Raw genomic sequence first — 288,358 nt, forward strand, 5'->3', positions numbered from 1 at the left:
GTACATTAACGCACGTAAACATGCACTAATACATGTACTACTACTATTACGGATAAACGATTCTCCTGTAAAATATTCAATTCACAACTTAAACATGCTACCGACGTTTGATCAGGTCTTAATACACATGGCACTTTATTTCGTTTGTTTTGATAAACTGGACAAATGGTTTTAAAAACAGGAATGGCCGTGGTCATATTTCTTTCATATCAGGTCGTACTTTTTTCTTTTTTTTAAAAACACTTTGGGGAAATTTGTTTCAAATTTTGTGCAAGTGGGTTCATGTAATACGGCAGTGTTATATTCGAGTCCATCACAAGTCTGTGGAAGTCCCTGAAAATCCATCACAAGTCATTCGGTCAGTCTTAAGCCAATTCAAAAGCTATTCAAATGGGCTAGCTGTGACCAAAGCATACCTTTGTTATTGTTCACCCTGTTACTTATGACTGGCCATGTGAAGGCCGGGGACTTGTGACTGGACTTGAGAAGGGACTTGTTACTGGACTTGTGAATGGACTTGTAACTGGACTTGTGAATGGACATGTGATACAACACTGTAATACGGTGGTTGTCTAATAATTTTTCAGTTATCAGGTTATCACCGTGTACTTTATTTGCATGGATTTTGCTAAAATAAATGATGTTCTCCATGAGTAAAGTGATCGAGTGCGTATGCACTTAGGTGGTGCACAAGGGCGTGGGAGTGAAAATTGTGAATATACTCTTGTATCGTGTCCACTAGGATCACGCTTGGTGTCGTGCTGTTTTCAGAACTCCTTTTGAACAAAAGCAGAAAAAAATGTGTAAATGAAGTGAGAGGAAAACAATCATTGAAACAAGAACAAATCTTAACATTACAATCCAAAATCATTATTAAATGCTGTGCCCCAGTATTGCATTCAGTATGGAGGTTCATGTCTTCATTATGTGGTGGAGACAGCATGAATGCAATGATGGAAGACACCAAAGAAGCATATGTTCAGTTCTTCGAAAACAAAAACAAAAAAACAAGACTGGACAAACCGCATTCATTTTCTGGTTACATGTATATTCAACTCCATTGAGAGCAAATAGTTCTGCATATTATGACTTACACCTAGATTGCCCAGTTACCACTGCATACTAGAGGAAGGACTGCTTCCTTTTCCAAATAGTGAAATCTGGTTTGGCCTTGCTGGGACGAAGACCGGAAGGTCAGACAGAGACAGTTTGTGGAGAGGGTTTGTTGGGTTCTGTTCCTCACCACAGAAAGGAAGACTGCGCTGTGGTGTATGTTGTGCATTTCATTGTCATTTTGGAAATGAGTCATTGATCACATCTTTAAAGTTAATTATTGTATCTAAATTATGGGTTTGGAAACTTGAAAGGTTGTCAAACCGGCCTCACTATCGGTAATCGGTTTTTAATTGGTTTTTCAGGGCAGAAGGGGTAGAGTTTTTAATGAATAATTAAAATGCATGTACATGGCAGCCCTTGAAAAGATTATATATGTATATCAGTGTTACGTGAACAGGGTGCAGTTGTTAGCTTCAACGTCCAGTAACCTTTCCCTCCCGGAGCTTATAGCCACAGCAGTGGCGTAGCCACGTATTCCCGGTGCCCCTCCCCCAGGTGCCCCCCCCCCCAACTGAGGAATGGATATTGAACAAGGCTAACAAAATCTTGCCCCCCCCCAAAAAAAAAAACACCACTGAAAACTGGTGCCCCCATGTGCCCCTTTGTCCCCCCCCCAGTAAAATCCTAGCTACGCCACTGAGCCACAGGCTGATTGTCTGGGAAACACTCAATCTTTCAGTTGAACAAATTTTGGACCTTCTGCTCATACGCTCGCTCAAACACTCACTTATTTCTAAGCCATTATGATCCAACCTGTTTAGACATCTACCTCGTCAGTTTCAAGCAGCTTTGATGATTGATTTCAAATTTTGGCATCAAAATCCTGGGTTTGGCTTCTTCATCAGATCGTGGTTCTCGAGGGCCGTCCATGCTTTTTCAATTATTTTTGAGTGAGTGTACAAACCAGGCACTTGGAGAGGGAGTTGGTTGCTATGAATGCCTTTATCATATATGAAAATAATAAACATACTACTAAGCACAGAAAGTTGTTTTCCTTTCAAGTTTATACACTCACGGAGAGACAGGGGTGCCAGAAAAAGTACTTAGCAAGTTGAATTGAAAAATTACCCCTTAACAGTCGGAGAATAAAATGTCTGTTTGTCAACAAATGATGGTAAATCCAATCTACAGTAACATTAAGTTTCAAGAAAACCCGCTTTATCGTGTATTATTTCGCAATACATGTCTGAGGTAAATCTGTGAGATTTAAGCATTTTTGAAATCTAACCAGGCAATAACTTTCTATCGGGCCTTCTCAGTATTCCATGGTCTTGGTCAAAACATTCTCCTGAAATCACCGACAATCTGCTCGGCCCTCAACATCCCCCTAGCTCCTTCAGACAGCAAGACACCGAACAGGGACATGGGCAACACTATCTGGACAAGCCACCCGCAGAAAAAGGATACTCTTGTGCTGGGAAAGACAGGACACTACTTCGGATGTCAAAAAGGAAACCGGGACAGGTAGGACAAAGATGCAACGGATAGTGAGTGGAAGGGAGGAGAAGAGATGATAGAGGATCCCAGTGGATGATATTCGGTGGAAGGAGCAAACGTTGACAATTGGGAATAACATCTTTTGGACATTTTGGAAGACTTAAAACAATTTATTAAACATAGCAGGATGCATGTACGTTTGTATCTGCAATGGGGACACGTGTAGGTCTGCAAGAAGAGGTAAGACGTGAAGCAAATATGACATGTTGCGGAAAGTTAAGGGATTGCTGTAAAGGCGAATGATTGTTGTTACACAGAACTGGAGGTATATAGGAAAAAGAGACATAACAGGGATTAAAGAGATACACAGATTCCACACTGCAGCAATATATTGTTCCCGACTGTGTAATCCCTAGACCTACAAACATCGCCTCTCGGCATTGTCAAGAGTTTTTGTAAGTGATTACGGCGATAATAAATCCATCTGTTGGCAGTTGGATATTGAATATCTACCAAAACTCAAGCGAAGAGGTACCCCAAGCCAGTCGGTCGTAGATGTATATCGGTGAGGTGCCCCCTACACTACCTTGAACAGCACTGATTACTCTACCATGCCAGGGGTTTCTTATGGATGTGAGCTGTACACGTCAGTCGAAGGTGATTCCATCAGGAAAAATGATTAGCTCCATCATTCTTGTTTTCACTCTGTACGTTGGACAATGGAGAAAAAAGTGTAAAAATGTGCCACATTTGCCATTGTTACATTCTTTCTTGGATTGTGTAATCTCATTGGTCTGGAATAGTTACATGACCATCTGTAAAAACAAGTGTTTACCTCATTTGTTCTACTGTCCATACTAACTACCTTGTCATGTTGCACCGCGTTGGAGCAGTTGAATTGTTTAAATGCCAGGTGAATGAACTCTACAACCATTGTATCATGCCCAGCATGAAAGCTCGCAGTAATCTGATGGCTCCACTGTGAAAGTAATTCATTCATACATACACGTACTTTGTCAAGTAAGCCAAGAGAAAAACTAAGATGTTTAGTATCCAGGTTTATGAGAACAAATTTTAAGTTGGCCAAAATAATATTTAAATTCTAACAACCCAATAAAAGACAGAAAAAGGAAAGACCAAAGAATTGCGTGTATTTGAAGCGTTTCGTATAGTTTGGTTACTAAGTTCGTAGAATGTTTCACAAGAATTTTAGAAAACCAGCCTTCTCGAGTCCACGGTCATGGGTGTAGTTTGCTGCTGTAGCCAATAAATTGGATGTAGCCAAATGAAAGCATGTTTAGAGATATCTCAGTTGACTGCATGATATGGAAAGTGACCATCTAGTCTGAGATTGGAGCTTGTATAGATGTGTTTTATTAGCATTTGATGCTAAACATGGTGCTGCCCTCATCTACCCTGTTGTTATTTGCTCAAAGAAACTAATTTTGATGACCGTGACACTGATCAGAAGCCAGCTGTCACTTCACTGGAAATCGAACCAACTTCATGCGCAAGGGCGGATCCAGAATATTTTTTTTCATTTAACCTTTAATGGCCTTTTTGGTGGGTAAGGCTAAATTTGAGGCTTGTGTCATTTTATATTATTTTCTACGATTTCCTGGGTCTTTTTTGTTGGGGGGCTGGTCTGACTTGGCACCCCCCATCCCGATCCGCCCTTGTACACATACATGGTTTTAAATAAGGCTTTCATTCAATTTTCAAGTAAATGAAAATAAACAAAACGTTCATGTAAAATCAAAGGTTGAACAACGATTCCTGCCATCTGGGATATGATTATGAAGTTGCTCAAGATTGTTGAGGTATAAGGGCAATATTTCATGACCCTGAGCCCATGGGGGACACAACACAGTAAACACACCTGCTAGAGTCCTTGAGTACTGCATGTGGAACACATCTTGTTCTTGTGATCAAGCAGCTTTTCCAGTGAATTGGGCTGCTTTCATAAGCAAATATCTTAAGTTACTTGGCAACGATCTAGGCCTGGTTCATAGGTGCGAATACACAATGATAAAAAAAATAATCATATGAAAAGCACCGTAGCTACACCAAGTGCCAGCTTCATGGAGCTACTTTCTGAGTGTTTGAATGATCTACCGCGTGCATGATTAAACTCTTCTTCTTCGTATCAAAACTATTTGAAAACTTTAAGTTTGAACTATTTTGAGCTATAAGTGAACCGTAAAGTACACTCTTAAACGTACCGGGCTTTTCCAGACAGGTGAGGGTGCAGTTACTGGTGGGATGTACATGTATGTACTCCAGGAAGACACTGTCCGGTGTTCTTGTTTTCCTGTTCAAAAAAATAGGCCTATTAGACCTACAATTGCTCTTTTAAATTATTTCTGAGACCTTGTTGCTTACTGGCTTTTACACAATAACTTTGGGAAGCAAATGGAAATCTTTGATAGCGAAGTATAAACATCAAGCAAGTTTTCGTGCATAAATCAATGTAACATTGAGGCTCTGTGCCTTGGATTACGTCACAGTTTCTAAAAAATATGCAAAGTCATATCACCTTTTTAGAAGTCCCCAAAATAGAGATAAACATAGCAAAGCAAAAATTGAAAATAAGGTCAATTAAACACAAAGGTGAGATTTCAAATTTCAAACCAAAACATTTCTATTACATGTCCCTTTAAGGATATGTTGTGGCACTGAACCACAGTCGCACTGACTGGTAGAACAGCTTCCATGTTCCACGCCATGTCGCCGTAACACTCATGCATACATTTCACAATTCATTGAAAGGAAATTAACCTGTGAAAACGCGATTTCACAGTCGTATTCAACTAGCTAATCGTTTGTCACTGTTATTCTACTATAGGCGTTGCGAGAGGTTATTCCTGGGAAGAAAAAAGCAAAATGAAAAAGGACGAAAGACGAGAATAGGGGAAACAAATAAGAGAAAAGAGGGAAAAGATCTATATTTTCGTTAAAATGCCTCAGAGTTGACTTCCACTGTTTCGTAACTCTGTTACCGTTGAGTGCTTCGCGCCCCGCCCTCCGATAATATTCCTTGGGAAAATCCCAACAACTTAAAAAAGCCTCAATATCAGTGACACCAGAAAGGCATCAACACTGTGGTACTGACACCGAAGCTCACAAAGATCAACGCAAACTTAGCACAATTATGCCGGTAGTGCTGCGTAACAGTAAAACACGCAAACTACAAACTCACTGAAAACCTGTTTATGATGATGGTCATGAGTATGCCACACAACCATTTACGAATTAACCTGTGTACTCTCAGTAGAAAACGTAAATAAGTTTTTAGGCGTCATGCTTCGAAAAATCGACATCAGGCAAAACAATAAATCTAGATTTACAAAACTGGCAACAAAATGCGCAAAGGCGTCGCTCCCTATAGGTCTTCAGGGGAAAATGTTTGGGATATCGCTAAAAATGTACAGGGGCGAGGTTCTCCCAGCTCTATATTAGGATAGCGCCGTCATCCATCCATACTATTCCCCTATTAGGAAATTTCCATTCAAATGACACTCAGGGAAGCCCCCTTACTCATCGAGACGTTAATGTCAAGCAAGGTCGAGGCTTCCTATACGTTGTTCACTCATCCCTCTGCCTGGAACTTGAAAGTCTCACAGCCAGACCGAAAATGAAACCACTTTTACAGGGGAAATCACGTACCGTTTACTCTAACACGAATTGGCCAGAGAGTGAATTGGTGACAGCGCCTTGGAACTCTGTTCACAATTAATCATGTACAATTTCAACTGTTGTAGTTTCCAATAATGGCTGTTTAAAGGGCGAATGTTGAAATAAAGAGGATTGTTATTGAAAGCTGATCATGGCAGACTTGTAACTTGTAACGAGTCGCTATTTGTGACTCGATTCAAGTCATTGCAACGTATAGTGACTCAAGGTGACTCGAGTCGGGTCACTGTAACGTATATATGAGACCCAGTAGAGTCGCGTCCTTAGGCAAAAAGTTGACTTGAGTCAAACATTTAGCTCAAGTCAATTCGGGTCCTAAATATTTGAACAAAATAGGGAAATCACTGTTACAATTATATTTTTCTTTTTGCATATTTAGATTTACCTCTGATTTCTACATGCAGTCACAGCACATTTTACTCTTTATGCAATAGCAAACGACACGAACATCATAAACTGGAGCTGTACGTCATTGTAAATACTGAGTGACCCTTTTCTTGAAACTCTGTTCCAGAGGTAGGTCTATGCTCTATAACAGATCTATATTTGGACTGTCGACCGGAGGAAATGGGGAATTTGGCAGAAGGGAGATAACACGTTTTGTTTTATAAAATCCCGGTGCTGCATAATTGAGTTGGCCTATATGCATTACAAGTCCCCGCAAGTTCATCACAAGTCATTCAGTCTTAAGCCAAGTCACATACTGTTCAAAATGAATTGTAACAAAAGGATTCCTGATTCCTTATGCACATTACTGGTACAGTGTGAAAGGACTTTTGATGGACTTGACTCCAGCACAAAATGTTGAGGCACAAAGTAGAACGTATTTCGTACCTCAGTGTGCAAACCGGACACGAAATGTTGCTGTTGTAGAAATCTGCTGTCATTCGACGTCCCGGATTTCTGTAATTCGCAAAGAGTGCTGAAGGACAGAAAATCACATCTGTGTTGATTATATTAAACAGTTCCAGATTCTCGGGCCTGTGGTTTTTGTCTGTGCTTAAACAATTCATATCTCAGAGTTTGTGTATAACTATAGCTTATCTGTCCACATTAATCAAAGTAGACAAAATGCCAAAAGCAAAGACGAATCCCACACGTAGGCCTTATGGATGTAGAAGGCCAACCAAATTGCTCCACATTATACACTGTACACGTCAGTACTTGTATCGACTTGATAATGGTTCCACAGCAACAAAGTTGCGGAATTCTCTGAGCTTCCACAATTCAAAAAGGGCACAAGTCTTAGCCGTCGAAGTGACCGTCGCTCTTAAACTTAACACTGCTTCTGTTCCCTATAATAGGCGTATTGGGCTTTGCTCGTTCACCCTTGCATGGTTGTGTGGAAATTTTCTGGTACGTCTTTAACTGGCCGTTTCGTTATCGTGCAGGCATGCCGAGTGGCTACCAGGAAAACCATATTTGGAGACAGTGAGCGCTGAAACCTGAGTGAGTCAAGTTCATCGGTCGTTTGACTGACTAACGTTTTTTTACCGGTTACTAACAGCGCCCCTTTGCTGGTTACCGCTGAACCGACACCAGTTCCTCGCGGGAAGTCAATTGTTCTCAGTTAATTTAAACATCTTCCCTTCAACCCCTTCCAAGTCCCACCCCCCTCACTTTCCTGGTACCATGCTGGTTCAGTACACCCGTCTACACTGCACGCGACACCCACAAGGCAGCAGTAATTAGCGTCATCAGCAACGGGGACCCTTATTCGCTGAAGGAGGAAGTCCCAACCACCCACGCGAGCGTATTTGACCTCCTACAAAAAGAGTTGCCAAGCTCGAAAGGTGACCTATTGACGGCAAGAGGAGCTCGGAGTGAGTGCAGCCTGCTCAAAAGTTACGGGTACTCACAGCTTCTACTATTTACCAGTGCAGATTGTAGCCTTAAAGTGAACAGGTTGCTGCCAACGGACTAAAGGCCCTAACCACCGGTGTCCGCTGTCATCCAAGTTTTGCTGGAGAGATTTTTCACAGGGGCCCGCCAGTATGCGCACAATACATCTGCTTGGACTTACCATTGTCATAACATTGTTTCTTTTAACAGAGGTAAGCCTCTCAATCTAAAACTAATTAATAAATGGAATATGACTTGGAGTTCTCTTATAGAACTTAACTCAAACTGTTCTCTTATCTAATAACTAAACTTCTTTTCCTTTTGGGCAATTTCAGATCATGAAACTTTGGTTTGAGATCGGTAGATGCAAATACATATGCACATTGAATTACATGACGTGAATCTGGCTGTTTCATGCTGTATGTACGTTACCCGCCATGCCCGCCGAGCTAGTACTATAGGCCCTATATAGCTGACAGAAGTTGTCAATCATACTTGATTGTTATATATAGGCCTAATGTAAATATTCGCAGTTTGGTGGGGTCAGCCATCGGTAATAATAGTAGTTCTTGGCAACGGGTTTCATAAAATAAAACATTATTTCCCTTCAGGAGGAAGATGGTAACCATAGTAAATCATCATTATGACATCCAACATAGTTTCGAGGCCAAACCAAGAATTCCTCGTGCTAAGTTAAGGAGTACGCTATTTACGAGACTAGAGCTTGCAAAGATGTACACTCTCCAATATTCTAATTCCTACGAATGGTAAAAAAAACATTGTATTTTGTGCAGTGCCTTGCAGAATTACAAATAGTATACCGATTGTTCGTGCACAGTTGTATTTGCATCGGGCATAATACACGACAGACTAGTAATACATGTAGTTGCAGGAACAACCACATTGGTATAACTGAGGGGGACAGACACCCCAGGCCTGTGCCGCCCCCCCCCTCAGAAAATAAAGGAAAAATCTGCTGGTGGTCAGTGTTTTTAACAGTGACCGAAACTACTTAGTGCTTCACATCAGAAAACGAAGTCCCTAAGTGCCCCCAACAGAATGTACCCCAGTTAGGCCTACGCCGCAGAAAAATCATAAGTTTGCTTCGGCGTCTCATCGAAAAAAAAATCGACCATGACCTGAAGAGTGTGGAGTCAATCCGGAATCACTGATGTCATAATATTACCGGTTTTAGGGATGGGACACCGGGAGTACAATGAATCGGTCACATCCGGCCCGCTGCACATGGCTCACGTGTATAGCAACACAACATCCCTAATCCCCATTTCTTGAACCGCATACAATGTAGTTCTAGCCAATAATCCCTGTCTGAATCCGACTTGGTACACATCTTCCACGATCTGGGGAAAAAAATTAAATGGGTGATAAAGAACTTGCTAAACGACGTTTTTCTGCGTCCCGAAACAAAAAAAATGAATTTCTCAAGAAAATTGTGCTTCGGCAGGTAACTAAAAAAAGTAACTTAGTAATTTTTACATGTTCTGTAAACAAAGGAGCCAATCGGGCGGGGCAGGATTTTAATCAAGACATTGTCAGACCTGCCAACCTTGCCGTACTCTTTCGTGAGGTCAGGCATTACCGGTATTTAAATGAGCCTTCAGTTGATTGAAAATTTTAATCTATTGTGTGGTAATGCCTGATGTGAGGAAGGAGTACGGCATGTTGGCAGGTCTGCATTGTAATGCATGCACTTTCTTTTTTGTGATACACGCACGGACCTTTGCTTTCATGCGTTCAGGCCCACGGTGAGTGAGACTGTACTGGTTGCTGTCCCTTGGAGACATTTTCATTGCGTGGGGTCTTTCAGCTTCATCAACCCCCATCATCCATGCTGGGTCCGTGCACTCAGGTTGCTGGCACTTGAGCCCTGAAAATAAATAGTTACAACGACTGTTAACAGAAAGTTAAGTCATGTTTATTGGTTAGGACCTTTGTTTACAGCTCCCTATATGGCTCGGAGGCTTACTGGGGGCCAACTGGGGACTTAGGCCTACTTAAAGCAAAGCTGAGGTAACACCGCTTTGAAACCGCCGAGGTTTCACAGGGGTTCCTTGTTCCATGGTTTATTCTAGATCAACATCGAGAAAGAACTTGGGAACGAATTGCACGAGGTGAAAACTGAGAGTCTGCCCTCGGAGGCTTTGGTTACAACACTGACCCTCTATATACTAAGTAAAAGGTCCGTGGTTACAAGGATAATAGCAAAAGAACACGTCCCAAATTGGCATTTTAACGAGGCGGCGCTTAATTTGTTGGGTCTTTGGCGCAGTAGCGTAACTTTTCTTATGTCAAATTTTATTGTGCTCATTGTGCACACCCAGGATTTGTCCTAAAGGTAGGGGGCCTCGGACTTGAATTTACTGCCCCCCCCAAAAAAACCACCTCATGATGCTCAAGCCCCCGCCCCCGGTTGCGCCACAGAGCTTTAGGATTGTGATGCACAGCTATAATACTATTAATAGCTAGTAGTTGAAGATGTATAGGTGTGTATCGTATCTTCCTTTTTCAGAAAATAAAATATCAAAAGGAAAAATTCTTGGAGGACTCAAGCCCCCGAACACCCCCTCCCCTTGGGTGCACTGTACTGGTCTGCAAATTGCGCAAGAAATTATGGGGTGTAATAAGCGCTAATTTTAGTTGCGTAAGTTGTGCGGAACAAATCGAATATGAATGAGTTGACTATCGGTTTACTTAAGCAGGCTCATCATGAGAAAATTTCGTACACATTTGTTTTTTGTAGGTTGGCCTAATGAAACCCTTTTTGGCTGTGAGAGACGATTTTCAAAGAGTTCTGCTTGGTTCCGACAAAGGCGGAACTTTGTTCAAACTGACAGGCAAAACTAATTTCACGAGAAATTTAACGACTTCTGTAGTAACACAAAGGAACAAGCGTCGTTAAAGCTGTGATTGTATTGTGAAACGTTGCGCAGGTACACTGAGGTAAGCAACTGATTTTATGCCGGAAACACACCCTCACACATTGCACAGCTCTTGCAAGTTGTGCCGTCCAGCCTCTGTGGTATGAGGCTTACGCCGCAGGTTCTAATCAAAGGGTTTCATGAAATCAGCTGACATTTAGAAAAGATGCGACTCTAAACATTGGTTTCATATCCTGGTTTGATGCACCGGCATTTAAACACCGGTACATGAAGAGCAGAATGGATCGATTTTGAGCAGTGACTTCCGATGCCATTGCAGGATCCAAGAATAAAGTTGTGGTTTGGAAAAAGGCCCGCGCTTGCTGCATTTGCCCTCGCGAAATGGCTCTTTTTTAGTCTGGCGCCCAAAATACTGCTTATAGGACGCTGGCAAATTACTTGTGGAGTCGAGGTGTCACTTGAGTCAGGCGGTATTTTTAACATGAAGTGCAGCTGGTCAGTGATCGCTAAGGATGCAGACAGCAACAGAGAAGATAAAATTTTAGGTATATTTATTTGACTTTGACGTATCTGCCCGTCATTTCTCCACTCTTTTTAAGGGAACAAGTGATGTAAACATGGGCTGTGTTTAACTGGAAAGAGTTCCGTGTACGGACGCCGCTGGACACCCTGTGCACAAAACCCTACGAGACTGGTCTATAAACACCACGCAGCTAGGCCTACATGCAAACTTAATAAGTGTTCTCTGTTAAGGCATGGGAAATTATAAATTTGGGGAAGGGAGAGCTTCATTTTAACTGTTGAATTCACCTTGGGAGATCACTGTGACGTCATGCTCAATAACTGAAGGGTAAATGTAAAAAACGGCTACGGTTTTGAGTTTTGAGGGGAAACTGTACGTGATATAACATGTGCCACATGGTGGATTCAAATTTGCATGGTTAGTTTATCTCTAATCGGTAAGAAAGTCAAATTTTCTCACAATTTACAATTTGAAATTTCCCAAAAATAGGGTTAGCGCAATAAAGACAGTGTTGCCTTTGTTTTTTTGGGGGGACTTACCAGTTTTGCAAGATTGAAATCTCAGAAAAGGGGTCCCCAAGTATACAATCAAAGTAGGCCTAAATGACTTTGTATTTTCCCTCGTAAATTGAACTTTTCTGGACATATTTTTGCTTTCTGACGGCTGATAGATCATTGTAGGAAATAATCAGTGGTGTTCGTATATGGAACTCCTTCCTTTTCACTTTACCACTTTCACTGGTTTTCACCACAAGACATGCCAGAACAGTACGACAACTTGTGACTGTAAACTGGTAGCAACAACTTTACTATATAAAAATGGCGGCGGTGTGAAGTTATTTACTTACTCCTCACTTGACGTCTGACTATCAATGTTGAGCAAATACATGTAACTGTTTGATATGTTCAAAATTGTTTGACATTCAGGATGCACACCCCTAAAAGTGATGGTGTGCAAAAAGAACCAAAAAAACTGTGCCATCTACATTTCAGGGCTTGTTTGACCCTAAAGAATCCCATTCCTCGGGTTGCAAGATACTGTTGCTGATCGAGGAGAACGGTGACATCAGATTCAATGTAATCTCAAGGCAGGGCATGGGGTTCGGGTATTTTGTTTCAATTTGAGAAAACTATGGTGCGATGCATTCACTTTCTTACTCTGGTTTGCAAGCGAAGAACTCCAACAAGACTTTCTTTAAAGCCATTTCGACTGTGGAAAACCACCTTGCCCTGGTTGAAAGGGAGGCAGTGGGGTCACTTAAGTGTACAGAAGCACTTTGAAAAAAACAGAAGTTTAGAGCTGGGCGTGGGATTGATGTACAGGTATATTATTTCGGTGGACTGAAAAAGTTTTGATGAAAATGGCAAGTATATGTATATAAAACTAACCTTTATGTTTCCTGTAATAATTACACTGCAATAAAAATCGTTGCTAACATTTCAGGGCTTGTTTGACCCCAGAAAACTTGTTACCCTTGATTGCCTCTGGGGAGAGAGTTGTTTATGTGTACATCATTGTGAAGTGGCAAGTAAAATGGGGTACATGTGAGTGGATGTGCATGGTTGCAGAGTGTGTTTTTTGGTCCCTTTTGCACTCCATCGCTTTTAGGGATACATGTGCATCCTGAATGTTAAACGGTTAATTATTCAGCGTTTGAATATCAAAAAGTTTCTTGTTCAACATTGACTGTGGAATGTCAAACGAAGAACTACATGTAACTTTACATCAGTAAAAATGACAACCATTCTATGGCAACTGAGAATATTGGGCCAAATATTTGATTTCTTGGTTGTTATAATACTAACTTACCAAAACAGGGTAATGAAAATGAAGGTTAAGTTTACTGCAAAAAAATGGGGGGGGCTGAGAGAAAATCGGGTGCATCAGAAATTGGCATTGTGTGAAAGAAGAAACAAGAAGGCCCCTTTGTAAAGATTGTGCATTTTTATAAGATGGCGGATGAACATTCATGACTCTGTCATCTCAAGAAAAAGTATACAAGAATGTTGCCTCCTGCCTCCTTTGTTTTTTCCATCATGTTACATCATGGTAATTCATGGAGGAAATGCTGATAAGACATGAATCTGGGACTGAGACAACTTTCCAATTTTGTTAGGAAATTATGCTTAGAAAATTTAGTTGACTTCTCATACTAGACTTGGTACACAACTGCTTCAGTGGAGTCATAAAAATTCTTTCCAAAAGATGGCCCTATTGAAGGGTTTGAACATGCTTACACATCTGTATATTTAATTAGAAACAAACTGTCAAAATATGTTGCAAATTAAAGCTGCATTTTTAATTGGTTATGTGAGGGAAATGGAATAATGGATTTATAAGGTCCAGAAGCAAAATCTTATTCTTTGACTGCTATATCTTGTTAGTGCGGTGATGTATCAGTGGGGAAAAAAGGGTAATTCTGAAGTGCATGTTTCTCATTTCTTGATGGAAACACAGGTTGATCATGTCATCAGTAAAGATCTGGGACTCAGATCACGAAGCAAGATAAAAGAGAAGAAATTACACGCCCCCAAAAGAGGTATGGTGTACCCTCATCAGCTAGGTACATGTACTCTGTGTGGCAGGCAGGTTTGGGTGCAGCTCCTGGATGAGGTGTTATGGCAAACACTGTACTTACATGTACCTTGTCTTACTACTGACCATTGCAATGTTTAGATTAAGTCCATCTCATTCAAGCCATTTTATTTGAATGAAATCTGGTACACTGAGTTGTCTAATTGCACATTAACATGATTTGAATTCCCCAGACTGAAGACACTGTTGCTATACCTTATGATTTGTGGCAAACTTTTACAGAGCGCCTGGTATTTGTGGAATGGACTGGTTCCTTTGCACCCTTCATATCCATTGAAAACAGTATATTGGTCCAAGGCCTTTCTTATGTAACTAAGCAAAAAGCTTGCCTCGAATCATGAGGTATAGCAACAGCATCTTTAGTTAGGGAGAAGTCAAACTGTTATGTTCATGTGAATTTGAAGAGTGCGACAGATTTTATTCAAATTTAACTTGCAAAAGACTTATCCCCAAGTTGAGGTATTAACTGTGACGAAGACATTCCTGTGGCATTCTTCCCAGATTGCTTGTGAATGAACTTAACTACTAGAGAAAAATATCACAGTGTTGTAGAACACTGTGATATTCTTTCTCCAGAGGATTTTCTTGCTGAAATATTTTTGAAAGATGATATAAGGTCTTAGTTACTCTGTCGTCTGATTCCAAATGATAACTAAGACCAAGCTTGGTGACAGAAATGCAATGATGCTGCATGAACTCGTGATAATGCTGATTTTGAGGGCTTTTCACAGTATTTTTGTCTATTAGCCCTGACATGAACACAAATGATGAACACACATGACACAGGTCTACCTTGAACGGACCTTGGCTGACAAGGCCGATATACCTAGATGATTTTCTAGTTTCTGCATCAGTAGACTCAAACCTTGGTGAATGGCAGATTGATCTGGGTGACACTGTGCATTCTTGACACTGAAAGGGGTAAAGTCATTAAAATCTCAGGACAACCCAGTTCAGTGCAGGAATTCTGAAAAACTAACCGTGATGGGGTCCCTTGCTTGAGACAATTAGGCTCAAGTTGTCATTGTTTTTGGTTCATTATTATCGGTTAGATGTTGCCGGTGATCATTTTATTAAAAACAAATCATTACCCCCCTTCCCCTAAACACACAACCACACCCTCCATCTTCACTACCTGCATTGTGAGGACAGCATTTATTCTCATATCCACACAAGAAATAGCAAGCTTGTACACAAGTTGTTGATGGCCTCGAGCACTATATTTTTCTTATGGCTTTAAGTCCTTTTTGTAATTTCGTGGCACATACATGTAGTGGACAAGACGTTGTACATCAGAGACAGAGAGAAGAGGGATGCTAGCAATAGCAATGAAGACGATGATGGGGAAAGACTGTCTGGTGTAGAAGGCTACTTACAGCAGTATGGGAAACCAAGAGTGCCAAACACCAATAAAAACACAGGAGGTAATGGAGAAACAAGTGAGCCCTCTTTGATTAGCGGTGATGGTTTTCCACACTCATTTATCCATTCCCTTTTTCAGGGTCAGTTCAAGGCAATATGTTTGCATTCATGAAGCAAGAATTGTTTCTGATGTCATAATCACAAATTGAATCAATGCTTGTGTAAACAATGAAGGTGCACCAAAACACTTGACCAGTGATGACCAACTGAAACAGTTTCAACTGGCAGAAAGAACACACTCCCATTTAGAAACAGTTTTTTTCTAACTCTAACAAGATGTGGATTTTTGCACAAAAGAAAGGGTTTATAGTGGAAAAAAAGGGAGGAACAAGTCCCCTTGGGACTGACACGATCATCTAAAAGTGCACAAGCGTATGGGATGTAACTTCAGATGGGCATTTGGTGTTCAGCTTTTCTTTTTTGTCTCTAGGTAGTGGGTTTGTATGTGGCACAAACACAGTAAAGGGAGCTTGTACATTACTGGTACCATGCATCATGCTAACAGTGGTAACCTGATAATTTAAATGTTTTTGCCAAGTCTCAACCACTCTTCAACTAGGTTCTTCATGTGTACCGGCATGGAAAAAACCTACCGCCTTTTGGACCCTTTTAGTGAAAAGAAACACTTATATCTTGTTTTTATTGTTGAAACACATAGTAATGCGCATGAAGACAAGTTGAGCTGAATGTCCACTGCATATTTCCGTTAAAGTTGAGGCACACGCACATTTTTCGCAAGTCACAAGTTCTGTTTATTGAAGCATGTGACAGATACAACCCCTGGCCACAAATATGATGTCACTGTTGTAATGGCTTCTAATTTCTCATCACCAAATTAGTGTATGAATAAATTCAATGAAGAAACAAGGAATTAGTTGAAAGGACGAGTGAAACAGACAGTGAAAAGAAGTGGTATGGAAGTAGTATACAAATATTGACTGCTTTGAGTGGTATAGTAAAGCCAGCCTACCGAGGTGATCCATGGAATATTCTATTTTCCCGAGGAGAAGTGGAGGGGAAATAGAATGCTTCATGGAACACCAAGGATTAAAGCAAGCAATATTTGTTTTATAACATCTCATCCACAGATTCTGCACATTTTAAGATAAAAAACAATAGTAAAACACCAAAGAGCATTTCGTTTGTGTTCCATTTAACAAATTGTGTGTTAGAGTGGGTGTGCGGACAACATAAACTACATGACATACCAGTCCTGACTATTTGCATCTTCATCCTTATAATCTATCCAATTTGTAGCTAGTACTTACGGTAGCCTGGCTCAACGGGTTGGAGTGTGACAGATAAACAGGATAAGGGTTTATGCTTTGAGCTGAAATACAGGCCTGGGTACTATTCATGGTTTCGTTGCTATGTATATAATTCTTTGGTTGCCATGGGTATAGTTCTTTTTCAGAGCAAGGCTGCATGTGTATAGTCTTTTTTGGAGTGGTGATACAAAAAAGTTGCCACATGACGCACTTTTAGCCAATCAAGATACAGAATCTGTGGGTGAGGTGTTCTTAAAGGAAATACAAGTGAGTAACATAGATTGTATGAGAGTGCTAGTTATAAATCATGATTTGTTGAAACTTTTTTCTTCTTTCTTTTTTTCATTTGGTTGACATCAGGGTCACCAGCAGTGGAAACAGAATACAGCATCAGGTTAATAAGTATATTGCGTTGTTGTCTTTGCCAACATAAATGTACATGTAGTTGTGAACTAGAACGCGATTTTCAAGTACAAAATACTGGCATTTCTCACCTTTACTAACTCTGATCCTTCCAAATTCCCTTGGTGCAATAACCTGTGGCATACAGTTTGGTACTGAAGAACAGAACAGCATGCCTTATGTGAAAAGCTGGGTTCAACAGTTCTGAATCCATCAACTTAAATGAAGCCAGGTTTCAGACAGAAACTTCTGGGTCAAATGATGTGAGAAACTCAAGTCAGTGCACACTTGTACTTGAAGTTTGTTTAAAATATTGGATAACTGAACAAAAAGGGTTTTATTGCAAATCTTACACTTCTTTACCATTCATTTAACATATGTACACCCGGCTTCTGGGAGAAGACATGGAAGAAATATTCAGTTTTTGAGATGAGAGAAAAACTCCAGTTAGCATATAGGGACTGAAAATTCAATTTGCATTTTGACCAAGGTGGAATTCAAATCTGGGTCACACTCCCAAAGTCAAATAATTGAAGTTATTATTTGTATTCAGAGCAGTCATAGGTTTCCACAGTGGGAGATTTCCTTTCTCCGCATCTCAACACTCCAGAGTTTCTGTTCCTTTTCCAGACTTGTCGATGGTGGGACCGAATATGAAGGAAGAGTTGAGGTCAAAAGAGATGCCAACAGCAGATGGGGGCTTGTGTGTGATGATTACTGGGGGATGGAAGATGCAAGAGTTGTTTGTAGACAACTTGGCTATGGGTAAGGCCTATGTGTTGCTTACTGAGCCTATGTTAGGGACTCAAAGATATATTACGTGGCCAATTCAGATGCCCAATTCGGTTCTTAAAGGTAGTATACACCATTCTCATTTGCTGTAATTTTCAGAATTTGCCATTTTGTGGCTTTGTTATTATCTTTGGGTATCATTCCATTCATTTCAATTGGTGCGTTCACTGCTTTAAGAAATATCAAGGACAATGGCAGATGTAACACCAAAAGCAAAGCTCATGTAATTTGCCTTGCAAAAAGTCCATTTGTTCCTGAGTACCTACATAATGTACAGGCTAGGTGTATATGCAGATCAAAGCTCATAGATGGCCCCCCTCCCAAAATAGCATTTTTTTCATGACTTGGAGTAAAGGTCGACAAATTTACTTTCAAGTTTATGTCTCTTCCTTCAACAATGATACACTTCTATTATTAAACTTTACTGTAAAATATCATTTTTTTAAAGGTAATTTAGCAGTCCTTTTTTTTCAAGATTGGCGTATACTACTTTTAAAAGTTTTACAATCAGAAACCTTGCAAATCCTGACATAGGGAAACATGGTCTCAACTGAATAATCTCTGATAAAAATTACAAAAGCTGCTCTCTTTGGACAATATCTTTCCATCAAATTATGGTTGATAATATTTTTCATAACCATGTAGTCTAAAGAAGTTTCAGTAAAAAGCACAATAAAACCCTTACTTTTGGTTTTAAGATTTTGGAGGAAATTATGTTTCCATGATTGATGTGTATATGCAAAACTTACATAAAAAGTACCCCCAGTGTTAATGGCAGTATTGAAGTCACATCACAAGACCAGTCACAAGTGTTACGGTTACTAGTGGCAAAGAAATGATTTGTTGCAATTAATTTGCAACAAACATTTTCCATTTCTCAGAGATGGCGCAGAGATGGGGGGTCCCTGTGACAACCTGTCTCCTCTTAACGTACAATATTGTAACATTTTTCAGGGAACCTGTTGAAGCTGTGTCCAATGCTTTCAGTCGTTTTGGGGGTAACCCCGGCAAGAAACAGTTCCTGATGGATGACATCCAATGTCAAGGATCAGAGGATGCCCTGCAGCTGTGTCAGTTTGACGGCTGGGGGATCTCCAACTGTATTGTTGAGAGGGAGGCTGCTGGTATCGTCTGCAGCCCACCAAGTATGGACCCAGACTCTAATCCAGGTAATAGCCTCAATATTCAAACGTTTGTTAAAAGCTCCAGTGGTGCTGTGTAGGGGTGTGTATGTGTGTGGCTTTACTTTTGAATTGAATTGCAAAGTTATAGCAATGACATCAGGCAGTAGTCAATGGCTCATGTTAGTTACTGGATGAGACTTATGTTGTCCAATTCACATGCCAATCACTGTTGCCTTAATGTAGGGTGTATGCACTTTGCCAAGTATCCCAAAAGTCCTATTTTATATTTTGCTCTTTTAAAGGTCTGTCTTTAGAGAGTGACAAAATTGCAACTGATGTCTCTTGTGGCATTTAAATTTCAAGCTGAAAATTGTGTTTTGCACTTAACTTTTTTTCAAATCTCAGTAGGGCTGTGCCAAATATTTGAATACTTGATCGATTGTAGAATATTCTGAGTTTGAATATTCAAATGCAAAATTCATGAAAAGGAAGGGAGAATTTTCTTTTGTTTTAAATGAGAAAGATTGCACCATGGAGGCTTGTTTCATGCAGATTCTAATAAAAAGCAACAGAAATCTTACGACGACTCAAAAAGTAAATTATTCATTAGCCCTAACTGTCCCAAATCCTCTCATTTCAGTATTATTTTACATACACCTTGGGGGATTAATGCTAAAAATTTAAAAGGAATAGAAATTTTCAACAGAGCAAGAAGCATTGTTCATCTCTTAAATCTTCCTAAATTGTGGCTGGAGATACTCCTAGACATGAGAGGCAATTATAGTGATTATAAAGTACAATTGTGTGCATTATTGCAACTGATTTTGTATATAGTTTAATCATGAACAATCTGCCAGTTGGTAAGACTGAATATTCGGATATTTGATCGAACTGAAGGTCAAATCTTCCAATAGTGAATTGTTGGAATTGACCCAGCCCTAAATCTTAGCCTTGTTTCTAACACCAGCTCGGGTGTCAGATTTTAATGTGGACCCAGTCTTCAGTTTGAGACCCTTCATGCTGTAAGCACTATACGCTACTGTACAAGTATCCATTTGGCTAATACGAGGGGAAGGTTTGGTTCCCACAGACAGTAAATTGTTGAAACTGGTCCTGTTGCTTAAGATGAAGCCATAGAGACTGAGCCAAGATGTGGGACAAAAAGCGATAGTTTGAATAGCCAGTGTTTGTTGTTAAATGTGTAATATATTTGGATACTCCGCTTGCTGTGCCAGAAACAGAATTATTGTTGGCCTACTTGGGAAGTGCTGGTCACCTCATCAATATGTGGCCTGCAAGTAATGCTGCATCAAATACATGTATGAAGCCATTTAAAGTGTCATTGGGATTTGACTCATGGGAAGACCAAAGTTTCAATTTGGAACTGCCTGATGTTTAATATCACTACGTACATCTAACAAAAGAAGTACAGTGCAGTAACAATGGACGGTCATTGTTAGTGCACTGAGTTTCTTTTGTTAGATGTTTGTAGTGTATATGAGCCCCCACAGCCTCCTCCCCAGTCTGTTGTGTATTCTAGCCCATTGATCCCTTCCAGTAGGCAAAGTTGCTGAAATCAGTACAGGGAAAGAGGTTGGCGTCTCAGACATATCAGACTGGCTTCAGCCCATTGTACGATCCATGAGTCCGCAAGGTAATTGTAATATCATCTGTTTGGTTCCAAGAAATATTTTGCTTAGGTTGTGCTCATCTGCATGGCTTGACTCTTCTTAAGCCGTACTCTGAGAGCTTGAAGTGAAGCTTTGCCCTGTCTCCTGGGTTTTGAGCAACAACTGGATCATAGTCGGCATGGGAGGGAATCCGACTTGAATCAAACAAAAGAAATTGCACTGAAATTCTTTTAAGTTTAAATGTGCTCAACTTTTACAAGTACGGTGTATGTGTAGCAAAACCTCGCCATGATATCATTTATTTGCAGTTCCATGAGCCTTTTTTTAGCCATAAACTCACACCAAAGATGCTTCTCTGTCTTGTTTTTACCAATGAATATAGTACAAACAGAATGTGTTGGTAACTTCAAGCCTAAAGGCATTTTCACTTGGCTCCATAAATCCTCAAAAATCTAACATGCAGGAACCTCATGCTTCATTCTCCACACTGTCTTTCAGGCAGCCTTAACTTCTGTATAAATTAATGTAGACTGAACTCTGCCTCTGTGCATCAAAAATCTTTCTAAAACTCCTAGTGGATTTGAAGGAGCAAGGAGTGCTTTGTTTGGAAATTGGAGTTTTACTTTATGTTGTCAGTGTCACTTTTTCCAAAGAATAAGAGCTTACATGTATTACAAAAATGAACCCAAACATATCAACAAATTCAGTTATTCATTGTTTTTTGGGTGATGTTCTACCCAAACTTACTACTGATTTTACAAATACATGTGTGATTGTTGGGAGTAAATTAGGGGCCTTTTTGGTTGATCTAAATTATGTGAAATGGGTTTGTATACTGATTTTTTTTGAGAGAGAGAGACTATGATGCAAAAGGTTTAATTGTCTCCAAGAAATTTGAAAATTTGCTTGGCAGGGAGATCAAACAATTTGATTCCTTTTTTCTTGGTCAGATTATATGTGAATAATGCAAGTACATGTACATATACCAGTAGTTCAAGAATGTCTCTGAGATTTTTTTTTTAATTTGTATGACACGTTAACGAAATGGTTGACATCCCCATAGCAATTGAAGATTTTTTGCTGAAGGATATGTTTGTGGAATTTTTAGTGCGCACAGTTAAAGTTGAAATTTTGAAAAAAGATTCAGGGGTGTACTGCCGGGTACTTATGAGGCATCCAAGTACATTTCTGCTTGTGTGTTCTGCACATAAGCATCACATGTAAATGCTGAATTGCAGGATGTTACATACAAGATGTTGACCATGATGAAGTGCCTCTGTGTATCTTTCTTGACCTAAGCATGATTTGGGAATATTCTGCATTGAACAATTTTGCTTTGGTCTGGAGGTAGCCTACCTCTGTCCTTAATAGTTTCTTTTATTCTGCAAATGTTTCGCCATTCTGCTACTGACTTCACTTGCAAGTTTTTCATTTGAGAATTCTTCTTTAATACAAAGATTTGAGCCGTAAGTTGAATTTATAAAAGAAATCCCCCCCCCCGAAAAAATTGTACTGTTCCTTTAATTTTTTGTTTTGTCAAGCCAAAGCTTTGCTAGTTGCTTCACTTAACAATGAAAGCACCTTCGTTCAATTTTCATTTCTTTATCCTAACATGTAATCTCAATTTGAAGTTTAATTTTTCAAAGTCTCATCATATTCCAAGTGATTGTTTTATGTATTGCCTAAATGTGGGTTTTTATTTACTATAAATGCAGTAGTGTAACGAATGATAAATAGAATATCTACCAGAGCCTATCCCTTTTACCCTCAGAACTTAAATGAGAAAAGAGAGTTCTGTATTTGCAATGCAATTCTCTATTTGCATTTTAACAAATGCATTTAGTAACCTTCCAGAAAATGATTGCCCACCCCTTCGAATCACTCCTTAGAAACACTTATGCTTTGATGTCGAAGGATTTAGAGCTTTTTTTCCTCTTTGGGTTGGGCATCTTAGCACGGGAATGCTACAATCTCCCTGAAGGCCAGGACTATCGAGGAAGGGTCTCCCAGACGAGGGGAGGCATCCAGTGCCAGTCCTGGGGGGTCCAATACCCCCATGAGCACACGGTCACCCCTCAGGCCAATGCCCACCGGGGCATTGGCATGCACAACTACTGCCGAAACCCAGACGATGACTCTCATCCCTGGTGCTACACCACCAGCAGCCAGAAGCGATGGGACTACTGCGATGTAGGAAGACCAGCAGAGCAGAAATGCAGAAATCCCGGTAGAACAAAATAATAGTGGCAGGAAAAAACTTGACCTGTACAAGCATGACAATTCATTGGAGCACAAAGAGAAATGTGAATATGTAGCAATAGTTAGCATTATTAACTTACAGTTTACATCCGTATTACCACACCTCATACATATTCATAATTAAGAGACAAATTCTGATTGGCCCATTTGTGATCATGTGTCAGTCACTAATTTGCTGTTACTGGGCACACACACAAAGAACCGTGCATCAATCAAATATGCTAGTAAGTATCCTCAGGAACAGTTCAGTGGAATTGCCGTTCAGATAAAGTATGCACACGCAAGCATTGCGCACATATTATCCTTAATGCATGTTATTTCATTGTGGTTACGCTGCCTTTCCCTTGTAATTGTAACTGAATATGCATGAGGTGTGGTAAAGTAAATGTAACGTGGCATGTTTCAGTTGTATTGTTGATATTAGCTCCCCTCAGTGTTGGAAGTTGACAAAGTAAGTTTCTCAACTTCCAATACCTTGGGGACAGTGGTGTATCCAGGCCTTGGGTCCAGGGGGACAAAATGCAATTTTTTTCCTCAAATGACTGTCCATTGTTGTTGTCAAGGAAAAAATCTTCAACCCCCCCCCAAAAGTGGGTATACCTTACCATTTTTAAAATAATGGCACTTCCAATCCCCATAAAATGGCAACCCATTCTCACCCACCCGTTCCCCCACCTTACGCTGGATACACCATTGCTTGGGGACTTAAAATTTGTTAACCATTAATTAGACAATTAGTAACAACAGCACTGTCATGCTTGCATTCATGTAATGTTATGCATAATTTGTAACCTTTAGTCTTTTTTATTTTTGTCATGACTTAAAATTTTGTCCTGCATGCATTTATTTTTAGTAGTGATTAGTTTTTGAAGGTTTTGTGCAATGTAGTTTTTGTACCACCACCCTTAAAATGCACCTCTGTGTTTCAGTGAACCTAATCATCAGGAGTTTCTTTCAGCTATTTGTAATACAGTGTGCAAAAATGAAAAGACACATGCTAGGAGGATAAATGTGCAAAATGTCTATGTACTGTGTCTGGTATCATGTCATCTTGTTTGTCTGATTTTTAACCACATTCTTTTTGTTTTGGAATAAAGATTTCCCTTGTGTTGGCTGCTTCTTTGTTTATTTACATTTTTAATTGGCATGAAAGGTCTTTTTGTTCCATGTATTAATTGCATTCATTTTGTTTCTTATTGTGTTTTTCCAAACTTGCCTGTATGAGTGACCCAGGGAATGAAAAGTTTGAAAAGAGTGTGTGAGGATGTTTTTATTGTTCTCAGGAGTTCTGAAAAAAGAATAGAAGCACAGAAGGGCAAGAACCAATAATGACTTTTCATTGCTGTATTAAGTTAGTACCTAATTGCATGTAGTATCAGTGAGTAAATCATTTGCTAAAGATTCTGAATCGAAGCCTATCTTGCGGCAGTGAGATAGTCATTGCTTTTTACTTATTTAGTTTCACTTATTCTCTCCACAGCAAGAAACTAATAAGAAAAAGTTTTTGTTGGTTGTGATTTCTATTTGCTTCCTAAAATAAAGAGCGTGCTGCATTGTAGTTTGAAGGGCGGAATGACATTGTGAAGGGATATATAATGAAGACATATTCAGTGCTACAGTTCATTGAAAGCACCTCATAAATGAGAGCAAAACCTTTCAGAATTGACAGAAATTGAAAACTAAGTTGACTTGTCGGCCTTGATGGTAATCAAACATTACTCCTGTCCTGGAGGAAGAAGTTGAGGAAACTCCTACACCATCCCACACCCACCTTCCAGCCAGTTTTACTTCACAAAATGAAGTAAAATGTTTGTTGGGGATAATTTTGTGGAAGTACCAAGCATCAGAACCCAAAACATGCAGTGCATTTTGCTGTGCGTGGAATTGGTAGTGAAAAAATCAGTTGGAAGTTTTTTAAGCGAATGATGTAAAAATTTTTCTGCTGTGTGATTTTTTGTCTTCAGATTCCCCGGAATGTTACACTGACCAACAGGGTTCTGACTACCGTGGATTTGTGTCAACGACTGCCTCAGGCAAAACCTGCCAGAAGTGGACCGTCCAGGAGCCCCACGTACACCACCACACCCCCGACCGCTTCCCTGATGATGGGCTTGGGGACCACAACTACTGCCGTACTGTGTCAGAGGTCAATGCAGAGAGACCTTGGTGCTACACCACATCTTCCGCAACACGGAGGGAATATTGTGATGTGGGGCTCCCTCAGGTCAGCTGTAACAGGAATCGTAAGTGATTATTTGTAAAAGAAAAAAGTGGCTTGCTTTTTGATCTTCAGAGCTGTCAGCTTCAGGATCTACATGTTTGATCAGACAAGATCAGATCAGATGCAGATCTTTCTGGATACATGTGTTTATCCTGTTTCAGTAATAACAGATATACTGAATCTTGGCTGCTGACATAAGATTAAATTCTTCAGTTTTCTCTGCTTGGTATAGCAACAGGGATTTTTTTTTTAGATTTAAACCGGCCTCCATTATTGCAAAAATGTTTCATGACAGTCCATGAGACAAAGCTGTACTTACATGTAGTTTATAGTTTGACATTTTGTCGGATATGAATGTGTATGAGTTGAAATGACTCGCTATCACCTGTTTCCTGTTATTTTCTGCATGATCCCCTAAGCAATAGTCTCATGTAATAGACCAATCCATTGTACCCTGTCCAGTGGTATGCTGACCATGGTCCAACAAGTGCATGATGCATATGGTAGGGTTGTGGAATGTGGTATTTAATACGGAGGAACTCATGTTCATTGCTGATCTTGTAAGCAGGCCTCACCTCTGAGTTCGAATGCCACTTAGGCCAATGTGTGGATTGGATTTCCATGCTGTCATGATTGATTCTAGTGGGTCCCCCCCCATAAATATTTTTCAGGAGTTATCCTCCCATCTCTGAAACTGAACATTTCCCTGTTTTCTCTCTCTAAGGAGCCCCTAGGGAGAACAATTCTTTGGTAACAGAGGGCTGAAATGAAACTACTGAATCAATATTGAAACATCTAATTTCTGACTTTCTCCTTGCAGCTGCTGCTGTGGAACAGGCGGCCAATCCTCTGGAACGCTTTGCCCTCTTCCAGAATGCTGCCATCCCTGGGGCCAACCAAGCTGAGCACCATGGTGTGACAGCTGTACAGTGTGCCCAGCTCTGCCTGCTAGAGAATGCCTTCACCTGCCGGTCCTTTGACTACTTCCGAGATGATAATCGGTGCTGGCTGTCAGACAAGTCTTCCTACACAGACCGGCTCAAGTTTGACTTCAACAATCATCCCTTTGATTACTATGAGAGGATTGATATTGGTATGAAAACTATTGCAGTTTGTATACATTACAGTTATCTATTAAAAACTTTTATGTGAAAAGTACATGTACAGATTTCTTTTTTCCTGTTTTCTCCCCAACTGGTTTAGTTACTAGACTGATCAAATGACAAGGATCTGTTTGTAAATTATATAATAAAACATATTCTGCACAGTGCCTACCTTTGTTTGATTTTAGTTTTGTTCGGTGAAAGTTTTAAAGTTTTGAAGAGTTGCATAACATGATAGTGATGGCATACTTGGGTGTATTCCACTGTTTTGTGCTGTGGTAATAGTAGCCAGTGTTTGCAAAGGAACTTCCAATTCATAATGAAAAAGAGATTTGCAGTTGCGAATTCTACAAAATCACCCTAATATAGTCATGTTGCAAATATTTATGTAATTTCTTTTAATTTTAATATTTCATTGGAAGACTGTTCGTAGAATATTCGTGGATGAAATGGTTGCAAGTTTCTGTCCGAGTTATCCTTTATGAAGCTACTACAGTACTCAGACTTCGCTCCTTCAACCATCCTCAAATTATTAATCTTCAGTGTGAATTGTCTCAAACATGGTGTCCTAGGTCCAAATGTCACTTTTGATGTTTGATAACTCTCCTCTGACCCCCCCTCCCTTTTTCCCGTCAGGCACACTGGCTGAATTCCAGATCACCCCTGATGCTGCTATCGCTGGTCACAATGTAATAGAGCACCAGGATGTTTCTGTGGAGCGCTGTGCTGAACTCTGCCTGCTTGCGTCCTTTGGCTGTGCGTCCTTTGACTATGCACGCCGTTCATCTCAGTGCTGGCTGAGTCAGGCCACCATGGAGACAGCTCAACTTAGGACCGACATCCAGGCTCAGCCATTTGACTACTTCCAGCGAAAAGGACCAGGTATGCTTCTAATTTGACATTTTTGAAATGGTTTGGGTGGTAAGAACAATGCTTAATCAAAAGGCATCCTTCATAATCCATTTATGAATATCAGATTGTTGGGAGGTACTGCCAACAGAAGATCAGAGAGATAACTTAAGATCTAGATTTAAATCTAGATTTAGATCCGGTGGGTGCGTGACAGCTTGGCCCATGGTAGCCATGGTGGTTCAAGTGTTTGCCAAAACTCTCATATCAGTGAGGTTTTACTGATGCACAAAGTAGGTACTTCCACTGACTTGCTCAATTTCAGCTTGGTTCCCATCTGTCTTCCAGTCGAAACTTCGTCGTTTCCCTTTACTTTTACCAATAGACTGACCCTCCCATGTATTTTACTTTTTCTTGAGCCAAAAAAAAAAAGCTGAACTCATCCGTAGAATTAAAAAAGTTCAAAAGTGCACACTTATTATTTGTCTCTTTTCTCTCTCTTACCAGCTGTGCCAGAATGTTACCATGGCAATGGCCACAGTTACCGAGGAACGTTCAGTACGACCCATGATGGTAAACGTTGCGTGTCATGGGCGTTTGCAGCATCAAGGGGGGCAGGTGTGAGTGCTTCCACATATCCTAATACAGGTAGGACTGTGTACATCCATATACCGTATAGTTTTGCTGAATATTTATTTCTGTTCATCCGCATAGCACATTATGCACCAATTACAGAATCATTTTGAGTGGCAGTGAAGAAAATAATATTTGTTCTGTTTTTGGAGTGGTAGGAAAACCTAAAACAAGTATACCAGGGAAAACCCATAGAATCTGATAGGGACGGAAAAACCCTATCCCCATGCCGATCTAGGTGGGATTCGAACCTTGGATTGTAGAAGTGGAAGTATCACTGTACCATGGTGACTCCCAAGTCAAGTTACTACATCGATTTAATTTTGTGGATACAAAAAAGTTACATCAAGATTGTTGATGTAGCTGTATTCAAGATTGCCCCCAAAAATGGTTTTTTGAGCTTTAGTTTATTTTAAGATTGAAGCGAAGGCACACAATCGGACAAATTGATTGAATAGATGTAAAAAGTCTTTTGTTGTGTAACCCGTGGTTCACATTTCAAAATAGCAGGAACCAAATTTCGTATTATTTGAATTCCCTTTTGAAAAAACTCTTGACCTCACACAATTCAGAATGTATGTACTAAAGGGGAGGGAATTACTGGAGGGAATAAACAAGCCAATCAGTATGAGAAATATGAAGTGACTCCAGAGAACACCAATTCAGATGGCCATAATTAAAATAGGAGATGTACAGAAAATGCAGGATCCTGTTAAGTTATGTAGAATACACTTTGAGCTCAAGGGAAAAAGTGGCGCCAAAGTACTAGATGTAGAGGTGAGTTGCGACGAGACATTCAAAGGTGGGAGAACAGGAGTCTGTCATGTTGTGGAGCCAGTTGACAAAAGTAAAGAGCAAAAGTTCAGCAGAAGAAATGTAACACAAAGGAATGCTTGGGGATCTTGCAAGATTGATGCTGGTGATTAATGCCACAGATGCCTTGGTGTACTTGTGCTGTGTCTACAAGTCACAAGAGCAGGTGGACGGCAGATAGTCCCCTCCAGACCCTCTTTCAGAACCAGTGTTGTGTCCGAGACCTTGATGTCCGAGACCAAGACTGAGACCTACTCCTTCAAGACCAAGACTTCGAGACCGAGACTTTTGCAGGTCGAGACCGAGACATCCGAGACCAACCATAAACCAATGTTTAGTTATTTCTAGAAGGTAAATAGGGACAAACATATGGCAGTACAAGTAAGTATAAAAGAAATTAAACAAAAACATTAGCATAAACACACACACACAAATAGGTCAAATATTTGTTAAAGAATGTCTCAGTTCCGTCTTTGATCAGTGATACTGCTCTACGTTTACCCTGGTCTGGTCATTTTCAACCTGAGTGTCCCAAATGATATGATGTGAATATTAAAACAGATACATTCAGACTGCTTTTTGTAAGCAAAATACTGAAAAACAAATATCCAAAAAAGATGTACCGTAACGAAACTACTAAAACAACACATACCACATACAAGACGGAATTAAAGCACTTTAACACGTGCACACAATTCATAGCGTGCACACACACAGAGACTGGTTCCCGTCCCGGCCCTACGTTCAGCAGGAGACTACGTAGGGAGCGGGAACCAGTCTAGTGTGCGAATTCCGCTACTCACAACCTCATCTCCATGGTGTCAAGCAGCATGGCTACTCTGGATTGGAAATAAAGTAATAACTTGGGACAAGGTTGCATCATGCTGCATTGACTAGTCTTCATTCCAGCATCGATTTCATTGTTTATTGCACACAATCTGAACATTACTGTGTTGTATTTATATCAGTGGTTGAAGATTTGACTTGAGCGGAGGTAATTTGACCTTTTGCAACCGCGCACATGCGTGGTAGCAATATGCGCATTTTGTTATGGTCTCGACTGGTCTCAAGGGGGAGACCCGAGACTATGGCATCCAAGACCGAGACCGAGACCGGCCCTCCCAAGACCGAGACTTTGACAGGGCGAGACCGAGACCGCAAAAAAAGGTCTAGAGACCTACAACACTATTCAGAACATGCCGTCCAGTAACTAAGATAGAAAGCCAACACTCGTGAACATGAGGGGAAGACTTGGATTTTTAGGTCCACCGGTTCAAAGAAAAATAGTGCAGAATGCAGACAAAATTCGGCAGGCATGTAGTCAGCATGATGGCAAACTGCCACCCAGAACATGCCCTCGCCACATGACCAGCTCAGGCTCTCATTGGACAACTTAAAGAATGTCACACATGACTCCAATACTGATTGGTCATTTAGTATCTAGGCAAATGAGCATTCAGCAGAAGTTCATAGCTTTCACAGCTTGGGTAAGGTGTGAACAACAAGTAGGGATTAAATGTCCCAACATCCTGCTGATCTCCTGTAAAGTTTACTGGGATTGTACACACTGGTGTACTAGTCAGATATTAAAGGCAGTGGATGCAGAGAGCATCCTGTGATCTCCTAGGAAAGCAAGAACATTAAAGATAAACTGAAGGAAGAGTGGACTATTTGACAAAAGAATTAGGCAATTGAACAAAGGTTCAACACTGGAACACTGCTTACCAGTAGAAAAGTCAAAAGCTCAGGAAGGAACAATTTAAGTACGCAAAAGGAAAACATAGTCATAAAGAAACAAAATTTGAAATTGTAACCCAAGACCTCTTTTTGGACAGGGTTACAGTTGGTTCTGCCAAAGGGAACTTTTACAATACCCTGATGTTTTACAACAATGCAACCTATTCAGAGAAAGAGAAACAGTATTTTCATTGTTTACCCTATTTTGTCTGCTTTACTTACATTTTTTTCAATTTATACAGCTCTTTTTAAATTCAGTGCTGGTCTCTTAAAAAGTACTTTCACCCTTGTCAGTTTTGAGCCACCCTCCCTGTTTTTTCAAAAAGGGAGTAAGAGTGTAATGCATGCACACTAGTATGATCAAGCTAATTATAAGGAAAAGTGATGTGTGCCCTGTGCAGTGCATGCTGTGTGATGTGGTGCTGAATGTACATAGCAATGCTCATGAAAACTCCATATAATGACTACTGATGCATTACTACGTGCATATGACATCAGTGATTGTCATTTACATGTATGAGGGTGAATTGTGATGGTTAAAGGAGTCACAATGTCTTATGAAACCAGAAAGGTTTTCAGAAACCAATCACTTGTTGTATCAGCAGTTTAAAACCACTCACACAGTAGTCTCTCTACCAGTAGGAAAATTATCTAGAGATACTTATGACTAGATTTAGACCTTAAGATTGGGCCCTATACGTTTTGAGCAGAATAAGTGGAAATCTTTGTAGCAGATCTTTGTTGCATACAGTACATGACTAAAATGAACACTCACCTGATGAACTTGTTTGATTGCCTTTGTTTAGCATTTAACAAGTGTACCTCTGTTAATCATGGCCCCATATTGATATTTCTACCAGGTGTCGGTAATCACAACCATTGCCGTAACCCTGACAACGACCAGAGGCCGTGGTGTTACTTTGCTGATAATAGTGGCCAGTTGGAAGGTTGGACATATTGTGAGCTGAGTGCTTGCCTAGAGAGCCAGGAAGTCCCAACAGATCCACCAGCACTGGCTACAGCACAGCCACTAGGAGGACAACGTAAGCACAGGGCTTACTTCACTTAACACATGTAGAACTTGACCTGTTGTTCAATTTACGAACTACTCAAGCTATAAGAACTATTCAATTCAATTATTCAATTTGCATTTGTTCCATAACAATTTGAATTAGTTCAGCTGAAGAGAGTTGGGCCCCTGTTGATTTTCTCTGATACTGCTCGGTGTTTTTTTATACATCGTTTTGTGCTGAATCTTCAGAATTTTTTCCATCCATGTTTTCTAATTATGTTATGGAAAATAAATGTTACATTCTCACAAAGATATATTTTCCAAAGATAGGTAAGCCAAAAAAGGTTAAACTTCTTAGCGACCATTATCAATGAATCGAATTCATAAGGATGTAGCTATTGGTTATTTCATAATAGTAATTTTTTCATTTTTTCTCTGATGTGTTCATTTCTTTTCTTATGTGTGTCTTATTCCAGGGCTCCTGTCTCAGGGTAAACCAACGGTTCAGAGCTCCACCCTGACATGGAGAGGCGTGCCCAAAGAATCCAGTCTGGCTGTGGATGGCAATGATTCCCCGCAGTTTGCCGACAACAGCTGCACGTTGACAGGTAGGCTGCCTGCTGGTTACCTGTTGCCGTGGCAGTTTGCAACATTTGCCAAAAACCAGACACGTTGACAGAATTTGAAATAGAAATATGACTATAAAGAATGTTTTCAATCCCACGTTATTAGATTTTGAACAGTCATAGTCTCATTAAAGACATTCCATTTTAAAATAACATGAAAACATCGCCGAGGAGAGAGATGTATATTTTAACAATACTGACAACCTACTTTTGGCCAGCTGGTCTGATTTTAATAGAGCACACCAAATTTAGGATATGACAGCAAGACCACAACGTTCTGTTTGCTTCCAAAAAGTCATCAGAATTATGAAAAATGTTCAGTTATTCAGTTATGGAGAGTTTGGAAAAAGGTAGGCACTAGACCCATTATTCGGTCAAACACAAATAGGGCTTTGATGTTAACAGGTACGTGCGTGCATATGGTTTGACTGAGTTAGTTCTTGTCATAGTCAAGGGTCGTCAAAAAAAGTGTTCTCCACCAGCTGCCAATGTGATGTCAAACTGATTTTAGAAATTGGAAATGCATTCTTTTTATTTTTCTGCTTTCCCAGATTCGGAGAGACATCCCTGGTGGTATGTTGACCTAGGTCAAGATTACGAAATTGACCATATCGTCATTGTTAATCGATATGACTATGGTAAGTTCCTGGACCAATGTCCAAATGCTGACAATCTGTGCTGTAAATAAAGTGGCTGTCACAAGAGGGGCTGTTAATGACACAGCTAAGATGCTGAGAGGATACCATGGAGTGGCCAAAATTGCAGCTGTGGAAAATCGTTCACATCTTCACAAGGACACATAAACCTTGACATTGTGGGGGGAATGTGAAATTTAAGTTTGAATTTTCTTATGGGAGAAAATAAGGAGTGCATTTATGTTGTTCCAAATGTCAACAAATTAGAATGCTTGGAAACTGTATGCACAACATTTCAAAATGTGAAGTTGAAATGTGACATTTTCATGACAAATGCTTGGTAGTGCAATTAATCCTCATTTGCTTTTATTCAGCAATTTCAATAAAAGGCTTTTACAAGTCAATTTCCCTGTAAAACTCATTCTATCTGTTTCGTACCTGGATGCAGGGAACCGGTTGAAGCGTGCCTCTGTGAAGGTCGGCGATGCAATCCTGAATGTTGCCTCATTCGTGGAGTGTGGCCACGTGAGTGGTGCCATGATCAAAGAGGCAGCAAAAAGAGAGGACAGACAGATTACTATCCAGTGTTCAGCCCAAACTGTTGGCCGATTTGTTTACATCGAACAGACTCGCAGCCAGAAGGCTTACTTAACCTTGTGTGAGGTCAAAGTTTATGGTCAAGATGTTGTAGCCACAGGTACGAAGTTGACATGTTTGTTCTGAAGATTTTTATTTGAACTCCACCAAACTTTCTCTAACAATTTGTATACCCATCGCCTAAGATGTAAGAGGGGATTTAGTATCTCATTTCAAGACTTTTTAAAATTACTGTTCTTTGCAGAAGTTATTTGTAATTAAAATGTCATTAAAATGTTTCCAAATGTAATTGTAGAGTGATACATCTTCATTTTCTGTCCATTTGAACTTCTGCATCAAATGAATTAAAGCCTAGTTTGTGTTCCCCTTTGTCCCTGCTTTTATGCCAGTGGAATTTGCCAAATGTTCGTGTTTTGTTCTCTTGACAGAGCCACCACCCCCAGCGTCTTGTGATACAGATCAGTTCACTTGTGTCAGTGGAGGGTATGTTGTCTTACTTTCTAGGCAGCATATTGGTCTTTTCTACAAATACCAAAGTGCTAATATTATAGTGAAGCCATGCTCTCATTTCCTGTGAGAGGGACATGTTCAGAGTAATGTCTACATAACTTCAGTTTTCCAGTATTTGTTAGTATTGAAAATTCACATTGTTTGCCATTGTTCTCCCAAACAGAATTCACTGTGTCCCTAGTACATGGGTTTGTGATCAGGAGCCGGACTGTGGAGATGGAAGTGATGAACAGGGTTGCAGTAAGTTTTCTTGTTTCTCTAAGCACAGCTAAGCCTAGCCTTTCTCATACTAGGCCAAGCAAAGCTCACGTATGGACAAATGGGTTGAAAAGTGACATGCAACAGGAGATGAACATGGGACTTACATGTCTATCTTCATACAAACAACAGGCCAGGGTTGGGACCTAGTAGATGGAACAAAATTAGACAGTGTTATGGTACATTTCACAGCTGAGTGAAGACCTCGGCTTATGTACATGTGTACACCCTTTAACTGCAAATCTGTGCTCCTGATTCCTGATCAACCCTAATATTTTGGCACAACCCTAAAATTTTTATCAGCAAGTTGGAAAGGAAATTTTAAAAACTTAAAAAATAAAAATAAGAAATTGTGTTGTCTTTTCTGTCTTCACAAAACACCTCTAAACAACCTTTTTATGTTCAAATGCTTGCGTTTTCTACTTTGCAACTTTTGAAATGAGATTTCCGTTATTTTCACGAGTTAATTCCCTTCACGTTTGGCAGTGGTGAAAATGTGCGCAAAGCTGAATGCATTACAGCAATGCTGCACTGGTTGGTGCCACGCCGGGCCCATGCAAAAGAACGCATGATGGAAATATTGCAACCAGTCTCCTGGTCGAACGGCCGCACGCACGCAACATTACAGCTGCAGGTCCAAAAAAAAAATCGATGTTGAAAGGAGATTTCTGCAAATTAGTTCACAGAACTTCTTGTTCTTGTCGTTTTTTTGTCTGTATGTAATTTCTAAATTTATGAGGTTAATTTGAGGTTATTTTGCTCACACTTGAGCACGTTTCCACAAAATTTTCTGCTGCCATTGGCCGCAGCACAAGGTTTATCCCCGACCCATCTGGATGCATCATGCAATTTGCTTCGTGATTACGTACCTGACTAGGGCTGTGCATAGTGGTGTGAACTGTCCATAATTCTTAACAATGGTCAACGGTAGAAACTTTCACATAGATTAAGGCAAGTTTTATCACTTTCTGTGGCAATTTTTGGCAGCTTTCGTCCCCGTGTATGCCATTCAATTAGCACCAAAAATCAAACCCCCCCAATTTTTCCAACCTACTGACCCTACCTAAACATACTGTTTTTGAGAGGCATGTAATTGGAAGCAGAACTGTTTGTTTTCTTGGTCTTACGTGGTGAATGCAAAATTCTTGAATTTGTTGTGTAAGCTACAAAGAAATTTATCCAACCACAGTTTATTGTCATATGCCAATTTGTACTTGAAGTGCGTTTTTTGTTTGACTTGTACTTGTTCTCGTTGAAATGTACTCAGGTTCAACAGAGTAGTTTTAAAGGAAAAAATGTGTCAATCTGGTATTTCTGAAAGGCAAGGTTATTCAACAATAAAAACTTTACACCAGCTGTAACATGTTTACAGTGTTTGCCACGCTGACAAGGCTGAGCTCATGTGTACATAAATTGAGGACCTCTGTGGTGCATCATTTTAAGGCTGTCCTGTTGTAAACCCAACTTTGCTTGCTATCCTAAGTGCATAATTTTGTGGTTTGCAGATGATCCATACAATGAGGTCCTTGTCTGAATGGCATCGCTGCACATTGTCTCTTGTTTTTGTCCCTACTAGGTGATCCCCTGGCAGACTTCAATGCATTGGTGGACTCTGCCATCCCTTCTCGTATTGCACCCGATGCCAGCTATATGGACAAGTCCCTGGCTGAGTGTGCTCAGTTCTGCATTACCAACATGGACTTTGTCTGCCGCTCCTTTGACTTCCAGGTGGCCAGTCGAGACTGTACACTCTACGATGAGAACCGAGCCCAGACAGGCGGGTTGGAGACCCAAGCCGGTGTCACACACTACGAGAGGCTATCTCAGACAAGTAGGTCAAAGTGTATTTAGTTCTGCATTACAGTTTATAATAAAGACCCATTGCAGTGATGTTAGTGAACTATTTTTTTGCTTATTTTGAATTGTGCAACCAAGTGATTCATGAAATTAGTCACATGCTGTAATAAATCATTTGCCTTAATTCCCACACTCTGTTCAGGAAACTGAGTACCCAGATTAATCTGTAGTACAGTGTGATTGAAAAGATCTGGTTAATCATCCAAAAAGTGAACATATTGACAGCATTGTATATATGTAAGCAATGATTGTCAAGAATGCCCTAGATTTAGAGTGCAAGCTAAGATATTATCAGTGGTCTTAAGGTTTTGGTTGGATATTTGTAGTGGAATTCACTTGAAGATCCATTAACTTGAATACAGTTACTCCACTGAATTTTCTGCACATTTCTCCAAAGAATGAGCATTGTTTAAATTAATCATTGATAGTATACATGTAAGAACACATTTCTTGATCTGTCCGTCTTTTGAATACTAGAGTATTATTAATCGTTTGCCCCTGTGTCAGAAATTACATAGCCCGAGTGCAGTCAAGTTTGCAATCCATATTTACCCAATCGATACAAATTGATTTGCCGTTCACAGCTGACTGTACCAATGTAGATGGAGAAGTCTATCACCCCTGCCCTAGTGGTCGCTGTATCCCAACACGCTGGCTGTGTGACGGTGACAATGACTGTGGCGATTTTACCGACGAACAACATTGCACACCAGGACCGTCAGAAGGTAGGACACCTCTGATCATATGTCACTCATTAGAAGAGAGCGTAAATTCCACACAGTATCTGCTTTGACTAGGAGCACCCCCTCACTGGCAAAGAAAAGACAGGCTGGTGTAACAATAACAACTGAGCACGTTGTACGTTGCACCCAGGAAGACCGTATATTAATCAACATGTCCAGCACTAAACACATAAACCTATATGCACGGGTTGATTTCCCACCCAATTGACATCATTCTTTAAAATCACCTGATCTCTTGCTGCAGTATGGAGTGGATTGCAGAAATGTTAAACTGACATCAAATGCCATGTGCCAGTTTGGTTGATCACAGGTTTTGTGATTGGGTCCTAACATCAAGTAGTGTAAATGTAATATAGACAAATTATTGTCAGACTGCTAGAATGACTGCTGGCTAATAACACAAACTGTGTATGAATAGTTTGCACAAAGTAAAGGCATTCAGCAACCCAGAAGCCTCTCTGTCATTTGAATTTTTGTCTTCTTGGCATCAGAGGTCAATCCAGACTTTTCCATCCGCATCGTGAATGACCTGCCTGACCAGACCTCTACAGGTAACTACCAGGGGCGTGTGGAGGTACAGTACATGGGCATCTGGGGGACTGTCTGTGATGACAACTGGGATATCCAAGATGCAACTGTCGTCTGTAAACAGTTAGGCTTTACACGGTGAGGAAACCTGTTACAGCATTTACAATTACTTGAGAACAAAAAGACCAAGTTGTTAACTAGAAGCCATATTAGCGGAAACATTAACAATGTCGCAATTACAAAAATACTCCATGCTAGTTATGCTGTTGCGAGAACTTTCATTACTTACAGTGGGTGAACAATTGTGTTTAGCTTAAACTGAGACTGGGGATACTTCGTAGTTGCTTATTATATAATTCAAATACCTGTGAATTAGTACTCTGCATGGGTTGGATTATCAAATAGGCAAAGTAGGCATTGTGCCCAGAGCCTATGAAAAATTTGGAGACTTCCCCAATATGCAGGGGCCTAGGTTCCCGTGTACCACAATGTGCTTCTCTTTTAATTTGTTGATTTTGGAAAACCTTCAGACTAGTTAGTGCATAGTTTATCAGTAATAGCTCAACCTTTAAATGATGCAGTGCTATGCTCCAGTGCTTAGCAGTGCTATGAAATTGCTGCTAGTGCATGCCTGTGCGTAGGGCCTACAGAACATAGGGGGGCCTATAGGGCCTACCAAGCACTTCAGTCGGCCATGGAAGTACTAGTTGCACAAGTACTTGAGTACAAAAGTGAAGATATATGAAGTCAAGGTGACGCATGTTTTGTCAAACCATGTGTCTACCAGTTCATGTGGCAGCACAGTTCAGAAAAGAGGCCAAAGGAGGCATACAAATTCTGCCTTAAAAATCTCCTCTCCTACGTTTTCCACATTTGTTTGTACTGTGTGATGGTAACTTGTCAAGGGTTTTTTCTTTCAGACACTTCTTAAGTCTAATTTTTTACTGGTTTTTTTTTTAATTTACAAGACTCCTAAATGCATTTGGACTATGTAGCAATAACAGATAAATTATTCATTAGCTGGAAATTTTCTCCGGGGGGAAAAAACCAGTTTCCAGTGTCATTTGAGTGAGTGTTCTGGGGTTCTGTTATTTGTAGTGGTGCCGTCAGGGCAGTGATTGTGGCTGAGTTTGGCGTAGGCAACGGTAACATCATCATGGATGATGTGGAGTGCGTTGGAACAGAAACATCTCTTGCTGACTGCCCCTTCTCAGGCTGGGGCACTCATAACTGTGTTGCTAGGGAAGCAGCTGGTGTCATCTGCGTACCCAATGAAGGTAAGCTAATGAAAATTCAGATCTTTCAGAACATTAGTCTGCAGAATTCAAATGTGCAATAGTGTTATGAATATTTTGAATTTGGTGATATGTTTTCCATATGCCACTACTAAATACAAATGTAATGAAAACAATTGAATACAGATGGTGACAGATTTGGGCACCAGGGAGAAGCTTATTCCAAGCCTGGTACCATTTGTGAAACATAAATAAGTGGACTTCAGACTGTGACAAGCAAGAATTATAAATAAATGGAAACAATTTTGATGGATAAGATGATAGCGCCAGATAATTTAACCCCTTGACAACGGGAATTTCTTTCCGAAAGCGGACTCCAAGAATTCCAGCCTCGCTTGGCCACGAAGGCCACCTGCCAAACCGTAAATTTTCGGTTTGTGGCCCTGCATACTCTGCATGCTTTGAATTACACAGTGAAAAGGCTAATTGTTTGGTGGCATGCGGCTCTACTCAAGCTTCCACATTCCCGTTGCCTCTTTTCAAAGTGGGGACAATTGTGAAGCTGGTGATTATGATGCAAATTCGGTCGTTTCATTTCTGGGCTACACACAAAGGCCAATCACCATATATACAAGAGCCAGGGTCTGCCTTCTTTCACTGTTTTCGCTCGAGCGTGGGCCGAGAATAATAGCAGAAAAGCGGGCTGAGGATCTCAATTTTTACGGCGGCTCTATCGGCGTCCCGGCGCGAAGGGGTTAAATGTAACTTGTACACTTACAGTATGTAGGATGGATGCTTACATGTTATATAAAACCAGAACTAAGAACATTTTTAGATTTCTTTTGAATCCATGCACAGCTTGAAAGAAGGGTATAAGGGGTAAGTTCATTCCAGAGTTAGCAAACCTTTTGCAAATTTATCTTACTGCACAGTGTACGAAAGCGCTGTAATGTTCCGCAAAGTGCTTTTTAAAGACATTTCGTTGTGTTAGAGCAAAACATCATATCTGGATTTTGAGTAGTTTTGAGAAAAATACATAGAGGGATTCATACCTGCAAAGTCAACTTTTGTTTTGATTTAAATTACAGGATAATGCAACTTGAAACAGATAATTTATTTTGATCAATTCTAAAGGAATGAATTTTGAAATGAACAGCATCAATGTACATGATATATGACATTTTAGCTTAAAACGACTGGCCATGCATATTCCAGTCAGAATGTTTTAACTTGTTTAGAAACAATGCTTTTGCCTAGCACACCACAATGCCCCATGAATTAATGCACAAAGGGTATGAATCTAGCAAAAGTTACAAATTATTATTGTCAACTCTGAATTGTCTCAGATTTCAATGGAGTTTCCCTCTTCTGATTCAAGCCTGTTGGTAGAAATTTCAAGTAGCATCTTTACCAGCAGCAAATGCGTCATGTATTTTGTTCAGTGTTCTTGTATTTTCCACCACATTTACATTTGTTTCTCATACTTGTCACTCAGTTGCATTTTTTTAATCATAACATGAAATGGTTTACATGTACATGTAGGGTGAGTTCTAATTCTGACCACTTAGATTTAAGACATTGTAAAAATTAACATACATGTACTTTAGTGTCACATCTCTGAAAAATATGAAGTTTGACAAACATTGAGGTACAATGCGCAGTGGTAGTTTGCATTAAGGGTGATGAGATAATGTTTTAGCATGAGCAGGTAGGCATGTAAAAGAGGTACCCGGTAGTGTGTTTTAATTTTAATAAATTATATCATAATTATGCAGTATTTCGCAATGAAATTTGCCTGTAAATAATTTGTGGGTAAATCTTAACCCTAACCCCCTAGGCCTTTTTTACTAGGAACCGTCCTGAATCCTCCAATTTTCAATATGGAAAAATTACATTCAGCCCAAATCCTCCAAAATATCTTTAAAATGTCATTTTGAGGTGTACCGAACCGCCCGAATCCTTCAAGATCCTCCAGCAATTCCTGTAATTATGTAGAAGCAGTGCGAATGGCTGTGTTGTTGATTCCAAAGAAATATTGGGCTGAATTTGTGCTTGACTGAGCACAAACAACATAAGGTCTAATCCACGACCTTCACATATGGCATCCTTCGAAATCAACCATGCACTTTTGCCATACACCCTGAATCCTCCAAATTCCTTCACTTTGCAGGAAAGGATTTTGGAGGATTTGGGAGGTTTAGGATTAATTAAAGTACAGAAAACCTTAATTGAGAAAAATAGGAATTACGTTTTTTGCACTTACATGAAATTTGTATTTATTTTTACAAGGGCTCCAGTTTGTGTTCTTTCTTTATTAGATCCTTCTATTTGATGTCTTGAAGGAAATGTACATTATGCAGATCAAAAACTCAGACATTTCTGATTAATTTCTGGATGCAAGATTGATTGAATGGCTTATTCTTTCAAAATAGCTCGGTCTTTATAACACATGTACATGTACCTCAGTTTGGGTTGGTTTACAATTTGTGTGTACATATACATGTAATTGCTAAAGTGCTTGAAGGACTACATCTTGCTTGATATAGCCATTCCTTATTTGTAAATCCTAAATGCATATTGACAAATGTTGAAGTCAGTTTTCTCCTTTTTGTAATGTTTTCCTTGATCAGGTTGCCTGGATACCCAATTTGAATGTGGGAATGGAGACTGTATATCACTCAACTGGAAATGTGATGGTACCGATGATTGTGGTGATAACAGTGATGAGCAACAATGCCCAAGTGGTAGGGGCCACATTCACTTCAGCTGTCTTAGCTTAAAACAGACTGGACAGTTTGTATTGTTGTGATCATACCATTTAATTAATCCCTTTAAGAAAAGAACGCAGAGGTTTCTGTGGGCAAAGTTCTTGTGGTGAAGTGTAACTGCGAGGAAGTTTTCTTAGACATAAGTTTTCTGCAACTTTGTACTGGTCCTCATTTATGAAAACTCTCTTCCTTTACCCATTTGGTTAAATGCATTGAAAAGGGTACTTTTTAAAACACTTTTACTTATGCATGCTTTCTAGACAACTGAGGGCGCTGTTGCTGTGCTGTCATCCAGGGAAGACATGGTTCAGTGCACATGTTTTTCTGTTCAAATTGTGAGCCCAGAATTTAATCACTACAAATGTTCTGAGAAAGAGACTGAAGTTGGCTTATTGCTATGCACATAAACAATCAGCAAAGAAGAGAAAATTTAGTCAAGCAAAATCTACAAAAATGCAAGACTTTTTCGTGCACAAGCAAATATAACATTTAGGCTTCTTCCTTGGATGACATCACAGTTTTGCTCATGAATATGGAAATACTCAGTAGCCTAAAACCCAAAAGTGCAGTACAAAACCCTTTCAAATAGAGAAACAAAGGTCGAAAACAGTGTCAACTGAGACATGAAGGTTCATTGTGAAGGTCTTTGTTAAAAAACATTGATTGCAGCTACCCTTTAATGCAGCTGTGTTTTGATTTTTCTTAAAAGAGGATCTCCCTGTGCGTCTGGTGGGTGGACCAGATAGTAACTCTGGCCGGGTTGAGGTCTTCTTTGGTGGTCAGTGGGGGACAGTCTGCGATGACCGCTTTGATAACAATGCGGCTCAAGTTGTTTGCCGACAGCTCGGAATTGTGTAAGTCCAAGTTGGAGTGAAAACTAGTTTAAGGCTTTGTGATTAGCAATGGATCATAAAGGTCAGCATTATTGGTGCATCCTTGTGTTGCCTAGAGTATTTTAAAACACTTCACTCCGTGTCATTTCTAGGGACCACATTAACATGTTCTCAAAATTTCTACATGGGTCATTCCATGCGGTTGGGGCACAAGTTGTGACAGTGTCCTTTTACGTCCACAACTTGTGCCACCTGTCATGACCTGTAGAGTAGGTTATTTATGCTGTAAAAATAACACACCCCTCTGTATTCAGCCTTGCAGGATGTTTAACAATGTCAATGTGGAATCCACATGCAGGGACATAGCTGTTCATTTTTATAGAACCCATGTAACAACTGACACTGTGACAAATTGTACCCCAACCTCATGGAATGACCCATACAAAGGTGACACGTACACTTACTGCCCAGCCTATTTTACCTCAAGATGGCCTCTATTGAGGAATTATGGCTGGTGATACATGTAAAGTCGAACATGATTAACATGAGCATGCATGAGACGAGATTGCACTTAAGATGAGCATATTTCTTCAGTCCCGTTCAAAATGTACACATTCCTATGAGGGAAAACTTGCTATAATACTATGAGCTATGCTAAGATGAGAATACGGACAAGACGAGCACTTTTGCCTAACCGGCAATGTCAAAAACCATTGTCCATGGCATTTTTAATAAGAGTACAATTGAAAAGCGTCTTCAAAAGCTTAATCCCAGTAAGTAATTCCTGATGGAGCGCGTCAGTAGGTCTCCAAAAATGCTAATCTGCTTGGCGGTTTTGCCAACAATGACTTGGCAACTCTGTTCCTTGTGTCGCTAGAGGGGGCTTTATTCTAAACGACAATAGGTGTTGCCATGTCGCGGCATCAAAGGAGTTTTGATCACAGCGGGTCTGGTTCAAAAGAGGTGGGTTTTTTTAAGCCGAACATGAACAATTATGGGTAAACCTGACTTGAAAACGGATCCCTCCTGGAAATTACAAACCAACAGAAATTCCCCAATTTCAACCCCCTGTTACGTCCGGTCCTCAGAATTGGTTCTCAAGTTGATTACTCACGTGCAACGTCGGGTACCAGTTTCCAAGGAGTGCTTTGCCGGGCCGTGCGCGTGGCGCGTGGCGCAGGGCGGCCGGCCGCGTACAAGCTCTGTTCTCTGCTGTTTGCGTCAAACAAGTAGGCGTATTGGAAATCATTCTTTCATTCATTCAAATCATATTTATTAATATGATTTGAAAATTTATTAACAAGTTCAAGGCTGTACATCGAATACTAATCCACTGGATATACTGTATCGTATGGTACATATAAGTCTGCAGTACATGTACATTGACGTAGTGTATATAACAATGCTAGCTGGTGCATGACACCAGGCTTGCGCTCTATGAATGGGATAAGTGTCAACACGTATAACACGAGGTTTACCGTAAGACAAGGTTTTTGGAGAGTCCCTTGGAGCTGGTATTAAGCATGTTCGACTGTACATCCCTGGGCTTACCTTATCTAACGTTCCAAAAATTCACCAGCAAACTTTTTTCATTTTGAATTTTGGATTGGATCATAACCATGGAAGAGTCACATGATCTCTTTTCTTTTCCCAGTGGCAACTCTCGTGTCTTTGAGATGGCTCATTTTGGGGCAGGCCAGGGGAAGATTTGGTTGGATGAGGTACAGTGTCAAGGCAATGAGAACCACCTAGGTGACTGTGGCCACTTGCGATATGGTACCAACGACTGCTCTCATGGCGAAGATGTCGGAGTGGAATGTGGCATCGTTCCCTTACCAGAGGTTACAATGGGTAAGAAATCTAAGTTTTTCCCCTCCCCTCACCAATGTTTTATTCCGCCCCTTCCCACTACACCTCATTCCCCTCCCCGTCCATCAATGCTAGAACTGAGGAATTCATGGGGGCACAGCCCCTGTCCCCCCTCTGCAATATGTAATTGAGTGTTCACTTTGCATTCACACAAACAATTCTAGACATTGAAAAAGGTACTGTGTGCATTGACTATTTTCCAGAAAAAGGTTGTTGCAATAGTCATTTGAAATACTCAACAATCAGGAGATAAACATCATTACAGTATCTCATGAATGACAGTGAAGGACGTTATTTTGTTTGATTTTCTGTCTGAATAATTTAACTCTTTGTCCGTTACGCTTTCTGAAAAGAAGCCTTCATTTGGCATACTGAACTGCAAAATGGAACTAGAGTTTATTCAGTTCCACAATGACAATGACCAGGTAATCAAGTATAATGTTGGTGCTTCTCACTGTTGGTGCTTCTCACTATCTGTCTCGACTTACTCAATGAAACTGTCTTGTTCAGCAATAAATAATGATGCTATTGCTTGTCTCAACTTACTGTGGTTCTTTCATCTCTCCCAGCTCCTGGAAGCTGTGGTATCAAACAGGTTGATAATGGCATCAATGCTCGCATCATTGGTGGGACGGCAGCCAAACGTGGCAGTTGGCCATGGCAGGCCCAACTCATACTCAAGCAGAGTGGTCATTACTGTGGTGCTACGCTCATAGATGAGTACCATGTTCTGAGTGCTGCCCACTGCTTCCAGAGGTACATGGGCTCCTTGACTAATTACTTGAAAAACAAAAAGTCGCAGCTGGTTCAAGTCTGTACTGAAGCATTATTTGGCAATACAAGCACTCAATTATCTGTACTGAAAATGTACTAAAGTTGAACATTTTTCAACTCGGACAAATTTGCCACAAAGGCTCTGTGGCGTCATATTGATGCCAAATATGAAGGGCCTAATATAATGACAGTGTTGCTGGGACGAATACTGATATGATGTGTAAGGTGAAATATGTACACTTTAAAAAGGTGTTACTTTCCATTTAAAGAGAAAGACATTGTTGTATTTGAAAAGTGGGTATACATGTACTATTTATATGTAGTTTAAGATTTGACATTAACATATTTCCGTCTGACACTTCTTTACAGATATGGAAAAGATCGCTTCACGGTTCGCCTCGGGGAACACGACCAGTACCGTTCGGAGAGCTCGGAGCAGGACTTTGATATTGAGTGTCTTCACCTCCATGAGCAGTACAGCTCTTCCACAACCAACAATGACATCGCCGTGATCAAGTTGAAGGCCAAGAATGGCCAAGGCGCCCAGATGAACACCCACGTCTCACCAGTCTGCTTGACAGGCAGAGATGACCTACCTGACCATCACAACTGCTGGATCTCTGGTTGGGGAAATACAGGTAGTGATCAGTGTTGTATCTGAGACCTTGATGTCCAAGACCGAGACCAAGGCGTACGAGACCAAGACCGAGACCTACTCCTTCAAGACCAAGACCAGGGTTCGAGACCGAGGCTTTTGCAGGTCGAGACCAAAGCCACGACATCCGAAACCGAGACCAAGACCAACCATAAACCAATGTTTAGTTTTTACCAAAAGGTAATGTTTTGGTAAATAGGGACAAACATATGGCAGTACAATTAAGTATAAAAGAAATAAAATGAAAACATTAGCATAAACACACACACACAAATAGGTCAAATCCTTGTTAAAGAATGTCTCGGTTCTTTTATCAGTGATACTGCTCTACTTTTACCCGCGTCTGGTCATTTTCAACCCAAGTGTCCCAAATGATATGATGTGAATATTAAAACAAATATATTCAGACTGCTTTTTGTAAGAAAAATACTGAAAAACAAATATCCAAAAAAGATGTACCGTAACGAAACTACTAAAACAACATGTACCACAAACAAGACGGAATGAAAGCACTTTAACACGTGCACACAATTCATAGCGTGCACACACACATAGACTGGTTCCCGTCCTGGCAGGGAACGGGAACCTGTCTAGTGTGCAAATTCCACTACTCACAACCTCATCTCCATGGTGTCAAGCAGCATGGCTACTCTGGATTGGAAATAAAGTAATAACTTGGGACAAGGTTACATCATGCTGCATTGACTAGTCTTCATTCCAGCATCGATTTCATTGTTTATTGCGAACAATCTGAACATTACTGTGTTGCATTTATATCAGTGGTTGAAGATTTGACTTGAGCAGAGGTAATTTTGCCTTTTGCAACCGCGTGGTAGCTAGATGCGTATTTTGTTATGGTCTCGACTGGTCTCGAGGAGGAGACCCGAGACTATGGCATCCGAGACCAAGACCGAGACTGGCGCTTTCGAGACCGAGACCAGCCCTCCCAAGACCGAGACTTTGACAGGGTGAGACTGAGACCGAGACCAAGACTGCGAAAAAAGGTCTCGAGACCGAGACCAGGTTTGGAGACCTACAACACTGGTAGTGATTCTGTTGAACCTGGTGCTGGAGAGATATTGCTGTTTACATTCATGATTTGCAGTCCTGAGCAATATCAGTTGCATTGCCCTCAAAGTCCATTTGTATATTCACTCTGGTGCTATTTCATGTTGCTGTTTTGTCCTTGAGCCACAACTTCTTTTGGCTCGAGACTCAACTTGACACAATTCAACTCAGAAAAGTTAATTTGTGTTTTGACTTGACTCGACCCAGAGCCAACTTGACCTGACCTAACCAATTTTTCAATGAAATAGACATGAGAAAAAACTGATGCAAACAATCCAAAAGGAAACATGTCTCTTTTCATTATCTGGTGTTTTATCACTGGAAATATTAGTGTACTCTGACAAACAAAAATGAGGCAGACAAGTCTGACCAGTTTTGCAATGTATCAGTGTTGAGTTGAAAGTTCTGGCGTAGTGGCTGTCATGCGCATTGGGTACCGATCAACTCTGAATAAAAAAATGTTACGGCAAAATTCATGTACATTTTTTTGTGCACAGCAAATGAAACATTCATTTACTGTTTGGAAATGAGCGTTAGGTACTATTTTGTTTACAACGTTGTTGGCGTATTGTTTTAGAATGTAGACACAGATATGCAAATAGCCGTACAAAAGCCATACAAAATTTGGAGTTTTCCATAGATTTGTGCACAAACAGTAGGCAGTAGGCATCACTTTGTGCATGAGTCAGTGCTCTGGTTTTTATATATAGCTGTATGCTTGTGACAGACTGGTTATTTGTGAAAAAATGACTTATGTCCTGGCTTAATGAGAGGAATGACATGGTTACAACACCGACATACCTTGTTTATGGCATGTGGCTTGCCAGTATCATTTAACATATACATGTAATGTACAATTGAACTTGCATTGTTTCACGTAACATCTCCCCTTTCCTCCCCTGCTTTTGTTTCCAGGAGGTGACTACCCACGCCTTCTGCAAGAAGCACGGGTACCCCTCCTCCCCCGCTCCACCTGCAGCAGTCGGCGTGTGTACGGCTACAAGTTGACCAGCCAAATGCTGTGTGCAGGCTACCTGAGCGGTGGCATTGACTCATGCGACGGCGACAGCGGTGGGCCCTTGGTCTGCGAATACGAAGGGGTGTGGCAGATTGTGGGCGTGACCTCGTGGGGGTCGGGCTGTGCCCAGCCCAATGCCCCTGGGGTCTATGCCAGGGTCAACCAGTTCCTGGATTGGATCAATGAGAAGAGGCAGACCAGACAGTGTTAACCTGGTGCATGCACCAAAATCCACAACTCCATCAATTGCCAAGTTTTAGGCATGGCCCAAGTGAAATGACTCTATAGTGGACTAGTTTCCACAAACAATATTGAGATTTGAAGCATTTTGTGGTCATATTTGGTGAACCTATCTTCTTGGTGTTAGTCTGGTATTACACATAAGTTGTTTTAGTAAATTTCTTTCTTTTTGAAATACATCACAGGTAGTGAATGTAACCTTTGTCTATTTTTATGTTCAATGCAGTTTGCTCTTGTGTGCTTTCCTCTTTTTACATATATCACAGAAGTCTATTTATATTTAGAGGAAACTTGTAACCCTTGCTATGTTCAAGGCAAAACCTACGCATTGGAAATACCAGTGCAAACAAAAAAACAGCATTAACTGACCAAGAGACCTCAGCAAGAATTCAGTATGTCTTGTGAGCAAACCTCCATGAGTGGTTAGTAAGTAATGGCTTGTAACATTTTTTAATCTTTAATAGTTACTCCATTATGTGAGATATTATGAAGGATCACTGACAGATTTGTTGAGACTTTCAAAGGAACCCTTGGACTGGACTGTAGGTTGTGTATGAATGACATCACTGTGGCTTCAAATTAGACACAACTCTATGGGAAATGGCTGCAGTCAGTACCATAGATTTGTAATTTGAAGCCGCAGTGAAGTTATTCAGTCGAGGCTGTATTCTGGCCTGATGGAAGGCATTTTCCAATGAAAAAATGGTAAAATTTTGCTTTATTTGCCGAGTTTAGGATTGTTGCAAATTTTTGAAACCTGTTGCATTTTTGATGCCAACTTTTTCTGTAGATAAGTATTGTGGTCACATCCACAGTATCTTTTTTCCAACTTTATAATAAAGTGTGAGACTAGCAATAACAGTTTGTGTTAAGCTCGAGTGTGTAGTGTTTGGTTTGCCTTGGTCAAAGTGTTTATCATTCAGCACAGCGCAGCATGCACCAGCCGCTCGCTGACCTAGTACCTACCTGCATATGTACATGTGCGTACCTGCATACATTGCAAAATCAAGGCGAAGAGCGACCTCACGCGGCCTAAGAAATATGCAAATCAGCTGAACTAGGAACTATTTCATAGGCTGTGCGAGGTCGCTCTTCGCCTTGATTTTGCAATGTATGCAGATATGTACATGCACATACCCAGGTACGTACTAGGTCAGTAAGTGGCTGGTGCGTGCTGTGCTACGACGGTTGATGAACGCCTTGACCAAAGCTAGTGTTTGGTTGGGTTAAGGTTGTTGGGTTTACTCTTTTTTTTATCTTGCCAGTTTAAAAAGGCCCTTGTGAATAAGGGACTAACCCGTTTCATTGCTGGATATTATAGCTGACTGTTTGCCTACAGCATGGCAGCCATGATTATATCCTGCAAAAAGTCACCAGACTTATGAGTCGAAGCAAGAACAGTCACAGCAAAACTAATTGTTCATATAGCAAAAATGGACTTCTCACATTTTTCATTTATTTTTTCTTCATTCGTTTTCTTGAAATGGAGTGTATCAGTTTGTACAGTCACGTGACTAACTGACAAAGATAAATAATAGATTTTTAAAACACAATGTGAAAAACAATGATAAAAATCAAATGCATTATTATGGTGACAGTGGGACTATCTGGGGAAAAAAAAGATGCATCAGGAACCAAAGAACAATGTTAAAAACAAACCCTTTCTGTCACGTCATTTTGTCATAAATATGAACCTAAAGACAGTTTCAGCATTTTGGATTCCCTTACTGTGTGAGACATTTGATTTTGAACAAAAAGGGTAGGAAACAATACAAGTAACATTATATTCGAATACTATGTACACTAAAAATATCAAAAACCTGAGAACTGTAAATTAAACAACTAAAACCAAACAAAGTCTTTAGTAAACAACCATACTTGAGCTTGGTTCCTCTGTGGGCTCCAAATATAAATTGGAAACAGTTATCACTGATTTCATTCAGACTTTTCTTCCTTTAAAAAACGTTATATATCCCTGTCAGGATCCCAAACTCTACATGTACAATATGAGGGGGGAACACTTTATACAAATAACCAATTAAAAATTGTCCCAATTCAACTTTTGAAATCCATCATTAGCTTTGTTTTGCAATATTAAATAACAGCAAAAAAATGATTTCCCTGTAAATAGGACAAAAGGTGACGGGCCGTATGGAATCAGAGAGAAGTATCAAAATTTTGTAGTTTCAATACCTCCAGGTTTTAGATGATAATTTAACAGTTGTCATTAGAACACAAATCCATTAACTTCTGAAGATTAAAAACAACAAAACAGTCCTACATAAAGTACAGGAAAAGGGTTAAAAATCAAATGACTGCTGCATATTCAATACTCAAAAATTAATAAATACCTGATTGGATAGATCACGAGTTCTTGTAATATGCATATCTACTTTCTACAGAATCACTAATTGCTTGCTAATAAGTGATCTAGGAAGGAGAGAAAAAAGGCAACGCCCACTGATGCATATTCATGTTTGCAAAGTTTTCATCTAGAATATTTGCCATCAAGACGCATATTTTGCATTCATGTAATTTGCATTTTTACGACCTACTCAAGTCTTTATGCTAATCTGTTCATAACTTGCGATAGACATACAAATGGAAGCTCCACCCACAACACAGAAACAGCCATTTAAATCCAAGGAAGAAAGATCTAATGAGAAGAAAATGATTCAACAGTCATGTAAATAATGTTAACATCGTAAGACAAAACAGTCTAGATCATTGCACATTAAACAGTAAAACACCAACACAGGTAAAAAGCCATATCCTGTAGTCTTAACATTTACCAGTTAGTAAATTTTTCACATTTGTAAAAACAGTAGCCTAACAATTCCAGTAATGCTTACAAAGTTACCATGTAATTTCTAACGTAAAATCATTCCTCAAATGTGTACAGTTCATTGAAATTCAACAAGTACTTACTAAAATGGGTCATCTTCAGCAACACAGCTGTCTTTGCCATAATCTTTTTATATAGCAGGCATTGGATAATGAAGGACCTTGTCAACTCTGATGCCGTGACTTTATAGTGTGTGTGACTATGGCTAGGGCTAGACACAGCAGCATGCCAATGGCAAAAAAGCAAAAGCAACAGCCCAACATGTTCAATATGGACACAAGCTTTCATGTACTCAAAGCCAACCAGAAACATGGAAGGGCCAATGAACTAAGTCATGTCCGAAGCAGGGTTTTTACGCTACGCCTATGGCCTCTGCCACTGGGTGACCACTGTGCCAATCCACAGCCATAGCAAAAAAAAATGCTGGATTCAAAAATGGTACAACCAATCCATTTCAGCAATATTGTGTTAACATCCACAACTACATGTAACTGCTTTTTCTTACAACATAAAACCAGTTTAATAACATTTAACATTTAGTTATCAAAAGCAGATAAATATATTCTTTTAAGAACATGAATGGGTAGTGAATGATACGAACATAGGGCACACACTGCATACTGGTTACAAAGAAAACATATCTTCATGTTTACCTCTTTGTTGTTGGTGAGTACACCTTTGAATAATACTCAGTCTCACACACATTTTGTTTGTATTGATAGAATGGTATCTTTCATTTTATGTATCACACTGTGGGAGGAATTGCAGTTACCTAGTACCACAGTTTACCAGGTTACAACAGCCATCTTTAACCAGGTCATGACCGGTTACTCTGTGACCACCAAGACAAAAAACAAAAATCACAAAATTCAAAGAAAAACATACTGTCAGCTATAATGACACTACCTATTCTAAGTTGGCTGTAATTCTACTTCTTTGTCACATCACTGACACCTACAATCACATCCACATGTTTCATGTGAACACCACAATCCCATGTCAATCTGAAAAGCTCCGACCATTTGTAAGTGTTCATAAAATCAGCACCTACAGTGCACAGCTCAGCTTCACTAAACACTCAGTATAGCTCATTATCTGAAATCGCAGGCTGAGACCATGATTTAAGGACTTCAGTGTAGAAGCACCCCCTCGCTGGTCGCAAGAAGAGAGGTTAAGACAACATCTGAAAGCAAGATGTATGCTACATGGTGTGTCAGCCCCAAGGGATGTTACTGCTTGGGGGGGAGAATCCTCTAGTACAAGGAGGCGTAAATGTGATCACTGTGTTAATACAGTGAAGTAGTCAAGACGCACTCTGTTCTTGCGGTTAAACGTATCTATTTCATGCAAAATCTTACACATACACAATCTCCAGCATGCAGAAGCAATGTATCAAAGCCTCTGATATGTACCATTATGTACATGTACATGTATCTGCCCAGAGTGGAACTGCACTCTCACTGGCAAAGAGGATAAGGCTTGACGGGAAATGTTTTGACTCGGCTCATTCACATGCCTGGCACACATGCAAAGACCGTACGTATATAGAGTAATTGGTTGTGCATGCTTGCCACGTCTCACACAAAATATGCATGAAACTGTGCATGTGGTGAGTTCCTATCAATAGGCCACAATAAAACACATCTTCTTTTGTTCCTGCTTGGAGTGGATACCTTACGTGCCTAATGGTCCATCCTGGGCTTTCTGTGCTGAAAATGTAGCCAGGCTGTCTGCCTGCAAGTGGCTTTGGTACCATTGCACTGCAAGCTAAGCCCATGTGCAAATAACTCCCTCATCGGTGGCAAAGAGAAAAGCCAGATCAACATCGGGCCAACCCAGCACAGACCATAAGATCCAGATCTGCACACGCTCAGACTGTTCAGACTCTCTCCAGTGTGCATACCATACATGTACTATTTCCCTGGTTGTCATTAGTGAAACAAATTTAAAAACATTTGTCAACGAACATAATTACATGTACAGAAAAAAAAACAGAGACCAAGGAACCCTCACCCGAGGGCACAAACCAAATGTGAAATCTTTCTAAACAGCCTACATCTGACAAGGTCTTCCTACTCTACACGAACATTCCTACTGATGCTTAACTAGTTTACAAATGCTAACATTTTGACATGGAGACAGTTTGCACACATCATTATCATACATTCAATTAAGTACATCATTATTTACAGCCTCAATACCCAAACAAAGACCCCCCAAGACTTTCTCCATATCAAAGTGGGACAGCTAGTCACTTATGATGCTGCAGTTTACAGATATAACAGTTTAAACTTCCTGCGAGTGAATTTGTCAGGAAAAAATCATGAAAACAAATAACCTCTGACATACATATCAAAAAATTGACACATTTTCAGTTAAAAATTAAAACTGAATTGAAATGTATGTACGCATATCACTTCACTTCTAGCACATAAACAATTTGAAATATTTGGGTCATGAAGTTTTGTATATCCAAAGATACTTATGATATGTTCATCTTGTTAGAATTGACATCGTTGTTAAATCTGTGGTTTTAGTAGTTATGACATGGGAGGTTGTCAGTGACTACTAGATGAATGTTCAAACACATTCCCTGGTGACAGTGTGCTTGCTAGCCGAGTCCACAGCTCCCGCTTGCATGGTCGCAACCTGCGCAGTGACTGCAGGAAGTCGTTGAACTGCGCCATGCCACCTGGTGCCATGACAAATGCCTTCTGAGCACTCTGTACCACGGCGATGAAGTCATCATACTCGGGCTGCGTCACATGGTACATACGCTGGTGGATGCACTGGATGTACATCTGAACACACTTCTGGACGATGGGACCCAGGACAGGTGAGCGCAGACTGGCCTGGATGGGAGTGTGATTACTAGAGGCTAGGTAGTGGGCAGCTTCCCAGGCGATGGTGTGTAGAACAAAGGGGCTCACCACAACATTCAGCACACATGCACAGAATTGCTGTAGATAGCTTGAACCTGTAAAACCACAAACATGAATAATAGTTGTCTTTTAAAATGTTTTGAACACAACATAGTATCTAGCCTTTCCACATTTATACTCAGTGGATACATTTAGGCAGTGGGGTTTAGCCAGACGGGACAATACAAGTAACCCTTTCATCACAAAAAAATATGCTTCGGATAATTTGGCCACTTTATGGGTCACCTCTTCGACCATATGTCCATGAAATATTTCCTTACAAAACCGAAAAAGAAATTTTCAGTTGTGTTTGTCGGTCAGATGTCCAAACACAGTATATCATTTCTAAAGATGTAAATTAACATCCCGTATTGTAATAAGACTACCTTTGTGCAAACCTAAGTCCAGTACATTTTGGATGCGAAACACTTTGGTGGCTGTTGACAATCAGTTGTCAAACGTGCTGCTGTGGTAAAACCCAGGGATAAGCTTGACATGCTGTACATCTAGAGAGACTACATCAGTTGACCTAATCTGGCATAAAGGATTAATGATCACGATTGTTTGTTTTACCTAGCCTTTTGGATATCTCCAAGAGCCATTTGATGTCCTCTCCATAGGGCGGATTGGGGGAGAATCTTGCCTGTGTCCTCTCGTCGTGCACCCTCCTTGCCAGTGTGTCAATGGCCAGCATGCCTACCCTGTATGCTGCATCCAAATAGAACAGTCCTGTGTGCTGGTGTGGACCCATGGGCCCAACCACTTGCTGGAGAGGGGGGTTCTGCTGCGGAGAGGCCAGCTGGGCTGCTGCTGACTGCCTGGGATGCACGACGGGCAGCGGGTAACCACCATGGGTAGGGCGGAGGGAAACCCCTGGTTGGGCAGCAGAGGGGGCTGCCTGGGCAGAGAACTGATTTGGAAGGGGTACAGGGACACCCTGGGGAACAGGGTTGGGGGACGAGTAGGGACATGTTGAATAGTAGGGCGGACACTGGTGGACTCCATTCCAATGCACGTTGTGTGAGTTTGGCTGTAATTGTCTGTGGTCTGGGGTCCCATGTCGGCCGTGTGGAAGTGTAGGGTATCCTTGGAATGTTCCAGGCAACCTAGGGAGATATGACGGGTCAACTTGGACATATTCTGGGCAGCTGGGATGATACACCAGCGGTACCTGCACAGCCTGAGGCACCCGGGCCACTCCATAGGGTAACAACAAGGGACTGACTACGGCTGCGTTAGGTGCCACACTCACAGCCACTGAATAAGGTACAATCTGACCACTCTCTGTGGTCGGCGAGCCATTGTTACCGGTGGCCTGGTGGGCATCTGCACCCTCACTGGGCCGGACTCGACGACTGTTAGCTGCTCCCAACATATTGTCATGAAGCCACTCCCACTGGTGGGCAACATTGAAGAGTACGTCTGGATAGACATCGCCTCCTTTGGCCGCACTCTCGACAGCTAGACAAGCATTGGCCAGCATCTGGTAGTCCTGTTCTTTGCACTACCAAACACACACAAAATCTGACTTGTTTAAAATTCTGAATTAGTCAAAAAATGGTTTCCAGACAAGAGCATGCCAATATTACAGTCAGAAGGCACCCCAAGATAGATTTAGTCAGTGTGTGTGTTTGCCACTGTTATGCACTGTTTTATGTATTGATCTTCACTTAGTTTTAGATGACAGATATTAAGAAGCTAGAGAACTCCACACCACTGGAGATATGCTAGGCCTCAATTTTATGGAGATACTACGGTGGAAATGTTTCTTGACAACTAGCAAACTGATATGCTTTACCAGAAAGCTAGCTGGGATCCAATCACAAACAATGTACATTGCATGGCATTCTAGCCATCAATCTGTCTTGGTTAAACAAATCTTTCCTCTACTTCTGTTCTTCTTTTCTGCACTTGGCTTGGGGCTCAACATACATGTATGTGAAGACGTAGACCATGTCCGACATGGATTTTCAGGGCTACGGCTATGGCTATTGTCAGCGCATGTGAACCCCTCTGTGAAAATGAGTCATAAGTTACCACAACCACTTTAGAGTTAAGGACCCCTTAAAGAATCCTGCCCACCACAAAGCAACAGGTATCCTCAATATTTCCATCCACAGAATGTCCACTTTCATCAGAATATCAATTTGAGTGACGGTACCAAACCAAAGAGCCCATTTGCCCTTTTTCAGTACAAAATCAGAATCAAAATAAGCTCTGGTGACTTCTGACTTCATTTTTACAGAGAGGGTCACATGTCCACATCTCTGCAACTGGCACAGGCCTGGACCTCGCTCTAATGTTAGAGTCAAGATTCAGACATGGCCTTACCTGGGTTAGAGCCCTATTGACCTCGGTTGGGTTCAAGGCATGGGCATGCCTTAGGCAGGACAGGGCCAGCTCAGCCGCAGTGCCCACCATGTTGGGATCCAAACCCCTGGAGGCCTTGTCGGCCAATGATGCAGCCTCGGTGGGGGTCAGGTGACCTTCCCAGGTGTCCACCAGCATACTGATGGCTGCACTGCCAATCTCCATAGCTTGACCTGGAGCAGAATTATATATAAAAAATATGGCTTTACACAGCACTGAAAACACGAAGCACAAGTCAGTGTTTGGTATATCTGGTAGTTAAAACATGAAGACTCAGATTTACAGAGATATAAAATTTCTGAGAAAACACCATCTTGTAACCAACTTACTATGCCATCCTGCTACTGTGCCAATGCACAGGGAATGGTTTTTGTTGAACTTTTACGAGTATTATATGTTGTAAGATTGGACTCTCTAAAATTTACGCCATCTACATTCAATTTGAACTACAAATGAGGAAGTGCAGTAAGGTCCAGAATATAGATTTTCAACCTGAAATCCAAAAATCAAACCCCAGATTCAATTCCAAACATTTGTTGTTAGAACTGAGTGAACAATGAGTCTTCTCAACACTGGCCTCATACTTGATGTCTCTGTAATAGGGATGGAACTTCATTCAGCTAGAATGCCTCCAACTACTGGTAGTTCAATCTTCACTAACAATCCTACATACCTGTTATCCAGGATACATGTGAGGAGTAGGTCCTGGATAGCCAGTTAGGGGTAACAGCATTATGCAACCACAACGCATACAGGCCAATCTCAAATGCACACAGGTGTAACCCTCGGTGGGGGCCAGAGTGGTTGGCATTGGCTGCTGGCTGGGTGAAGAGAGAGGTACTGCTGGATCCACCAGCCTTGGTCAGGACTGTCCGAGCCAGTTCAAAGAAGAAATGAGCCGAGGCTTCACTTGGCTGATTGGGGACAGACGGCGACACGTCGCTGCGACCACCTTTCTTGCCTCCCTTCCTGTGGGTGGCAATTGACAATGATGCTGGCATTTGAAACATGGACTATACTAGAATGATAATGTGAGACGTCAGAGACAACAACATTAGTAATTGAAAGCCCCGGTGGTGAATATGGCTTCCACTTACTGGATGGGGTTGAGGAATTCGGATGGAATCCAGCCACCATTTGGTTTAGAAACCAAAATTTGAATTGTTCCAGATAGTAACAAATTTTTATTCAACTGCACCAAATGGAAAAGTGAACGTTTGGTTTTCATAGTTTCCTGAACTACTTCAAATCTTCCAGACTCCTCCAAATCACTAAGGAAACCAATGCCATAATCATGGCACTCCTGGGGCATCAACTGCTGCGTAAGAAAAGATTACATCCTGTAATGTTTGGTACTGTGCCTGCTGCTCATCTAACCTGAACCAGCCAACCAGGCCTGGCAAGCTCGGTAGTTGACTGGTAAGACGTCTGCACAAGAAAGCAAGAGGTCCTGGGTTTGAATCCCACAAAAGTTTCACAAGCCTTCAGGCAAAATATGCAGTGTTTATAATATGTCAATGAAAAGGCAAACTACTCAAAATATAAGAATCAATTGGCTAGGCTCTACCTTCTTTAATCCCCAAATACTTCTTGATGGATTTGGGAAATCACAGAGGACCAAAGATAAAATTACTGGATGTGTTACTTGGTTTTGATGTTTTTCTTTGTAAGAGTTACTGACCTGACTGCTTTGGAATTTGGTGTTGAGCTTCTGGAGTCTGCTCCTTGAGTATCAGATAATGATGAGGGACTGGGCCGTATCCATGGTGAGGAAGGCATCAAGCTTTTTTATCAATGTATGACAAATCAGTGTCAATGCATGTCACTCTTGTAGTAATGCCAAGCATATATTTCTCAAGGCTACTCTGGATTCCATTTACCTCACCAGAGCATTCCATGCACAACAAAAATTGAAAATGCAGTGACATTTGTGGCTGTCCATCAACTGGATAATTTAGCATCTTCCTCCTAACTAGTGTACCAACAACAGTACAATCTGAATGCTTTGTTTCTGGAAAAAAAACAGGCATGCAGACTTTGGGAACTAAAATGTGACCTGTCACCACAAAATGAGCTGAAAGTCAGAATTTTCAAAAACTGAGATATTGGTATTTTTGAATTCAGCAGAAAGAGAGCTTTCCAATGGAATTTACATGGAACACTTAGGGTAGAAGTATAAGGTGACATTGTGGCATTATTCTGGCAGCTCTGCGTCTTTGTTCCCGACATTGTTCCAACATTTCAGGCCAGGCACAAATAATGCGATTGTCAAAACTGCTATGAAAATGACATTTTTAAAAATGTGATTCTGCGAAATATTTGGAATTAAATAGGAGATGGGTCACTCTTTCCAAATATTACAAAACCCCAAAATTGACCTCTACTTCAATATGACTTTGAAACCTCAAAATGGGAAAGAGCGAGATGTGACTTTACTATCAATTTTTCATGACAGATCACAAATGTCTCTAATCTAAAGCGGTCACGACTCTATACAGCACACTACTCACTTGGTTGCCCACTTGGTTTACACTATAATAATAATAATTGAAAATTTATAATGCACCGTTTACAAAAAAATTATCAACGGCGTAGTACAAGTTGACATAAAAAAATAATTGATTTAAGAAATGAAAGGATAAGGATAAATGAATCAGGATAAATGAATGTCACTGCGCTAATACCCACACCACAGTATGGGGATACGTCTGTCCCGCCAACAGGGAGAATAACTGGTGATCCAACAGGAGACAACAAAATAACTACATTCATCAACAGAACTCACCCCTCCACATCTCGGATCTTTGGTCTGGCACCCGATGTCCCCCTCTCAGCCGAGCTACTGGAGCTGATGGAATCACTGGAGTTACCACTACTGCCACTGTCACTGCCTGGCCCATGGTATCGTCCCCAGCCCCCAGGGGGGACACGGCGCCCCATGGTGGGGGAGTTATCACTAGATGTGGTCTCGGGAGCACTGCTGTCAATGGCTGCCATTCCTGAAGAGTGAGTAACATCTTTGCAATATAATACAGATAGCAATACTCAATTTGCCTAAGTTTCTTAAAAAATATGAGCCAGTGATAACGAGCATGTTCCAGTGGGAACTACCGGTAAGCTTAACCATAGTTTGAAGTATGACTACCATGCCATTGCGAACCAAATCAGATAAAATCAGAGAACTTCCCACTTGAGGTGACTCAAATTTGCCCCCCAAAAAGATAAAACATTAAAGCTCAAATTCCCCGACAAGTGCCCTCAGGGTCAAGCAGTGACCCGAAAGGAGGGATTATTCATAGGGTTCTCCCGGTACTTTAGCAACTGCAAAAGATAAAATTCATGGAAATAAAGTATGAGGCAATTTCAACGAAAGTGGTTCAACCCATGTCATGCATGTAAGACTGTACTACAGGTGCACAGAGACAAGGGAAAATTATCTATGCAGGATCTAAATTATGTACAGAACATACAGAAGGAAAGTACGTGAAAGGGAAATCCAATCAATTTGACAAAACTATCTCTTCCACTGGTAACCACCACTGATCTCTATACACTGGATAGGCAGCTCTGCTCTGCAAAAAGAAGAAACTGCACAGCCATCTTAAGCTATTCAATACAATGGCATTTTCCCAAGTGACCAGCTTTAGCGAGGTACATGAATGCACTTTAGTGAATGGACTGAAGTTGGAGGCCATTGTATTGAATATCCTAAGATGGCCTTGACCAGTTACTGCTGAACTGCCTATCAAGTGTAGAGCACTCAGTGGTAACCAACTCCATCCACTTATGATCCGGCACGGTCCACTGCTTACCTTTACTTCTCTTCTGATTTTTGCCAAAGATCCTCCCCCAGTACAAGTAGCTGCTGCTCCGCCCTCCACTAGCCCTAGCCTGGGCCTGCCTCCACTGGTCAATGTCTGGACCCACTGAGATCATGCCTGAACAGGATCCTGGGTCCTCATTCCAACCTGTTGCCACAACATCCGAGGGTGCCCTGTGGGGCTGAGATAGAGATGAAGTTGTTGGCACCATGTGACCTCGTTGCTGCTGAGGTGACGTAGCTGATGGAAAAGAACACTCTGGTGATGTGGACTTGGGCGCACTCAGGTGCTGGATACAACTCGCAATGCTGGGGGTCTCTGGGCTGGTGTTCTGAGGCCGGGAGGTACTGGCATCATCGGGCCGAAGGCCACAGGATGCCACAGCCTGGGTGATGTGGGACACGGCTGGATCACTGGATGACGCTCCCTCTCTGGTTTCATCCTGTGGACTGTGATTTTCAGAGGGCCGCTGATCAGAGGCATCCTGCTGCCCCTCACCCATCATGGAGGATGCGTTGCTACGGTAACCATCTTGAGAGGAACAAGCAGAGGATTGTGGGAAAGGCTGGGAGGATCGTTGAGTCTTTGGTCCTTGCTTGTCCAGCAAAGCATCAAGAATCTAAAAACCAAAGAGTAAAATCATACCAGTTTATAATCTTTTTCCAGAAAAGGCTTTTTTATACTTAACAAAACTGAAAAGGTATTAAATTTTAAGCAAAAATTGCTCTTTATGAGAATGTGCTGTCAAATGCAATTTGAACCTTTGGTCTGAGTGATCCATAATGCGCAAACAAAACTTATCCCTTTTTTCACTTGAGTGCAGATATTTGCTCACCGGATTTGAGCCTCACAAAGTAAGCCCATACAAAAGACCCCAGAAAGCAGAAACAATGCTCAGCAACAGAAAAAGAGCAATAAATTCCTCACTAAAGGGTCTGTGTGAACCATACTCCTCACTAGCCCTTAAAATCCACTGACAGGTTGACAAAGATTTTGCACAGTTGTGGAAGGTCAAGCTTTGGTCACAATTGCTTTACATGTACATGTCTTTTAACATGGTGTTTGACGCTCCTTGAAAGCAACGTACAGTATAAAGAGCACCTAGAATGAGCCACTGGTCTCTTGCAAAGAGCAGGATTTTTGAAGATTCAGGAAGTTTTCAAGCGAAATGCAAGAGGCAGTTAGTGTTCAAGATGAATGTAAAATTTGTTGACTTCATAATGAAGTTGAAAGCAAACAGTTAGCCTGACACAACTCAATAAGTACATGATGCTGCTAAGAAGATCAGAATAGAACACTGTGTGTTATGAAGTTTACAATAATCCTAAATATATCCTAAATAAAGAACTTCTAGTTTGGCTTGCTTTTTTTACTTTACCTTTCGGAGTTTACTCTGGTCATCCTTGTAATGAACTAGCAGCGTAGTGGTCAGCTCGCCTTTTTGCCGCCTGATACCTTCACACAGCAGTGGGTGCTCTGACTCAGACACATTACTCTTGATGGCCAAGGCAGCCACGGCAGCATCAAAGCCCACCTTCTCGTCTGTGGCCAGACGGTCCCGGGCCGAGACGGAACGCATGTGGGAACGACCAAGGGAGGAGGACTGGCCTGAACAAGGTTTGAAAAAAAGAAGGAACTGTGACCGACCGAGCTGAACCCAAGAGCAGTGAACTACATATAGCAGTGCTCTACTCACTGAAATTCTTGATTCATATTCTATTCTGTATGGCAATGTCATACAGTCTACTCAGAGAACACTCTGTGAAATGGCCCATCAATATCAGGAAAAATTGCTGGTGTTTTAAAGACCATACCAGGAAGGCAAAGTGCATCAATTATGAAGAGGGCCAGCAGTGCCGCACTTCTCAGCACAAGGGAGCCCTCATGCAGATCCTTGGCTAACTGGCGAATGGTGGTCAACTCTCTCTGTGTGAGGGGCAAGCGCTTCAGGAGACCCACCAAATCTGATTCCTGATTAGCCAGTTTGACCTTTGAAAAAGAGGATAGGAAAGAAGTAACGTAAGTAAACAAACTACTGGACGAACAAATGATAATTGGAACAGACGTATACAATTACTGCAGGTGTACTGGGCTTGTCAAAAGGCAGGTGGTTCCAGTACCAGAGGACAATGCTCTGTTATGAACCAATTTTGCCTTGTGCAAAAACTCAAAAAGATACGGCCAATCAGGCAAACTGAAAAACAACCCAGCACAAAGTAAGTACCTCCAAGGCCTTTGTAGATGCTGGTTGTCGAGGTAACTCCAATCCAAACATGCCAATCTTGAATGCCAGATGGTGGCAGTCTGGTTGCTCTGATAGCACACTGCAGAGAAATGCCGACTTGCCAAGTGTCATGGTGGACAGTGTGCTCTGTTGGTGGATGTGCTTCTTACGTGCCTGAAAAAGTCACAATAAAGATAGGTTAGAGATAAATGCTTACACCTACATGTAACACAACATCTTGTCCAACTCCCCTGTCCACATTTTGTAACTGTTGCCATGAAAACCAATTTTGTGTAAAACAGCAATTAGATTTGGGGGTTTTCGTACATGTACTTTTTAATAACTCTGTAAATCTCTGATTGCAGGATCCGCTTCAAATACGAGAGACATGGTTTGATTACAAAAGGCATTTCTTGTTAGCCCTACATTGTCCAACATTATTATATTTTATGCCTGCAATAACCTCAGCATACCCGGTTGGACAGGTTACTGGGTGGAGGGTTATTGAGCTCTGGTGGGTTAGCTAGCATCTCCTCTGCCAGCTCAATAGCCAGCTTGCAGGCGTGTCTGGTGTAGCCATGAGCATGGAGAGCCTCCGCCCTAGAAAACATGATCTGTCAAGGGTCAAAGGACAAGGGTTAGATGACAACATGAATCAAGCTTGGTTCACTTTATCAAATAGCATACCTGCCAACCTGTCGTATTCCTTCCCGAGGTCAGGCATCACTACATAATAGATTAGAATTTTAAACGAACTGAGGGGTCATTTAAATACCTTTTAATCTATTGTGTGGTAATGCCTGACCTCAGGAAGGAGTACGACAGGTTGGCAGGTCCGAAATAGGCCTTATTCACAGGGAAGCCACTTTTTCACGTTCACTCAACCTTTCTTATTCAATGTAATCTATCAAATGGTTTGGTGCCAGACTATTTTGGGTTCATGCCTCACTTTTAATAGATTTTCCAAATGTTGATTTAAAAAATGAGATATTAAATCACAAACGTGAAACTATGCATCATCATAAATGAAATTGATTTAATGAACTTTATTTCACTGCATTCATTTCTATTTTTAGGTTCACAAAAATAAAACAGTTAACCTAAAACATGGCCGCCTTGTGCACTCTAGTACACAAGGTTTGTTTAATTAATGATATTTAAAATTTCAGGTTTGTCATGATACTGTACATGTTCATTTTACATGTAGGTTTGTGCCTTTTGACATGCAATTAGAGGTACATGTACATGTACGGTACATGCACAGGTACATGTACGGTACATGCACAGGTACATGTACGGTACATGCACAGGTACATGTACGGTACATGCACAGGTACATGTACAGTACATGCACAGGTACATGTATGGTACATGCACAGGTACATGTACGGTACATGCACAGGTACATGTACGGTACATGCACAGGTACATGTACGGTACATGCACAGGTACATGTACGGTACATGCACAGGTACATGTACGGTACATGCACAGGTACATGTACAGTACATGCACAGGTACATGTACGGTACATGCACAGGTACATGTACAGTACATGCACAGGTACATGTACGGTACATGCACAGGTACATAGTTTGGGAAAACCTGTCCAAATTTGGTTGGATAAGAGTTACAGACCAGCTTCTAGTAAAAAGTGTTATTAAGGTATCACAGTGTTTCAGTTTAAGAAGTACATGTACATGTACACATGTATGTGGTAGACTTGAAATCAAGTTGCTGTATGGGCTGTGATGGCTGTCACTACCTGTCACTGCAATTACTTGCCACATTAGTGCTGTAATTAATCGCCAAGCCTACCACGCCCTCCAGTGTTCACATATGGCTTACTGACCTGTCCCTTTACATAATATTTCCATCACAATGAACGTTTAACGGACACCACACCAAATATCTTCCACAAGCGTTTTTGTTGAATGATGTGAATTATTGCTTCCTTTAAACACCGTACCACATATTGGCAGCAGCTGTCATTTTCCAGCCATTTAAACTTAAAAAATTTTTCACGCTTACTCTCAGAACTACTCCACGATGTGCACAATGCGCTGAACAGTGCACAGTACTCAGAATAGGCAAGGCACTAAATCCACCTTGCACCCTCAATTCTCAGTCTTGCATTTAATAACAGTCTGACTCCGAGTCTGACTCCGAGTCTGACTCCGAGTCTGACTCCAAGTCTGACTCCAAGTCTGACTTGAGTATGAGTCACTGACTTAAATCAACAACACAGGTCAATTTACTGTGTGCCAGTAAATATTCCTATCCTGATATGGAATGCATACATCGGAAGTAGCCAACAGACACTGGCATTCTGTAGTAAGTATCCTTAATTATTTCAGGATTAAATTATTTAATCTATTATTTTTAGCAACACTAAAACTTTATTTATTCAAAACACAATAATTCTGTTGACTAAACATACATGTACACTGTACATGTAATATTGCCTTAATCTGATCTTGAAATGTTTACACCCTCACACTGCTTATAAATGTCTGTGTAATAAGACTCAATGCACAGCCATAAAAACTACTCTTTGTTTCACTGGTTATCTCTAGAGAAAATGGAACGCAGGCCAGTATTTGTATGTTAACAAATGAATACACACTCCATACAGGTTTCTCAAGTTGTTGTGTGGAGACCGGTCAGTTGACTAGCTGTGAATGCTGGAGGGGTCAGTGGACGAGGCACTTCATAGTGCAGTGGGTAGATCAGCCAAGGGAAGAAAACTACAACTATCGTGGCCCACATGACAACTTGGTTTTAAGTCTAAGTAAGTGGTAGTAATGATTCATTTTACAATGCTGGTTTGTGTCATGTGGCATTTCTCCCTACCTCAATTTTGTCCTCTGTCTTCTTGATTCCAGCAAAAGGATTGGGCGTGTCACTCTTTTTCTTTGGTGCTTGCTCCGTCACTTTGGCCTTGGTGTCATAGAAGTACACCTGGTACTCATCTCCTGAATGAGGACGTTCATTCTCTTCACCTTTGACCCCCTGGTTGCTCTGATTCCCAACATCCAATGAGGAGTCTGAATCTGGCTGCAGGCTTTTAGGCGGAGCATCCAGACACACGTCAGCCGAGTCCAATGACTCGCTGCGCTGTAAGTGTTTTAATTTTGCCTTGCGTTTCCCCCCAGCTTTGGTGTTATTCCCATCAACACCGGCAGCAGGTGTTCGCCCTGTGCCTGATTGGCTGGTTCTTAATGGGGTAGTCCCATCCTCAGCACCTTCTTCGATGGGGCAGGTGCATTCATTACCCTGAAAGTCAGAGTCTGTGTCCTCTGATCGACTGGAGCTTAGCACACGTTGGTCGTCCACACCAGAGCTACTACTACTTGAGCTGGATTCAGAGGAGCTCAAACGGTGGAGCTCATTGCTACAGCCCTTTGGAATGTCCCTCAGTTTAGGATCTCCCTCGGTCACAGTGGTAGAGTCTGGTTCCTCCGTCCTTATTGGAGGATTGAGCTGGGGTGGTTTAATCTGTTGGGTGGAATGAGTAGTCCTTTTACAAGAGGGTGATTTCATGGCTTCAACCCTGTCTTTCCGTGGCTCACTGTAAGTCACCCCTTCAATGAAGTAATCCTGCCAGTCCATGAGGCAGGCCTCGATGGCCGGCTTGAATCCCAAGAAACTCTCAATGTCCACCCGTCGTACATTTGTTACGTTGCCCACCGTGTTGGCAAAGTTGGGCCCGCGGCCCTTGCGTACTTTCTCAATGACTTGAAGGTGCCAATTGCGCAATTCCCTCTCAAGTTCCCCTCTCTCTGTGGGTGTGATGGCTGGATTGAGAGCCACCAAACGCCACAGTGACACGATCTCATCACACATGCTGGCACAGGCATGCTGTGCAATGGCGGTGGTGCTGTTACTGTTGGCACGATGACCATGATTTCCGTGATGAGAGTGGAGGGCAGATGTCCTGGTACTGAACCACCACACTACAATCTAAATCACAAGAAGATAAGGATCAATGGCAATCAAGAATTGGCACAAAATTCAAATCTAACTGAAGTATAACAAATCCTGAAAAACGAGCAGCACCAGTCTGATCAACAAGTAAGGAAGCAGCCGATTGTCGAAGAAATTTTGCGTCACTCATCTGTTAAGGATATTTCTTTCACAAGCTTACAGATGGAATGAGCTTACACTGATAATTTCAAGACCCAGAAGCAATGATGCATTTGTAGAGGTCAACCTTCATTATTAAACTTGTTTATAATCTAGGATCTTGTCTGATCAGCATGTAAGACTTTTGTAAGGCCCGAAGGACAAGCCCAAATTAGAGATGCCAGCAGAATGATACCTGATCACAAATGATGCACTCCTCAGTCAGTATCTTGAGGAGAGTGATGGCATTGTTGTCCCTCCTCCGGCACATCTCCTGGACAATGGACAGCAGATTCCAGATGCCTTCAGGCTCCCGACCTCTCAGAGGTCTCAGGAGGTTGGTCCACTCAGCCGCTGCTTGGGGGGCACTCGAGGACAGGTATAAGGAGGTGACATCACTGAGAGAAAGGAGAACCACGAGAAGAAAGCTATCAATTTGCGGCATCTTGGTCAAATATGCTTTTTGTTACCAAATCTGTGCACTGGGTTTGACTTAAACACTGTATTTACTGGTAAAGATAAAAGAAAAATCACTTCAAAGGAATGGATTATCCATGCCATAATCAAATGGTCAGGACATAATACTGTGACTGAAGGCAGCTGGGCCCCCTTTGTAATGTAAACGGGGTGCAGGGATGGCCTTGTGCCCTTTCCAAAATTTGTGAAGGAAGTACAGGCTCTGCAAAGCCTCGTGGGGTGTGCTTTTTATACTGCCATAATCAATGCATGAACACTGTTTACATACTTGCCATAAAACATGTTGGAGAGTTGACCAAGCCACTGTTTAAAGAAATGTCAAATGAGGATTCAAAGAACTATGTTGTAGAACCCAAAGAAATGAGAATATCAGCACTCAGTGTGGACAGTGGGATGAGTGAGTATTTGGATGCAGCAGCAAGGATATTTATCACCAGTTTGTTCAATACCACATATAATAAAGTGTCAATTAATTACAGAAAGTGCGAACAGTAAGTCTGAGGATTCTCTAGAATCATAATGTTGGTTACCTGAATACAATAGGAGTTGGTCCTGTGAATCGTATCAATGTCTTCTTGATGCTCTCGTGCATGACAGCATCATCCAGGAACCATCGTGTCTGCTCAGAGGCCGAGGGGCCTGCCGTGGGGTCCGGAGCCCCACAGACCATGTTGATGGTGTTCGCCTGAGAGGAGAGCAGCTCATCCAATAGACGTTGCGCTGTCGGTAGGATCTGGTAAAAAGTCGGAAACAAAGAAGCTCACATAAACTCTTGAAACCTCTGAACCCTCACAAAGTCTTCAGAATCTACCAGAAGGTTTTTGAGAGATTTGTGCAAGATAGAGGAAGTACATGTTTTTGCCATTGGGTTTCCGTAAAGAAGAGGGTTGGGGAGGATGCAGAAATGTTCTTTGCAGGAATATTTGTACCTTGGGAGCTTGGGTTTAGTGCAGCGAACAAAGTAAATGTAGTGTTAATGGCCATATTCCAAATCTCAGCTTTGTCTCTGGCTTCAGCTTGATCTCTGATTGAGCATGAATGTCCATATTTCTTGTCTGAGTACATGTACATGCAGTTCATTTTTAACCAATGACAAGCTTATCTGTGGTTGATCAGGCCATTCAGAGCAGCACAATTAAACTGTCTTTTAAGCAGTCTATAAGCAGTCTTTTGCAAGCAACAATATTCCTCAATTTTCTTCTGTTATTGTTACAATAGTCAGGTAATCCTTTGCAACTCACACACCTGAATACCAAATGAAGGGAAATTTTTTAATCAATGGCCATTACACTCATTAACCACTTTTACAAAAAACCTTTCTGCAGGTTCCCCATCTTTACCTGCCGGGGCAACTCGCTAATCAGATACTGCGAGAACTTCTGCAGCTGGTCCCGGTGAAGCCGCGACAAGGACTCTGAGACTGGTGCCCTCAGGCAGACCTGGGCCGGGTGCACAATGCGGAATAGGCAGAGCGCCACCACATGGCTGCACCACTTGCTGGCTGAGGCGCAGGTGCAAGAGCAGGATGAGACGCGGCGGCGATCAAAGGTGATGGCCACATTGAAGGTGCCCTGCTGCTGGGCAGCACTTCCCTGGGCCACAGGTGATACCGTGCCGCTCAGATGGAAGCCAATCTGTAAGGCATCTTTCACTGCTCTACTCTTAACCATATGCTCTCCCTTCTGGTACTCATCCGGACTGCCATTGGCCAAGCAGGAATACAATCTGCATCAATGAATATATATAGGCACATAAACTGGCATTAACGAGATAGACAAACAATGAACTAAAACAACAAAAACATAGTAGGCTTAACAGACATAAAATCTAATACGCTACCAGTACTAACCAAATACCACGTTCAAGCACAAGACAAGATATAAGTACATGTATTTATAGAGAGTGATGAAACGCTAAAAAGGCAAGTAATTTTCAGATAAGATACGTGTAGTTAGACTCATGTGAAGACTTACACTGACCAACCATGAATACAATTTTTATAACTTGGCGTGACTTTGAACATGAATTACATTGAAACCAAGCTCTCCACAGACACATTTACCAGGAGCCCCTCTTGGTCCTGCCGTGTCTTCACATTTACGGTACCATGAGCCCCTCTTGGTCCTGCCGTGTCTTCACATTTACGGTACCATGAGCCCCTCTTGGTCCTGCCGTGTCTTCACATTTACGGTACCATGAGCCCCTCTTGGTCCTGCCCATGTCTTCACATTTACGGTACCATGAGCCCCTCTTGGTCCTGCCGTGTCTTCACATTTATGGTACCATGAGCCCCTCTTGGTCCTGCCCATGTCTTCACATTTATGGTACCATGAGCCCCTCTTGGTCCTGCCCATGTCTTCACATTTATGGTACCATGAGCCCCTCTTGGTCCTGCCGTGTCTTCACATTTACGGTACCATGAGCCCCTCTTGGTCCTGCCGTGTCTTCACATTTACGGTACCATGAGCCCCTCTTGGTCCTGCCCATGTCTTCACATTTACGGTACCATGAGCCCCTCTTGGTCCTGCCCATGTCTTCACATTTACGGTACCATGAGCCCCTCTTGGTCCTGCCCATGTCTTCACATTTACAGTACCATGAGCCCCTCTTGGTCCTGCCCATGTCTTCACATTTATGGTACCATGAGCCCCTCTTGGTCCTGCCGTGTCTTCACATTTACGGTACCATGAGCCCCTCTTGGTCCTGCCGTGTCTTCACATTTACGGTACCATGAGCCCCTCTTGGTCCTGCCCATGTCTTCACATTTACGGTACCATGAGCCCCTCTTGGTCCTGCCCATGTCTTCACATTTACCGTACCATGAGCCCCTCTTGGTCCTGCCCATGTCTTCACATTTACAGTACCATGAGGCCCTCTTGGTCCTGCCCATGTCTTCACATTTACGGTACCATGAGCCCCTCTTGGTCCTGCCCATGTCTTCACATTTACGGTACCATGAGCCCCTCTTGGTCCTGCCCATGTCTTCACATTTGCGGTACCATGAGCCCCTCTTGGTCCTGCCCATGTCTTCAAGTTTACAGTACCATGAGCCCCTCTTGGTCCTGCCCATGTCTTCACATTTATGGTACCATGAGCCCCTCTTGGTCCTGCCCATGTCTTCACATTTATGGTACCATGAGCCCCTCTTGGTCCTGCCGTGTCTTCACATTTATGGTACCATGAGCCCCTCTTGGTCCTGCCCATGTCTTCACATTTATGGTACCATGAGCCCCTCTTGGTCCTGCCCATGTCTTCACATTTATGGTACCATGAGCCCCTCTTGGTCCTGCCCATGTCTTCACATTTATGGTACCATGAGCCCCTCTTGGTCCTGCCCATGTCTTCACATTTATGGTACCATGAGCCCCTCTTGGTCTTGCCGTGTCTTCCATGCTGCAGCAACCCAATGGCACATCCCTCATGCTTCAACTTTCAAATGTTCAAATGTTTTCCAGTTTAAAACGCAAAATACATGTATCAAGCTGGCTCAGACAAGCTACCCGGTAAGTGGCAGTCACTTCAGAGTCTCTGAGATTCCACTGGCTGGTTCTGGTAGTACATGGATAGGTACATGGACTCCATCTTGAGAGGCAACACTTTATCTTAGATAGTTTAGCCAGATTCCACTGGCTGGTTCTGGTAGTACATGGATAGGTACATGGACTCCATCTTGAGAGGCAACACTTTATCTTAGATAGTTTACCGTCATTGGCCAATTCTGTATGCAACGCCTATGTTACAAGCATGTACATGTGTCCTCCATAAATCAAATTTTACTCTGCAAAAGTCTATCAAAGCTAGCCTCTTTCTCACATGGTGGTAATGACTGGGTTATCCTTTTGCCTACCTTATATCTTCCTCATTCTCAGGGAAGCTCCAGAACGCAATGCGCAGCTGTAAATTCTCTGGGACAGGTGGGTACATGTGCTCCACCACCTCAAAGGGGAAGTTGAGGGCCACCGTCTTGGCAGCGAGCTCCACTAGCTGAATCACTGCACAGAAGTGAGAAAAAAGAAAGAAAAATCATTAACCCATTCTGTGTGCATATATGTACACAAGTGCCGCAGGTGCTCTCTTACAATTTCTCCCCACAAATGAAGTATGGTATTGTGAGTTTGTTTCTGCATTCAATTGGGGACCCTGAACAAGTCAGAAGTTCCCCGATTGACAACAGTGTACAAAACATATGGGTGGTCTTCTAAAAAGTTAAAGTACAAACAAAAGAGGAAAATGGGGTTCCCCAGTTGCAGGCAAATACACACTTGGGTGTGTGTGCACTGTCAGCTGTCTGAACGCCTCAGGCATGTTCCCACACAAACAGCTTACAGGAGTGAAAAAGCCATCACCTACTTACTGCATCCAACCTTATATTATCAGTGTCTTTTGTATGCATGATGTGGGGAGTCAGGTTGGCACAGTGGTCCTTTCCTCACCTTCCACCTATGGGGGTTCGGGTTCAAATCCTGGTGCGGTCCACATGTGGATTGGGTTTTCAATCCCTACATGTATCTGATTCCATGGGTTTCACCAAGAATATTCCTCTGGGGTTTTCCTCCCACTGATAAAACTGTTACTTCTCACTGTCTCCTCTCAACAGGTTTCTTCAGGTTCACGAGCTACAGTGCCCAGGGTGCTTTTGAGGAATCCCTGGTGTCATTACCAGAACCACATTACCACTGTGCACTCACATTAAATGTACCAAATGACATTCGGGCAAAGTTGCTTTATAGGATGGTGCAAGGCAAGGGTTAAGCTTTGAGAGATATTCAACAGGGTAGGAGATCAGAAGGATCAAGACCATGACCAAGAAGGTGGAGAGTCAGGTTGGTGTAGTGGCTCTTTCCTCTCCTTCCATCTCTGAGACCCAGGTTTGAATCCAACGTAGATCAGAATGTGAATTAGGTTTTCAGTTCCTGCCTGACTCTGTGAGTTTTCCCTGAAATATTCATCCTGTGTTTTCCTCCCTAACTCTAAAACTGAACAATTCTTTATTGTCTTCTTATTATTACTTCATGTAGCATCTTTCTTTGAATCAAATTATCGTCCCATCTGTCAATTTTACCTACTAAAGATCAGTTTGTAGTGTCAGGCAAGTGATAATAAACAACATGAATTTAATTTTTACATTTCTGCTTTAACCTTGACTACAAATGAGGAAATAGGTCTAACTCTCGGCTATCTATTCCGGGTACCTGGCCACAGTAACCAGTAACTGCCTGGTAAAGCCATCAGCCTAACAGCTCACATTCAGACACAGGAAGTTCATCGGTTTTTGCAGCTCTCTGTTTTTCATCACAGAGCTTATTCACTTCGTTTTCAAGAACAGTTTTAACATCAAAATTGTAGAAAAATGTCCGTATTCCTGAGGTTTTTTAAGGCTTTTTGAAACCAAATATCAGAGTCCATCTTACGGTTCTTTGTATATTGCAGGTTTGGTGATCCAGAATCAACTTTATACCCAGTAGACTTGTTGGTAACTACCATGCCACAGATTTGACACTAAGGAATCAAGACAGATGGGTCATACATGTAGTTTACACCTTGTAATTCTGATTCTTATTTTTACTCACCGTGATGAGGGGATAGAGATGAACAGCCACATGTATTAAAATGAATGAGTTTCATGTACACATATCACTATGCAGTCAATTGAGGATACATGTACATGTACATTCTTTCACAATCAAGGACACAGGGATTCAACAGAGGATGTGCTCAATTGGGAAATGTGTACAAAACTAATGGGAACTGTTACAAAAGAAGACCAATAGGAATATCTCCATTAATGCCATGTACATGTACATGGATTTAAATATAACAATAAGTTCGTGATTACCAGGCTGTTCCAACTGTAAGTATACAGGACAGAGCACCTGCTCAACATATTATATCAATGAATTAAACAAGTGGTTTGGGACTCGGACTCAGTCTTGAAGCAAGCCATTTGTTATTCATACATTTGAACCAACTGACTCTTGATTCAGACACAACCGAAGTGAATTAAGGACTCCTCAACCAAAGTGTCTGAATTGACACTGCATAGGAGTTTTATTTTATGACAAAGTACACAGGAAAACTGGATAACAAGAATACCAAGATCACATTCCCATTTTATCAAGAAATCTACCAACCAAATCAATGAGAGAAACCTCAATCCAAGTGCAGGATAAGAATACATTGTATGTACAGTACGCCCTTTGAAAGTATTATTTGTGGCTTTGAAAGCAGTTTCAAAACAGTGCCAAGAGGCTTCTCATTTTTCAGACTTTAATTGAATATTATTCAGATTTTGATTTTGATTTTGATTTTCATGAGTTTGGATCAAATTCTGTTTGGAGGCCACACTAAGACTGACACAGCATGTAACATACATGTACATGTACATGTATGCCATACTTCATAAATAAGTTTAGTTCAAGGCTTCTGGATTACAATCTATAACAAACACAGTCAGAAAGCCCTGGTTCTGACCCTTTTGATAAACAGCAAAGTGCAGAACACCAAGGCAGTACTGTACCTCTTCTGAAATAAGTAAACAGTTAAACACAGTGCCTATGACCTACATGTAACCCCTGAAGTCAAGGTGAAGTTTTATTATAGAGTAATAATGCTTGCATTCAAAACTGAAAAGCCAAAGCAATACATGTACATAGCAGCACTGATAACTAGAAATTACCCAGTGCCAAGGCCTCATTAAGTCCAAATTTCATAGATGTGTGTTTCAAAAACCACTGGGTGAATCAAAGGTGCAATGTTACTCGAGTTCAAGTCACACAAAGAACACTCAGAAATGGAGTGAACAAAGATCATTTACTGTAGGATACAAGTACAATGCATGAATGTGTATGAGTGCGATGTAAGAATAATTTCATGAGGTGCCTAATAAAATGCAACACTCTATCTGTTATGGAGTGAAATGATACTTTCCATGACACAGATTGTTAGAGATTTGTCCTGAATATCCCCTTTGTGTACAGGTCACCCTTCTACTTACGGGGGGGTATAATTGCGACAGGAAGTTTTAATGTTGCAAGCAGCGACCAAAATTTTTTGTGTTTGTATCAACAGCCACAACTGCACCTTTCCTACATGTACTTGTACATGTACATGTATGCACAAGTGTGCTCAGTAATGGGTCTTTTTATATACCAGGTACATGTGCATGTATAAAGACTGTGACTGGTACCTTCTGCATACGTGTAGTGTATTCAATGATGTCCAATGAACAAAGCTACATGTAAATAAGTCGACAACATGTGATCGATGACCCACTAATCAGATGACAGGGATTTATTTACATGTACATGTAGGTGTACAATTCAAACTACAAACATACTATTTATCCTGACCCTATCAAGTTTTAACTCTAGCGGAATCCACAGAAATTGAATGGAAAATGCCACCATAAAAACAATACACACGAATGCATTCTTTGTACCGGTATAAAACTGTTCAAATGAACAAATTATCACAGACATATTTGGATTCTGGTAGACAGACAGGCCAGAATTAATACATGTATGTACAACCACTATCACATCCTCGTCAGCTATCGGTAGTAGTTACTACAGTCACTGTGTACAATTCACTCTGTAGTCTATAATGGAACAGTTTCATTCCAAACACAATGACATTTAAGTTGACTTTTTGGCATCAAAATTCTGTAAAACTGGTGTCAAACATACATGTACTAGTATACATGTATGTATAACAACGACTTGGAATGAAAGAAACAGGTATGTATGTACTACAGAGGGGTAAATTCGGACGTGTGAATCTCCTATTGCCTTCCCTAAATATTAAGCACATTATAGCATGGACTTTTACCATCATTCCTATAGGCTTTGATATTCGGGGTCAAAACTTTATTAATTAACCCTAACAGTCCTCAGTCCTCCAACAGGTGAAGGATTGAGGAGTGTTAGGGTTAAAGATGGGATAGAAGGTTTGGGTGACAGTCAAACTGCACAGCTGGTTTAATGCTCTCACTTTTTTTCTACTGCTTCAACTTGTTCGAAGTGGTTTTGAAGGAGGTGTGTGAGTACATGTACATGTACATGTAGCTTATTGTAACGGAGCAACACATGACATGCAAAGTTATAAAGGCCAAGTTGAATGTACATGTAACTAACTGCGGGACTATTGGAAATGCAAGTCACCCGGAGTGGGTACGATACGGGCATATCGCATTGCACAACTAGACTCATTAGGCCATGGTGAGAGCTGTCCTGGGCCACCACGGTGATGAGCAACAGATGGACGGGGCCAGCCGTATGTTGTACTGACCGCACTGTCAATCAGACGTACTGGAATGTGATGAGTGCAATAACTGAATCGTCGCACTGTGTACCATTGGCTCGGTGCAGAGACGGAGAGGACCGGGGCTAGTTAGCAGGACCGGGGCTAGTTAGCAGGACCAGGGCTAGTTAGCAGGACCAGGGCTAGTTAGCAGGACCAGGGCTAGTTAGCAGGACCAGGGCTAGTTAGCAGGACCAGGGCTAGTTAGCAGGACCAGGGCTAGTTAGCAGGACCAGGGCTAGTTAGCAGGACCATGGCTAATTAGCAGGACCAGGGCTAGTTAGCAGGACCAGGGCTAGTTAGCAGGACCAGGGCTAGTTAGCAGGACCAGGGCTAATTAGCAGGACCAGGGCTAGTTAGCAGGACCAGAGCAGTGAGGAACACGATAGTGTCTCACCTGGCAAATAGTTTGTGCGTAGCGGTGATGGGCCGCTACAATGCTACAACTTTCACTAGCACCCCAGCTGGTTTGCAACGCAATTGCATCGGTCCAAGCTACCGTAAATGACCGGTAGCTGGGCATTCATATGATTACTGCACTCCACCATAAGAATGGGTTCTCGGAATTACATACACTGCACACCTCCTGGAAAGGGTACCGCTGCATTACATGTACATGTACGATAGGTTTCACCCCGCACAACAAGGGTTTGGTCCGCCACACCTGATCGACGAGGTACCGGTCATGCCGGTAGGCAACATCTGCTCTATTTATAGGGTTCTAGAGGCTTGAGAATTAATAAAATATGAGCATCACTGAAGAGCTCAACTAATGGGAATCTTCCATCTCAAAGGGTAACATGTCTTCCTACTACAGAGTCGTGTGCAAGAATCTAAGTGACGTGTGTAAAAAGGCGAAATACAGAATGAGACGTCTCTTGTACAAAAGTGTATAGTTTGGGTGCAAAAAGGGATTACACAATCATACTTGAAAATGACTAATAGTTACAAAGTCTTAAATGCCAAACTGAGAAGAGAAAACACATTAGACAAAGGAGTGAAGGACCACGCCATCAAGCCAGAGTACAGCATGACTAAATTAGCGTCTGTGCTACAATTCAAAGCAATTATAAGCATAGCTGAGCTAAATAAGAAACCCTGGGAATGTAAGACAACAAGAATGAGTAAAACATGGGGGGGCCGCTAGAATTTCAAAATCAAGGTTTGCCGGTGCATAACATTACTTTTTCAACTCTGGTGTTTATTTTGTTGTTTTAATTCCAAACACTTTTCAGTTTTATGTTCTGTGTTCTGACATGTGTTCTTTACATTTCAGGGCCAAAACTTAATATCTTAGCTCTTTATTACTTGCTCCCTCTTGGGCACTTATACTGAAAATGTTATCAACATATTCCTGTCCTTGACAGCAAACCAATAAACCTATTTGTAACCCAGGCTGTGCAGCACTAACCCAGGCTGTGCAGCACGTAGAGGTTGGGTCAAGAGTCATGTTCCCAACTGAGCTGCCATAGGGTCCAGGGTGTCTGGAGTCAGCTTTGTTAGATTGACCTGGAAACACACACAGTAACACCAAAACAGCTGACTGTCTGGACTGAACCAGTACATCAAACTGAGCAATGTAAAGAAAGAAACAAACACCACAAAAGAATTAGTCCACCGTTGCTGTCGATGATTTGATCTACCTCCTCCCTAGACTCCCATACTTATTAGTTTAAGAAACAACAAATTTGAAAAGAAAGATTTACTATCTAGTCTCCTCCAGAAGTGGTTGGGAAAAATATCTAGGAAAATGTCTACATGTGCAGTACATGTAGTTCTCTCTGATCACAATAAACCAAGCACACGGCTAAAACTCCATTCATGACTATGTGAGACAGCGAGAGAAACTTAGCAAAAAGTTAGGTGTATTGGCTTGTCAGTCTTCCGTATGTACCAGTAGGCCAACAATGTACATGTACATTGTACACCATGGAGGAAATGAACACACTTTGTCTCATGAAATACATGGAAATGCATGCCTTGAAATTGGGTTTTGCATGCCAAATTAGATATAAATTTTCTACGATTTTTACTTTACTGATCTATTAAAACCTGTACAAAACTATCTACATGTATCAGTGCCTCAAACTTTCAATTTATATTTTTTCTTTGTAAGTGGTCTGTACATTTGTTTTACGCACACACATGTATAGGCCTATATGTACATGTACATGTAGCAGCTAGTACTACTGCATACTGAAGACAAATTGATCAGACAAGCTACAGTCTGGTACCAATAGATGTACATGTACATGTATGTGAATCAGTCCAAATTCAAGGATTTTTATCTCCTTTGAAAATATTCAACTGTATGTGCACATACACGTGTACATGTACATTGTACATGTAATTCCTGAGCTTTTAATGAAACTTGAACATGTTGTACCGGCAGGATGACACATAAACTTCAATATTTAAAGAAACCATGATCAACTAAATTTAGACTGAAACTGTCTGGAATGGACTGGAGATAAATTGCTTCCTTCCCTTGTGACTGACGACTCTGTTCCTTGGATACCAGCAGTAAAATGGCTCAAGGAGACCTGACTAAATCAACACACCCAGCTCATCAGGTTACATGTACATACATGGTCTAAATAAAATGGACCAAAATGCAGCTCCTATATCATTTTTCAAAACTTTGATCATGTAAAATACAAATTAGCACCTTCAGATTTATAAAAATGATTATTTGGGGAAAATTAGGCATTACTGTGTACATTTAACATAAACATTTTAACATTTATACCACATATTTTCCATTAAAATATGATCAAATTTGCCTTACAATTTAAAATAAACTACTGCGCATACAACTAAAATACAGTATACCACACATCAAAATTACAGACACGTAAACATATAAAATTAGGCCTATTCAAATGAATTCCAAAAAAACCATAACTATCAACTTAAATATACAATTACATTAAATTATAAATAATTAGCAAGAACGCTGGAGACAAAATGTTTAAATAGAGTACGTACGTGTTTGGGTGCTTCTGTAACCAGGTCATTAAGTACAAATTCAATAAATCATTTCATTTAACACAGCATATCTGCCAGGTCTTATACCTTTGAACCACTGAAAATAATCTTTAAGTTTGGCTGCATCAAAAGTGTATAATGAGTACAATATGTTTGTTGGGAACGTCATATTTGAAGGAATTTTGATGACGTTTGAGAAGTTGACAGTAAATGCATGACGTTCGACAATGCCGAAAACACTGTCACAAGTCGTGCTTGGAAATTCCATGCACGATGTTCATTTTGCCACTTATTTGGGAGATATCCCCGCTGAAAATTAAATCAAAATTAACAACTCTGAGCATTAGATTTTCATCGTGAATTGTATTTTATCTCTCAGATGTCATTTTTTTGCAAACGTCATTCAGTTTGACACATTTCTTTTGAGAAACCTTCATACGAGGAGGGGCTCATGAATATCAAATGAATAAGAGGGCACACTATCTGGGTTGATGTCAAAGGTTAAACAGCCCACAATGCAGCAAAACATTTTTCTAACGTCACCGTGAGATATTGACGGACGCCGCAAAATCGCAAAATCAGTGTTCTGAACTGCAGGTTCAGGAAACGTACTTGAAGAAAACGGGACTGTTCCATTCATAAAAGGATGATGGTTTGGGGGTGCTTTTTTGCACTTTTTTAAAGCTTGAGTTGTACACTTGTACATGTACATCGATTTTGATTTTACTCACTGGTTTCTTTTGCAATCAATTTTTTTACAGAATTGAATGACATTCGCGACTGCCAACTTCGGGACTTGATTATTCGTGAGAAATGTTTTTTATTTCGTGATTACGGTGTTAATATGTGTAAATGTTATTACCTTTTACCACATATAAATCTGTGTAAAATAATCTCGGGGATTATCACTCCTTGGTAAATTTTATTGGCTAGGATTTCAACAGGTTGTTCATATCTGTCAAAAATGCTGACGCTCGAGACTTTTATTAATCAGCCCCGATTAAGTTGAAAGATTGGCCAGGTCATCAGTGTTCCAGAAATCAGCCATGACTTCCCTCCTTTTGTCAGACACGGGGACTTAATTCACTGCTCTTCACTTCAGGAAAAATGATCCCCCGAAGTTGAACATTAATTAATGGTCCATAATCCATACTTTGAGGAACCCAGGCCATATGTACAATGGACATGTACTGTATTACTTACAGTATGAATGGCAACATGACACATCTACCGGTACATGTATGTACCTCAGTCCTGAGCTATGGTCAAATGTGGGACTAGAAGGAAGTCTGTGGCCAGCAGGTACCCTCACTTTTTTTAGATTTTATGATGCCAGTCATAGAATCCGGACAATGTGGGTTGCCCCATCTAAGAAGCAGTGAAATGCAATAATTGTACATATCCTGAAATGACTGGACAATCTCAAGTGACCCTGGGATATATTTTACAAGCAGATACAGCAGGTTTTTCTGAGATTTGCTTCTTTGCCACTTCAATTCAAAAGCTCCCCATCATTTGCTCTTAAAAATCCATCCTCTTTTTAACCTGAGAATCATCACGATAACAAGAATAATGTTGGCAAAATACTGCTGAATAATTCTTCTGACACTTCATTTGATTGAAAATTCAAGGCAACAATAGTAACTACAGACAAATAGAAGAAAAAAAACAGCAGCAGCTGCAGTGAAAAGAGCACTTTAACAACGGCAGTGCTTTGTGAGACCTCACTGGTCAGAGGCACTGACATGTACATGTAGCAGAGACAACAAATTTAACCAAAAGAGATTCTAAAAATCTCCACAATGCAAAATTAATATCTCCTCACCCCCCCCAAAAAAAACAGGAGAAACAGTAACTTCAAAAGAAAAAAATTGCAAAGTGAAGGTTGATCTGGCCCAACCTTTGTGAGCCAAAATGCTATCTGGCATCCCGACTTCTTCTACTGCTTCTAAGTGGCTTCAAGATCCATGCTCCAGACCCCTGTCAAGGTTGGCTTCACAACCATTTACATGTAATTCCGATTAATTTGATGGCTTTGTGCTTGAACCTTCATATTCAGCACAAGGCTATCTAATGCCTGAGGGGTGTGCTAATTACAAAACCATATTGCAAGCCCTCAATGCATTGCGTGCCTGATGTGGCCCTCATGATGCTTCACATGTGATGCGCCTATTACCAGTACGTGTACATGTACGGGAATATATGATTCACAAGGAACGAAAAGTGAAGAACAAAAAAGAAGTCCCACTCGTCTTCACCACTATGCACAATCCTCATGTGAAACACAAAGGTATCAAAAATGCTCCTTTTGTATGTCTACATGTGCAGCCTATGGTGCTCATAAAAAAGCAACTTTGCAATGGTCTTACATAGTGATCTTGTACATGTACATGTATTATCAAGAAACATGAACAATATACTGTACATGTTAAAACCATATTTCTGTGGACTTCAGTTGCAAATTACGTAAAGGAATTTCCAAGAAGCTACCGGTACATGTACCCATGTACACAGAATGCATATTTAAAAATTGAAAAAGATACCCAAATTTGGGAACTACAACATACATGTACATGTACATGTATTGCCAAGCATTGTACTATGACACATGTAATTATTTTTTGACCTTACATTGTGTGGTATCTTGTGACCGTATATATTCTGAGAATGGCAAAAACTGCTCAATACATGTGGGTCTGTTACCTTTATAAGAAAATCAGGAAAAATGAGGACAATTTATTTTCACTTTACTCTATACAACAGGAAAGCAACTGGTGATGACAAAGCAAGCATTCAAGCTCACTTTGCACAAAAGTCAAGCACACTAGAATTCACTTCAACTTCCCAGGAAGAGTGAACCAGGTTATTTATGTACATGTAGTTCAGCTTGTGTGTCCCTGAAGATTGTGCAGATGCAATAAAACGATGCCAATGGTTGTTTGCTTGTACATGTATCTCATCAATCTCTGGTGAGGGAAGGGCTATGAATTTTATTTAAACAATGGCATTAGAGACTGAACAATTTTTACCTGGTAAAGCCTATTTTGCACATTTTTTTGGCAGTCAGATTTCACGTAACCAGAATTCCACCCAAAACGGTCTGCTTGAAAATCAAGGGAGCTCGTACCCACATGTACATGTATTTCAATTTGCAGGAGAGACTGATTGCTGTAAAAATTCCAGGGGGGGGTCTTGTGAATGTGCACACACTACACATGTACATACACATGTACATACACATGTACATACACATGTACATATACATGTACATGTATTTAAATGATCCCTCAAGTGCTTCAATTGTATGGTCTTGCCAGTTAGGGGAACAAACAACTGACCTAGATTTCTGGGTAAGCTGGGGCCACCAGGTCAGGATATTGCACAGAAGAGAAACACTGATTTGTTTGGGCAACGGAATACTACCAAATGGACATTGAAACCCACTGGGATTATCTACATACATTCAGCAACAAAACAGCAATATGATAAGAACATAATGGCACTGACTAAAGTGCCTGTACTCCTACTCTTGGATAAACAATGTCAATTAAAAGCTTAGTCATTTTAGTGGAAGCTAAAATATTTTACAAATTGTACATGTACTTAATCAGCTTAAAACAAAACTGACACTTCACCGTCTTTATTTCTACAGGTAGTGAAATAAGAAAACATACCGTTTGGGGGAAATGAAAATGAAGATATGTCAAGAAAATTTTACAAGAACTCTGCCCAGCACTGGCAAGGCAGGCAATAATGCTGATGGCTGATCTTACCCTTGAACTCCCAGCAGTTCTATGCCTATGGTTGCAGACCAGTAAATACATGTAAGCTGCCATAGACAACAGTGATAAATATCCCCACTTCCAAAAGTCAGGGAAAATACAAGTTTCTCAGGTGTTCAAGACACATACTGCTATTAAATTAAAGCTCACTTCATCTTTTATTTACCTCTCAATTTTCAGTGGCTTAAAGGATGACTTTTAACCCTAACCCCCAAGGATGTATGTAAAATAGTACTGAAATTGGAGGACTTGGGCCTGTTAGGGTTAAAGACATTTCATTCCACTGTCCAGAGAAAATCCCCCCTAAAAACAGTCGTGGTGCCCATTGCTATTTTGAAAATTGTTGCCAACACTCCATTGCAAAATAGAGAGATTTTGAGGGCCCAGTTTGGTCTTATACTTTCAGAAATACAAGCTGGCAGTCCTGCTGGTAGATTCCATCCACATACTGCTCTGATAGCAGGCAATGCTGGACCTATTTCCTGGCCTACAACCTTACGCAACACATCTCTGCATGCCGTTTGAATTGTAAAGTCAAGAGCCTGGATCCAAACAGCACTTCTTATTTAAGAATCTCCAATTCCAACAACTCAAACTTAGTATACACAAGGTTTGTTACATGTACATTTAATTTGCATTAACTTGCATGGGACCATCTTCCTGAGCTAACACAATCAAACACGCAAAACATGTTTAACTGTGTTGACTGGCTGTGATTGTGACATCAAAAAATTGTACAACACACTACAGACATGACAGAGATAAAGGTACATGTAGATAACATTTTACTGAATGTTATTCCACTATTCCACGACTGCAAAAGTTCATCCAAACAAAAACTGCATCCATGTACATGTAGCGCATAACTACGTTATCTCCAAAAGTCACAAAAATGTTGTTTTCTCTTTGTGATTTCTCGGTTTTCACATCACATATTTTAAAACTTCCAGTTCACAGAACAACTGCTCACAAAAAATCTGCTTTTAAACTGAATGAAAAACATGGTTTGACCTAGTGAATCATCAAAACTCCAACAGTGTGTTTCAAGAAGGAAATTCTGCATGTTCAACATCATACACACATCTGCTGCTCTTTGAAAATATAACAATGTACATAAATTCTCAATGTGCTGGTGCTAGAGCTTATAACATGACAGACAAATTAATTGACTTTTAACAGAAATAGTAAAAGTATCACATGAAAACACTTCGGGAAACCATATTTTAATTGCTTGATCCAAATCTACAAAACATCTTCTCTATGATTTCAACCTCATGTCAACTGATGCAGTAATCAATGATGTCTGACAAAGTCTTGCACCTGAACTGACACTATCTCACTGATTTCTGCTTTTCAACAGCTCGGCTATGGTACATGTACCCGTACTTCCACTTTTGACAGACACAAGGATTGAATGTCAAGAAAATGGTATACAATACTTGTTTACATTTTTTGTGACAAGGCGAAGTGTTGGACTGCCAGATCTACAACTGAGGGGCCATCCGGTACATGTGTATGCATGTACATGTACATGTTCTGTGACGAGGGCATATCCTACATATAGGTGTATGTATACACATGTACATGTACACATAACAGACTTGCTGTGGAGATACAGTGTATGGATCAACCCTTTTAAGGACAATTACGGCGTGTGGTGAATTCCAGCCCCTGATACAGTGATCGTGCACCACTTTTGTTTTCAGTGAGTTGGAAAGGTCAGGCTGAAAATTCACTGCACTTAAAAGGTAACTGGGTGGAAACAATATCCTTCAATTAAATTAACTAGTACCAGAATGTATGTACATGTACATGTAATTTGGTGCTGGGGAGTTTGGCTTTCCAAGTTGAACTTGAAGGTTATGGTGGTCTTTCAGATAAATGTATTAATGAATTAATTTGCATCATAATGATGATTCCATTTTTTAGTTGAGTCTTTTGCTGAAGTTGTTTTTAATAAATTTCTAATTATATATTCGTGACAGATACATACATGTTCATTCAATGTCAGTGTTAGTTATGGTAAACAACTTGTTATTGCAACAATAGAAATGGTTAATTTGAAATATATGTAGGCCTATACTCATGTAAGGCTCATCTCCTGACGTCCATGTATCCTTCATTTCAGCCAATAAAAACAACACACAACCCGGGTCTCCTTGAATAACAAGGATCTACATGTATGAAAAATAACAGACACATGCACATAATTTTTCATGTATACATGTTGAAATACATGAGGTATACAACATGTACACGAATGTACAATGTACAAGTACGGTGTACATGTACATATAGCTCACTGGATGCACTACATGTACTGGGGTATCTTATTGCACTAGTTCCATCTCAAAGCCACATGCAGATTTTATATTGTGGGGTTTATACACAAAAGGTAATAATAAACATACTGGGGTGGTTTAAGTCATCTTTAACTTGCATTTACATGTATCTAGATCCAGGTCTACATGCACACACATGAATATGTTTGGTACATGTACATGTATGTACCAGTATGCAGTCTGCATCATTCAGTCTGCAGGTGATATTGATGCAATGTACATGTACATGTACATACCGTACTTGTACATGTACATCTGTACACATGCATAAACCATTTTACATGTACATCACACACAAATCTGTGCTGCATCTTTGAACAATCAGTAACCAAATCATTTTGTGTTCTGGCCTTTTTTAGCAGGTACATGTACATGTACTGTCACCCAAACCACACCTGCACCCCCTATTGTACATGCATTTCTTCATTTGTGTGGCTTTCCTTTAAACTTCACAGCTGAGTCATTTAGACTTCCGCGGTCCATTCACTGTTTCACAACCCTCCCTTTCTTTATTTCATTGAGGATGTTTAATCACAAACACTAACAGACATCCACAGAGTTCTATGTTTGTGGGTAAACTGAAAAAGACTGGTTAATCACGCATATCACAGAGCAAAGCCCAGCTTAACTTACATGTACTTGGTACTGCTGGGAATCCTTGTAATTTTTCTGAGAATTCCAATTTAAATGATAGTTGACTTGACAATTTTCTGACTCATTCTTTTGAACTGTTCAACAAACTGGATGCATACAATGTAGTCAGGACACAGGACACGGGAACAAGGCTACTTTATTCAAATTAATGACTTCCTCTTTTATTTACCAGCTGAATAATAGGCAAACAAGGACATGTGTATCACCATAGAGCAAGGACACTCTATGCTCTATGGTGTCACGGGAGTAATGAGATGGACTCTTTCTGTGCTCAAATATCAAATGCAAGATTTTTAACAAAGGATATCTGAATATCATCTACATGTACACGTATACTGTTCACTTCATTGTTCTTATACTGCGGCCAGTTGGCAATGATCCAACCACGTGCTTTTTCCAACTTGAACAAAAATGAACAAAAGAAACAATGCAAACAACAAAATGGCAGAGAAAACTTCACTCCAATTCACTCTACACGTGTACATTACGAACCACATGTACATGTACATGTACATTACACAAAAGATTTTTTTGAAATTGTCAAAACAGACACGCTTACATGTATATGTATGTACATACATAATGTGCAAAAGTGCTAATGACTTAGAAAGTACATGTACCTGTACCGGTACACGTGTATGTGGAAAATGGACAATGAAGGAGAATTTCAAAAGGAAGAATTTTATCAAGGATTTAAGAAATGTTTTGGAAGACTTTTAATACTAGAAAACAAAGAGGTATACAGGTACTGAGAATCCACTGTACATACATGTACATGTATGATACATGTACGAATACATAAATTATGTACATTGTTCTAGAGGAGCTACATTTAAATGAATGTTTTGTCCACATAATGAGTCATGTCTGCATTATACAAAAGATGTTAAACACTGTCAACAACCAGTGCTAACATCTTTTATTCCAAACCTTAATAAGATTCATTCATTACATTTTCAGCATAAGAATAAAAAACACTGTCCTCTAAAACATTGCTAATCCAGACATTCTGGCTACCCAGCTGATTCAGTGGAACAAAGGTGAAAGACCCACTGTAACAAAAAAATTAAAATGCTCCATGCCACTTCCTGTCTGAGGTAGTCTTTGGGGTAAACCAAGAGGTAGGTGTACGCATGCAGCTGGGTAAAGTGGGACAAAGGGTAAGCGCTGTAATGTACATGTACATGTGCAGAATACGGTACATGTACATGCATCTAAAACAGGAGTGACTGGGTTTCATTTGGCAGAGTTTGTATCAAATAACATAGTTAAAGATCAATCACATTGCTTTGACATAAAATGGTTCTTTAACAGGGAATTGGTCATTGTTACCCATATCATGACTACAGTGGAAACTTTTCTTTGCATTTATGAAAAGAATGGTCATTTGAGTTCAGTGCCACCTCGAGAATGCTCGGAATACAAAAAAAGTTCAATGAGGGCGGCAAACAAATCTAACAATTTGATGATGTCATAATATGGCTCTCGTTCCCCCAGAGGTTCTTGACCTTGGGGGGCTCTATGGCACAAGAATGGAGAAAAACGGGTAAAGTAAGTTACATGTACATGTAGATGTCATTCTCAGCAAATGACCGCTGCCATCTGCCTGATATTCATCAGAATCTTACTCTGGATTAAATTGGGACCATTCAACTGTGTCATATGATCCAGTGTTGACATCACTTCGACTGTCTGATCAAGATTATTGATATAAAAGCCATAGCAATTCCAAGTCACTCTCAATAAATCTTGAGCAAATAACCACCATAGGTCAGCATTTGTGTGGTCCAACTTTGTAAAGACTACAGAGTGGCTGTGGTACATTGAAAATGTTGGCATTGTTGGCATGTTGGTACTGCTACAAGTACATTGTGGAATAACACATGTACATGTACGTTCAGCAAGAAGAGGTTGAAAAAAAAGTGGTTTCTCTTCCAGGATTTTTTTGAATGCATGAGGCGACCTTTGGTTTTGAAAGATGGCAGAGTTTTCCACCATGGGGGATGGATTTTCTGGACTCTTTTTGCTCATTCTGTATGATGGAGCTTGCATCCTAACAGATTTATAAAATTGTATTTATGGCTCATATTTTACTGTAAACAAAAAACAATGCCACCTGGGTAGAATGACGGATTACCTACATGTACATGTATGAAAAATGGTTTCCACAAACCTTCATTGGAATGGCTGCTCTGTGATGACCCTCCTGACCCGACTGTCGTCCCTCCCTTCCTCCATCCCCGCCAATTGTTGTTGCTGACACTCTCTGCCTCACTGACCCATGAGCACAGGGAATCCTCTTCAAATCGGTCACTGTCTTCAAACGAGAATCGATCTTGCTCTTCCCAGTCATACATGTACTCCATGTCGCAACATCAAAGGAAAGCACTATCATGAAGTCCAGAACAACCTGTGATGTATGATAAAAACGACCAACATTCTGAGACATTGCAGTGATTAGTCAACCAGAACTCTTCAAGAACCTTAATGATGTCTACCAGGCAATGACTATTGTGAAAGAATGAGGAAGATACATATGGCTGTAACACTATTGCTTTCAGTGAAGGCTGATGCTTCTGGAAGACAAATTACAAAGTACAGTATGCAGCTGGTTCCCTGCAAAGAGGATGGTTAATACTGGAGCATTCATTAAGGTCAACATTCAGGATTCAAGGATACCTCAGAGTTAGCATTAAAGATCTGAGTGACTAAATTGCATATCCCATCACTTCCAACTGAATCAATCAAGGCCCGATCTTTCCCAATTTATCTCGAAAATGAAACCCTTCTGTAAAGCTAGGGCACTATTCACAGTCAGCCTTGACAGAAAAATGCATAAGTGACCATTCACAGCATATTCCAAATCATAAACTTTGTGGAAGTGGGAAATATCAACATGATACTTAATACAATTCAAAACACAATTTTCTGTAGTGTGGATGGGCAAACTGATCAAGAATTTCACCATTTTAATGAGGATATATAGGTAAATAAACCTCCCCATCAGACATATTACTTCAGCAAGAAGGCATGTACATGTATGAAATTTTGTTGCACAAATACTGTAGCTGTGATGGCAGAGCAAATTGGTAGAATCAAAACAGCCAAAATGTGTTTATGTAAGTTTGTCCATAAACCTTACAGTTCTGCAAGTACATGTACATGTACCCTTGGATCAAGGCGCCCGCGGCGAAATGGATAGTCAATAAAGAGGGAGGAGCTGGAGGAGACTAGTTTAAACACCAAACCAACGCGAAAAGAAAGATTACACAACGAACAGCACGCACGCCCCGCACGCCTTTGGAGTTCTGCCCCATGTAGCTTATGTTTTTCTTATACGATATATGCCTATGAATAAGTCTCCACCAATCAAAACGATCCTCTCTGTCGTGCATGTAATAAATTATTCATCATTACAATGGTGCGTGTATTCAATGCGGCATCCTTTCCGGCAGTGGTGTAAACTCTAAACGACAATCTCTTCCAGAATTGCCTCAAATATGCAACACCAAAGCCTGGGACTCCGATCGACAAATTGAAACCACAGCAAATGTTGGCCGTGAAAGCTGTTCTGGAGGGTCAAGACGTATTTGTCAATCTTCTAACTGGATGGATATGGCAACATTTTCAAATACCACGCCACACCATTGTGCAGCCACTTCATGAACGTAAGTAGCCTAGACATGCTTGGACTACTTAGCGCCGAAAAACCGGATTGGTTCAGAGAAATGTGAATAATTCATAACATTAGCATATTGAACAATTCAGATAAACCACTGGAAACAAAGCTCCAAAGGCGCTTGCGGCGGCGCGCACAGTCCACAACACACACAGCTCGGCTACTGCATTCGCATGCATGGTTAATTTCGGGCTTGTATGCAGTTCATCGTGTGGTCTTGACTATCCATTTTGCCGCGGGCGCCTTGATCAAAGGCTATTGTACATGTATGTAGATCCACGTTACTTGGACTACATGGTACCTACATGACCTTATCCCTAGAAATATTTATTGAGCTCCTTCATCAGGCCGGGGACCAAACCACAATCTAGCGACGTCCCTAGTTTCTAGTTGTGTTGCTTGTCCAAGCGGCAATGATATCATTTTTATCAGGTCACGTGATAATGATGTAATTTTCCGGTGCGATTTTGGGAAAATAACAAGATTTGAAATGCCGGCAGCTAACATGGCCACCGTTGCCGTTACTGTTGCTGTTGGAGTCTATGGCAAATTGTTTCCGATCGCTATTTTGGAAAATTACCACAGTAAACATAAAATCTGCCACTGTGAATCAATGGAGATTTTTAATGGCAACATTTTCATGCATAATGTAAACTTCGACAAAGCTTAATTTTTCAGCGTAAACATTTTCATCAGCAGAATCAGACTCGCCTGCCTACCTAATTTGAAACATCCAGTGCAAGATTCGACCAAAAAATTTCCTTGATCCGCTTTTATAGAGACCAAATGAAAGGAAAGTTTCATTCAGATCTAGGGTAGCAGGTTTCCTGTAAATTGGATCAACCAGAGCAATCTGTACTGAAGGTTTTGGCCGATAAAGAGATTGATGTCATCTGCGAACCATGGTCTAAAAAAGTTCAAAATTACGTCATCGTTGCACAAACGAGTGGCGTATGCATAGTCTGGCATTGTCACTAGATTGTGGTTTGGTCCCCGACCTGTTCATGTGTCCTTGTTCTGCTTTTCCATGATGCAGAACAAAGAGCCTTTTTTACTATTTTGGACGGTAGACACAACCAAAACTGACACGAGTGATCACTGTTCGTAAACTGTCATGACTGTTTGCATCAACAAACCCCAACAAAGATTCACCTACTTCCATTAACATGTAGGCCTACCATAACATGCGGCAACAAAAAGATTAGAAAAAAGAGGACCATTAAATCATGTTATCATCAACAACATCATCAATACCGACGCACAAGCTGAAATTCTCAATTAAACTGGTGACTAGTAAGTATCACTCGTCATGCCGATGACACCTCGTCTACCCAACATGCCCAACTAAACAACGTTTGTCTCAGTTTAGACTTTACTTTAGTTTCAAATTTTGTCGCCTGTTTTTTTACCTACTAAATTTGCCACTTCTTTCTCCTCCAAGTTCGCAGCAACCATTTGATAGAAAAATATTCAAGTGTCATACTTACAACTGAGACTGAATTTAGTTCACCCATCCATTTCTGGCACAATTTCTAAGAGTCTTTTTGTTCTAAGTGTTTCGCTCCAGCTGTCCACACAATCAGTCCGTCTGTACCCGTACCAAACAATAACAACATGGCTCTGATCGGGAGCGGTCGGAAGACCTCGACTATTTCCGGCGAATCAAGGTCAGTGAACTTCGCTTGACCTCTCTTTACATGGTCTGGTAACCATCGGGGACTACATACGTTCTTAGCACAAGGAATGGGAACCAGTTATATTATAATATGCCCATCAGCTCCCCGTATGCCCCGCCTCCAAAGTCGTGACAAAATGGACTTGAACAATGAGAAGACATTGTATCGTTTAAATGACTTCTTTTAATCTGTTCTCAACTAAATGTTTTATAAAAACATTTAAATATTTATATATAACATAAGTAAATGTCATTGCCACAAATTTTGAAAGCCTGAAACTGTGACAGAAACAAGTAATATTATTTCCCTGTAAATGAGCACTTTTTGGACGAGGCTAGATCGACCAAGGACCTACCTCGACCTCTTTAATTCGGGTTGCTGTTTCTTTTGACCGAGGTAGTGTAATGAATTTGTAAAATCTGTCTTAATCTGTGCCACAGAACAGAATAATCTAGTAAATGATCCCACTTCTTCATGAGTATTATGTACAGCACAATTTAAAGTCAATTTGATTGCTTTTGTGATTTTAGTCTTGTTGAATTTTTACAATGAAAAATGTGATGATTTCGTCTTCCGTGTTGGGAAAATTTAGGCCTCCCGAGTACAAGTAGACGTCTGGGTACAATTCAGCGGTGTGAATTCCTGTCCCGTGAAATCAGGTCTTACTAATCACCGTCAACATACCGTCAACACCTCCGGAATCCATTTTAAATCAGCTAAAGAGGCAGAGAATTGTAATATGGTAAACTTTCGATAGCTCAAACCACAGGGGAATGGATAAAAATTCGAGAGTTAGCTAGGCTAGGTTTCCGAATTTTACTAGCATGCAATGATGTAGCCGCAGTAGTGTGGCACAGACTCTCACTCCCGTCCCATCTTTAGCCACGTATATGCAATTTCGTGTCGGCGTATTGAATATTTCGGCGCACCCACTTATCGTGGGCGCAATTTCTTTTGCACACGAACATAATTCTTGACCTTTCCGCTTTCAAAAAACCATTTATTTAATGATTTCACTCACGTTATTCAGGTATTTTCAAGTCTTTTTGCCTTTATCCATTCAATCTAACAGGCTCGCTCTGCGCTCTCACAGTCGCCATCTTTAAGTTTAAAATAAGGTCTTTGAACATTATGTCACTTGACCCCTCATATGTAATACACAGACAGCTAGATGTCTTGACATGGAAGACATGATCCCTCATCGTCGAAACGATGAGGGATCAAGTGACGTAATGTTCAACAACCTTATTTTAAAGATGGCGACTGTGAGAGCGAGCCCGGTAGATTGAAAGGATAAAGGCAAAAAGACTTGAAAATACCTGAAGAACTTGAGTGAAATCATTCAGTAAATGGTTTTTAGAAAGCGGAAAGGTCAAGAATCATGTTTGTGTGCGAAAGAAATTGCGCCCACGATGATAAGTGGGTAAGCCGAAATCTTCAGTACGCCAACATGAAATTGTGTATACGGAAGTATGGCTAAGGATGGATGGGGAGTGAGAGTCCATGCTGCACGAGTGGGGCTAGCAGTGATGCAGGCCTAGCTACATCATACATGTACTTATGTAGGCCTACACCCGTAAACAGGGCCCAATGAATACTCCTCCGTCATGTCAGTCATATACTGGACCCTTTCCCGATTCATAGAGATTTCTTTCGAAAAGATATATCCGGGGGTATAGGCCTAACTAAACATCCGCCCGATATGTTCAATACTTACGGGGTAAACTTTCCGCCTTTTTGTCGTTTGGAGGAAAAAATGTGGCCTTTTATGCCGTTTTGGCCTGACTTGTACATTACACAGACTGCTTTGTTACGGTTAAGTAATGGTACCCTATACGAGTGCCTGTCTAGTTTGCACCCAAACTTCAGCACTTACGAATTTCATTCAGATCTGCGAGATCTAAGTTGATCTAGTCCCTAAGTACTTGTGGAAAATCATGGCTGTTTTGTGTCGCAGCTAATACGCAACGCCCTTGGCTGGTTCCCTGTCCAGTCACACACAGCTTGCGGCAAATCATTGGTAGCGTGGATCGCTCTCTGTGACGTGACGTGCGCCTATGATTATAAGAGGGTGCACTCAAGATTTCACCATGCCGTCACGAAATTGCATATACGGGTGTGTGGCTAAGGATGGAGTGGGAGCGAGGGTCCATGCCACACTAGTGGGGCTAGCCTAGGCCCACAGCTACACGCTCGGTATACAGTGCACTCGGTGCAGTCTTTTTGAATTGGCCTTTCAAAAACTTCAAGTTAGGCCTAAGCCATGTAAGCCGAAGCAGATGTTGTGTTGTGGGCATTTTGAGTTGCGCAGTGCTCTTCTACACCCAGAACTGTGGGGTCCAACGTCCACTCCGCTCCCACATGTAGAAAAAATGTGGCGCCCCACCACGCTTTCTGCAGCGCCCGCCACGCTGAGAAATTGCCGCCAAGCTTTAAAAGTCATGCTGCCACATTTACGTTTGTTTACTCTAGTGCATACATTTACATCAGAAATAATCTAGAAACAATAACATTAACACTTCAGTTTCGATTCTTGCATCAAGGCTGCCTTAATTTTTTTTGGCTAAATTGTCCAGTTGCAACATGCGGTGACTCGAATCTACATTAACAAAGTAGGCCCTGCTTACCGAGCAGTCGAATCGCCCTCCAAGACAATCTACTTTAGTACGGTCCTAACTGGTTTGTGCTCGTCTGGGAACCAAATACACCCTCGTTTGTACCATGCAGTGCTGAGCGATCGGAAGGTAGCCAGCGATTCAGCCTGTGGTACTGTGCAGAGTTGTACACTGTACATGTAAATGGGCGAGCTGTGTGTACACCGTGTGCGTGGGTGTGAATACAACCATGAGAATAAAATGCAACTCATGTCGTGAGCGCAAACAGCAATGTGATACTCTAAAGTCAGTGACAAAAAAGGCAAAAACCTAACTAGTAATCTGTTACTATAATACTTCAACCCAAACAATCCCTAACCATCAAACTTTAACACCAGTAAGGTATTTGAATTTGTTGAAATAGGTACTGGGAACTTGCTACAATGTGGTATTGGATTTGGACTAAATGGGTACTGTAGGCCTGTACTTACCCTGTTGAATTTTGACTGAATGGGTACTGTGACCCTCTCACTTTTTACCAAGCACCACCCCAGTTCATACGTTAAGTCTGATGGGTAGAATTACATTAATTGAGTACTGTATCTTAAAGATAATGTAATGACTGAAAGCTTCTCATTAAGATGGTACATGTATGTAATAATTACCGTAACAAGGACAAATGCCATTAGCTCACAATGATCCCAGCAGTTGGGGATGGATATGCAGCATGATGGTATGTGAGTTTGTTTGATTTTGTACTGCCTATCCACACTCTTTGTACTGTGCAATGGGCCTGCTTTGATTGGGTACTCTTGTAGCAAGAGTACTGGTGAAGTCTCTGTGATTGTGCACTGTTAGGTAGGGGTTGATTTCAAGGTATTGGAGTTTGTGTGATTAAGGAGGGATACCACAAACAGTGCTTGGGCAGTTAGGGTTAACCACTTACTGTCGGGGAGCCCGCTTTCGGGCACGTATTCTTTATATGCATATCCGGGGTTTCCGAAATCAGACCTGGGCCTTGTAACAAAAGACTGTACTCGTAACAAAAGACCAGGCTGCTGGGAATTACCAACATTTTTTCACCATCAACAGTGGAGATAATCCAACATTTTTTTGAAACGGTGTACCGCTGTTGGGGCATTGAGTGTGAGTGGATTATTTCCAGGTACAAAAGCGTTCCACCACCACAGCGATGAGCCACACAGTACCACTGCACGCTAATCTGGCCCCTGTTGTGCCAGTTTCGTGAACAAAAGAAAATTACGTATCACTGCACAATCTGGGCTCTTTTTACAAGGCGGCAGGCCTGGCTGAAATACTCCAGCGTCAATAGATGTTGTCTGTCAGATTAGAATAGAAACCAGACAGTCCTTAGTGTGTGGCTGTAAGTGTCCAGTAAATGAAGATATGAAATTTTAAAGAATTTTGAAAACAGAAAAAAATGAAAAATATCCCGTCCCAGCAGAATCAACATTCATAAATGCCCCCATCTTGATGTGGTTAAGGGAGTACATGTACACTGTTTTTGTGTCATTAGGAGTAGGCCTACATCATTAAAAGATTACATTTTCAAGGTCATTTTAATATCTGTAAAATCATTGGATCCAATCATATGTTGGCCAATGTTCCGGTTAATTAAAACATTGGACATTGGATCGGCAGTTAAAATCAAAGTCGGTTGTTCCTTGTTATACCTTTGTGTTCATGTGCATTTTTATATTTCAATATGCCATGGCATGTACACACCCCACAGTGCTGGTGCAAAATTTGTTATGGGTATGCGAAATCCTGGCCTCAACCTCACTGTCTTTAACTTCAGATCAGGGTGTTTTAAAGCACTCTACTTTGGGGGGGGGGTAATGGTTGAACTTCATGCATGTTTTCATCCATTTGGTTATGCAAGTACATATGATGTTTCACAATTAAACTTCAGACGTATCACAGTTTAACTTTAAGATTTTTTGTTCTTGACACATATTAACCCCTCGGATCAATTAATGGAAAATGGAAGTAAGAAAAATTGAAGAGTTAATGTCTGATTTTAATACCTTGACCAGCCAGCAGTTCCTCTGTATAACATGTGTTTTTAACTATCAATAAAGATAAACAAAATTGAGGAATGAGGATCTATTCAATTGTAGGCCTGCTGATCTTTTACATTAATTTGCAATGCAATGAATTATTATGTGTTAAATAAAGGAAAGTCTTCACAAAATATTTTAAACTTTTGTTCTTAAAAGTGGAGGGAAAGTGGCCAGGAATTGCCTTGGAATGCACCACAGAGCATCTAGAATCAAAATTTTCCCGGGGCCCTGGACTCCACACAGTACCCCTTGCCACTTTCACGTCAAGTCCATATAAGGAGATTCTTTTGGACAACTTGCACAAGGAATATACCGTAAAATGGACTGGGGTGTTCGGGAAAATGAAAGTAAAATTCTAGAACAAAATTGTTGGACTCGCTAAGTAAAAAAGTATTTATGAATGGAAATAAATATGTGTTTGGCCAGTCTTAAACTAACATTGAATGCTAGTTCAGCAAAAAGAATGTATGATTGTCAGTGTCTGCAGGTTTCAGAATCAGCTGACGTAGGTTTTAACTCCTGATCAGATGTCCGATGTTTTAATTAGAACATTGGCAGATGTCATATCCGATCCGATGTTTTTACCAACAATAACTGAAAACACAAACTTAACAGGATGTAGGCCTGCTCCTAACAACACAAACTCAGTGCACTCCTTTGAAATTTAAAATGTCAGTTTACATATTACCGGTTATAGGATTAGTTTTTTGCCTTTAAACTGAGTTGAGAGAATAAATGATTGGGTACATCACATCGCCATTTGCACGATACCGATGGTGCTCAGTTGTATTCACACCCAACGCACGCTGTGCATACATATGCAGAATAAACACAGAGCGCCCCAGGCTGAATCACGGGCAAACTTTAGTCAAGGTGCACATGACACCAGTGTACCATGCTTCGCTACTCACTTGGGTGTCTTTGTTGTGCCAACGGCAGAGGTGCGCATCATGTGTCCAGGTAGCCACGCGGGCTCCATGAGTAAAGGCTAAATAATCATGGGTTACCTTCAGTCTGGTCACACAGCACCTGGTGGTACCACACACGGTGTAGTTCCCTGACTCTTTTTATAGAGGTCAGTGGAAATGGAAACATGTACACTGACTGCTCCTTGAGTCCGTGTTCCGTACATTGAGTTGTTGCAGCACTGATTGCACAGATATATTTTTCAGGGATACTTGTGTGGGTTTAACCATGGTATAACTGTTCATTAGTCTCACCAAATGAAAAAACCAAAGTTTTTATTCATGCCGAAACTGAGTGCAGAGTTTGCTCCTTTGTTCATTTTAACATCGGCACTCATATTGGCAAGAAGGTCACATTTTGCTGATCCGATGTTTTGCCGATATTGCCGAACATGGGCCCGGACCGATGTCCAATGCAATTATCGGTTGATGCTGGCGAATGATAGAGTTATGAGCTTTGATATGGTGCCCATACATACTTCAGACATGGATGTTTTCTCATCTTGATGTTTATAATTATTGCAGACATGGCTCCTCGTAAAGGCAAGGTACAGAAGGAAGAAGTCCAGGTGCATCTTGGGCCCCAGGTTCCGGAGGGAGAGAATGTCTTTGGGGTGGCTCACATCTTTGCCTCCTTCAATGACACCTTCGTGCATGTCACCGACCTTTCTGGAAGGTTAGTTTGCTTTGTTTGTTACTTTACTTTTTGATGTGTGCAGCCTCTGCAAATATATCTGGTTACATGGGCCTCGTTGCAAAGTATGAGGACCCCCCCTTCTGTGAAGTATCCTGGGTTAACCCTTCCAAATCAGTTGAAATACAGCTGAAGATTTGGGTGAATGTTGCTGGATTTAGTAAGGGCTTGATGCTTGGGAGTTGATAACCCCTTCGCGCCGGGAGGCGGCTAGACACGCCGTAAAAATTGAGATCCTCAGCCCGCTTTTCAGCTATTATTCTCGGCCCACGCTCGAGTGAACACAGTGAAAGAAGGCAAACCCTGGCTCTTGTATATATGGTGATTGGTCTTTGTGCGTAGCCCAGAAATGAAAGGACCTAATTTGCATCATAATCACCAGCTTCACAATAGTCCCCACTTTGAAAAGAGGCAACGGGAATGTGGAAGGGTGAGTAGAGCCGCATGCCACTGAACAATCAGTCTTTTCACCGTGTAATTCAAAGCTTGCAGAGCACACAGGGCCACAAACCGAGAATTCGCGGTTTGGCTGGTGGCCTTCGTGACCAAGTGAGGCTGGAATTCTTGGAGTCAGCTTTCGGGGCCGTCAAGGGGTTAAAGTACAAAAAATGTTGCTTTAGGGTCCCTCACTTGCATTTGCTTATTGTGGGGGATTTAGGAACATTCTTTCTGTGAGTCCATGAGAAATAAGGTTGTGATATCTCAGGATTTTTCCGGATTCAGGACCTCTGACTGCTGGTGGTTTTGTTACTTTCTACATTTGGTACATGTCAAGATACGTTTATATGTACCAGGGGCAAGATTCATATATCTTGTTACATAAGATTTCACAAAATTATTGCCATTTACGAGAGAACTCATACCTGTTCAGCAACTTACAGCCGGTGAAGTCACCATGTTGTCGTCATAACAACAGGGGTGTGAAATTTCCACGTATTGGAGGATTTCCACATTTTATGTTGATTGTGCCGAATTTTAGTTTCTGCTTTTTTGCCACCGACGGGCCAGATTTCCTCATATTTCTTCCTTGAGCAAGCGCTGATTTTTCCGTTTTTTCCTTTTTCAACCAACGCGACAGCCAGTCCAAAGGGTAAGAAAACACAGTTCTGGATTGTCTTAATGCACATGACTGGATGTTCTGTATGCAGACATGGTATGTACATACATGTACATACACAATGTACGTGCGGGCGTTTTTCAGCGCCTCACGAAGTGTAAACCTTGTGTGTAAACAGCATCCTGGGAACCACCCAATCATTGTGTTGTGATTGGCTGCCAATGAAATATCAATATTCATATATGTGTTGATGGGGTTCATTAGAGCTGTTTGTGCGTCAGTGGAAGTAGTGACTAACAATCCAGTCTCCACTATCACTTTAACTCATGGCAGCACACATTTCGCTGTGAAGTTGCAGCTTGAAATAAAGTTAGGAAATTTTCACTTTTGCCGATAAAGGGCTTCGCGACAACTGGCATGGAGCATGCATTATCGCGCAGTGCATTATGTGCATCGTTTTGTACAAGATTTCAAACAATTTTTAGACATAACCTTTGTTATAATGTCAGTGCAGCACAGTGTATAATTGTCCAAAGAAGCTCTCACTCGGGTACAATCTTTGACAAGGCCAATCTTGAAGGTGCAAATCTGCAGAAATGGACGTTGATAGAATACACCATAGATGAGCAGGTGACAACACTGCACTAGGAAAATCACAGACCTCCTGAAGGTGTTGCGGACCTGCGAAGAACCCGGCGGGGCCCGGGCCCTTAAATTGCACGGTACACGGTCCGACCTTGCAGGGCACCAGCGACATTGCATGTTCGGAGGATCATTGGCGTTTACCTCTTCTCTTGCACATGTTAATGCTGTTCTGTTGAAGCAATTTTTAATGTCCTCTTCTTTTTCCTTCCGGCTCTCATAATATCCACTCTTTACCGTCTGATCAAGTGTCTTTAGCTATTTGAATTTCTAGCCGTACTACCACATGGCCAAGCGACCTTTTGCTAATGGCATAAAGGGCACTAGCGTATGCCGTACATGCCATTAATTCTACTACAACAACAACAACAACATCCCTCCCGATACTTGGGGAAAATTTCTGGTTTTTAACTTCATTTCTGCCATTCCAATTTTGCCCCTAAAATTTATATAGCAATTTTGACATGCCATTTTGAAAAATAGCAATTTTGACACGCCTGTGTATTACCAGAAACTTACCATGTAATCTTGTGTATGTCCTGTAATACGTCTCACCTGACTTATCCGAACAATCAGTGCAGTGCACCTTGCGCGTACCACATCCATGTGACTTTTTATGGATTTTAACGCTGCAAGTTCTATTCCTTCATCAGGGAAATAACACTTTTATTCTTTTCATCATTCTTCTCTCCAGAGAGACCATCTCCCGTGTGACGGGTGGCATGAAGGTCAAGGCAGATCGTGATGAGGCCTCCCCATACGCTGCCATGTTGGCTGCTCAAGATGTCGCCGCTCGCTGCAAGGAGCTTGGCATCACCGCCCTGCACATCAAACTCCGTGCTACTGGCGGAAACAAGTAAGTTTTCCAAGGAGAGTTATTTTAAACCGTTTGGCATTTTGAGTTCCGAAAAACAGCCCACTTAATTCCAGAACTCGTTTTACTCTGTCAGTAGGAATTCAATAAGGGGAATTTTTTGTCCCTTCCTTTTCATTACATAGGGCTAGAACCGAGGTGTCCGAACACTGACATGTTTAATCTTTTTCTATAGGACCAAGACCCCAGGACCTGGTGCTCAGTCTGCCCTGAGAGCCTTGGCTCGCTCAGGCATGAAGATTGGCCGCATTGGTGAGTACACTATTGTCACCACCTTGGCAGTTAACAGTGTGATCATATTTCTTTGAATTTAAAGTTTTCTGTCTTGAGAGAAATCTTCAGAGTCCCAAATCTTGAGACCTCCCTCCCCCAATTTTTTTTTAATGAATAAATAAGTCACCGAAAATATGTTATATAATATCAGTAAAAAGGGAATACTTTGGTTTCAGTCTCCATTCATTTTCAGTGTACAGTGGTGTACATAGTGCTGGAAGTAAGTGTCAAGGTTTGATTCAGGTTCATTTTGGACATGGTTAGGAAATTTTTTGCCGAACTTCAGTTTGGTTCAGGTTCAGACATGTACACATATGTAGGTACATGTACAGTGGTCGATGTACACATTGAGGCATCTGAGAGCTTGCTATGAACATGCCACAGCACGTCCATGTATAAAATACATTCATACAAGTAATGAATCTCCTCCATCCCCCATCCACGAGCAACTTCAATTTCAACAATTTTTTTTCTAAACTGTGACCCCAAAGTTTATTTAGGAGTTATAATTCCATAGAATGTTACCTGTTAACCTTAACCCTCCCAAATCCTCCAAAATCCTTTTCTGCAAAGTGAAGGAATTTGGAGGATACAGGGTGTATGGCCAAAGTGCGTGGCTGATTTCGAAGGACGCCATACATGAAGGTCTTGGATTAATTAGACCTTATGTTGTCTGTGCTTAGTCAAGCACAAATTCAGCCCAATATTTCTTTCGTATCAACCGCACTGCTCAAGAATGCCATTCACACTGCCTCAACATAATGACAGGAATTTCCGGAGGATTTTGAAGGATTTGGGCAGTTAGGCACACCTCCAAATGACATTTTCAAGAAATTTTGGAGGATTGTGGAGAATTGGGCTGAATGCAATTTTTTCATGTTGAAAATCAGAGGATTTTGGAGGATTCAGGACGGTTCCTAGTAAAAAGGCCTAGGGGGTTAGGGTTAAGGTGCAACATTTTCCGACCGTGTTTTGCCAACCAAAAGTGGTTGTGTTTGGACCACGCTTGACTCGACAAAACAATCGTAGGATATATGAAAAACAGAAAAACCAGCATGCTCAAATGGGAGTTCCCTACTTAACAGGATACAAGATCAAATAAGATTTTGAGCGAACTGTGTTTTAGTTATTTTTCACAAAACAGATTCAGCTACCTACCATGCATACATCCATACTATGCATTCGATATAATCTTCAAAGAACCTTGGTATCAAGTCAGCATTCTTCCCCGTGACGGCTCCCATGTGGCCAAAGGGGTGATTTTCCCAAACAAAATTTTTTATTTTTTTGAACAGATAACGGAATTTTGTTATTTGAGATTTGCAAGCAACTTAGAAATCTGCAAAATTCTGTTACAACGTATACATACAACCTAATGAAAGGCAAATTTATTTGGCCAACGCACACACCAAATCTGGATTGCACTTGAGTGCTGCTCCACCCAGCAAAATTGGCTTTTACTCCGGACTTGCTTTCAATTGAGCACAAGTCCAACTATGATCAGCATCCAATCAAAATTTGTTTTACACAGCCATTTATGACATCATTGACCTAAATATGGAATGTAAAGGCGTTGTTATTGGAGATTGACATACATAATGTCTGAATATACATAAGCACAATTGGACGTAGTTAGAATTTAGAATTGCTACATGTATGCAGCGGAAATGCTGTACCTTGCATACTCTAGGTTGATTATTAATGAATTCTCACCACATGCATTTTACTACCATCGTGTGATAGCACAGGGCCATTGTAAGTTAACTATATATGTACAGTACACGTGTGTGTACACCCACATAAGTTCTCTTGCATGCATTCCGTTTGCTATCAATGGCATGCCAAATTAAAGCCAAACATCCGAACCGACCAGTTTGGCTCAGTTCAGTTCAGTTTTGTTCAAAAGTGCCATGTTCGATTATTTTTAGTTTGGTTCATCAGTTCAGCTGTAGCACAAGGTATACATGTAAAATCCTCAGGCATCTCAATTTAGAATCTACTTTTGCAGTTTAGGAGCAATACTACCCTCTACAGGCTTAATAGAGTAAACTCCGACTAAGTCGACATTGCATAACCCGTCATGTCGTCTAAGTCGGCCATTTGACAAAAGTTCCAAAATGACGACTTACAACACAAGCTGGCATTTGTGTAAGTTGTCATAATTTCTTGAGTCCTAAGAGTGCCGACTTAGCCGGAGTTTACTGTATAAATTTCCAAGCAGAAATCCAGTTCATTTACTTCTTACCCAGTTTCAGCCTGCCAAGTATGACAAAAGAGCATAGCCCCAGGGATGCAACTTTTCCTGGGATCAGCTGATTTCCTTGTTTTTCACTTCAGACTCATGCCGCTGAAAATTACAAAATGCTGTTTCCTTGTCTTTTGTCAAAGTTTAAGTTCCACGCCTGTAGCTATATTTATTTGTACTAAAAGGCATCGCATTATAAGGGCAGATTGCCTTACCGTACATCACACTTTGTGCACACACCAAGTCGTAGCAAACTCAGTACGTTGCAAAGGTTTCTTGACACACTGTGCTGACACACACTGCACCTTCTCGTTAGTCAAAACTGTTGATGCTGATTTTAAAAATTCCAATCCTGTTTCTTCTTTGGTCATTGCCAATTTGAATGGAATGGATATTTCTCAAAATTTGTCGCATTACGTGAATATATTTCAAGGTCTGCAGTAGTAAGAAATTTGTTACATGGAAAATGCTCTTTCTTGACAAAGGCAAAGGTTGTCTTGGGAGTCAGTGTAGCAGTGCTAGTTTATTTTTCTTTGTTTAGAGGAATATTTATGTCCTAACCTCTCTGCCCTTTCTCATATTTTCCCGCACAACAGAGGATGTGACCCCAATCCCATCAGACAGCACACGGAGAAAGGGTGGTCGCCGCGGTCGTCGTCTGTAAAGGGCGCCATTAATCCAAAGGCTGTTGTCCAATGCAGCCAAAGTACTGTACAAAGCAAGTAGTATGTTCTGTGATTTTGACCAATAAAATGCACAGGAAACGATACAAAAATTGGTATGTGTCACCTTTTTCATGAGTATTGTTGGATTGCTTACTGCATGACCCATATAGTGTCTGTATTAGAATGGGTTACAGTTGACATGACCATACTGATTACTGATAGTGCATGTGAGAGACATCCAGCTAGGGGCTTTGTGTTGAACAAGAAAGGGCACTTTGTCGCTTAGCATTTGACCCATACCACTTGTCGGCAGTGGCATGTCCCTGGTGGATGCTTGTCGTTCCTCATTTGTTTCATTTGCATGTACATGTATGTATACCAAAGAAAGTGAGTACACGTTCATTAACCCTAACACTCCTCAATCCTTCACCTGTTGGAGGACTGAGGAGTGTTGGGGTTAATATATTCTTTGTGGTCCCTCCATCGCCACTTAAAGTCCGACACATCATGAAGGTAATAATTACACTTAATAATTACATCAGTATCTACTCCCATATATTTCATATTTATGTCCGATATCCACTGCATATTTTGCAGTTGGTATTTGATGGAGAACTCTGGAAGCCACTAACCATCTTTTCTGATGTCTAAGCTCTGAAAATGTGTCACTGTTCTACAGCAGTGTGTTGAATTTCAGTGGGGTTGGGAAATGTTGAAACCACAACTGTGTAGGGAATTTGGGTTTATGTGCAAGTGAGGTGGTCTTCTAGGGTATCTTTACCAGGAACACTCTTTGTACTTTAGAGGGGCATTCACCTTTACACAAATCACAAGTTGGTGTCTTGCCTTCTTCAATCCTGCTAAATCCTCCAGAACTCCTCCTCATGGATTCTTAACGATCCAGGAGAGTCAGGGTTATGATGGTAACTGCTTTGTGATGTTTGAATTGAGAGAAGTTTGTCTCACACAATGGCTGTCAATCACTGGCTGAAACTGGAACTCTCTGGAAGGGAACAGATGTATGCAGACGCTGCTCAGGTTGGGAGTTTGTCTTAGCTGTACCATCGGCCATTAATTAAACACTTTTTGGGGCAATAGACCGCATACAAGTAAAAATACAACACACAAAATCATCTTTCAGTTCCAAATGTATTCACAATTTAATTGGTAAGTATGGCAAAATAACACTGAAGACTCAACCAGAATGTCAACATATTGCCATATTTTTTCATTCAAAGACTCACAAGTATTGATGTATTCTGTATTTTAAGTCGGAAAATGAAGAAAAATGCCATAATGTGAAGTCACAACATTTGAAGAGAAGTAAGCCGTTCCCTCTGGCAGAAGGCTAACCTTGCTGACCCCAGTGAAGCAGGTCAGGATGAATACACCAAGCACAATAAATAATACAAGAATAAATACTTATACAATATAGGTAATTCTTGGAAAACGCTGAAACCACTGAATGCTTTCTGTGCCGTTGCAGACAGCTTTTTTTTCTGTTTATCCCCATGTGGCAGAGGCTTAAAGTAGTGGTTCAGCACTTGCACCAAAATTCAATTTCAAATTGGGTCCTGAGTTAGAAACTATTCACTAACATTTTAACATAAGCTGCAGTTTAAAAGTAGCACCAAGTAACATTTTTTTTAAAGTTCGATTTCAAAATGAAATTTGTATGGGAAACGGGATTGTAAGGGGAGATAGCTGATCTGTGAGAAGTTGAAGAAGCAAAAGGGAAATACATATTTCAACTTGGCAGTGGTTCTGAGATAATACTGACGTGTTTCTGATGATGATGTCATTCCTTCATCTCATTACACCCTTACAGATTTGCTTAAAAACACCAGTCCTGAGGATAGTTCAGTCAGTGCAGCATTTAAACTTGGTATGCTGTAATACAGAAGTTTACATTTGTTCAACAATATCCAAAGTTCATGGTCAATTTGCTTTGAAAAAAATTATTTAAAATTTGTGAATGATTTTTGCCTATCTGAAATCACTTGAGCCGATCGGCATTTATGTAGGAAATCTTATTGTATTTCTATAAGTAACTCAGTTGATGCAGACTGGTGTCCTTCGCCGCCTTTCCATCCTCCGCTGGATCCAATTCAGGTACTGGTCCACCCTAGTGTACACGCCTGGGGTAGCACCCCCAGGAGGCCGCTCGTTACACAGTGAGTCCAGACCCCAGGACGTGATCCCCCACACCTTCCACACACCATAGCGCTTGCACACCAGTGGGCCCCCGCTGTCTCCCCGGCAGGTGTCAGCCCTGGGGCTGCGGGTCCCCACCTGACCAGCACAGATTGTCCTGCGGGAGATCTGGCGGCCGTAGATGGCGCGGCAGGTTTTCTGTGGCTGGAGTGGCACGGGGGCCTCATTCAGCATGTCAGGAAAGGAACTGGAGACAAGATCACTGAAATCTGTAGGCAAGGTGAAATACAAGACTTTGTAGTACATAGACAAGAGAAGATGACAGTATACATAAACGTTTATAGTCCTGTGATTACGAAAATCCATCACGACTTTCATACACGTTCTTATGTATCCATGTATCAAACAATGTTTGTACACAACGAGAACCCCCTTCTGGCGTACCTGAGCTGCAGGGCTTGATTTCAATCTACTCAAGTTCTGCAAGCAAGGTGTGCTCTGTAGCACACAACTTCCTACATGTATTTGATCTGTGCGCGTGGAGTGATCACATGTAAAATGAATGATGTTGATCTAATGCTTTGTTCTTGCAATTATTTGTACAATTTTCTTGCTCCTGCTGTGGTAGTATGTAAGGGTCTGTACCAGTATTGTGTATCTTGGACTTTTTATCTTGCTTACAACCTAGATTTTCTGTGTTTTGCTCTATCCCTTATTTTGGACAGAATGTGAAAATAAGCATGTCATCTTACTGGAATGTCCCCAGCCTGTCACCCAGCAGTTGTCTCCCGCCTTGAACTCTTCCTGCTGGGGCAGGCAAGCCGGTAGCACATGATCATTAAACAGTGCCCCCTTGTGGCCTTTGATCCTCCCTCGTAAAGTCACCAGAGCAATGTCGTTAGCATAGCCATAGCCAGATCGCAGCATCCGGTACTTAGTGTGGATGTCCAAACAGCCGATGGTAAAGTCTTGCTCCTGAGGCTCTGTGGTAGAGCGGTCATGCTGGCCGAGACGGATGATGAAGTCATTCTTGTGATAACTGCAGTTACACAGAAACAAAGGTCATTGGTATTTACATATTGCTTTGAGGAGCTCGTGAGATTTTGGGTTTGGAGTATCATACTTTATCAGTGAACCCATCAAGAGAAACTGAATTCCACAGTTAACTAGCCCCAGAATTAAGAAATTCCATCAGAAGTTTTGCGTAGTATTTATCAATGATTATGTTTTAAATTCCCTGTGGCATTTTCCAGGTCACATAAATGATGTTGATCACTCTTAAGGCTAGAAAGTGAGGCTTTGGTACCCTTGTTCATACAAAGATCAGTTGTACCTTTGTGTACGGGTGATGTTTCCTTAAGAAAAGTTTCTGGTCATAATTATTAATAATCCTCTATCCGCTACACATGTATTTTGGTCTAGACTAGAACTAACCATGCGTAAACGTAGCTTCCTTCTTTTAAAATCAGGTTTTTTGGCAGATCAAAAGTAAAAAAGATTATTAGTAGACAAGTGAAGACCATCTTAAATGCAGTCCTAACCTCGTCACCTGCTCCCTTTTAGTTTTAGTACATTGACATGACCCCCCCCGCATGCCGCTATTCCCCTACCAGCCCTCCTCGTGAAACACGCACCCATCAAAACAGTGGGCAGCCGTCAGTACGTGCATGGTGTCGATGAGCGTCCCGCCACAATGGTGAACCTCCTGATTGAAGGCATCCCGCCGGATGATTTGCGCCTGCCATGGCCACCGTGTCCCGGCAGTCAGACCACCGACCACTCTGCGAATTCGACGGTAGGGATTAGTTGGCCGACGCCCGCACTTCGTCAATCCAGCTATTAGATGGAAAATGTTTATTTAAATAGCGAGATACCAAAGTAAATCACCATATATAAGGAACTTTGCTAATCTTAATCTCTCAAATGTAAAATATGAGAAGCAGGATGGCAAATGGGTAATTCATGTGCACTGTTGGTTCAATAGTAGAATTCTCACCCGCCACGCGGGAGGCCCGGATTCGATTCCCAGTCAGTGCAAATGAGGATTTTTAAATTTATGTTTCCTTTTGATATTACGGATGGCTTGAATGTGTGCACTATACAATATGCCCTGGGATTTATGTTGTTGAGCATCGCAACTGCTCCAGGTAAACTTCTAAGTTTTATAAACTGAAATAGAACTTTCGTCTTTCAAGCTGAAATTAAAATAACATTGAACCTTGGCATGTGTACTGGTGGTTCCGTGGTACACGTGTAGAATTCTTGCCTGCCATGCTGGAGGCCCGAATTCGATTCCCTGCCTAGGCAGGCATTCACTCCTTATTTTACGTGGGTTCAACATGTTCAATATACATTATCTGGGATGAATTGTTTTATGAATGGGTATGAAAAATCACAATAGCACCATATTGAAATATTTGAGATTTATAACGGATTTACTAACTGCCTAAATCTCATCTTAAGGCAAAACTACTGTTTCTGTAAAGATAAAAGTTTAGGTAAAGTAACGCGGGGACAGTGACCTGCCACGCTCTAGGTCCGGATTTAATTCCCGGCTAGGGCAGATTTTTTGAAAATTTGAATGTAGCATTAGCACTTCATTAATTGCAAGAATTATCGTCAGTTTGGAAATAAACATTCGTGGCAGCCATAAAGAAAAGACTCGACACTATTTTGTTCACTTTTTTCAAACACTGTACTTAAAATATGTTTCCAACAAATTGTTTGAAAAGGATACTCTATCAATGGTTTACATAAATTTGAGAGCGCAAGACAATGGATGTTTTTGCTTTCACAATAATTTTGCAAAGTCCACATCGGCAAAGCCAATTATGTTCATTAAAATTATGTTCATTGTGAAGATTCCTTGCGAGTGCATTGTGTAGAAAGTAGTATTTTTTCAGAGACAACTATATGTATTTCACCTCCCAGGAAAAAAAAAACCGTTGAAATAATGTCACTTGGTCTTGACTGTACAGACGCATAGATTCTTTAATTCTGTATACCCAATATTGTACGTTATTAGAGCTCTTGCAAATCTGAAGGAATTCTCCTTTGCCCCTTGCGGATAATTTGTCATTCGTTGGGCAAGGCTACCTACGCGTGCATTGCATCTGGGCTTTGTTGGCCGAAAACCGGAACTAAAGGGAGTCGAAGTTTTTTTTTCGACCTTCCGAGAATTCCCGAACCTTAATCTATAAATACCACCACCTTCGAGTTGAACCTGTCACCCCTCACCCGACTCACGATTGGACATTTTTAATTAATTGTCGTTTATATGTAGCTTTCAGGGTTAATCTGGTCTCACGGCGACAGGTGTCAGTCTGAATCGGGGAAGAGGACATAGTAGTGCTTGGGAGAGAACGACCTTGCCACCGCGTCATTCGGTCAACTGCGGTCCCAGGCTAATCTTGCGTGAACAATCGCTTTCGAAGTTTAGAACTAATCCAAGGCTGTAACTCAAATGTTTTCAACCAAATTCAGGTCTTTTTTCCTATCGTTAAAGCAGAGGCCATGTGAAGTTCATGACGTAGGACATTAATGGAATTCTAGAGTGAACTTGAGAAATTTTACATTGCTTTTTTTGCGAGTGAAATTTCGGGAATTCCGAAGAAAAAGACACAGTTTGAATATTGTATATTGGCACAAGTTTCACCGACTCTTCGTTGGTGGGGCTGTTTCGTTGCCCCTTGTCAACAAATGGTTCTAAGGAGTTTCATTTTCAAAACCTGTGGCTAGAAATTATTTTAAATATCTTGTATTTTGTACCACTAACAATTTAAAAATGCTCATGAGACAGACTGGCTTGCATCAGCGGAGTTGTAGTCATGTTACGAAATATTTTGGGAATTATGGGACGCAACTATCCTTAGGATCAGTCCGGTAAATTCGGTGCGAATGAAATTATGCTGCCAAAAATGGTAGTTAATTTGTTAGCATTTCCTGACAAAAAAAATCATATGAAATTTTGTGGCTCACACGATCTTCATATTTCAATCATTGTTGTAAATTGTACATTTGCTAAGATGTATTGATAATAATCCAGAGCAATTTTTGTAACTGATTCCAAGGCATACTCAAGTTTCAGCAAAGATGTTGACACCCAATATCGTTTTTCTTTGGTCTGTTTTCATCCGTGCTCAAGCTCTCACAATTTAAAATAGGTGAGTAGGGGCTTTGTGGAGATTAATTGTTCTGATGTTGTTGATAAATCAACTTACATAATTGTGCCGCATCCCTGCATGCCGCCTAGGTGACACACACGTTAACTTAATACTCAAAAGTGGTTATTCAAATTGATAAAAAAGGGCCACGGCTCTACTAAGTTTCCTGAATCAAATATTTCAATTCAAGATATTAACATTCAGATGAAGTCTGGTTTAGCTAAACTGCTTCCAACAAGCAGTAAGGGGGTGAGAGGTGACATTGATGTTTTCTCACCGATGGGTAATCGTCTTTGAGAATGTTGCTGGGTGTCATCTAATTCTTCTACCTCTCCTAAGCTCGTTGGAGGTAGAGTCCCCGCCTCCTGCAGTGATGGTATTGGTATCGTGTCACCTTCAGGCGCTACTAATTCTCTGGTATGTGTGGTGTGTCTCATCTATGTCAGTCGAAACAAAAATGTATTGGTACTGTATGTACGGGTTCGGCACATTATTTTCCATAGGCCACAGCATTTATGGGCTTGGCACAAAATACTTATCTTCAACATGCTTTGGACATCGTGTTCCCTGTTTCGATTTTTTTTTATTAACGCCTTTGTGCAAATTAAATTTCATAAAGGTATGCTGTTACTCTATGAATGACGACTCTGGAAAAAACCTACCTTTGTTTTGCTCGGGAAATTCCTGTTTGTGTTACGTTTGACCGACGCTGTACTTGATGCTGCCAAACAAATTTCTGCGACGAAACAGCACAAAATCAAACTGGAAAATCCCCTGCATTCACCAAACATCTTTCAAAATCCAACTCGAGAAATCGATGAAATGTGCCAAATCCAAACAATAATTCCTCACAGCGTAGTAATGTTAGCTATATGCTCCACGGTCCAAAGTGCACGTGCGTCCTCAGTTAACTGGCTGGTCCCACTGACTTCTATTGAAACAAAAAATATTACCGATCACCTTTCAGTCACTGTAATATCATTCGTGATGACGTCACCATTAGTAAACGCGCCCCGTTGTGAATACACTACACGCAGTGTTTTACCGGCACAATTCGTTCACGACTTGATCATGCTGGATTCAAAATTCCTTGGATCATTTTTGATCTTTCGTTTGCCGAGGACAAACAAATTACTGTACCGTAAACGGGTGGCTTGTAATCGCCCCCAAAACCCGCCTATTGTCTGTCGGCTTCCGGCTCCCATTGTCCCGCTGTTCAAAGAACGAACCCGTTTCTTCTCTCAGTTCCGCGATTGGTCCGTAAAACCCTTCCAAACCGTAGACTTAGAATCCAGTGTCTGCTGTCGCCAATGGGACTTTTTACTTACCAAACCACATTTATTGACATATCGAATAATAAAACGTTGGGCCGTTATGCGCCCGGTTTGCTTGAACAGCTTTTCGTCGCCAGGGAACAAGAGCACTAGTCTTGTGGGTGATCGATGAACAAAATTTCTGCGACAGCTGATATCATTTTGTCACTAATGTAAATTGATTGTGAGTTTTCGGGAAGATGTGGGCTGTGTTCTATGGGCTTTGGAGAAAGGGACATTAATATACTACCTTGTAGCTAATTTAATTTCTAGACAAAAAGGATGCTTGAAAAGGCTAAAATGTAATATGCACAATGTTCTCCCGTTCAGTGTTTTTCTCAAAAGCATACAATAAGAAATCACCTTTTGGAAACAACAGCTAATTTGGCAGGCGAGCCAGGGCTTTTACTTGGAACGAAAAAAAATAGAATTTTTTTTTCTGAACCGGGTGTGTGGAGGGGGGTAAGTAAAATACACAAAGATAGAGACCACATCCACTTGCTCTGAAAAAGGCAAATACCCAGAAAATTGGTCGCAATTCCTGGTCATTTCCTGAGATGTTTTATTTTAAGATAATATGTAAAAGTGAAAATATAAATCAACCCAAAGATCAACTTGTTTCCTCTGTCCCAACTTGACACGCAAATGTATCCATACCACCAAATCCTCCTCTGTCCGTGCCGACTTGCCGTCTGTTTACACCGTCATGTTCCACGTTTATGTTGAGTTGACATACCAAACCGACATTTGCATTACAATCGTTTAGTTTCCTAATAAGAAAATCTAACACAGAACTTAACTGTTTTATTCATTTAAATGGAAATGGCAGCATTTCTGCTCTGAATTTGTTAAAAATTGCCGAGAGTTTTGATCAAAATTAACGATCACCAGGACAAGTTTGATGGTAGGGATATGATTCTTGAGTTTGTGTAAAAAGGCAAAATCTCCTTTTTTTCTTTGTATATTGAATAATAAATAACTTATTTTGTGTTCATTTACTAGGCCTACATTAAATTTTATCCACTCTTTTGGGAGAGGATTAAAGAATACTTGTGCTGTTTTTTTTAAATAGTATTGCACGTTTAAGTTCAACCCTCTCATGAGTTAAAATAAATAATGTCGAATACACGTACACTTAATGAATAAGTTAAGTTAGCAAGCTTAAATACAGGTTCTCGTTTTCTTTATGGAATAAATAAATTTTCAAGTAGTAAAATCAGTTATAAATACTTCGGCATAATTTGTTTCAAACAAGTATGCATCGCATAAAATAATATTCTTCCTTTTTTAAAATGTCACATAAAAATTATGTATATAAATAGGTGTTTCTCAATACATAACTCTTACATATTAATAAATAGCTTTTCCATCATACACAAATTAGCAAACTGAGTAGGGCCTACACTGTAAGTGTTGGGCCATTTTGTTTATCATTGTCCATAATCTAAATGGTTGATTAAAGTCATCTTTTAGAAGGACAGTTGTCCATTTCCATTTTACTCTTAATCCAGCTTCGGTATCTGTCCACCCTTGTGTACACCCCAGGCACTGCGTCGGTTGGAGAAGGGTTACAGAATGTGTTATCCCCCCACGACGTCACCCCGAAAAGCTTCCACACTCCCCCACTCTGACAAATCAACGGCCCGCCGCTATCGCCCTTGCATGTGTCTGCTCGCCGTTCCCCTTCCAGGTAGCCCGCACAGATCATCTTTTTGGAGATGTAACTGCCGTAGGCTTGTGTGCAGTCGTTGTTGCTGAGGATTGGGACTTTGGCTTCATTCAGCACCTGTGGTTTCTTGCCGACGAGAAGGTCGGCGAAATCTGCACAGAAAGGCACAGGAAACAAGTAAGAGCGGCTTATCTTTTATCCAAAAGGTTTTGGCTTAAACTTTCAAAGCTGAACACTATGCCACTAGTTTCTGACTAACTGACAGAGCCAGGGCTTTACGAACGATTATGATCATTCTGACTATTGATTAACGTAGTTTCTTGCTATCATTTCCGAAATCCAGCACTGAGGAAAGTATACGTCGTCATGGACTCCAAGTTTCATTAATGGAGGAACTAGTGGGGCAGCAACAGCACCTTAGTCCTTACCCATTCCAGAACGACTGTTTACATTAAAAGCAAACTTGACAAGCATGAAACATATGCTCTTACTTGTATAACCCCATCCTGTGACGTAACAGCTATCACCCGCTCTGAATTCATTCTTTTCCGGCATACAGGCAGGCATCACGAAGTCATCGATGATGACATCGTTACCAGGAGCCACCTTGAGCTTGACCACGGCGATGTCGTTGTTGTAGGGGACATCTTTGACGTATCGGCGGTGGATGTGGATGCAATCCACTGGGAATTCTTGCTCAGTGCCTTCCGGTCTCGACCGGTCGTGCTCCCCCAGGACTATGACGATATCGTTTTGGTTCCTGAAATAAGGTGGACAGATAAAAATTGTTATGCGCCGGCAATGCTTTATAGTATTACAACGACTGAAGTCGCAACGTACAAACTGTTTGTCCGATGGAAGGTTTAGAATGTCCAAATTTGTGCATCGTGACATAGAGGGCGTCGTGAGTATTTTATGCTGTCTGGCTTGTAATGGAAACATTCTTACAGAATTCGGGCAGGAAATATATGCCATGTGCCTTACTGTTTGAACATTGATGGGGGTAATTGCAATAAGCATTTCCAATGGAAGTATGCAACAGTCTGTTACCTGAAATCGATACTTTTGGGCTGTAGGCTACTATCTACTATTTTTGTTGGCTAGTTTTGATGACTTGAAAAATACTGTTGGCACGAAGGGTAAACAGGAAAGGTGACTGATAGAGAGTTGATGAGGGGAATGTTTAATCTACACAGGTCAACCAGAGTGAAAAGGGCGGGAGATATTCTTACTTTCCATCGAAGCAATGTGCTGCTGTTACTATGTGTTCTCTGCCGATCAGTGTTCCTCCGCAGAATGGATCCTTAGAAATCTTATCGACAAGAGCAACCTGCCACGGCCAGCGATTGCTAGACTCCATTCCAGCCACCACACGGACAAAATTCGTCCGAGACCTTATTGGCTCTTTCATATAGTTGGGTCGCATGCCACAAGTTGCCAGCTTGCCTGTGCAAATAAAAAACACACGAATGTGTAAGTTCAATGAACTTCGTTCAATTTGGTGGTGGTCTCAAGTTTTTGAACACGTGATAAGTTGAATATAACTATTCGTTCGACATATGGAAGAAGGCCTATCACCTCTTTTCCAAAATAGGGAGCTACTGTCTCTTATATTCTTGTCCAAATGTTGATCAGGAGAATGAGCAAACTCTTCACAGGAGTGGACAAAATGTACACATATTAAACCACTAAGTTTGGGAAATACAAATTCTTGAATATAGTTTATAACAGGCTTTGCCCTGTTACACAGTGTGGAAAGAGTAAATTGACAAGCCCAGAATACTGTGGCATTCCGACCACTAACAAGTGCTAATTCGGTTTACAAACCAAATTATTTCCCAAACTAGAAAGAAGCCGTGGGAGTTTAACAGAAACGAACTACATTTCTGGTTGCCATAAAAATTCTGAGCAAAAGTTAAATTACATTTCAAAAACTACACTGAATTAAAAACTCCAAGTTTGACGACCAATAATTGGTTACAAAATAAACAATGGTTACCATAAAGACGTTGTAAGAATGTTATGTGATGAAAAAAAAAGAAACGAGTTGTCGAACTCGAAATAGGCCTACGTAAATGAACGCAATAACCACCACGTTGCGTTTGGTTTGTGGCTTTCTACGCACACGGAAGTGCGACCCACAGGAGTATTGTGCGGTAAGTGCTCGTGTGGAAAGATTAGCCTTTAGGCATATGTATTGTAGATTCATAACTAGGCCTATACATAGTTTTCAGAGGATAGGAAAATCCGTTACTGTAAGTTTTCAGCTTTACTTAATCTGGTCATTGACTTTTCCTTCATGCTTTGGGGAACCTTGGAACCATCGCCCCACAAAAACTTCAAAACCCCCCAAAATGTTTCAATGATCTCTGGCATATCCTGTGAACCCAATGGGTCGGATGAAATTCGGTAATTTACACGACCACTCTTCAAAGTCATTGTTGAATGAGCGGGGGGGGACAGGGCCATGCCCCCGAAAAAGAAGCAAAAGTTTGAAGGCGGAGTAAATTTAAAAAGGACGTTTGGATAAAGTCCAAAAGGACAATTTCATTTCCTTTCTTACCTAAAGACTAAAACAGCCCAAAATTTAGATTTACTACTCGGAAAGGCCATAAAAAATTGGCTCAATTTGGAGTTGCCCCGAAAAGTTGGTCCTTGATTTGCCCTTTTTCAAAGAATGTATTTTTGGTAACAACTATGTCCAAAATTACACCAGCGGGCCTAATCTCTAATTCCAATACAAACCAATGCGTCGGAGTTTACTGGAGGCAACATTTAATCATGTTTATACCTCTGACTGTGGTGAACCGTGTAACATTAGACTCAAAGGAGTACAAGTTCAAGTTCCGTGTTTGTTTAACGTTGTGTATATACGGAAGCTGTCATAGCCCATACCAGTTTCCTCGGACTGTTTCCTTATGCCAGGGTACCGTACACAAGAAGAAAGTGATATCGAACGGCTAACAGAGTCATAATCAACGAGGAAACAATGCCAGAATATGTCCTTTGTTTATTTATTGAACTACCTTTCTGTTTGTAATCACGAACGTCATTGTTGAAAAATATGCACCTGTGAACTTTGAATGTACATGTACTGGAATTTTCAGGATGAGCGTTTTAGAGAGCGTGACGGGTTTTTAAGGTTGGAAGTAGTTTTTGTTGTTGTCAGTATTAGTTGTACGTGTACCTGAAGTGCTTTGTGCCGTTATTATGCATCACTTTCTCACTAACAGAAAGACCGGAACGTATCAGCTTCCATTTCATCATCAGTGTACTTTGTAGGCTTTCACCGAAACGGTGCCATTTGCCGCGTAGCGACCGTGACACGACACGGGTCTCTTCACCCCATCTGTCCCCTGAGGCCACTCCGCAGTGACTGAGTGAACGCTCAAGCCGGTTGGTCTTTGCTCTAATGCCAAGAGGGAGAATAATTTAGGTATACACCCAGCAGAAAGATCCCACTTTTGTCAAAAATGACGATAATTCTCTGACGTTAAATATTACAGGTCCGGAACCTTTCATCTCCACCCTGACGTTGACACCAATGATACATTCCTTTCACACAATAAATACTGATGCGATTAGAGAATAGAGGTACAAGTTTCGATAACAATCTTTTTTATCCGTACCCTTACGAATTACAATAAAAATAAAACGTAATAATAACATTGCCAACTGATGATTAAATACATGTCTGCATTGAACGCGTTCTGTGCCCTAAACGAGGAAGTCGAATCATTTGAAAAAGGAAGCCACCGAATCACGTCATTTGGAGACAAGATACATAAATGTCTCAAAGGCGAGGTGGCCGGCAGTGTGGGAATACTTCATTTACAGTCCTTACGATTGAATCATAAAGGTTATCAAGTCGGCCATGCAGATGGCCCACTCACGATAACCATCACGTGCACTTGCAATACGTTGCTCGGTTACACAACCAACAAGACGGAAGTTCCCTTTGATGTCACCGGCATAGGTGATTTCGATGGTTGTCTTTATAAGGTAACTACAATATGCAAGTGCAAGATCAATATTTATTCTAGCAGTTTCCTATCTCAGTTTATTAATTTCTGGTAGTCGAGAATTTATCAATGTGTTGTGACAGTATAACTCATCGTATGATCAGGACAGCCGCAAATATCTTTCTCAAAGTTCCTTTGTGACATGGATAACTTGCAACAACGTGTTATAGATTTGATTTTATCATTGCATTTTCTGTTTTAATTTTGTTTTAATTTTGTGTTGTTATTTTTAAAGATCTATTTATCGTGTTATATTTGATTTTAATATTCTTCATAATGACTTTTAAAGATCTATTTTTCTGTAAATGTTAATATTTAATGAATTTTAAAATTTTTAACAGTTTCATTGTAAACTGGTCATTCCGGATACTTCCTCGCTGCCGACCCAGTATTTTAATAAACCAATATAATAATTTCTGGTGAATTTCTGAGAATCTAACATCGTCCCTTATGCTTATTTGGCAGTCGGTGGAACCTGTCAAAATGTCTCTTTCGTAGCGCTGAATTGATTGATTGATTTCAAAACGTTCTCGGCCTGATCCCAAACCAAGTCTCCCCAGAGCATGTGGTTTTAACCTGCAGGAAGTGATACCCATGTCACAGTTCCAGACTCCTTTAATTTAATCACAGCAGTTGATTGTGCATCCTGGCAATGTATCAATTCTTAACTTGTGGATTTGGATTTGGTTTCAGAATCAGAGTTCTTGAACGTGTGAAATAAGTTTCTGATTGGAAGGTGATGGCATGAAATACTAATGGCCATAGCTATTAAAATGCTTTGTCCAGTTCAGCTTGAACGTCCCAGCATTGTAAAGCAAATAGGCCCCACGTGTATCTAGTCTCCGGCAAAGTGTATAATATAAAATCACTGAGCACCTGCATGCCCACAGCAGTTGAAATCCTAACAGAGATATGGCTGTACGTACTTGGATTGTTGAGACCAGCCAGCAGAGTGACTACACCAGACACGGCTTTATCTGTTTCACCAGCATTCATCCTGCCACGAGCTGATTTCTGGATGGAAAAAAATATAGCCGTTTCATCTATACTTCTGTCAGATAAACAAAAGGCGAAGTCTTCACTGTAATTGGCTAGAAAGTAGAAGGTGCAAAAATCCGGAGTATTGATTTTCTGCATGCAAGTGCGGACGTAGGCTAAATTAAACAAAGAACGTTATGGCGTTCACATAATTATATGCAGACTGTTTTTGTAGGCAGGTTCATCATTCTTCAAGCTGCGTATACTCACTTAAACCTTGTCTTCATTGTAAATTGTCAAGGCTGGGATACAGTAGAAAATGGGGGAAGGGGAGGTAGGTGAAACGATTTCAGACAACCTGGAAAGGTGGGTGGAATATACGACGAAGTAGTTTGAAAGAAATCAGAAATCAGCCTTACCTGCTCCAGGTGTAGCGCTCTACCCTCCACTGCTAAACTATGCAGAGTCAGAAAAAACAGTAACATCAGTTGCAAAGATGTTGGCCAGAAGTTGATAGCGCCCATACTTTCAATATAAAGATTCACAACTTGTTCAAATTGACTTTTGGACAATCTTCAGTACCCTGGTGATTTCTCAGTAGCTTGCAAACACTGGGTTATTAACTCTTCGATTCACGTTTCTCTTGAAAAGTACCACCGACTCCAAATATTTGACTTGTTCTCTTTTTCGATCCGGGATTCCACTAGCGGTTGTGACGCCGCAGTGCTGCATTTATACCTTTTACGGAGGCCTTCATGAATATTCATTTTGCCTCTGACTGTTGAAACTTTCATCGGTGTCAAGTGGCGATGCTTAGAGTTTACTTTAGATTATGTCACAGTTAAAAATAATACTGTCATGTGTCTTTAACCCAGGGAGTCCACTTCGGCCTTAACCAATCAAATCACAGCAATGGAGGAGCGCTGTAACTGCAACCAAGGTCCCCTACGGCTGTTTCCGGACACGTTGCGGAGCTTGATAGCCTGAATGCAAATTCCCGAAACTTGATGCAAACTACCTCCTCGTGATTGGTCAACATTAATCTTATTTTGTGGTATGGTAGATCGTGAAGGGGGGTTTAATTTACTGTCGTCCGGGAAGCGGGGAGGATATCCTTATTCGAGACGTTGTTGTGGTGATTTAAAACTTTAAGGAATGTTTAGACTCCTACAAGATAAATACTGATTTGATGAAAGAAATGGAGCAGTGTTAGTCAGTTGGACGTATTTATTGCAATCGTATGAAGTCGTGACTAGATTGACATGTTTTGAAACATACTTTTAAGAAAACTGTGATTTTTCCGAGAAGAATTTCGTCAAGTACGGTCCAGTTCTTTCGGTGAAAGGTCAATGCATCAGAAAATTTCCAGGCGTAATAAATCTTCAACAATCCTGTTAATAAACTCTACACGTATATTTTGTGGAAACTGAGAATTGTGGTAACTCGCTATGATCGGAACTTATAGATATACCACTTTAACCTTAAAGTGTCAAAAATAATATTAATTCAGGCAGCTTTTATTAGCTGTGCAAAGTGAAGCATATGTTAATGATATTTTCATTTAATTTCTAATTATGAGGTTTTCTTCCTGTTTTGCGGCAGAATGCGGCACCTTCCTCTGTGAGTCATATTACGTCATATTCCAGTTTTAGTTCTGAGCAAATAACTTGTATGGACATCAGCCACAAATGCCCGAAAATCCGCATAAGATGGAAACTGATTTCCACCTTTCTTTTCTAGAATGCGAAAATTCTTTATGATCCAGTAAAAAGGTTTTCTCCATAAGACTCAAACTTGAGATAAGTCAATTTGGAGTGAAATTTACTCATTACAAGCTAACAGCAGATAGATTTTTTTTAGCAAAGTATTTCACTCACACATTTCGAATGATTTTTCACTCTAACTCGTGTCATACCGCAGTTTCACTCCTCGGAAATAGGAGGATCTCTTTATTCATGTACTTCTAAAAGTAATACATGTAGTTGTTTATACCAATTTTTGAAAAACATGGCACAATCCACTCCAGTGTAGTCCCTAGGCCTAATTGATGCATGATTTCCAGCTAGCGCACGTCAAGTCCACCATCTAATTTCAGCAAAGTTATTTACACTGAGAAAAAAAAGAAATCCAGGAATCACTGAATAATGCTTCAAATGTCTGGGCATCTTGGTTTTGAATTAAAACCAGCGCAAGAAGTCCTTCGCAGATTATTGCCAAAGCATTTCTATTATGACGACACAGGTATTCCATTGGGGAAGACCCCAGTATTACGGCGCATAATTTTGTGCACGTAAACACCAACCACTTACTTAGTCAACCCTGTTTCCTCTCAGTTCCGAAACTGAACTTTTTGATGACAGACATATTCCTGGTTCCAACCAACCAATTTGCTTTCGCTACAAAAAGTCAATTCTTTACATCAACTGTCCAATCAAAGGTTAGTTAAATATGATAACAATATTGTGGAAAAATACTACATTATAAGCGGAAACATCAAAATCGATTTCCTTTAAACTCCAGCGTATAAAACATATCAAACAAATCCCTCATTAAAACTAAACTTTGAAATATTTTCTGACTATACACATACGCAGTAAAGGAAGCGACAAATTCCAACTAGGTGAACAGAGGATGATGGTGTGTACCGTTCAAAATCATTTGCTGATTGTTTCGTGTAACAATTTTCATATTCTTTACATATAGGCCTATAACTAAAACGAAATATTTAACTGGGAAGAGATAGACAGCCAAGCATTACGTAGCAGCTCAAAGCATCGCAGCCTAACGGACAGAAATACAAGAGCATCAGGCAAACGATAATGAATGGTATACATCCACCCTCAACATTATTTCGTCTGACGGTATTTTTCTTGATAGATGATTTCCATGCTGTGTCAGAAACACACGTTACAAATTGAACGTGACATTTTGGGGTCAACAACCTCCGCGTAAACATAGTCACCCAGGATATCATTGACATCTGAACTTATGCGTGGCTGCGATAAAGTTTGGAGTTACAAAAATCACATAATAAAACATTGGGATATAATCCTTGATCGGGGTTTGCAGAGGGACAAACGTTCGCTTCGATGTTGGGTTCTTTGCCCAAACGGCGTATAGACTGCTCTCATTCCCCTTTGGGCAGCCAAACTTTGCAGAAAAAAATCACCCTTGATTGGCGGCAGATTTAACCACAAATTGTACATTTCCCACATTGCTTTTAAAGAGAATCGTATTTTCATTTACAGTGGTATTGTTTCATATTTGGTGCTTGGATAGCAGCGTGAGATGTTTTCAACACTTAATGAATCCTTCCTTTACGTTTACACTGACGACCAGTAACAGTTTTACCATCCACTAAAGGTAAAAATACGATTGCAAGGCACAAAGAGCAGACAATGTACATGTATAGGTCTTCGATCATTTTACTGAGATAGATTGAGGCTTGGACATCAAAGGGTGAGGCAGCAATAATTCTTTGAAACTATCTTGGAGGGATTAGTAGCCATCTCTAAGCTACATATGTTCTTAAGACTTGGCAGAGCAGGTAGGGAAATAAGGGCTTTGGACGTTGAGGGGCGCGGCACAACACGGTTTTCTGTTTAGCAGTTGCGTGTACAGTCGATTTCAAAACTGGGTCACCTAAAAAACTTCCGACTTCACCCAATCCATAACTGGGAATGAGCATATGCACGTGCAGGAACACGTGAGTTGAATTACATTAGAACCTGACTGACGGTGTCATTGACACTTATTAGTCCTGACAGGAACGTGTGGTTGTAGAGAACATAATTTATTCGCGAGGGCCCCGTGAGGGACCTAAATGGAGCTGTGACTTTGACCTATCGTCTTAGGTTCATTAGAATGATCGCGAAGGCGTGTGCGCTGTGACTCTATGTCATTCAATGTAGCCATAGAGAGTGCGGTGTGGTTAATGATGGGATAATGTGGTAGTGTGGGTCGAGGAATATTCGCTTTTGATGTCAGAGGGGCGTTAACTTGTAGGAGGCGTACTACCAGTCCGAAGGAAGCACCACGGGACATAGGATACAACTGCGCGGTAAAACTTCACCACCGCGAGAACATAATACGTTCTCCGCACGTTTCGCTGCCTACGTTCGCGTACTCCTGGAAAGCGCGGTCTGCAAACCATTATAAACACGAATCTATCTAGGGCTGGCGTATTGGTAAAGGCCTACACAAAGATTTTAAAGAGAAGCATGATACCAAAATGAAGTAGATGGAGTTTAACACTCAATGTAACTTTAAGTTTAGTGACCAGACGTAATGTCCAGGATGCCCTAACAGCGGCTAACAATGACCCAAACCTTCGGTTTTGCGGTAACGGGCCTGAAAATTACAATTTATGCAACAATCATATTTTGCCCTTATAAGGGCAATTGTACCAGGATCTGATCAGGGTGATTCAGCGAAATGATCTGTGGACGAAGTTTTCCATGGAAACAGCGTGTGTAATCCTCGTAAACAAAGGACTCATTTAAAATTATTCGCAAGTCCTGGATTGTAAATTGTTCCTGAACAGTTTACTTCACTAGGTTTTGGGTTTGGAGGATATATTTGGGACTCGGTATTACAAGCCTACATTAAAAAATATTAAGCTTGCCTGTCAGGCCTGAGAATTTGCGACGTCAGAAAATATCATACCCAACGCGTATCGATAAATAAACCAAAGTCTCGTTGCTCACTCTACAGCTCGCCTGTTGCTTCTGCACAGTGGACATATTACCAAAAAAATGTTATGGCAAAACAAAAATCACGCAAGGGCCAGAACCTAAGTCCTTTGAAGATTAAAATTAAGTGTGGGTAACAAATCTTATCGGGCATGTCAACTATATAGCTAAAGCTAATAAGAATTTGAAGGAATATTGCGGTCTCCGGTAGTATGTCCTAACGCCCATGATGCGTGGATTTATTTATCGAATAAAAGTAACAGCATCCTAAGAAAACAACACCATGAAAGACGGGGACGGCGAGTAAGGCTTTTGATAGGCTTATTTTTTATCGCCAACGTCATGTTCAATGATCCCACACCCTCATTGTTTCTGAATTTGCCTCCTTCCCAGCACCAAAAGCTGGATACGCCCCTGGCGTGGACCCAAGTTGTTTACCACGCACGTTTGTAAAGTTTCATTGCGTATCTTGGTCGTACCCCCATTCTATTTTCTGTTTCTACCTTAGCATGGCACGTTGGGAAGATGCACCAAAGGGAAAACCTTGCAGTTCTACCGAAATGTCGGTCAGAAACTACAAGCGGCCCATGTGGAATGTGAATCATTGTGCTATCGACGCTACAGAGTGTTTTTCGCTGATCCTGATAGTTATTTGTCAGCCTACGCATCTACACGGTCCATGGTCAGGGCATCAGGTCTAATTCATGGGCATGGGATGGTAGTTTCCTTGAGTACTTTTTCACCTGTGACAGATGTCTCTCTCGGAAATGATCCTAATCAACATCGCGGAAAAAGGGAGACAACTCATTGTTTGCTGTCTGCAGCCGTTCCTTGTCCATCCTTCTATGTGGTCAAAAACGGAATATTTGGCATACTATGATTTGAAAGGACCGATTACGTAGCAAAAACAAAGTATTACTGGAGTCAAAAAGGTCCAACATGGTAAATAGTAAACAAAATGGAAATGAATAAAAACAAATAACTCAACGAAAGGTAACCTTCCCATAGCGTGATTTAGGTTGTTTTCACCAACAAATGGATTTTTATTACATACATGAACTTGGAGACTAATTTTCAACGTGTATAGCGTTTTTGTGACTTCAGCTATGAATGCATGTATCATGGTACTAACAAATTCTTTGCATTCTATTACACTTTCATTGACATTTTATCGTCATCATACATGTTAGCGCAAGCGTGACAGGTGGATAGAACTTCGTTTGTGTTGCGATCCGACATAGCAGGGAATACTTCCAGTCTCATTGTTCCGTATACAGCCCTGCTTCGCCCAAGGCACCGGAACCAATTTCAAAGAACTGGAACTTTACATTTCATGTTGATGCTAATTTGTACAATCCCATTCAGTAGTTAGTTTAAAGCTTTCCCAAGACCAAAACTTGAGAGAGACGAGAAAAAGTAGAAAATCAAAAGACTTATTTATGTTGGTCTCGACCCCTTCGGTTTTCGTAAACCTTAGCGCTGAACATACAAAACAAAAATTCAGCACATAATTATAAAAATCCAGATTTGGTGCATGCAGGTAATCCAGTTTCAGAGAGAATTTGCTGCCTTGTCGCCGCGAACGTCAGGAAGATGATGTTGCTGACATCACAAATGGGCCTAGCTTTGCATCGAAGGGCAAACTGCAAAGTATGGTCTGGAATCAAGACTACCCTTGTAACCATGCCGACTGGTTCCTTGTTTTGCTATGTTCTGTGGAAATGAGCCTTTTCTTCCCTGTAAAAACCACGAATTATGTGATATCTACATATAGGATAACCAGCGCTAAATCAACATCACGGGGCTAATGCAAAATCGCAGCTTGTGTCATTGTATGATAGCCACACCCGTCTACAATCATCATCTTGTTTCGTCACCCAAGCACACCCTCAAAGAATGATGTAGCTAGAGTAGCAATGAAACAAAGTACCGCCCAACAAGAGACAGTATGACTTTCACTGGTTATAAGAAATAGACCGAATCTTAGAAATTTAGTTTGTGGTGACAAAAAAAGAGAACTTCAATTTGCGAACAAGCAGTAAGTATAGCGCAGTGACCTGGAGTCTATTAAAATATGTCATTTTTGCGTCCCCTTTTACACCTTATAATTTTGACGCGGTACCTGCTACCCGTCTGATTCAACCCCGCTATAGCCAGCCTGGCAAGCTCAGGTGGTTGGACGTCACTAGTTAGCAAGAGGTCGCAGGTTCAAGTCCCACTCGAGTAAGCTTGGTATTTTTTCAGTAGCCTTCGGACAGCTCCAAGTATTCATACAGTGTTTATAAATATGCGTCGGTATAATGAAGAACAAAACCACCACGATGAAATATAGCTTACAATAAGCCAAACAATCATCTGTCTAGAGAGTGACACTCAGTCTGCAGGTGGATGATGAGCACAGTGATTATCGGGGGGGGGCGTTTCTTTCGGAAAAGACATAAGGATCCAGAAAATAACACTTCTTATGCTGAAAAGATATCCAGGGTAGCAAATGACTTGATTCAACACGTCAGACTGGCAAAATAGAACCTGAAACCTGTTACCGCTTCAAAATCACTTTACTTTAACCTTTTCATTTGAGACACCCCCTAAATCTGCGTCTGCACGGCAAGTTTTTCTCTAAATGTGAAGACCTTTCGCACCATTAAAGTAAGTGAAGAAAACACCCCCAACGAGGCAGCCTCGGAATGTACTTTGTTGAACTATCCAACGACTCTGCATATTGGACTTCCTTATGCCGACGCGGTCAGTCTGTGATTCCTTGACAGCGCCTGGTAACGGTTATCAAAACCAACCCGTTTCCGTCAAAAAATAGAGCGTCCAGGCAACTGTTGAACTGGCTGCAAAAAGAACAACAATCGATCGTAAACAGAAAGGTATAATTGAATTCTGTTGACAAGCCTTCACAGGGTCTCGTTAATAGGGGTGGTAAATATTACGAAGCCGTAATAGTGCATCAGAAAGCCGCCGTATGCCCAGATGCTACAACCCTATTATTGTCAATAATTTCTTCCCACGCTTGAAGCAAACACTGCATTGTCAATCATTATACAACGCCGTTAGTACCTGCTTCAACCACAATCCTTTGTCGATTCTGTCCATTCCCCTATCTGCAGAAAGTTTGTGCTGAAGGGAGTTAAGTAAATGTTTGTGGAATTTTTCTCGTGCCATTTTTTGCTCTCGCTAATCTGATTACGGTGGCACACTACAGAGAGAGTGTTTGTGCTTTCACGGCCTTTCATGTTCCATTTTTTCGTACCTTTGAAATTTTGGAACATGTCCAGGTGTGGGCACCTTTCTTCCAAGAACTGGAATAGACAGCATATTTTATGAAAAAAAAAATGGACTTTTTGTCATTTCGTCTATTTGCTTTGAATTGGTTATAACAGCGAGAATATACCGAGCAAGATATGGGACGAAGGGTACCCCTCCCACATTTCCAATCCCTATACACACTCTAGACTATTGTTACCTAACACATCCCCCCGTCTGTAAAGAATTCCTGAGATTCCGATCAAACAATGCCCAACACAAAGGTGAGGAGCGCTCTCTGTCCCGTATCTTGCTTCATACGAACGAGAATTATGATAGCGCACATGTGGACAGATGGCTTTCTAATTGATCGCACCTCCAATGTTTTTTCCATTCAAATGTTTGAATCTAACTGGACTTTTCAACGATGGACGGAAATCCTTTTTATGTCGTTACAGGTGATGTTTACGGATCCGGTATCACGTGCTCACACATCTCCGTTGAAAAACGGAAAGAGGAATTCCTGGAGCCATGTTCCATCCAGCCCTCTGCTTGGTTCGACTCGAGGTATCTTGAGGTCGTCCTGGAGGTGGTGTCTGAAGGTTCCTCGAAGAATCCAGTAACGACGAAACCACTATCACGAAGGCATTGGTTTGGTATGTTGTCAGCGATGGGCGGAGGAGGGTAAAATAGCTGGTTTCAAATGCAAAGCCAGTAACTTCCTGCTGCAAAAGTTTTAGAAACATATTCCTGGTAAACTGGGAACATATTTTATGGCATGCCATCGCGGGATCAGAACGGGTCATTTTGTTTTTCTTGGTAGACAGAACTCTTCTTTTCAGCTGGCGGTCACATGCTTCGAACACCCCACGTTCTGTGTATTAAAACGAGTCGTTATCCTTTTGTGAAGTGTCAATTGTGAAGGTCTATGCCCGCATCCTTTGCAACGTAGCAACTGACGGCACTGAAAAAATTGCATTTTAAAGTTCCAATTCAAACTAAATAAGAATAGATGAATAGTTTGGCAGCTTAAATTGTGAAAAACGAGCAGGCTTCCGTATTCAAAAGAGTTCATTTTGCCAGTACACACAGATCGGGTTCAAAAGTTTCTAGGGTTAATTTCTGAAACTAAATGTATATACACGATCCTGTCTGTCAGGTACGTGTTGGTGGTCTGTTATTAAAGGTGTGAACTTTGACTGAACTGCATCATCCCACGGTAACTGTACCTAGCAGGAAAAGCAATGCAATAACATGTGCTATAAATGTGTGTGCCAGTTGAAGAAGTAAACTTTTTGTTTGAAAAAATGACTGGAATGTGAACGAGGGGGCGATTACAGTAAAGGACTTTTGCGATAAATGGACGATTTGTTTTGATGGCGAGATTGAGTAAACATGATTTTGATTTCCACAATTCGACATCGAAATATTAAAGCAGCATCAGTCGAAAAATATGCCAACAGGCAAGAATGAAACTGGCGTGTTTTACAAACAGAAAGGGACTTTTTTCACTAAAAATAAACCATTCAATATTTCCACGGGGAAAGGGGAAATGAAGTGCAGATTTAAAGATTGACGTCAACGTTACAAACATTAAAACACGAAGTCATGTTTTTATACAAATAATCATGCGACGTTTTCGTAGCACAAAATTAATGTTCACGAATGAGTCGTGCTTGCCGGAGTTGAGCTTGAGAACGAATATCGCCGATTTCAAGTCAGGAGACTTTACGCCGAAATCGCGCTCCTGTTGATGTGTACGCATCCCCACGGCGCATTTAGATTGGACGAGGTAATTTTCGGCTATTATCCATTCACGCCGTAATCTGATAAATGAGGAAACGCCTTTAAAAGTCGGCCCTGAGTGCGACTGCTAACGCCTTCATTGTCAACTACTGTGTTAATGTGACACCGTCCATACAGAATCCAAGGATGCTCCGAGCATTAGCGGTTAACATTACCATCTGACTCTTGTGGACAGAGATTATGGTTTGTAGCCAACTGAATGAGTGATCCCAAAATGGCTTTAGTGGGAATGGGGTTTACGGGAAATTTAAAACTCCACAGATATGAATATTTATACAGTCACTGACCTAATCCGAGAATTGCCGTCTGGTGTGGAGTATAAAACCCTATTGTCAACCTCTTGAGCGACAGAAGGAAATTGGAGTTCATAGCTGGGGCCTGTTACACGCGGTTGAGTGAACTGATATTACCCTCTAACACATACTGGCTGTATCAACTTCGTTATCGACACTAGGACTGTTGTGGGAAAAGGCTTGGTTTGGGAGTGCTTGCTGTACGCATGTTTAATGGACTGAAAGCGCAGAGAAAGCCACAAATCAGACTTAGCTCCCTGTATGTCAACACAGAGCAGGCGGGGAGATATTGACCCGTCTGTAGATTTGTCGTCAGAACAAGCTGAATTTACTCGCATTTCAAGAGCCTTTTCATAGCAAGCGAGCCAGTAAGACTGTCAACGATTCATCAAGGCGCGTCAGCGTGTCAACTTGTTTGCAGAAATCGCAATTTCACGGGGATTTTCGAGGATGACTGGTCGTTTTTTTGCCGTGACCTCTTCTTCGCGGGATGCGTTCCTTGTGTTGGCCGTTCTCCTAGTTCTCGCCATCAACATGTCAAGTCTGGTCGGTGTACAAGGCCGCGCAGTCAAGATCAAGACTGCAAACAAGCCCCAGGCGACGGATGGAAGCCAAGGACCTAACGACGAGAAGGTGAGTAGGCAAAATGAAAGTCATCGCGGGTTCATGTTTGTGCACGTTGCCTAATTTTCTTTGTTGACAGATTCATGGCAGTAATAAATCAGATGCCGATTGCTGACGTTCGTATTATGTGGCAATCCATGTTTACACTTAAGGAACATCATATCGTGTTATGTATTTTCGCAAACCACCCTTCCTTGCCACAACGTCGCCTTTGCCAATCTGATCGTGCCCCTTTTGGCAAATTTTATTGCATATCGCAAGCTTCCGATTAGCTGGTCAATTTTGTTGAGGCAACCACGCAATGAAAATACTTCTGTTTGTTTGCTGGGGTTGTGGGGCATCTCCAAATTAGTAGGGCGTATCTGTTATAAAGCAATTGATTGGTTCACTTTAACGGCTCAAAGTCGCTTCAGAGGTTTGTTTACTTTTTGCTTTATTTGTATTCCTTATGAGTGAAGAATTCCGCGAACGAATAGTTTGGTCTCGAAGCTATGTTCCCAACTTTTTGTACTGTTCAGTTTGTTATTAAAAGACGAATGCCATATTTCTATTTGTCAACACACAGATTTTCAACGCCAACATGCATGCCAAATCTGCAGGTGGCGGCATCGTCCGTGAAGAAGAGGCACTATTGACCGGTTCCTTAACAGGTAAATTAATACACCGCGTTGCAGTAGTTTTGTTTAGGGCGCGCACCATCAGGTGAAGACACCATCTGCATTTTTAAACTATAAAAATGGTCATCAAACACGCCATTATCTTTACCACCATTGAATTGATTTACTCGATTATTCAGATGTCTGTGGTAAGCGACCCATCCTTCCACCGAGACAGAACGAGAGTTCCACTCGGGTTGTTGCGGGGATCGAATCAAGTAATCGCTGGCCTTGGCAAGTCGCTCTGGTTAATAAGACATCCGAGGAACAGTTCTGTGGAGGAACGCTGATTGGAAGAGATCACATATTGACTGCAGCACACTGCTTCGACAGTGGAGAGTAAGGAATTCATCATTCTCAAGATTTGCGTTTCATCTTCTTCTCTGCATTGTCAAATTTACCATTAAACATTCGTCTGCTTTCATAATCGTATTCGTTATCAACTTCATTGTCAACATCACTACAAGTACAACTGTCATCACCATAGCAACCGTCATCATTCTTTTTTCATCATCTTATCATCATTTTGCAATGTTATTATGATCACCTGCATCACATTGATTTTATCACTGTATTTCCCATTATTTAAATCGTTGTATCTTGAAGAAAATCCCAACACTTTTACTTCCTATAAATTATCTTATTCATCTAACATTAATCTTCCTATTGACATTATAAAATCGCGGCACTATTTTACTCGAATTAAAAAATCATTTGTCATATTCAGATGGCATGAGGACAATATCATCATAGTGTTGGGCGAACACGACCGTTCAAGACCGGAGGGCACGGAGCAGCGATTCGCAGTGGATTGCATCCACATCCACAGCCAATACGTGAACGGTGTTCCGTACAACAACGACATCGCCGTAGTTAAACTCAGAACAGCCCCGGATAATGACGTCATTATCAACGACTATGTAATGCCTGCGTGTATGCCGGAGAAGAATGAGTTTCAGGCTGGAGATACGTGCTACGTCACAGGATGGGGTTATACAAGTAAGGGCAGAATTTTATGCTGGATATTAGAATAGACTGACTTCTCACACATCCCCATATTTTTTCTTTATTTGTTTGCTTTACATATTATTGTCCTGTCACCATTAGATTTTTTGGACTTCACCTTTGGACGACGACCAGATATCATCAACCAAGCACGGCTGCCTATCCTCAGTCGCAAAGACTGCCGGGGCGCCTATGGTAGTTTCATCTCCAACAGAATGATCTGCGCCGGGTACCTGGAAGGGGAACGGCGGGCCGATACGTGTAAGGGCGACAGCGGTGGGCCATTAGTTTGCCAGCAGGTGGATGGAAGCTGGAAGTTGGTTGGAGTCACCTCGTGGGGAGAGAACACCTTTTGCAACCCGTCACCCAGAGACGCCGTGCCAGGTGTGTACACAAAGGTGGGCAAGTATCGGAAATGGATCACAAAAACAGTCGACATGAAGAAGTGTCAAACAAGAAGCTAGTTTTAAAGGACCAGTTTTTGTCTTTTTCATCACGGATAGGCCATTAACCTGAAAATGCTGCTTTGTGATTTGCTCTGGTGTAGTTATTGCGGGGAAACTGCAACAGTTCAAAAATAATCCTGGAGACTTCATATAAAAGCTCATATCCTGAAACGATATAAAGAAAAATGTCTGCAGATGACGGATCAGTCCATTTTAACGACTGGAACCCTGTTCACATGCGACAGATATTGTCGGCTACATGTTGCAGTGGGTTCGTTAGGGCGGAGTGAAATGCAAAAGAGTGAAAAGCTTATTCATAAAAGGAGTGAGTAAAAACACTTCAAAAGGGTGAAAGCCACTCTTTGAAAAGTGAAAACCACTCCAAGATGCTGTTTAAAGGACGATTTGAAAACAGATTTTTGTGGCTCCTCTTTTAGAATGATTTTCACCCTCTTTTTTGAGTGGATTTATGCGGGACTCGCTCTTTGTGAGAGTGATATTTTCACTTTTCTGCCTTTAGAGAGTACAGACTCACACATTGGCTGAGTTCGGGCGGCTTGTTCTCCTATGTTCACGAATCGCTCGATCTGTTGTTTGTTAGTCGGCCGCTCGAACACCGGGAACGTACAACCGGTTCTCGCTGATTGTTGCATGCATCATGGCGGCATCCATGTGCGTTCTTTCAGAGTAAACTTTAGAAAGCTGGGCTGAATTCTTTTCTATTTACTTAAAAAGGAACATTCATTTCTTTGCTATGGAAAATGATTATTGTTATTTTTGTAAAACTTCCCATTGTCTCCGGCTTTGTGAGCCATCTGGCTATTTTTTACGGCTGTTCAAAAATCAAATCTCACGAGTTTTTCCGTGTGTTCCTGTAAAACCCTGACGAGGAGGTAGTGTGTGATCCTGTTCCGGGAACAGTGTTCTTGAGTCATGTTCCCGCCGTTCGAGCGCGAGAACAAGAAACCCGTGTCAAGAACAGGCCGCCCGAACTCGACCATTGTGTACATGTGCATTTGTAAATAACTGCCTTTGGCCCTGTACCTACCTCAAGAAGGTCTACAATCCTACTGTAAAAACTATTGCTTTATAAAACATAAGGAGTGTAGATATTTCAGCTATTTATTTAAGGTTGTACGAAACTGAAATTAATCCAAGTCTTTATATTATCATCTGAATGTTTTATATGTAGATTGCATTATTTATAATCATACTTATTGCTGGCATTTGTATATACGTAAAATGAATTATCGCAAATGGTTTCCTGTTTCTACTGTGAAATTGTTCTAATTTGCTGCTTGAATTGCATCTGAATTGAAAAATTAAGAGAAATAAACTGTAACAAGCACGCCAGAACACTTTCATAATTGAAGCTGATTTTGAATTGGCCAGTATGGATACTGTTATGCGAGGTCAGAAATGGTCATTGCATCAGTCCTGATATTGAAGAGAGTCACTAACATTAAAAAAAAGAAACATAAACATATAGGCCTATTCCAGCCAGAGAAATTTTAAATAAAGGGATGGCCTGCTTGACCCTGACAACAGGTCAAGAGTAAAGATCACCGTAGTGAGACACAGAAACGGTTTCCATCGTATCTTCTCATTTTAGCTAAATATTGGTTTGGAATCGAAACGCAAGAGGTCATTGTCGTTTGAGATACGAAAAAAATCCAGAAAAGACATTCAATACTTGAATTGATTTTGTATCAACTTAAGAAAATTGGTTTTTAAAAATTCAACGAAAAGTTTCATGAAATTTGGTTTAAAATGTTTGCCTTCAAGACCCGACGAGAAAGAGGGTCCAGCGGTCATCAAAGACAGTAGACTCTTCCTAATGAAAGTATTGCAGTGACGTGTCCTTTCGCTTAATAACTATAGTTTCCCAAGATGACAAGGGATAGAATTTTAGCGAGTTTCTTCAATAGCGGAACCAGTTGTGACGATATCGCAGCCGCGTACATTCTTCAGCGCTGTGCTCATGTGACGGTTTTGTGGTTTTTATCTGACTCACTTTTCCAGTTCCTATTAAAAACTTAACAGAATCGTGACTTGGCAAAATTAACGTCAACAATTCATAATTTCCTTGTTTGCAACAACACTATTAAGTGCGAATGCTTGAAAAACGCATTTTATGAGGACAAAATCACCTTGGCTAGGTCGTTGTAGAGCAAGCGAAAGTTTCAGAATCCAGTGGAATCTCAGCTATTCAAATACTGGCACGTCGGAACCGGGTGGGCCGGGGGCATTATTGGCTAAAATGAAAATATGGTGGGGACCAGCCCCCCCCCCCCTTAAAAAGTTGTGTAATTTGCATTCTCGGAGTGGATGGTATTTGTTGCAATGTGTGACCATTTGACTCAGATCACATGGGGAAAATGGATATTTTAATATTCATTTTCAACCAGGATCTTGCAATTCCTGCCTCTCTCGCCCCTTCTCAATGACGACGACAAGTCCTCACTACGTAGTATCCATATTATTTCTTGCAGTACATGACATAATGCCATAGAGGGTCGTTTGGTACTAAGAATAATACGTGCCTGAAACAATATCAGAAAGAATTTTGTCATTTTCTTTGAATCCGGCGCAATAATAACAATTTTGATAATATAGTTTTAGACAGTTAAGAAAGATGCTGAAGCTCCTTATTTCAGACTATAGATCCCTGTTTCTGACTATAGCAAGCATTCCTATACAACCACAGTCCTTTGAAATTTTTCTTGTAATTACAGTGTGGTATGTTGCATGAACATATAAGTGTGAGGTTAGCCTAAGCAACCTAAGCGCTGGAAGCATTTTGTGTTAAGGGTTGCCTTAAGCTGCGGATTTATTTCCTCCGTCGGTTTGACGTCGACCCCTCATTTCTCTTTCTTATGTCGCCTTCCCTTCCATCTCCCCATTGCATGCGCCAATCCACTTCTATAGTAGTTTTATTGATTTGTGGGAAAGAACACTGTAGCCCATTGTTGGAAAGTTTCCCTGCTTAACAATTGAACACAACGACTTGAAACTGTCCTGCCACTGATGATAAGACGATCTTCCCTCCCACCATTAAGACGAGATCAATTAAGTGTGCGTAATACAAAGCAATCTCAAATTCCGGAAACAAAATGTTGGCAGTATATAGAAAAACACAGAACAGTGAACCTTTGTTGCCAATAAAAAAGAAACCTTTTATGTTTGACTCAATGACCGAGTAGGAAAGAATGCTCGGTCAGATGTTACAATGGCTCATGCCAATTCTTCGTGGCTATTGGTGGCTTGAGGGCGCTGTTTTCATTCATTATGTCAACTTCAAACAAGACAACCCCTCCCCATCCATGATCGCTATGACTTTGAATAGGCCGGAATCGAATTCATCGTCGCAACTGACTAATACAAAAATGAATAAACGCTTGGAGTACAAATCGGTGTTAAAAAATGATGCCCAAGAGAGGAATATATGGAATATCAGTCTCTTCTACACAGAAGTCAATCGACTACATTCCAAACACAAAAATGACTTCATTAATTACTTCAAAGTCTCGTCTGCGTTGGAATAACACCCCTACTTCGTGTCTTTCAACCCCGTCCCACACCCCACGGTTACATCAACCTCATGAAGGAACAAAAAGAGGCAGGACACGTCACGTTGGCACGTGGGCGCCACTAAGAGTTTTTTTTGGGGGGGGTCAATCACTCATCAGCAGCAAAATGGAAACTATGCACCGTGGAATGGGGCATATTCCGGGTATTTAAAAGAAGTTAATGACTTTCACCCCCTGGGACTTTTGTACCCAATCTGGAATCTGGTTGATTTTAAAAACTTTGGGAGCAATTCTTCTTTTCCACGTCGTTTATCTCCACCATCTCAACAGGATGTTTCGAACGCAAGTTAATTCTGATTTTCCCTCCACAGTAAGACTTATTCAAGTCTACGTTTTTAGCGGCGAATAGTCGAGATGAATAGCACAGTTCAGGCAAGCGAATAAGAATAATTGATTATGTAAAGACTCGGTAATCTTCTGGCCTTAGATTCTTCTCGAGATGTTTGTGCATAGCTTCTATTGTCCTCCTGTATTCCCAACAGTGGTCTCCCTTCGACTCGGGATGAATAAGTAAACATGACCCCAGAGTAGACCAGGACAAGAGATCAGGCGACCACGTATCTCATGGATACGAAGGGTCTTCCCCACTAACAACCTACAGGACAGCTTGTAACTGCAGAACTTCTTGAGAGTCTTACTAAAACGGGGTATTTCTCGACAAAATTTGACAGAACATCTTATTGCTGACAGGTAAGAAGACATGGAGCGTGTGTAGACGGCTGTTGTCTGAAGGGGCAAAGTCTTTGAGTCCGCATACCGGCATTCTGTCCACGAAGCTTATGACGTGCTGCCACAGAATATGCAATGACACCACATCTTTCCCTTTTTAACGAACATGTTTCATGAGAGTGTATATTTAAATAACCCTTACAGTCCATCTTTGTGACCAGATTAGTACCCACCAAAAGATACTAACTGGTAAATGGGTTCAAAGTCCGTCAAAATATTACAACGATGCTTAAACAACATCCCTAGCAACGCCTTAGCAACAGACGCTGAAGGCGGGCTGGTCATGTGCTGTTATGTTATTCGCGAAGTAACTTTGAATCAGCACGATGTACGTGCTTGATTATTTTTTGCTCTATGATATTAAGGCTATGACTTCAGAGCATTATTTAAAATTGCCAAAAGCGATTGTCAAAAACAAACGTCTGTTGGTCATTATTTTGCGACGCTCTGTTTGGTGCGTATCAATCTTTCAGAATTTAGTAGATTAACTGTAAACTTCAAGCCGGCAGATTTCTTCTTTTCGCCGTACGTATTGATAGTTATGTTTATTCATTGTGGTATAGACGCCAATACCTTTCATGTATTGCTACGGACAGTCACCCCCTCAATTTCAATATTTTCGAAAAAATATTGTTTATGAGTGGCTAAGAGATTTATGCCGTTTGAAAGATTTGCTTGAGATTTTGCCCATTCCCATTCTTCGATGAGACCCTGGAATTTCCAGTGTGTCATTATTTCTCTTGGTTTTTAGGACAAAATGCCGCAGCCAAAGGGAGACCTCGTCTTATTCGTTGTCCATCAGAGACAGGATGACCCAACTGAGATAGTGGCTCACCTCGTTAAGCCCAATGGCTTGGAAGATCTCAAAGCCTACATGCTGGAAAGCGGGTGAGTAAAACCAACCGTCTGACAGGCTTTTCAACTAGGCTTTTTAACTGCGGTTAACAGGTTAAAGCTAAAGTAGGAAGCTCTAATTTGCTCCGAATAAGCCAGTTTAATTCAACAGAACTTACCCAAAACGAAGCACGTCCAAGATCATGAGGGAACAGCACTAAGCGCGCGAGAGCAGCAACATCATCGTGGCCGAACGCCGACTCGCACACGTGCTCTGCCTCCCATAACCTTTTTCATTTCAGTCATTTCATTCATTATTTCGCAGGTAAAATTTAAATTGGATAAAACAAAATAAGTAAAAAAAAAATACAAATAGTAAAGACATAAAAAGACAAAGTTTAAATATAGCATCAAACCTTATAAAAAGACTAAGACCCAAACACCAAAATAGTTGCATGCCCCTGCGGGATTACTAACAAGTGAACTAAATCACTATCAAGTAGTTCTCCCATAGCATGACTAAAAACGGTACACTGCAAAGTCGCAAACATTTTGCAGACTCACTTTAAAACACATAATCCCAAGGGCGAAGAGAATAACCCTTCAGAGTATTACACAATCCTAAAGTTTATGGGATAATGTTATGTACTGCACCATATCAACAAGAAAAGCAAGGAAGGCACCCGACGGTAACTAAAAATCTAAGAACAAAACAAAACTCCCACAAAACAAACTCCAAAGAGACAGTCGACAAGAAACAGGTGACCTTACAGACGAAGAAACACAACCTCTGAGACATACAAGTAGTAGAAACAAAACAAACAAAACGGGACAAAAAGTAAGACAAAGGGAAGGACAACAAACCAACAGACAGACAAACCGTCTGCCCACCCACACCAGACAGACAGAAGACAAACAACCCAACAAACAAACGTACAGACACCCCAACGACCCAGAAAACAAGCAACGACTGCACAAACATACAAACACAAACCCAGGTAATATACTTAAGCAGTTACAAAAAAACCCATGCGATTAAGAGAAAAAACACCCAAAAACAGAGTTCAGGAAAAAGGTTAAGCGAAATCCCATCTGTATAAGGGCTCCAGATGCCATGTAGTTCACACCAGGAGTCAGCCAACGTAGCCTCAGTTTGGCAATGAAAGTGTTGAGACCAAAGATCAGGCTATCTACAACGTCTGCAGGCAGGGTATCCCACAAACGGGGGAATCTGACAAAAGTGACTCGTGAAAAGCTATAGTTCTATAATAATGATGAATAAATTTAACATCATCAATGTGTCTAGAATTAAGACCGATATAGCTCTCTGATTCAATGTCAAATTTGCTATAGATACATTTGGCTACAAAGACGACTGCCAAAAAGTTTAGCCTATTCGTTAAGTAGGACAGACCCAGCTTGGAACTATGGGTCGAATACTTTATTAATGTCCCGGCTGGAATTTGGCAAATGACTTCTAGGGAGGCCCAAACAGGAACGAGTAAATCGCCTTTGAACTCCTTTCAGTAATATTCGTTGTGAAGGAGAACTTGAGTACCAAACTGGGGCAGCATACTCGAGAAAAACCACAACCATACTCGGGTGGTACTCGAACCCACGACCTCATGCTTAACCACTCGACCACCAAGCTTCCCAGTGTTGGCTGGCTGGTTCGAATCAGATGTAGCAGCAGGTACCGCGAACAATCTATTTCAAAGATGGATTTGCGCCGGGGAGATGTACATTCAAAATGAAATCCTAAGTGAATGTATCTTTATACCCAACTGAGGAGAGAAAAGCTCAAGAAGGTTTCTGATTAAGATGAATTGGATAAATAAACAATGCCAATCAAAGGAATTATTTAAATCCAAACAAGCCAAAACCTGTTGCTGTAATTATTCTAATGTTTGAACCGGCTACATCCCGAAATATCTGTGGTTGATCAATTAAGACGTGTGCAAGGAAGCCCTGGGTTTGAATTCCAACATGGAAGCTGTCTTATGAATTTGTCCTGGCAAACTCTCGCACGACTGGGTGTAAAAACTACCTCGGTGAGCGACAAGCCTAATATGTTAATTTATTTCTACCTCCCAAAAATTGTACCTGTAGATAGTCAATGGATCCTCAAGATACACTTGACATGTTCCTTATCTTTTTAGGTACAAATTGTGTGAATCGACCAGAACAGAACCCTTTAAGGCCATGACGGGTGAGGTAGGCACAGAGTTTTACAATGGTAATCGCTGTATTACATTTGAATTAACATAAAGCCCATAACATCATTCCAAATATATATTCTTTAATTTTTGAAATCAAAGTGATTTCCAGAGAGGAAGATAGAACGCCTAGTTCAGACAGCAGATTTAAAATGAATAACAGCACCGTCCACGGTTTCTCTGAGTATTGTAGTTGTCAAGCCAGCAGTGAATTAGATGAAATTTATCCATACGTCTTTAAAAAATTATTTTCAGACATTTTACATCCGTCTCATTGGAGATTTGATCGTCAACACTTTTGGTAACCCCAGTTACCGAAGGGATCGCCTCCAACTCAAATGGTTACGTAATCGAGTCAACCGTAAGGACTTTTTTGTGGAAGGTGTCTACCGAGGGCGTTTCCAAGCCGACTACTCGGGGAAGGTCCTCCTGCATCGACTTACGGTGCATGCTGGGACGATTAACCGGGGGAGTGGGAGGCAGTTCACGCTGAATAACCTTGAGAGTATTCTAGGAGATGTGGTGTCGTCATCAAAGTTGATTATTCCGAAGGTGAGAACTACTAATTCGGAAAATTGATTGAGATTGCATGCAAACTTCTCATGTTTTGATTTTGTATACCCTTAAAGTTTTCGACAAAGGATGGGAAATCGTCACGTACATTAAATTTAAAATCGTATCTTTCAGGAAAGAGAGGATCCCGCTCCTCCAGAGATCCAAGAAAGTTTCACCGACGAGGAAGTCGTCAAAGGTGACTTGCTTTTACATTCGGTCGAATCTTTGTCGGAAACTGTCTTGCTTTCGTTCACGAGTATGACACAGTTTATAAAAGTTGCTTTTATTTCAAAGCATGGAATTTACGACTCCCATATTTTCGGATCTTTCTGACTCTTCTAGACGTAGTCCTTCGAACCATTTCAAAGGATATCCCCAAGGACTACGTGGTTCCCCTCGCAATGCATCTCTTTGGTTTGTCAGAGGTGGAGATCCTCAACCTTAGTCTCCTCCCGCATCATCGTGACTTTGATGAGCAGCGGTACGCCGTCTTAGAGAAGTGGATGCTGACGAGTGCGGAGGAGGCTACGTTTACCAAGCTGATTGAAGCATTCAGGGCTGTCAAGATGACATCTGCTGCCATCAACCTCAATAGAAACTTGCTGACCAATGAACGTAGGTTTCAATGAATTACCCATGGTTCCGTTTCGGTTTAGAGCAAGTATGATAATAACGACTTCCATGACAGTGAATTAACTGAATATTTTATATTTTTCTTTTAATTTAGGCTTGAGATCCATTGCTAAGGGCCTTCCTGGTGATCTCCAACCCCTAGCTGACACTCTCAAAGTCGATCTTGAAGAATCTCGGCAGAACTATGTGGACGAGCTCAACGACCACAAATTTCAGATCTTGTACAGATGGCGGGAAGACTCATTCGAGACGCTCAACAAGAGGGCGTCTCATACTAAGTTGTTGCAAGCAATGCGCAAGTGTGGCATGGAATTAGCCGCTGACAGATGCACGATTATTAGCTCAGTGGATGCACGTGATGGTAAATTCATTTGCATTATACAGGAATTTCTTGCTCCATGCGTGTGAACTCAAAAGTTTAACAAACTTCAAAATACCATTTGCCAAATTGTACAACAACCTCTCAAAACGTTTGAATATAGCCTAGCCCGAAATCACACCTTTAGTTTACCAAAGCTTGATTTAGCCAATTCTCTGTAAGGATAGCTAGGTTCAAGGAAAATAATTAGAAATGAAATTAAACTATTCTAGCCTCAGGTACAAAAAATGTCCCTAATAGTTTTATCAAAAACTAGAAGCCTCAAAATATCAGATTTAAATCCTTTTCCTCACAGTTGTTCTACTTCGCATCATCTCCAAAGACGCCAGCCGCGAAACCATTTACCGCCTGGTGCGTCGGCTGGGCTTGACGGAGGAACAAATCGACGGCTTCACAAGAGAACACGGACAGGACTTCAACAAGAAGCTGTTCCTATTGAACTCTCTAGTGGCTTGGAGGGACAGTGACGGGAAGGGGGAGGGAGCGCGGTTTGAGGACCTCATGTACAAGATGGAGGAGGTTGGACTGAGACTGAACGCCGACATCTTGGATGAAGAACTCGTAAAGGATAAACGTGAGATTTGTGTGCTCTTTTCAACAGAGTATCTTGGAATAATTGTTTGAGAACAAAGGGAGGGGGGTAAACCAAACTAAAGCTTGATGGCACTCTGTAAAACGTCAGCTGACATCAAGAATTTCCAGGGCCTATACTCAAGATAAAGGCTGTAGGCCTACGTATTCTCAACACCTCAAACTTCACGCCAAACTAGTCCAATTTTGTGGGTGTGAAAATTTACAAGACATTGGCAATAGGCTTGTGAGTGTCATTGGGCTTTAAAAGACAGGGAGGACTGAGAAAAGTAAGCTACAGCCGTATTCCTCTTCGTCGTCAGGTCTGAAGTTTGCTGCCTCGCAGATCGAGAACGACATGATGCAACCACTGGCCGATAAGCTCAGAGTCGACACCAAACCCATGATGATACAATACGACGGCGACTTCATAGCCGAATTGGGCTACAGACTGCTTGTGCGCTGGAAAGAGACGAGGGGGAAATATGCCTCACACACCGAGCTCCTGAAAGCACTTGAAAGCGTCGGATTGGGCGCAGTCGGGCTGGATGTGGATAAGATGGGATCTGTAGACATTTCTACAGGTTTGTTGATAATACTTACAGTATCTAAATCGCAATTAATAATTTTCAGAGCTCCCTTTGATATCTAAAATTCATTTAAAATGTGTAAAGTTTATTTTCCAACATTAACGTGTGAAATTCAAGATGATCAGTGTAGACGTAGTAGTGTGATTGTTTTGCTTTGCTAAATATAACTCCATTACTCACTTGAGAAAAATTCTTGTGTCGCTAAGGAAGACACTGCTTTATTGTGTCTAATAGTGCACTGGTACAAAGGCATATACATGTATGTTAATTTTGGTTGGGTTTTGGAAGAAATAATTCCACTCTTCCTTACATTCACCTGGGGCACATTTCTTGTGTCTCTGAGCAGGACACTTGATGGAAATAGTTCCCGTCTTGATTACATTCACCTGGGGCACATTACTTGTGTCTCTGAGCAGGACACTTGATGGAAATAATTCCCCTCTTGATTACATTCACCTGGAGCACATTTCTTGTGTCTCTGAGCAGGACACATGATAACATTTACATCTCTGCGAATGAGCACATGGGTACCAGGGGCTGTGCAACTTAGGTTCAGTAAATGTTAACTGGTGACTTTTTTGTTGACAGGCTATTGATAAAGATGTTTTTTTTTATTTTATGTTTTAACTGACTGTAGGAGATTGGGCTAGTCTGCCCCCAATGTACCCTGTTCCTCCATGTCAGAATTTGAAGTTTTTAAGTCAAGAAAATTACTCATTCCAGTTGAGCTTCCCTACCCAAAAATGAGCCCTTTCCCAAAGTACAGTCTGTATACAGAAACTGCAGTTATTCTGTTGGTTTTGCTTATTTAAAGAAAACTGTTTACCATCCCAAATGCCACGATTTCTATATACATAATCTATTAGGTAATCTATTACCAAATTTTCTGCAGGTGCAATGTGCGATTTTTGCCTCCGATACGTGACCAGCTGGATCCATGTCAGCCGGGCCCACGAGTGGCCCTCGGTGGTGCAGAACATCCCATCTAACATCACAGAGGGCTTAGACAGGCGCACAGTAGACCTGATTAAGCGACAGCAGCGGGACCCCTGCGACCAGATGGCCCGTGCCCTTGCAACATGCCGTGACCGAGGCGTGTTCAAGACGGCAGGGGCACTGGTTAACCGGCTGGTTACGTGCGGGTTTGAGAAGGCTGCCCTCATGCTGCTGGACGTGTCCAGGTCACAGTATTACTGCACGACACTGCGGCTGGAGGACGTCTAGCATACTGGATTATGGCACTGTACTCTTGGAATACAAATACAGGCACCCTTTGTTGATATCAATCAAACAGTGGCAGGCATGGAATGCGTCACTGTTAATAAACTTACAGTATTTCAGAAAAGTACAGCCCTACATCAACATTTCATGAGCATATTGAAAGAGGGAAAACAGCACAGTATTGCTTCAAAAGAAATAAGGCCCAGCTGGTTTTAAAACTTAGGCAATGAAAAACAAGTAATTTGACTGTTTCCTGAACATCATGGTGCTTATAAATGACACTGACCTATGCAGTGACTCCTAGGAACAATGGCAAGATGTTTCCAGGTCAATGTGGCCAGTAATCACAATTTGATTGTGCCTGTCCAGTGAGAAATCACTCTCCAATACTGGTAGCAATACCTGAATGGAACACTCTCCAGATGTTGGACAGCCAAGTTTTGCTTTGATGTGACAAGATTTGCAGTGTGACTGCACCCTGTTCACCACTTAGCATTTGTAAATTTATTTCCTAGTGGAAGTGTTTTCATTTTTCATGAACAATTCTGACAGTCATTACAAAATATTCCTGACAATCATTACCCAAATTTACTTTAGATATGAACCATTAATTGAGCATAGGATTGGTGAAAAGTTAACATACGTGCAATTTTTTTCTAGTTTTTCAGTGGTTGACAAAACTTTCTTACCTTGTGGAAAAAGTAGAATTTAACTGTTTCTTTTAAAAACTGTACTGATCAGCCCAATATATAACTGTGCTTTAACTTTCACACAAGTCCTTTCTAAATGACGAGTTTGTGAGATGGAATCTAACTTTGCTGCTGAAGTGTGTAAAACTGATGCGCACTCCTCCAGACGTTTTGAAGATCATGTGAACACTTTTGCAATAAAACTGTACAAAGGTTTGAAAAGAACAATTTGTGTCTTGTTTAATGAAAGGAATTTAAGAGACTTTAGGTCTTGAATGAAGTTAAATATTATTTAGGTTCACTAGAGACCTAAAAAGCAGAAGTCATTAGCACAGTGGCACTCTACACATTCTGAACTCCAATAGACAAAGGCCTTTTAACAAGTCACAGCATCCAATTGGATGAAGAGGTACATGCATTTAACATGTGCATCTACCACAGTAATGAGTTCCTATTTTGGTAATCAGATAAGGGTGTAACAGGGGCGGGGGCTACTACGACAAGGAGTAGGAATAGCAGCTTTGAAAGTTGTGGACACAGACAAAATCATGTTAAGGTGGAACTTCATGTCAGATGTATGTATAATCTGAATTTAATGGTTGAAGCTTTCTCTATGAAGTCTCAAAGAGTTTTCAAGAAAGTTCCTTAAAACTGACGATCTAAAGCAGAAGTCTAACTCATGTACTACTTTCAGTAAGCTGCCTGTCCTGCTTAGTTCACTTACACATTCTGGTGTTTAATTTCTAACAAACAATTCTACATGAACTTTTGCCACAAAGTTGTACATGAGTTAGAATAGCAGGAAAAAATGTCTAATTCATTCGTAAAGGACCACTTTTACGCATCTTCAACAAAACACTAAAATCTGTTAAGAGGTCTTCGTGGAAGCTATGATGCACTTCTCTACTCTTGAGCTAGCACTACACACTAAAAGCTACAAATACATGTAAGAAAAGGATTAACATGAAATTTGACAGTCACTTAATAAAACTACGAGGACAGTTCTGCAACCTGATGTCTTGCTTTGTCCAGATTTTTGCATAGTTCAATGTCCTGTTGTAATATTCAAAGGTGTTTAGATAACCTTTCAATAAAACAATGTTTGTGGTAAATAATACATATACATGGAACACATGATCGGACAAATACTGTAAAAGATAAAAATTGATAAAAAATATAAGTATTACCAATAGTGAAATAGTATACACATGATGAAAGCATGGTAATAACTTCATGAGTAAACATGTATTGGGACATGCTAATAAATGCCCAATTTTTAAGGAATCTTTCAAGACCGAGTTACACTGATCTGCGTTGCCTTTCAAAACCCTTGGATCATACTTTATCAATGTTGCTGTTCTCTGGAGATGGTTCAATACTTTCAATGCTAACAGCCAACCCCCCATACACCACTGAAAGGGGAGGAAATTTGCTCAAAAGAGTAAAATCTATATCAAATTTTAGCGACTGACTATTTAAAATAGTCTCAATCAATTGAATCTCACAACTTCTAGTTCTTTTCCTTGCAGTCTAGTTTTAACTCTGTTTGATATTTATTACATAAAGCACGGCAATTTTTTTTCTGAACAGACTGCACAGAACATGAATCACAGTTGTACATAATTTTATGCAGTCATCATTCAACCATTCTGTCTAAAATCAAAAACTTTTTAAAGGAATTATGACAGAAGCATTCCTTCCAGACCTGTAATATTACTGATATCCTGATACTTGTGACCCGACTTGTGTGTTAATTTGTGATTTAAAGGGTCCATACAATGCCCTTTGTGTTTAAACTCTTTAACTTTCAAGCTGTTTTGTGCTCCTTTTAAAGTTTTTGTTTGTGCCTCTTTGATTTTTATACTATGCAAATTTCTGTGAATTGTGCACCAAAACCTGCTCCACCGTTTGATATTGTTGTTCTAAATTTCAATTTGTAAGTTCATATCAAAAAGCCAATAAGCAACCCTATCTCAAAATTGTTTTCAATGAACAAATTTTGAATACACAATTGGAGCAGAAGAACCTGTAAATTAAGCAGTGCCTTCCAGGACTGACATCACAGCAGTGCCCTCTGTTGGCCACAAAAGCATGGCAAATTTTTAATGTTTACAAACAATTTTCAATTACAAACACTTTTAAACACACTTGACATCAAAAGATACTTTCAAATGTTGAGGGAGAGTGTTATGCCACACAAAAAGTGTTTCTCTGTAAACATTTTTCATATTGCGGCTGATTTGTAAATGACTGGATTACAACGGTGAAATGAACAATATGAATTGTGCAAATCTGATGCAAGGGCAAACCACATATTGAAAGTTCTATGGAAAAACCACCCACTAATGAATTCAACGACATTCTATCATTTACAGAATTCTTGTGAATCCTTCATTCATCTTCCAATTCTTATTCCCCTGAATAGACTGTTTCACTACATCAGGGACATTTCCTTCCAAATGCTTGTTTCAAGCAATTCACTCCTTCCGTGGAGACACATCACTTGTGCATATGATAATACTGTTTGTAGTTCACTTGAAAAATATTAAAATGATGATAAATTCACAATGTTAAATGTATTGAATGCATAAGTATTTAATGCACAACAGAGTGCATAACCTTAGTACAAATGGTACATCCAAAAATCCAAATACCTATTGGAAAATGTATCTCTTTAAAGCAACATTCACACATGTACTTTAAATGGACCTGTTCTTTCAGACTGAAGTCTCATTTGTTTACTGCCAGCTACGTTGGCTTTGAATTGAATTAGTCGTGAATCTAACATCATAGCTGAATGCCCATCTCACTTCGTATTATTCCACAAGCACTGGCTTGGAAAAACTTGATTAATTTGAAACAAATTAAGAAAACAAAGACAATCTTTGACACCACCACGTCTAAAGCTTGTGCCCGACCTGGTTACTGTAAAACTTGGACCAAATTTTAGCTGATTTGGTATTCAGCATAGAAACCTTTCTTGCTGATGGTGTCATCTGACTTGAAGATGAGACGAAGGGTCTCCCCCTCGGATATGATGTCATCGGGAATCTAGTTGGGCAAGACCACAGAAAGGATGATTTCTCAAGCGCTTGTGAAATGAAACAGGTATGAATAGACAGAATGGACGCCGATTTGGCAGAAATGTATGCCTTGTGTAAAATGCACACAATCTATTTTGCTGCACAGTTGACTTCGCTAAACATGGCTAACCTGCACAACCTTTCAAGCAATTGTGAGGACATCTGCTAGTTGGACAATGCTTTCTATTTATGATTTTGTGACAACCACAACACAATCACTAAATCAATACTGCTATCAGGTTTTTAAAAACGCATTCATCACATTTTACTGGAACTGGGAACCTTTTTTTTTGAACTACCTGGTGGATGAATACAAATTTTACTACCCTAACTGAAATACACAGTGATTTTTATGGTACCAATCTTCTTGTAACAGAGCAATGATGGGCTTTAAAGATCACAATATATGATTTAATCATAGCTAACCCTCCCTAAAATAGCCACATAATTAGTTACATCATATCTTGTTAGACAAGTCGGGACTTACTTTGTGTCCACAGAAGCGGCCTACTCTCTCGGCATCATAGGAGTCACCATTCAATACTTCCAGTGAGTCATAGTCACATTCTGTCTCATGCTCAATATCAAATGAGCGGAACATGAGCCTAACAGAGTAGCCTTCTGGAGCTAGTATTGTCCACTCACAATCCTCCTATAAAAGTCATAAATGAGACAAATAAGCACCATGGCTTTATACAAGATGTACTGAGGGCACTGTATGGTCATTTGTGCTCATTGATACAGGTGATCTCCTAAATTCACAGCTCCATCATGATTTTCAACTTCAGGCTTTAGTTCTGTAAATTTAGTTCCCTTAGTTGAACCCTCCATCATCAGCCAGTGCCATCTTCTCTGACAAAAACACCTGTGTGAACCAGGTGTGGAGTCCATGCATCTGCATTTGATTCTAACGGCAAATGTCTAAAACTGAGTGTGGAGTTTGAGATGAAACTTCAGATGGAGAGAAAGCATAGACTCGGGAAAAAGTTCAAACAAAATGTATATACTTTATTGGCTGTTGTGACTGGTTCTCAAGCAAGCATCTTATGACAATGTGAAGCATCTTTCTTTAATAGCACTTGTCCTTAACAGCATTTGTCCTTGTTTCATGTGACCTTACACATGGTTTGACTTGTGACTAGTGGCTCACTGTGATTGCATTGTGACTAGCTTTAGAATGACTTGTGATGGGCTTCTGATTGACTTTTGACCGATTTGTGATGACTTGAGATTGATTAGTGATTGACTTGTGACTGACTGTGATTGACTGGTGACTGGCTTCTAACTGACTTGTGACCAAATTGTGATTGCCTTGTCATTGACTTGAGATTGAATTGTGATTGACTTGCAACTGATTGGGACTTATTGTGACTGGCTTCTGATTGACTTCTGATTGGCTTGTAATTGACATGTAGCAGACTTGTGATTGACTTAGGATTAGTGATTGACTTGCGAGTGACTTGAGACTAACTTGTGACTGACTTGTGATCAACTGGATTACCATGCCCATATGAAATACATAAATCAAAGGTACAGGCAGAAGACAAAATGTAATGTAAGAAAGCTTTGCTCAAATTACAGTGACGAAACTCAAAATTTCCCAAATATCCTGAAATCCTAAAAACCATGAAATATAATGGTGGTTGTAATAATGTGAGCACGAAGCGTGAAGCGCAAAGCCCCTAGGGTGTGGGGTCTGGGGCCTGCTTAAGGGCCCCGGGAAATTTGGGGTTGTAGATGCTCTGTGGTGCAATCTGAGGCATTTTCTGGCACATTTTCCTAACATTTTCTCCTGTTTACAGCAAGAGATTAAGGTGAGATTTGTAGGCCTAAATTGAAGAAGTTAGCATCTCTGTAGACAGGGTCAGAAAATACACCAAACATAAGGAAACTGTGCCACTTTGAAACCTAATTAATGTGACTAAAGGCTAGCAGGAGGCAAGGGCCTGTCATTGGTCCTACTTGGGACATGACCAGCAGCTGTTGGGTCATCTACACAGTCAACTACGGCGCGGCTGGTTGCAAAAACGGCTGGAATGGTAGGTGTGTTGTTCCTTACCTTGCATATTTCGCCATGTTTCTTTAACTTGGCATGGTTTTTCAAGTCCTTCTTACCGAAAGAGCTGTACTTGAGTCCGTCATTGCACCACGAACAAATTGCACATCCTGGGTGGTCTATTTTCCGGACTCCGACAAAACATCTTCGTTGCAATCCTTCTCCTCCAACCATTTCAAACTAAAGACATTTCTGATATTTTTGTTGATGTCTTTTATATTGTGTGACCAATCTACCACTTTGTACATGTTGCCGATTGTTGGATGAAAAGCAGATTATTTTGCTTGACAGCTTGACATGACATGCGGCTCAAAACAGAACATGTCAGACGAGTAGCAACGCGCATGCACATGAGAGATCCAGCTTCTAGTCTTTGTTCAAGGCGCTATTCTACCCAAAATGGAAGAGGGCCTTTTTCATATGCGCACATTAAGTCGTATCCATGGGTGATGTCTATAGATGGATCTGTTCTATAGACTACTCACTTCAGCTCGTTCTGCTCGCAATTTTTACGTGACACGGCACGAGATTTACGCTAGCTATAACGTGTAATTTCACCAGGGACAGAAAATTAATGAAAATCCGGGAAACATATTTCTGCCATGCCGATATCCGGATTTCTGGATAAATCTGGGTAAGTTTCATCACTGCAAATGGGCTTCCTCAGTGTTTGCTGAAGCAAACCATCACAGCAAATCTACTGACTTCCAATCAGAACAAGCCAGTCTTTGTACATTATGTGACTTTTAAAAGTTACTGTGTTGAGAAAGAAATGCTGTCAAGGCAAGCTAGAATATGTACTAACAATTACTATTAAAATATGAGATCATATCTGAGGTTCAAAATTGCCTGCCAGACTGAAACACCCTTGGCAACTGACTTTTAGCCAGCGAACAATGGAACAAAAACATGACAAACCTGGCTTCCATAGTTAGTATCGCCATAATCGGCATGAGAGTAGAGTTTCTGGGGGACATAGTCAGCTTGAAGAACACCACCACAAACTGAGGAAACAAATTGGACATCATTCAGGTCATACATGTAACCAGAAGAATAATTGGTGTAAATGCCAACTTGATGGAGAAAAACTGCGAGTGGACTAACTCTGGCATATAAAGACCCCTTGGCAATGCACCATATCAGCCTGCAAACATTTCTTTTAAAGTTGACAGTTTTTACATTGCTATTTCTGTTAGTTTAATCTGCCATGCTGTTTCATCCTGTTTTTCAAAGATGGCATGTAAGCGTGACAAAACCTTCCAAACCAGGCTGTAGAATGCAACCTTGTTGTGACCAAGCTTTGCTTTTTTTTTCCTACTGGAGTCAAACTGATCCAAAGTACACTTCAGAGTGTACAGGCCTGATGCACTTGTATCCAACAGATGCATACATCTTGACAGCTCTTCTCATGACTTCAGAAAAACATTCTTTTGGCTTGCAGATGGCAGTCACATTTTTTTAGGGGACAAAAATTTGTAAGAATACTGACTTGTAGAATACGAAGCGAAGAATCCTCGCCTGGAAACAGACGCGTCTGAGAAGAATCGTATGAACATTTGATTGGCACTGGCTAGAACTGGATCAGGGATTCTTGTCCCACAGAATCGGCCTAATAGATGACCTTCCGACGAGTCTCCATCATAGATGACTACATGATCATAGGCACACTCAAGATGATGTTCAAGATCAAAATCATTGAATATCTGCAAATGGTTAGAGAAAGAGACATTTATATCAATATTAACTAGTCTAAAAGTGGTATGATTAGTCTCTAGAAGTAATTCATTGAGCATTTCATTTCCCTTGACTTTGCCCTGGAAAATGGAATGCTAAAAAAATTAAGAGGGAAATCTCATTTTACTGTATCACAAGTTAGAGAAATCCTTTCTATTCTATAACACCTTACCCCTCGACTCTGCAGAGTGTTGAAGACATATTAGCTAAGACAAATCAACACAATGCACCTCTGTTTCAATTTGAAGGCAACTGCATGGTCAGTTGTACATTTCAAAACTTCTTCTTGATCCAAATGTTTACCCCAACTTTTGAAGTACCTGTGACTCTTGTGTGGTTATGAGGAGGGGTGGTTGAGAGTGAGTCAATCTAATAAAACCTTTTCACCTTTCTGTCTTGACTTACACAAACAATGGCACAGCAAATGGGAAATGTATCTCACCTGGGTTAAATATCTCAATCTCTTGTTTATACAAAAAAAGAGTTTATAAGATGCACTTTTCTTGAAGTCATTCAAAGGAAATAAATCAGCAAACTGTGTTGAAAATCAGTACAAAGCAAACGGTGTATTCATGTGGCTTTCATCATGTCTTTCAGGCAATTCAGCGTGGGATTTGACCCTTGGATCATTTTTGGGAACACATCTCAAAAAAACTCACCAGCTCCACTTTATGTCCTGGCGTGGCCACAATTTGCCATGTACACTCCTTGCGCTTAGGGTAGTTGTCCGGGTAGTTAGGACTTGTTATCTCGCCATGACTGGCTCTAATATCGTGACGACATCCAGCTGTTAAAAAAATTCAAAACAATCTATCTGCAGCTAAACTTGCAGTCTTAATGCTACAACAGTACTTGCAATACAGAACGAGTCCATAATTACCAAATGGAATAGAGAGAGAAGGTAACTGGAATTTATTTGGATCTTTAGTAAGCAAGGACATTATGATCAAAATGAACATCCCTCCTGTCAATTTCTGCTTTTATTTCATAATATCCTATTATGACGGATCCACAAACCTTGACAACAAATGGGTTATTTTAAACAGGATCTGTTTTGTTGTTGGTGAGTAAGCTTGCTTCTGCACTCATAAATTATTGTGCTAATTATTTGGACATGTGATAACCCCTTTTTCTCAGCTACAGTGAGATGATGCTTATTTGTCTTGACTACTGTGCTGCTAGAAAAATGGCTAAGATTACATATATTTATGTACATCAAAAAAAGGAGAAAAGTAATTTTGCCTGTACTTTTTGACTATAATGAAGTGAGTACTATGTTGCTACATGTGACAGCCCATAAATGACTATGTAGGGGCATGGGTACTTCCATAGCTACCCCAAATCTCTTCTGTCATGATTGGCTGTTTCACAACAGGTGGATGCACTCATTACACACCGCTGCTTACATTCTTTACAGTCCTGGCCATTTTCATGCAGTGTGAATCCATTCCTACAAGAGCATGTGTAGCTTCCCAGTGTGTTGACACACACGTGCTGGCAGTCACCGTTATTCTTCTCGCACTCATCGATATCTGTCCCAGGAAAAAAAAATCCAACATGAAATAGTCAGTTGAGCACCTGCCCAAAAGAAAGAAAGGCTGCATCCAAATCTTTTGTCTAGAGCTAGGTCTAGGTCTTCACTTCATTGGAAATACACAGAGACAATACTAGCCAAAGCTCTGGATGCCCGTTTTGCACATGGCCACAGTTGTTCAAAGTTATCTTTTGGGGCTTGACAGGTGGGTCAAAAATTCAAATATATCACTGCAGCATTTGCTCTGCACGGAGTTTGGGACTTGTTTCAGATTCCTTCCCACTCACTGACAGTTTTTAAAGCTCCTTAAACAGAAGTGACCAACTGGACCAGCCGGGTAAGCTGTGCATTGCATATGGTAGTGGGCTTTTCAATTGCTCAAGCTGACAAGTCCATAAAAGCGCATAGTACAAGGGTGGACCCGGAACCACATTTGACAGGGTGAGGCAACATTGTTGTAGGGGTCAACCAAAAATGAAAACTTGTTGGTACAACCTTTTTTATGGCCTTTCTGAGGGGTGACGCAAAACCAAGGGCTTTCTACATTACTTTTCAAAAATCAAACAAAATTTTGCTCCTGGGTGGGGGGGGGAGGCTCGGTGACACAGTAAAATAGAAGGTTCAAGTCAGTATTGGAAGTGAACAAGCATGTGTTCGCATCACCTATTTAATGCAGCCCACAGAGGGCGCAGCTTACACCAAAGATCACATCATCCCCACTGACCTGCAAAGAACCTGGCAAAGAACCCAGGTCTGGAGACGGTGCTGTCCGACTTGAACTCTATTCTCATGTTGTTGTAGCGAGATGTGATGGTGTCCGGGATCTCGTCCCCACAAAACTTACCATGAAGATCCCCAACCTCTGTCAGGCCGCTGCGGACCTCCACGTAGTCATATTTGCAAACCTTCAAAGATGAAAACGACTTGTCTGTCTATCTACTATCTCAAGCTTTGCCTAGGTCATTATGACAAATCCTTGAAAAAAAACCATACAATTCATCACACTGTGTCCTTAAAATACAGAACTTACTCATATGATTGTCATTGTTGGTACTTACATCATTGCCTTCTAACTCAAAGCTGAGGAATTGAAGTGAGATACGATACAATGATGGAGCCACCAGATGCCAGACACAGTTCTTATCTCGAGGGTAAAGGTCAGGGAAGGAGGGACTGGTGATGTTACCTTGAAGACTGGTCAAGAAACCACCACAGGCAACTGTTAAATATATCAATATCAAAGGATATTGGTGATTAAAATTCGAGTATGGAGTTATTATTATTATTATCTGTTTTATTTATACAGGGTAGCCTCATCAGTTATGAAAAGACATGCAATTCCTAAGGGTCCTGTTTATATATAAAAAACAAAATCAACCAAAAAAAATACGACAAAACTATGCTCACTAAACTTGATCCATAAAATAGGGTTAAATTTGAATACAAAAACTGTTCAAATATAATAGATTATACGTTAAAACTAAAGTAAAGGATGATAATAGTTTACTTTATTTGCAAAGGCGTTAGGAACACCGGATAAATATGCATAAGCTGAAGTTTGAATAATGCCTTTTTAAACATTTGCTGGAAAGAAAGTGAAAATTGAGTCAACAAAGGTTAAACTAGGTCAGATTGGAGTTAAGGCCTTTTCACACTAGACAAATCTTGGGCTTGACACAGGGCTGTTGCAGGGTTGAAAACTGGCGACAATTCACACCGGAAAATGTTCAACCCTGTGCCCACTCATTGTTGCCTCTGAGATTGACTTCAACCCCGGTTGAACTCAACCTTCCTCCGGACAAGGGTTGAGATTTTTCAACTTTGGTTGAAATCGTTTGTGCTCATCTTTAAGTTGAACTCGCCCTAGTGAGCTTGGTTTTTATGAAAAAAGTGTGAAACCATGCCAGGTTGAATGCGGGGTTGAAAAATCACACTGGATCAAATCTAATTTTCATCCAGGGTGGTTGTGGCTTTGCCCAAGGTTGAGTTCAATCTGGGATGACAGGATGTAGTGTGAAAAAGCCTTATCTCTTCCAGCCAGCAAACCAGCATGCTAATTCCAGCCAAGTATCCAACCAGTCAGGGAGCTAGGCAGCCAAGCAGCCAACCAACTAACCATAAAGGCAGCCAGCCAATCAGCAAGCCAACCAACAAGCCAGCCAAATGTCAACCTGGGATGGGTAGCCAACCAGCCAATGAGTCATCAAGCAAGCTACCAAACTCTGCTGGGAAGTATTTAATTCTCACCTTCGCAAGACTTGCCATCTGCCTTGAGCTCAAATCCAGGATCACATTCACAGCGGTAACTGCCGATGGTATTAACACAGATTTGCTCACAACCACCATTGTTTTTTGAACACTCATCATCCTCTGCAAGGTAAAACACAAAAAAAAGAAAGGTGTGAATTTTTTTTGTCAAGATGGGGGGGGGCAGGAACATGAAAGAAAAATGTCACCACACTGCTAACAAGAATGAATGATTAACACGAGGGCAATGAACACGTGTTTACACAGGTGTGTGTCCGTGTATGAAGTGAAGAGTCCTCAGGTTGCTTGAACCTAAACTACGGCATTTTATAAAGTTTAACCAGAAATACCCACAGATGGCAAAGTAATAGTTTTGGCAGAGTATCGTCTTTTGAAGGTTAAAATAGAATCAATTCGTATACATTTACACTATGGTAACTTCATGTTCCTCTCTACGGAATCATCAATCATGCTTGAAGACACACTGTAATTTGTTTTAATATGTAATGAATGTGCCTGTTTATTTTGCATCACGTAATACCAATTTGTGTATCCTCCTACACAAGATTGTGGAGGTGAATCAGCTTCCTAAGTACATGCAGATCTAGTTTGTACATCCAGCTAGTATTAGAGGGGTTTTACCACTGAATAAAATGAAAAATGGGGAAGGTTTACAGAGAAACAAATTGCTTGGAGTTTAATAAACACAGCCTATGGGCACATCAGTAAAAGAAGCATCACAACGTAAGCAAGATAAGTGCTATTCCCAAAGCCAATCCTTATTTGCGATATATCGAATACAAGATAAGCATTTTCTTTCAAACATATTTTGTGCCCTTCAATTTTTAGTGGCTTCATTTGAATAGCTTTGGTCTGAATGCAAATTACAAGCCAAGTTTCCATTGTCTTCAACAAGAGAAATGACACCGCAAAACAAATTGATGTTAATCTCCAAAGGTATCCAGAGTCACATCCAGTACTCTCCAAAATTTATCCAGTGCCTGTGATCCTGCCCAATTCATTAAAGTTTGATGCAGAAATAAATATCGCTATCAAGTTGAGCAACTTGGCCAAATGCAATAGGGTAATTCTAGAAATTAGGGGTTTAAGAGTGTGACTTTTTTGTGGCCCTGTTACATTTGACCTTTGTTATTTGACATTGAAATATCACTGGAATTGGTTTCAAACTATTACTATTTCTTTGGCAGGTAATTCGCATTAATTCATTATTCTTGGAAATTAGAAAATGTATTCTGAACTTACAAAATCAAATGTCAGATGTGGCCGGGACAATAAAATGAAAAATAGAACCCTAATTTCGGGGCTTACCCAATAAGTCTTGGCTGTGAATATTAGTTTTGTGTGTACAGCATAAAGTCTTGTTACATTCTACCAATTCCAATAGCAAACCAAGGATAGGTTTCACATTGCAATCAGCAACGAAAAGAATTAACCTTTGAAAAAATCAGCTGAAAATCCCCCTTTGTTGACAGTCCCGTCTGACTTAAACTTGACACGCAGCTTGTTACTGGAAGACTTGATGTCCTCTGGCATCAAGTAGCCGCAGAATTTGCCAATTAATGGTGAGTCATCTTGGTGGCCATCGCGTATCTCCACGTAGTCATAGATACAATTGTCATGCCTCTCCACCTATTGGCCAATAAGGGAGAATAGCTTAAAATATTAGCCGGTTACACCTGCTATGTGGGTTTAAAAACAGAGTGGGTTGAACACGAGATCATTATGACTGGAGTCTTGCATCCGTGCTTAATCACCAGCCCCTGCATTGCCCCACCTGTCTAGCCTTGAACATTCTTAACACTGTTCCCTGGAGTATTCACAGCTCAGAATATTTATAACGGATATGGAAATTTTTGCAACACCTGAAAAACCCTCAAAATGGGGTTGTAAATAATGCCTGTTTTAACACTCTCGATAAACTACAGAGCTCTGACAACAGGCAGGGTAATAAATAAAATGCCTGAAATGTTACCAACAATCCTTTTTAAAACCACACACATCGACAGAACAGCTACACAGCAGAGCAGTGTCACCTCAAATCTAAACAAGTTATTAGAACTGCATGACTTGGGCGGTCAGAAGTCATCAGAGTTACTGGAATTCTGTGCCGCCCTCTTCTGCCAGTCAGTCTAATTTACTTTCTGTGTATTGTTTATCTTTCAGGGATCAGCAGATTTCATGAAACTTTTATGTCATGGCATAACTTCACTTACGCTACATTTTGTTGCATAAGCCACACAACAAATAAGAACCAATTTCATGAAAGTTAGGCACTGCGTTAGAATGGAGCTTGTCAAAAAAGTACATGTACAGTGTAACTTATGCAGTCATTTGAAGTGATGTAACTCACATTCAACAAATTGGGAAAGGACAGTTTCCCTAATTAATAATGTTCAGGCGATATTCATCATTACTCAATTCAACAAGGTTTATATGAGAAATGTAAAACTCTGTTTTTGAGGTAATTAAATCTTATTTGGATGTGCCAGAACATAAAGATTTTCTGCCTGATTCTGTAAAAAAACCACATAAAATGTTTTTCAGAATGGCAGGTGCAGTTAACTGAAAACTGATGACTACTGTAATACCAAAGAACAATAGTTGTAAAAGCTGTAATCGTGCTTGTCCAAGATGTTAAATTAATTGAAAACGCTGTGCTGTAAGGTTTCCGTTATAAGATACAAAGTTAGGCAAAGTTTTGTAAAATCAGCTGCTGGACTTGCCTACCTCAAATGACTGAAAGTTGAGCCCCACTTGATAGCCCTCGGGCATAGTCAGGAGCCACACACAGGACTTGTCTGGCCGGTAGTCATCAGGGTAGTTGGGACTCTGTAGCATCCCTGACTCCTTGGAGATATTGCCTCCACAAACCGCTGCCAGGCAAAAAAAGACACAGTATTGTCAACCGTCAATAACCTAGAATGTTGGGGGGGGGGAGAGACTTTGGACCAGGGGTACAGCAAAGGCTCTTCATGGGGAGAGGGTGAAGCAACAGAACATCAGCAAGAAATTGTTAAGGTAGCAGTAATATTCAGTTTGTAAGAAAACATAAGCACTTGTCTGTAACTTAGTTTCCCCAAATGACTGTGTTTCAAATTTGAGAACCTTCCAGTTTAATCCTGAGAACTGTAAAAACAGACTGGCAGTACAGCAAGACTTCTGTAAAGGCAGACACCCAGGATAAGTCCTTATCAATGTTCCTAGCCATAGGGAACTAACTTTCATCACACCTTAAACGAACCTAGCAACCTGTACCAAGCTGACATGCTTTGTGTTATTCTTGCATCTCCTGTCTTTTAACATGATCAAATAAGCACTGCTGAAGCCCAGTGCTGTAGTCTAACCCTCTTTGAACCAAGCGAGGCCAAGTTTTATTGGCAGCCATCAGTCAATCATTGGTCACTGATGGAACTTGGGCCAAGTATCAGTGAAAAAGAGGGGAGGCTGGTGGTAGACACATGTACACAACTGGCACTGTGTGCCTACAAACATCCTTAGGAAGACCATACTATTGTGCACATTTCACAGAAAATTGCTTTAACTTAATTCATGCTATTCATATATGGACAAAAGGTGCACACAGTGTGTCAGCCTAACTGTGCTACTCTGCTACCCCTGGTACCCACTCTCATTTGCAGTAATGGCATAACGATTCACAAAGTGGAGGACAGTAGCAAGACCATGAGCATCAGCCATTAACAGACTGATCCATTAAGCCCTGCCCCATTACAGGACTACAAAAGAGTGGGGGGGGGAGCAAGTCCCCAAACCAAAAAAATGGGGGGGGGGGATTGGCCCTCCCGACCCACTGTTTTTGTCTCTATTGCTCACTTGCATGAATTTGATACAATGACAGAGTAAGAATTAAGCCTGAAACATATGAAGAGATGATCAGACTTTGACTAGGCCTATAGGTACACATCTGAATATTTGAGAAAGACATACTTCGAAAATGTCAAACTAATAACGAAAATCTTTTGGAGATAGGAATTCATTTCCAGAGCACTTGCCTCTGCTAACTGTTCAAATATTTCAATTAATGCATTCAGTGTCCATTGTCAACACATTTTTGTTTCATTGCTGTGATTATGACTGAAGCATCTGCTATTTCAGTTAAAGGGAAAAAGTTTCATTCACATCACTATTCACTACCACTAGTCCTTCAAGAGGAGTGACTCCCACAGCCCTAATCCCTCTTGCTTCGTCCGTTGCTCCTGTACCTTCATAGTGAGCCGTGAATCCGCGACTAATTGCACTACCAGATGGAGAGCTCTTTAGCTCAATCCACAGCCGGCTGTCTGTCGAGACGATCACTGGAGGGATGTCACTGCCACAAAATCTTCCTGTGGGGAGGAAAGGAGGATTACAAATTATCCAAACTTGTCAAGTTCAAAGAAAAAAGTATCACTACCAGGGGTAATATGGCTGGTTTAAGTGTTGTCTTTCCTATTAACTTGGCCAGGCTGGTGCAATGGTACATGTACATTAAATCTCATCGATTCAAATCTGCGTTATAAATGACCCTCCACAAGGTTCAAGAAGAGGGAGCCTGAATCTATTTTAACACCTCACACACAGATGCCTCTCGATTGGTCTAGTGCAAACTACCTCTTCACATAATATTGTAACCTAGTTCTGTAGCACATGTACTTCAGAATGTGCCATAGACAAACCACTGCATTTGGACATAATGCTGGTGGTTATCATACATACAGTTCTTTGGTTGCTACAGGTGTAGTTCCTTTGTTTGTGCCATGTGACTGGCTCTCAGCCAATCAAGAGGCAGAATGTGTGGATGAGGTGTTATAAACAGTGCTATACTCCCATGGCTGTTTATGCATGGCAACCAACGTACACATACTATTTCATTTGTTCGAAATGTGCATGCATTTGTGTGAATTGGGTTTAAGAGCGGGGTTAGTCCTTGTGGAGGTTGAAGTTCACCGGAGGTTGGTTATATCAACTTTTTGCCTCCTTGTGCATGGTCCCGTTTATTTCGACCTCACATCTGCAGGTAAATTTCTTCCTTTTCCTCCTATTATTCAAACCAATTATACCGGTGTACATAAACCGGACAGTCTTTAAAGCTTCCTCAATGACATGATTTAGAAATTAACTCTCTTATAAAGTGTTACTTTAGCGGAGTAAATGCGGTGGATTTGCAACAAGGCGCCGTCCTTAACGATCATAACAGCCATGCAGTCCCAGTCTACCGGTACCGTTACATTTCCTTGAACTCTCACACTTTCTATCATTGCCTCTGCTGCATGTGCAATCTATTTTGATGTGAGGGTTTGCCAGAAACTCAGTATTTTGTATGGTTTAAGGACTGTGATCAACTGAGTATATGTCGATATTTCAGGCAAAGTGTACAATCTTTCTATAGGCATTTGTAGGCTCAGCTTATTACATTTCAATTGCGCCCTCTGGATTTAGTGAAGCCTGTAATTATGGTTACATCAGGTTTTGCGCAGAGGAAGATGGAAAGATTTGTTTTCAAATCTGATTTCTGGTGAAATAGATTAGGTTAACACGTGCATTTGACTTACAATTTAGTGTATGGCTTTTATAAGAGTGTGCTACATGTACCTTGTTGAAGGAATGTAAGTTTATTTGACGTACTGAGATTAGACTTTACCCAGCTTTCTGACTCTCAGTGAGTGGTTCAGTATTACAGGCCTCTCTTAGTACATGACATGTTGGCCTAGACTTCAGCATTTAAAAATTTATCTTTAATTCTATGCAAGTGACAGATGTTGTAGACTTGTGGAGCAGTGCACTCATTCCCAGGTAAGAATGTGTATTATTTATACACGGTAATCTTAATTAAAGAGTTCTGTATGTTGTATTCATGTACATATATTCATTGGGTTTTCCCCGTTCTTTGTTTTCCTTAATTATTGTCACTTGATTTGGGTGATGCCAACTTGCCGCCTCCTTGTGTGTGGTCGCATTTATTTCAACCTCACACTGCAGCCACCAATAAACCAGTTAGTATTGCTAATCCAAACCCAGTTTCGCCTCTCCTCATGAAGATCGCTGGATTCGTCTTAGCAAACTTATCAGCAAAGGTTGGAAATCTATCCTTTGCTGTGCTGACAAACCTTCCTAACTCCATGGTCCAGGCACAACTCAATGTGAATGTGTTATCGTACAGAGACATGGGAAACACAAAACTTAAGTCTGGATTTTTGAAGGCCTGTCCAAAACCACCCACTAAATAAGACCAGGCTATTTTTGTATGACAAAGTTGCAACAAATCACTCAGTAATATGTGAAGGATGAAACAATAGATGAAACACCCTATACAAGCTGTGCTTACATCTGTATTGCATAACGGCAAGCCAAGGTTTTTTAATACCTCTTTGAGAAAAGAAAGAATTCCTACCTAAAAGGTTGGAAAACCTCCAGTGGCCATCCCTTACTTCCACGTGATGATACCAGCAGTCATCGCTGCCAACTAGCTCAAAGTCATCAAACATCAGCACGATTGTCTCCCCGGGAGTCACAGAGATCCGCCAGACGCAGGTTTCTTGGTTGCTGAATGCCATTGGCCAGCCTGGAGAGCTGAAATTTCCTGTTGTTTCTTGAAGAGTGCGGCCGCAAGCTTTTTTTTGGGCGGGGGGGAAGAGAAGAATGAGGAAGTCAACAGGAAGGTGAAATATTGGTAACAGAGGCCTTGAAGGTGAAATATTGGTAACAGAGGCCTTGAAGGTGAAATATTGGTAACAGAGGCCTTGAAGGTGAAATATTGGTAACAGAGGCCTTGAAGATAAAAGAATATAGAGAAAGGCTGTGTTGAGCTTCCTCCCCAATGTTTCAAAACAAAATTTGTTTGGAGATTAAGCTTTTTTCCATTCTGTTCTTCATTCCAGTGGATGTTTCAAAGACCAAGAGAGTGATTAGAGAAGGCGGAAGTGTGTCAAGAAACATTAACGTAAAGTTCAGCTACATGGATGTTTCGAGAAATAATATGAATGAATAATAACAGAAAATATAAAATGCATACTTTTTCTGAAAATCATAAAAAGGTGGCAGTGAAGGAAAAGGAACAGGATGAGAGCAAAATGCCACCATACAAGATGTTTGAGTGTATGCCCAGTAATGTCAAATAAAGGTAACAAACCAAAACTTCTATAAACTACCGAAGTGAATACATCACAATTATGTGTTTAAGAGGCATTCACGTGAGAACCACTGCGTGAACCAACACGCCCGTACTCCATTCGTTTACACTACACTTCCTGGTTCATAATAATGTCACACTTCCGTACTCTATAAGTGTCCACTGTAGAAATAACAGAAATGGTGCAAGCAAACTTAACAAGAGACTGTAAAGTATTTCACCTTTTTCCTGAAATCACCTACATGTAGCTCAATTTCAGTTTAACCCCTTGTCGACAGGAATTTCTTTCCGAAAGCCAACTCCAAGAATTCCAGCCTCGCTTGGCCACGAAGGCCACCTGCCAAACCGCAAATTCTCGGTTTGTGGCCCAGCGTGCTCTGCACGCTTTGAATTACACGGTGAAAAGGCTGATTGTTTGGTGGCATTTTGCTCTACTCACACTTCCACATTCCTGTTGCCTCTTTTCAAAGTGGGGACTATTGTGAAGCTGGTGATTATTATGCAAATTCGGTCTTTTCATTTCTGGGCTACACACAAAGGCCAATTACCATATATACAAGAGCCAGGGTATGCCTTCTTTCACCGTGTTCACTCAAGCGTGGGGCGAGAATTATAGCTAAAAAGCGGGCTGAGGATCTCAATTTTTACGGCGGGTCTTGCCGCATCCCGACGCGAAGGGGTTAAGTCTTAATAAAGATTTGAAGGTCACTATGTCCACACATTAAACCAACTTTTCCAGGGTGTATAAAAATGGCACTCCAACAACCTAATGAGAAACCCCTCTTTCAATACATAATCTACATTGATGGTGCATTTATCGTTTTGGACAGCTCATCTCAACACTGGATTACCTCATTAGCTTCAATGAAGTACGATTCTAAATGGCAGTGAGTCATCCTTGACTACAAGGGTACAGGTACATACAAGTATCCTTAGAGATCCAATCTCACTGACAATTTTAAAGCTCATATCTTAAAAAAATGAACGCCCTTTTTTAAATTACCTGTTTTAATGTACATGTACCCTGTTTAGGTAAGCCCCAAATGGCACAGGAGATTAAGACAAATACTATCATGGCGAGAAGGGGGTGATGTCTCTGATCTCTATTCTCTCTAATAATCAAATAACACATGTCCATTGTGATGAACCTTTGCAACTGAACTGTTCCTTCAATCCCACTGAAAGGTTTTTGACAATGGTCACAAAACCGTTTGAGTAATTTGAAAAGTTTGTTCCAGGGCTACTCAAAATCACCAACAATGCAAACTGCAATATCTTGGTACTTGACCCAATTTCCCAGTTCCCTCCCCCCCTTGAAAAAACCTCAGAACTGATAAATTCTCAGCTCGACAGGCCAAAAATAGCAATGGTTAGTGAAGCAATTGAGATGTTTACTTTGACCCCAGATATGTGCTTTACGGTATCTGAAAATCCAAATCTTTTCAAGATCTTCTTAACATGACTTGGACATGAATGTGAGGAATCAGTTGTATAGCAAGGTTCCTCACAGCTTTTCTAATTATTAAAGCAAACTACTTTCTGAAATTTTAGTTATCTTGCTCGGCCTTGGCATAAGCTAGATTAGTATAAAGAATCCCTAGACATGACATTTGATACATACAAGGGCATTTGTACAGCAAATTAGCCTGGGTGATATCGCCCTCGCTCAGCTGCTTTCGCTGACCAATCTCTATCTCTGGTCGCTGCATACCGTCGGATGCTCTACGGGGGATGACGGTGTCCAGCCAGATGCCACGGGAGAACGTGTTCCGTGCGTAATGCATGATGCTGGCAAAGTCATACGGTTGGCCAAGGGAATCAACTTCCTCAGGTAGCAGCTTGTTGAAGTTGTATTCCTGACCTGGAAGGTGAGGGGGAGGGGGCCAAAACATAATAAGTAGGTCATTGGACTGTTGCTTCAAAGAGAGGAATAAACTACTTAAAAAGAAGCCACACTTAAAGGCTGGTTAGATCAAGGCAGGAATTTCAAATGATCATCCAAAAAATATGGTGTAGGGGTGGTCAACTTACATGTACATATGCAGGGGTATGTTATCATGAGCAGACAGGTTTTTGCTTTAGTCACTGTTTGGGTTTGAAGAACTGTGGTTTGATACTATTGTTATAATCAAATCAGAAATGAAAGTTGGCGTTGGCTGGAAAATATGCAGACAATTTTTTGTTGTCTCCAAAAAAATTGAATTACACATGTATGTACATTCCCTAATTCCCATAGCAAACTAGAATGGGTTCTTTTCCAGAGCAGCAGTGATAAGAAAATTACCAAATATTGAGTGAAAATGACATTGGCCAACTATACTATCTGCTAACTTGTACATGTACTATGTCTCTTTAGGATACCACAACCAGTTCTGGCTCTGCATCTTTTGGCACCACTTTAAACATGTTCCTGGCTATCAAATGGATATTACAAATATGATTCTTGTTTGAGGTTTCAAAAACATGTCCGAAATTTTCCAAAGCAATCCAAAACAGACATATGGCAGGTGTGGTAATTACTAAGGTCTTTCAAGTTACACAAATACCAAATTTAGAAATTTAAAAGCTTTTTTGAGTTTCTTACAGATTAAAATAGTGCTCCATTATGCCTTTGTTAACAGCATTATCTACTCTGTAAACCTAGTTTGAGAATCCAGGACGATAGGAAGTATTAAATCACTTCTTTAGAACAAGTGTTCTAAACCAGCACACAAAAAAGCTACTTTCTTAAAAAGTTCTGCGAAAGCTTGACTTTAAAACACAAATTGGAAACTTGTTTTGAATCCTCTAGCTCCTGCTTTAAAAGCAGGCGACTACAAACCTGCAGTTGGAGGTCGACCATCCCAAAAGTTTACCTTCTCAACTTTTGGAACCATTACAGCCTAAGTACTGAGAAGTTGATGGTGCTATTTGTGGAAGCTGTGCCATAAATATCAACAATTCAAAGTGATCTCAAAAGCTTGTCATCTGTGACTTTTCTAACTGAAATCTTCTCTTTAAAAGCAGACTTTTTGTTGACAGAATGCAGGGATAGACAGGATGTTTCAATGAACCCAATTACCGCAAGAGGTTGTGGGCATTTACAAAGAACCATTTGCTAGGGCAAGACAAACATTTATGTACCCTACCTACCCAAGGTGGGCCTGCTTCTAAATCAATCTTGGCCAACCGTTTATTTGGTCATGTTGAAATGGATGCAACTCAACCCTATTCAACCTGAGATTCATGCACCCAAGGAGAAGAACCGCAAAGAGATTTGTTGGCAGACAGTTATGGGTCAGACACTTAAATCATGAGGTGTTGACAATGCTTTTCTAATTAGAATGTAACCTGCACTTTAGAGAAAAGACACCAGATTATTTTCAGAGAAGTTTGTTGTTTCTGGGAGGCCCAGATTTCAAGTACAATTTTTAAGATCTAGATACACTCAACTGTTTCATATGTCATTATTAACATCAGCACATGCCAAGAGATTAAAAATATGGTCTTAAAATTATGAATTCAAAAGGCACTGCCCAAATTTGGAAGTATTTCATGAAAATATGAAATTAAAAGATTATGAATGATTATGAATGATATGGCCAAACAATTTGACAATCTGCATCAAGCTTATCGGGACAAAAGTATATGTGAAATTAATCTGGCATAAGTTCTGGAACTTGATATAACAGAATAAATTATAAACACAGAAGTTGAGGAACACCGAAAGGCACACAATGACTCAATGTAACTGCTGATGTAGCATGAATACAATAATTTGACCTGTTGTTAACTTTACCTTTTCCTAAAAAGGTGTGTAAACAATTTGCAACTTGTAGTTTAATACATAACACAGAGCAGCATTTCTTAAGGTACAACCCTCACACAACAGGACTAACGCTGTGAAAGGGTTGCAATGGTGGCTTAAAAATCATCTGTGAGAGAAGGCATTTCTAGAGTGTGGTTTTGAGAGGAAAATTAAATGGAGTCTGCAATACCGGTCACACAGATTTTCCCCATTGACCTCAAAAGGAGGCCCTATAAAGATAAGCATAGTTAAGAAGGATCACAAAGGTACAGACTCTGTACCACACAGAGGGAACAACTCAGCTGCTTTTAACTTTGATGAACTCTTGCCAGGTATTCTATACTTTATCCATGGAGAAATAAGAAGCCTAATATAAATATGATTTAGGATAGGCCCATCATGGGGGCACAACCCCAGCGGGGGACTTAATCTGGATCAAATGACAATCGCCTCTTTTAATAAGTCCTCCTGCCAATTTACCCCAAGCCTTTGGGGATGATTTAGGATGTTAGAAAACAAACAGTAATGAATGATTGATCACGGTCAGACCCCAGAGTGGGGAAGTGTCCACTATCTCTACAGCCACCTGTTTCTGCAGGTGTTGCTTTGCTATAATTCTTCTCTGAAACTAGGGCTTGCTCTGTTTCTATCTGATTGGATTCTGTTGGTTTTTTGTTATTTTAGGGAGGGACAGATGCAATAACTTTTTCCAAAGTCCCTGTTTTTGTAGGAATTCAACGGTGCTACTTTGAAGCTACTCCAGTAGGTCTCCAAATAAAAGGAGGAAATTTTTTTTACATACATCTAGCAGTTATGTCCCTCAGCGCCATTAGTTGAATATAATGGTAGCATGCAGAATGCACAAAAAACTTCCATCTGATAATGCAGAAATCCAAAGATTCTTTATATATGATTCTTTATATGCTGCGCAGACAATAGTATTCAAGTGTCGGCCCAATCTCTTATGTCTCAGGTGAGGGGGAATAGTGTACTTGTCCATTTCCATGATGAAAACAATAGCTAGCATGCCATGCTGCAGAAACATCATTTCTCAGAACTTAGTAATACACCTGACCCTGAGAAGCATTAACTTTGGGTTCCATAACAAATGTTATAAGCCAGATACAGATTCTTAAATCATTCTGGGCACTTTACTCTGAAGGTTGTACAAGTTGTTAGTAATTCGAAGTTGGTAAAAACATGTAATTCCCCATTTGTACTCATAGTTGGCATTCTTGCTTGACAGACAGACCTTTTCATGGCCAGAGCCATAACTAGATGGATATGTTATCATGTTTATTCCCCACACATCAATGTCGAGCTGGTAATTAAAAAGGACTCCCAGCAACAGGTGCAAATCTCTGTTGAGATTTTCTGAAAACAAGGGGAAGTTGACCAAGTAAAGACAGAGTTCCTGAATGTTGTCAGTAATTTTCAGACAGTCGAGGGGTTTATGGTTAAATAGTACATGAAGTTCCTGTAAGACTGTGATTCATGATCTGCATCAGAACTAATAACTTCATACACTTACAAGTACTTTGACAGGTAAGTACATGTTTTTATGGATGCTGACAAGGCATTCTATAAAACCTACCACAAGTAGATTTTTTTATCACATTCATGAGAAAGTGAGCTCCCACAAAAGAAAAATGTCGACAATCAGGGATTCTCAGATGCATGCACACTCTTTTAAAGTAACACATGCTCTCATGGGCATGTTTATTCAATTCTCTAAAACATAACTTTTGAAGTTTCCGGGAAAGTGAATTCCTATTGATACTTGAATCTGAGCCAGAATTTTCCATTATAAGCCTGATGACGTGCAATTTGTATTCACTGCACACAATGAACAAATCATTCCTTTTGGCCGTGACACATTCTGCATGTAGAGGGATGCCTTCACTAGTAGGTTGAGAACGCGAATGGGATTCCTGCTCGGGAATGACAAGTTCCCATGATGTAAATGATCAATGCTTCATAATCTACATTCATGCGATGCCATTTCAACCATAATTACATGTGGCTCATAACTCACTAGATGTAGGTCTGGGTTATTGATCATTAAAGTCAAACAGTGTACAAACTATTGAAGAATAGCAGGCTCTTGGTTTGCACTGTATATCATTATTTATACATTTTTTTTTAGAAGGATACAGAAGCTATTAGTTCTTGTCATAAAATTTCAATAAATTAGATTATTGTTTGAAACTTGGGTTCACTTACATGAAGCACACTCAAAATTTTGATTTTAAAAAGCAAATTTTCTGCACGGTTACTTCTGAAAATTTGAGGAAAAAATATTATGTACCGGTGAATGCCGATCCTAAACAACCCCCCATTGAAAACAAATACTTGTAGGAAGGAGGGGAAGACACTTTGAGTCAATAACTGCTGCATCTAGTATCCATGCACGATTTGTTCATTGTTCACACGCTGAGGTCGTCCAAGGGTCTATGATTTCTTGCAAAACAATTAAACTCTTTGACCTTTCACCTCAAGGTATTAAACTCAGAACATGAAACAAGTGAATAGAATAGCAGTGATAAATTACTGTTTACTAAATCGGTAAATGTAAAATTACAGGAGAACCCAATGTGTTTAGACAGCACTTCTTCTCTCATATACATGTATGCACAATGTCTATTGTACATAGGAGTATAACATTGATGGTGGCTTAATTCATTCCTCTTACCAGTACAAAGAATTTGTAAAAAAATCAAATACATATTTACGCATATTTATAACATGCTGCCAATGCAAATCAAATCAGACCTGTGACCCAAGGGCATACATGTACATGTACACTGAAGCAAACATGACTAACCTATTACCCTAGGTAAGATGCATGTCCACATGTTCAAGTACATGTATATCTCTTCAAGAGACCATCTCTGTATGTCATTAACCCTTACCCTACATAATACTACAAATTACTACTTGTAGTAAAATGTAGTACTGAGCGCTGTCGCTTGTAAGAGAAAATGACCCTATTGTTCTGGGAAGCCGTAAGATATAGTAGATAAGACAATGTACCATACAGAGTTGTTGCACCATGAATGCATGGCTTTATTGTTCTCTGTACAAGTAACAATGGAAGTAACCTGGCCAGAAGTAGTAATCTGTAGCGCTAGGTCCTTCAGGCTCAAACTATTACTTAGTATTTTGTAGTACTGCATAGTGTAAGCCAAACAATATGCTTAGCGGTTAGGGTTAAAGGGCAAGGAAAAAGATCTCATAAAAGCCAAGGCCAAGACTTGCAGAAAATGAGTAGTGATTACCAACTTCTCTGAAATCCTACAGTTGTGTTATAAATAAATCAAAGGGAGAGCAATGAATCACAGCTTAATGTGCTTTCATGCACTAAATACTGTTCAGTTCTGTGCATACAAAAGGATGTGATACTGGTATGTACATGTACATATAGGTCAAGTGTACTTCACAAGAAATTGATTGAAACACATTTCTGGAAACTTACTTGTATTTGAGAAATAAAGTAGTCCTATTTAAAAGAAACATGGATTCTTTAAACATGACCTCCATGTACAGTTTTGTTTTAATGTTTGTCTTTACTTTAATCACTTGCTGCTGGGGAGCCTGGTTTTGGGTGCGTATTTTTTATATGCGCACCCAGGGTGCCCGAAATCGGACAAAGGGAACTGGGCCTTGTAACAAAAGAACGTACTCATAAGAAAACACCAGGCTGCAGGGAATTACCAACATTTTTTCACTGTCAATACTGAAGATAATCCAGCATTTTTTTGAAACAGTATACCACTGTTTGGGGCATTCAGTGTGAGCGGATTACCACCAGGGACAAAAGTACTCCACCACTGCAGCGATGAGCCACACAGTACTGCTGCACGCTAATCTGGCCCCTACTGAAAAAATGTCAGCAGCGCACTCTGCCAGTTTTGGGAACAAAAGAAAAATGCGGAACACCGCACAATCTGGGCTTTTTTTTACAAGGCGGCAGGCCTGGCTGATATACTCCAGCATCAATAGATGTTGTCTATCAGATTAGAGCAGAACCAGACAGTCCTTCGTGTGGGTGTAAGTGTCCAGTAAATGGAGATATGAATTTCGAAAGATTTTTGAAAAGAGAAAAAAATGAAAAATACTCCAGCCCAGCAGAATCATAATTTATAAATGCCCCCAGCAGGAAGTTAAAAGGCAGGAGGGTTATTATCTGATGATTGCAAATAGTCTGATATCCTTTCCTAAAGATTCATGCTAAGGTATCTAAATTGAGATATTACGTGAAACTTATTTGACACTGCTGCTTCTTAGTTTACACCACGTGGAAAACAGTTGCAATAAATTTCTACTCATATCTATGGTTTGACAACATATACAAGAAGAAATTTCTTGCTGTTTTTTTTCCTCAAATTCAAACACATTGGAAACTGGCTGGCAATCTCCTCCAATCATCCCAAGTGGTTTTTTTCCTTTTAGTCATAACACACTTTCGCTTTTGATTGGCAAACTGTCCAAAACTGAGCACATGCTGTCTTCACATTTCAGCCTGACACCGATCAACGACCACACTTCTGACCCACTTAAGAACCAAATCTCTCTTGTTGGGGAGAATTGACAGAAGTGTCTATTACACAGCTATGACTGGCGTGCTCTGGAAATCTGGCCTCTTGAAATCTAGACTAATCGCTGCCAACTTGACAAGTGCAAGGTGACTTGATTGGAAAATTACACCAAGAGGTATAGCGCTGCACAAAGTACGCGATGACTAAGCAACGAGAAATGACTTTACAAAGGGATGATGTCAAAATTCTTCCCCAAGGCCATTTTAAAGGATGGTTCACACACACACGCAGGCATTCCGTGTATCATGATGCAAAGCCATGGGATGTACCACCTTGAGGAATCAATGTAATTTACATTCAACAATTGAACACTACTGTGCTTAACACGGGTAACTGCCATTACTTTTCCACATTATTTTTACAATACTTTTATATTTTACAAAAGTTTAGGTAGTTTCCACATTTCCTTTTTAAAATTAACTTACAAGAAACCAATGTGAATCAAATATCTCATGGGGAAAGACAACGAAGAGGGCCGGTTCATGTATTACATTACTCACGTTGGTACATGAGTAAGCTTAGGAATTTTTTTTCGCAAGGTCCCGGACAAGCACTGACCATACAGTGTTTATAAATATATATGTCAAGTAAGGAAAAAACCAGTAATTGAAATAAACATCTCCCTGATGCAGAGTACATCTTGAAAAAGTCATTGATCTATTCAGAACCGCCAATGAATTTCTCTCTCAAAAACAGAAGATTTTCAAAACGGCTAATTATAAATTTTAAATGGCTAAAGTAACTACACAACATCATTAGTTTTAAAAATTATTCTTTGACACCTCCATTATTTTCTGCAGTTGTACGTTTCATTACAAACCACTCAAAAATAGAAAAGCCTTTTAAAAAATTTTATAAACTGCAGAGGCAAGTACAAAGTGATCAAAAGGTAAACTACTCTCTATGTGCTTATTTATTGCCTCCGTTTTGTTCAACAGTTGCAAGCTCCATTCATCACAGATTCCATCTCTTCCAAAAGTTACCTGCGGTTTATATACAAATCCTGGAGTTGACCCATCCTCATACTGATCTTCAAACACCAGGAATCAGCTATGAGAAAATTGAAGTGCAGTCTGAATTTTGTTCCTAAGTTTGATTTTGGAATCCATTCTATGTGATTCCGGCATGATGTCAGCCAAGCAGTGGTGCAACAAAGGGGCATGGACCCCTGACTCCTTCAATTGCGAGATGAAGAAGAACTGAGGGCCTTTGTACTGTTCCCTGAACCCACTGAATGGCCCTCTCTAATTATTGAGTTCCCTTCTCAATTGGCCCCCTCACAACACAGATCCAAGTCATGCTGCTGCAACCAAGCCCAGTTGAAAGGGTCCATGCAAAGGAATTTTTGTACAATAAACCTTGATGATGTACACGTACCTTTGTGTTTCAAAAATTAACCTTGTTTTCATTTTTTGTCTTTTACTGTTTAAAAAGGTATTTTGGCACCTTTTTAGGTTGTATCTGATGATATTTCCATATTCATGAGAAAAACTGTAATGTCACCCCAGGGAGAAAACCACAGGTTTCATACATTGGTAAAAACTGCTGGAATTGTTTATATGTTGTTGTCCTAAATTTCTGGTTCATTGGTGATTTATTATTCTGCAAGTACACAGAACATGGCAGCGAGTAACCCTTTCTCAGAAATGTTTCCATAGAACACATTTTGGGTTCACAGCTTTGACAGAAAAACAAACAGTGTCTTCTTTGGAGTAATGTCATCCTCACCTCAGACGTTCAGAAAAGCATGGACAATGTTTGGAGTTTAAGAAGTGTACTTTTCAACTCCACCCCAAACAGAAACAATGTTAGAGTTCAATGATGCACAAAAATTGAGTGTAGGAAAATTAATTGCTCACATATAGACCCACCACATTTTTCATCTATCAGTCTTGGGAAATCTTTCTGGATCAGTGCTCAATCTCACTTCTAGCCCAACTTATTGTCAAATTCATTTTTGCTGAAATTCAACATGGGATGATATTGCCACTTTCAGTAACATTTGGGCTCAGTCTCTGGGGTGATGCATGCTGCATCCACCTGTGGCGAGGCTGGCACTCTCTCAATCAAATCATGTACATGACTGGCCCACTAATGGCCAAAATAGCAAAGGTCAGCTCAACCCTGGCCCAACCTGTGCACTGTGCTACATCAAGTGAAGTATGTTAATGGAAGAAACATTAGTGTCTGAACGTGGAAAACTTTACCTAAACCAAAGGCTTAATGAGGCTAAAAACATCCACCCAAATAAACAAGACTACAAGCATGCATATGCAGCACTGCAGTTAATTCTAGAACCTTTTCTGATCCCCCCAGTCTTCCTGTGGGGTTGCCGGAATTAAACAAACCAGAGATTTCTATGGCACATGTCACAAGGGCCCATATTCAATTAACCCCCTTAATCTGCGTTCAAGTGGGATTTCGTGCAGAAAATGCTAACATGCAGCTGGTTTTCATATTACACTGCAGGAAATGTGTCTGGTTCAACAATGAAATGCCAGTTCCGGATGGTGATTTTCCACCACCTTCTGTGCATGAGCGATTGATATGCTAGCTTTAAAGAGGGTACAGACTTTCAACCCTTTTTATGTTCATGTTTTGTTTTAATTTTAGCAATGCTAGCACAAGCACATTGTAAGTGATGAAGTGATATTAGCAAGGGTAGTCTTATGAGATTCATGTAGATCTACAGGGCAAACTTCCTACATGTTACAGGTACATCATGAATGCAAAATTAACAATTTGTTATCTTTCAAATATGGATACTTCTCAAAAAACAACTACTTCTCTTTTGAAACTATTTTTAAGAGCTCAACATTCCACTTTCTTAAAATATTTGAGGAAAAAATACTAATTTATCAGATATCTATTATGGAATAACTGTAACTGTGCAATACTTCTGATTGTTAATTTTTGGCAAGAAAATTTAAAAAGTTGGTACATGTAGGTGGAGGTTTGGTTTCCAACAGCATAAAGGCTAATTTTCGTTTAAAAAATATTTGTTCGTTCATTTACCCAACCAAGGACAAATTTCAAGGTGCTGCCAGGTGCCTTGTTTGTTAAGCTCAAAAAATTATTTGGTAAACAGGAATAACGAATGCCACGAAATCATGCATTTGAATGTAGCAGTGCAGTCTGCTCAGCAGTATCTTTCAGCTGAGCAGCTAAATAATTAATGCACGATGAAGCATGCAATAACCTGACGAGGAGCTCAAGCCATGTCCAAATCAACTGGCTGTGGCTGAAACAGGAGACCCTCAGAATATCTGAAAAACAAACTCCATGATTTTTTCAGGACTTTCCAGAACGAAAATATGACATTTTCCTTGGCATTTAATGTCATTATGAACGGGAAGAATGCCACAGTCATTACTACAGATTCAAAGTATAGCCCATAAATTTATCATTACTCCATTATCAAAACAAAAATAGCCCACCAAAAATAACCCCTGCATGATCTTGATTTCCATGACTTCTCTGAGACTCTTTTCCTTGAATATAAGGATTCATGACACCCTATTTTTCCTAATTTTCCATGACTTTTCAGAACGTTTTTTCCCAGGATTTTTCCATGATCATGGGAACCCTACCAAGAGTAATACATGTACATTCATAGATATGAAAACTGGCTGTAGAAGTAAGGCTTTGGCTTTCATAAGCATGCATGCTACTGTATTTATAACCACATCCATTACAAGTAGACACAACCTGTGATAAGTAAGTCACACCTGGCAAAATGTTTTCCTTGACAATGGTGACATGGTCATCTCTGTCTGGCCGGGTGTGTTCATGCCAAAAGCCAACAACGTGGCCCAACTCATGGACCACCACGCCAAACTTGTCACAGTTCTTGCCAATGGAGATGGCCTGTGCCCCCTCAGCCCTCATGCCGACAAAGGAACAGCACCTGGGGGAGTAGGGGACAAAATAGGAAAAATGATGCCGATGTACTAAAAACGAAAAATATTCCACAACAGATTTCCAATAATAAATTTTATTTGGAAAGAAAAGACTGAAATGTTACATTGTCTGAGCAACAACTAGGTTTTTTTGGTGGGGAGGGGGAATGGGGTGATTACCTACTGGTCTGTAACATTTGAAATTGCAAATTCGTTTCTTTGCCACAGATCTGTTTGCTTACTTTCAGGACCTCCTAATTTATTCCTCATTGTTTCTAGTCATTGCTTCCTTGGCAAGGGTTATAACCTCCAGGGTCCTGAATCAATCAGCAAACAGCTAATCCAAACCTTCCTCAAACTGACCTCTTATGACCTGTGATTCAGAATGCTACATGTACATGTATCTAGTACCTACTCTGGTTGTGGAAAGGGGGTTGCACGAAGGGGAAGGGGCAGGAAAGGAAAAGAATGCGAAGGGAAGGGTACATGTATCATGTGCTCTTAGTTGGAAAGCTAAGGGTCAGATGCGACAGTACTGCCAAGCCAGTGGTTTTGACCCCGTGATTACTTGGATCCTTGACCTGGGCTGATTAGATGGACAAGAGTGTGTATCCATTTTCTTAGGTGTTATAATGTTCATTCAAAGGACCGAGAAACTGAGAGACAAAGACTGGCCTCCTGACCTTCCAAAAGATAACATCAAGTCTGAAGAGTTTCTTAATTAACCCTCAAAGAGCTGGGTTATTTTGACTTATTGGGGGGGGCCTAAACACTTGGCTTGCCATGCCACATACCGGTACAGTCAGTCCGCAGCACTCACAAAAGCTACATATGCATGTTTCTGTATGTGTGACGTCTTGCATATTAAATGAGGAAAGAGAGCATTAGGAATTTGAGGGATTTCGCTGCTGCTAAGAACGATACTCTCAAATCGTTGACTTCTATTATAGCTGAAGAATGCATATCTTTCATTAAATGCTAGGTTTAAGCGAAATCATTGTCAAAAATGTGTTAAAATGACATAATTGTCCAAAAGCACAAGAAATTTGCATCCAAAAATGCGGCAAAATTTTCCTATTTTTCAATGTGGCCAGAGTTTCAGTTTACATGCTACGGAAAGTTCAGTTTATGACCGACTCAAAAATGTATTTTATATTCACTACTTTCTCCAGCTGACTCACGGCACAACGTCTTTGAAGTGTTGACACATTTTTTAAGAATGATTCTGCCACCTGACAGGCACATTGATTTCCAGGCCACTGATTGGTTGATGAATTTCATCACAAATATGTATGCAGAACCCGGATGTGCTTGCGCTTGCAAACAAACGTACCACACGATGCTGTTGGCTTTACATGCATTGCCTCTATAGATTCAGGTTTCCAATTGTACATATTACATGTAACTTGCTGAGATAATTGTTTTTTTAATGGGGGTTCTGCTCTGAAGGATTTTTTTCATAAATTGGCTTTAGTCAATCATGATTTCTCACCATATGTTAGGTGCCGATAGGTTTTGAAAGTTATTTTTAATGTGTTTTGCAAGTACTGTTTGCTTATGTACATTGTACAATCTATGCGTTACCTGGTGCTATTTTCTTGAATTTAGTAATTATTCTCTTGCTTTAGCTGCATTTCTTTTACTGTACATCCTTAGCTAATCTCTACAAAAGTGCAACTGTGTGAAGGTAAGATCAATGCTTCAATAGCCTGCTCTAAATACACGTGTGTGTACCAATAGACCACCGTAGCCAACAGTCAAAATGCAATCAACAGTGGGATAAGTTCAAGCTCCACATCAGGAGTTCCCCAACTTCTCAGCCAGACTCAGGTCAGTAAATACGGCAGGCAAACTGACTGACTACTGATGTCTATCCTGGCGCCCCCTTCAAGTTCAAGTGATTTGTATCATATAAAACTCTTATGCAGGGTTAAAGGGAATCTAATCTCTTGGATTTCTTAATCCGGAAAATAAGTTTTTCGATGTGATCTGAGCAGCAAGCACTTTAGTCATTTCAAGAAAAGACTGAAACATTAGAAGTTTGAAAAAAATGAATGTTCACATGGACTCCTCGAAAAAACTCTGGCAAATGTCCTTAAAAAGGCTTTCAAATTTTTCTTACCCACATGCTCTGTAAGTGAAGACGATATAATTCCTGTGCTGTAGAGGGTCTCGCTCAACAAAGGTGATGCAGGTGTAATTCTCCCAATGTCTCATGGCCTGTTTGAACATTGCACGCTGTGAGCCTGTCGCATCAATGGAAAAATTTATCGATCATTCATACAATCATTAACTTAAGTCTCTTATTTGATCATCAGTCACTTGAAATGTCTGCTGATTCTATTGATAGGCAATATATCACTTGATTACTTCAAGATGACGATTTCATTTTTATGAATGATGTGCTATAACCACACTGACTAGAACAGTAGACAAGTTTTGCGATGTGCGTATACATACACATAAGCACTGCTAGTGTCAATTTGGTTTTTGTGTACTTTGTACATGTTATGCAAAATTCTGAGAGTGTTCCAATTTAAAATCAGTTCAGCATGTCGGCTACTAGCTACCAGTATGTACATGCAGTACTAGTGTGTGATATAGATTGGTTTCCATGAGTGCATGAATTACTTTTGTTGACATGTAGTGCATACACTTCATCACATAAACCATGGGATTGATAGTAACATGGTACCTGTGAAATTCCCGTCAATGACATATGGGATAACACCGTACGGCCATTTTCTCTCCGGTCTTGATGTCACTGCTCTAGCCACTCGGTGATGTGTTTTTTCCTCATTTGTTCCATTCTCAGTTTGTCTTGCATCCTCTGAATTTGGTCAAAAAGAGGTAAATGCAGCAAAATGAGGACCAATGATGATGATAAGAAGGAGAGACTTAAGGCAATCAGTTTGCATTTTAGAATAAAATTCACAACTTGTTACTTTATTGTGTTTAAAATCAGCCGAATCTCAGCTCGCTCTGTAGTTCCATGGTTCAGAAAATTTGGAAGTACTGGCAGTTTCTCTGCTACAAAACATGCTTTGTGATCGCTTCTCCTTCACTAAAAGGGAAAAACGAACAACAAAATCACACTTCATTCTACATAGCTGAAAGCCACGTTTTTCCCATTGGAACAAAGCAGCTGTTTACAACGTGAACTTCATGTTCGTGGTCACGTTTTCCTGGTTCATGATTTATATGGCTGCCGCAAGCAGTATTAACCTAGACCACCCAGAGTAGGCGATATGTCTGGTGTTTCTTGTTTAAAATTTGACCCGTTAAGGATAGTTCCCAGACAAAAGGTTTTGAGAAGAAAATAACATATTTCCCATTTATATAGCTTTGATCAACAAACAACAGAACTTTGTTTTAGTAAAGGTAACAGTATTTATTTTCATTTGATGACAGCCATGGTTTGGCCCCTCAGTGATAAAATTTGATTCTCTGTGTCCTTTAATTTGAACAATTATTTATGTGGACAATTTACAATTTGACAAATAATTTGCGTAACCATGTTATGATGTTCATGCTGACATAAAATCTTTTACACTTGCTGTTCATGCAAATTTTGAGCGTATTTTAATAGGTATTTTAATGCATAACAAAACCATTTATCACACTTGAAGCTTGAAGGGATGTGTAGCATATCTTTTCAATACAAGGCAATTGATCAAATAATGTTTTCAAGGCTGAATATCTTGACTACATGTATCGTATATGGCTTCTTTGTATTAATATTACTTTGTCAAGCAACAAATCCTTAGAGAAAAGGCAAGTAAAGATCCAAATGATAATTTAAGGATTTGATGGACTTTTTGAAAAAATAGGAAGAGTTGATGGGACAGTCATGCCCATATCACTGGGAGCATTACAACACATGCTAGGAATGTTTCCTGTCCATCTCAAGGCAGCTGTTAGTGTCAAGGATATCATCCTCACACTGTGAATTTCCTTGGGAATGACCTTCCAAAAAGGATGCAGGGGGAAGTTAAAAAGAGGAAAAGCAAGGATCTAGTCAAGGGTTTTCATTCAAAGGGAACTCAGGTCTAGTGATAAACCCAAGGATCTTGAGTTGAATTGTTCTGTCATTTTTGTACTTGTACATTTACTAACGCTACAACTGTTCCTTGAACTTTGTATTAGTTTGAACTCAATACAGCGTATGTGTTCCATTTTGCACTAAATAGTCAATTTACGTACATGTACATGTACCTTGATTTATTACCTACATACATGCATTTATTTTAAAACTTCAATTTTGGTACACAATGTAATTGAAATAATAGAAAAATCGAATGATACTCTAGTCGTGTTACTTAATTTTTTTTTACCACAGTGAAGAGTATGTAGAACACAATAACAAATAATTGTTGAATTTTTCCAACCTTTAAAGATCTCTGATGCCATTTTAAGGAGAACAGAACCCTAAACTCCCTTTTCCCCCCAAATCAATGACTAGGATTACAGACTGTTAAAAGGTTTTCAGGGTTTAACAACTCTACTAACTTCTCTATGACATGGATGTCAGGTGAAGCCCTGCCAACAAAACAATTTACATTAATGCTCAGGATTTATGGCAGGACTGGATGGCAGAGCATGGGAGAGCCCTTGAATCTTGCTCAGGTAGTTTGAGTCGTTTACAGTATTCTTTGATGATTTATTGGCAGTTTGACAGCTACAGACCTCCATAAAGATACTCCATTTACCTGCTAAACAGGACTTAAAAGATTTTCACAAGTCATTCACTGACCTGTTTTGTTGGATGTGTGCGATAGTTCAATGCCCCATTAAAAAAAGACTCTTGACCAACATCCCCCATTTTCCTCAAAATCAACCAATCAAACTAATGCATAATAAGCTTTCACCTTTTTTATTTGAGCATAATGTATACATGTAGTATACTTCTACAGAACTTCTTTTAAATTATTAGCAGTGAAAATTCTCCCACAGGTGTACATTTTTTGAAACTATAAATCTCAGCAACTGATGACAGACTCATGAAAAAAAATCAGCTTCTAATAATATTTAACTCTTGGGTCTATAATCAAGCCTTCTTAACCTGTGTGATTGTCAGGACAATCCTGTGGTTCAATAAATGTTCAATCATTTGGGTCACAGGCATTTCTTTCTGGGTTAATGAAACCATTCTTAGCAAGACGTTCCGGCAAATACATGCAAAGGCATCCTGTCAACTGGATTTCCACCCACGTGCAGCTGTGGTTGACCCACAGCCAGGAATGATTATTATCACAAAATCTAGAAAACACACATCACAAGTTTAACATACGAGTATTTTTTAATGTTACAACAGAGGAAATGTGACCCAGGTCCACATCCCACTCAGGTCAGTGCAGGGTCAACAATGGCAGATCAGTATCTTGGGCTGTTGCACGTAAGTGTTATACATCAGCTGCTCAAACATCCTAGGTTCAAACCCTTCCCAGGTCAAAATATTTTTGATCAGAAGTTACCACATGATTCACAATGAACTGTGAGACATGTCCACATCCTACTCGGGTCACATACAGTCAGGTCATACACAGCAGTTGCTCTGTGTCTGATTGATATTTGCATGTACCACATTCTCTGGAGTTTTCTTCTAAATTTTCATTACAAAGAAAGGTGAGACTGACAAAAAAGGTAAGACTGCCGTATCAATTTAACATGAACACATTAATGTTCAAAGTAATAGGCGTATCAACCTGTATAAAGTACACAGTAACTCAAAATGTAAAGCAGTCAAAACATTTCAGACTCCTGTGAAAATGCTTTTTAAAAATTTTTGATCATATACATTTAATTGTGTAAAGTAACAAGTTGACCAAATGTTCAAAGGGTATTTACCCTGCATTTATAAATACATGTACCTCAGACAGTCTCCCTATTCCACAATGTGCAACTTGACTCTGTACTTCTTAACATTTGAACATGCTCGCTGAAGAGTGATAATGCCCGCTGCGTAAATCAAGTGCTGGCGCCTGGATACAAGACAGTTTAATTGATTCTGATTGGTCAAGAGTCTGTGTGCATGTGGCTCCCCATGTCCATGTAAGGAGATTCTTTTGGACAACTTGCACAAGGAATATACAGTACCATAAATGGACAGGGGTGTACAGAAAAATGAACACAAAATTCTAAAACAAAATTGTTGGAAATTCATCTTACATTGACTTCTTTTGACACCAACCAATAAAAAAAGGTATTTATGAATGGGAATAAATACATACATACCAGTACAATATATGTATGTGCTTGACTGGTCTTAAACGTTACCTCAGGAGATTGAAGACTGATAATGCCCTTACCAAGTCCATTCTCCTTTGCCAATCACATACTTATTATGCCCTTATTAATAGTGCGGGGGGGAGGGGAGAGATAAAATCTGCTCTCCTTGGCACTTTCCCTGATATCACCACAGTGCAATTTTTGTTCATGAGCCAAGTCTTCAGCCTTCAGGAGTAATGTTAGTAACACTTAGTGTTATTTTTACACCAGTTTTCTGAAAATCAAATACCAAAAATGTATACTTTTCCACAGCTGTGCTCAATGCACATACCTGGGCTGGCACAAGTGTGGCCTTGAACTTCCACCATAATAAAGAAACAAGGTCAAAGGTAGAACTTGTACCTTCACATATGGGCTGTAAGGAGTGTCTTTACAATTACATGCATGTCAAGTTTTTAAAAACCGGCAAGGGACAACTGAGTTCTTAGGGGGCAGATTCCCTCCCCCCCAAGCTGTGAGATGGTCCAACATACACAGCAAGGCTCTTAGGATTAAGACATTGATCAATGTAGTAGAATGTGGACTACAGAAACCTTATTCCGCAATTTACAATTGTCCTTGTAGTCATAAGAATTATGTAACCTGTCTCCAGACGTCAAGTGCCGGTTCTAATACATTCTGAGCTATTCGTACCTCTAAATAACCCCATGATGAGAGGTGGGGCACACGTGGATATTGCTGACCACTCCCATCACCCGCACAGTATCCACAAGAAGAAACTATTGGTTTGCTTCACACATGGAGGAAGGGAAATAGTACAGATGTGCACACAAAGTGTGTTGGTTTCATGAGATGTCATTACATGTATTAAGTACAGAAGTGCATTCTCTCATTCATGCACCAAGCCCGAACGGAGCCATTGCATTTCAAACATCCCCCTGTTGCTACTCTACATGTACCTGGTGACTTTAATTGCCTGCAGGTGGGCAATTTATAGTGTTTACCTCACCTGCTGGGGTTTGTAGGTGTTTGCTCTGGCAAGAAGCAATGAGCATGATGACAGATTGTACAAGTTTCTACAGGTACCTAATAATCAGAGCAGGTGGCAAAGCCTTCAGTGGCCATGTTAACCTTGCCCTAGGCTGGCATCTTCACAAAACCATGACAGAACTCAACAAGTTGCCAGATTGATTTTTGGCAGAGAAGAGACTTCTCAAAGACTGTTCAAAAGCAGCAGGCATTATGGCATCAATGGAAATGCCATGCTAAACCATGCAGTGTTTGCAGATGTGTTTAAAGTGGCCCAAAATGAAAAAATGTTGAAAACTAAAAATAAAACAAAATGTATGCAAATGCATTTTAAAAGGTTTCTCAGAGGAACAAAGACATCTCTGCTACAAATGAAATTTGTACTTTTAACCAAAGATCCTGATTGTTTCAAGGGGTTTTCCTGGATTTACATGTACACTGTACATGTACACAAATGTTTGTACATACATCAGGAACCTGCTTCAAATGTGTCACACCAAACTATCAGCAATATAATGTAGATCCTGGGGATGCCATCAACAGCACTTCAGATCACTGCATGAGATATATGTGAAATTAACAACTTCCTTTGTTTACACTAAAAAAAAACTGAGGTGACCTTTCCATTTGCTTTGTTATTGTTGAACCCATTTAAAAATAACCACGAGTACAGAGTAACAAGACTTCCAAGAAGTTCCAGAGGTACTGTAGGTCAGAAATTGGATGAATATTACAGCAAAGCATGGGGGATAAAAGCTCAAAGCAAAGTTGCTTTCCATCCGTAACATTTACATGTATTCATAGAAGTATGCTTTATTTGGTGACAGCATACCGGTACAGGTAATGATGTACCAGTATGAAATTATAACTGCAGCTGAGGAAATGCCTGCCCACTTCCATGCAAACAAAAAACAAAGCCCCCAAAGCACGTACACATATGTGTTTTATGGTTATGCTTTTGTGGGGATCAACACTGTTTACAGGACATCAGAAAGTCCCGAGAAGTGGGTCCCAATTTGCCTATTAACAATACAAAATTTCTGGTAACAGTGAGGGTCCACCCACTCATGTATGTACACAAGTGTGCACAAACACATAACTTCATGTTTTTGACGATCCCTTTAAAACTAGCAAGAACTGAACACCAGCTTTTACGGGGTACACTGCTCTACAAGGGCTAAGAAGTTTCCCTAATGTAAAATAAAATAAAATAAGTATAAAATCTGTACAGCTTACTCGTGTAAAAATGATTTATTCATGTAAAACTTTACATCTTGCTTATAACCATGTGTTATCTGATCTCTGAGGTCCTTATAAGGACCATAGAGCAAGGACCAAGTGCAAAGACATGTGATGACACACAGGAAGGCGAGCCAATGCTCCGTACATGACGAACATGGCAGCTTTTTTACGATCTCCATGCAAGCATGTGCCTCTCCATGTATGTCTGCCGTAGAATGTGCTCAAATTATTTCACAAATCTGAAGTACCAGAATACCTAGGCCTACTGGCAAAGGTGCTTGGTTCACAGCACATGTGGCATTTGATTGATGTCCAAATGTCTCTGTAGTGTTTGTCAAAGGTGAGGGGCTACTTTTGCATGGAGCCATGTATGTTCATAGCATTCATTACCAAAGTGTGTGTGTGCAAGTCTTGCGCTTAACAAGAATAGCAACCGGCTACCGGTATGTCTGATTTCGTGGGCTCTGATTGCAAAATGAGGCATCATCTTTGTTGGATAAATTTCCAGGAAACCAAGTACAGATAATGAAATTTTTCATGACAAATCCAAATTAAATTAATCATTTTATTCTTCAGTAGTACTGATTTTGTGCCCTGCATAAGAAAATGCAATGAAAAATGTGGTTTTAAATAACCCCCAAATTATTTGGAACGGTACTATTCAAAATGACCTGATTATTAAAAACTTTATCCGGCGGATTCAAAATACATGTAAAAGCATGAAATCAATGCATTACATGTATGGGCGAATCTTTAATTTGCCATTGGATTTTTGTCTCAGAAAACTTTTTTTCTATCTAAAATTGATGATGAAGTAGGTGCTAATTATGCAATTTCGATTTTTTTCGTTGGTAGAAAGGGTCTGTAAATTTCACTTTTATTTGCTGTTCTGAGATTCACTGTTACTTAAAAATCTTGTGAATGGAAGAAAAAATGGTATTGTTCATGGTGTCATGTTAAAATCTGTTTGTAATGACCATTGCCTCTATGGGGCTTGAACATAGGTGGTGCGGATAGAGTAAAAAAAAGGCAGGAATGTACCCATATTATTTATAATCCATGAAAAGATCAAGTCTCACCTGGCCTTTGTGTTGCCATAGCTTGAATCCCCAAATTTCAATCACAGTCCATGCCTAATTGGAGTTCCAGGCACAGGTACCACTGCCAATTACAATTAATCCTACACTATACACCTGCCACTGCACCTTATGGCCCAGTGTCAACCTTGTTGAGAATTGATTAATGAGGCATAACAGGAATGCAGAGACTAGTGGTTTTGACAAGAAAAACCACAACAGGTACACAATAACAACTTGGTAGTGATTGACAACATGGAAAAAAGGTATCCAAAGCAAGTGCCCAAAACATACTGTACATGTACTGGCCATGACGTCCCAGATTGGCTCCATACCCTGTTAATTAATACATGTAAAGTTCTCAATTACATATCCCACCATCCTTTCAAGTAAGACTCAATGCACTGCATCCCAGCACCAAGGACGGAGGGTTTCTTTTCTTCAAGTTTATGTTTGAAAAAATGTTTGACACTTTGATTTTTGGAGTTAAAGTTGACTTTTCAAATTTTGAATTTCTCCTCATTGGGTTAGTCAGAGTTACCTGTCTACATGTATGTAAATTGATTTATTCCTTAATCAACTGAATCATGGCTGCTAATTTGCTAACTACTGAATTATTTAACAAGTCAGTAAAACCCTTTTTGTGTCAACCTCTTAGTTTATTAATTACTAAAACTGAATTCTTTGATACTGGCTTTAAAATGTTCATTCAAATTTTTGACAGTAAAGTTTAGTGCAAACTTGTCAACTTTTCCGCATCCTCACACAGTTGAATCAAAGAATATCCACTTTGTTGTTTCTTCTTTGACGTCTTGGTTATTCTGACTTGGAAGAACATACCGGTATGCCAATCTTAATAAAATTTTGTAGGTTCTTGCTGAGAGTTCATGGTAATAATATGCATTATCCTAAACCCCCAAGGGCATGTATGTAAAATCATATTGAAAGTGGAGGATTTGGGACTGTTAGGGTTAAAGGTACAAATAACAGAGCAGATTTATTGGCATGATGATACTACACTGAGGCATAACCACAAAAGCACAGACTGATTGGTTGTTTGAAAACTGAATAGGTACATGCAAGGAATTCCAACTTTGGAACAAAACAACAACCTGTGAAAAGTGCGAGGGCAAAGACCCAGGGTTGCAATGCTGCTTCCCATGCCAGTGCCCCTACCAAAAATAAACCTACATGTAATCTACATGTAAACCGTACAAAAAGAGTAACATCCAAAATGAACTGGCAAACTACATTTTTCCTCCAGGCCTCTTGATGCATTAAACATCCAAACAACATGTCACCGTTTCAGAGAATGGGAGAGGGTATCTGTGAGGTTTAAGACAATCTCCTCTTTCAAACAGCTATGTTCTTGTTGACCTCGTATTGAAAGTGTTTCAAGAGGAACATGGCTGCTGATTCGAACTTCCTCCTTACAGCCTACTGAGCTTGTTGCTAACTTGTAGATGGTGCACAACAGTCAATCAGCCTCTGTCTGTCAAAACATGTACTGACAGTTCCATCAAGAAATATTTATGACTCCCACAGGGTTGTGTCTCCTTGTCCCAAATGTAAGTCTGCTACCACAGTCATGCAATCACTGAGATCTCCTTCAACAGCAGTGACTGCTGTGGCTACCTTGATACATTAATGTTTCCAGAATTGTTGGATGGGAAAGTCTTCTCGCTCTCAAGGGGGTAAATCAATAACCTGCACACTGATGGGAAGTTAACAGAGCATGGGAAAATTGGTACAAGGTCACATTAAGGTCATCAGAAACTTACCATGGGGAAGGCTGGGGAGAATGGTAGGAACTAAGGAAGGAAAGAACTGGAAGGATTGAGAGGCAAGAAATAAGATACTAGTAGCACTTAAACTGCCAAAGAATTTAAAATTGATTCTTTTTGTACAAACTGGTATATTTGTATGGAAGTTTTAAAAACATTTGTAAAAACAAAACAAAAAAAAATTACAGTATCACTCAAATACCGTATCCACCCTGAGCTTTCAAGTGCACTTTCACCTGTGAAAGAAAGACAGATGATACTAAGTTTTCCAACCAGGTTCTGGAACATGTTCAAACATTCTAGACTAAAATCGTTGCACGTACTCAGCGTGCTCCGCGTCAAACGCGCATAAACTTGCGAACCTATGCGGTGCGTGACTACTAAAGGACTGCTGATTTCATTTCCAAACATGCCCTCTTTTGTTCCTGCTCGGAGCGGATAGCCTTACACATCTTTTGTGTGTGGAGCAGTGTCTCAGATACACCCACTGATATGTACATGTACTGTAACTCCATGCATCAACATTATTTTATGACATTATCTATGGGCAGCAAAAGAACTAAGCAGTCAAAGGCTGCAATGTGATGCTTTGAAATTGACTTATGTTCAATGGAGTAAGCCGCAACTTAACAAATTTCTCTTGTACACATGCAAAAGTGAACATTTCAACTCTTTAACTGCTCAGATGTGGGCCATGTGTTTGGTTTTTGTTTTGTTTTTTATCTCCTTTCGGATGGAGGGAAGTTGAGGATTTGCTTCTGGTACCCTATCATGCATCCCCTGGAGTATAAAGAAAAAAATCAAACAGCAGTCAAGAACTGCTATGTTCCATACACTTTTACAGCCCTAACATTATGCATTACAAAGTACATTGTAAGCCAGGCCAGCAGACAGGGAGAGGATTTGCTATGGTAACTCAGAAATCAAATTTCCTTCTCTGATGAAAACAACCTCCTTGGTTTGCCACTTTAGGCTTACATGTACATGTAAATCCCAAAATTGCTTTTACACCTGTGTTCATTTTCGGCATGCAGTTTTTGAATTTCATTGTAATGACACAAATGGTGACACAAGATCCCTTGACAAAATGTTGAATGAGTGTTCTGAGCCAGCATTTTGCCTGTAGCTAGGGTATCAGGTTTTATTGCTGGCAAATCATCATTCATTTATGATGGATGGCCAGCAGCTGGGTCTGTGTTAAAGGGTCCCAGAGCTGACAAAGCTGTCAGCTACGCAAGATGCAGAGAGTTAAGGCAGATCTGGTCCTCGCAGAATAAAACATTGTGTAAAATGTGTGCACATGGGCAATATTGTATCAGTGCACAGAAGTGCAATGTAAAGGTACATGTATGTACACACTAAGTGTCATGTAAATTCCAGATGCATGTACACTGTAAAAACAGCATAATTTTAAAATGAACATTACCATTGGTACAATTTAACTTGTATACTCAAATCAAACCTGGTAAAGTACAAACATACAAAATCTCCTCTCGATTCATACCAGTTCATGTACCAGTTCAGAATGTCTGTTAATACTGTATTATTTTTGTGTTAAATTGACTTTTTTCCCCCAAGGAACAATCATGACACGGAAAATACATGTAGCTACAGACTAATCCGATTAGACGCTGCATCTGCGGTGGCACCGCACTCACACACACATTCTTCAGCTTGACACGCACATGCATTTGGCAAATCACAACACCCTATTAGTCAATATGAGGCACGTAACGCGCGCGTACCACCTGTCCAAGAGCATTGTGCCACTGCAGTAATGGCATCTTATTCTGGTTGTCGAATTACACTGCAGGCCACAAAACAGTGCAGGGCTGTGGTAAGGGGATTGGAGGGAGTTGGTACATGTAGCTACATGTATAGAGACAGGAATTGAGACAATTAAATTACACTCATCTCTGCATGAGTCCCTGAGTAGTTCTGATAAACCTCAGTGAGTGAGATCTCCACCACCCTACCGTACATTTCATAGCAGTGGGGACTGTCACTTTCACTTTTCATGGAGAATGAAATCCCATCCCTGATGCAACATTGCCCTTGCAAAAATGTTTTGCAGTGAAAACAGAGGACCAATTCTCTAACCTGGAATGTCTTACTTATTCAATGTAAGTAGATGCAAGTGGTCAAGAGCTCTGTGATACCATGGAGGTTCCTATACCTCCATGATGATACAGAGAGTGTGGTGGAAAACTGTAGATGGAATATCGGCAGAGATTCAAGAAGGACACATGTAGGCCAACATGTACAGCACTGTTGTTGTTTGTAGGTATGATTGACTCAACATAAAAATCTTCATTTCCAATTTTACCGAGGCTTCTTGCCTGCAATGTTCAACATTCAAGTCTTGACACATGAACTCTATGATACACTCACATTATGCAGTACGTATGATATCTACAGGAAGATTCTTTAAAGTCAGTGGCTGTTCTTCAATAACAGGAAAAGCTACAGGTAACAACTGTGGCAGGACAAGTAACAACAAAGCCATAATGTCTGCTATTGAAAATGAAACACATATTTGACCTAATTGGTGTTCCACAGTGCCCAGGTAACCTGACAGGAAGTTTTTCCTTGGGCAGCATTCCCTGGAGGTCAGCCAGACCAGGGAGTATATCAGCTGCTTTGACAGAAGGAGCCAATCACTGCTGTTAAAGGAACATGTACATGTACAGTACATATGTACATGTACATGTATATTGCAGTACATATACACATGTATATGTTCATTTTTTGGATGCCCAAATTTCACAACGGCAACAAAGCCCTGCCGGGCCACTAGGAACAAAAACAAGTGGTAACATGGCCACTTAAACTTGATGTTTAGGTATTGCCTCAAAATGTTCTTTTCACAAAGCTTGATTTGCACGTCATTCCCACTTCTGCCGTGATGGTGCCAAATTAAATGAATGTCCCCGATTTTTTTGTCAAGTCTGCTAAAACAATAATTTCATTCAATATTTCCAAGACCAGTAATTTTTGGATGCCAGTCTTCACTCCAAGAATACAATGCTTGAGGTACTGCACATGCTGTTGCTGGTATTTCTTGCAAACTGGTGCCCACAAACAACCTTTAAAAAGTACCCAACTGGCAAGCATTGGATCAAATTCCAGCTGGTCAAGAACTGTCAGTTTCACTGACTAGACAAATATACAGCCTAGGCATGTACATGACGCATGTAGTTTAATGACATTGGTTCTACATGTATCAAGCAAGGCATGGGGACTGCAATGTGACACACGAACAGGAACGTGTAAAAATCATGCCAACCATTCTTGAAACCAACTGATATAGTCTCTGCAATCATTCAGAATCATTTCAATTCAAACTGATTTTTGAATGGTTCTTATATCTTCAGTTACCTTTAGCTCATTGTGGATTTGCTGGTTTTGCTCTGTTCACTTTGAGTCAGACTTACAATTTAGACAAAGGTTTGGTCAGGGGAGTGTTATTCCCAACCCAAACAAAAACATGGCTTCTCATCCATTCTTGGCAACTGGAACTGTACATGTACCGTACCTTGCTTCAAGTTTGTACAAGTTTTTTTCATACCAAATATTTACTATGTACCCAGTAACTACACAAAAATTCAGACTTCCATGTATCTGTACCTACTTGTGATGATGTTTCAGAAATTTCTTAAGTATAGTAAAGTGGGCACAAATCTTAATATGAGATCCACCAAAAGGAAAGACGCAGTCCAGAGAATGTTGACTACAACATGTGCAGGTTGTTTGTAACAGCATCAGTTTTCCTGCTGGCAGTTTAATTGCTCCCACAGAGTTGCAGTGACCAGAAGCACCAGGGCAAACTTCCTGGAGTTGCTACACAGAAACACCTATCCCCCCCAAAAATGCTGAGAGCTTTATGCTGTCAGTAACAGTTTCTTTGCATAGCAAACGTCAGTGTTAACATACATGTACCCTGAGAGGAGGATGCACAGAAGCAAGTTATGGTGTCACACAACTCGCAGCATACATGTGTACATGTATTTTGTGGTGCAAATTTGCAAAGAGTAACGCACATTTCAACTTGGGCAAGTTTTGCTCAGTGGGTTAGTGACATGTAGGCCTTCGCACGAAATATGAGGGGAACTCAAGACACTGGAAAATACATGTACTGAATTTTACAATGTAAGTCACATGGGCATTCTGACCACAATCACAAGCACCAGATATCATCAGATTAGAAAAATGGTTGTTTACCAAACCCAAGTACAATGTGGGAATGTAAGTGACATCTAGGAATTGGTTTTGAAAGAATACTGTCCTCTTTCATTAGCTGGCAAATGTTCTGAAGTCTTCATGAGCTGGACATTCCCTTGTAATACCTTTACTGCCTTAGATCTATACCCTGCTGCAAAAGTCTTGCCTAGAAACAGGAAATCTACAATTGTTCCCTCACAAATTCAACTGGTTGCTACAATGTAGACATTCTGTCCTTGAATCCATTCCCCAAGCGAAACTATGAGATCAACCAATGGTCATGTCTTAAATCTTCCTTCAACAAAAAGGAATTGAGGACAGAAACTGCCTTCCGCATTTCAGCACTTGAGGACAGGACTTATCAAAGGAATGATAATGCTCAGAGTCAGTGCCCCCCCCCAGCTACACACACTCACTGCCAAGTCCGAGGTCACGGCAAATCTAATTTGGTAAACTCCCTCCTGAAGTCACATCTTCCTTCTTCAGACTAATTGACTTGTAGGTGCGTAATTTGTTGAGAGGAAAAAGTGCAAGTGCTTGGGTTCGGAGAAGTGACTCCTTGCTGTGAAGGAAGCCATCATGAGCCAAAGACAAATATTCACTACCCTCTACTGAAAGCGCAACATCTGATATTGATAAGCAGGCATGTAGATTTGTGAGGGATTAGCCTTTCATAACCTATCAAATCCTGGAGTTCCAAGCCCTGATTAACCACAACTTAACAGGGGGATGGTGTGAAGGTCACTGTATTTTTGCTGTAGTGGTAAAAGCAGCTTTGCTTTGCAGTACATGCTCAGTCCAAAATCATGTGGTCTGACTGCAGCAAGATAACTCATTCAGATCTGGTACAGTAAATCAAGGCTGCAGATCTGTCCCCTACCCTTTGACATGTGTTTCTCTGAATCAATGACGTTGCATTTGTGGCAGCAGAGAATATGTCCTGCAGTAGTATGAACTTGAAGAGGTTCACAAGCTGTGCTCCCAGTGTGCAACAAGTATGGTAGAAACTTCAGAGAATTGTAGACCATTTCATAGTTTATGATCTACTCAAGATCTACATGTATATTCTGTCCAATGACATACAAAATAAATCAAGTTCCAAGACCAAGCACAGTGGCAGATCTAGAATTAATATTATGACAAAAGGGTGGGGAGGGGCAAAATAAAGGCAACAGCCAAACATACGAGCAGGGCATATTCATTTGTTATCTAGGTGACCATTTGTGTCTATTGTATTACTATAACCAGCTAAGAGCAGAAGAAATGGGCAGAGAGGAAAATGGTGAGGAGGGGCAGATGGCCACTGCGTTTTCTTTCCTACCTGTTCATGGCATACTGTACAGGTGTACCGGTACATGTATGCATCAAAGGTACTGGTAACAAAGCTAGGGATTTGAAATGAGGACAATCAGTTAATTTGAGGAAAGGCTGCATGCCTATCTTTTGTTTTCAAGGCTGATAAGTGACTATGAAAAAACTGATGTCTATCAAAGGAAATTCCCACTGCAAGTTAAGCTCAGGAAAAAACGGGAAACACTGCAACAGATTGAAAGTTTTCGGAGAAATACAGACAAGGGGTTAAGAGGAATATTTTGTACCAAATTTTAAAATGATGATCAAATATTTTGAAATGCCCCATCCTTGCAAAGAAACTGGTTGATTTGGTTCACATACGAGGTAAGGGCTGAAAAGAATTAACTTCGGTAAATTATATATTGGGAGTCAAAAATACCAGTATTACTGGCCTAGTATACATGTACTTTCAGGTAAAGATCTCTTTAATTCACCAAGTAGCTCATGCTATCTTTGATCTGTCAATAGAAACAACCTAATCTTAATGATAATATCTGCAGTGCTTACCCGGTTCCCAGAGGGATACTCATATCCATGCAAAATATGCATGGGACCTGGGAGAAATCCTTTCAGGAACAAACAGAAGGATGGACAGTCAAAATTTAGCCTCAAGAGAGCTCTCTCAGTTACTTTATAAATGTTTATGTCCTACAAATTTGTTTTTACAGGTTCTCGGGCCATGGAGATTGATGTTCTTATGGGCAGGTACGTGTGGCTCACCACAAAACTTACGAATTATGATTATTAATGAAGATGATTTACATGTAGCCCTAGAAATTATTCAGCTCATTAACAACAAAAATGATGCTGTCAATGCTTGCAAGGCTTGGCTAGCAAATCTTAAGAAATCTACATGTAGATTTACATTTTGTGTGAATGTCACTGAATGTATTATTTTCAAAGGAAATTAGATCAGGCCTTGAGTACATCTAGGCCTAGGTACACGTATGTACTCTATATACTAATGTCCATTGTTACATCCTATTCCGAAGACTGAAAGGTCTTATAATACCGTTCTCCAGTATTATACTGTTCTCTGTTCTCCAGGTGAACATACACTAAACACTTAAGTGGCCTTAGCAATTTATTTTATTCATGTATTTATTTTTTTATTTTATATCTTCAGACACAAAAACAAAAGTTATTCAGGGGCTGTCTTGGAAATACAAAGGTCAAAACTATAATCAGAAGATGTGTATGATCAGATCCCTGACAATAATAAATGAAAGGGAAAAAAACAGAATGTGAGATACAAAGCCAACAAGACAAAAACAGAAAGCAAAAAACACCCCAAAACAATTTAACAGAAGAAAAAAAGTATTTCAATAAGCAAGTACAAATCCTAAAGAAAAGGGCGAAAAATAACAAGCTGACAAAAAAAGAAACACACACACAAATCGAAAACATTAATAGGGACCCCCTCCCGCAAAAGAGAGAGAAATGAAACCATATAAATTATTCATGCAGTTCACAACCTGAATAATGCTAATGTTGACTTGAAGTTTGCAAAAAGACAATTAACACAAATGGCCCAAAAAATAAATAATGAAACACAATAAAAATGATAACAAATAAATATAAAATAAATGACATAAAAGTATGCAAATAAAACACATAAAATTGCTTATATACAACCCCAAATAAACCTAATAACAGCTGGAAATCCAAAGGAGATACAATCAAAAACAGTGAAGCAGGAAAAAAGGATACCCATCAAAAACTTAAACAGAAAGCAAGACACCCCATTTAAGAACAAACTCAAGGAATAAAAGCAGAAACGGGTCACAAAACAAATATCAGAGAAAAAGCTTTAAAAAATGAGAGAAAAATGTCCCTCAGCTTACAGTGCATCAACCGCAGAGGAAAACTAAAAACTAAAACACAAAGATCCCAAAGGAAACTAAGATAAAAGTTCTCCCAAAAAACTGAAAAGGATACCGTCCGAAACAAACATCAGGGAAAGCATTAAAACATCAGTGACAGCAATGAAAACACAAAAACCCAAGATGGCATTAACATCCCCTTCGGTTCAGAATGAAAAGACTCATAGCCTGCAATAAGAACACTGTTTCGTATACACATACATGTCATCACATTTTTTCGGGAAACAATTTTGGAAAACTCACAAGAGTGGAATATTTGTAACCATCAGTTCTGAGATTTAAATGATGAAACGTGAGAAGCTCTGGATGATGAGTATTAACCTGCAACATGTCTTTTTGACATAAAATTGGGCTTGTTGAACATCAATTTAATGATAAAGCTTATGTTTGAAAACGACCTTCTGTCTGCAAATGACATGAAATTCAGAAAGCTTAATTGTATCCTGATATGCTTGTTCCAAAGCAGTTTGCCTGTGAATCATCTGAGTTGCTCTGCGTTGAACAGTTGCTATTGAGTTCATGTGTTTTGTGTTATGGATCCACCAAAGAGGTGCACAGTAGTTGACAATTTGTTGGACAAGTGACCTATCAGTTGAAATGATATATCTGAAGAAGCGTTGCCAGAAACAAGGCGAATGAAGCAAATCAACCAGTTGTATTTTGGATGAAACCGACTGGTCCTACATGTCCCAGGAAAGATTGCTTTGAAAAAAAGCAACCTAAGAGTTTGATGGAGTTGATGCATTCGAGGGGAGTTCCAACTAAGGTGTAGACTGGTTTAGACACGTGTCGTCGAGTTACAGGTATTACGTTGCACTTATGGTATCTGTGTTGAGATGTAAACAATTAAGGCTGGCCCATTTAGAGATCGAACTCAAGTCCTCCTGCAGCAGATGATCTGGATGGTCTGACGTAACATTCCTGAAAAGGAATGTATCGTCAGCATACTGTACAAGACGCGAGGACAGGTAGACCAAGATCAGGTAGCTACTAATAGGTAGCCAAACAAGTAGCCAGTTTGAATTCTCTCCTCTGTAAACGGCATGCCGCATGCAGTGTGAATCAAAGGACTTAATCCACTAGAGAGCAGAACCTTTTGTATCATAACACAGTTGCAGCTTTCGTAATGGTGTACTGGGGCATATCATGTTGAATGCACGGCTGAAGTCATCAATGTCACGGCTGATGACATCAATAGAAGGAACTTTAGCAGCCAAGGACTGAACCCACTCTGTGCTGGCTAACATCAGGGCTGTAGTGCAGGATCTTCCAGGAATAAAGCCAAGCTGGTGGTCAGATAAAAGTCTGTTGTACACGGAGAAATCCATAACTTGTCCAACTACAATCTTTTCGAGGACTTTGCAGATGATGGGTGTCAAGGAAACAGGGTGGTAGTGAGAAAGTTGAATTTCTCACAGTCTCACCACATTTAAACATTGTTATCTCATTTGCATGTTTCCAAGACTTGGGGAGACAATCGGTCACGGTGGTCAGAAGTGTATGATTGTAAAAATCAGGAATGACAGGAACAATGCCAGGTCACACAAGTTTCAACATTTGAACACTTATGCCATCAGGGCCATCTGGACTTGACAAAAGACATAGGATCGTTGCGTTTTCTGAAGAGGTCTGTGATGAAATCACTGTGTACTCTCTTGGATTTGTTACGAACTATGTTTTGGACATGTTTAAACTGAATCCAGGCCAGTTGTGATCCAATTTAAGACTGTCTGATCTTTGCCTGTCTGAACTTTGTTAAAGTAGATTAGAAAAATTACTTAGAAAATTGGTCATTTGACTCAAAAATTTGTTTTTGAGATGACAGTTATGGTTCTGAGATGAAATCTGGATGTCAAAATATTACTTTGGTATTTCCAAAGAAAGGGAGAGAAATAATTTCAATAATCTGTTATATAGATTATTGAAAAAAATTGAGAAACTGCATGTATTTTCTAATGAAGACAGCTAAAGGAGAGCAGTTTACAAAGAGCTGACTCTGTTAAAAAGTAAACACTCACCTTGATCAATTTTGATTGGTGCTGAATGAGAATGCCTTTGTTCCTTCCTCCTCTCCGCCTTGAGGGCTTTTTTCTCCTTCCTCTCTAATTTTCGTCTCTCCTTGGCAAGTCGTCTCTCCTCCTTGGCGGATTGGATGTTCTGGTGATCCTTTGTTTTCTTCTGGATTCCTTGACTCTGTTTGTATCGTCGGACTTCTCGTTGGTAATCCTCCTCTGTCAGGGCAATATCTCCAAGGAAACCATCTATGTTAAAATAAGCACAACATATGGTATTTAATCATTTTCATAACCAACACTAGAAAATACTTAAAAGTGTATTTATGTTATATTTCAGTAAAGACCCAGTTGTACAATTTTATGTAATGAACAGCCAAATAAGAGGTACGTAATCACTTACATGTTCAGAGTATAAAGTGAAAACAGGATGATGGGAACTTAAAAACTTTTGGGGGCCTGGTAGTATGCTTGTTTTTTACACAGTGACCTCCACATTCCACATACATTCAAAATGACAGTCTCTGGCTACCACATCTGATTAACTCTGAATGAAATTAATTTGCTAAAAATAAATTGATAATGATGCCCTTCCTTTTGACACTGAAAATCTGAGCTGATCTATAACACAGTTCTTTACTATATTCTGTAATAAGTATTCATCAATAATCATATTCATGTGTACACAGCTGAGAATGAATCAAAGATGCTTGTCCCTTTATTAACTAGTGAAAGTGTTAACTATAGCTGACCTGCAATTTTATGCTTTTCCATGCTTATGATTTGTGCTCATTCAGGAGATAGTATTGTTTGTGTCTGTGTTGCCATCTGTGAAAGTGCCCATGCAATTGTTGACAGGCCTACACTGGCCTTTGCATCGTTCATGTAATTAAGACACTGATCTTTTAAATGTAAAGTGGTGAAGAAGAGGACAAATTTAAATGAAAAGAAAAATTTGAAACTCCTGTTCATTCATGAAAACAGTGACAATGAAATTGTACATTTTGGAAGAATAGCCATGATGATGCAGAATCAAATAACAACAAAACACAGAACACCCAAAACGTGGTGGTAACTTAGAGGGCTTTCAATTCTCTTCACAAACTACCAGATTCAGAGATCCATGGGTTATATCTAACGGTCGCGGTTACAGTGGCTGGTGCCTAGCAATTACAACTGCATGCAACGCAGAGTTGCTCGCATTCGCTTACTGTGGCTTGCGTACTGATGTACGCATATGCTGGCCCAATATAATTTAATAGAAGCCTGACAACGAAATCTTGGAACTGCTGACCCATGTGACCCAAATAATGAACTAAATATCATCACAAATTGATTGTTAAAAGGTGCTGCTAACGTTTGAAACGACGATCGCAGTACACAACTGGCTGTGGTCAGGTTTGGTGTTCGTTGACCGTCTCCTCAGTGACATAAGCACTGTACACTGAGTTGGCCTACTCATTAACCAAAATGTTAACTAGGCCTACTGGTAGTTTTAATTTTTGAAGGTACTGTAGGCCTACCGTACTTAGGACTGAATGTAACCTTTTAAATATTATGTTATATTCTCATGAGAAGTTAAGTGCATGATTTCATGTATGTACCAACAGTTTTAAAGTTTACCCCAATGGTGCACTTCCGAAACCTTTGGACAGGAAAAATAACATGCAAATATTAGAATCTGTAATGTTTTTTTCATTCAGTTACTTCTTAATAAAACCCAACTCGGAAAAAGGGTTTGGGAAAATATTTGCTGGTGTATCAATTTATAGAGAATGAAAAATTACCTAACCTTAAAGAGAAATATCCTGTCAAAAATTGACCCATCACTTCCCAAAATCTAAAATACATGAAGAACAGTCCAGTGCGGCAATCTCGTACGCAGATGAACATTTACAGTTTGAAATTTTATGGTAGTCTGTCTGTAAAACAGACCAAAATATTTGTCTTTTTTAATTTATAAGGTAATAAAGTTAAAGCAATAATCTGTTTTGGCGAAAGATTCTGATCTCTTATCTATTTTTTAATGTCAATTCAACAGAATCTGGAACCCATCGACTGCAGGTAGGCAAATCTTTGTAACGCTGTACAATCTCGTTTTCACGTAAGCACGGGGAGTGAAAACAAACGTGCATGAACAATTCAAGGGAGACCTAGGTACAATATTGCCGGTCGTGAAAGGTCGTTAATGAAATTTGTCTTTTACCCATGTCCAGATGACTTTTCGTAAGTATTACTTGGGGAAGACAACGGTAAAATTCCAACATTAGTGTTTCATGGGGTGGTTTCAGTTGGGAGTTATTCTTCCAAAAATTATTGAACGTGATGGCCCAACAGGCGGACCGCGCGAGGCGAGGGTTCCGGAAGCTGGCTGCGTGACCTTTTACTTTCAGGCTCTATTACAACACCCACCAACAAAAGAGAAGGCTAAGGGAATGTCCGATTAATCCATTCTGGTGCAAAGTTCGGTTTCTGCAACCGCCCGTCGCGTCCGAAACGACGAACCAGAGAAAACGAGGTCATGTGACACTTGGGTTTAAGTCATGTGATTAAACTGCTTTGGCCACGTGGTCCAACAACTTACTGAGATTCCGAGAAGGTGCTGGTGTCTGACAACTTGAAGGTGGCATGCCATGTGAACAATGTTGTGAATGACCTTAGACTTAATCAACCTATATACTATGAAATTAGTTCCACAAATGTTATTCTTAGTTGAGGTAATCGGTATTTATCGACAGAATTTTTGTTGGCCTTGAAATGCTCTTTAGGGGCATTGAGGAAGGAATTTGTACTGTGTATTTTCAGAGTGGAACTCGGTATCTGGTAGAATTATCGTTAGCCTACAAGTACTTTGTCGACAGTTTTTATTTCATAAAGCAAGCATTTAAAGAGAATAAGATCCATCATAGCAGAGGCGGTGATACAGTACTGATATATCCCGAAATAGTTATCCCGCCAAGATGTTTGGAAAAGTCGAGGCGGGGATCATAAGATGGCTGGACAACCGGGGATCGTGCTGCTGTGTTAACATGTATTTCCACTGAAAGACAGTTTTCGTTAGTTGGGGGGATTCAGGGGTCAAGAGAACACTTTTTAGTGTATTCAAACCGGCCCCACCTTGGGGGATAATTGATTGGAACATAGGGTAGTCCCCATAAGTTACGAATATATTCCTGTAATACAATTAAAACGTAGTCCCCACAACTGCCATAATAGTGCCAGCATGGGCGTGTATACGCGTGTGGGTTTGCTCTGTATCTGGTATCGGTGGTCCTGTCAGATAAGTTAAGCTTTTTGGTTTTTTTTTAGTTGTCGTCGAGGCTTGACCAATCAGAGCCTGGCTCCGCAACTGACGGTAAATGCTGGTAGAACTTCCATCAACAACCTTCCTTGTTAACCCTCACCTCTGAAGGAAAACAGTACCCAACAAAGTCATAATACCAAACTTCAAGTTCAAAAAGTAAAGGGAAGTCTGTGCATTTTTATCAATCCGTTTAAAAGCCCAAAGCGGCATACATCACCGATTGTCAGGCAATAAACTCATTCGAAACCCTGAGGTAGAAGACCTTTTCATTCTTGCATCTATCATCCCCATGTGAGGGCCATAATGTGGACTTTGAAGGTCAAAACCCCAGCGTTCCCTGACAACTCCGCAGTCATAATGCTACCAAGAAAAACTTGGTAGTTTAAACTCAAAGGCATTACACAAGGCCTAATGTGCACATGTTGAATGGGTCAAGGGGAAATGGGGGGGGGGTCGCACGTAAGACTTTGAGGTGATCTATGACAACGTTCACGAAATAATTTGAACAACCGTTGGGATCTTCTGTACAGAAAATTCACAACATGGGTCAAATAGTCAAACACGATGATACTCTTGTTTGATAATAGTTAATGACTTCGCATACAAGCTTATCTACAAATGCATCATCCGGTGTAATTTACTCCATTAATTATCTAAGTCATTTGTTATTTTCACGGGGGATGTATCTGGAATGTGGTGTTGGTCATATAGTCCTCGTCTAAATGGGCTCCATGAGCAACGAATTCGAGCGCATGTTGTGAATAGCACGTCTAACTCTGAGCATACAAAATACCGTTTAAACGAAGTGTGAGGTTGATATTCTATGGCAAAGGCTCTGAATTTCAGCGTTCAATGTTTAAGAAACGCCATTTTAAACGATCAAATCCAACCTAATTCCTCTCACACCCATATTTGCCGGGCGCCTTCGCGATATTGGGTTTTACAGGATTGCAAATCGTGTTGAAGTCAACGACACGTAGGCCTATGTCAGTGTCAAGATGTCCCTCAAAAGCGTAATTGCGCAAATTGTGCTGCCAACATTGCTTCAATTACCGAGACGGCTGACCAGAAATAGTGCTCTAAAAATTGAACAGAAGTTATAACCACGTTGTTTTCCATCAGGGTATTTAAATTTAAGTGCTGATAAAGACCACATAATAGTCTCACAGCGTGGACAAAGTTTGAACTAAAGAGAGCAAGGAGAGCGCCCTAAGTGGAGCCAACTAGTTGCTTGGAGCACATCGGTCTATGCCCAGACGAACCATAGTGTTGAAATTAATCGGCCCATAGATCAATCGCCTTCCACCCCAACTCCTGTGCTCGTTGCCTCGAGTGACTGATGTCAATGTTGCCAGAAGTCACGACAAACGAGGTTACAGGTCTACCAGACAACCGGAAATAGTTGACAGAGTTCCTCTTGACCTCCGAAGTCACAGTTACCTTCACGTCCTGGCACATTAGTTTGCAAGCTAGGCGATTAATTTCTTATAAGACAGTTTTCTCTTACATCTACTATCTGCCCATAATAAAAACTGTTTATTCGAATTTTTTGCCGAATGCCTGAAAATGTACCGCAATCTATGGCGCATTCCTTTTGCGACTTAAAATACCCCCAAAACACATTGTAAAATTAAAAGGTGCGTTTAGCAAGCAACGACTTTACGCCCTGGGTTTGTGTCGGTATACTCGGAAAATGTTGGCTGCATTACCCATGTTCATGTAGGCTATTTTCTTCAGTTTGATATTAAACCTGTTTGTCAAAGCAGTGTCGCGGGAAATATTTACGGGCATCATAAATTCAGAAGGCTAAGAACTCACCGGTACAGCTTTAAAAATAAAGATTCGCATACTTGGATCATCTATTTATTTATATAATAAAAGTCGCCCTGCTGCAGGTGAGAAAAGTTACGACGCTGAAAGTTCAAGCCTTCAGTTAACTTCTCCAAGTTTAATTTGAGCTCGCCTGTTGTAAACTTATGCATTAATTATGGCCATGACGGTCCATAGGCTAGGCACAGTCATGGAAATCATTTCAGTTTTATCGCTATCACTCAGATCATCACTCTTGAAATAATTTTGCCTTGATATCTTGCACTTGTTTTCGCTATACGCGCTGTCTTTTGTCACATGAGTTTGTCAACACCGTACATACATCGACGGTATAAATATTTAGGTAAGTCTTGCCCTCAATGTCCTCTGTGAAACCGGTTTCCTAAATCGTAACCAAACTGGACGAGATCTTGTCGCTTAACTTAATTCATATTTATCGTATGGCATCTGTCGAATCAACTTTGTGACCACTGACCCAACCACAAAAATTATACGAGATTTTAGGTTAAACATGTCAGACTACATGGAGAAATGATGAATGAACTTTCATACACAATAAAAAGGCGCTTTAAGTTTGAACACATTTCTAAACACTTTTTGTACCCACTTTTTTAACGTGTTTAATCCAAGACATGTTTATTGAATTGCGTTCAGGAATGTGTTTAACTGCTACGCGGATTTCACAACCTTGGCGCATTTAAACATATTCCTAAATGCATTTCAATAAGTATGTCATGGTTTAAACGAATTTCAATAAACTTGTCGTGGTATAAACGTGGGTTCATAAAAAGATTTACAGAGTAGTTTTACCCACGTATGCTCAAACCCTCAAAACCACAATTTTGGAATTCTCACCAGCTTTACATGGATCGGCAAACTCTTCGGTGAAGCTTGATTCCCAGAAGATTGGTTCGTCCTCTGCTTTGTCTTCAATATGATGGCGACGGAACAACTTCATCCCATCTTTAGGATCGTGAGCAGAACCCAAGTGAACGTGTAGGACCAACAGGATCAAACAGGGAAGTAAACACAAGCAGAGGGCAAACCCCCGGTCGTGCAGATTCAGGTTTTGCACCCCTAGGCCCACCATAATTCTAGTGGTGATGCTGATAATGATAAGTCAAGTCAAACGCAGCGGTGAGATGTAAGTTAGATGTGCACTTTCTACGAGGCTTGGAGTGAATGGGCAGACTTCACTTTAGAATGACAACTCCACAGGGACAATTACTGCAAATAGAATAGAAACAAAACTCCCGGCGGTCTCCTGGTGGACTGTCCGGCTAGCTGGATGATTAGCCGCTGGCCCCGCGTTGTGAAGTTTTACGATGCTCCAGTGGAATGCGATCTTATATCTCCCCAACTGCTGAGGCTGGTGTATGGCTAATAGACGGTGAAAGTGCAGACAGCGCGTGCAGGCAGGGCTCCGTCACATGACACACAGGTGATCTGGGCTTTGCGCAAAACTGAGACGGCGAGAGGCAACGGCAGCGTTGTTCATTATCTTGACCATCAACAGCAGTGATTGGAGCAAACCATCTGCACCTATATGTCCGATGTATGTTGAAGAGGCTCTGAAGAAACAAGAAACGAAGGCTAGTGTTTTCCGGGTAGCATTAATTTGTGGTTGAAGTAATTTGCGCTTCAGTGGCTTTGGCCTGTGTGTCCTTGGGATTAAAAGAGTGGAGCCGTCATGGCCGTTTCAATATGAAAAGCCATCAAGTTGCCTGATACAATCTCTTCCAACTGTCAGTCAAACCAGTCAGCCGGTCGTGTGGCAATTGACACAGGTACGAAGTGTTTGTCCTCGGTGGGGTTTCACTCTGAATACGGCTTAGCACCTTCCACCACTCAGTCATGGGGCTTTTTATCACCAAGTTGATCTGCAGACGCCACAAGCTTTAATCCTCAAACAGTCAGTGCTCGATTCATCCACACTTTCCAGTGACGCTACTCTCTAGGTCTAGGCTACCGCTTTGGTGCTTGACTAACTCTTACTGCTGTGTTCAGTGCAAGCCGGATATGTAATTTATTTGGAGTACGCTGTACTGTGATCTGGTTGACTGTGACTGGTTAAAATGCAAACTCGGACTTATTCCTCCATGCTCGGACAAAGCTTGCAAAAGCCGACTTGTCAAGACAGATCGGTCAGCACTTCATGTAGAGGGGTTGTGTGGAGCTTCCAGGGACGTTATGGGGGGAGGGGAGTGTCCTGTCGTCAAAGCTAGCGAGATGAAGATCTGGGAGCACGCTCTATGCTCAGCGTTGGCGATCTGTTTGCCAACTGGGCATGGGGACCGGTCACAGTCAGTAGCTCAGTAGCTGGTTGACTGTTATGCAGGGCATCCTGGAAGCACGTTGCTTACGTGGTCATCCGGCGCGGTTCTTGCCGTCGCCTTGTGGCCTTCATTCAAGGCGCTTAATAGGAATGGCATGTTTGTCAGGTCACGCAAATTTAAAGTGTGCTGTGAGCTACGCCCGGATACATGTTTTCTGAGATTTACATGATTTATCGGGCTTGTCGTTATCGACTTCTGACGGAGATTTTAACAAAGAATAGACTAAGTTGCCAAATGTGAGAAGATGAAAGTAGACGTGACAAAAGTCTAGCTGTACACAGAGTTGGCATAGCAGAGATTGACAATGACAGCTGGCCCTCCAGTAAAGCTTGTTACATGGCATGTGCCTGTACCATGGAACCCACATGTAGCGGTTCAAGCAAGTTACCAAAGCTAATTTGGACGCGGCTTCAGTACGGCCGGGGGGGGGCTGGACCCATCGAACGGGACGTCACCTTTTAACTGTCTCTACTACGAATCCAATATTTTCCACCCTTTTTTCTTTTCTTTTTATTTTTGCGGGGGGGGTTGAAGCCCCTCCAGCCCCCCCCCCGGCAGAACTGTCCCTGCTAATTGCCTCACATTACATGAAGACTAAACTGGCCTGGTTGCGTGTTTCACTTTTTATTGGAAAAAAGCCAACCTTCATCCATGGATAAACCCAACTTGACGAATAGGATACTATAATCAATCTTGATCCAAGCTTCGGAGCAAGGGAGATGAAAGCGAGACGCCCTTCAAACTTGGGCAAGTTCTAGCGACGAGTATTTTCGACCACTTGTCGATCTTCCCCGATACTGTGTACAAAACCAATCCTGCCACCAGAAAAAAATTGCCCAAAGGTTGAAGTTGACCCTGTGCGGCTGCTACCGGGGGACCGTAAGCACCGCACCCGGCCCCAAAGTTTATCTACCTCCTCCTGACATTTTTTTTTCTATATGACCATGTACGGATAACTTGACTGCGGTTTGAAATCACGCTCAAGTGTATGAGAACTGACTGCAGCTACAGGCACAGATTTGTCCGGAATTCAAAGCCGCGCAGCCAAGTGTTACAGACACGGTCTATAATCCTACCATACCATGCGTGTCCGGCGATAACATGGCAAAATCCTCAAGCTATTTAACAGCTACCGTATGTGGGGCGCAGTATTTCCAGTCAAAGCCAACTTATCCAGAAACGGTTTGATAAATTAACTTGTATTACAGCCTCTAAATCATTCATCTCCGCATGTGCTGCACTCGCTCAATGTTTTGAAATAACTAGGGAGACCTTTTTGATTGCCCTCTCCAAATATTTCTTTGCAGCTCACTTACCTGCTCCCATTGTATTAAGTACATGTATCATAACGCCGTCTATAGTCGTACACTTGATAATGTACGACATGTTTCTTAGTTTTGCAAAAAGTTCGTCGAAGTTGTGTTTCGAGTGAAAACAATTTCTAAGCATCAATACAACGGACTCAATTTCGACTGAAATTCACAACAGCGTGTCTTAAGCTTTCGGACTTTCGCAAAAGGGGGCGCCCTTCCAATATTTCGTTGTTCCACCTGGAGGGCCTTAAGGTTCGATGGTGGTCCAAAACAAGCAAAGTGCTTGCGTGTATGGATCCACAGACCTGTATTAAAATAAGTTGTCATAGACAATCGTGATAAACACCCTCACTTCAACAAATCAGGAAAAAATGAAAGTCTTTCTGGTTCTCAAAACACACGTCAAAATTGAAGTTAAATGTAGTGCAATTGGTCAAAATCGGCCAATTTGGGGAATTGTCATGAACTTTGTTGCATCATTCCGCGGACTGGTTTCATTTTGTGAATTCACTGCTTTGAGAAAAATCAAGAAAAGCGAGATTGTTTCGAGACGTACTTTACGTCGGAGAGATGTTAATTTTAATTACTGGTTTTTCAAAGTGCCTTTACCTGACGTGTATTCATAAACACTGTATACTTAGTGCGTCTTACAAGTTAATTTATCTGTCAGTCTGAAATCCCCCAGGAAGGATTCCAACAATGTTATACGCTGTGACAAGCACTGACCACTAACATGAACATGTCGATAATTTGTAATATTTTCCACAACAGTTAAGTTCCTGATTAATTCTTCAGTTGCTGTAATTGGTTTAAGAAGTTTATTTACTGCTGCAGCAACGTTTTTCAGGCAAAATAAATCATTCACATACGTTTGGCAACACGAAACAAAAATCAAAGGAAACAACCGTGCAGCTTGGCATGTATTATGTGTAAGCTCCGCAGTGGAATATTTTTACATTTGAGTATTACATAAAACATTATAATACATGCAAACATAATTATTCTATGTACACCGTACCTTACACCTAAGCGCGTCAGCGACCGGTGTACGTCGGTGTGTGTGAGGGGGGCGGCACCCCCAATAATTAATTCGAGTCGTCAAATAGAGCTTTGATCGGCAAATGAATCCAAAGTTGGTACATAAACGATATAAGTTGGTCATTGGCATTTCCCCCGAAGCACAAAACGTAGCGTACAACGGATTTGCTTTATACAACACAAGGTTGGCGAACAAGTAGGCCAAGTAAAGGCAAGTTGGCAAATTGACAGTGGCACAAGCCCCCCCCCCCAATGCCTTCGCTACGCCCATCTGTGTGTTCATGTGATTAGGCCTACCCGTATGACTCAAGTATACATGATCCAAACATAATCCAGTTTCAAACATGACTGTTTTGGGTACCGCTTAAACAGTGTGTCCTCGCGCTGTGTCATCCTTAAGCTTATAGCTACCTACATACATACATTCTGTCGGTCCCGGCCACTGCAGCCACCTTGCATCACCATGTCTTTTAGTGATCTTATTGTTGAATTAGGCGTCGTAAACTCAGATCGGAGATTCAACACGATTGAGCAATAGCGCACATCCACCAAACGCATCTAGCTAGCTGGGGCGCATCCCATACGGGTCAAAGGGGCCCATGTCCCCTCCAGAAAAACGGTGCCAAAATTGTTTTTCTTAAATTAAAGTACTGAGAGTCGATTTTGTTTTTGCCTTTATAAATTTCTCTTCCTCCCAAAGCGTATAAAAAGCCCCCAATGTAGCCCATGCATCAGAAAGGTCATACAGTATGGGGCCGTCCACATACACACCGTAATGTCGACTTTTCAGACCCCTTCCCGTACGCATGGCGTACACAGTGGCTCCAACCCCTCCGCATATGCATTCCACATTATCTTTTGCCTTCCGAGGGTGCCTTGTTTTAGCATTATAAAATGTCATATTACATAGTACATATACATCTACTGTAGTACGGTTATACGCACCTCGCTTCCAATGATAAAGGACCAAAGTAATAGCAGGTTTTTATATTGGCATATCTTTATTAAAGACCTTGGAAAATATTTACTTGTCAGCTTGAAAAAAAAAGGATGCTGTTGAATAAAACAAACAAAAAATTAACCGCGGTGCCCTTTTTTTCTCTTGTGCACGTAGAGGGCACCTGTAGGTTTCCGGAATATGCTGCCGGTCTTAACATTGACTGGCATAATAACACCCTCACTATATCAGGAAATAACTTAACATCTTGATTATTGTAGAACATACCAAACACTGCAAAATCTGTGGTGTTAAAATCAACACTTTTTGGTGTTATCAGATGAACACACCATAGGGTGTTAATATAACACCACTGGTGTTACTTTGCACACCTATAAATGTTACAGTACACTTGAAGGTGGTAAAAGTAACACCAAATAACACTACAATTTTTAACACCAGTGAAAAGTGTTGGTGTAGTCCAGGGGGGATTTAACACCCAAGTTTTTGCAGCGAATATATTTAAGAAGGGGGCAAATTTAATATCATTAGACAGCAATCGTTCGACCCCTATTGGTAACAAAAAAAGCTCAAAGATAGTACAGTGTACACTTCGACCAAATTAGTAAAAAGTTTCACCCTCAAAAGGACTTAACTCTTCTACGTGTAAAAATGTTAAAATTCCAAATTCAATTTCTTTGTGAAAAAAAGTTGTTTGACGAAAAGGTGATCAGAGAGTGCTCAGACTGCATCCAAATCGTCTGCATCTAGCCATCTAGGCCTTTGCCCATAGGAAGTGAAAAAGACAGGTTCGCAATAGTTATGGCCGTAACTCTGAAAGCCCATTTTGGACAAGGCCTCAGCATACTTACCAACACTGATGAAAACCGAAAAAGTGGTATGTTCGTCAGTAGTTCGAAGGGAAAGATGCTAGGGTGCAGAGCGACCAAGCGGGGGTAGGGGCTGGGAGGCTTCCAGAGCAGGAAAATGTGTAATTTTGAGAACAAATTTAGCACATTCTGTCACAATGTAAGCACAGTTTTCAAAGTAGCTAATTATGTAAAAGTTTCACAAGTGGAACTTCAGAGACACAGGTGTGAACTGAATACAAAAATAATCAGAAGCAGTAGCTTTTAGCAGAGAGTCGGGAGATGGTTAAAATGCACGAAAAGCAGTAGTCTACCGCCCAAAGCGGTAGAGTTAGCAAGTATGCCTCAGTCCGTTCTTGTAAGTGCACTACAGCTTCGTACTGTAGCTTCATTCATACATCATTTTGCAAACGATTTTCATTCAAATTCTTGAACATTCAAATATTAGCAGATATATAGACTTAAGACAATGGGATGTACAAAAATTAAAATTTAACTTCTGTACAGTTTCGAAATTTAAGATTGATGTGTCTAAACCATGCCAGTTTGACATAGTACCTTTTGGTTTTCAAATTCTTGCAGTATTACTTGTAACTGTCTACAGTCCATCCCAATGTCAGCAAAAAGATGAAACAACGGAAGCCTCCTTTTAACAAAAGACTCTATCCAATCGTAGCATCCTGAAGTTAATTTGATCGTCCTTGGTGATTTCAGTGACCTGGACAAACCCCGGTCATTAATAACTCGTTACAACTAGTTACTGCACCCAAGTGAGAGTGACAATGTTTTGGACAATATCGTTACTTATTTCAGTTACTTTTTCCTGATCAATGGTATCCAGTTTCATTCCTTCCATGTAGTAGTCAACTTCTGGATTATTCCTTTCCAAGTGCATTGTTTTACATTTCCCTGCATTGAACTAAGTAGCCAGTTTCGGGACCGCTTCAATGCTATGCTGTAACTTTGATGCACCATCCTGGGTATTAACCGGAGTGAAAATTTTGATATCGTCGGCAAACAATATCAGATTTGACATGACTTGGCAGATCGTGTACAGAATGAATAAAAGCGGTCACGGCACTGAACCCTGGGGCACACCGCTCAACACATCTGCATCAGACGAGGCTGCATTTCTCATTGACATGGACTGGGTTCTTCCCATAAAAGTGGCTTGTATCCAAAGTTGAATCTTGCCTCTACACCCATATGCTCTTAACTTGTTGATTAACCTTTTGTGAGGTACTGAATCAAAAGCTTTGCCGTAGTCAATGAAAATTATATCCACTCCCAGACCTTGATCTAGATTTGCAGTAACTTCTTCCAGCAATTGTCTCAAGCAGGTTTGTCAGACAGAATTTGCCTTTTGTAAACCAATACGGTTGGTGAGATAGAGCACTTTACTCTTCTATATGTTATAATAATATGTTCTTGACGATTGTTTCAAGGATCTTGCATGGGCAGCAGGTGAGACCCTAATTCCCTGTTTTTTGTTTTGTTTTGCTACCTTTCTTGAGAATTGGTGTCACTCTTGCTGTTTTCCAGTCAGTTGGTAGTTTCCCTGCATCAAGAAATTCCCTAAATATGATGTAGAAGTGGAGTGGCAATTTTTTGGCTACGCTCTTTCGGAACTCAGTTTAGGATGTATGCTGTCAGGCACCGGACATCTTGACCTTAACTTGTCTAATTTATCATGACTTCTAGGGTGAATGAAACACCTTCCAGGTCAACATCAAAAACCTTGTCCAGTTTTGGGGGCCTCCCTCTAGTTCCTTGATGTAGACTGATTGGAAAAATTTACTCAGTTCCTCAGCTGCTTCCTCGTCCGGTGCAATTAACGATCTATCGACCTTTTCAAGTTATGGAACTCCCACCGTTCACCTTCTGGTTCTGTCTGCCTGTAGAAAGCTTTTGGCTTACTCTTGAACTCCTTCATGAGCTTTTCCTCATATTAAGTTTGTACTCCACATACATGTTTTTCTTGTCTTGTATGTTGTTTTGCTTTTTGTATTCCCGTAATCTTGGTACTTGTAATGTCCAGACTTCCTTTACCTTCCATACTGGCTGTACTGAGTCTTGATAGATTTCTTTACCTTAGAACACATCCACGATGGCTCGAATTTCTTCTCAGTGGGATATGTTCTTCAACGACCTGGTTGTATTATCTCTTAAAAAACTGTCAAGATTCCTGAAGGTCAAGACTATCCACCTCTGTTCCCCAGGCCACTTTATGAAAATCTTCTTGTCTCATTTGGCTGTAGCTGCCCTTAATGTAATTCAACCTTGCTCCATGTCCACCTATACTAGAATTGCACACATGGGTCCATACCGGTCCTATGTGATCACTTTTCCAAAGTGGTGCAACCTCCTCTAAGTTCTCTACCATAAAGTCTTCGTTGGTGAGAATAAAATTTAATGTTGAGGGTACTTGTCCTTCTATGTTTCTTGTTGGTATTTCAACCTGTTGTGTTAAGTATGAGTCCTGTACCTACTTTGTCGTAGAAGATGCTTGCTGACTGCTCATCGCCTACCCGGACTTGACCATCAGACCAACTGATTTAATTAAAGTCTCAAAGGACCACGATGTGGCTATTGTTTACATTCTAAAAAAAACCTCTCGTTGTTTTCGTGTGTGATGTTGGGGCTGCGGTAGTAAAGACCAACAAGGAGCTTGTCTTTGCTGGTGTTAAGTTTGATCTCACACCACATATGGAACTTTCAACGTCAGAATCATTAAATGGATGACACCCTGCAGCTTGCACTGAGAGGCTCATGTATATGTATGAGGCTAATGTTCCTCCACTACTTGCTGAAGTTTTGTCCCGCTTTCTGGATAGTAAATATGCAGGAAGAAAAGTATAAAGATGCATAAAAAGTGAGCCTTAGAAGTTAGAATATTTCATAGGATCGGTACGTGTATTTCGCATGGTGGTAATGTGTACATGTGCATGTACGTGCGCATATCGTTTAACCAGCTTATTTCAAGTAAACAAGCTGGTTAAAATTAAACGATGAGCACACGTACAAATGTAATTTCTGTGTACGTTGCATGTCGAATGTGGGTGACGTCATACATATGTGCGCTTCTCGACGCTGGCTGTGTTGGCAGACACGATTAGTGTTCTACTCTATCCTGCGTGATCATAAAACTTGCTCATTCTCGAGTTCTAGGTTTTAATTTGCGTTTGCCAGCTTGACAGTATCAGAATTCATGTAATTGGATGAAAAATGGCTATTTTGGGTGACTTTTACGTGAATGCTACCACAGTTTTGGTAGCAGTGTGTACACTTGCTGCCTATGCGTTGTACAGGAGCACGAAGCGACCTGCTAACTTTCCCCCCGGACCCTTTGCAGTGCCCTTATTGGGGAATGTCACCGGTGAGTTAAATTAAATCAGCCCTTTTCAGAACAGTTGTATCGGGGTTTGTGGACAAGTGGGGATTGTAAATTTGTGGAATATAGAAGGGTGAGCTGCATTTTAACTTATGAATTCACCTTGGGAGTTGACTTTGACATCATGCTGTATGTGGATGTGGTGAGTGTACATGTCGGGATGTTGTCAAAAAAGGGCAGGGTTTTGAGGGAAACTTGGAGGGGAAACTTAGGCCAGGTTTGACGTTGTCTTCATTTCATTACATACTGTAGTACCATCAGGGAGTCCACCTGGGCTAAGGGAAAACTGTGTTTTAACACATGACAAATGGTGGATTCAAATTTGCATGGTTAGTTTATCAATAAGAAAGTCGCATTTTCTCACAATTTACAATTTGAAATTTCCAAGAAATGGGGTCATTGCTAGTTAAGTATAAGGAGAGTGCTGCTTTTGTTTTTTTTGGGGGGGGGGACTTATCAGTTTTGCAAGATTAAAATGTAAAAAACTGGGGTCCCCAAGTACATGTACACAATACCCGAGCAAGTAGGCATGCCCAGTGCCTTTTGGGGGGCATACATGTACATGTATTGCATATCAGACCTTTCCAGATTTGAAGTGTCATAAATGCCAGCAAGTTTAAATTAAAAGGGGACAAGTATGACATTTTATGTAAATCTAACAACATATTTTACCGCATAGCAGGTAAAATTCATTATACTCAACGGAAAGGTCAGCGGGGAGTGACCCGAAGGGTGAACTTACAGGATTGGCACAAAGTAGCCGCACGCTGTTCGCGGTGCGTGTTGCACTATCATGCCAAATTTTAGGCCTTACAGGCATTGCTGACGTGGTAGGAGTAATCAAACTTGTAAAAAACATTAGTTGAGGCCGAGGGAGGATCCTTCAGCAGTTAATCAAAGCAAGAGTCGCTGGTCATGGTGGGAAATGGCAACCACGCCATGCAGACAGCTCGGGTTGCCTCATTTATTGTCGCAGCTTCAATCAAGAAACATCAACGTTGAACTGTTGCATTATTTTCCCGCTTCCTCCCCAGTCATTCCTCCTGGATGCCTTGATTTGTGTACGGGATTATGAGGCACGATAATTAAGCAAGTTTACGGAATTTAGGGCCCCAGAAGAGGTCGAGCTCCATTATTCCATACTTTGTGTTGCCCAATTTTGTTCCCCGTGATGTGCCACACGGGCAGATTCAGGTTTATTGAATATAGTCCATATATTTTGCCGTAGATTCATGGGCAGTGATGTACCACATGGGCTATTCCCCTCTACAGGTGCCAGTGGAAGGAACTACATGTAGAGTTTACCACATTTGCCATGTGATTTTTTTACAGCTTCATTATTGTAGACAGGTGCCTAAAAGATTGCATGTGCTTTACACCTTAATAGTTCTAGTACATTTTTGTTTGCTCTAATATGATTACACAACAGCTGTTGGTGTATTGGTGAATAGTGGTCATTGGCTATCACTATATCTGAGTTGTGGCCTTGGGTATCACAACCACTGTTGATATGTTGGTGGTCATGGGTACCGCCTATAGTGATCTTTGTTGAGATTGCTTGTTTTCTTAATCCGGTTTGCCCTAAAGCTGTGGTATTGGTATTCCGGATAAACAGTTAAACGTTGATTAAAATTGAAGCTGTGGCAAGAGACATATGCACACACAATAAAACTGCCTTGTTGGTGTGCCTATCCTTGCAGGAGTTTGAGTATAACCTTGCACAAACCTTTGAGACTTGTCTGAAAAAACCCAAGTGTTTTCTAAGTACATGTAAATGCTTCAGAATTTTCTTACCTAAATTTCACTTGTTAGGACATGTTATCACTTTCTGATGGCTGTTACAACTTTTCAAGGGAAAATTACATGTAATGTTGTCCATATACATATGGAACTCTTTCCGTATAGTCTGTCTACATGTGGTTCAAATATGTGCAGTGTACAGTGGCATTGTGGGTAACTCCAGATCCAGTAACTGGGATGCTGTTCAGTTCTCCTTTTTGAAAGTTTTGGTGGTTATCGTTTTTTGATTCAGTAAACTGACCAGTCAGCAGTGAAGTGTAGGTTTCCCTTCTAGCAATGGTCTATCAAATTAGCTTATAAATCTGCTGGCTGTTATGTTTGAGTTTGCTGTACTGTGTGCAGTTGTTGCATCTGACACCTGTCACAATTTTCCTTAAAAACTACATGTACGTTTTTCCACAAAATTAATCCTGTAAACATTCAGGGCAGTGTCACTGTCACCTCTGTATTTACATGTAGGTGAGTACTGAAAGTTCTGTATCACTTTTCCACAAACCACATTGTCATTGTGAGTGATTTTGTACACATAAGATAAGAATCTAATGCAATTTTGGACTTATTTGATAAAATTATTTAATAAAATTCCTACAGTCGTTTTTCATTTGATGTGAAATTGTTGTGGTTTTTCAAATTTTTTTCAGCATTTATGTCCAATAAAACTGCGGTGGAGGTCTTCAGTGATCTGCATAAGAAATATGGGCCTGTTTACTCACTGAAGTTTGCTAATCGGGATGTGATTATGCTGAACACTGTTGAGGTTGTCAAAGAAGCACTGCTGAAGAAAGCTGTGGAGTTTGCAGGTCGACCAGCCATATACTCAGGTACACTTTGCACAGAAGAATTGCATACCTGTATAGGCTTATGCATTTGTTGTTGTGGAACATGTGACTGTTTTTTCCTGCTATTTTACCTAATTGGTTAAATATTAAGTTTTTAATTTATTGCAGCTTTCATTCCGTTGAGTTGTTTTCATGTTTTGAGTTCACAATAACAGTGTTTATTAACCGTCAAAGCAAAGATCTTGCATACTTTGTCTTGCACAAAACCAAAACTACAAGATGTTCCCAGTGCATGAACAATAAGCCTTTAAGAAGCATGGCAGACACAATAGGAGGGCACTCTACATACTATATGAGAAAAACCCTTGTAGCACAGGGGAGAACCAACAACCAACTCTACTCACATGCAGAGCGTGGCCCAAGCTGGCAATCGAATCCAAGACATACAGTGGTGAGAGCCAAGCATTTCAGGCACTAGCCACCTGTGCCATCAATTCAGTTTGTCAAGTTGGATAATACCAAGTGGTCTCAGTGTCTGTGTCCTTGCTCAGTGGTGTATGAGATCAGTTCAGCTCTCTAACAATCATGTGTGTTTCTGTTTCTGTAACCCAGTTGAGATATTTACGGAGGGATACAAAGATATTGTGTTCTCCAACTATGGTCCACAGTGGAGGTACCAACGCAAGCTTGGTCACACTGCACTGAGGTAAGTTGATCTACACTGAGAAAGAATGGGCCCAGTATGAGTGAGAGTGGATGCTTTGATACTCCAGCAGCAACATTCAGCGTGGAGTACACAGCACTCATCTTAACACTCTTGAGCAATTTTCATCTGAAAATCATGTGTTCAAGGCTGTGTGGTCTGCTAGGCAGCAATGTAGCAATGAGCACTGGTTGGTATAGCATCACTGCATTATTTGTTGCCAGTGTCAGTGAGGGACTCCATAGATCTAGTCTGTGAATGCTGTACGGTCTTAGTTCTTGGCACCTTGGGGGTGGGGGAAGGGAGTTCCAACCCCCCCTCCCCCGAACAAAATAAATGCAGTGAGGGGAAAAGAAAAGGTAAACCAAAAGAAACGATAAAATAAAAATAAATAAATAAATAAAAACAGGAAAAGGGATGAACGTCAACAATTTGTTTGAATATAATGTGTTTGTTTATGTACAGTACCTGGAAGTTTGCCACATTTAATCGTTAATGGTTAGATTTGCTGTCAAATGTTATACTTCCCACCAAAAAAATCCTGGTGATGCCTACAGTGTGTTAATGGGTTGGGTTCCAATGAAACCTATTAAAGCACCCCAAATGCTGCTGCATGATACAGGTATTAAATATGTGCACTGTAGCTGGTACAATATGGGTCATTCCATGAGGTTGGGGCACAATTTGTGACGGTGTCCTTGTTGCGTCCAAAAGTTTTACCCACCTGTCATGACCTGTAGAGTAGGTTATTTATTCTGTAAAAATAACACACCCCTTTGTATTCAGCCTTGCAGGATGTGTAACAATGTCAATTTGGAATCCACGTGCAAGGAAATAGCTGTTCATTTAGTACGGAACAGATGTAACAACTGACACTGTCACAAATTGTGCCCCAGCCTCATGGAATGACCCATACGCAGTATGGCAAACTGACTTCAGTTTGGATCTGACAATAGTTGTTAATGCATATAAACAGATGTAAAAGTCAGCTGTTTGCTTCTCATCAGATCAACAAACTTCAATAAGAAATACCCGGTATCTACTGCTGGGTGATCTTGAGGTCTCTACAGGGTTAGGGATAAATTCTGTTGACATCCTTAAAACCAAAGCTAACAGTTGCCCTTCCAGGCCAATCACATGAAATTGATCACTATGCCCTACATGTACATGTACATTATATTTTAACTCCCTAAAATCTTGATCCAGATTTTGTGTAGTGTTGCCTTGCGAGTAAAGATGCACATGCCAACCTCTTCCCCAGAGGTTACGTAATTCCCAGTTCTACTTCTAACTGTAACCCCTGGATAGGCAACTTTCTTACTGACTCATTTGACGAGGCGGAAGCAATAGAAGGGTAACATTGATATCATATGTAATGTGAATTGTTCTGATGTGTTTTAGGTGTGAATAATTACAATGAGTTTTCACCATTTTAAATGACTAGAGCTCTGCCGGCTCTTCATTGTGCAATGAGAAACCTGCTTGTGAGTGTCCATCTGTAGAAACTCACAAATGTGCAACTGTCATGCAGGGATAATTATAAATTTGATAAACAATGCAATGAACAACACAAACACTTGTACATCTTTGCTGCTGAGAGATTTCGCTGAGACATTTTAATTAATGCATTATTTCTGACAGAAACCGTGCGATACCGGTACATGTGTCATATTAGTCATGTGTGCTGTGCTTGAAAGTTGCCATTTGACTACATTATTCAATTATGTTTCTTTGTTCTTTACAGTCAAGTGCACTTATTCAAAATGTTTGTGCTTACATGTAAGGTTGCTTCAAAATCTTTCTGCACCAGGCAATGGGTATACATATAAGTGCTCTAATAATGTAATACAGCTCTGGGATTCCAGCCAAAGGTGTAATTACTGTCCTACTTCCTTTTTGTCTCTTACATAATCCCCAAGTTTTCGTTTTCATGAATATTAAAATGAAATGTGAAACTGAGCATGTGTGGGTATGATTTCAGCTTTTAATCTCTGAAAAAATTGTGCCATCTTATACATAGTACATGTAGGTCCTGCCATGGAGAATGGACTAGTACCATACCAGGCTCCATACTAAAATTAATGTGGTAATCAAAAGTACAATCAGGCACTAGACTTTTCCTTAACATTCATGTACACCTGTACATAGTACCTCCACAAACTTGTATGCGAATATGCAGTGCCGGGGTGAGAAAGCAGGTACAAGTACGTGTACATGTAGCCTTGGGGGTGCACTGCTCGACACCGTAGGATTGAGGTTGTAGCAAAATGCATGCATTGCGTGTACATTGCACATGCATGTACCGTGCATGCATGCTCTTTTATGTTGTAGACATTAATCTTCATCTGTCAGAATATCTCCTGACTGTTACCTTTACTCAATGCATTCTAGGCATTTTGCAAAGAAAGAACAGCTGGAGAAGCTGGTATACAGTGTCACACCTGAAATTGCCAAGGTTCTGGATGGACTTGGAGACAAGCCATTTGCACCAAAGTACACCATTGGTCAGATTGTATATAACATCCTGGCTTCCATGTGCTTTGGCAGGCAGTAAGTATACATGTGCATGTATCTGTGATCGTAAAGATCTTGCGATCACTTCATGTGTCAGCATGGAATGGTATTATAATTTTGAATGAAATGCACAGTTTAGTATTTGTTTGAACTTGACCATGTGCTGACTTTTTACGAGACTCAGCGTAATTGAAAGTGTAACCGTTTTCTTATAACATGGCCATGTACCCATTCTTTTTCATTTAAAAAAATCAGAAATGGCTTGCTTTATAATACAGTGTAAATGATTTTTTTTTTAGTTGTTTTAATTCTTACTATGGGATATTCATATAGATCTATTGCTTTGAATGTTCTGTTGCTTCTATAGAAATGTTATTCATAATAAACCCAACATTTTATCTTCCTATGCATATCTTGTCGTTATCCACCTGAGGGTAATAGAGGAGTGGAGAGAATTGAAAAACAGACCATAGGACTGTTTTCTTTGGAGCTGATACGTACATTGGACATACATGTATTGAAAGTTGTAGTCGGAAAATAATGGGGCAATGGAGTTCTGTATGTGATATTGCCATCTCATTAAAGGTATGAATTCAACCAACCGGAACTGTTGCAGTGGATTGACTTGAATGTTGAAGTGCAGAAAGCCTTTGGCAATGGTCTGCTGCCGGACTATTTCCCAGCCTTGAGTTTCATTCCAACTCAAAGTGAGAAAAAGGTCCGCAAGATCGTGTGTGCTATGCTTGATGTGTTCTATGGGGAGTTAAAGAGGCACCGTGAACAGTTCAATCCAGGTGAGTCCCAGAAATTTGTCATCAACTTGTTATAATCAGACATTTGTAACCAGGACACAGGACTTTGATATGTCATGATGCTCTACAAAGCTGACGTTCATGCTTCTGTGGTATATCGATCCTAACCCCCAGTGTCCTTTACTAGGCACTGGGCATGATCCATCAAAATCAAACACTCCCTGTGCCATCCACCAGGGATAAGATTCTTCTGTGGTGGAATTCTGACTTTCTTATTTTGACTTTCTGGCTTTGATTTGAAGATCCTACTTTTAGCTCCAACCATGGAAAATTGACATTTTAAGTTCCAAAACTTCACATACCCGGTGAGGCTGGTCCCGTACAATCTCGAACTTATGCCATTCACTCAGATCCGAAACCAGGCTAGAATTTGGAGATGCATGTATATGTAAAATAACAATTTTCATCGGCTCTTTTGTGGACAAAAATTGGTAGCGTTGGGAACGGACAAATGACATTCAATGTGTGAAGAGTATTCTTGTGCGAGCGGTTCAGCATCATCATATCATTTACACAACTGAGTTTTGCCCTAAGTTAGAAATGCAATGTTATTAACATGACTTGAATTATTATGTTAGGTTGCAAAGACATTAAGACAATATTCATCAGGAAAGAGAAAGGCATAATAGAGACTGACAAGGGCCTTAAAAACTCGAACTCATGGCAGTGAGAATTGATCCAAACAAAATCTGGAGTGGGGTGCGATACCAAAATCAACAATGCATCACAGGGGAAAAAGGCGATCAGGACTCATGGCGAGAAATACAGGTTGCACAAGCACACTCCAAAACTACATGTATTTGAATTGCAAAGAATGGTTTAATACCTGATGAAATTTGAAGCTTTTCATGGTGAAGGTAGCAAGTAAACTAGATAGGATTGAGGTAGCACCATGGATGTACAGGTATCTCTTTTTGGAGTATGTGGGGTCCTGAAAAGAACCGGTGGCACTCAGCATTTCAGACAATATGCTCTGTGCGTCGTCAGGTTTATACCTCTTCAAAACTTATCCTCAATGTTGGTCTTTTGTATGCATGTCGTAAACTCGGGACAAGTGGACGCACTGCCACACTTCAGTGCACTCTAGGCTGCTTTCCAGTGCTTCAGGAATGTACTTTTACTCTTGACACTTTAAAAGCCTTGACACAAGAAAAACCTGACCAATTTGGATGGGGTTTTCAGATCGTAAATTTTAACTTGACAGTGGGAGAGTTAATAGGAGAAAAGTATCAGTACTGTGATGACACAAAAGCTTGAAGATCATCAGATTTGGCATCTGCATGTACCAAAATTTACATGTATATGCAGGGAGCCAAATTCAGTTACTTGATTTGACATTGATGTGCACATCCACCTTGCCTACCGGTACCTGCAACTTTTTCAGGCAACTTTCATCAAGATGCTTCGCAGTCGATCCAAGTTAACAGCAGTGAAAGAGTTTATTGTCTTGTTGGGTTTGAAGAGGATTTGGGCAGAATGGTCAAGAAATGTTAAGGTCTTCATCACTTGTTTCATCATAAGTGGGGAGTGATTGACTTGTTCTGCACTCCAGGCTATTTTTTCCCTTGTTCACTGCAGACAATGTGCGGGACTTCTTTGACTCATTGCTGTTGACCCAGAAGCAGGCAATTGAAGCTGGAGAGGAGGAAGCTGACAAAATCACCGACACGCACATTGTCCACACCGTCTCGGATATCTTTGGTGGTACGTGTTAAAAAAACACAATACTCTAAAGAGCTTATTCTAAAACCATCACTTTGGCCGTGGTGGAGTTTTCAGTGTTGCCAGACTGTGGGTCTCTAAATTTGAAGCTTCTTGATCACCCTGAGCAGAGTTTTTGTTTTAAGAGCTTCGCACCTTTCAATATGAAGTCCAAGCATTGAAGGCCTTTAAATGGTTTTGGGACCAGAGGCAAAGCTGAAACATCACTTTGGGGCAGAAGTACCTTGTTATCAAAGATCGTATAGTGCCGCAAGATGGCGAACTTTACCGTAAATACACGTAAAACATTGTAATCGCATAGGCGCCATTTGAGCAAGCGATACGCCTGCGCAATGCACATTAATGCAAAGGCGCAGGTGCCGCAGCAGGCATGTGCACCTGGTGAGCCTGCGCCCAAGCATTAATGTAAACTGCGCAGGCGTATCACTTGCTCAAATTGCGCCCATGGTGATTACAGCTTTTGGGCTCCGTTATCCATCTTTCGTTATCGATCTTTGCTTGTCATGACTTGACACTCTCTGGCAGTGAAACATGAAAGCTGCTGCCAAGGCTGCATCTGTGTGTTTCTGTTGTGTATGGTCAAGAGGTATGCATATACATGCTACACATACCAAGTGTCAAGGAACTGCTCCCACATCTATATCTTTAGTACACTCTCTCAGGGCCCTCAATAGTTCCCAACGCAGCTCTTTGTAAGGTATTTGCCTCCTTGCCATCTGCCTCTGAAAATATTCTTTTTTTTCCTTTTTACCTCAGTGTCTTCTTGTAAGTTTTGATTTTAAACGTGGTGGAAGTTCAAATTACATGGAAGGAAACACCAAAGAGTTAGAATGTTTAGGTTGCAAAATGTAAGGCCTCAAATGTTTTACTGTAGTTTGTTTTTTCCAAAGTTCTGACTGTTTCCTTTATCAATATGTTTTGACACACAGCTGGAACCGAAACTACTATTATAACCCTTCACTGGGCAGTTGGTCTCATGGTAGAGAACCCTGACATCCAGCAAAAGGTTGCCATGGAGATTGATGAGGTCTTAGGCCGTGATAGACTCCCCTCGCTGGATGACAGGGCCTCTTTGCCATTCACTGAAGCCACCATTCTTGAGATATTTCGGTATGGTACAGTGGCACCAACTGGCTTGCCCCATGCTGTGATGGAGGACACCACACTGGGTGAGTATTTCTGTCCTAACCCCGTGTCCCTGTCCCTTCCTTACGGAACAGGATTCAGAGGCCTGTTTCCCTCTAAGTGACCAAACACACTCTAATTGGATGCTCCACCCTTCACAAGACCTGATCACCACCACTGATATTTCCCACAATCTCCTGTCTACCATTCCAGCATCATAGCACCTGCATTGGCCCGCAAACGCCACTATTTTCCAAAACCATGAACCCCATGTCCACGTTACTTTTACCTTCATTCTCAAACCCAAAACCTATCATCCTGGGTGCCGTTCAAGACCAAATTTAAAATCCTGTATGGAAATATGCTGGTCATTTTATCCTCTTACTGTATATGTACACATGTATGTCTGCCATTTCCCCCCATGATATTTCTCTTAATGGGAGAATTTATTCAGCAGCTAGGTGTGTGATATTTGGTTTTGTACCATTCTGCAGCTGGATATGACATTCCTAAAGGCACTACAGTGATGATTGACATTCTGGCCCTTCACAATGACCCCAAAGAGTGGAATGAACCGGAGAAGTTTAAACCAGGTAAATTCAACACTTTTAAAACCAAAAAAAAGTGTTTTTATTTTCCTCCTGATAGTCCCTATTAGCCTTAGTGGGAGCTCGCAGTCATCAGTCCAGTGTTGTACCTCTTACAGGGGCTGGCAAATTTGAAAGTCTGTTCATTGCACAATTGACAGGAACATCGTGATACTCTCCACATGTACGACATTGTTACTTATAGCCATGGCCGCCGGAACGGGGGGGATGCCCTGTCCCCCCCTTTTTTATACCTTCCAATGGGCCTGCTTATAGCATGCTTGCCCTCTTCGTTTGAATATGCCCATCTGTGATTGTTTTTGTAAGCTCAAACAACAGTATTACAATACAAGATTCATCCACATACATGTATATAAGAGTCTCATGTACATGCAAGAAGAAACCATCCATGTAAAAGCACAAACTTTAAAATATAGCCTACTCATCCAGAAACTGGATTTTTTTGGAAACACTGTTGGATGCTCATTGTACTTCAAGATTGAGTGCAATTTTTCCACTTTTATCTCTATGAGCTACAAGTAATACCAAGTAACATTGAATTTAGACTTCAGTAGTTTTGTAAAGAAAATCTCATTTTTTCCACAGACTTAAAATCATGAAGTAGTCAGTTGGAGTGATTTAAAAATTGTTTTAAGATGTTGATGGTAGAGCAAGCCTTTTGTAACCTTCTGTTGACATTATCGTTATGTTGCTAGTTTTTTCCACCATATTCCTTTTCAAAATTGCAAATGCACCAGTGCATGTTACTGAAGTGGCTTCCGCTGTTCCACTTCTAAGACAAGAGGCTGTTTCTCTTCAAGAATGACCAATTAAACCCTTCAATTTCAAATATCTTCTATCAAATAAAAAATCCCTCAGCCAGAAGGAGCAAACTCAGTAAAACACAAATCATCTGTGTTTTGCAGGATCCCACTTTTTCAACAAACTGAATTTGACCTGCCCCCTCAAAAAGAAACCCAAAACACCTTCACATGTACCTTCATCAATTTTCATACAAGCATTTTACTGCCTCACGATTGATAGCCACAATCGTAGAACCAATTTTTTCCTTCTTCCATGGTAGACCACAAGTGTGGGGCCTTTGAAGCCTGAAGCTAGACAGTAACTCTTCAAACAGTGGTGGCATGATCACAATGTTTCTTGTCTTAGGCCTAAATGACGAAAATGAAGCATAGATTTTTGGCTCCAAATCAGGGATTTCTGTAACTTTTCCTCACAGACACAGAAGGCACTGATGTGCTGGATAGAAAATCTACTAAACCAGCACTTCATCTCTATATCCTTCAGATTATTCCTATGACAGTTGACATTTATTGTTACATTCTGTGATAGAGCGTTTCTTGGATGACAATGGACAACTTCTCTCCAAGCTCCCTGAGAGTTTCCTTCCCTTCAGTGCTGGACGTCGCGTCTGCCTGGGCGAGGACTTTGCCAAGAAAGAAATCTTCCTGCTCTTCACTTGGCTGTTCAGCCGGTACACTTTCTACAAGGTACCAGGGAAGGAGTCCGAGTCCGTCTTGACTTTGAACAGGGTAGCGGCACTGACACATCAGCCAATTGATGAGATGGAAGTGTGTGTTAAGAAGCAATATTAAGCTCATCAATTGGTATCCACACCTAAATAACACAAATAGACTCATAGGAGGAGGTACCCCATCAATGCTGGCTACATAGCTCTAACTTCTGAAGTTTGATATAAATCATGTAGAATCGTCTTGATTTTGATATGGTTTGGGTATGTAGCTAAAGGGTAGCTGCAATCAAAATGTTTTAATACAAACCTTCAAATTGCACCTGTGTGTTTCAGTTGACCTTATTTTCATTTGGTTGCTGCCTTTTTGCTTTTTATACTAATGAGTATTTCCATATTCATGAGCAAAACTGTAGTATCAATCCAGGAAGAAAGCCTAAATGTTACAACGGTTCACAATTTTAACAGAAAAACCTCTGCAATGAACTGTCTTTCCTGGATGATATTGTAGCAGCAGCACCTTCAATTGTCCAGGAAAGCAAGGGATAATTTGAAGTGTTTAAAGAAGTGAACTTTTCAATGTATTTAACTAAATGGGGGGTGTGAAAGAATACATTGAAAAAGAGTACAAAGAAAACTGCATTTCATCAGCCTGTAAACTTTGCTAGTTTAGAAGTCAGACCACCACTCAGACTTAAAGGTACAGTCCATCATTTGCAGTTATCCAAAATGTAATTGTCTAAAGTATTGTTGAAAAGCACATTTGGTTGAAAGATGGTTATGGGACTAAACTCCCTCTATAAACCAATGCAAATTGGAAAATCGCAATCAGAAGCACACACGCATTGACACAAAACACATGGGCGGTTACTGTATTTCATTGGTTCAGCGCATGACATGTCGTAGCTGCTTTTGGCTGAACGTGAGAATGTGTCCGACATGTCCAAGTATGAAGATCCAATTCAAAACATGATGCAGCAAATTTGGATCTGAAATCAAAATCCTAGTATATTGTAGTACATGTGGTTTGTTCTTCGGCGCCCTTCTTTAGATTCTGAATTATGTCGTTGGCTCAAAGGAAATGCACAAATGATGGGCTGTAAATTAAACCTGTGCTTAAGAAAAGTGGCATAACTTGCCAACAAATGCTGACGATACATGTACATTACACAGGAATTAGGGTGAATCCAAAACCAATTGCTTCAGGGGGACTCTTGGGGGACAAACAATTTGGACGTTTTTTCATGTAGCCCTGTATGGCCTTTTTGAGGGGTGGGGCGAGGACACATTTGTGGGCTTTATATGTGCATTTCAAAGGAAAGCAAAATGAAGTAGATCAATAATCGCCTTTCTCTCATTTGCTTAATAAATAGGGGTGGCTCCTTGTCTAAAGGGGAGGGGGGTATATGGCCCCCTGAATCTGTCCTTGCACACATACGTGTAAAATTGAACCAAAAAATGATTTTTGTGGGGTCAGGAAATTTTTATGCATACTATGAAGTTAAAGCAAATTTTCAGTGTGATGAAAATGATAAGTGTTGTCTATTCTTGTAGTTTTTCTATATTCTAAAGACTTGACTGATCAAATTTTACTGCAGACATGTATATTGAATTAAAAATGGCAAGTACTTATTGATGATTAGAAATTTTTAATTACTAATGTTGGCTTATTTTTGTCATTGCAACAGCATTCCAACAGCATAAATTATTTGGCACTTTGTGAAAATGGTCACAGAGTGGTGTTCCTTACATCGTGGCGGTATTTTTTAATGTTATTAAAGTTGTGTTTACAGTAAAAGGTGTTTTTTGTATAATTATGGGTGAATGGAATCACAAATGATCATTGATATAAATAATTTACATGTATATTTTTCTTGCTGCTGTCGTGGATATTAATCACATCATGCTGATGCAATTTATTAGTGATGTTTTCTCTTTTAAAGGTTGGTGGGTTTTGTAGGTTCCTGTAATGTATTATTATGAAAAATATGTAATTGGCATTTTGTCTATGCAACTATAGCCTGTAATCTAAATTTTAGCCAGTCCTTCATTTTAAATGATTTCAATAGATAATGTACTAATCTATCGATGTAGTTGTAGGTATTTAATCCTAACAACGTATTGAACAAGTTTTTGACCTGTTGCCTTGAGCTTTATTTTCACGGTGATTATTGTATGCTGTGTAGCCTAAAGATGTTCTTTTGCTTAATTTGTTAACAATTATGATATTGTGTCAGCTGTCTGATTTGGCTTCTTTTACGATACCCATGAAAGCACTTTATTCACAGCAGAAGAAACAGCCCGTAATTTTTTAATCTCTCTCAGGCAAAAGCATACCGTGTGTTCAAAAAATAGTTTTGATCAGCCGATCAGTCTTATCCTAATGATATACGTTTAGACGCGGACTCAAGGGATGGAAACAACACAAAACTGTTTATCTGTTTGAGCTGATGCCGAGGCCTGGAAGGTTATTAACTTATTGAGTGTGAGACATCGATCGCAATGGTAGTCCGGTCAAACAATCTCAGGTTACAATATAATGTTAAATTGGGCTCACCAGACCCAACCATGGGCACGCCAGACCCAACAGTGGGCACACCAGACCCAACCATGGGCACACCAGACCCAACCATGGGCACACCAGACCCAACCATGGACACACCAGACCCACACATGGGCACACCAGACCCAACCATGGACACACCAGACCCAACCACGGACACACCAGACCCAACCACGGACACACCAGACCCAAATACAAATTAAATGTGTGGGCACTTTCTTCTCACCGATGTGAAACATTCGGCCAGGAAGTGCCATAACGCTATGCGCGCAAATGAGTACACTTGAAATTCATTGTAACGAATTATATGTATAAAATTTTAGGCTTCCACTGATGTTGCTCATTCGGGCTACACTTGAGCAATAAGGCAAATGTGATATGCAACACAGAATGGAAAAGATCACCCCCACTGATGTTGCACATACAGTCGAGTGTATGTACTTCATGTTCTCCAATTTAAGTGTTGAACATTTAAGCCGTCAAGGGAAAGCTCAGTTATGAAATGAGAAATAATGGGTTGCTGGACGTCTACGGCCGCCAAACGGCCAGCATAGTATAAAAAGGACGTAGCCCAAATCCTCTGATTGAAATGTAGAGCAGTGAGCTCGAGGGGGAGGTAGTGGGCAAATTAATTTCGATAATTTACGAAAAGGCTCTGCGTGCCTTGAGTGGCTGTGACCATGCTATGGGCCACATTGCTAGTATAGGCAAGTCGGCGACCTTACGTGGCTGCAACGCTTCTCATTGGCTGAAAGTTTCTACCCATTGGATATTTGCATACCTGCCCCAATTGTTTTGCATAATTTTTTATTAATTGTGGCAATGCACACTTTGTTACCTCCCTTTAATATGATACGAGCGTAAAATAAAGGTTTCTTGGCCTGTACGCGCCGAACAGATCATCTGACACACTCACCCAATCACAAGTATATGTGATATATCGCTCGTGTACTTGCAGAAAGTTCTTTGACCTTGTCATTGCTTTCGCACGGAGACCTAGACAAAAAGAAAGCGAGCCATTCGCCGCGTTTACATGTAATATCCTTTATCACGTAAGTTATTGTAAAGGTGGTATTTCACTGCAGCTTTCACACCACCATGGTAAAATCTCCACATGAAAGTTGTGTACAAGCGTTTGTTTTGATGTTTCAGTTTGAGTAATTAGTAAAGAATACCACGTAATTAGACTAATTTCTATCCGAATTCACGGCTTTGTCCAAATGATTTCTTTCCTGCAAAAGTTTGCGTTTTTGCTGCTAGGCCTTCCATTAAAGCTTTGAGCCGAATTTAATTTATAGTGTACATGTTTATGTTATGTTTTTTGAACGTCATGAACGTTTGGAATATTTGAATCTCATTGAAAACAGTTCGTCCCATGTTCAAGTACAGGCAATTTGAAGTACATTTTCCAGCGTTAGCCTAAATGTCCATTTTCAAAAAGTGAAGTATATTTTTGCCAAGTTTGTTTTTGCGAGATTTTTTCCAAGTTCGTCTTTACGATATAGGCTTGCAGTGTGGGTACGTTTTGAAAGCGATATGTATTTTCGAGTGCAATTTCAAATATGAGACTTTCTTCACAAACGTTTCTTTCTGTTTTTTTTTTAAATCGTTTTAGCGAGATGCATTTCTCCCGCAAGTTTGCGTTTTGGAGACGTTTCCTTTGTTTGCGTTTTGGGTTTACATTACTTCACTTTAATTGTTTTATAACCGTTTTAAATTAGAAGCGTTTGTTTTCGGTATTTTTTCAAAGTTGTTTTATGAGATAGCGGCAGAGTCTGAACCCTCTGCTAAACAGCAGCGGAACAGGGGGAGCAAGCGCGGCCCTGGCCATTAGACTGAAAAGAATATAAATATGAAGTTGCAATGTACCTCCAATGGCAGGTAGGCCTAACTATGCAGCTGATGTTTACTGGTCACAATACCTGAAATCTGTGAGTTGACAACTAAGCAGGCCTCTTTCAAATAAAAAAAGAACAAGTTCTTGGACAAGTTAAAACAGCTAAAAAAGACACTATTCTAGATCTGTATCTTACAAAACGGATTATGCCTCGTAATAACGAATTCATAAAACAAAGAAAAAGAAAAGAGTTTCATATTCAGAACTTCTACTTTTCAATACAATATCGGTTATTCACAACCCTATTCACTTTTATACCGTAGGAAAGTAGGCCTAAAGTGTGGGAGTTCAAACGGTTAGTCCGAACTCGACTCTTGAAAGGCCCACCCGTACCTAGTCTAGTCAACAAAAGAATCTCCAAGATGGATATTTAAATAGCGCCCTCTGCAGTTAGAATGATTCATTTCGTCTGATGTTCTACTCGTTTTCTGCACTACTGTTGGGGATGTTCGTCTGGGTGCCGTTTGCCGTGAAGTTTGTTGACCCAGTAGAGCAAAGTTCGTTGGGGTCATGGTCTTAAACCCTTGGCAAACGTAACGTCAACCGGTCGGTTAACCGATCAATGAGTACACGGTGAGAAGAACCATTGTTCGCCGGTTACTGTGACAAATATACGTGTAATTTTGCAATAAATTTTCACGTGATCGCCGCTGTCAATCGGCGTGGCATTTTATTTTGAAGTAAACTTTGATGAGAAAGTAGGCCTAGTACCCTTTTCCAGTAATTTAATTTAGACGAACTTTACGAAGTAATAAGAAACCCGCCGGCGGCTCTCTCCCAGCGAGGCACAATGGAGGGCAGTTTTACGGCAGCAAATGTTGAACAACAGTTGTGGAAATATGCGGTAAGTAAAGAGTGGAGTGCTGAAACATGAAAGAAGCAAGCAGATATTAGGAATTACAGAAGTTAGGAACCAGGCAAAATTCTGAGTATTTGATGTGAAAAGTAAAACTGTGTGAACTTCGAGAACTCCAAGTCGCTAACTCCGTCCCCTACGTGTTTTAGTTTCCAGAAATAAAACAAATTCTGTGGACATGACACTTTGACCCTACCTCCATGCTTTGACACTCCATGAATAGCATTGCCTCACACAACTGACATATCTTCACAATCATGACAACACAAGCAACTTGAAGTTGAGCACAATCATGACAATTTTCAGTGATAAGCCTGTAACTTTGAACTCTGTCATCATATCTCTCTTACACTTGTCTTACAGAATGACATCTCCCACATCACCGATTGTTCTCTTAATTATTTTGACCCCTTTTAAAGATAGTTTTGAATAGTAAATTGGAAAGAAATATGATTTTCTCACCCGAGTTTGTGGATGCAAACAAGCACGTCATTGTCAAATTAAATTGAAGGCACGCAATTCCACTGCTGTCCTGTGATAACATCACCCCTGGTTTTGAATTGACATCCATCCAGGTACATGTAGATGTATTCTTGAACATTTTCTCATTATTTTCAAAAATGAAACTTTCTTGTCCTTGACATGAAAATTCATGAAAAGTGTCAGGACTGAAATGAGAGACTGCTAAAGATATGAATTGCCAAAAAGGATGAGAATGTCATAGTTTGAGCAAGTCAGTTTTTTCTGGTTGAGAGATACTGAAACAAGAAAAGGCCTGCATTCATGGCTTCTGACTAGTCCCTGTAACTTATAAGGCAAATCATTCTGTTGACAAATCAAAACACTTTCAATTTAAGGTCAAAAGGTCCAGTCCCTTTTCAGTCAAACATTTTGATCAACCCCGAAATTGACAAGGAATTTTCTTTTTCTGTGAAGAATCTCAAAGATTTTGTACCCTTCCTTTAACTTTCAGGAGGTTGCCAAGCTGTACCTTAATGATGCTCGGGTGAAGGTCAATGACTTTTGCTCGGATCAAGAACCATGGCAACTGATTGCAATGTCGGTTGGGATCACAATCATTTTGGCATGGCTGTACAACTGGATGAGGCATCCACTACTTAGTAAGCGGCTAATTAATTCTGATATTTGGTATATAGAGTAATGTAGTACATGTAACTTGTATCTCAGTGACTGAAACCATTTCTTCATTATTCAGTCATTCAAAGGGTTACATAACAGCTCAAGAGTCTCCAGTCTTCAGTTGTGTCTTCAAGATGTCAGAGTTTCAGACAAGTACCTTAAAACTGTCTCTGGAATAATCAATTTTTGTCTGCCTTTCTCAAGGCCTATTTGTTTCCTATGTGTATTCGAAAATTTTTGTTCCGATTTCGTCAACAATTTTATGTATTGTTTGAGAAAATAATGAAAAGCCTTTGTGTTTATGTACATAAGTTTAGGATGGTGCTTTTCTATTTTTGAAATTTTCTGAACTGGTGAACTAAATGTATATACTAACTTGTTTTTCTAAATCTGAATTCTGCCTTCCCAAATCTAAACATGTTGCTGTTATTTTTCAATTCACCATTAGCAATACCTGAGCGAATTAAGATGTCATTCTTCAAGACTTTCCGTAGTCTACCGTTTGTCAAACAAGTGGTAAGTTCCAACTGTCACAATGCCCTGGCACAATTCAAAATTGCTTTAGGGGCTTCTGGACTGCTTTTTCAAAATTCTGTTCAAAAACTTTCACCCTTTTTTCCCCTTAATTTTTGAAAAGTGAGAGGTACAATTGCCTATGACAAACACTGTGAATTGACATAATGATATAGAGGAAAAGAAACTATGATATGCATCTATAACATCTGCCCCAATTATAGTTGGGATGCTTCCGATGGGAGACTTGGATGTGTTGGTGGCAGCAACATACCGATTTTTTTTTTGTTTTGAGTACTTCCAGTCGAGTACAGGCCAAGTACTCGTTGGTATTCAAGGTGTACTTGAGTTTGAGTAGGACTACTCCAACACTGGTGGTATGATTGCCACTACCAAGCATCTCAAAGTTTCCCATTCACCCCTCTGTAGTGTTACAGTTTGGCAGACCCAACCATGTACATGTATAATGGATGCATGGGCATACATGTACATACAGTGTGTGACATGCACTGTGTCGTACATCTATGTAAAAACTGAATGACAGTTTCATTTGAGTACTTTACTGTCCCAAACCATTATAGAGACACTATAATATAAATGGCCCTTCACTTGCAAAAATATTGTCCACTCACCACACCACCCATACTGTAATCCAGGTAAGTAATTAAGCAATGGTCTCAGTTCTCTTATGTGACAAGTCACAAAGTTGAAGTGATTTTATTGGAATTATACACAGTTTTACTCAATGTTGATGTTTTTAGGTCAAGAAGGAAATGGAGAAGTCCAAGGCTGCTGTGACTCGCAGTTTAAACTGCATGAAAGATGGGGAGGTATACCTGAAGGCCCTCCCCATGAAAGGAATGTCTGAGAGTGCTGTACTCAGGAGAATCAAGAATGGATACCATGCCATGGGTAGGTTGGAAGGAAGTTGAGGATGAAGGGGTAAGGGTGGTGTTGGTGATGAAAGTCATGGCGGTGATGGTGAACATATGGTGAATGTGAGTGCTTAGGGGATGGTGGTGATCCACATTATGAAGGTGGTGAGGATGATATGGGATTCAGATTAATGGTGATTAGGGCTGAGTCAATTCGAATAATTCACTATTTGAATATTCGACCTTCAGTTTGATCGAATATCCGAATATTAGGTCTTACCAACTGGCAGATTGTTGATGTTTAAACCATATACAAAATCAGTTGCAATAACGCACACAATTGTACATTGTAATCATTATAACAGATGCAGCTTCTTACGTCCACACTTTAGCAAGATTTAAGAGATGAAAAGTACTTCTTGCCCTCTTGAAAGTTTCTATTTTTTAAAATTATTTAATGAACAATTTATTCGTTGATTCGTTGTAAGATTTCTGTCACTTTTCATTTGAATCTGCTCATGCAATTTTTCTCATTTAAAAAAAAGAAAATTCTCCCTTCTTGTTCATGAATTTCGCATTCGAATACTCAAATTTGGAAAATAATATTCAAGTATTTGATTATTGGTCGAATATTCAGATTTTTGGATATTTGGCACAGCCGTAATGGTAAAATGATGTGATGGTAATTGATCTAGCTGTGATGTGGGATATGTGGCCTGGAGGTTAGGATTTCTAACTCCAGATTATATTGTCAGGAATTTAAATTCAACAATTGCGGCAAACATTAGGGTCAAGCGCCAACTCAATTACAATATGATGCCTGCTGGGCGATCCATGTTTACACAGAAACTCAAGGCAATGGAAAACATGATATTTTGCACAGCTCTTGTGCAGCTATTTGCATGTTTGCATCTGTATGCTGTAGTCTGAAGTGTTACATCAACACTGTTGTTGATACATCAACAAAGTTGATCTGCAAAAAAATGTTTGAATGCCCAAGCAAGTAAATAAGCATTTATTTTGTGCTGCGTAAACAATGGAAATGCATGCATATCTGTACTGCAGAAACTAATTGTAGTGTCAAAAAACAGGCTCTGTGCTCTTGCAAATGTTACACTTGAGTGTTGCATGATTCAGAATGTGTTCCATGGATCTTAATTTGTTATTGTCTACAGACATGCACATGAATTGAAAATGATGAGTTAGCCCTCTGTTTATGCAAATAGCTCTCTGCTCTTCCTCCACTTGCCTCTCCACCTAGGAGTCACTTGGTACACATGCATGGTAACTGTGAGAGCAGAGAGTCTTATTGACATTTATCTACCAGGTTGCACCTGGAATGGTTGCACTGCAGTACGTACTCCCTTGATGAGATGGTTTTTACATGTCAGAATGTTTCAGGGATAATAATGCACAGAACATCAAACACCAGATCTGGTGGATACATGTGCATGTTATAGATCCTTCATTGTCGCTAATTTTTGATGGAATTGATGATGGTGAAACATGTTGAATTGAGATGGTAGGATTGATTTGGATTGTGGTGATGATTGAAATTAATGTGAAGATTGCAGTGTGGTGATGATTTCTATCAATGTGATGATACATGTACCCTTAGGAATGGTGGTGATGGTTCAAATCAGTGTGATAAGAATGGCAGTGATGATTTAAATCAATGTGATGATTGGAATAGTGGCAATGATTGAAATCAGTTTGATGATTGGAATGGTGGTATGAATGATAGTGCTGGGCAGTGGCAGCACTGGGAATGTTGATGACAGCTGACATTAGAGACCTGGTGACAATCAGGGTGGTGATGGTGATGAGTTTAGAGGTGATCTGGGGATAATGGTCTATACAAGATCCATGTTGGTAATACAGAGGACGAGTGGTGATCAGATGGTATGGCTTCGTTGGTACTGAATGGTTACACATAGCGATTCTAGTAAGCTGTTGTGAAGATTTTAAATGTGATGATGATGATAATGGCAGTGTTGGTAGATGTGAATACTTTGATGTCAATGAAGGGGGAATGTGTTGAGCAGCGGTGAGACAGATTGCAGAAGAAACAATTCCAAGTTCAACATCAGTAGTTGACCATGTCTTGGCTCATCCTGTTGATACAGATGAGATAGACTGGAAGAAAGGCAGAGTTTCTGGCTGTGTGTATGGGGGAACGGATGAACTGTCATCCCTCTGTGCAAAGGTAATGTCATCTTTGAGTTGCTTCAACTAGTCCACATTAACTACTTTGCTGGAGGATGGGTGATACGATCAAGCCATTTATGTACACAGGCATGGCTGACAGGTTAAACCACCGCGCACGCCCATATTTGAAAGTCAAAATTTTCAGCCCAAATAATACCGTCTGGAAATGGTTGAGAAAACCTGTAACCATTGAGCTGTCTATATCAGATAAGTTCATCTACATGTAACCAAAAAAAGGGTAGAAGTTTTCTGTCAGAGCAGAAAGAAACAATGTTTTGAAACCTTGAAATAATTTAAGAGTTGGTAACTTTTTAATCAAGTTTGGCACTTATTTGCTTGTTATAGAGTGAAAAACATAATGGATTCAAGTTACAAGACAGCTGTTTTTACACATCAAAATCACCAAACTAAATTCAGCCAATTTCAGGAGGTACCTACACGTAACAGCATGAGAAAATATCTGGTGACCAGAAGCGACAACTGTGCTTGAAATTTTTATGTCACAACTGAGACTAGACATGCTAATAGTTGCTTGTGGGTGGCTATGTTGAAAGCGTGCACTATGCTGTTTCTACAGTTGCTGTAGCACATCGTACAATACATGTACCTGCATAAATCCCCATCATCTGATTGGTGGATTGTTGACCACATGTCAGGGAGTTTTTTGTTCTATTCCATGGTACCTGTTGAATAGAAGTTGATTCCACTTGACTGGTTCCCACTAGAAATTGAGGAAAGTAATGTTGGGAAGGGAACCAATCTAATGTTGCATGGTACAGGTACCACTAGTGGGTGGTGCTTAGGACATGAATCTGTTTCACTTAATGGTAGACTGGAAGGATTACATGTAATGCAAGTATTGTATAGAGCAAACAATAAATGCCTATGAGTGCAGTGGTCAGAATAATTTCATGGGTTGACAGGTGACCTTCCATTCATCTGTCGCCTTATGAAATTATTCTCACCAGTGGACTCATTAACATTCATTATTTGTATACAAGCTTATGGCTTTATGGTGTTTGCAAATTGGATAGAGGCTCTGTAAACATAAAAATTGATGAGCTTCCCAATGTTTGCCAACAAGGAATGTCTCTACCAACACTAAATCTGAGAACCTTTATGCATGTGCCTCATGAAAGCTATCCTTGTTGCGCAATCTAACTTGTTTTGGAAGATTCCATACAACACGGCATAGGTACCAGCATAATTTATTTATAGAACCGATTTTCCAGTGTAAAAGTGATACTATTAGAAAAAGCACTGTGTAAGTATTTGAAGGTCAGAGGTCAAGAGGTATCTATGAATGTATCTTGTGTAAGCATCAGGGAGAGAGACCATTGTTGGATTGCTCCATTGTTATTACCAGTATCTTTGTACATGTAGGTGGGAGGTTATTGTAGCCAGCTGTGCATCATGTGATCTGTGCCTCTCTGGTAATTCACCTAATTCCTGTGAAGCCCTTTCCTATGCTGTAAAGGTTTTCAATGAAAGAGTTGAAAGGTGTCATTTTAGGGCGGGATGTTTACACATTTAACGAAAAAAGTTCCAAGTCCATTTACAGATTTTCCCAAACATGTACATGTAAATGGAACCGCCTCTTCTAGAGGTTTGACGTTTTGATCGATGCAATCTGGTGTTCATTTTTATTGTAAACGATGCCCCTCACAAACTGTTTTTTTCCCTTTACGCATCCATGTACTTTTTTAGATCAGAAATGGATTCTAAAACAATATAAAACATTGCTTGTTTTAAATACCCCATCGTCAATCTACATTTTTACATTGGTTGGACCATGTACATTGTTGAACTTTACAATTGTGCATGAAAACACCGAGGGATGCAGTAGCCGCCTTGGTATGGGAAAGGTGTCTAAACATTTTCCAAATTAAACCCTTTTACATTTTACAATAATTTTACACATTATTGCATTGTAAGGCTTTGCAGGTAAAAGGTTGTAACAAACATTATTGGCTTGTTTGATTTGGCTCATGCAAAAATGACAAGAGAACACAGAACATCGTTACACAATGGCACATTCATAAAAGAGACTTAAAACACCAAACACCAGACAATACATAGCACGAAGAAATAAAACAGGCAAAGAAAAAAACTTTATGACAGGAAAATTGTAAAGCTAAAAATTCATTTCTAGTGTGGTCCTGACAGGCCTTATCAGGATAAAGACAAATGAAAAAAATAAATCAAAATACATGCACATGTACTTTTACAGCGTATACAGTATACGTGTACACACCAACACTACACTATGGCTAGTTTATAGCCATGTGTGTCAAGGCTGGGATAGGGCAGTGCTTTTGTGTTGCATGGATAGGCCTGAATAACCTTTTGTACACCAAATTACCATAATAATAAAGAACACCCTCTGGTAAACCTACAGTGCATAATGTCAGTAGATTAGAATACCACATGCCCACTTTTTAGAAAGATTGGGTTGGAAACAACCACTTGATTGTTTAACCTTATCCATTGTTTCATTGAGTCAGTCTGGTGTTTCAAATGATTGTTGTGGTGTTTTTCTGTGACCGAAAGAAAGACCAAGGATCGAGTGGCTTTTTCACTGGTCAGTTAACAAGGCTTGATTGTATCAAAGTCAGAAAGGTCTTCATGTGATTTACTCCAAACCTTGAGGGTGAGGGCTACCGATGTCCACCATCCTGTTTGAAGTCCCTTTCACTTAATGTCCATGTTTGTGAACCAATTTTCATTTTTCATTGCCGTCACAGTAAATTTGTTCCAATTTGGTAAGAACGGCCTTGTATACAACATACAATTATCTGCTGGAGGTCCATGATGTTTTGTACACCCTCAGGGACAAATGGCACACACCCTCGGTGTACATGTACATAACACATGGACCTCCGTCACAGAAGGTAATAATTGTTTTATTATACCACCGTAATAGGTTTTAACCAGTGCAAGGGAGCGACGTTAAATTTTACTGCCTCATAGTGTATTTCATTTGACTGAAATTGTTTTCACCAGCAAAGTATTCAGTTCAACAAATTCAACTCTATTGAATAATTGATAGAGAGAGTACTGGGTCATTCCATGAGGTTGGGGCACAATTTGTGATGGTGTCAATTGTTACATGGGTTCCTTAAAAATGAACAGCCATTTCTGTGCATGTGGATTCCAAATTGACATGTAACAAGGACACCGTCACAAATTGTGCCCAAACCTCATGGAATGACCCCACTACATGTATCTTTTATCTGGTCATTGGTTGAGAACCTTTTCAACAAAACATTCCTCCATTTCAAATTGTTGATGAGGTATTCATTTTGGCACTGGTCTAGTCAAAAGTGCTCCTAGTCTGGTGACATTTTTGAGCTTAATGCTTAACCCTGTAATGCTGTAATTTCAAACCCAATTTTCAGTGCTGTGAAAGAGATGGCTTGTCAGTACATGTGGATTTTGGGCCTTACCCATCTATAAATTATGAAAAATAAAATTGGAGCCGAACATTATCATTTAGACAGTGAAGTTAGCGAAAGGAGAGTGCTTAATGAGTAGAAAGGGAAGTCATAGAAAGACTATTTAAAGATGGTATTACCATATCATTGCTAGTCATACTTTCATAAAGGAAATCGTTCAGTTTGTCAATCTGGCCAGTGAGCTTTAACCTTAAAGTATGTATTCAATAACATTCTGTTATGTAACAACTAACATACGTGTACATGTACATGTACCACTCTTTCCCATTAAGCAGTCAAACTTGCTTTGCATCAAATGGGTTGATAAGTATACTCAATTAACTTACTCAACTAATCTACGTACAATGCGTCAGTTATTCATTTACACTTTTTTGTTTGATGAATCAAATAACCACCTTGTGAAATAAAGTATTTCCTTTTAAAAGGTGCCACGCAATGACCCAAAACTCCTCACACTAAATTTCGAGAATTTTCTCCATTGAAATATGAGACATCATAAGCACAAATAAAGTTATTGTTGAAAGGTACGAATAGATGACATACATGTAAATTGTGAGAATGCTTAGGTGAAAAATTCATCATGACAGATGGAATGCTTTTTTGTTATTTTTTTTTAACCTTGAATACAAATTAGCAATGATGTGAGGCAGTTGCAATATTTTTTCCATGTTTCTTTTTGTTTTGTTTTGTCAAAGGTGTATAAAGACTTCGCATGGAGTAACCCCCTACATCCTGACGTTTTCCCTAGTGTGCGACGCATGGAGGGGGAAGTGGTGGCCATGTGTTTATCTATGTTCAGTGGGGGACCAGACTCCTGTGGAGCTGTAAGTTGTTCCTGTTCAGGGGCCATTTACATATCAGCTATTCAAAAGACATTCCAATTATGGCTGATTTGTTTGATGTATTTGAATATTCAAAATTATTTAAGCAACAGATGGATAGTATGGTACGGTAGTTTAGTATTTGCATGTTCTTGGACATATATAGTTAATCATAAAACACCTGTTTGATCACCACCTCTGGATTTCTCAGTATGACCATAAGAATACAAAGTTGCATTTTATTTTGTGAAACTATCATGTGCTATTAGATAAAAAATATTTAGCCAATGCCATACTGTAGTTCCATAAACATGGAGATTAGGGTGAGCACAGATTGGCTTGGCCATGTATTGACAATATGATGTGCATCAAAGCTGTACTTTAAACATACTTGACAGGTGCTTGTGATAAAAAAAATGTACAAATTTAAACTTTTTAAAATGTGATCAAGCACAAAGTCGTCATTTTTTTTTAGATTGAATAATATGACAGATGTTGTTTCTGAGAAAAATGAAACTAGGGAATGGATTATATCAGTCCGATTTTTGCAAGTTGGCATCCATTTTGACCATTTGAAAAATATATAATGTAGATTTTGTTTCAAACGTTTACATTGCAAAGTTTACTGTTTGTTGTGAGGTACATGTAAGCCTTTGAGAGACGTTGATGATGGCATAATTTCCCCCCTCCTCAGATGACTTCAGGAGGGACGGAGAGCATCCTTATGGCATGTCTGGCCTGCAGGGAACGGGCCAGAGAAAGAGGGATAGAATTTCCAGAAATGTACGTAGAAAAAGAGATTCCCTTAGCAATGCCTGTTGCACCTAGTGGGTGTTCATGATCCTCTGCCCCATAACAGAGGGTTGCAAAGGTGTCAGCCTGTTACCGTGGCGACACAGTCTTTACCTAATCCTTGCAAATCCTAATCTCCTAAAGGGACACAGAGAGCGAAAAAGCAGCACCAGAGTTTTGGTCCTACATGTACAGGTCTTCTGGCTTCATTCAGTGATCAGTGATTTAGTAAAAGTATCGATCTTAACAGTGGGCCAGTGAAGAACGTCCCAGTGATAATACCATTAGCCTCCCAGTACATGTATGTCAATATGTACATTTTCTTTATTCCCACCGTGTTAGTTGTCGTTGTAAAATAAAATGATGAATCAACTTGATGGCCTATTTTATCACTTAAAACAGGAAAGGGCTGTTACTTTAAAAGTACAGGAAACATCAGGGCAACCATTTGTTTGCACTGACCTGCACATCCTGTGATTGTTTTTGGAATGAATCATAAATTAGCACAGCCAGGTTTCCAAGGCTAAATGAACTGTTTTATCAGCTGTATGCTGTTTAGTTGCTAATTAGAGAAAAATGTCTGCAGAGAAAGTTATTTTTCCATTCCACATTCATACACAAATACGAAATGACTTATCTAGCGAGCTGAAAGGGAAATGGACTGAGAGAACAAACCTGCTGTTGAGAGTGAGCAAGGAGGATTGAAATTGAATTCAAACCACTCTAGTAACTGAGTTGTCCAGCAAAAAGTAATTAACTCCTGTGGGCTGTTTAACTAGGGATTGCCACCCAGCATGTCCAGTTGACTGTGCAGCACAGGACTTATCTAGAGATTATGGACTGTTTAACTATGCTTTATCATCAAATAAACTGTGAGGAAAACTGGCTTCATGAACCCAGCAGGATTACCACCTTTGACCCTCAGATTACATACATGTAGACTTCACTCATGCCCCTCCAACTGAACTTTCTAGCTGGTACTTGTTCAGCAGTCCAAGGGATAATTTGTGAAATTTCCTTAAAGCATGGTTTTAAAAATGGTGAGATAAACACTCTTTTTATGTGCCATCCCCGATTAGCATCTCTGTAAAATCATTGCAGAAATGAAAATTTGCAGGTTTCAGTTTTTTCTAAATGTTTTTGTAGTCTGGAAATTCAGACATCTCTATAAATTATGGGAGCCTTCGCTAAAGAGAAATCATAACAGGGATGATAGAAACTTGTACTAGAAATCTGGACTTGACCTAATGAGTATTTCATGTGGTTAAAAGCAGAAGGGAAGAATATGACTCAACATGTCGATTGTTATTGATTAACTTCTAGCCTGGCCCCTGTGAGTGTGCATGCAGCCTTTGACAAGGCGGCACACTACTTCCGTATGAGGCTGGTCCACATCCCACTGGATAATCAAACCCATGCTGTCAAGGTCAAGGTGAGTCTAGGAACCACACTGTAGTCATAAACTGCTCTAATGGCCTCAGCATTTATGAATGCATTTATAAATACACGTGAAGATCTTAGAATCTAATCCACCGTGTTGGGGGAATTGATAGGATGACACAATAATTCCTTGTAGTGTACTAAAACAGGCCTCTTAAGTGTCTCATCTAGCCACCTGTCTACATGCTCTGAAGATAGAGTCCTCAATAAAGTGTTTGTGCAGGTGGCCTATAAAGTGCACCCTCTTACAATTACACAAGGCATATACTGGTACATGTACATGTACCAGTATATGCCCTCCCTAATAGAGCATTGTAGGGATTATTTGCACTGATTCATGTCCACACAAGATTTCTGGTCTTCACATTTGCAATCATACAACGTGTGATTTCTCTACAATAACAGATCGAGTGTGTGTGCATGTGCCAGTGCTAATAGGGTAATTCCAGAAATTAGGGGCCCATTTTTTTTGTGTCCCTGTCACATCTGACATGATTTTTTAAGTTCAGTACACATTTTCTAATTTCCAAGGTTGATGAATTAATGCAAATTACCTGCCGAATAAATAGTAATACAGTAAACTCCGACTAAGTCGGCATTGCGTAACTCGTCATATTGTCTCAGTCGGCCTTTTGACAAAAATCCCGATCGTCTGTCTCAAGTCTCAAAAATAAAAGCATACTTCTTTGTGAAAAAAATATACATGTAATTGCAGTGACTTTGCGGGATTTATAATGTTCATGTCATGCGTTATCATCAAGAGCAAGATGTGGTGAGACCACATGTACAGAAACCCAGAGAAGAATTTAGAAATACCACAAAATGACTTTCTCTCCTGTTTTTACTGATCACATTGTGTTAAAATATTGTGGTGACTCAAATTGACTTGAGCTGAGGATTTGACTTGACTTTTTTGCCTAATTACTCGACTCGAGTCACTAGGTTACAGTGACTCAACTCTGGTCAGAAAGTAACTCCTCACAACTTTAGCTCTGTGTGAGAATTTCCTTGTTTTGTTACTCAGGCAATGAAACGAGCAATCAGTAGCAGAACCTGCATGCTGGTTGGGTCAGCACCTTCATTCCCCACTGGAGTCTTTGATGATATTGAGGCAATTGCTAAGGTAAGTGTTCTCCATAATAAACACTCTGGTAAATGGTTTCTCACATTTTCCCTTCAATTGATTGAATTCCTGTGTTATGTAGTCAAGTGTTTTGTAGTCAAGTGTTATGTGTGGCAAGAAAGAAATGGCACTCCAGAAAACATTTTGCCCAGATCTGAAAATGATTCAAATCGGTTAGAGTCAAGAACATGATTGTGAAACTGTAATCATGAACATCACTGAAATCACTTTACTCGTGTGATTATGGACTGGTCCTTAGAATAACATGGGTCATGTCAGTGTGTCCAGCTTTTGGTACTCAAGGGCACAGTTAACTGCTGTGTGCACATTACTCTCAGATCAAATCCCTCAAATGGCTAATGGTTACCTTTCTGCTAATCCTGAAAAACCCCGTGATGCAAGATTGTATACTCTCATCTGTGGGTTACACTCCGTCTATCCATACATTTGGGAGAAGTGTTATGTTAACACCAGAAACAGGTAACTACAGCCTAGATGTGCAGGTAAGAAACCTGTATCTAGTCAACTGTTCTTGTGTGATTTGTGCTTCTTGGCGACCAAACTGACATCCATCGAACTGTATGATGTGACTGATTCAAGGTTGATAACGTGATGGCAATGTGGGGCAGACAGTGTCGTTACAAATACATGTTCCTAATGTCCCAAGTCATTTTGCTCTCACTTGGATAGCTTGGTGAGAAATACGACATCCCCGTCCATGTAGATGCCTGTCTAGGAGGATTCCTCATCCCGTTCATGGATAAAGCCGGCTTCCCTGTACCGCCTTTTGATTTCCGGTTGAAAGGTGTAACAAGCATTTCTGCAGACACTCACAAGGTATTGAGCAGGCTCAAAAAGTTGACATTAAGTACTTTATGGGAAAGCTTGATAGGAAAGTTGGTTTTTATGCTGTATTTTGAGGGAAATAAAACTCGGGCTAAGATATTTTTGAAAAAAGTCGCCATACTGAGAATGCTGTGTGAAAAAAATAGTCTTAACTGAAACAGTAGGGTACAAAGGTTAGTGGAGTATTTCTGTCAGAGAGCAATACAAAATTGAAACCATAATGGGCACTTCTCTCCAAATTACTCCTTAGTCTGGATTTTTTTGCCTTCTCTTACCCCTTTTCTATTCCTTTCACCCTTCTATTCTTTCTTGCATAATATCCCAGCTGTTCATTCCCATTGTGTGCAGAGCACAAAACAATTCGAAATGGTGAAATGTCTTCCCTCATTACAAACATCAGCTTTCAACTGCCAAGACTTGTGCAGTTTTTTCAAGGAGTCTGATGCACATGGATATTTATTGGTTTGTGAAATATTCTGTTTTCTTCCTATCCAGTATGGCTTTGCCCCTAAAGGTTCCTCCGTCGTTCTCTATAGTAACATGGAGATGCGCCGTCGTCAGTTTTTTGTGGCACCTGACTGGCCAGGAGGCATTTATGCGTCACCATCAATTGCAGGTATCTGGACCATGTTGACAAGATTGGCACTTCATTTACAAAAACAAGATTTTTGAAAACCCTTTGTGAAAATTAATCTTCAGGAGTGAGATTTGTCAGGATTTTTCCTGATTCCAGAATATTTTCATAATGGTATTCCTGATTCAAGGATTTTTCAAACAATCTATTTCAAAGTATGGAAAATCCTGAGTTTACCGTCGTTGTCTGTTTTAATATAGAACACAAGAAATGGATACTTGAAGGGTTGCCTTGAAGCAAATAGACCCTACATTGCTGTGGGACATCATCCAACCCTTTTGTGATCATTTTGTAGATAGTTTCATTTTCTTCCAGTGTCCCCCTGAGTCTTGCTTTACTTTCTGTAGGGTTCAAGATGCATTTTTTATGAATTTATCACCTGCCAGTTGAAGCTCTGGAAACTGATTGTTGTATGTTGAGGTGAAGCCACAGGCAGAGACACAACTGAGATTTGGGAAAAGGCCCCATATTAGTTTATATCAGTTGTTAAGAACAGACTGAACGGTGATCTTGGCAGTGCCAATATGTTGCCAACAGGAGCCATATCGGTGCACCTTTGTTATGCATGGTGTGAAAACCACTCGGCAGTCGTCAGGGATGTTGGCTGAACATTTGTTTGTTTAAAAAACAATTGAAGTATTTGCGTTCATTGATGCAACATACTGTGGTACATTATAATGATTCTTAGACCCCTCACACTAATTGCCATCACTGGAGACAGTTTACCAGGACTGATTCTATGAAATATCTTTGACATGAAAGTACACAGTTGCTACTCGTGCCAATAATAGAGAAACAGCATACCCATTAGATGTAAGGCCTCTAAATAACCATTCCTTTTTGGGGGGTCCATTCTGTTTAGGCAGTCGTCCTGGAGCAATCATCGCTGCTTGCTGGGCTACCATGGTCAACATTGGAGAGGCTGGATATATTGAGAGTACACGCCAAATCATCCGGACAACCAGATACATGCTGACTGAGTAAGAGCCATCTTAAACCTGTAACCTTAAATATTCTGTAATGAACCTCGCATAGCAGTTTAAAGTGAAGTGTTTCTAGATATTTACCTAATGTCAGGTGTTTGTATGAGGGAACCAATATTATCTTTAAAAAGAGATATATCAAAACTACGGTGAGATTGCAAAATTGAAAAGAGAAAAACTTTTGAGTTAATTCTGAAAAAGTCAGAATGGAACAGCTGCAAACTGCTTACTGACTGGTATAACCTGAAATCTAATCAAATCTAAAACGTGAAGAGTTTAAAGTTTGATCTGAGCAAAGGGTATTGCAAAGGAAGAATTCTGGCATTCTTGCAAAATGTCTTCGCAAGAAATTCTTCCAGAATCAAATTTCACCAAGAAATAGATTCCTAAAGGTCACAAACACAGTTTAAGAATTATATAAAATGTTTAATGTTTCTTTGATCTCAACATATTAAAAATCTGGATTAACTGAGTTTGTTTATCTACATACAAAGATGAGACAATATGAGAGGCTCAGAGAATTTCTGCTATTACCTTTTTATTCATATGTACTTCTTCAATCTTTACTTTTTCAAGACTGAAGAAGATTAAGGGAATCTACGTGCTTGGCGAGCCATTAGTCAGCGTGATTGCATTAGGGTCAAATGACTTTGACATCTATCGTCTGTTTGGTGACCTGACCAAGCGGGGCTGGAGTCTGAATAACTTACAGTTCCCTCCAAGGTGAGCCATTCACTAAGAAAGCTGTGCAAGTGATGAAAATGATCATAATTGGATCGTCTTGCTGCAAGAAAACTTCTGTTTAAAACAAAGTAAAAATGTTCACCCTTGATAGTTATCAAGTTAATCAAAATAGATAGTAATTTAAAGAGCCTTTTTTCCCAAACAACAGCTTTACTTTGAGGGGTTTTAGAAGATCATGTCACAATTATGTCTGCATATCTTTATACTTACCCTGTCCTAGATGTTGGTTTTTTGAGGATTTTTAGTCATGATGGCATTCACTCATGTGAAAATTAGATATTCACTACTTTAGAATCTTTCCTGAAAATGTAACAAATCATGTGCTTTTGTGACCGCAGTTTCCACATGTGCGTGACCCTGCGACACACCTTCCCCGGTGTAGCAGATGGGTTTGTGCGGGATGTGAGAGATGTTACGGCTGCCTTGTTGAGTGACCCTACAGCAAAATGCCAAGGCTCGGTAAGAACTCAACAGCATCGGGAAAACTGTCCTCAGTCTGTCCTCTGGCATTTCATTTCTTGCAAAAAGCAGCAGGGCTTTGTAATGCAAGCAATATGCTGTTACTTGTGACTAAACAGTGCCTGCTATGAGTACAACATAACTTCTTACCTTGACATACCTTTGTCTTGAATACTGTAATTTTAATTGGCCCAGAATGATCACACGAGTGGGCAAATGCATGTTACCCTCATTCTTGTGCATATCACGTCCTGAGAACATAAACGAAGACCTGTCTGCAGTCAGCATGTTAACCCCTTCACGGCGGGATTATTTTGACCATGACTGCTGGGCTGTGGTATGCCCTGAATGGAGGGCTTTGTCCAGCAGCAGGCCCCATTGAACCAGCAGCTGCATGGTGAATAGACTGTACGTGTGGTATGCACTAATGCTCACGCAATGGTGCAGTAGTAGCAGTCCTCCGTAGCGAAGGGGTTGATACAGGGACCTCTTAGCACATTGCTCATACTCATTGGTACCTGTGTTACTTTCACCTATACAGCAGTCAGCTGAACGTCCCTGTGCTGAGCAATAGTTTTGCTTAGCAACTCTACAAAATCCCATGGTAAAGTTGTGTCTTTTTCCTCCACTCAGGCGGCAGTCTATGGTACCTCTCAAAGTATTCCGGATCGTAGCCTTGTGGCTGATGTAGCGAGGTCTTTCTGGGATGTTTGCTACAGCACTGAGGACATCAAGACCGTCAGTAATGGTATCCAGGCTTGAGAGGTATTACAGAGGCACTTTACTGTCAGCAGCCCACTAAAAACTAGCTACCCAATGTCGTAAAAGCTGCTTGGCAGAAAAATCTTGCTTAGTACACTTTATAGGTGGAGTACCACGCACAAGCAATATACCAACCATGAGTTCTTCGTTGGTAACCTGTTCTTGCTTAGCAAATATTTTCAATGTTAAGCAGATTTCCAAGCTTATCAACTTTATACAGTTGAGCAATTTTAATCATTTAATCTTCCTGAGGTGATGGGGCTGTTTTTAATACCACAAGTGAAAGCATTTCATTTTAGTCCTTATCATAACTTCAGCACACCTAGTGCAATAGAATCAAAGGAGCCTGTTGAGTGTTATAATGTATCTGTTTTCAATGTGGAATTTACTGGAAAGCCATTTGTGCAATGTAAAAATCATATTGAAATCGGAGGTTTGGGGACTGTTAGGGTCAATTGCTGTAATACATTCCGAACCACAAATGAAGTCAAGATTTGCAAAATGGCCGTGGTTAAAAATCCAATTGGTATTCCAATCATTTGTACTTGTTACTCTTGAAGACATTAGGTGTACTCAGTATCTAAGAAGGGGATGTGCTTTTTGATGTAAAATATGGAAGGCAGCCGTTAAATGGAGTCTGATGGAACATCTGTTTCTACAAACTGAATTCAGTGAAACAAAATGAAATTTCAATGTCTGAGACATAACTTGAGTAAAACTATGAGAGTGTATAAGTTTGTGGTGTAATGAAATGTTGATTTGAAGTGAGGTAGAATTTTTTAACGTGGTTTGATGTGTTTGATTTTGATTTTTCAGTATTGACTCTATGAAAATGGAAACTAACAAACCTTGCTGGATTATCAATGCAAAGTCATGGATTATTATTTGCTTTTATTAACGGGTACTAATATTTTAGTCAGGTCCTTTGCAGTTCCATGCCAAGTATATTACAAGTCAGTTCACAAGTTTTTGCTACAAGTAACAAGGGATGACTGGTGACAAAAGAAGGCTTTGCAGTGCTGTAGTCGAGACACAAGACCTGTCTCAGGCAACAGGATTGATAATAACAAAGGAACGTTTTCAGTGGAGTTCGTTTGAATAGTAGGTGACTTGAATTCAGGCTTTAGGTCTTGGAATGTTCTCTTTGGGATCTTATGATGGTCATAAGAGGTCTCGACTTCAGCACTAGGACTTTTACAGAGTTCTGATTTCCTTCGGACTGGACGACTAACCATTGATTTCTGATAAGCTACTCACAGACATGTCAGGATATTTGTTAAGTCATGATGTTATTGCATGAGATGGAATAGGCGCCCGAATGTGGCACCCTGATTTTCAAACTTTGTTGCCAAATTTATAAACTTGGTGGCTACTGTTTTAACGTTGGCGGAAGATGAGAAAATTTGACAGGCTGCCAGGCACCTTCGATAGGTTGGAGGACACTGGCCTAATGAGGACTCGTCATACAAGCCTAGAGAGCACTCCTCATACACTGGACCGCTGGCTAATGTGTCCTGACGGAAAGCTTCTCAGAAGACACACAGTTAGTCTGAAAGTCTTGGCAGCTGCTAGCAATAAGACTATGCCAATGTTAGCAACTGCTTAACAGACATATCCACTTCCCATTGGCACGTGACTGCCGGCTATGGCTAAGACTGTAGTATGCCGTCCAATGTGTGGTTCACACTCAGGGCTCATAAAGTGGATGTCATGGAGCATTTGCGGCCAAATTTACCTAAGTTGAACTTGACTCAGCTGTTGTGAACGTTCAGCATGGAGACTGGCCTTGGCTTCATAAATTTATGTTTGCTTTGGAATTAAATATAAATTGACCTTTAGTATCTAAGAAAGTTAGTCATATGCAGTATTGTAGTCGAGTCCATCACAAGTCCCTTCGTAAGTTTGGTCACAAGTCCTCACACAAGAGCATGGTGAAGAGTAACAAAGGAATGCTTTTGTTGCAGTTCATTTGAATAGACTGTGACATAGCTTGAGACTGGACGGTCTGTGGTGGACTTGAAGGGACTCATCTACAACACTGGTTATGTAATGTTCAATGATTTTGTGCGATTTATAACACATTCAGCACATTCCAATTCTTGAAAGGTTTCCGACAAATATTGGTTTTCTTTTAATTTTTTATGATATTAAATGCATTATAGTGGTTTTACTTTTCTTGTAGCTCCTGTTTGCTGCGATCAAGCTCAGTACTGAGCGACCCATGTTTGAATTCCTTGGGTTGGCTCTCAAAAGGACTGAATTGTTTCTGGTGCTGCATGTACAACATTGTCTCACTCTAACGTCCCTAACATTTCTCTGGTCCAATGTTGCAATATTCTGGTGGAACATGGACATGCACAGCCCAGTCACTGTTACTTTCTGTGAGCTTGGTTATCCTAGTTGTCTTCAGATAATGTACAAGTCCACTGTTTGGACTTTAGGTCGATTCAGAGAGCTTCCTGGAAGAAAGAGCTTGGAGGGCTCAGTCATAAACATTATTGAGACAATTATTAGGAGCACATAAAGTCCATCAGATTTGGGTCAAGGGCAGATCTGGGGAGGGAGATAGGCTAACAGGGGCCAAAGGAATTCCTGTCTCCACAGTTTGGGGAAAAAATGGAGAAAAGGGATTTGTTGGTCTATTTCCTTTTCCAGTCCTTCTAAAAGCACGTACACTGTAAAATGTCAAAGCCATCAAAATGTAAACCTCAATCCTCGGGAAAACCATAAAAAGTTACATAAAGAACCCCCCAAATTTGGGACCCTCAACAAATTTGGGACCCTCAACAAATTTGGCCCCCCCCCCCCGAAAATTTGGTTCAGGATCCACTTTTGATTTTGGCCAGATAAAATTTTTGACAGTAACAAGAACCTGTCGGATGTTATCATTGCAGAGTCGCTGTATTAAATATTTCAAATAATCTTGACTGTATAAACTTATAACTGACTGTTGGTAATTACTTATCGTAGTACTACATCCACTCTATTCACTTAGATTTGTTAGTGTATTCCAAATACATGTATGTGTATTCTTTGGTGCACATTATCGAGATATGTCTGGAATAACAAGGCATTTTGTCAATGAATATTTCTGGTAATCCAACCTGGAAGAGAAAAAAAGACAAGATTCTCTAGTTCACAGATTAAATTCCATGTGGATGAAATACCCAAGGGTAGCTGTAATCAACTTGTTTAATACAAACCTTCAAAATGCACATTTGTATCTCAGTTAACCTCATCTTAACTTTTGTTTCACGATTTCAAAGGGTATTTTATTGCTTTTTCGGTTTTATGCTAATAAGTATTTCCATATTCATGAGCAAAACTGTGATGTCATCTCAGGAAGAAAGCCTCAATGGCATAATCGGTATATACACACACAAAATGCATTTTTGTAGATTTTGCTATACTTAACGTTTCTTTTCTCTGCTGATTCATTGTTATTTACACGCCCAGCAATATGCAGGCATTAATTCTCAGAAATGTTTTCAGGAAGTAAATTCTGGGTTCACAATTTGAACAGCAAAACCTTGGATGACATCACAGCAACAGCGTCCTTGGTTGTCCAGAAAAGCTTGGATAATTTTAAACATTTTAGAAAGTTCACTTTCATTACATTAAACCAGATAGTAATCTCAAAGAGTTTTCATGCATTGAAGAAGAGTCCAAAGTTGCAGAAAATTGTTTGGAAGAAAACTTCATTGCAGCTGTACTTTAATGCTGGTCTTACACAGAAATAAGACAGATCTACCCACCTTTTATATCAGTATTTTTGGTTCATTTCAGGAGGAAGTAAAGTAACAACATGAGGGGTTGCAGAGGGTCAGCCGGGTATTACTGAAACATAACTTGAATGCCACTATATTCTTTGCGGTTTGTGTTTCTTTGACAGTATCAAATTCATTAGTCAAACCTCAGGACAAACATTTAGGTGATTTTCTCTGTACATTATCAAAACCAATTCAGACTGGAAATCAACTGGAAAAGAAAACAACAAACCCAAAATGTTATTTGGTATGAGTTCAATGAAAATGTCAAGCTAGGCTGAACCTAGTGTACCTTTAGAGGCTTTAAAAAGGTTGATCTTTATTTAAAACTAATAGTTAATGTATTAGATAGTCAATTACACATTGAATGTTGACAGGATAACATTGTTTGATCGCCGCACAGTGCACAATTTTGTTTAGAAATATTTTATTGTGAAGTATTTAATTACTGATTTCATTTTTTTTTTCTGTATGATGTGATTATGGCCAGTACAATGTAAGTGAAAGAAAGTAATCATGGGATAAATGGAAGTGTTTAGGTTTGGTTGTATACTTTGTTGGCTACAAGTTTTAACTTGACAATCTGAAGGAAAGTTTGAGCCAGGACCTTAGTTAACTGTTGTTTGACCAACAGCACCCAGATGATGGATGGTTTTGACTATCTAGTCAACCTTTGGGAACCTGGCCCTGGGGCGACCAGTGGCACTGCCGATTCACAGTAGCCGATTTAATTTGTCAGAGAGGAAGTAAAAACAAATACTCTACGACATGCCATTGAGCAGGAATGCTGCAAGAGTTGCAGCGAATGGAAAAATTGGATAATGAGATTTATTAAAAATACTTTGACATTTTTGGCAGTTGATTTGTGGTCAAGTTATGGTTATCGCTCCAATTTGCCCCTGACTTTGGGAAGTGTGGGCGTTGATTAGTAGAAATGGGGGCATGCTCCCTCCTCTTTTAATGAGTTCTTGCAATGCAGTTATTTTACTACAGTTCTTGAGAATACATGTATATCTTTTGTGTTTCAATGAACCATATTTTCAACTATTGTTTTACCCGGTACTGCTTAATAGGAGTCACATGTATAGGACCTGTTTGGTTTTTTTGCTATGATGCAGACTTCCATATTCATGAGTAGAACTGTGATGTCATCCCAGGGAGAAAACCTCTCTGTTGCAATGATCTGTGCAAAAACAAACAACCCAACAACCCAACGCAATGAAAACAACTAGAATGTGAACATATTCTTTTCTTTGGTGGGTTATTGTTGTGTAAGCTTATTGCAGCAAGCTAACCAACAACCCTCTCTCGTAGAATTTCTTTTTTTTATTTAGCAAATTTGGGGTGCACAGTCTGAACAGAAAAACACAGGAACTGAACAGTTTCCTCCTTGATTGGTATCACAACAACGGCATCCTCATTTGTCCATAGAAGCATCAACGAATTTAAATGTTGACAAAAGTGCATTTTTTCCCACCTTGAACCCCAAAGGATTCAAATAGATTTTAAACAGTGTAGAAGTGTATGAAGATGCATCAAAAGTGCGTATAAAAGTTCTTTGCGCAGACCTTTTACTTGATTCTGCCACTCAGGCTCAGAGGTGGGCTGGTCATTTTTTAACCCCCCACCTTTGAGAAGCAGTCGACACCCATGATAATGAAATAATTCAACAAGATTTTTGTGCTTGATTTGAGAAAAATTTCCCGGTTTTGTTGGGAACCCCTCATAATGACTCGTGTCAGGAAAATAGCTGTTTTTATTTCAAGAAAAAAACAGAATCTTCTGGCGCTCAATGTGGTGGATTAGGGCCAATAAATCATCCTTCGCCAGTCAGCGTTAGAAATAGAATGAATTTTAGAATTCTGGTTTTCCAAGCACGTAATGAAAAAAAAGTTCCCTGGAGAAAAGTGATATCTACTTATGCAGCCATTCCGTAACCCTAACAGTCCTCAGTCCTCCAACCGGATTGAGGACTGTTAGGGTTAAGAATGCAAGAACTTATCCTCCTAGCTTGTCAATCGGCATGTTGACTGATGACTGGTTTGTGTAATTGTGGTAAAAAGGCGGTCGTCTGCTCAAGCCCCCCTTCGTCTTGAGTTTATTATCTTGCCCAGGGCACGTGACAAATGAGTGACCAATTGATATTTTACGAGAGTGCTGCTGCCGGCCCAGCAGATAATTTTGTTACACAGCCTATTATATACATCTGTGACAAAAAATGTGGATGTAGCTGCCCCCCAAAAAAAATCTTCCCTGATAATTGTTCATGTCAAAACTACATGTTTAATATTTAAAGTTGATCAATGCAAAGTAGATATGTTTATCTGTAGTAGCGTCGCTACTTTGGTAATGGCTAAATTATTTAACACAGAAGTGTTATTGAAGAAATAAATTAGCACATTTCCCCCGGAGATTCAGTGCTTGACGCCCGTTTGCTGTGTGTTTGTCATTGATGATGCATGAGCTGAGTTAATTCAACTTCTAAACCGAAGCTCATTGCATGCAGAGGGGAAAATGAGACCATGGCACTATCGAGTGTCGAACATTACCGATGGGCGCCGCAAATTATTGTCGGAGGTTTAAGTTTTGACCAACACTTTGAAGCTGCTCCCTGTGTGGTTTCTGCATGTCATTCTCTACTGACTTCTATCCCCCGTTGACCATAATTGTAAAATGACACCTTTCGGAAAACGCCACCGAGCATGAGGGCTTTAAAGGGCGAGTCCAGCTAGCCACAATTTTTTTTTCAAGGGGTCATGTTTTCCGGAGGGCGGGGTGGGCATAAATGGGTTAATTTCTGAGCCTTTTACGACCTTAAATTGAATATCCCCTCCCGCACTTAACCGAAAACCTTAGCATACTACTTCAAACACCATACTTCAAAATCACGTTTCCCCTTTTTTGAAACCACTTCACAATGTGGTCAGAATTATCTGTGGCAAATGAAGAGGGATGGTCCGAGAGATGATCGGAGGAATCATCATCCTGGAAGAAAAAGGAAGAATCTTCCACTCCCCTTCCTAACTGTAGGAGAATAAAGGAATGTGTTCACGCGCAAGCGGGGCATATGCCGGGACTTCCTGGTCCATGACGTCTGTACAATCCATGCCTCTCTTGAAGACAGCTTCAGAGGCATTTTGGGGTCAGTGTGGATTATTTTGGCACAACTGATGAACAGGAACTGTCCAGGAAATCGTGGCTGAGAAATACTGCTCGGAGTTATCGTTACGGTAGTTGGAGATAAAGGAGTCCCCCCCAAGTTTTCTTAACCGCAGGAGAAGAAATGTCAACACTATGTATCCGACCTTGCCAAAATGTCACTACATGCAGCATTTCAGGGTAGTGAAGCTGATGTCTGAGAGGAAGGAGAGCAAAAAGTGCGTTGACTCAGGGGCAACCTGTTGTTTGGTGCAGGCCTATTTTCGGAGACCCTTAATTTTTTTTCGATAGATCTCTGTAGGCTTTGTAGGCTCCGTGGACAAGATGAGGTGAAACTCTCGCATACTTGTGGCAGAGGGGGTGGAAGGGCCTTTCACCCACTCTTTCGACTGGGGCGGGGCTAAATGAACCGGCATATGAATAATGGTTGATGCATGGTGGGTCTCAACTCACAACGGGCCCCTTCACACTTTGAAAATCGTTCCGCAGCCTGTGACGGTGCTAGTTATCCGCCCTTCTAACGTTAACACCAAAGGTAATGAGTGTTCGTCAGACTGGAAACATCTCTAGATTTTTAATTGGGTGCCCTTCGCTCAACTGGTAACCACTTGACGAACGTGCACTATGCGTACGTACTATATACATGTACATGTACACGTACATGTGGTATGGCGTATACAGTGCAATGTGCATGCATACATCTACATGTACATTGTACATGTACATTGTGCAGCAAGAGGTGTGAAGTCGCATCCAAATTAAGTGTGCTACATTCAGGCCAAGGTCCTCGCCCTTCACAAGTACTGTACGTGTATATATACGCTGGATGACTGTAGACGTAGCCGTAGCTCTGAAAAAAAAAACCGTTTCGGACACTAGCACGACCTGCACGTAGTACATACGTATCGATACATGTAGTTTGTACAAGTTGTAATACCGGCCCTGTCGTGTACGCTGAGCGTTGTTGGAAATCGTCGGGAACTTTTGACGATTTGTGCTTTCTTTTTGAACGAAGTTCCGGGACCGCTGAGTGATTCCGTTTCATTGTCTGCGAAAGGGTCGGCTGAAACTGAAAGTATGCCGACGTACAAACTGACATACTTCAATGCGAGAGGTTTGGCCGAATTGGCGCGGCTGATGTTCGCAGAGAAAGGAGTCGAGTATGAAGACGTTCGCATTGAACGAGATGAGTGGGCGGATTTAAAACAAAGTGAGGTTTTGCATCTTTATCCACGTGCCAGTCATTATGTAGGGGGTAATTGCATAATAACCCACCAACAGGCCAACTCGTTGTGTAGAATTGTGCCTCCAGCAAGCACTCCTCTTGGATGATGCATGTGCGTGGCCGTGGTGGGGAGATTTGCGGGAACGAATTCCATGTAGGGTCTACAAGTACAAGTAGCCTTGACACTGTTTGATACCCTACATGCATGAACCCTATGACCACGAGACTGGTCTGAAAAATTCTAAGCATTTTCTAAGTGCGTAGGCTACCTCAATGTTTTCACTGCTTTTTACATCTCAGGACATTCCAAGTGCTTTCAAATGGCTAACAGATCACTGTCCTGACTGTAGGGAAAAAGAAATCAGAAGTGATCATACCCCAGAAACATGTTACTGCTGCCATAGATGCAGAATTTAAAATAATGTCACTTAAACCCCAAGAAGGCCTAGACTTCCACCTACCACTGGCACCAGTCCACTTCTTCCCCCCTCCCCAATCTGCGTAGACAGGCTAGATCCCAGGGCTTCCTGTAGTGTTAGCTTCAAGGTAGCGTTCTGCTGGAAAATGCAGCTCTCATAAAAAGCAAAGAATATTTTTGTTCTGCTGGCGTGACTGGCAAATCAGTAAGCGTTCTATATCATTAATTTTCCCCTAAAGTGGCACATTAGCCATTAGAAAGTGATAACGCCCTAAAATGTCCAAGTTGGTTGGCCTAGGGAAAAAATTGAATCTTTTACCTAAAAATAATTAAAAATACTAGCATGACCTGTCTTATGGCGGAGCTAGGATTTTACTAGTAGGGGGCACAAAGGGAACACCAGCTTTCAGTGGTGTGGTTAAATGGGGGCAAAGTTTTGTTAGTCATATTCAGTAGCCATTCATCGTTTTTTGTTTCAGTGGGGGTCACCAGGAATGGGGGGGGGCATGTGCCTCCCGATATCTTGTTTATGGAACTCTTTCCGTGTTTCATCATCAGTCACACAGAAGGAATGTTATGACTTTTAAAATTAGTACTCGTAGTGCATGGTGGCAAATTTTGGCTTGGATACAGTTTGACTTATCAACCTATTCAGGCATGCTACTTGGCACAGTAGCAATGCCAAGAAGAATCCTTCTCAGGCCCAGGAAATAAAGTACATTCCAGCTTAAAAGATATTTACTTCCATGTACTTTGATGTTGCTTGAAATGAATACAACTCTTATCATTGTTATGCCCCAACTACATTGGGACAGTCCCAACTGTAATGCTGCAGTTGGGCTGGCCCAACTATTGTTGACTGCACTGCAGTTGGGCTGGGCCAACTGTTGGTGACCAATTTCCAATGTGTACCTGCACTGTAGGGCCACTGTTAACCAGAGGCTCAGCTTCCGTGGCACAAACATGTGCCAATGACATGGACATAATGTAGGAATGATGGATTTAAAGCATGATTTGTTAATTGGGATTTGATGTTCGGGTGAGAAGTAAACATTGATTAACCTTGTATGTCTCATCAGGAATCCTGGTATCAAATCTTATACAGTTTTAATTGTTTTATTTTGTAGCTACACCTCTTGGTCAGCTGCCAATGCTTCAGGTGGATGATCTGTGTATCCCACAGAGTAAAGCCTTCAGCCGCTACCTGGCTCGGGAGTTTGGTACGTAGGTGTTTCCTTGGCAAAACAGTACACATTCCCTCAAAATCAATCAAACTTTGCCCCAGTAAATAAGCCTTTTGCGAGTTAAATTTGAATAAAATCTGGTACACCGAGTTCTTTAAATTCACGTGAACGTAACAATTGGAATTCTCCATACTAAAGCCACTGTTGCTATACCTCGTGATTCGGGGCAAGCTTTTCCTTAGTTACATAAGAGACGCCTTGCAACAATACACTGTTCTCAATGGATATGAAGGGCACAAAGGAACCAGTCAAATCCAGAGATGGTGGTCGCTATGCAAAAGCTTGCCCCAGATCACGAGGTATAGCAACAGTGTCTTTAGACTGGGGAATTCAAATTGTTACGTTTCTATCTATGCAATCAGATAACACAGGGTACCAGATTTTATTGAAATTTAACTCGCAAGTGGCTTAGTGTGAGAGCTGGTCATGTGCACCAGCTGATACATGTACTAGACCATGTTCTTTCCTTCAGTAACCCTTGCGTTAGCATGTACAGTACTTCATGTCTGTGTGTTGGCCTTACTCAGGCTTTACCATCTTCAAATCTGACATTTTTGTTTGGAGGCTTTGGGAGGGGATGGCTCAGTTTAGTGCCTAAATCGACAGTTCACTTTCTCCTCTTTTTCCACCTTTCGTTAACTTGGTTCAACCATGAGCACTGATTTTCTTGTGCAGATTTCTATGGCTCCACAAACTATGAGGCAGCATGCATTGATGTTGTGACTGAAACCATTGATGACCTGTTGCAGGGACTGAGGCGGTTCTTGGTGGAACCAGACGAGGCACTCAAGGCAAGATGAAAGACATTAATTCTGAATTGCTGTCTTAACCCTAACTTGTCCTGTATCTTCCCAAATCCACTCAAAGGTTTTTGGAGAATTTGGCAAGATCCAGCACAGTAGAGTGCAGGCTGTATTCAGTACTTGGTGCTTCTCGAAAGTTGATTTACAAAGAATTGGTTTGCATATGGCACAATGGTTTCCTGCATACTGGATGAGACTGACCAAGGTTAGAGTTACCTCCACTTGTAGTCAAATGTTGTTTTCCTGTTTTCAATTTTTTTGTAATTTCATTCAGCGTTTGACCACATTTTACCATTATCGAGGTGGTTCCAAGTTTTTGTACATGTATAGTAAAATGTTTAACTTTGAGCTACATGTATGTTTTGGCAAGTTGTAAATATGCTGATGGGGGGGGAGACAATAGGAGATTTTGAGACACATGAGCAGAGTTGTAATCGAGTCAGTCACAAGTCAGTGCAAGTCACCACAAGTCAGTCACAAGTCACTGCAAGTCACCACAAGTCAGTCACAAGTCACTGCAAGTCACCACAAGTCTGTCACAAGTCACTGCAAGTCAGTCACAAGTCACTGCAAGTCACCACAAGTCTGTCACAAGTCACTGCAAGTCACCACAAGTCTGTCACAAGTCACCACAAGTGTGCCACAAGTCATTCAGCCACAAGTCAACTCTAAAGCTATTTAAATTAACTGTGACAAAGGCATTCCTTTGTTATTGTTCATCTCACCAGTTCCACGCTGACTTGTGAAATGACTTGGGAAATAAGTCGTGAGTTGACTTGTGGACTGACTTGTGACTGACACACTGAAGATCTACAGCTCTGCACATGAGGTACATTACCTCTTTGTAGCCACCAATTCAGTCTGTGTGGCATTAAAAACGTAGGCTAAACGTTAGTGGTAAAAAATAAAAGGGTTTCAGATTTGATCTTCATCTTCTTGTCGTTCCTCTGTGTTTTTTTTCTCAGGCCAAGAAAAAGGATGAATATTACTCTGAAGAGGGCCAGGGGCCGGCTGGTTTGAAGCGCCTTGGAAAGCTTCTTGGAGATCAGGAATACTTTGTTGGAAACAAGGTACGTCTTGTCAAGCAGCCCTGGGTTTTCTTATACGAAACTGCCGCCAATACTGTTTTGGAATGACCCCCCTTGCAAAATCTCAAGGTGCATTTTTTTCTCTGCCTGTGTGCCCATTGATGACATTTATTGCAAAATGAGGAAACTCTCAACTTGGAAAAAGTGTGACCATTTCCTTGATTATTGTATTTTCATTGAGGCTTAATTGATTTGAGCTAATGGTTTCGCTGATCGTCTTCCTGTTTATCCAGACAATATTTGGAAAATTCATTTCCCAAGTTTTCTTGATGGGAGCAGCAAAGTCATGCTGATGCTCTGGTACACTCAACGTACATGTACCTTCCACCTCTGTTAACCAGGTTCCAATCCCACCTGGGCCCACATCCTAGTTGAGTTGAAAGTCCCTACTGTATTCTGCTGGTTTCCTTGGAACAGGGGACAAAGTTTCGTCATTTATCTCAAATTGAACATTCCTTAACGGAAATTGCTTCAGTGTTAACAGCAATGCCATTTGGGCTTTTTCAGTTATTTGAGCTTTTAACACCAGACATGACTGACAAAATAATACATGTACAACTAAGTCCTTACCCATTGATTCAGTAAATGGTACAGCATGGTTTGTTGAAGCACTCTTCCCCCCCCCCAAAAAAAAAAACAACAGGGACAAAAACAGTGCCAGTAAAGCTCTACAAAGTTGGCAAAACATGCAAGTTTCCCCCTAGCATGCTGTTTACTCTTTCATAGATGTCCTTGGCTGATTTCTGCATGTTGATTGCTGGTGACTGGTACCTGAAAAGCAATGACCAGGGCATGGACAACTTCCCAGCGCTAGCTGCTCACCGCAACCGGGTCATGGAACGACCCAACATTGCCAAGTGGATAGAGACTCGCCCCAAGACAGAATTTTAAAGAGGTGCCAGTTTCAAAAGCTCAGCAAGATTTTGAATGTCAGAACCAAAGATCGTATAGCACCGAAGGCGCAAGATGGATAACTCTACCCAAAAGATGTAATTACCATGGGCACCATTTGAGCAAGCGATACACCTGCGCAGTTTACGGTAATGCTTGGGCGCAGGCTCACCAGGTGCACATGCCTGCTGCGGCACCTGCGCCTTTGCATTAATGTGCATTGCGCAGGCGTATCGCTTGCTCAAATGGCGCCTATGCAATTACAACGTTTTACGTGTATTTACGGTGAAGTTCGCCATTTTGTGCCGCTTTGTGGCGCTATTCGATCTTTGGTCAAAACTAATTGTATTCATAGATACCACGCACTGGTTTAGCAGTTGACCTGTTGATGACATGACCTTTACAGTTGTGCTGGGCTGAAGTGAAGTGCTGTGCAGTAGATTAACATTACAGCACTGCCTGGTACAACACTTTTCCTAATGGAAAGCCGAGTTTTCACTTATTGGGCTGAGAACCCATTGACTGTGCACATAACTTTGGATAGGACCCTCTTTTGATACAATACCCAAAATATGCAGTCCCAGATGCAATAAAGAATGTGTAAAATGGTTTTATCACACTGTTCCAAGAAGTATTGATGTGGAATTTTTGTAACTTGGCAAAGTAATACATCAGCATGATTCTGGAGGTGCTGCTAATTGAGCCTTGAAACAGTCAATGAAATATGAGCCTTGATGCAAGATACATATAGATCCAGTTTGCTTATCCCCAATTCATTGATAGGAAACTGTGATGGACAACAACTGAGGTGATTGTCTCAGGTCAAAATTAAGGTCCACATCGTTGTAATTTCTTCAGCAGTGCTATCTGCTGGATGGTCTTGAATCAAGTCTAGGTTTGTTCTCTAGCAAGAGGTGTGATATCCTCATAAAGCAAGAAAATCCACCAGGCACTTGCCTGGGACATTCTGGGTTTAAGTATGCCATCAAATCAAGGGTGTGGATTTGAGTCATGAGGTTTGAGTCAATGTGTCATTATCAGTGGTCTTACTAATGAAAGACTATCCAAGATTGGACATCGTTTATGAATAGCAGTAAGTCAGGTATTGTCAATCTTTTTTATTGTAAAGAAATTTTAAATGTACATAGATTTAATCAAGAAAGTCAAGTTTGTTCGATTCTTAGTATTTAGATTTAATCCTTGATACATCAATACTTTTAGAAGACTGAATCAGTCTGAAAATATAAATGTCTGAGTCAGGTTAATGATATTCAACTGGGAAATCTACATTTGAAATATGTGTTCTAAATGTTTTCATTTGAATGTGCTGTTCAGGTGTCTTGTTAATACTCAACGAGGCCTTTGGATCTCAATTTGGTCTTTTTGGCTTTAGAAGCAATCTTTGCCATTATTGTACACATTGGGCACTCCATAGTGATATTGGATCAGCAATTACCTCAAACAATTTGCCCCCCTGTAGGCTGGTTCATACTGATTTTGTGATATCAAAATCCAGTGTTCATGCTGCGACTTTGGAGAAATTGAACACCTTTCACCTTGAGCATAATGCTGCAAAAGTTTTGTGACGTCAAATTTGTCTTGCTGATCATTTTCGCCTGAAGTGTGAACTGGCCTTGTGTCAGCATCAATGCTTACTGACATAATTGCAGAAGTGAAGGCTGTAAATTATGTGCACACTTTGGGAAGATGAAACTGCTTTTGTTGATCTCAGTGTGCACATTCACTTTGAGGTCAAAACATCGCAAACTATCATGTAAAATGGAGCTCTCTTTTTGACGGTCTTGTCTTATAGGTTGATTTGAATATTGAATCAAAGATTCATAACTCAATTGTGATTTTGTTTCCAATGTAAAACGATAATCCAAACTGTTACAAACGTAGAACTTTATTCTTACAAGTGAATGTAGAATTATTCATTTTGAAGATGTATATTTCAATAATTCAGAGTTCCTGATTCTTTTATTCTTGTAAAATGAAGTTTTAAAGTTTAAAGTGCTACTTTTGTGAGATCGCTCATCAGTTTCTGAATGTGTTTATTTTATAATTAACTTAAAACTTTAGTTGACTATGGCAACAGAGTAACCCCTTAAAGCCAAACTTTAATTCAAGCTATTTTGAAAAAAAAAATTACTTTTGTCAAGGGGCATGGTAGAGATTTCTATAAAATTGAGACGAAAAATAAGGTTTTGTGTGACTGGAGTCTTCTTGGTTGGTTTCTTAACTGATGAGAAAGCATTTGTGGACTCAGTCATTATTAAAGGAACAATGCCATGAATTTTGCTTGGAATCACCTTTTGTGTATGCTTAAACTTTTCTTTAATGCATGAAAACGGAAATTTGTTCGGAGTAGCAGTTCACTTAGGGGCCTTTGTTTTTTCAACATTCTAAATGGACCAACCTTTTCTAAACAAGTGAGGGCGCTGTTAGTGTAATCAGTGATGGGAAAACACTGTCCAGTAGGTATGTTTTCATGTTCAAATTTTGAACCCTAAATTTGCTTTTTGAAAACGTTCCCGAGAAAAGGTTAGTTTTTGACTTATTTGCAATATACATAGGAAACAAATTTTTTGACAGCTACGCGTAAAAATCTAGCAATGCTTTTATACACAAAATATCAATGCGATAATTGAGGTTCGGTGCCTCGGATTACACCACATTTTTTCTCATGAATGTGCCATTTCACATTGGCATAAAAACCAAGGAGATCCCAAAATACAGATAAAATAGATCCAAAATTGCAAATGAGGTTAATTAAAACACCACGGTGCATTTTTTCAAGGATTTTAGTAAAATGTTTCCATTACCTGGTCCATTTAAAGCTGTGCTGTGCTTTTTCAAAATATCAATTTTCTTTTCCAAATGAACATCGAGGGATTAATTATGATTTACGGCAACGAATCAATTTGCTTGTTTGCATTTTCCTGCCTTCATAGAGTGGTTTTAAGGCAGCAAAAGAAGTGCAATACGTTCTGAACCAAATACACTCATCCCTGAACTGAAACTGGTGTGAAATGTGAGGGCAATGTTGTAATAATCGCCGTGAGATATAAATAATAACTCCACGTTGTGAAATTTTGAAATTAATGACCTCTCTTCATTTCTCTTCATTTCAATACCATTTCAGTCCGTCTGGAAATAGCAAATTTACACTCAATTTGTTGGGATGATATCTGTTTAACTATGAAAAAAATATGGACATATCGATATCAGTAACGAAGAGGAAAAAGCAAAATATGCCATCAGCTTCTGCTTGAACGCTACATTGAGCTGCCATGTTTCCTCATTTACATACACCCGGCAGGATTCTGTCGGATTCATTGCCCGCTACCGGTCCCTACGGCGTAATTGTTTTCCTTGGAAGGTTAGGGGTAAGTGTAATAAAATGAGCGTATCCGTTGCCCATGCGTTTTTCGTTTAGGAAGGTAGGGGACAATTATCGATGATGGGGTGCACAACCTTTTAAGAATAAGGCATAATAAAATTGCGTTTTTGGCCGATTCGCATGGTAGCTCTGTTAAAAGAGCGTTATATTTAGAACCTACAAGCTGAGGGTTATAGGCTACATGTAGTATTTTTTCTTGGTGGGGAATTAGTTGGTTGGAGGATGTTTTTATGATAGGAAAGTAAAGGCCGACATTTACCTTAGCGCTTAAGTTTCTTACTGTCCACTAAATTGATCGAGCATGCAGTTAACCACGCCCATATATGATAATTACACCTTCCTTGCCATACGTTCAGAAGACGTTTGTAAGACGTCTGGAGACTATGTAACGGGACGGGAGCCAGTCTAGACTAATCTGCCAACTGTTTGTACACAGCAAATGAGCTCATCACCAAGTGGCAGCAGGCAGTCATATTGCCGGACTTCTTTTTCCATCGCTCATACCTGTATTATAATGAACGAGTCTATCCGCGCGGAACAAAAGCGGCGTGTTTGTAAATGAAATTGATGGTCCTTTCACCAGTCGTGTAGAATTCGAAAATGACGCGGACTGGCTGTAGACTTTTCTTCGTGGCTGCAGCGTGCAAAGAGCGAATTGAAGGGATGGCTGACTGGGAAGAGCAGGATAAGTCCGACTTGATTCAAGCCTACTTTGACACCGGCTGCAATACACAGGAACGCTAGCTTACCGGGGAGATTGTGAGATATTGTGGGAGTCCAAGGAAAATCATCAAAAAAGTCAAGCTTTACACGCCGTACAGTCAGCGCATGCGCAGTACTAGATGAAGGAGAGGCACAGTACAGACAGGAGAAAAAACAAGCATATGTTACAAACTAAGAGCAAAAACGATTTAATGGGATTTTCAGAAGAAAGAACTGAAATAAGTCAGAATACCTGAGAGAAAATGATCATCGAAGTCGCACTCAGTACATTTTCAATGGCCCGCTCACACTTCTTGCCGCCATGAAGGTCATTTGTGCACATGCGTACATGCGTTTATTAGTAAAAAGGTCTACTGTTTAGGATCGTACGCTTGAACGCCGGTGAGCTTTTGTGATGGAAACGAGACGTTGGATGGATTATTTTATTAGTTAATAATCTTACGTAATCAAATATGCAGTAGAGTTTTCGAGCAGTGAATATTCGTTTATTTCCTGTCTTCGTTTTAAAAAAATCATGATATTCTGGCAACCAGGGTTTTCACAAGAATATGAAACACATAAATATGGAGCCAGTGTTGAACTAAACCGCCATCCTGATAGTCATTATCTTGCAAAAATTTCTTAAAGCCAGATTCACGAACTTAAAAATCAGGTTTGCTGTGATTTTATTCTGTCACAGTAATTCATTGCCAAACCGAAAGTCCAGTTGATATTCGAATAGTGTAGAATGTGGTAAGGTTTAATGATGTCGATAAAAAATCAGTTTATGATATGTCAAGGATCGATAGTCGCTCCTAATGACGATGTTGCATGAAATGGCTCGATATCTCTTTAAAAAACGTTTGCACTCCTTTATCATGCATGTCCGATTACAAACGTCCATTGTAAATATATATGTGGGGTATATCTTCAGGAAAACCCTTACAAGAAATATTTTTAACACTTTATGTTGCACTTCATGTTGGCAACAGCAGTGCGGCGTCTCCACATGAGACTATGGCATGCACAAGTATCGAACAACTGGCTAGTACGGCTCTTCATCGCTGCCTCTTTTGATCAAAATTCGAAGCCGTTAGTAGCAGGATACAGGACCGGATTATGGCTACCCCTGTCATGCGCCGCCCCATTCTATTCCACGTATTAACTAAAACTGATACACCGGCAGTGCTGGATGAACATACGCGCGGGTGCTGAGCTAGGAGAGTGGCCAGGTGGCACGCTGATCCCATGCTCGGTTTGAAATTTCGGATGGAAATCACTACTGATATTGGAAGATAAGGTGCAGGTCCCGTGCTAAAACAAACCCTACACACAAACTGTAGGAAAAAAAGGGACAAGTTGTTTGGTTAGAGCTCCATCATGTTTGAACCAGTCGGCTTACTGCATGGCGCTGGCTTCAGCTGCCTTTCTTAACACTCACAAATGAGCCCAACTAGCCTTCGCATAATCAATGATATAATCCCAGAGCAAACTAGCAAATGCTTTACGTGGGTGGAGCAGTGCGCGTGTAAATATACATGTATACTAAATAACATCACGTGACCAAAAAAGGGAGCGGCTCAACACTTCTGAATTTCAAGACTGGGGAGCACATTTCATGTTGCAATCAGTGTGCAACAGGTCCCTTCCTTCCGCCAAGCCCAAGTTACGTCTTTTTCATCATGCCCAAGTACAAGCTCACCTACTTTGACATCCGTGGCCTAGCAGAATCAGCCCGTATGCTGTTTGTGATCGCAGGGCAGGAATTTGAAGACGTCAGACTCCAGCAAAAGGAATGGCCAGCAATCAAGCCAAGTAAGTCTGGATTGAAAAGCACATGGAGTCCAAAGAAAATGGAAACATTTTCAAAAATTGGCCCAGTCACTAAAAAGACCGAGTTTGACCATTATCCGTCACTGCCCTTTTTGAGATTGTTGATGAAGCCCATCTTTTGAGGTGAGTTACTCATGCACTTGTGTATAGTGAAGCCCTTCCTGTTTGGTATCTGAAAATCGTGAATTTCCAGATGACATGAGCATTAAGGCTTGAGTTGCTCGAGGTAAGTTACACACGGGTATTTTAAGAGTCAACATCTTTGATAGACTTTTTTAATTGATGGGAGATCTCACCCGGAACTAACTATGCGAGAGCTGGAACAGTTTAGAGACAGAAGTCCTTAATGCGTCATTGAGTCGACAGACATTTGAAGAGAAAACTTCAAAATTCTTCTACACCGGAATACTCCCAACCACACACAAAGAACAATAAACGGAATGGGATATGACCGTATTAAGTTGACCGTAAGGATTTATGTGCAGATGGGATAAGCTGTATTATTATGGGTGCACAAGTTTTGAAGGTAAACGTTGTTTTGAAATAACACGTGTTGGGAGAAATGATTCACGAGATAGAGGAGGTGTAGCTGAAATAAATGTTGCGGTATAAATCTCTTACTCCCAGACAATCACCATATGTCACTGCAAGCGTGCATGAACCCAGATCACCAGGTTTTCAGCCCCATTCTCACCCCAATCTTTAGTTTTTTTGCGCATGCTCTGTTTCTCTCATGCAAATCATGCTTTTAATATCTCCATGGCCAATCCAGTGTTCTTTTTTTTATACAGCTGCGTGCCCGCGGCCAGACTACAGCTGCACCCATAAGGTTTCGCCACGTTCTCAAGTGTTTAAAGAGCAAACAAACAGTTGTGTAATCACAATGAATGCGCGAACTCTTCCCTTTCAAGTCAACGTGGCGATTATTTCTTACTTTTGCCAGCAAGGAAATATCGGCTTATTAGCCATGCATCCCAACAAACATCCCACTGGCGCTGAACGCTGTATCCATGGAGACGGAGTGCGACAGCTGAAATCGTCCCCCGAGTTTTGGCTCCAATAAGGTTTTGGTTACTGGAAGAAAGTTTGTAGTAAACTGAAAAAAAAACGATAAAAATATTTTTTCTTTAGGGGCCATTAATGATGCGACCGAAAATTATTGCTTAACCTGTGAAATTAAAAACTAACTTTATGGATTTTCTTCCCTCCAGAAAGTAGCAACCAGGTTCTGTGAACAACCTTGAGCGAAATATTAAGTGAAGTTGCACCACGAGCTATTTTTAATTTCAAAGGGAAATTGATCAGCGAATTATTGATTTAAAAACCTCCACCACTGAAACCCTTTTGTCTGAAAATACTTGTATGGGACAGTGAAAGCATACTCTAAGCAAATAACCGCGTTTATTGTGCGAATTATTTAACGAAATCTTTCGAATGGTCTCTCTTAACAGCGACACCATTTGGACGTCTCCCATTGCTTGAAGTTGACGGCAAAGTACTTCCAGAGTCTAGGGCCATAAACTACTATCTGGCAAAAGAATTCAGTAAGTGTCACTGTTATAGCTTCAATTCGTTCCATCTTCGCTTTATATGGAATCATCCAATCTATAAGCTTGGCAATCTGTTTTTGTCAGTCCTAAAATACATAACCATGTACAAACCCAATGTTTTAAAGCGTACGGTATTGTGACTAAGGATAGGAACTACACTGTACAATGCACGTGCATTTGTTAGAGCCGTACAGCTTGTATCAGATCATGTCAGGAATCTGGATAATAGAAAACATATTCTTTATTGCGTGTCTCTGCTCCTTGCAGACCTATACGGTGCCAGTAACTGGGAGGGCGCCGCCATCGACGTTGTTGGCGAGCTAGTGTTCGACATGATGAAGCCCTTTGGCGAATTCATGTTCGAAAAAGACGAAGCGAGAAAGGTGAGACACCATTCCACATACCACACAGATCATTATTCACAATTACAACAAATCTGTCGGAGACTTGTTGGTTGAATTTTATTATCGAGGAAATAAATCGCAAACGAAGAGAGTCGCTGGTATATTTGTGATTCAATTTTTTTCGTCAGTATAAGTGGTAAATTTTGAGGCCCCCGACCAAATGACGTAATCCAGGATGCAAGGGCAATGTGTCCATTCCCTGCGACCATTTGCCAGTCCCCCCCCCCTCCAATCAAGTTTTAAATCTTTTTCCGATGAATTGATGGGGTATGTTTCCAGAAAAAGATTCCTCATTTTGCAATCCCTCCCCGGAAACCGCTAGCTACGCCCCTAGGCTCCCTTTCTCATTATATCCCACCCTGAAGACTTAATTAGGGGGGCCTACCTGCTTACCTGCATTAAGGCCGGTTCATGATAGTGCAAAAGCGAACACAAACGCAAATTAGGGGGCAGATCAAATGTTTGCGGTACGAATTGGCAAAAATTGAACAAATGCGAGATTTTGCATTTTACATGCCATCATATTCGCCTTGCTTTCATGTTCGCCTCTAAGAACCAGCCTTTCAGGCCTTATGTTGGAACACTCGAAAGCTTTAAGTCAGAAAAAGACTTTTGTAACTGATGAAGTTTATATAAATTCATGTTTTACCTTCACAAGAGTTAAGTTTAGGGTAAATATGCTTTAAGCAAATAGACCATTATGTCTATTTTTCACAATTTATTTCATGGTTAAAGGCTGAACTTAAAAAGAAGTACGATGAAGCCCTGCCTGTTGGTCTGGAGAGGTTGGAGGGGTCGTTGGCTAAGAACAATGGTGGAGATGGCTTCTTCGTCGGTGACAAGGTGGGACTGGGAAAGAATGTTTGTCTGGAGTGCATGGTTTATTTACTAAGCTGGTGAATATTTCTTATCATTTGTCACTACTGTATCTATTGGACAGACAAGTGAGTGCATTCACTCAAGTGGAGTGAGTAAAGTTGTGAGTTTTCTACCTTGTGGATAAGAGATGTTGATCATTCAGAACTGAGGTGTCCAATTGGCGCATGTTCACAGCTCAAGAATTATAGAACTGTGGCGGGGAACTCATAATGAATATTTATTTGAATTTCTTTCCACTGGCAGATCAGCTTAGCAGACATCAGCGTTTTCAATGCGTTCGAATACTGTGTGAAGGGAGACAATGCCACAATACTAGACAAGTACCCCAAGCTGAAGGCGTGGCAGGCCCGTGTAGCTTCCGACGAGAAAATTGCAGCTTACCTCGCCCAGCGCAAATCCACAGAGTTCTGATTTTGAAAAAAATACCTGCATTACATCTACGTCAATTAAGGTCACGTGCCATCTCTGTTTAAAAACGCATAAATTCGTACAAACAATTATTATACAGGGGCAAACAGACAATTCTCGAGCGAGTTGGGGAAATGCAAGGAAGCAGACGCACAGATTGGGGACATAATACCTGAAACGAAAAAGATAACATAAATTTTAAGTTTAAATTATGTAGAACTCCACTGACAACCAAGTTTTTCTCAAAGTTATAATACGTCTTTAGATCCATTGAAAAGACTGAATTGACTGACACCCGTCGCTCTTTTTCATTTTCACAACAAGCGTGAGTTCAAGAAAGTAAAAAAAGGCATTTAAATTTGCTAGCAGAAACAAGGCAAATTATGAACGCTTGTCGTCAGCTGTCGCACCAGTTTTCTTTTCTCTAATCAATAACCGATTCCAAAAAGAAACAGGAAAGTTTATGGAAGTAGGATTTGATACCGACAAGCAAACACGCATTAAAAGATCGTAAGTACGAGTGATTTGTGAAGTAGAATTGTTAAAGCAGGTTGCCAAATGTACACTTGATAAAATAAAGTGGAACCGAGGTGTATGCAGTACAACATAATATTATCATAAAAGGAAGTCTTCACTCGTTTTATGATCCCCGTCAGTGTTGTTGACATTAATGAATAGTTAGTCTATAATTAGAAGCTCAGATGGAGCGTATATTTAGTTTACAAATTTCTAATTATTCATAAGCATGGAGCAATTCTCTTGCGGAAGAATAATTGTTTAGTCATTATTCAAATTAGACGAGACTTCTAACATTGTTTCCAAATCTGTTTTAACATATCCGTTTTTGGCTGTGCTCGTTTTCTCATCTTCCACGCAGCATAATTAGCTGTTCTGAAACCTCTGTAAGCCAAATGCGATGCTCCAGCTGACCTTAAACTGTGCAAGCCATATATTTTGGGGCCTCTTTCAATGTATCTAAGAACAGCTCTCTGCACCTTGTGTAACTATTAGTGGCCTGTTCTTCAAAGGAACATGCGCTTTCTGTTTGGGACGGTAAGAGAGTGCTGTGAATATGGAAGCATCTCCTATTTTAGTGTCACACTTAAACAAGAACAACTTCAAAATGGAGACTGGAGAGTACTCACTGTTCGTGTCAGAGATAACCGTTGTTGAACCGTCTAAAAATATCAGTTTTGGACCTGGGAAAAAACTGAAAACACATTTCCACCCTGCAATTGAGAAATGTGATTGGCTTTTAGTTAAAGCCATTCCATCATGTCTGAAAACAGGGGAAATTTTAGTGATATGTAACAAGCTATTCTGAGGTCAAACAACTTATTGTTCGGACTACCCAATTTGTCCACAACCCTTTTAACTGTTTCAAGAGAGACGGGTTCTTTTTGCACTGTGGGTTTGTAGAGTTGACGTCTGCTGCTAACATAATCTGCTGTACTATTGGTGAGTCAACCGGGTTGGGTTTCGCATCGACCAGATAATGTATCCATTTTATCGCAGCAGCCGATGTTGTGGTTATTAGACTGTCGAATTTAGCAGAAGTTTTCTTGTGAACAAGATATGCAGCAATGTGTTCATCCTGAACTGGGAGTCTTATTTTTACATTCAGTTGTTTTAACCATTCGAAAAACTGTCTACAGTTGTACAAATAACTATTTATTGTGCCTTGAGCTTTAGCTCGTACAGCATGGTTGAAATTTTGCTCGTTCACATCTTGAAGACTGTCGGGAAAGTTTTACAAAATGGCTGAGAGGAAATTTTCTAATGATAGAAAATAAGAGAAAGAATGAGACGTTTAAGTTTGTTGGCAATCTATGTGGATTGCACAGACTAAACCAATGAATTGCGGAGACCCCAGTAAGGAATTTTTAAATCTTCCTTGTACCAAGGCAATCAAACTATCCATCTCAAGCTTCGACTTGTTTTCTTTCCAAAAATTGATTTCGGAAAGTCAAAGTTCGTTTACCCTGTCCAATGTGACTTCATCTGCTGAATTGCTACAAGGATCTGGAAATGTCTGGTCATAAGCCTTGTTATTATGTTACCATAGACTGGACTCAGTGATACAATCTGACCAAGAAAGGGGTGGACATTCCTAACAGTTAGGATGTCGGACTGCTGAATTTCAGAAATAGTTTCCTTGATCTTATCTATACGTCTTTGGAGAATTTTCAAAGAACCACCCTGGGAATTCAAATGGTGGCACTGGCATACGACAAACGCAAGCAGAGGACTTGTAAGTAATGAGGAGATCGTAGGAAAAAGAGATGATGATGCGACTGGAGGTGTACAGAGAAGAATTATGATTTTATGATTCTGAACAGCGCTACATATGTCATCTGGAAATCTGACTAAACAGTGTAATGTTTTCCATGCGACACAAGTCTACTTCCCAAAATTTTTGTTAGCACTTTTCTGTCTTCCTTGACGCCTTGCGCCTGAGAGGCTTAATGAAATTTTTAAGTAAGTCATCAATTTAAATTCTTTGAAAGTATCATGATAATACTGAATGATTACGGAATCTGGGAGCCTAAAGTTTCCTCATGTAATTTGAATCGCTGAGGGCTTGGAAACTTGTAATCTTCCCCATCTTATATATTCCTCCATGATTTAAACCCCAATTTTTGCCAACTCACTCCTCCAGATCAGCATAATGCATAATTAATAGTGAATAGACACATTTGTAGGCAGACATGTATAACAGGGGGCAAGCCATTACGTAACCGGACAAAGAAAAACCAGGGGACTTCATCGTGACAACGCATTCCATTTCGGGAACGGGAACAAGCGAATCCTACCTTTTAAATTTAAACCTCCTGAAAGGCAGCGCCAGGTTTTGGGAAGCCCTCCGACAACACCATGCCTTCCTACAAACTCACCTACTTCGACATTAAAGGCCGCGCCGAGCCGGTCAGGATGCTTTTCACTGTTGCTGGTGTTCCGTTTGAGGATGTGCGGATTAAGCAGGCGGACTGGTCGGCCATGAAATCGAGTAAGTGACCATAACAAATTTAGGCCCTCACAATATTGATTGTAAATCTCTGTTCCAGATATTGTTAATCAACACTGTAGCCATTTTAATGGTATTTGGGCCCCTCTTCGCTTTTGGTGCTAGTGTGCATTTCCACATTTATTACCGAACCAGTGATGTCCTTGGAGGTAAAAGTCTGAGGGTTACCTAGCTTCTGCATCGAAACTTGCCGGTAATTTCATGGTTTATAATTTTCAACCAGTTTAAAGAGACGGAAATTTAAGAAGCATGCTTCAACATCAGATTTCCACAACAGAAGTGAGAGAAAAAGGCATACTAGCTCTTGTATACGAAGAAAAGTAAATAAAAGAATACAATATATTGAATTATAGAAATGATTCGTAAAAATTTACATCTTTCTTCATTGACAGAAAATCAGATACCTGTATGGGCCAAATCACGTGCAGTTCTTTCGAGAAGCCTGAAAATTTCCGTCAAAATTATGAAAATGCTGCAATATAATTGCCTGCGTTATAAGTTTCAAAACGTAAAGTGCACTTTACAAGAAAGGCCAGTTTCTGCCATATCAGAGCGGCTGCATTCGGATCTTCGGTAAACTTGTTTGTGAGTGGTTAAGTCCGTGAAATAGGTTCACTGCTATGCCATATTTAAATTGTAGAATTGCAATAATATGACGCACAAAGCATACAGGTGCGCATTTGTTTCTTAGTGGTAATTTTTTATTTTAACCAGATTTTCGCTCAGCATTCCCTAATACTGTAGAGTCTCGTTTAAAGCTAAACCGTTTTTCTGCAGTGTCATTCTGGTATTTTACGGAGGTTATGTTGGGTCAATGATCGATTATGTAATTGTAATAGCTCACTGGCAAACACGGCGCGGGATGGATTGGGAGTCCGTATCGAGCCTGTTGCCATGCGGCTTTCAAAGATGGGATTGAAAGCTGGAGCCCATAACCCAACAACGTCATCACATCATACTTATGTTAAGTACATCATATAGCAATCGTTTGCGAACCTAATCATATGACATCGTTATTTAATATTATTATTTCATCTACTGGATTTGAATATAATTGCTTGTTTATTTTTTAAAGATAAAACTGTGATTTGGCGATTCTGCATGGTAAATTTACATAAAATGTATAAACTGCTGAAAGCTAGCATAATGTACATTATAAAATGCTATAAAGTCAAACTTATGAACGCATGCGCAGCTAGAAATGACCTTGGCGGCAAAAAGCGGCTCATTATCGGGGTTACAAACTTTGTGGTCATTTTCTCGGAGTCTCCGAGTTAATACTTTTGCCTTTAGGAAACCCCGTTTAACAATACATAAAAATTTGCTTCGGCCCAAAGCACCGACTTTAAGAAATTGGAAATTTCTTTATATAACTTTTTTGGTAGCCGTTCTGGGAGTGAGGCTAAATGTTGGGTTTGCTTTTACTGGCTTTTAGATGGAATTAAGGAAAATTAAAGCTGGTCCCCCAAAATCGTCTTTCTTAGATTTTTTTTTCAAACAATAAAAACAGGTCTTCCCCTTTCGGGGCCGAGAGTGGTTGGGGGTGGGGGACAACCGGTTGCTCTCCCTTCCAACCCGCCAACAGTGCGTGAAATAAATTAACAAATGTTCCACACTCTGTCGTGGGAAGAATCACTGGTGCCATTCCTTGCACTTCCCTCGTAAACGTGAATTACTTGAATTCCAACAGCACAGATTAAATCATAGCATTTTCTAAAAATTGTTCTGTTGACAGAGACACCATTTGGTCAGTTACCCTTCTTGGAAGTCGACGGTAAAGTGCTCGCCCAGACAAGGGCTATCACTTACTACGTTGCGAGAGACCTGAGTAAGTGGATTTTTGTCTTCCCTCAAAATGAAAAATTCAGAGAAAATTTCCCTTTGTTTTATGGCATACTATGATTTTATCGTAGGCTTTAAGAGTTTTGGTAAGCTCGTAATTTTGGTGGGCCTTCACTAGAGTTTCTGCTGTGCGTGCTGCATTAATCAGTGAGAGGGTCAGGCTCAGTTTACTGTCGACTAACCTTTCTTTTTTGTTTCCTCGGTATTTTCTGAAATATAGAGCTCTACGGTGCAAACAACTGGGAGAGCGCCCAAATTGACGTAGTTGGTGAACTCATGTTTGATCTCGTGAGACCGTATACTGAAAAAATCATGTTTGAGAAAGACGAACAGAAAAAGGTAAGGGTTCCAGTTTCTTTCAAAGCTCTTAACAAAATTTTGATAAAGTGAAATAGTTTAATAGAAAAATTTGTGACTTGGCAGCTGGAATGATTCATTCCTTTGAGGTAAATTTATGGAACATTTCATCTTCCAGCCTGTGAAGTTATTCTTTCCATTGGACAAACTACTCCTTTCTTTATGCAGTCCTGATCAAATTCATTGTATCAACGGAATGAATCTGAATAAATTCCTTCATCACATAGTACATTGTATTTTACAAAAGGGAGCTGCATTTGAAAGATGGAACGTTTCATGCCAAACCATACGTGTATTATTTCATTTCAGCCATACGCTGCATGCCCTCAGTTCTGTTTGCCAATTTCATGTTTATTCTTTGTGCACATGCCAACAGAAATTAGCCAAAATGTAATGTTTCCTCAGCATTTCTTGCTGGATTTCTTTTTTATTTAATGTTCGTGTCTTCAAAAAAATGCCCACAATATTGTTTTCTGGCTGAAGTCATAAATGGCGTCTCATATCAAACCAAAGTCCCTACCAGATTTTTTTTGAATAAAAATATAGAAATTAACAACACATGAAATCTGGCAAGCAATATACAACGAAGCAAACATGGTGACCGAAACAAATTGTTACAGAAGCAACCCAAATGCATGTAAAGGCCAAAAGATGCACTTTATAAAACAAAGAGCCACTTGAGACGCTAAAATGAAATTGAACGCGGCAAGTTGCAAATATATAAGGAAGCAAACGTTAACAATACATTGAACGAAGTGATTTTGCAAGTCAGAAGACAAAGCGCCCCTTACCGATCTACCGAGCGATCACCTTTGGTAAATGGAAGTCTGATCTCCTGGCCGAGCTACTAGCTAATTCAGTCAACACGTCAGTCAACCACTTACGCCGTCAACGCGCCTTATTGAAATCAACCGGTTCCGATATCGGTGGCCACCAGTGGTTTCCTTACACCTGTCATGGGGCAGCCATCTTGCTTTTTTACTATTCATAGCACCTTAACCAAACTTATGAGGCTGGAAGGAAAACTATTCTGTTCTCTTTCATCAATATTTGAAGTTGTATTACAATTGCTAAAGGGGATACAGGGAACTAGATGGCCGCATCATGATAAAGGTCTATACAATCAGCAGACATATTTCCTGTGTGTGATTAACAGTCACACTGAGTGTTATTGCATTATTAGCAAATTTCTTTGCTACAAATTTCCCAATTATTAATTGATTAAAAAAATCAAAACTGTTGCCATTTCTAGGCCGAAAATCTGAAGAAGTACCTGAGTGAGACTGCACCCACAATACTGGCAAATGTCGAAGAACAACTGAAGAAGAACAAGGGAGGAGATGGTTTCTTTGTCGGTGACAAGGTAGGGGATTTTGTGGTGTGTTCGAAGAATACGGGATGGGAAACTGTAGAGCCCAGTTCCCAAAATGAGAGCCTTTTGGGAAGTTACTTAAAATTTTGAAACGTGTAATTGTAAATTAGCAGCAATAAGCCGATTTGGCCTATATTTCTTCATGAATTGATTCATAAGCATTTCCTGTTCATTCTTGATTTCAGATCTCCCTTGCAGACATCAATGTGTTCTCCAGCTTTGACTTCACATCCCTCCCAGAAAAACTAGACAACATGGCTAAATACCCCAAGCTGAAGGCTCTGCTGGATCGTGTGAAGGCAAATAAAAACATGGCGGCTTATTTGGCAAAGCGAAAGCCATCGCCCTATTAAAAGAACGGCATGGAATCTGTCTAATTAAGTTGTATTCTCAGAACAACCATTCAAAACTCCAAGTAATCGTAAAATGTTTTATTTTGATGAAATCTTCTTCATACTTGTCTTCGGTGCATGAAAATAATTTGACATCCTGTGGGGTTTAGTGTATTGTATATGGAAAGAACACTTTTCTAAACATTTAAAGGGTAAATACTTTTCTGGAAACAGACGGCGCTGTTAAGTAAATAATAAACTCAAAAGAATACCTGCAAAATAACCGTTGAAGAAGGATGCACTTTTTAAAAAAATTATATTGAACTGTGATAAGGTCATGTGATCGGTGTGTGTCATGAATGATAGGCCATAGGTTTGATGGATCATCGCTTTATTTTTTGTCCTGAATATAGCCTCTTTCTTCACATTCCATTGCCTAATGGTCATGGGTTTCCGGGAAGGATTCGGCTCGACAGGGCCTGCCGTGCTTATGTCATTAAGTACTGCAGAAGCACCGAGTGGTTTCAAACGTCGTGCTAATGCCAAGTCGACTACAATTTCTATTCGAAGTTGGTCCAACATGTCGTTAATAATTAGGAATGCGCATGTTTACAACGTGTAGTAGAGTTGAGAAATAATCAACGAACAAACGCATCAAATATGGCGACTAAAATAGCAATATCTAGAAACCCACGGGGCAGATTGCTGGACGGAGCTCGGGGGGTAGTAGGTTTCAGTTACACAATTTCTCTTTCCTATTCCTCCTTGATATAGTTTAAGATAAAATCAAAGGTGACCTTTGAAACTAAAGCTCCCGTCCGAATGTCGACAAAGGACTTATCGAAATGTTCACTTGGGTGATATTTTATGGAAACGTCACTGCAAGATCGCCAGGAACCATAACATCGGACCTTGAAAATAAAAATACCCCAATTTATCTGAGAAATAAAGGACTAATAATGCTTGCATAAGCTAAATTCGTTTTCTTTGTGACTTAGACTGAAAGATCGCAAAATCACGTTTTCGTAATGTGCTGGTCTGCCTAGTTTCAGTCCGACTGGGCTTTTTGAATTAAGTTTGACGTTTGAAATAACTGCCGTGCTTACGCCGCGCTCAATTGAATTGTATTCGACACAGCACAAGCACTATAGGCCTACGTTTGAAGCAGGCCTTATTCTCCGTTTCGCTGAGTAGGCCTATGCCCCCACGTAAGCACCTACAAAAGGCAAAGTCATCGCCACTGTGCACAATTCCAAAAACATGTTCACAATACAAGAGTGTTGGTCCACTGTATTGACTTAGGACGCTTCGCCGGATGCCCACAATGGTTGACTGTGAATGTATTTTTGCTACAGTTCCTTCCTGATCTTTTTCCTGAAGCCCAGGCCGGCTGGGTTAACAAAACAGTTCTTCGACCCCCCATACGTATACCCGCCGCCTCTCTCTGTCCTTTCTCATTTTTAAAAAAAATCTAAATCAGCATCTCCTATCGTTTATTTTAAGTAACATTGATTAGTTCTAAATATCATATCAGAAAGGTTGATACCCCCTTGTTTGTAGACACAAATGTATCAGCTAAATAATCACAAAAATGGAAGAATCCACGTAACCAGGTCGTGAAACTTTAACCTTAGCCCTTTTTAGATGTCAGTCAATAATGCAAACTCAGTACCGAACGCCCCGTTCAAACCCCAACATTGCATGCTGGCAAGCGGTTATATGCAGGCTCAATAGCGAGGCAGAATCCTACAGTTCATCGTCATGGTGAAATACGTTCTTCACTACTTCAAGGCACGGGGCCGCGCCGAGAGCATTCGTCTTGCTTTCAAGCTAGCTGAGATCGACTTTGAAGAAGTGAACTTTGATTTTTCGGAATGGCCGAAGTACAAAGCAAGTGAGTTGAGCTAAAGCTAACGTCATTAGCGGCCATGACCACTATCACCTTTCTCATCACATTAAACATCCTAACCATGCACTCACATCTAGGCTGGGTTCATCCGATGTTGTGCAAGACACTTCAGTAATTTTTGTAAATGCCGGTGTTACACCCGTCTTTCCATAATCTAGTCTCGTTGTCTTCATTGTTGCCGCTCTAAGCACGCCGAGTCCATTGTCAATTTCTGGTTGCCATTGCGGGTAGAGTTTTCAGTCAATGTCTTATTTTCACCAAGCACATACAAAGCATTAGCTCTTCTGTGAGTGAAACGATTGCGGGTACACAATGGATCAATCTGTTTCTTAAATTCTTGAGTATGTGTGGTTCTGAGAAGTTCACCACACATACTCAAGAAAGAGATTGATCCATGGTGTATTAAACCGCAATCGTTTCACTCATATAGTTCTTTCACCATGAAAACCTTCCAGTCTTATTAGCTGTTTTGCATTAAGTCTGAGTCATCAACTCTTCATGTACTTCCTTCATGTGTCCATAGCAAATAGTTACCGTAAACAGTATAAATTTACAAGATATAAATTAAACTTAGGCACTTTATTCGTTGTTTAGATTATCCAACTCAGCAAGTCCCGGTACTGGAGGTGGATGGAAGAATGTTTGGTCAGAGTAAGGCAATCCTGCGATATCTGGCTAAAGAATTCGGTAAGTTTCAAGACCTGTATGAGAGGGTCGAGACTTCAAAAAGAGGAAAAATTTGGTCAAAGTGCTAATACGAGGAATTTATTTAGACGAACTTTATGCATAACCTCACACTCCTCAACTGATGAATACCGTTTTGAAGTCATTTTTAGATAAGTGCGTTGAAAAGTGCACTATATGGAATGTTTCAAAATTTCCCTTTTTTTCTGACAACTGCAGAGGGCGCTGAGTTGCTATGATGATAATAGTGAGAAGACACTGTGAAGTTTATGGGGTTTTTGGTTCAAATTGTTAAGTGCGAATTTGCTCACTGAAAACATTCAAAGAAAAAATGCTCTTTACACTGCTAATTCTCATGTACTTTATTTATTCGCCAAAGAGTAGGAAATTATGGGCATAGAAAACATTTTAGTAGTTTTTGTGCTGAAATCTTTATGTCGCGTTTAAGTTTTCTGCACGAAATGACATCACGAATACGGAAATCTGACTTGGGCCAAAATTGGTTTTAAAAATGTTGTTTGAGACACAAAATGCGTTTCCAAGGTTTGTATTCAATAATTATTACCTGAGACATTAATGCACTTAAAATTTGTAAAGCAAAGATTTGCTGGATAAGATTTTAGAACAAAGCTTGTTCCTGAAATTATTACATGTAATTAAGTGGATATCAGGTAGACTGAAGCCCCAACAAATCACTTAAAAACATCATTTTTTTCTAGTGTAACTATTGTGTTGGCCACATTTTCACTGAGAACACAAACCTCAAACACTAACACAAAATAAAACAAAAATCGATATTTCAGGATTAGTTATTGAGGAATACCCGGCCAGCTGCGATGCCTCTTTTGTGAACTGAAATTATTTAACAAAAATGAAACATATGGGATTTCAAGCTATTCATGGTGACAGACGACTAAGATGGAAAGCTTGCGGTAAGCACCATGCAATATCTCTTTTTGAGTCTATGTGGTTCTGATAAGAACCGGAGAGGCTCAACGTTTCGGACAGTGTGCTCTGTCCGTTGTCAGGAGACTGAAGAGATGCCGACAGGGAGTGGGGCTTATATGCTGGTTGGAGGTACTGGAGTGTGACGGATCCTGCTGTGTGGCCAGGTGGAACGGTGGATCCACCTGGGTACTGATGCATGTCAGTTGGTCATGGGCTGTGGTGGGGGAAGTTTGCCTGGGTATAGGAGACCCTGGGCGGGGGGGGGGAGTCTTAGGGTATAGAGGACCCATCAGACCGGGAGGTGAGGAGGGGCTGCCAGATATCGCTGATGGAGAAGCCGATGTCTTGAGGTACGGTGGGGTGCTTGGAGATTTCCAAGGCTTCTCTAATGCGTCTTGGGTACCACTGTTCAATGTTGGCGATGAGGTGGGCTTCTTCCCAGTTGATGGTGTGGTCTTCGGCGTGGGAATGTTTGATGATGGCTGACTTCTCATATTCCCCCTTTCTGCCATGGGCTCTGTGTTCTTTGATCCTGGTAGGGAGGTCCCTACCAGTCTCTCCGATGTACACTTTGCCACACTGGCAGGGGATCTTGTATACACCTGGTCGGCGGTGTGGATCTTGCCGGTCCTTGTGAGAAGTCAGCATTCCTTGGATCTTGAGGGGGGTTGTGTGGAACACCTTGATGTTGTGCTTGCTCAGGATACGCTGGATGTGGTGGGAGGTACGTCCTAGGTAGGGGAGAAACATGTCTGTCTTAAACAGACCAAGAAATGTAAGTTTAAAATCAAAAGCAAATAAACATACCGTTCTGGTTAAAAGAAATAAAGTCATGCCCAAAAGTTTACATACACTTCAACACAGTACAGTTGACATACCTGTTTTCTCAACAATAGTCATCATCTTTCATTTCCATACTATTTTAAATTGAATGTTTCTGTGACAGCGTTGGTTTCTTCTGATACATGGACATTTTTTTATCTAATGTTATTCTCTTTTTGTCCAACAGTGAAGCGATTTACTTGGTACCCCTCGGTGGGCAAAAAATTGCTCAGTTCTTTCACAGCGTAGCTTTTTACGATGCTCTTTTATCACATTCTTCCTGCAGTATTTGTAAAGCTCAGTCATTTTTTTTAATTATGTCACAATTCCGTCAAATTATCCACTGGATTTAAATCTGGGCTTTCAGTCGGCCATTCCAAAGATCAGCCATGTTCTGCTGCAGTAATCTAGCAACCAACTTTTGAAGAAAAGGGTGCTTCGAGGTGTTGCCCTTTGGGAAGATCTATTGACGTCCGAGATTCAACTTTCGAAATGACTGTTTCAGGTTCCCTTGGAGAACTTCTGAAAAAAAAACAGTCTTCTTTCACGGTGCTACCATCTCATACGGTGGTCCTGGACTACTGTCTACAAAATATTCCCATTTCCCAATACCATTATTCACCTTGGATATACATAGGCTGGTCATTGTGACCGAAAAGCTCAATTTTGGTTTTATTAAACACTTTCACAAGACACTTGTGAACGACATTTGAACTTCCTCCACTAGGTAAAAATGTGAGAAAATAACAGGTGAAAAAATTTTGGCATGTAGGTCTCTATACCCTGGACGTCTGTCGTAGTGTAAATGGAGCCAACGTCCAACCTGGGCTGTTGGTGCTATTGGCTATTGGATGGACCCAAAATATTGCAACTTTTCATTTCATTTTTTCATCCTCTTTGTAATATCGAGAGGCTGACTCTTTTTACATTTGACTTCCTCAAGTATGCACTTTCACGGCACTGATCACACTGTTTCCTTTGTAATTTTATAACTAGTAGCGACGCCACGACGGCTCCGTCGCGTCGTCCCATCGCGTCGTGGCGTTGCCTCTTTTTTCATAACCTTCATGCTGTGTTTAATACATTGCGTCGTGCCGTCTTGCCATCGCATCGTGCCGTCGCGTCGCCTGTCATTATGCGATTTTTATGCAGTGTGGGTTAGGCCGTCGCGTCCTGCTGTCGTGCTGTCGCGTCCTGATGCCCTGCCGTCGCGTAGCGTCGTGCCGTCACACAGTGCTCTCGCCGTCGCCTTATTACTGGTAGAAATAGGGGGCGCCCTTAGAGACAAAGTTAAGTTCAGTTTCCATGATCAAATCTTGTAGGCCTATAGGTGTACTGCACCAAATTGTTGGATTCCTGGGCGAGAGCTCATTAATATTTTATTATCCCTCGGGGCTTTTACGATTAAAACATGCCATAATCAGGAGGGATCATAGAAATATTTCTAGAAATCCCGAATTTGCACTAGTTTTACTACTCTTTGGGGGTATCTTCGGGGAAAGGTTAATAAATAAAATTCACGTGGCCAACCCCCATAAAATTGAAACGATCTTCTTGTCATAGTCTTGAATTTCCAGCGAAAAACGCGGCGCTATTTTGGTCTGATTTTGCACTGCTCTCTATGGGCGCGTATTTGGTGTAGTGCAACCATTGATCTTCATTAGACTGATTAGGTCATCGCCCATTGTGTGTGTACAAAATGTGCGGCAGTGCAATGGCGGCGCGCTGCGTTTCAGGAGGGTAATGTGATGCTGTATGGTACGCATTTAGTCAAAAACATTTCTAATGCAAGAATGACATTTCTCGAATTAACAGACCATTTTCTTATTAAATAACCCACTCGAAACTAATAAATGTAATAATTAACTTAACCTGTTTTTTTGTGTTTGTTTTGTTTTGTTTTGTACACGGAGTCCTGCTTTTACTGTTGAAACGGGGGAGTGGACGCAAATGTGTCGAAACGTTGGGTTCTATTTATATTCAGCTCAATACATCGTCCCTATCCTGAGTCGAACCAGCAGACTTTACTCCCATCAAACTTGAGTAGCCTGGCACAGCTATCCCAAAAGAAGGCATGAGTTGCTGTCATACTGCTTCCTATTTCTAAAATGCTATATTTGTCTACATTTCAATGAGACACTCCACACGCGAAGTTGGGTCTCTTTATTTGAGTATCATCAGTGTGAAAATTGTCCAAATCCGGATTTTGTGGTGTAATCGCAAAATATAGTACTTATTACATTTACTTTGTTGGCACATGACAGTGACGTCTCAGCTCAACCATGCCTCAACCCATCTAGCGGGTGCCGCTCGAAGCGCGGCATCCCGCTTGTTGAAATTATAGAGGCTAAGTTCGCGCAAGGCATTGCGGGAACAAACATGGCGTGTCAAGATCGCACCCATGGGAAGAGCTATATATGCAATCACGTATGAAGCCAAACGGCGGTTCCCATGCACAATGCATGACATCTAGTGCTCAACCAACTATAAAAACTTCACGAGTAAATTAGGCTCCTGTAACATTCGGGCTTTATTTTCCTTAAAAAAACCTCCCTGTCCGCAACTTCGACCCAGGATTCGAACCCACACCCACGCATCACAAACCATTATGCTATAACCGCTTGATTACCGCAATTCATAAAAGTTAGTGGTGTTTTTACTGTTAATATACCGTTGAACGGCTGCCACGCGAGTGTTATACACATTGGACATGCGCAATACAAACACAACCACCGTGGTTCGGCTTCATACGTATGATTGCATATATATATCTCCATGGGAACAAGGTTGCCACTGTTCAGCTTCGCCTTGCCTCCGTGTTGGCGCCCTCTGCCGGCCGACCGACGCCGACACCAAATTATTTTTTGTCTACCCTCAGCATTTAATGTGCTCTGAAGAGGAACCTAGGCCTTTTGATATAACCGTTTGGATTCCACTCGATCTATTAATATCTGCACAGAGTGGGGGACTCCATACGAGTTAGATAATGTCATTTCAGAACATTATACGCCCAAACCGCATTATGCAGCAATTCAATTAATTTTTTCACATAATGAGTAAATCGTATAAATTCAACCAAAAGTAAAAAGGGTGCAGCAACCTGTGGTACAAGAGGACTGCTTAAAATTAATGTAAGAATGGAAAGAAATGTAATTACCATAGGAAAAAGGGTTTAAATGGAAGTCAACTGTATTTTGCTCATTTCTGGGCACGATAGCGCTTGGCACAGTTACGCAGACGCTGACGTCAGAACTACCAAACCACGGTTTGGTGTTTTTGCGAGGGCGTGAATCTAAAGAACACTGGAGCTGCAGTATGTTTCAGCATAATTTCCCCTATGTCGTTTGGTTTTAGGGCTTTACGGTAAGACGAACATAGAGACTGCATTCATAGATCAGGCCATCGATATGGTGGAAGACATTTGGGCACCATTTAACGCCATTTTCACTGCACCTTTGGGAAGCAAGGTAGGTTCTAAACCTAGACTGTCTTGGAGCGATTGAGCAGGTAATTGCGTAAATCTGTGGCAGCGAAGAGGATGGAGGTTGGGGATGCCACATACTAAAACTGCCTGGCCGTGAAAATTTGAAAGTGTGTGGGAGGGGGGATCTGGACATCATATTGCATTAGAGATAAAGTGCTGTTCATTAGTCTTAGAGTAATAAAGGCCTTCATCAGTCCCTTACACACTACATGTACATGCGGATTAACCCCCATTTTGTAACGTTTCTTATCCGTTTTTAAAATTTTTAACTATTTATAAATATTTGGGCGGATGGTAGGTTGGAATATAACTTGAAACCCGCAACGGTTCTTTCTCACCACTGTATCAAATATTTGTTGGAGTTTAAGTGAAAAGGGGAACTTATTATTAGTTACAAGCAATTATTGCTTGTGATTGAAACGCGTAATGAGTATTTTTTTTGTGTGAACTTTAGGCAGAAAAGGTGGAAAAGTTCTTGGCAGAAACAGTGCCCAAAGTCTACCAAGCCTTGGAACGATTGCTCGGTCTTGAGGTTGCAGGGGATTTCTTCGTCGGCAAGACGGTAATTGATCATACCAGCAAGTTTTAGATAATATATTCCTCTGCAGAATAGAGGCTAAAATGAAAAACCTAACTTTAACTATGAAACATTCATGATAAATAGGTTGTACAGGAATCGAAAACTGGAATGATGGGGCCTAACTCTAACCTGTACTAGGGTCCTTTGCCAACACGGTTTCCTAACATGACCATTTCACGTGACAAGTTTGGGAGATAACAATTCCAAGCAATGTTGTCGAGACCACCACAAGGCCCAGCAAGGCTGGGTTCAAGTCATAAGCTATTCAAATGAACAGTCACAAAACATTTCTGTGTTGTGACAATTGTTCCAAGTGCAGGCATGTATACCTCATCAGAACGAGACTCTGTGTCAAATTCTGTATGTACTGAAAGAAAAAGAAAAGAAAATGAGATTAACTTTTAATACAATGTGTGTTAGAAGTGTACACATGAAATATTAGGAAAAGTGTACACTTTCTGGCAGTGAAGGCCTTTCATCTTTGTTGTGTTTTTATTTACAAATCTGCTGATTAAATACGTGGTTATGTCGGGTGCAAATTTTGCAAGACTGATCGGATAAAAGGGCAGCATATCCTTGATGCCTATAATTATCCTAGTTGTACCTTTTGCAATTGCACTATTTCTATCCGTTTCCAGAGAATTAAACCTTGGATGGGGGGCGGCACAATCTAAACCACCTAAGTTACGTTAAAGTCTGGTGCGTGCCCATGGCGATCCACTGCAACTTTGGAATGGGGGATGGGAGAAGGGAGGAATTGGGGTTGGAGGGAGGAAAGGGGGTGGTCGAAAGGGGGACACAATCTAAACTACCTCAATCTATGTTAACACACACTGTGAAATGTTTCAAGGCATGGCATTAGACATATTGGTTTCTGGCAATTCTTACAAATCATACGAGTCTGTTAAACGTTGAGTTTTCGTACCGAAAACAACACATTTTTGTTATGGCCTTGCCTACTTCTTCTGGGATAATGTCCACCTTAAAGGAGTGCAGTTTCAGGGGCATGTGGTGTTGAGTTGCTCGTCCTGCAGGCGGATAGTTCATCGGTGACCTGGACCCGGAAATCCAAACTAGTGAGCAGACGCTTTGTAGGGATGCTGTTGTACACGATGGTAGCATTAACCAAACAGATGTCAAGAATTGCAAAGAAAACGCGTTTCCACCATTTCAGGGATCTATGATGATGCGTGTAGTACTGACACATGGTGATGCTAAGTCACTTCCGCCCATCATTGACGACTGCAGGTCTTTGGATTGTACGACGTCCGGTGGAACTTTTGTTTTGCAACGAATGTCTTTAGCGTCACTTTTGCAGTCGCCATAATTAGTCAGAACTGTTATACTTTTTATGGCGTCCTACCAAACAACACATAGTTGCCCCGCTTTAGAGAAAAACTGGGGTGGATCATGTCTGTTCATGGGGACCTTCTTGGGTCTGCAATGTCTGGAATGCCTTGTGTGTGGTATAGCGCACTGATCCACGAGCTCCAAACCTTTGCTGGGACAAATGTGCACAGGAGCGGGGCTAATGTATCAATTGTCCATGAAAACAACATGTCCCGTGTTTTCAAGTCCTTTCAGCAGGCCGACGACAACTTGGCCTGATGCTGTAAGGTTGAGTGGATGGTTGGCTTCAGCATACGCAACAGAGTGCGAGATGATTTGGTCTTATGGAGCCTTGGATCCAGTAATTATAAACACCTTCTAGTCACATGTGTAACCGGTTTGAGACTCATTCAAGGAAAAACATTTCAAGCTTTATTTGGCCGACTTGCGTGGTATGTACTGTTTAGAACAGAGTCGGCCATTAAACTTTATGGCATAGTCTTACCCGGTGAGAGGTTTCGTTCGGGCTTATAGATGCAACGAAACAACGGAACTACTATGTCCAGTAGGGGACGAACTTTAGACAGTTTGTCACGGGGAGAGTCGTCTGCTGTGTTGTCGGCAAGGTGGAGAAATCGAAGGAGTGCCATAAATCGGCTGTGAGACATTGTCGACGGATACAAAGGACTTCGAAGAACTTCGCATCTGGACCAGGACATTGTGTAGCTAGGCCTTTTGTTGATGCCCACCGAGAGCAGCAGTGCGACAAAGGCCATCATTTCAGGAACGTCGGTCGGAATCGAAGTGAACTGAGAGTTAGCGGATTCTGTAGTCTCCCTCACCAGCAATTGCCAAATTGCTAAATTGCTTCACAGAAGAAGAGTTGAAATATCTGTAGGGGTGACAGATGACTGAAATTCTGGCTACACCCAGTCGGTTCCGTGAAGTTCACAGGTAGTGGCTTTTTGTAAGTGGAGGTTGCTTGCCATCCAGTCCTGCATTATTGAAGAATAATATTAGGACTAATAAGAACAATATTTACAAAGTGTTTTACACCAAACACCAAAGCAGTGTACAAGAAAAAACTAGGAATTAGGGCAACATCGTCAAGTAGGATGTCAAGAATGGGAAGGTTTTATTCAGCTATTTGTTGAAAAGGTGATAGATGGGACTTCCCTGATTTGGGTTGGCTGAAATGTCTATTCACACACACTGCCTGTATATAAACTAAACCTTTTTTCACTCTCAAAGTGGCATTCTGCCAAAGAAGGCGTGTTATGTTTTCTGCGCGATATGCTAGTTAATTGAGGGTGATCTTTTAATTTCTGCTGGGAAACCATGCCATGTTATTCTGCATTAATACGGCACAGTAGATTTCAGGGTTTAAAAAATAAAGATTGGAATCCTTCCTTTTCCTTCACTAGCAATTAGGATTCGTGACACATTCGGGACATCGGGAAAAATACGGCAAGCCTACTGGTGGTTACAAAATGCAATACATTGTAATGATAATGATATGAATGACTCAGACTAGGGTGTCTAGTTGCAAGGTTGAGTACATGCTGTACGAAGATAATTAAGGCGTTAGGTCTACCTGAAGTTCGGCTTGGGGTGCCCGGTGGCTTCAATGTGGTGAAGGATTAGGTCGACACTAATTCACCATCACTTTTTCTGATGAGGACAAGGAGGAAGTTTCATCTGAGGATATTTCGGCGCCACTATCTGCTAAAATGTCGTCGACAATGTCCGAAGCCCCGGCCATTTCGCCTCTTATGGTTTTTGTAAGAACGCGCCTGGCGCACCCTCAAGCTATCTCGTCCAATCAGAGCGCTCGAGACGATGTCAAACAGGTGAGCGCGCGCTATTTACATGTACATTCCCGTTGGTGGCATTTTGGTCTGTGTTCCAAAGAGGAACGTTGATAACGTTGTGGCATTGAAATCGTGGGGCACAAAGGCTCGTTGGGAAAGAAACCGCATGCCACTTTGAGCCCAGCTGGCACTTCTGTGGCTGAAAGGGTTTAAGTACGTCCCCGTTAACTTACTTTTCCTCGAGTGTTCCGCGCTGGTCTTTGCCAACGAGGTTATTTCGTAAGTAGGCAACTTGTTACTGCTGCAAACACAGGACAGCTACGCATCATCATTTGTTGAAATTGCTTACATTCCTTATATTTCTATTCATAACAATCTATCCCGACTTCACCCTATTCATTAACCTAATTAAGATTTATACTTTATGTTATGGTGGAGGTGCTAGTAACAACCAGAATGGCTTCAACAAGCAGCCTATGCTCAAACCGTGTATTACGTTCACGTGCATGTACGTATACTGTTAGAGCAGGTGTTGGCTTTGCAATTTGTACAGAACTTGCTGGGAATTGGCCTCGAAGTGGCACACAAGACCAGTTGATGGTCAACCTTGCCCTTGAGAGGAAAGACACCCATGTTGATCATCAGTGCGCACGCACCGATCATGGCAAAAGGAACTGTTTCAGCGGTTGACAAGGTAGAATGTTCAGTTCCAGCTTAAGATGAAATCTTGCTACTTGGCGACTTTAAAACACGCGCGTGGGCTGGAACCACATTGGACATCGTGGAATTGAACAGAACTCCAACAGCTGATCAACAGCTCCTCTCCTTTTTCACCTAAAAAAGTCGAAGGTCCAAGCATCGACATCTGATCGATTTTATGATCACAAGGCAATGTGACATCCGGGATATGTACATCACTAAAGTAAAGAGGGCTACAGTGCGAGAGCTTTCTCTCCACGTCACACACAAGCACAGACGTGGTTGGTAAATAAAGACGAAGATATGCTAGACAGCTAGTGGACCCGGGACACAAGGGATGCCCTTGTGACCTGCCCAAGTAACCAGCTCGTTAACTTGCCAGTCGATGCTAACACTGAAAAAGCTTAAGCCAGCTTCTCGGGCACTGTTTATACGGTCTGATATTTTTACGTCACAGCTGTGGTTTCCATGGATAAAACTACGGCCGGTAGTCAGTAAAACAATATAACAAAATAAGATTCACAAAGTTTTACAAAATAGGCAAAATTATAACAGACTGTAGCTCAGGGAAAATAATTTTGGGTCACCAATCACGGAAGCACAAACATTGTATAGGATCGATGAGAATAACTCCATAATCCTTAGTCTCCTTATACAGAAGCGACATGCTTCTGGAAACGACAGTCAAAGTTCAGACAGATCTCAGTAAACAGTGACGAACCAATAGTGATAGGCGAAGGCAGCCATGTTGCAACACACAGAAGTGACGAGCACATGTTCAAGGCGCAGCTACCAATTCCTAGCCCTGTGACTAACTGACCATTATGAAACCAGGTCATTCTACTGACGGCACACACGTCACTTAAAAAAGAGGACATCTGACGGCGATGGTCTGATCATTATTAGTTAGCTGCTGAAGAGGCCTTCACCAGACCAAAGAGTGAGCAATTCAAGACATGCCCCAGCACCAGGTCACAACATGCCCTCATGATCTCTCTAGTCTGGAAATGCCCAGAAAGCCATCAAAAAGCTTCAGTCAGGAAAGCACCACGACCCAATGGATATGAATACCCTTTAAAATCTTTCAAGAAAGATCTGAAATCATCGTCACAAACTGGCAGAACTGTTGAGCTGTTCCAGGAGGTGGGCTATAGCCCCAAGAACTTCAGGGATCCCAACAACATTCACCAAAAATGGGGCAGGGCGGTATGCGACAATCTTCGAGGCATCTCACTACTGAGCATGCCAAGGGGGTAACAGCCTGCATCATCCTCAACTGCATCGCATACACTTGCTGGATGATATGGTCTCCGAGAGATTGTGCGGATACCAAAGTAACCATAGTGTAGTGAACATGGCCTTAGAGAAGACGAAAAGTAGCAGGAACAGAACCAGCTTAGCCTCTACATCCCCTTTCTTGATCTGACAAGTTGGCCTTTGAGATCGTCGCATCCCTTCCAAGCTTTGCAGCACACCAAAATAAGTCAGCATCATCAAGTCGTTTCATGATGTCATGATTGCCTAAGTGATTGAACACAGATCAATACCTGTCCTTCATTCTCCAAAGGTGTCAGGCAGGGCTGCATTGTGGCTCCTACTCTCTTCGACTCAGGTTCGCCAGGATGCTGATCTCCACACTTTCAAGACCCCCATAGGGATCACCGTCCAGTACGGATGTTGATGGGAGGCGTCTTAAGGCCAAGACAAAAGTATCGGAGAGACTTCCTGTTAGCAGATGACTGTGCCGTTGTCGCGCACAGTATAGCCGCATGGTATGACCTCGAATACCATCAATCTGCGAAAAACAGTGGAGATGCTTCTGCCAGCACCTGGCCTCGATCCCTCGGAGCCAGCCATTGCAAAGAGACAGTCTAAAGTCTTCGACGAAGGCCTGCAATATACCCGTCCAAGGCTTGGAATGTCTAGCTGTAAACAGGGACACCTGACGCCTGGTCGTCACAGGAGAACGACAAGAAGGACCTCGATCAGAAGTGTCCTAACCTCAAAGAAACGTAACCATATCCTACTTCTTCTTCAGCCTGCTCTAGGTTTTACCTTTTGACTTTGGGTTAAATGATCCGATTTCGGGAGTCACTGACGTCTTTGTCGCCTGCAATGGGCATCCATTAACGTTGTTAAACAGCTCTTTCTGCGTAATGTGTATTCAGAATTCCCTGGAGTTGTCCATTCAACTAGTCGCTGTGCAAATGAAAATTATTTTAGGATAACTCCACGTTATGTAATGGACGTTCGAGGACTAGGAATAGTCACTACATATTAAATGTCCGAATGACAAAGGTGAATATCAGTTTTTTCGCCATTCTCTATAGTATAAATCCACAACCAGAATTAGAAGCCATTATTGCGGTGGCACAACGCTTGTGGACAGGTGGTACGCGCGCGTTACGTGCCTCTTCGACCAATAGGGTGTCGTGATTGCCAAATGCACGCGCGCGTCAAGCAGTTATGGCGATTAAACGGATTGGTCTATAAACAAACCTTTTGACCTGTTCAGTTATGACCAGCAATATGATGTGGAAGATATGCCTATATATTGCCGAAATATGTACACTTATGCGGGAGATTCGAGCCAGGGCGTACCGTATGCAAACCGAAAATTTGCCTTTTCATTAACCAATCTTCATCATAATTATCAAGACACTTTCTCATACAAAATAAATAATAGAATCAGCTTTTATGCGTCGTAAGACCATTCAAACACAGTATCAAATACATGATTGATTTCTGTGGTATAATAGAGATTATACAAGTCCCTCGGAGGTGAGAATCAACCTGCGTTTTGCTGCAGCCTGCTCACCAGTTTTTACAGACCAAATACTCTTTCCACCCAACCACGTGACCTTTGACCTCTTTGAAAGTACTGCACTGACGATATGGGTGGACCATGTCCCTGTAGCTTTCCACACGTGCCGAAGTGAGTGAGTTAAGGGCTTTAATTCCTGATTCTGAAATTGCTGGTTTACCTCTATGACTTTGATGAAAGGAGTGGCCACCCCAGGATCGACTCAATCGAGTTATCACCGCCTTCAAGGCACGCACTTTAGAATTTTTTCATTGTGGCTCGAATTGATTTTAGCATGTCTGGAGCCATGAAGTGCTGTTTCAGTGACGTCTTTGGACTGATATCCCCAGTAACTCATCTTCCTTTTTCTGATCAAGCGCATTGGTTCTTTGATGTTGCCGCCAATCCAACACTGATATGATCTAACAAGGCCTCTTTGACTCCTTCTTGGGGATTCAGAAGGTGAGCAGGCCTCATCTTTATTTATTTGGTTCAATTTTAAAGTTTCTTTGTGAAGCTTTGGAAGTTTCGTTCAGGTCCCGCACGAGAATGAACAAACTGAGGCTAATTAAATATGGGCACTACTAATTTCACAAAACATATTGTAGTGTAAAATTTTACACCACCTGTTTTTCTGCGTGTAATCTATTAAAAAACTAATGCGGTTTGTTATTTTAGATCACGGCTGCTGATCTCTTTTTCTTCAACGCTGTTGATCTCGTGAATCATATGTCAAAGAGCGCCAATTCCTTGGAGAACCATCCCAAGCTGGACGCCCTCAAGGGCCGTATTGCAGCCAACCCCAAGATTGCAGCATGGTTGGCAGTGCAACCCCCGAGATTCCACTTTAAGAGGAAACATGAATAGGGTCTGTTCTTTTGACGTCATAGTCATGTTTTCCATCCAGTGGCTACTTAAACTATTTACAAAGTGTTAGAAATCCAATGCAGCTGTCAGAACCCATAATAAATCAAAATACAACTAAATTTAGATCCAATGAGATAGGCCCTACTTGTCCGTTTTGAACGAATTTGAGGTAAAATTGATAACCAACCGAAAGGTGATATATGTTTTTCTATAAACTTTGGTCGCCCTTACAAGTTTTGGCAAAATGAGAGTGTTCTATACATAATCTGTTGGCTGCAGATGGGATTCGTCACGAATCAAGTTCGTTTCTGTGTTTCTCTATTTTGATATAACCAATCAGGCCTTAGGTTAATGTGATATGAAGACATAAAACTTTGCCAATTGTTTAAAAACACAAAATAACTATAAGCCTACCTCTGGTTCGAGATGGCTTAATTCAAGTACATTTTTTTCTCATTTTAACCATTCTTAATTTACATATATATCAGTTGAGTGCACCGTCTGTAGACATCGCTTGTTTGTGCAGTGGTTCAAAATTTGGGTCATAAATTTCAACGTATGTATTTTGTAGCTGTAACGCACACTTCTGTTTCTGCTTATTATTTTAATATTTATTATTATTTTGATTATTTTAATTATTTTCGTATTATTTCGTATTTCTATTGGTCACTTTCTGTGTACTTTTTAATTTTTAACTATTGTACTTGCTGGGATCAATTGGAGATCAGTTTTGTACTGAATGGTTATCAGGGTAAATAAGATAACAATAATGATAATTAGACTTTATTATAGAGTCTATTAAATAATTCAAAAAGATGAAATCATTACAGGTTTATTTAGCTGATCCGGGATCAGCCTTATTATCAAATGAAAGTTTCAATGGGACAATCAAGTTACTTGAATGATTGAAGTATTTTCCTTGTGTATTTAGGTGGTGAAGTTTCATTGCTTAATGATGAAATGCTCTCAAGACAGTGACATATAAACTCCAAGGTAAATGTGTTTCTCAATGTAGACATTGTCAAAGGACACCAGAGGAAAAAATCACGAGCCCCCTTATGTTGAATCCGAACCTACAACCTCAGACTGCCTGCGATTTTTTTTAAATAAAGTTCCCAAATGAGACGTCTTCACTGATGTCGTAGGTTCAAGGCCCATCATAGTTCCCTCGTGAATTTCACTCGCGGGCTCTCGGACAGACGCTAGGAATCAGTGCTAGTGAAACCATGACAAAGGTAAAAACACTCTGAAAAAATACAGCATTCCGCGTTACGACAGATACTTGTAATGATCAGACAAGGACCACCTGCTCAAAAAAGAAGAAAATAAAAGGGAGGCTAATCCAATCAAAAGTTGTAATGCTTTAAGGGCTTTCTAATGCTTTTACCCACAGCCTGAGGTTTAAAATGTGAAAGGTTAAGAGTTGGAAGCGAAGCGGTTTGCAGGTAGGGAGTTCTAGCGAGATACACAGTAATGAGATAAAACTTGAATATCTGAAAGGTCCGGTTTTTAATAACAGCAAGTCTGGAGATGCCACAGCCTGGCTTTACTCAGCTATGGTGTACGAGGACAGTAGGCCTACGTCTCAAAATGTACAGTGCACATCATTAATATCACAAACGAATATTTTTGAAAAAAAATGCGAGAGAGATTTTTTTCTGTCCGTCTGTTTCATTTTCCTTCCAGTATGGTAATACGATAATTTTGGTGTTTTCATACATCAAAACACCAAAATTATTCCCGTATCTCAGACAGCTTTAAAAGGGCGCAGATCTCGGGGGATAGGGGGTGTATGCACCCGATCCGACTACTCACCGCTACTTATAAGTAGGATTGCACACCAAATACGCCATGCTATTGGTAGGTTGGTATCATAGGATCGTAGCATGGCTTGTATTAAAGCTAGACCAATTTTAGCTTAAGCACCGCAGTAGTGGCTGTCTGTCGTGTGGCAAGTGAGGGCGCTTTTCATGCCCTGCTTACAAGTGTGGCGAACGCAGCCCTGCTACGATCCTATGATACCAACATGCTTATAGCATGGCGTATTTGGAATGCAAGCCCTACTTATAAGTAGCGGTGGGTAGTCGAATCGGGTGGTATATACCCCCACCCCACACATTTGGACCGAAGGGGGGCAATTGAATCATCAACCCCCTTTTTTGTGGTGAGGAGAAATTCAAGTGGATTGCGAAGAATTTGTTGGACTTGCCTATGACCAAAATGTATTTAATATCACTCAAAAAGGGAGAATAGTTTTTAATATGCCGTTCTGATGTGAGATTCTGCGTGAATGTAATACATTACAGATGTACACCTGTATCATGAACATTGCCTCCGATACAGTGTCATGTGATGGCACTCCCCTCCCCGCTTTCCATGGCCGGGCACGCTCCCCCCCCCCCTAAAAAATTCCCCATCCTCCATCCCCCAATTTCCAGCACAATTTACGCCACTGGGTTACGTACACAATCTCGTAATTCCCCCAAAATGGGTTTTCCCTTGCAATCGAGCAGGGTTTATCATTAGCGACAAGTAGATGCAAGGTCTAACAACGCTGCTGAGCTGCCTTAGTGGTTCAAACTACAGCAGAATCGAGCATTGTCCTTAAGCGTGATTCATGATCACCGTTGACATGACTGAAATGTTGCACAAGCAAGATGGATCATTTACATCCAAAAGGATCAAGTTTCACATAACGGCAATGAGCAAATTACATCATTAGCATTGTGAGGTGAACGTCCACATTGCAATTGTTGAGGTTAACGGTGACATATTGCAACGTTCACCATTAAAACCATTGAGCCATTGTATACGTGTTTTGTAATGCTCTATCGTGAAAAGGTGTCTTTTTCTGTATTCCATCTTGGTACGACACATTTCCCGATATCGTACATCAAAAGGTGTGCAATATCTCAGTTTCCTTGATAATCTATTAAAGCAAAGAAATTGCCTCTTAAGCCTCCGTAACTACAGCTTCGACAAACAAAGAGCTTGACGGACACACATGTTGGTATAACATAACAAGAATGAATAAAGTTACCAAATATGGGCACAGTCTTTTGAAGATGAGTTGTATGCAAAATGCACCTTGCAGATACGATGATGTGCCAAAATGCATTGTTGTAGAAAAGCCGGTCACAAAATTCCTAAACAGATGCTGTTTCGTCTAGTTAACACTTGGTAAC

At 40.5% G+C, this 288,358-nt stretch overlaps 14 protein-coding genes across 22 annotated transcripts; 10 read left to right on the forward strand and 4 right to left on the reverse strand.

The window, feature by feature from the left end:
- Window positions 1-7,757: 7,757 nt before the first annotated feature.
- On the forward strand, window positions 7,758-48,447 carry LOC110982961 (apolipoprotein(a)-like). 5 transcript variants are annotated; one of them, XM_087130018.1, is made up of 28 exons: window positions 7,758-8,300; window positions 13,969-14,050; window positions 15,381-15,545; window positions 17,157-17,190; window positions 17,829-17,963; window positions 18,945-19,159; window positions 20,673-20,768; window positions 22,700-22,972; window positions 24,969-25,247; window positions 26,046-26,318; window positions 26,965-27,210; window positions 27,685-27,825; window positions 31,221-31,403; window positions 31,849-31,980; window positions 32,550-32,636; window positions 33,082-33,330; window positions 33,659-33,713; window positions 33,904-33,980; window positions 35,575-35,829; window positions 36,440-36,580; window positions 37,090-37,264; window positions 38,225-38,403; window positions 40,992-41,105; window positions 41,839-41,983; window positions 43,617-43,813; window positions 44,401-44,587; window positions 44,975-45,243; window positions 47,244-48,447. In XM_087130018.1, the coding sequence occupies exons 1-28, from the start codon at window positions 8,241-8,243 to the stop codon at window positions 47,555-47,557; spliced, it is 4,758 nt and encodes a 1,585-aa protein (XP_086986144.1). In that variant the 5' UTR covers window positions 7,758-8,240; the 3' UTR covers window positions 47,558-48,447. The 5 variants fall into 5 exon arrangements, with proteins under 5 accessions (XP_086986144.1, XP_086986145.1, XP_022097508.2 ...); XM_087130019.1 differs by having other exon boundaries at window positions 20,676-20,768; XM_087130020.1 differs by having other exon boundaries at window positions 7,759-8,300; window positions 15,381-15,530.
- Window positions 48,448-49,002: 555 nt separating this feature from the next.
- Window positions 49,003-89,756, reverse strand: zswim8 (zinc finger SWIM-type containing 8). Of its 2 annotated transcripts, none has more exons than XM_022236228.2 (18): window positions 89,600-89,756; window positions 86,607-86,843; window positions 70,217-70,361; window positions 67,710-68,094; window positions 66,900-67,102; window positions 66,089-66,290; window positions 64,621-65,730; window positions 62,241-62,381; window positions 61,768-61,941; window positions 61,358-61,532; window positions 60,922-61,151; window positions 59,535-60,162; window positions 58,508-58,721; window positions 57,404-57,505; window positions 56,396-56,691; window positions 55,684-55,895; window positions 53,926-54,856; window positions 49,003-53,408 (listed from the first exon to the last, which is right to left on the reverse strand). In XM_022236228.2, the coding sequence occupies exons 2-18, from the start codon at window positions 86,797-86,799 to the stop codon at window positions 52,990-52,992; spliced, it is 5,760 nt and encodes a 1,919-aa protein (XP_022091920.2). In that variant the 5' UTR covers window positions 86,800-86,843; window positions 89,600-89,756; the 3' UTR covers window positions 49,003-52,989. The 2 variants fall into 2 exon arrangements, with proteins under 2 accessions (XP_022091920.2, XP_022092007.2); XM_022236315.2 differs by having other exon boundaries at window positions 89,522-89,729.
- Window positions 89,757-90,057: 301 nt separating this feature from the next.
- On the forward strand, window positions 90,058-101,991 carry rps14 (ribosomal protein S14). Its single transcript, XM_022246265.2, has 5 exons — window positions 90,058-90,184; window positions 95,957-96,107; window positions 98,519-98,680; window positions 98,874-98,950; window positions 101,813-101,991. Exons 2-5 carry the CDS (start codon window positions 95,959-95,961, stop codon window positions 101,878-101,880), a joined length of 456 nt encoding a protein of 151 aa, XP_022101957.1. The 5' UTR covers window positions 90,058-90,184; window positions 95,957-95,958; the 3' UTR covers window positions 101,881-101,991.
- A 1,025-nt stretch (window positions 101,992-103,016) lies between these two features.
- LOC110985179 (chymotrypsinogen A-like) lies at window positions 103,017-109,531 on the reverse strand. Of its 2 annotated transcripts, none has more exons than XM_087130022.1 (5): window positions 108,861-109,531; window positions 108,476-108,563; window positions 105,670-105,871; window positions 104,788-105,074; window positions 103,017-104,304 (listed from the first exon to the last, which is right to left on the reverse strand). In XM_087130022.1, exons 1-5 carry the CDS (start codon window positions 108,987-108,989, stop codon window positions 103,934-103,936), a joined length of 1,077 nt encoding a protein of 358 aa, XP_086986148.1. In that variant the 5' UTR covers window positions 108,990-109,531; the 3' UTR covers window positions 103,017-103,933. The 2 variants fall into 2 exon arrangements, with proteins under 2 accessions (XP_086986148.1, XP_022101746.1); XM_022246054.2 differs by having other exon boundaries at window positions 108,476-108,635; window positions 108,861-109,525.
- A 518-nt stretch (window positions 109,532-110,049) lies between these two features.
- LOC110973868 (chymotrypsinogen A-like) lies at window positions 110,050-116,879 on the reverse strand. Its single transcript, XM_022225055.2, has 5 exons — window positions 116,600-116,879; window positions 116,129-116,216; window positions 112,413-112,626; window positions 111,672-111,940; window positions 110,050-111,332 (listed from the first exon to the last, which is right to left on the reverse strand). The coding sequence occupies exons 1-5, from the start codon at window positions 116,702-116,704 to the stop codon at window positions 110,974-110,976; spliced, it is 1,035 nt and encodes a 344-aa protein (XP_022080747.2). The 5' UTR covers window positions 116,705-116,879; the 3' UTR covers window positions 110,050-110,973.
- Window positions 116,880-124,463: 7,584 nt separating this feature from the next.
- LOC110984589 (chymotrypsinogen A-like) lies at window positions 124,464-130,311 on the forward strand. 2 transcript variants are annotated; one of them, XM_087130023.1, is made up of 6 exons: window positions 124,464-124,779; window positions 125,283-126,855; window positions 127,412-127,496; window positions 127,643-127,841; window positions 128,230-128,501; window positions 128,610-130,311. In XM_087130023.1, the coding sequence occupies exons 2-6, from the start codon at window positions 126,673-126,675 to the stop codon at window positions 128,969-128,971; spliced, it is 1,101 nt and encodes a 366-aa protein (XP_086986149.1). In that variant the 5' UTR covers window positions 124,464-124,779; window positions 125,283-126,672; the 3' UTR covers window positions 128,972-130,311. The 2 variants fall into 2 exon arrangements, with proteins under 2 accessions (XP_086986149.1, XP_022101041.1); XM_022245349.2 differs by having other exon boundaries at window positions 124,464-126,855.
- Window positions 130,312-132,999: 2,688 nt separating this feature from the next.
- LOC110983050 (uncharacterized) lies at window positions 133,000-141,969 on the forward strand. Of its 2 annotated transcripts, none has more exons than XM_022243212.2 (10): window positions 133,000-133,233; window positions 134,024-134,160; window positions 136,266-136,320; window positions 136,578-136,874; window positions 137,010-137,073; window positions 137,220-137,492; window positions 137,605-137,871; window positions 138,185-138,463; window positions 138,783-139,043; window positions 139,942-141,969. In XM_022243212.2, exons 2-10 carry the CDS (start codon window positions 134,030-134,032, stop codon window positions 140,271-140,273), a joined length of 1,959 nt encoding a protein of 652 aa, XP_022098904.2. In that variant the 5' UTR covers window positions 133,000-133,233; window positions 134,024-134,029; the 3' UTR covers window positions 140,274-141,969. The 2 variants fall into 2 exon arrangements, with proteins under 2 accessions (XP_022098904.2, XP_086985904.1); XM_087129778.1 differs by lacking the exon at window positions 133,000-133,233 and adding an exon at window positions 133,544-133,797.
- LOC110981869 (tolloid-like protein 1) lies at window positions 141,536-199,457 on the reverse strand. Its single transcript, XM_022240277.2, has 19 exons — window positions 197,862-199,457; window positions 191,879-192,121; window positions 173,740-173,874; window positions 173,167-173,290; window positions 170,874-171,052; window positions 160,382-160,621; window positions 158,023-158,241; window positions 155,855-155,977; window positions 154,362-154,507; window positions 153,068-153,263; window positions 151,614-151,736; window positions 150,425-150,585; window positions 150,091-150,271; window positions 149,239-149,364; window positions 148,492-148,619; window positions 147,588-147,801; window positions 147,017-147,102; window positions 144,530-144,694; window positions 141,536-144,010 (listed from the first exon to the last, which is right to left on the reverse strand). Exons 1-19 carry the CDS (start codon window positions 198,094-198,096, stop codon window positions 143,906-143,908), a joined length of 3,129 nt encoding a protein of 1,042 aa, XP_022095969.2. The 5' UTR covers window positions 198,097-199,457; the 3' UTR covers window positions 141,536-143,905.
- Window positions 199,458-206,558: 7,101 nt separating this feature from the next.
- On the forward strand, window positions 206,559-220,647 carry LOC110990490 (steroid 17-alpha-hydroxylase/17,20 lyase-like). Its single transcript, XM_022255560.2, has 9 exons — window positions 206,559-206,875; window positions 209,332-209,511; window positions 210,082-210,175; window positions 212,564-212,722; window positions 213,272-213,480; window positions 215,077-215,202; window positions 216,150-216,389; window positions 216,840-216,938; window positions 218,286-220,647. The coding sequence occupies exons 1-9, from the start codon at window positions 206,725-206,727 to the stop codon at window positions 218,546-218,548; spliced, it is 1,521 nt and encodes a 506-aa protein (XP_022111252.2). The 5' UTR covers window positions 206,559-206,724; the 3' UTR covers window positions 218,549-220,647.
- Window positions 220,648-223,414: 2,767 nt separating this feature from the next.
- Window positions 223,415-246,713, forward strand: sgpl1 (sphingosine-1-phosphate lyase 1). The gene is made up of 15 exons (XM_022256408.2): window positions 223,415-223,728; window positions 224,714-224,861; window positions 225,329-225,396; window positions 226,155-226,305; window positions 228,395-228,474; window positions 232,627-232,755; window positions 233,447-233,535; window positions 234,868-234,976; window positions 236,009-236,107; window positions 236,798-236,944; window positions 237,449-237,569; window positions 238,450-238,567; window positions 239,147-239,293; window positions 239,653-239,773; window positions 240,407-246,713. Exons 1-15 carry the CDS (start codon window positions 223,675-223,677, stop codon window positions 240,533-240,535), a joined length of 1,710 nt encoding a protein of 569 aa, XP_022112100.2. The 5' UTR covers window positions 223,415-223,674; the 3' UTR covers window positions 240,536-246,713.
- Window positions 246,714-248,239: 1,526 nt separating this feature from the next.
- LOC110973028 (hematopoietic prostaglandin D synthase-like) lies at window positions 248,240-255,438 on the forward strand. The gene is made up of 5 exons (XM_022223431.2): window positions 248,240-248,671; window positions 250,232-250,324; window positions 251,024-251,139; window positions 252,117-252,221; window positions 252,966-255,438. The coding sequence occupies exons 1-5, from the start codon at window positions 248,539-248,541 to the stop codon at window positions 253,128-253,130; spliced, it is 612 nt and encodes a 203-aa protein (XP_022079123.2). The 5' UTR covers window positions 248,240-248,538; the 3' UTR covers window positions 253,131-255,438.
- Window positions 255,439-258,722: 3,284 nt separating this feature from the next.
- On the forward strand, window positions 258,723-263,941 carry LOC147796055 (S-crystallin SL11-like). Its single transcript, XM_087130170.1, has 5 exons — window positions 258,723-259,050; window positions 260,520-260,612; window positions 260,886-261,001; window positions 261,758-261,865; window positions 262,145-263,941. Exons 1-5 carry the CDS (start codon window positions 258,918-258,920, stop codon window positions 262,310-262,312), a joined length of 618 nt encoding a protein of 205 aa, XP_086986296.1. The 5' UTR covers window positions 258,723-258,917; the 3' UTR covers window positions 262,313-263,941.
- A 1,092-nt stretch (window positions 263,942-265,033) lies between these two features.
- LOC110974076 (S-crystallin SL11-like) lies at window positions 265,034-271,023 on the forward strand. The gene is made up of 5 exons (XM_022225423.2): window positions 265,034-265,316; window positions 267,070-267,162; window positions 267,397-267,515; window positions 268,786-268,896; window positions 269,091-271,023. Exons 1-5 carry the CDS (start codon window positions 265,184-265,186, stop codon window positions 269,256-269,258), a joined length of 624 nt encoding a protein of 207 aa, XP_022081115.2. The 5' UTR covers window positions 265,034-265,183; the 3' UTR covers window positions 269,259-271,023.
- Window positions 270,997-285,806, forward strand: LOC110991209 (S-crystallin SL11-like). The gene is made up of 5 exons (XM_022256480.2): window positions 270,997-271,131; window positions 271,741-271,833; window positions 276,955-277,067; window positions 277,539-277,646; window positions 284,985-285,806. Exons 1-5 carry the CDS (start codon window positions 270,999-271,001, stop codon window positions 285,171-285,173), a joined length of 636 nt encoding a protein of 211 aa, XP_022112172.2. The 5' UTR covers window positions 270,997-270,998; the 3' UTR covers window positions 285,174-285,806.
- The last annotated feature ends 2,552 nt before the right edge of the window (window positions 285,807-288,358 follow it).

This window comes from Acanthaster planci, linkage group LG19 (assembly GCF_054643075.1).
Source record: "Acanthaster planci isolate LZ-2023a linkage group LG19, COTS_SCS, whole genome shotgun sequence".
Taxonomy (NCBI): Eukaryota; Metazoa; Echinodermata; class Asteroidea; order Valvatida; family Acanthasteridae; genus Acanthaster; species Acanthaster planci.

Bases quoted from the DNA above. Each gene is read 5' to 3' on its own strand.
- LOC110982961 (XM_087130018.1), top strand. From the start codon at position 8,241: ATGCGCACAATACATCTGCTTGGACTTACCATTGTCATAACATTGTTT. The intron at 15,546-17,156 runs GTGAGCCCTCTT...GGTTGACATCAG, and splicing joins AGGAGGTAATGGAGAAACAA to GGTCACCAGCAGTGGAAACA. The intron at 25,248-26,045 runs GTAAGTGATTAT...TTCTCCTTGCAG, and splicing joins GGTCAGCTGTAACAGGAATC to CTGCTGCTGTGGAACAGGCG.
- LOC110983050 (XM_022243212.2), top strand. From the start codon at position 134,030: ATGCCGCAGCCAAAGGGAGACCTCGTCTTATTCGTTGTCCATCAGAGA. The intron at 136,321-136,577 runs GTAGGCACAGAG...AATTATTTTCAG, and splicing joins TTAAGGCCATGACGGGTGAG to ACATTTTACATCCGTCTCAT. The intron at 137,493-137,604 runs GTAGGTTTCAAT...CTTTTAATTTAG, and splicing joins AAACTTGCTGACCAATGAAC to GCTTGAGATCCATTGCTAAG.
- sgpl1 (XM_022256408.2), top strand. From the start codon at position 223,675: ATGGAGGGCAGTTTTACGGCAGCAAATGTTGAACAACAGTTGTGGAAA. The intron at 232,756-233,446 runs GTAAGTTGTTCC...CCCCCTCCTCAG, and splicing joins GACCAGACTCCTGTGGAGCT to ATGACTTCAGGAGGGACGGA. The intron at 233,536-234,867 runs GTACGTAGAAAA...ATTAACTTCTAG, and splicing joins GGGATAGAATTTCCAGAAAT to CCTGGCCCCTGTGAGTGTGC.
- zswim8 (XM_022236228.2), bottom strand. From the start codon at position 86,799: ATGGAGTACATGTATGACTGGGAAGAGCAAGATCGATTCTCGTTTGAA. The intron at 61,152-61,357 runs GTATGGTCTTTA...AACCTTGTTCAG, and splicing joins TGATGCACTTTGCCTTCCTG to GCCAGTCCTCCTCCCTTGGT. The intron at 58,722-59,534 runs GTAAGCAGTGGA...CTCACTCTTCAG, and splicing joins AAATCAGAAGAGAAGTAAAG to GAATGGCAGCCATTGACAGC.
- LOC110985179 (XM_022246054.2), bottom strand. From the start codon at position 108,989: ATGTTTGGTGAATGCAGGGGATTTTCCAGTTTGATTTTGTGCTGTTTC. The intron at 108,636-108,860 runs GTAGGTTTTTTC...CGACTGACATAG, and splicing joins ATTTCCCGAGCAAAACAAAG to ATGAGACACACCACACATAC. The intron at 104,305-104,787 runs GTAAGATGACAT...CCTTGCCTACAG, and splicing joins GACAGGCTGGGGACATTCCA to ATTTCAGTGATCTTGTCTCC.
- LOC110984589 (XM_022245349.2), top strand. From the start codon at position 126,673: ATGACTGGTCGTTTTTTTGCCGTGACCTCTTCTTCGCGGGATGCGTTC. The intron at 127,497-127,642 runs GTAAATTAATAC...TCGATTATTCAG, and splicing joins ATTGACCGGTTCCTTAACAG to ATGTCTGTGGTAAGCGACCC. The intron at 127,842-128,229 runs GTAAGGAATTCA...TGTCATATTCAG, and splicing joins CACTGCTTCGACAGTGGAGA to ATGGCATGAGGACAATATCA.
- LOC110991209 (XM_022256480.2), top strand. From the start codon at position 270,999: ATGGTGAAATACGTTCTTCACTACTTCAAGGCACGGGGCCGCGCCGAG. The intron at 277,068-277,538 runs GTAGGTTCTAAA...TGTGAACTTTAG, and splicing joins CTGCACCTTTGGGAAGCAAG to GCAGAAAAGGTGGAAAAGTT. The intron at 277,647-284,984 runs GTAATTGATCAT...TTGTTATTTTAG, and splicing joins ATTTCTTCGTCGGCAAGACG to ATCACGGCTGCTGATCTCTT.
- LOC110973868 (XM_022225055.2), bottom strand. From the start codon at position 116,704: ATGGGCGCTATCAACTTCTGGCCAACATCTTTGCAACTGATGTTACTG. The intron at 116,217-116,599 runs GTAAGGCTGATT...TTTTCCATCCAG, and splicing joins GAGCGCTACACCTGGAGCAG to AAATCAGCTCGTGGCAGGAT. The intron at 112,627-116,128 runs GTACGTACAGCC...TTATTTGCACAG, and splicing joins GGCTGGTCTCAACAATCCAA to GCAAGCTGGCAACTTGTGGC.
- LOC147796055 (XM_087130170.1), top strand. From the start codon at position 258,918: ATGCCCAAGTACAAGCTCACCTACTTTGACATCCGTGGCCTAGCAGAA. The intron at 259,051-260,519 runs GTAAGTCTGGAT...CTCTCTTAACAG, and splicing joins ATGGCCAGCAATCAAGCCAA to CGACACCATTTGGACGTCTC. The intron at 260,613-260,885 runs GTAAGTGTCACT...TGCTCCTTGCAG, and splicing joins CTATCTGGCAAAAGAATTCA to ACCTATACGGTGCCAGTAAC.
- LOC110974076 (XM_022225423.2), top strand. From the start codon at position 265,184: ATGCCTTCCTACAAACTCACCTACTTCGACATTAAAGGCCGCGCCGAG. The intron at 267,516-268,785 runs GTAAGGGTTCCA...TGCCATTTCTAG, and splicing joins AGAAAGACGAACAGAAAAAG to GCCGAAAATCTGAAGAAGTA. The intron at 268,897-269,090 runs GTAGGGGATTTT...TCTTGATTTCAG, and splicing joins GTTTCTTTGTCGGTGACAAG to ATCTCCCTTGCAGACATCAA.
- LOC110973028 (XM_022223431.2), top strand. From the start codon at position 248,539: ATGCCGACGTACAAACTGACATACTTCAATGCGAGAGGTTTGGCCGAA. The intron at 251,140-252,116 runs GCAAGATGAAAG...TTTTTTTCTCAG, and splicing joins AACCAGACGAGGCACTCAAG to GCCAAGAAAAAGGATGAATA. The intron at 252,222-252,965 runs GTACGTCTTGTC...ACTCTTTCATAG, and splicing joins AATACTTTGTTGGAAACAAG to ATGTCCTTGGCTGATTTCTG.
- LOC110981869 (XM_022240277.2), bottom strand. From the start codon at position 198,096: ATGGTGGGCCTAGGGGTGCAAAACCTGAATCTGCACGACCGGGGGTTT. The intron at 173,291-173,739 runs GTACCATGTTAC...TTGATGCGACAG, and splicing joins CATTGACGGGAATTTCACAG to GCTCACAGCGTGCAATGTTC. The intron at 153,264-154,361 runs GTAGGCAAGTCC...ATTGGCCAATAG, and splicing joins TCAACTTTCAGTCATTTGAG to GTGGAGAGGCATGACAATTG.
- rps14 (XM_022246265.2), top strand. From the start codon at position 95,959: ATGGCTCCTCGTAAAGGCAAGGTACAGAAGGAAGAAGTCCAGGTGCAT. The intron at 98,681-98,873 runs GTAAGTTTTCCA...CTTTTTCTATAG, and splicing joins CGTGCTACTGGCGGAAACAA to GACCAAGACCCCAGGACCTG. The intron at 98,951-101,812 runs GTGAGTACACTA...CCCGCACAACAG, and splicing joins CATGAAGATTGGCCGCATTG to AGGATGTGACCCCAATCCCA.
- LOC110990490 (XM_022255560.2), top strand. From the start codon at position 206,725: ATGGCTATTTTGGGTGACTTTTACGTGAATGCTACCACAGTTTTGGTA. The intron at 210,176-212,563 runs GTAAGTTGATCT...AATGCATTCTAG, and splicing joins CTTGGTCACACTGCACTGAG to GCATTTTGCAAAGAAAGAAC. The intron at 213,481-215,076 runs GTGAGTCCCAGA...TGTTCACTGCAG, and splicing joins CCGTGAACAGTTCAATCCAG to ACAATGTGCGGGACTTCTTT.